The sequence below is a fragment of the Cricetulus griseus genome, chromosome X, assembly GCF_003668045.3.
Source record: "Cricetulus griseus strain 17A/GY chromosome X, alternate assembly CriGri-PICRH-1.0, whole genome shotgun sequence".
In the NCBI taxonomy this organism is placed as follows: Eukaryota; Metazoa; Chordata; class Mammalia; order Rodentia; family Cricetidae; genus Cricetulus; species Cricetulus griseus.
Genome location: NC_048604.1, coordinates 89,291,965 through 89,550,671, shown reverse-complemented (window position 1 = coordinate 89,550,671; position 258,707 = coordinate 89,291,965). Strand labels below are relative to the sequence as shown.

General features: G+C 42.8%; 3 protein-coding genes and 2 pseudogenes across 27 annotated transcripts; 3 read left to right on the top strand and 2 right to left on the bottom strand.

Moving 5' to 3' along the window:
- The first annotated feature begins 15,413 nt into the window (after window positions 1-15,413).
- LOC100755304 (F-box-like/WD repeat-containing protein TBL1X) lies at window positions 15,414-174,411 on the top strand. Of its 25 annotated transcripts, XM_027432647.2 has the most exons (23): window positions 16,988-17,238; window positions 89,158-89,214; window positions 89,446-89,488; window positions 103,947-104,025; window positions 142,143-142,164; window positions 142,311-142,405; window positions 144,907-144,960; window positions 145,855-145,992; window positions 147,644-147,699; window positions 151,254-151,367; window positions 153,158-153,303; window positions 156,192-156,456; window positions 157,772-157,904; window positions 158,281-158,422; window positions 158,728-158,791; window positions 158,901-158,998; window positions 160,135-160,195; window positions 160,637-160,758; window positions 163,330-163,404; window positions 163,746-163,873; window positions 166,131-166,296; window positions 169,890-169,991; window positions 171,119-174,411. In XM_027432647.2, exons 8-23 carry the CDS (start codon window positions 145,976-145,978, stop codon window positions 171,143-171,145), a joined length of 1,716 nt encoding a protein of 571 aa, XP_027288448.1. In that variant the 5' UTR covers window positions 16,988-17,238; window positions 89,158-89,214; window positions 89,446-89,488; window positions 103,947-104,025; window positions 142,143-142,164; window positions 142,311-142,405; window positions 144,907-144,960; window positions 145,855-145,975; the 3' UTR covers window positions 171,146-174,411. The 25 variants fall into 25 exon arrangements, with proteins under 25 accessions (XP_035306020.1, XP_027288450.1, XP_027288456.1 ...); XM_035450129.1 differs by lacking the exons at window positions 16,988-17,238; window positions 103,947-104,025 and adding an exon at window positions 15,414-15,572; XM_027432649.2 differs by lacking the exons at window positions 16,988-17,238; window positions 142,143-142,164 and adding an exon at window positions 15,414-15,572.
- LOC113837676 lies at window positions 83,764-83,865 on the top strand (annotated as a pseudogene).
- Window positions 174,412-182,196: 7,785 nt separating the features above from the next.
- Window positions 182,197-182,835, bottom strand: Claudin-18 (claudin-34). Its single transcript, XM_027432710.2, has one exon. The coding sequence runs from the start codon at window positions 182,833-182,835 to the stop codon at window positions 182,197-182,199; it is 639 nt and encodes a 212-aa protein (XP_027288511.1).
- A 21,082-nt stretch (window positions 182,836-203,917) lies between these two features.
- On the top strand, window positions 203,918-204,518 carry LOC100755891 (annotated as a pseudogene).
- Window positions 204,519-230,912: 26,394 nt separating this feature from the next.
- On the bottom strand, window positions 230,913-257,333 carry Prkx (protein kinase X-linked). The gene is made up of 9 exons (XM_027432675.2): window positions 256,914-257,333; window positions 249,317-249,485; window positions 245,064-245,327; window positions 240,050-240,169; window positions 238,251-238,346; window positions 235,087-235,144; window positions 234,323-234,400; window positions 233,813-233,961; window positions 230,913-233,603 (listed from the first exon to the last, which is right to left on the bottom strand). Exons 1-8 carry the CDS (start codon window positions 257,077-257,079, stop codon window positions 233,836-233,838), a joined length of 1,077 nt encoding a protein of 358 aa, XP_027288476.1. The 5' UTR covers window positions 257,080-257,333; the 3' UTR covers window positions 230,913-233,603; window positions 233,813-233,835.
- Between the last annotated feature and the right edge of the window lie 1,374 nt (window positions 257,334-258,707).

Genomic DNA, 258,707 nt, shown 5'->3' with positions numbered 1-258,707 from the left:
CAGTGCTCTTAACCACTGAGCCATCTCTCCAGACCCCCACCCTCCTGGATACAGTTAAAACGTATGTGCATACGTGTTTTGCCCAAGTGTATGTATGTATGTCAATTGTGCACATATCCAGTGCCCAGGAAGGCCAGAAGACAGCACCCAGCACTAGCCATAATGAGTCACATGTAGGTGCCAAACAAACCCAGTTCCTTTGCAACAATAGCAAGTGCTCTTAACCTCTGAGCCAACTCTCTAGCCCCAATGGCATTTTGTCACAGCCACAGAAAGCTAAAACAATGATGAATCATTGCCCAACCCCACATTTTCTATTTTGAGACTCTGGGCCCCTTAATAATTCTTGGGTCTCTGCCCTACCCCCACCGCCAGCTTTTTCATAGTTGTCTTCTTTTGCATTCTGCACTAGAGACTGCAAATCCTATTATGAGCATTGTATCTGCTCACATTCCTACAATCATTTCCAATAAATCTTTCAGAGGAATCCTCAGAGCTTCCATTTGTTAGTCAGTTGCTGTGTGCCACATAGTGCTGACCATAGAAATCAACTTACCTCTAGGACAGGGATAGTGCCATCTCAGTTTTCAGAGTCACAATCTGGAAAACAGCCATTGAAGTAACTTCTGCATGGTCCCAATGGCTGTTCATGATCTGAAATTGAAAGCCAGGATGAGCCAGGCCCAATAGCTGGACCCGTTGACCCAGATACTTGGGAAGCTGAGGGCTGTGTGAGCTGAGAAGTTTAAAGCCGGCCCAGGAGACCTTGAGCAACAACAATAATCAGCTTTCTTGTTCTCAAACGGAATCATTTTAGAAATATCAGCTCTACCCAAACTCTTTGCTACATTCAAACGGGTTGTAGATTGGCAGAGCTCATTTGAAGTACCAAGGTCAAGGCTTCAAAGGGCTTCCTTCCTGTTCCATTGTTTAACCACTACTCATAGCTAATAACTCCCGCTCCTGCCTTTGCTGCTACCATGGAATACCTTATGCTGGGTAATGTACAATGAAAAGAGATTTCAGAGACCACAACCGTCCGTGATTTGGTAAGTGGTCTGCTCCATTTGACTTTGTTGGAATCTTGTAGATACAGTTGAACATGCTACACAACATCAGAGGTGCGGTTTGTCACATGGTATGTTACTTTTCTTTGTGCTATGATAATATATTTGTCAAAAGCAATTTCATGAACAAAGCTTTTATTTTGGCTCACAGTTTAAGTGTTTAGACCATCATGGTGTTACAGGAGCTTAAGACTGCTGGTCACGGTGCATCTGCAGTCAAGAAGCAGAGGAAGGTAAATGTTGATACTCAGCTAACCTTGTCTTTCTTTCTTTTCTTTGAGACGGAGTCTCACTATTAGCTGGCTGTCTTGGAACTCACTCTGTAGACCAGGCTGGCTTTGAATTCACAGAGATTCACCTGCCTCTGTCTCCTTAGTGCTGGAATAAAAGGCAGGTACCACCACCACTCCCCCCCACCCCTTAACTTTTTCTTTTTCATTCAGTCTGGGACCTCAGCCCATACAATGGTGCCACCTACATTCAGGGTGGGTTTGGCCACGTCAGTTAACCTAATCTAGATAGCCTCTCATAGGAATGCTTAGACACTTGTCTCCTATGTGATTCTAGAATTTTTTTCAGTTGATAATCAGTATTAAACATTACACACGATGAAGACAGGAAACAGGAGCTCAGACAGGGACAAGCTTGCCCTTTTATAATGACCCACTTTCTTGGGAACTAATCCATTTCTATTCTCCCTGAACAAAAGCAAAACAAAACGATTGGGAGACAAATCAAACTGCAGCACCCATACACCTGCAGGGGTGGGAGAAACAGAATGCCAGAAAGTAAGGAAGAAATCCTAGCCCTTGGCCAATGAGCTTGAGTTTGGCTACTAGCCAGTCATCAAACATCAGTGTTATCTAGGAAGACCCTCTGCTCCCAATGATGTGGGACAATCACCATTCTCCAGCAGCTTCAAGTGAGGACTGCAATGAAACAGGAGCAAGGGGAAAAAAACCCACCAACACTGTCACTTCGGTCATTTGCTTCCACCTACAATTTGCAGCCCCAACATAAGCGAGAGGGGCCCTCTATTTAAAGCCCCAGTTACTACAAATCATTCTCTTCAGATCGTATAATTCTTTTGCCTTTTACTACAAATCATTCAGTAAGCCGCAAGATATCCCCATGTATTTTTGTAGCTCATTCTTCTGTGAGACATCTGGTTTTGTGGGGCTTTGAGGAGGAAATTAGGCAAGGTCCGGGTGTCTGGCTGACCCATGCATTGGTTTTGTTATGCTTTGTGAAACTCGGCTAACTTCAGGCCTTCTTTAGAGGGGCTTCTTATTACGAAGTTCGCAGTTTTCTTTATGTGTACTTTCCAAATGCTGATGACCCCTGATGAACCCCTCCTGGTATAAAGGTGTGCCCTCAACCTGTCAGGGTTGATTACTACTAGATGGTGTTTGGCCAGAGAGAAGAGTGTCCTCCCTTGAAGGGCACACATCAAATGGATTTCTTTCCTATTGATCTGAAACTGTGTAAGCAGAGAATGGAGGAAGAAAAAGAAAGAACTCAGCAGAGGGGAAAACCGCTATAATTATATCTTATATGTACCTCGTATCTTTTGGGTCCTGGTTGGTCTCGAACTCATAGAGATCTACCTGTCTCTGCCTCCCTTGTGCTGGGATCAAAGGTGTGTGCCACCACATCTGGGTGTTTGAAGGACAGGGTTTCATGTAGCTCAAGCTGGCCACAAACTTGCTATGAGGTAGAGCATGGCCTTGAGCTTTTGATCCTTCTGCCTCTATTTCCCAACTGCTGTGAGTTTGAGGTCACCCTGGTCTACATAGTGAGTTGCAGGATAGCTAAAGCTACATAGTGAGACCCTGGCTCAAAAATAAATAAAGAAAGAAGTAAAAGGGAAATTAGATAAAATAGATCCTTTTAAAGTCAGTCATGAACTTTCTCCCCCACACTTAATTGTATTGCTTGCCACTCATAGTTTGAGTTGAGTTTGTTTCTCTCTGTCTCTCTTTTTTTGATGGTAATACTGTGTTTTTTTGTCTCGGGGGTCTCACTCTGGACTTGCCTAAAACTTGCTATGTAGACCAGGTTCTCCTCAAACTCATAAAGATCCACCTGCCTCTGCTTCTCAGTGCTGGGATTAAGAGTGTGGGGTACCAAAAAGAAGAGGAGGAGAAGAAGAAGAAAATGCAGCTGGGCAGTGGTTGTGCCTTTAATCCCAGCACTTGGGAGGCACAAGCATGAAAATTCTGAGTTCAGATGAGAGGGAGTTCTAGAATAGCCAAGGCTACACAGATAAACCCTATCTTGAAAAAAAAAAAAAAAACGAAACGAAGAAACAAAAACCCTAAAACCAAAAAGATAGCGTGGGCTGCCACAACTGAGTGAGTCTGCTTCTTATGGGACTGTACATATCTAGCCGACAGTACTGTGTCTCATTGTCTTATTTCCCCCACAGAACCATGAACTATACTCAGTAAATAGTTGAATAGAATTAAATGTACATTAGAGGAAAATATTTTTGTTTCCAGCTTGTTTGTTTTTGCTAGAGGAGACATTGAAATTGCTGTTCTAAGAATAGCTTTGAGTCCTTGCTCAGGAGGTCATGATTGCAGTAAGTGAAGTAAGACCTAAACACTTGCAGGTCCATTAGGAAATTATAACTAATATGATTAAAAAAAAACATTGAGTCAGACATTTCTTACATATCTCAGTTTGCAGTGGATTACACTTAATCAACTTGGATCAAATGTTTTGCATGCTGAACTCAACTCCAAATGGGTCAAAATACCCCAAAATAAAACAAGATACACTGACAAAGTGGGAATAGCCTTGATCATATGGCACATGAAAACACTGAGCACAATACCTTTAGCACAGGCACTAAGATCAGCAATTTAGACCTAATGGAGCTGAGAAGCTTCTTCACAGCAAAGGGCACACTCATTTGGACAAAGTGGAAGCCTGTATAATGGGGAAAGATGTTTACATTGGATAGATGGCTAATATCCAAAATATATAAAGAACTAAACAAAAATAAAAACTGGACATCAAGAAAACAGACAGCAGAGTAGCATTCACCTTTAATCCCAGCACTCTGGAGGTAGGCAGGTTTCTGAGTTTGAGGCCAGCCTGTTCTACAGAGTGAGTTCCAGGACAGTCAGGGCTACACAGAGAAACCCTGTCTCAAAAAAACTTAGAAAAAAAAGAAATAACCCAATTAAAAATAGAGTACAAATCTAAACAGAGAATTCTCAGAAAATGAAACACAAGTGGCTGAAACATTTAACTGTCCAACATCCTTAGTCATCAGGGACATACAAATCAATCTACTTTGAGATTTCATCTTACACCAATCAGAATGATCAAAAGCAATAAAACAAATGACAGCTCACGCTGGTGTGGATGTGGATTAAGGGTTACATTCATCCATTGATGGTGGAAGTGCAAACTTGTATATATAGCTACTATAGAAATCAGTGCGTTGCTCCAGGCATTGGTGACATATGTCATTAATCCAGCACTCAGGAGGCAGAGGCAGGCTGATCTCTGTGAGTTTAAGGCCAGCCTGGTCTACAGAGCAAGTACCAGGGCAGGCTCCAAAGCACTGCATGGAAACCCTGTCTCCAAAAACCAAAAGAAAAAAAAAGAAATCAGTGTGAGTGTGGTGGTTCCTGAGAAAGATGAAAATCTATCTACTTCAAGATCCAGCTATACCATTGTTGGGCATATACCAAAAGGACTTTCCATTCTACCACAGGGTTGCTTGCCAAACTATGTTCAATGCTGCTCTATTGATAAAAGTCTGAAATTGGAAATAGCCTGGATGTCCATCAATGAATAAAAAAAATGTGGTATGTTTACACAATGGAATATTACTCAGCTATTTTAAAAAATGAAATCATGGGCTGAGGCAGGTGGATCTCTGTGAGTTCGAGACCAGCCTGGTCTACAAGAGCGAGTTCCTGGACAGCCTCCAAAGCCACAGAGAAAACCTGTCTCAAAAAAAACCAAACAATAGCCGGGCATATTTTGGAGTATTTTGTTAGGATAGTTTTTTTTTTCTATTTTCTGTGACAAAGGAGATGGGGATTTGACTGGGATTGCATTGAATTTGTAAATAGCTTTCAGTAAAATGGTCATTTTCACATGTTAATTCTATCAATCCAGTGACATGTCTTTCCATTTTCTAGTGTCTTTATCTCTTTCTTCAGAGATTTAAGGTTTTCTGGGATTAAAGGCATGCACCACCAACACCAGGCTGGGATTCAAGGTTTTCATTGTAGAGCTCCTTCCTTTCCATGGTTAGGTTTATTCCTAGGTATATTGTGAATGGGAGTGTGCCCTTGAACTCCTTCTCTGTATGTTTGTTGTTGATGTATAGAAAAGTTATTGAGGCCAGGCAATGATGGCACTTGTCTTTAATTCCAGCACTCAGGAGCCGGAGGCAGATGGATCTCTGTAAGATTTCAAGTTCTGGTCTACAGATCGAGTTCCAGGACAGGCTCCAAAGCTATACTGAGAAACCCTGTCTTGAAAAACCAAAAAAAAAAGGAAAAATAAAAGGTGATTCCATATCCTGCCACATTACTGAATTTGTTTATTGTTTCCAGAAGTTTTCTAATAGAATTCTTGGGATCTCTAATGTAGGTATCATGTCATCTGCAAATAAAGATAGTTTGATTTCTTTTTCTTTTGTAGCTTTCAACACACTTTCTTGGTTATATATACTTAGTGCCCGTCCATGTTATGCAGTGGGGATGCTCTTTTCTGGTCTCGTATGTCTGGTGTTGTGTGTGCTTCTTGTGCCTATGTGTCTTTCTTTAGGTTGGGGAAGTTTTTCTTCTATGATCTTGTTGAAGATCTGTTCTATGACATTGAATAGGGTTTCTTTTCTCTCACGTATGCCTATAATTTGAAGGTTTGGTCTTTTCATGGTATCCCACATTTCCTGTATTAAAAAAATGATGGTTTTTTTTTATATTACTTGCTTGTTTGGTGTAGATCCTCTATGTTACACTCAAGTCCTAATATTCGATCTTCTGCTTGGTTCATTATATTTTGAGGTCTTCCTTTGAGTCTTCTAGTTGGGTTACCAGGTTTTTCAATTCCATCCTAATTTCAGCCTGAGACCTCTTCATTGTTTCTATCTATCTCCTTATTGAATTCCAGTCTCAAGTCCTGGATTTTTATTGTCGTTTCCATCAGCCTTGTGTTTATGTTTTCTTAGGCACTGCTGAGACACGTTTATTGTCTGTAAACTCTTTCTGCTTGATGTCATTGAGTTGTTCCTTTGTGTCTTCCTTGAATTCTTTGATGAAGATTATGATTGTTCCGTTAAATTCTATGTCCTGGTGTCCATCTAGGTAATTGTCATTGGCAAGCATTTCTATAAACGTGGTAGATTTGGAGAGAAGATACTGGCTTGATTGTTCATACTTTTGGCATTTTTGTGGTGACATCTAGGTGTGTGGACTTCTGTTGCTTCTGAGTTTGTTATGGATAGAGCAGGTTGCGACAAAAGAGAGGATGTATGGGTGGGTGGGGTCAAGGTTGGAAATGGCTTGGGTGAAACGAAGTCAGGTGGACAGAGGGTACTGTGCTATCACACTGGATGTGCTTCCTGGTCTAAGCTTGGAGTGTGGGAGTAGATCTGGCTGAGTTTGGGGCATAGGTAGGGAATGTTTTTGGCTTAAGCCTAGAGATGGTTGACTGTGCAGGAGGGGGAGGCCAGAATAGACAGGGGCACTGGATGTGGGCCCCTGGGTAGATCTTGAAGGTTGGGGAGAAGGTATGGAAGGGGAGGACAGGGACAGTCACCTGGCTAGACCTGGAGAAGGATGTGTGAAATCTGGCTTTTGGGTGGTTGGATGCAACACAGAAGGGGCCTGTCTTAATTTGGCTTTTTAAAGGAGTGAGGCATTAATCATTAGAACCTCATGATTCAGAAGCATAAGAACGGGTATTTTAAATGATTTTGTGATTTTTAGGCCTTGAAGATGATTTATTTCTGATTACTGTTATACACAATTTGCTATTTCCGTCCACACTTATTTAGATTGTTTGGTGGGCTGAAGAGATGGTTCAGCCGTTAAAGGCTAGGCTCATAACCAACATAGATTATGTTCAGGGTATGTTGTAAGTAAGTGCCACTTACCATTACACTTTTATATCTCTGTGTGTGGTGTTTCCACGGGTATACATTTGTGTGTGAACACATGTGCACATGTGTGCATGTGGAGGCCAGATGATGACATCAGGTGCCATCCTTAAACATTCTCCTCATTTTCTTCAACCTCCTTAGTTTTGAAAACAGAGTCTATCATGGAACCCAAAGCTCACCCATTTGGCAAGCATAGCTGCACACTGAAGTCTAAGGCTCCTCCTCTCTGAATCCCATTTCTGGAATTACAGATACAGACACACCTGAGCGTATTCATTTTTTTACATAGGTGCGGGGGTTCTGAATTCAGGTCCTCATGGTTAAATGGCAGTCTCTTTTACCTAGTGAGCCAGCTCCTCAGCTTGGTAGATGTGATAAAGTTAAAATGAGATTATGTGAGGTAGGAATGGACCCTAACCCAAGCAATTACTGTCTTTTTAAAAGAAAGGAGAGAGGAGAGGAAGATTTAGGTGGGCAGACCAAAGTATGACAAATAGATGTATAGCTCTGTATACAGAACTTTGTTAAGACATCTAAGACATAGGAGTGATGTAGCTACAAATTAGGGAACACCAAGGAGGCTGACTACCACTGGAACCTGGAAGAGGTATAAAAATACATGTGTTTACTGCTAATTGGGGCAAGCATTTTAGGGGTAAAGGCCTAACTTAACACATCTTCAAAGTATCCTCCCTCTTTTCAGCTAAAACTATTTCTAGAGAGTTGAGCACACCAGAGGCATTCCTGTCAGCCATCTTTATGAGGGAAGCTGAGCATGGCCAGAGGTATTCTTGCCCAACATTTCAACCTTTAGAACATTCTGCTCCATGAATTTGAGCTAAGTATTGCCCAAATATGTGCCTGCCAGTTTTTCTTCATGAACCCTGTTAGAAATATGTTTAGGGCCGGGCGTTGGTGGCGCACGCCTTTAATCCCAGCACTCGGGAGGCAGAGGCAGGCGGATCTCTGTGAGTTCGAGGCCATCAAGTGCCAGGATAGGCTCCAAAGCTACACAGAGAAACCCTGTCTTGAAAAACCAAAAAAAGAGGGGGGGGAAGAAAGAAAGAAAGAAAGAAAGAAAGAAAGAAAGAAAGAAAGAAAGAAAGAAAAGGAAAGGAAAAAGGAAAAGAAATACGTTTAGGGATGTCAGGCTGTGGTGGTGCATGCCTTTAATACCAGCACTTGGGAGGCAGAGGCAGGCAGATCTCTGTGAGTTCGAAACCAGCCTGGTCTACAAGAGCTAGTTCCAGGACAGCCTCCAAAGCCACAGAGAAACCCTGTCTCGGAAAAAAAAGGAAAAAAAAAAAGAAAAAAAAAGAGAGAAAGAAAGAAATACATTTAGAGTTGTAAGTAAAAAGACCATCATGCCAACTGAAGTGCCTGGACAAGGCACATTTTTCTCTTGATTCAGAGAGTGTGCTCAGAGCCAGGCAGTAGTGGCGCACATCTTTAATCCTAGCACTAGGGAGGCAGAGGCAGGTGGATCTCCAAGTTCGAGGCCAGCCTCAAGTTTTAGGACAGCCAGGGCTACACAGAGAAACCCTGACTTGAAAAAACAATTTGAAGAAAAAAGCGAACACATAGAGACAGAAGTAGACTTTTAGTCTAACTCAGGTGGTGGCTTCTCCATTGGCTGGGGTCTGGTCTCATAGTCTTAATTTAATTGGCTAGTCTGAAAAGAATTGGTGCACAGAAAGTGAAGGAGAAAGGGGAAAGGAAGTCACATTGCTCTAGGCCATTAAATTCCTGGAATACAACAGGGGGACATTGTGTAAACAAAGGTTTTACTGGGTGGTGGTGGTGGGGTTAAAACATTTGTATAAAAGACTTACAAAGTGGCAGAGGTAGAAATATTTGAATTCCTTGTCCTAATCACAAGGTTTATAGTATTTGATGGAAAAGAGTCATATTTTATATGTCTCACAACTGGAACTGTCAGCTGAGCAGTCTCAGGAATTTGTCCCTCCTTACAATGCCTTATCTTAGGTTAACTTTCCACTTAGCATAATGCAAATATGTATATTTGGATACAGATTCACACAGCGAGCCCTGAGAGGGAAGAGGACCCTGGCAACATCTACAGGTTGAACTTTGAACCTGCAGAACCTGGAGAGAATATATGAATGGTGCCTTAAGTCACCCCATTTATGGTGGGTACTTTGTTAGGGTAACCCTAGAAAATACCAACAGAGTCCTTGATGCAGTTCATTGGTGCCCCTGCTTTATGGATTGACTATACACCCTGAAGCATGTCTGGTGTTTGTAGGTTTTGACGGCTGTGGAAGAAAAACCTTTACATACAGATTCTAAGGACCTTAAATGTTCATTCTCATGAGTGTGTGGTGGTATATTGTTTATGATTTATTACAGCTTGCCTGAGGATTCAGAAAGTAAAGTCAGCTACAAGCCATAGAAGCCAGGCACACACACCTTTAATCCCAGCGGTCAGAAGCTAGGAGTTGGTGGTACACACCTTTAATCCTTGGACTCAGGATTAACCGGTGAGTCCAAGGCCATGCAGATCTACACACTAGTGAATCAGTCTAAAAGAGAATTATAGCTCGCACCTTTAATCCCAACATTAGGGAAGTATATAAGACAGAAGCAAGTCTCAAATATGCCTTCATTCTCCAGCCACACTGAGGAGAGAAAGGAGTTTGAGACTTGGTGAAGAGATCATGCGTGGATCAGCCCTTTCAGCCTGAGGTAGAGGTAAGAAGCAGGTGGCCAGCTGCCTTGCTTTTCTGATATTCAGCTTGAAGCTCGAACCCCAATATCAGTCTCTGGGTCATTTATTTATTCCTGTTACAGAGTGTTTACTAGAAGCTAGATATAGTGGTGCATAGGCTCATGTCTTAGGGTTTCTATTGCTGTGATGAAACACCATAAGCAAAGCGAGTTGGAAAGAAAAAGGTTTATTTGGTTTATGCTTCAATATCGATGTTCATCTCTGAAGGAAGTCAGGACAGGAATTCAAACAGGGCAGGAACCTGGAGGCGGGAGCTGATGCAGAGGCTATGGAAGAGTGCTGCTTACTGGCTTGCTCCTCATGGCTTGCTCAGTTTGCTTTTTTATAGAACCCAGGACCACCAGTCCAGGGATATCACTGCTTACAATGGGTTGGTTTCTCCCACAACAATCACTAATTATGAAAATGTTCTACAGCTGGATCTTCTGAAAGCATTTTCTTAATTGAGGGCCCTCTTTTCAGGTAAGTCTAGCTTGTGTCAAGTTGACATAAAACCAGCCAGCCAGCCAGCGATATACATTACATATGTGAAAGTAATATGAGGCTATTGATCTGCCAAGAACCACAGAATCACTGAAGCATCTCTTGAAAGACTTCTTTTGTGTCAATGTAATGTCATTTTTTGTTTTGTTTTTCGAGACAGGGTTTCTCTGTGTAGCTTTGGAGGCTCTCCTGGCATTCACTCTATAGATCAGCCTGGCCTTGAACTCCAGAGATCCACCTGCCTCTGCCCCTCCAAATGCTGGGATTAAAGACATGCACCACCACTGCCCAGTGTTTTCTTTCTTGTAAGTGTGTGTGTGTGTGTGGGGGGGGTACTGTTTATGATGAGATCATCCCCTATCCTGTGTTTATTCCCATAGACCTTGTTCAGTGCTAACTGCAGAAGAGGAAAGAAAGGGAGAGAAAAAGCATGTACATTCTCATCAGGGATCATTGAAGTCAGGAGAGGACATGGCCATGATAAGGTGCTCATCTGGCATGCACAAAACTCTGAGAGTGATTCAGAGAGCCATATAAGCACGAAAGGGTGGTTCACAGAGGGTGGGGAATTAGAATTTCAAGATCATCCTTGCAGAGACTTCTGTGATATTTTGTTTATGATCTAACAAATAAAGCTTGCCTGAAGATCAGAGAAGCAGAGTGGCCAGCCACTAGAGAGTTCTCACCTCTACCAGTGCTCAGACCAAAAGGCGATCCTGTCCTCAGATTGCATCTTCAAACTGCACTGCTCCTCTGACTGCACTCAGGCTGCACTGAGCTCCTGTCTCTTCCTGTCTTATAGTCCTCTCTAGTGCTGGGATTAAAGGCATGGGATCCTAAGTGCTGAGATCACCTTTGTGTGAGCTCTGTTTCTCTTTTAGACTGGAGCAATTTCGTGTAGCTCAGGGTAGCCTTGAACTCACAGAGATCTGTCTGCCTCTGTTTCCCAAGTGCCGGGATTAAAGGTGTGCACTACACTGCCTGGCCTATATGGCTATGGCTAGCTTTGCACTCTGATCTTCAAGCAAGCTTTATTTATTATATCATAAACAAAATATTACCACACAGCCTGGACTCTGTGAAACACTTTCTCAAAGGAAGTGGAATAGGAGGAAGCAGAGGAGAAGGCAGGCAGCAACATTGATGTCAGCAGGAGAGAGGGCTTAGTGGTTAAGTGAATTAGCATTAGTAATTTTAAAAAGCAGTGCAAGAGAGAAAGATGCCATGTGACAGAGCTTGGGTGGAGGGGGTTTTATTGGGGGGAAAGTGAATGGGAAAAGGGGGATGGGAGAAGGGAGACAGGCCTCTGGGTTCAGGAGCCAGAAGAGAAGAGAGAGGCAGAGAAGGAGGGAGAGAGAAGGAGAGGGAGAGAAGGAGAGGGAGAGACAGGCAGGAAAGGAGCAGAGGGAGAAAGGGGGAGGGAGAGAGAAAGGGGGAGTGGGAAGAACCCTTTTTAAAAGGGAACATAGTGACTATGCACAGGTGGTACTCTTAAGTCGCTGCAGCTGAGGGTGTATCCTGTCAGAACCCCAAGAACAGGCCAGTACAGATGCCTGAATACTAACATTGGCTGCTTTTCCAGAGGACCTCTCTGGACTCTCTTTTGGCCTCCACAGGCTTTGCATGCATGTGGTGCACAGACATGCAGGCAGGCAAAACCCTTATAAAATGAAAATAAATTAATATTTCAGAAGTAGAAGAGGAGGAGGAAGAGAAAGAAGAAGATGAAGTAGAAAAAGACAAGACAACAGCTGCCGCTACTGTCACCAGTGCTACTGTACTGGAGCCATTACCACTACCTGAACTAGTGGCAGGGCTCTGCAATCTCAGACTACTTGGAAGTCTGAGGCAGATGCATTACAAGTTCAAAGCCTGTCTGGGAAATTTAGTGGCATTGTGTCTTGAAATAAAAGTATAGAAATAATTCTGGTGAGATGGCTCAGCTGGTAAAGGCACTTGTTACTAAGATTAATAACCTGAATTTGATCCTCTGTTACCCACAATGTAGAAGGAGTGAACTGCCTCAAAAATTGTCCTTTGACCTTCATACATGAACTCCATGAGGCAGATGTGTGCATATATTAATAAACGTCCAAAATGGGATTACATATTTTCCTTTGAGGTAGTAGCCTTTCTGCTCCTTTTAATTTTTTCCTTTTGAGACAGGGTCTGTCTCTCTAGGCCAAGCTTCCCCAAACTCTTGATCATCCTGCCTCTATATCCCATATTCTGGAATGCAGGCATGCATCACCACATACTTAGTGCATAGCTATTCCATTTTTCAGGAGTTTGTGCTATGATCTTGACTTTCTCTGGTGGCATGGTTATGCCCCAAGCAGTAGCCCTTTCTGTTCTTCCAGAATCTAGTGCCATCACCAAACAGAGGGAGCTTAGTTTCCAAGGACACCTGCTACTCCCTTCTACTGTCATTTCCTTCCCTTGTTTTATTTAAAAATACATGCTAGCATGCACATGCACTCATACACAAACATAGCAATCTGTTTGGGGCTGGCATGTATAGCTCAGTGGTAGAACACTTGCTGGCCTGCATGGAGCCCTGCAAGGTGGGAAAATGGCATTATAATGTTTATCTTGACAGCTGTATTTTTGGTACCTCTTTCTTTTCAGTTGTACAATAGTTATGTCATAAGATATAGTAAGAGAGCAAATTTTATTTATTTACTTATTTTTTAGATAGGGTCTCACTGTGTATCCGTGACTGGCCTGGAACTCACTGTGTAACAAGGCTAACCTCAAACAGTGATCTGGCTGCCTCTGCATCTCAAGTGCTGCTATTCAAGGTGTGAGCCACAACACTAGGCCAAACACCTAAGTGTTTTTTTGATGTTACCCTTTTTTTTGCAGATGTTTTTTATTTGAATTAGAAACAAGATTGTTTTACATGATAATCCCAGTTCCCGCTCCCTCCCCTCCTCCCCTACCACACACAACTAAAACCCTATCCTATATCCTGTCTGCTCCCCTTGGATGGTGAGGCCTTCCATAGGGTGTCATCAGAGTGTCCTATCCTTTGGGATAGGGCCTAGGCCCAACCCCCGTGCAAACACCTAAGTTTTTAAAGTTACATTTATTTACTTGCACATATTTGTATGCGCATGGGCATGTGTGTGCACATCAGAGGGGAGCTCTCAGGAGTCAGTTTTCTTCTGTCCCAGCCTTTACTGGATGAGTCATCTCCCTAGCCTTATTTTATTTCCTATCTATTGCTAATGTGGTTATTTCTTACCACATGAAGTTTAAGACTTCTTTGGGGGCTGGAAAGATGGCTCTGCAGTTAAGAGCAAGAATTGTTCTTGCAGAGGCTTTGTTCTAGCATCTGCATGGACAACCTGCAAGAGCCAGTAACTCCAGCTCCAGGGGATCCAACACCCTCTCTGGCTTCCACAGGCACTCACATTCATGTTCAAGATACACATAATTTAAAAAGTAAACAAATCTTTAAAAACAGAGAGGTCTTTGTATATTTCTAATGCCAATCATTTGTCAGGCATGGATTTTACAACTGTTTTCTCTGTTTCTGGCTTATCTTCTATTCTCAACAGTAATTTTGCAGACTTCCATAATTTTGATGAACCCAACTCACTTTTTTTCTTTCATGCTTTTGGTATTATATCTCAAGGCACCACTGTTGATAAAAGAATAATCTCGGTGTTGCACAAAGGACCACATGAACAAAGTGAAAGCAATTCAGTAAGTCGATTTCTTTTTGCAAAAAGTGCAAGCACGCGCCCACGCGCGCGCACGCGCGTGCGCACACACACAAACACACACACACACACACACACACACACACACACACACACACACACAGTGTAGTTTACTCCTTTTCCTCTTCAGAGGGCACTAGCTGCTTCCTTTCCGTTATTTTCATGTTTTCTTCCACACCAGCACCTACAGCAAACAGCCAGAGTAAATAAATACAAGTTTAATTTTCCATTCATGTAGGAGAGAATTTTGGTAATTTTATTATGTAAAAAGGGGCCTGTTTTCTTGTCTTTAGGTATTACAATGATATGGTGGTTCCATGAGTCTTTATTACAAACACTTGACCTTAATTTTTTTTGGATAGGTTCTTGCTGTATATCCCAGTCTATATACCCCTGCCTCAGCCTCCCATCTTTTGGACCTTACCCATAGCCCTCTACCAACTTTCTTTCTTTCTAAAACAAAGCAAAACAAACATTTGGTTATTTAGTCAGTATTTTTAGGTGTGTGTGTACCTTCAAGAATTTATGTGCCTCACATGCATGTAGGAACCATAGGAGGATAGAATGACAGCATTGTCTATCCTGGAATCAGGGTTACAGGTGGTAGTGATCTGGCTTGTAGGTGCTAGGAACTGAATCTGAGTCCTCTGTACGTGCAGTAAACGCTCTTAATCGCTGAGTTATCTCTCCAAATCCCTAGCCCTTGACTGTCCAAAAGCAAAAACTGGGATTATTTCGATACCATATCATGCTGGCAAAGTAGAATCAAACCTCCACTTTGTTAGTCAGAGGAGGCCTGTAATAAAACCTGGTCACTCTGCTCCCTACATAGAAAATGAGATTTTTCCCTCACCACTTACCCATTTTTAAAAAATGATCATCGCTTGCCAAGTAATAGAAACATGCAGGGAAGCTTTTAACCAACTCCAGCTTGGAATTTCCAAGCACTAATTTGGACACATCAAACTGGGCAGGCTAGGTGGGTAGGGTTTGCTGCGCAGCTACTCGAGGGTCTGCGGTAGCCGAGAGCTGGCGACCGGGTAAAGCCTGAAGCTGTAATGATGTCAACTTGTTATTTACTTTCCAAATCTGAATGACTGAGCAAGGCGAAAGGAGAATCAATCAACCACAATGTGACCCTACAGGCGGAAAAAACGCAGCGCTACCACCAGCATGCAGTGGGGGAAGGGAAGCACGTGTAAACCGGGCCAGGGTTGCATCATGAGCGGGCTCGGGTTTTCGATTGCACCCTTCGTAATACCTCAGCATCAGTCTGCACGAGCTCAGGAGCCCGGGAGCTACGAAGGGCAGGCTCAAGGGAGCGCCACCAAATCCTTTGGGGTGGGGGGACTTGAATGGCAGCCGATAGCTAATAAGCCAGTGTTCTGCTGATTCACAATTATGGAGACTGTGTAAGTGTGTATTTTTTATTGATGCGCTCTAATAACGGTGTACCAACAGTCGTTTGACATCTTTGACGTTTCGCAGCAATATTTTGCAAGGTAATTTTGAGGTCCGCCTGTTTGATGGAGAACCGGCCCCTTAAAAACTCGCCTGGGGTTCTCCCCCTCCCTCCAACCATCAGAGCAACAAACGCCTAGTGTTCAAGGAAGGAGCAAGTGAGGTTAGAGTTTAAATTGCTGAGTGTTACTGGGCTCTTAGCACCAAGCTCATTAGAAGCCTAAGGGAGGGGCAAATTGATTTTAAAAATACTCAACAAGGCAGACACCGAAGGTGCTGAGGAGGAGGGCCGGATATTTATTTAATTGAATTAAAGCCGGGAGTTGGGGGGGAATTGTCACCAACGTGGAAGGAAGAAGCGCCAGGGCTGGGCCTTACCAGCCATGGCAACAGAAAACATTTTGCCAGCGCCTGCGGTTTCAGGCCTGGGGATGGGGATTTGCAGGTCTGAGGACCCCAGTACCCTAACATACCCCTCCCCAGTATATTTGTGTCTTCGCCTTGTACTGAAGCTAATCCCCTATGCATTTCAGATTCTTGGTTGGGAGGTGTTTTGCAAAGGTCATGGCTGCGCCCGAGTCTTCAGTTTTTTTTTTTTTTTTTTTTTTTTTTGTGGGTGGGCGTAAAGGCACGGGGGGTGCTTTAAATCGTTAATTTTGAAGGAGATGCTCCAGGAGACGGGTTGCACGAGGACCTCCTAGGCCAGCTGGGCGGCTTCATCTTTGAGGTGGGGGGATGGTAACACTTTTCAGCGGCTTGGGTTACCATTCCCTCCCCCAACCTGCAGGGTGGCCCTTGTTCCCACCCCCCTCAAAGCAACCTTGGAGTGCCAGGGTTTGGGATTGGGTATGTTTGTGGGGACCCTGTTCCCCTCATTCCTCTCGGAGCCTGTAGAAAAGGAGCTAGGGACCAGGTTGGGGCCCAGAGGGCAACGCTTGGTCTTCCCTCCTCCACCTTGGGCGTGGGGCGGAGTGGAGTGGGGGTGGGGAGGCTGTAGGGTGAAGAACTGTGCAGGGATGTAAGTCTCTTCCCTGTCCCAGGGGGTTGGGGGGGCTGGGTCTGGACTTGGTGGGTGAGGGCGGGCCTGGCGTCCTCGCCCTTAGTGGGGGAGGGGCTGCCGCGTGGGGACGCGGGGGGGGGGCAAGGCGCTGGGGAGGGGCCGGCGGGGACACGGTGGGGGAGGGGAGAGCTGTAGAGTACCTCCTCCAGGTGTCTGGGGAGAGCTGCGTGCTAGCGACCCCCCTTGGCACGTCTCGCAGCCAAGGTAGGCGCGCTTGCGTCGGCTCCCAGCGGAGGTCACTGGCCGTGTTGGTCCCTCCCGCCGTCCCGCCCTCTCTCGCCGCCGCCGCTCCCAGCCCAGCCCCCCCAGTCTCGACGCTCGGAGCGACAAGCCGCCAGCGCCCCCGCCCCGCCGCCGCTGCAGCGCCCTCCGGCCGCCATTCGCCACCGAAACTTTCCAGCGCCCGCTCTTCTCGGGGATTCAGTGGCGGACTGGGGGCGGCGCGCGGCTGCTCCGGGGCGCCTGGCCCTCGTCGGCCTCAGCGCGGCCCGGGCTGGTGACGGTGGACCCACCAGTACGCACAGAGCGCGGCCACAAGTTGCACGGCTCGCGGCGAGGTGAGTGCATGCCGGGCAGGGGCGCAAACTTCTCGGGCCGAGGGGCCTGGCGGTGGCCCTGATGGTGGTGGTCGGACCCCGGAGCTCCAGGAGGGGCAAGTTCCCGTGTGTCCCCCCCCAGGGCGGGCGCGCTCCCTGCTTTCTGAACAATACCTCCGGGGCGGCCGCTCCCCAAAGTGGCCGCGCGCGCGCGGGGGGCGGGAAAGGCCTGGGTGCGCCTTTGTTTTGGGGAGGGGGACAGGCAAGTTTAGGGAAGCGCTGCCTTTTAGCCCCTGAATCTCTTTGTCTGCGGCTCCAGAGGGGGCTGGCTGGGCTGACCTGAGTCGCTTTGAGACTTGGGGGCCGCGCGGGATCCCCTTGTGGGGGAGGGGAGCCTCATTCATCCTCGAGGCGCAGGCCGGCGCTCCCGGAACCCGGTGGACGCGCGGCGGCGCGCGGGGGAGAGAGGCTGGGGCGCCTGTGCTCAGTTTCCGAGGCACAAACTGTCAAGGAAGTCCGGGAGCCCCCTCCCCACATCCACTCCCAGGCTTCGTCTCGGGGACCAGGCCGGAGGGGGGGGTTGACACCGATGGAGGGCGGCTCCCGCGGCAAGGTGAGGGTGAGGGACCGCCTAGCGAGGCCTGGGGAGGGAGTAAACCTGTTGCTTTGGGGCTGGGGAGGGGTTCGCCATATCTGCCCTCACCCATATCCCCGTCTTAGGAATTTCCCTTACGCAGGGACGGATGCTGGGAGCGGGACTTTATGTGGGAGGGGTGCGCCTTTGAACATTGGTGATCTCCCGATTTTGTGACAACTTTAGGAGGCTGGAGGCCCGCTGGTGCTGGATGGGGCCTGGGCTTCATGTGCGCGACCAGTGCGCAATCAGGAGCTCGGGGCTTGTTTTTTTTTTTTTTTTTTTTTTTTTTCCTTGCTTTTTTTTTGCTTTTTTTTTTTTTTTTTTTTTTTTTTTTTTTTTTTTTTTTTTTCAGTGGCGGCGTTCTCAGGGCCCTCTGCGCTGTAAATTCCGCAGTTAGGGTCAGCTCCGACGAAGTGTTTTGGAGCAAAACCTAAAAAAGCTCCCCTCCCCCCAATCAAAATCTAAGCCTCACGCTAGTGCAAGTGTTTGTTTCTGTTCTGCTTTGGTGTGTGCGCTGAGCTAGTCCCTGGTTTAACTTGAAAGAGGGCACACAGGACTATGGAGGAGGAGTGAGCACCTTGTCCCCCAGGCGTCAGTTTAAGGTAGCAAATAGGTCTTGATGGTTCTATGTAATTTACCATTAGTCATTTCTAGAAGAACCATAGAAGAAATGAAAGAGTGTTGAGTGTAGATGGCACTTTTATTTTTAAAGGGATTTCGTGTCCAAGTGTGCTGCAGATTTTCATGGAACCACCCACCTGGGTAATTAGTGCAACGATGAAAGTTGAAGTTCACTTGATCCACTTATTAAAATGGCCCCCTAAAGCTTTTCAAGCCTTTAATCACACACACCTGTGGGACTGGCATGGGAGATTTGGGGTGTAAGGCTCCCATCTACCCCAGGATACCGTCTTACTCAGGTCAGAGAAATCCATTTTGGTAGTACTACTGAAAGAAAAAGGAAGGCATTTTACCCCTTTTATGGTATTGGGCCATAAAAGGAAATTTAAAAATTACTTTGGTTTTGCTCTTGGGTAAATGCTGGGTACTCTGCTAGGCCCAGAGAGTCACTAAGGCCTTTGGGGAGCATTGGAAATGGAGGCTAATTGCTATCCAATAAGGGTGGACTATCAGGATCCTTGGGGTGCTAACAATTGTCTTTGATCCAAGATTGTTGTGGTTTGAATAAGAATGGCCTCCATAGGCTCATGTATTTGAATGCGTGCTCCCCAGTTGGTGGAAATGTTTTTAGAAAAGCTTAGGAAGTGTGGCCTTGTTGAGGTTTGTGTATCATTGTAGGTGGGTTTTGAGGTTTCAAAGGCCCAGAGCATTCCCAGTTAGTTAGTTTAGTTCACTTTTTTGTCCGTGCTTGCGGATCAGATGCAAGCTCTCAGCTACTGCTCCAGTGCCATGCCTGTTTGCTGCCATGCTCCCTGCCATGATGGATGGTCATGGACTAATTAACCCTCTGAAACTGCAAGTCCCAATGAGGTCTTCCTTCTACAAATTGCCCATGGTCATGGTTTCTCTTCAAAGCAATAGAAAAGTAACAGAGAAGATTGGATCAGTCCAGAGAATTATAAAACACCTTCAAGTTTTATGCATTAATCTCTATGTCTTAAGTTTGTGTGCTTTAGTATGTATGCAGTGTAGGGCTACCAGTAGTGTGGTGTAGGACTGTGGAATTGTAAATTGTCCTGAAGTATGGATTTGTGTGTCCTCATGTATATGTAGATGTTTGTGCAGTTGTGCTTCTGGTTGCATGTGTGTTTGCATGGTGGCGGTCAGAGGTTGATAAGGGGTGTCTTCATGAGTTGATAGCTATCATGTTTTCAGGCAGGGTTTCCTCACAGAACCCAGAGCTCCCTAATTTGGCTAGACTGGCTGACCAGCAAGCCCTAAGGAGCCTCCTCAGTGTTGGGATTATAGACACAGGCTGTAGCACCCACATTTTACATGGGATTAAACTCAGGTTCTCATTGTACTGATTGAGCCATCTCCGTGAACACCATTTTTACATATCAGAGAGTCTGTGGTTTTATCTTTATGGTCACATGGTGAATCTACCTTGCTAGTTTCTTGAGAGGGCGTTTATTGGGCACCATAGCTGAGAAAGTGGTTGCTTAGAGCAGCTGAGTTGCTGGGTGAATTTCAAGTAATGTTTGGAGACAAGACCATGCTTTACCCTAGTTGGCCTGAACTGTGAAAGAGCCCCCCCCCCATTGTCCAGTTGATGGACCATGAACTCCTGTAATTTAATTCCAAGCATCATTTTATACATATACAAAACTCAAAAGGAGGGACTAAGGATGTAGCTTAGTTGCTAGGGTACTTGCTTAGCAATCAAGAGGCTGGGCGTTCAGTCCCCAGCTATGGGTGTAATCTTAATACTAAAGAGGTAGAAAAAAGGTTAATAGGGGCATAGCTTGGTTGCAGAGTGCATGTCTTAGCTCGAATGCACGAGACCTTTGATTCAATCCCCATTACCTCTTGAAAGGAAAAAAAGAGGAAAAAACCCAATTATTATTTATTTTGGTATACAAATAAAGAAATAGTCTTTGCTTCACCAGAGTGTTCCTGCAATGAATATTTCATTTTTTAAAATTATATTTGATATAAGTGTGTGTGTGTGTGTGTGTGTGTGTGTGAGAGAGAGAGAGAGAGAGAGAGAGAGAGAGAGAGAGAGAGAGAGAGAGAGAGAGAGAGGATAACTTGTTTCCATCATGTGGGTACTGGGTATTGAACTCAGGTTGTCAAACTTTAAACCAAGCCCCTTACTGGATAAGCTACATTACTCACCTTATGATGAGGACATAGACACTTCTGCTATGGATTATATTCACTGTTTCCATTTTCCAGCCAAGAGAACTGACTTTTTTTTCTGAGACAGGGTTTCTTTTGTGTAGCCCTGTCTGTCCTGGAACTCACTGTGTAGACCAGGCTGTCTTCGAACTCACAGAGATCTGCCTGCCTCTGCCTCCCAAGTGCTGTGATTAAAGGTGTGCACCAGGACTGCTTGGATGGACTGACTTTTAATGGAGGAGTGATGCACTCATACATAGTGGAGCGAAGGGCATGTGAGTCCTAAGGTCCAGTGCTTAAACTTGGTCTTCCTCTGCCTCCTTACCTATCTAGTATGGATTTTCCCACTCAAGACAAGAGATCTGTAAATTCCTTTCCCTTTTCCTGCCCATCAGATCTCCATTAAAAGTTGATAGAGGTCTGCCAATCAGTAGTGGTTGTTTCTCAACATCTTGGATGACAGACCGTAGTGCAGGGATTATTTTCTTCTATAGCTTCGACGCTGAGTCACATGTATGTGTCCTTAGACTTGAATTAGGCAAAACCAGTTCTGGTCTGAGTCCATTTTATGGATTCAACAGCACATGGGACTCAACCAATAATAACATGTCTTACTAGACAGAGTTAAATGTGCAAAGGATCGGTTGCCCAGGGCTGTTCTGGTATTACTTAGTGATGTTTTCATAAAGTAGGAATTTGAGTGTAGTTTTTGTAGGGAGGTCTTTTGATTTTGAAATAATTCACAGGTAGACTTATGTAATAAATCTTATGTGTATGTTTGTGCATATTCATGTGTGTACATGTTCATGTCATCAGACAGCCTTTGATGTCATTCCTCAGGCATTGTCCATCTTGATTTTAATTTTTTTGTGTGTACTTGTGCAGATGTATGAGCATTTGAATGCCAGAGGTTGACATTCAACTTCCTTTACTTTTCAAACAGGGTCTCTTATTGAACCTGGAGCTCAGCAATTTATACACACTGGAGTTAATATACACCGTCTGACCAGTGAGTGCCAGGGCTCTTCTTGTCTCGACCTCACAGCTCTAAGATTATAGGCATATACCACAATATCTGTAGTTTTCCATGCATCCTAAGGATCTGAACTTAGGTCCTCGTGCTTGAGGCAAGCACTTCTTCCAGCCCCCTCCTTTTTCCCTTTGAGACAGGGTCTCATGTAATTCTGATGAGCCTTGAACTCAAGAGATCTGCCTGCCTCTGCCTCCCAAATGCTGGGATTAAAGGTGTGTGTCATCACCGCCTGGTCATTTTTAGTTTTTATTCTGAGACAAGACATCACCAGGTGGCCTAGGCTAGTCTTGAATGGGTATTATCCTGAGTAGCTGGCATTATGGGCCTGTGTCACCACACTTGGGCTATCTGTCTGATGTTTTCAATCTCCTGTAAGCTCTGGGTACCTTGGGCTCCTTCCAGCCCTTTCTTGAAGATGAAATCCTAAATATTGAGTTTGAATTCAGGAAGTCAAAGTCTTCCAAATTAAAAGACCCACAGAGGAAGTGTTTCCACAAGGTGCTGGTTACAGCAGTCAGTTCCTTTAAAAATGAAAACATAGCTATTAGTGTTTCCTGAACATTGGCCCTTGACTCAAGATATTTTTATTAGTTACTTGATATATTCTTTGCATAGTTCTGTGTATGTGTTAGAGAAGTCACTTGGAAGGGAGGATGAGGGAAGGGAGAAGAAACCCAATGTTGTATCTACTGGAGACATCTTTTTGCATCCGTTCTTTTGTACTTTTTTTTTTTTTTTTGGTTTTTCGAGACAGGCTTTCTCTGTGTAGCTTTGGAGCCTATCCTGGTACTCGCTTTTGGAGACCAGGCTGGCCTCGAACTCACAGAGATCCCCCTGCCTCTGCCTCCCAAGTACTGGGATTAAAGGCGTGTGCCACCAATGCCCGGCTCTTTTGTACAATTATCTTTTGATTTTAATTTTATTATTTGGATTCATTTATTTATTTCCTCACAGCCTACCATTTTCTTTCTGTCTTTGAGCTGGGGTCTCACTGGCTCTGTAGGCTTGCCTGCCTTTGTTTCCCAAATGCTGGGGTGGCAAGTTCCATGCTTGGCTTAGTTAATTCACATTTTTTCGTTGATGTCAGATGCTTCCCTAAATCATGTTCCATCCTATCATTTTTGGAGACAGGATCTCTCAGTGAACTTGGAGTGCTGGGATTCCAAATGTACATTGGCACTGTTCCTGCCTTTTTCATGTGGGTGGCAGGGATCCTAGCAGGTCTTTGTGCTTGAATGGCAAGCACTTTACTGACAGAACCATATCCCCATCCTTTACTTGTTTTATTTTGAGATAAGAGTTTTTACTGTGTTGCTCAGACAGGCTTTGAACTTGATGTCTTCCTATATCATTCTCTCCCAAGGGCCCCAACTGCTGGTTGAGCAGCTGCCAGGCAGGGAGATGGTTTCTCCATGGGTGGTGTTTTTTTGGTTTTGTTTGTGTTGTTTTTTGAGACAGGTCTCACTATTGTTGACTAGGCTGGCTTGGAACTAGCAAGAGATTCACCTGCCTGCGCTTCATGAGTGCTGGTATTAAAGGTGTGTGCCACCAAACCTGACTTCCCCATTTTCCTCTTGAAGACTGTGAGCCTCTGCTGATTCAGCACCTTGCTGGCCTTTTTGACGTGTTCCACCCCATGCCCAGTTTTTATTTTGCTTCTTTGAGTTATGTTTCTATTGGTCTGGCTTGTGAGCCACGGAAAAAAAGATGGAACGCAGGGAAGGGTGACAGAGGGCAAGACCTGAGGGGACAATCTTGCCTCCAGTCTTGTCTCCAAAGGCCAGTTCCTTCCTTCACACTAAAAATAGTCATGGAAAAAGAAAAAAGTTTATCTTTTCCAACATTAAGAAAGGATAAATGTTTACAAAATGATTTTAATATTGCTTCCTCATTGGAGCTAGTTTTTAAACGTATCTGGTAGTGAAAGATTAACAATTTATTGGATGTAGTATACATTTGACTTTTTTTAAAGGGGAAAAAAGAGTGCATCCTAGGTGTCAGAAAACCTAAAGGGAGCCAAGAGTCTTGTCTCACTTAGCCCAGAAACTGTGATCTGTGCAGTGCCGAGGGATCACTGTAGGTCACAGCACAGAGTAGGGAAATCTTGATCAGGAAGGTGGGGCACAGAGGGGGGAGTCCCAGAATTAATTTGAGATACCTTTATGCCCAGCAGGAAATGAAGACAAGACCTGAACTATGGGCTCACCATAGATGACTTTTTTGAGCTTGACCTCCCACTGAGGGACTGTTTTTTCACCTACAGAGGAGAGCCACCCCAGGGCAATCCAGGTATCCTGATGGAGATAGGCATGGGACCGCCTACTTATGATCCCTTGGAAGAGAACTGATTTCAGATCCTTTGGGAGACCAGTATGTGGTGTTAAGCACTGAGCCTTCTCTCCAGCCCTGCCTCCAATTCTTGAGTCTCTTCCTCTAGCCTCTAGAGTGCTGGGATTGCAGATGTTTATTATGTAGCTGGCACATCAGTGTTTTGGGGGCAGGGTATGTTAGGATATAAATGACCATAGCTGCTGACAGCTACAATAAGAGTCTCAGATGCTCTCAGGTAAAGGGGAAGAAAGGAGAGATGGTCCTTGAAGAATGGTCGAATTTTAGGCTTTTAGGTATGGGGAAAGAGGCTGTCATTTAAACTCTGTCTTCCAAGCACCCAGAGCCCCAGGAATACACAAAGCTGTTTCTGTTTCTTGCTTTGATTTTTGGTTTTTTTAATATATAGATGTCAAAGATGGTTAGGTCTAACTTGAGGTCAACTTCTTGTTGTTTGTGGAAGGGGAAATCCCCAGATAGTCCTGTGTCTTGTTTATGCAGACCCAGGAAGGAACCAGTGGAAACACTGGCCAGCCTGGAATTTCATTGCCACACAGGTAGGCCAAGAAACCTGGAAGGGTATAGTCAAGGGAGTGTCTCAAGCTTTGGCTGGTTGCTGAATCTAGATGCTTCTTCTGTCTGCATCTGTATAGCTGGTGGAATAGTGAATTGACCTAGAGGTTTGGGGACTATGCTGGTCATTTTTTTTAAAAAAACTTGACAAGTCAGGGTCATCGAAGAAGAGAGAACATCAACTGAAAAAAATATCTGCATCTGATTGGCCTGTGGGTAAGTCTGTGGGACATTTTCTTTATTAATGATTGATGTGGGAGGGCCCAGCCAACTGTGGGAGGTGCCTTCCCTAAGCAGGTGGTCCAGGGTTGAATAAGAAAACTAGCTGTGCAAGCCATGGGGAGTAAGCCAGTAAGTAGCACCCCTCCATAGCCTGTGTTTCAGCTCTGCCTTCAGGTTGCTGCTGCTGTTATTGTTGTTATTTTTTGAGATTATAATATAATTACATTTCTCTGGGGCTGGAGAGATGGCTCAGAGGTTAAGAGCACCGACTGCTCTTCCAAAGGTCCTGAGTTCAATTCCCAGCAACCACGTGGTGGCTCACAACCATCCGTTATGAGATCTGGTGCCCTCTTCTGGTGTGCAGATATACATGGAAGCAGAATGATGTATACATAATAAATAAAATCTATTAAAAAATATAATTAAATTTCTCCCTTGTCTTTTCTCCCCACAAATCCTCCTATACACCCTCTGCAGCTCCAGTCCCATGGGATCTGTCACCTTTGGGCACCAGGCATGCACATGCATCATATACATACATACAGCCAAAATAAAATGCACATAAAACAGTACAGTAAATCTTTTTTAAAAAAGTTGTAATCGTTGTGTGTAAAACTGCTGGCAGATATTTATCATCACTTAACATCTACAGTGGCTCAGAAGCAGGGTCCAGGCTGTTAGCTTCAAACACTTGGGCATGCAAAGCTCTTGAAGTCTTTTCCATGGATCAGTCATGTGAAAATAAGCCATGGTAAAACTACAGAACTCATTTTTGTATTTGATTTTTGGAAAAAAATGAAATGAATTCTTGCTTTTATTTTTTGTTGTTGAGACAGCATCTCATGTTGCCTAGGTCTCACACATATTATGTAGCTGAAGTTGGCCTTGAATTGCTTATCCTACTTCCTCAGCCTCCCAAGTGCTGGGATGCTGAGTGTGCACTGCTATGTCAGGCTTTAAAAAAGGAAATTCTTAACTTATACTGCTCACTTACATTTTACTTTTGTCTATACTTTTGTTTTTCATGTTCTTATGGCAGCTGATGTGTTTTCTCGAAGATTCTGCTTGTTGTCAATTTGTCAACTTAGGTCTTATATTAGGTGATCTTAGTTAACTTTTCTATTATCATGGCAAAACATCATGCACAAGGCAACTTACAAAATAATTTAATTTGGTGGTTTAACAGTTTCAGAGGGTTGGAGTCCATGACCACTATATTGGGGAGCATGCCAGCAAGCAGGCAAGCATGGTGCTGGAGCATTAGCTGAGAGCTTATATTCTGAGACAACAGCCATGAGTCAGAACAAGCTAACTGAGAATGAGTGGGATTTTGAAATCTCAAAACCTGCCCCTAATGACACACTTCCTTCAACAAGGCCACACCTCCTAATCTTTCCCAAACAGTCCAGCTGGGGACCAAGTATTCAAATATATGAGCTTATAGGGGTTATTCTCATTCTAACCACCAAAGGTGGCCTGCCAATTGTGTGGCATCACTTGAACCTGTGTGCCTAGCAGTGAATATTTGTTTGTGTGTATGTGTTCACATAAGCATGGGAGTTGTATGTTTGCATATCTCTGTGGTAACCAAAGGTCAACGTTGGGTGTCTTCCTCACCTTATATTTTGAGTCAGTCCCTTATAGAACCTGGAGCTTGTCCATTTGCTGTCTGTCCAGTGAGTCCAGTGAGATCCGTGGCTGTGCCTGTCTCCATGTAATGGGATGAAAAACTACCACATATGGGTTCTGGGGAGGGAAGTTAGGTCCCCATGTCTGCAATATGTGCATTACAAACCATATCATCTCCTCGGGGTAAGTGAAGATTTTCATTATGGAAGCCAGACATGTAAGTTTTTTGGGCATGACCACTTTTTTCCTTCAGATTTATTAAGAATTAATATTTTTTGGATTTTTTGAGACAGGGTTTCTCTGTGGCTTTGGAGTCTGTCTTGGAACTAGCTCTTGTAGACCAGACTGGTCTCCAACTGACAGAGATCCACCTGCCTCTGCCTCCCGAGTGCTGGGACTAAAGGCGTGTGCCACCACCACCCAGGTGAGGCAGTTATTTTTATCTCTGCCTTTGACTGTTGCTTTTCCCATGGTTAAAATAGGCACTCTATGGTTAACATCAATAGGATATGATGTATATTATAGTTAAGAAACACATACACTTGCTCACACATGTATACACATAAACTCCTACCCCTATATTGAAGGTTAAGCAGGTGGAGATTCTCTTTGGCCTAATACCCTGTCTACTTACCACTGCCCACCTTCTGAATGAGGCTTTGCCTGGTACCCAAGCAGTTAGCAAGATCCTGTGACAGTGCTTCATGTCTGAGCCAGCATCCTCTTATGTTTTTGTTGAGTTGACAACACTCATTATCCATTTGATGATTAGTCAGCCATTTGCTCGATTATAATATTATAGTATTTATAATAGTATAATATTTCAGAAATCTGTCTTAATATGGTCCTAAGTGGGTTCTTTAGCTTCTGAAACCTACTGATTTGTATTACCTGTGTGTTGAAAGACTATACTCACTGTGTGCAGGTTTTTCTGCTCTGATCCTGGGAGTTGGAGGGGACTGGTCAAGGCAAGGGTAAAAGCCAGTAGACCATGAATGCTCTTGAGTCCAAGAATCTCACAGAGAGAAAACAGAATTGCATGGGCTGGCTGTACTGTGGAAGGGCTGGTGACAAAATTCACTCAAGGAATGCAAGGGCTTTTCCTTAGAAGGTAGAGCTATTAAAATGAGCTGTCGTGGTTTTTCCATGGAAATAAAAATCAAATCAATTTTCATTCAAATAATTGTATGTGAGGCTTTATAATTATAAAGATCTGAAGTTAGCAAAATTATATAGCCCAAGTTAATTACACTAGTGTGTTCAAACCAAATATAGAGCAAGATTAGCATTTCTATGTCACTACAGGGCCTCCTAGCCTTAGATGCCTTCGCTCCATCCTCCATTCTCTTTCCCCTCCTGTTCTTTTCCTCCTCCCTTTCTCTTCTCTTCCTCCTTCTTGCCTTCTTTTTTTTCCAACTTTTTTATTTGAATTAGAAACAGGATTGTTTTTCATGACAATCCCAGTTCCCTTCTCCCACCCGTCCTCCCCTACCCCACCCCAACTAAAACCTTATCTATCACATATCTTTTCTGCTCCCCCTGGATGGTGAGGCCTTCCATAGGGTGTCATCAGAGTCTTCCCTATCCTTTGGGATAGGGCCTAGGCCCACCCCCTTGTGTGTTGGCTCAGGGAGTATTCCTCTATATGGAATGGGCTCCCAGAGTCCACACCTATGCTAGGGATAAATACTGGGCTTCTACAGGAGGTCCCATAGATTTCTGAGGTTTCCTCACAGAAACCCATGTTCCTGGGGTCTGGTTCAGTCCATGCTGGTATTCCAGCTATCAGACTGGGGAGCAAGAGTTTCCAGATGTTCAGGTCAGCTGTTTCTGTGTGTTTCACCAGCCTGGTCTGGATCTCTGTGCTCTTCACTTTCCTTCTCTGCATCTGGGTTCCAGTTCAGATCGGTGATTAGTTATGGGTGTCTGCTTCTACTTCCACCAGCTGCTAGATGAAGGCATATAAGTCAGTCATCAATTTCATAATCAGGGGAGGGCATTTAAGGTAGCCTCTCCTCCGTTGCTGAGATAGTTAGCTGGTGTTATCTTGGTAGATCTCCAGACATTTCTTAGTGAGCCCAGGGCCTTGTACATGCTAGGCAAACACTATACCACTGAACTACATTCTCAGCATCCCAGTTAGCTGCCTTCTGGATACATTTTTATATTTTGAACATCTTAGATCTGTTTTCAGGAAATTAGTTGAAACAAGAGACTATTTTAATTGTGGTGGGGATGGTGGGGTGCCAGTTCCTTAAATATCAAAGGCATGGTGTAATTTGCCAGCTTTCTTTCTTTCTGTGGTGCTAAGATGATGGAACCTAGGACCCTGTGTGAGCTAGGCAGGTGATCTACCACTCAACTACCCCCCCACCCATTTAAGACACTAGAATAGTGGCATGTAAAAAAGAAATTAATAAAAAATGTTAAAAGAAACAAAACTGCTGGGCATTGGTGTCGCAGGCCTTTAATCCCATCACTTGGGAGGCAGAGGCAGGCGAATCTCTGTGAGTTCAAGGCCAGCCTGGTGCCAGGATACACTCTAAAGCTACACAGAGAAACCCTGTCTTGAAAAACCAAAAAAAAATGAAGAAACAAAAACCTGAAAAATGTAGTCCTATATCTTTTTGCAAAAAAAAAAAAAAGATACTGTAACAGAAGATGACTCAGTTTCTGTTCCTTCTACCTTCCGAATACTGGGATTATACATGTTCACCACCATGTCAAGCTTGTGTGGTGCTGAAGAACAAATTTAAGGCTTTATACATATGAGGCAAGCACTCTGCTAAATAAGCTATAGCCATGGTACTTCCAGCCCCCACTTAAATTTTTTTCAGCAGCCAGGCGCCCCTTCAATCCCAGCACTTGGGAGGCAGAGGCAGACAGATGTCTGAGTTTGAGGACAGCCTGGTCTACAGAGCAAGTTCCAGGACATTAAGGGCTACACAGAGAAACTCTGTCTCAAATATCAAAACCAAAAAACAGAAACACTTTTTTTTGCATTTAGACAAGGTCTTACCAAATTACCCTGGCTGGCCTCAAATTTTAAGCAAGATCTTTTTTTTTTTATTTTATGTGTATGAGTTTTTTTTTTTCCTGCATGTCTCTCTGAGCCCCACATGTGTGCCTCTTGCCTGAGGAGATAGATAGAAGAAGAAGGTATGGAATTGCCTGGATTGGTGTTAACAGAAGGTTGTGTACTGCCTTGTCGGTACTGGGAACTGAAACTGGGTCCTCTGGAAGAGTACCAGATGTTCTTAACCTGCTGAGCCATCTCCAGCCCCTGTTTTTGTCTTTTTGAGACAGTCTCACACTATAGCCTGTGTGACCTGGAATTTACTGCAAACCCCAAACTCCTAGCCTCCAAACTCATGGCTGTCCTTTCTGCCTCAGTCTCCCAAGTAGTAGGATTGCAGGTGTGAGCTACCTAATATGGCCTCAAGCTTGTCCTGAGAAACTGTAACTGCAGGTGTTCACCACCATGTCCTTCTTAATTTGCCATTTTGGAGTAAGTTTCTTCTTTTGTTTTGTTTTTGTTGTTTTTCGAGACAGGTTTTCTCTGCGTAGCTTTGGCTTTCCTGGCATACAGAGCGTCAAACTCATAGAGATCTGCCTGTCTCTGCAGGATTAAAGGTGCTGGGATTAAAGGCGTGCTGTGTTCTATGCCTGTCATAGTAAATGAGCAGCAGGAGGCCATTACCTTGTTTTTTTGTGATGCCTTCGCTTTTTTTCAGTTCATGGTTTGCTCTCCGTTTTCCTGTTCTATTTACTTTTCCATTCCATGTTCTATATTTGGACAACAAATGTATTTCTGTGGGTGGGTTTCTGATGTCCCAGATGTTCATGGGAGTGGAATTTCCCCAAGTACACCAGGGGGCCTGGGTAGCAGCTAGTGTTTAGCTCTGTGTATCCCCTAGAGTTGAAATAGATGGCCCTGGATGTGGAGTGGGCAGCAATTCCCTTTGTTTTGCTTTACTTTGCTCTCAGTGTTTGCTTTAGTTTCGAGTGCTGGAGATAACAGCTTCAGGGATGATTCCTTTGTCATAGACCTCATTTTCATTTATTTATTTTTCTTTTGCAGCACTGGAGATGTAACCCAAAGCCTTATGCATTCTCTCTCCCACAGAGTGATATTTCCTCTATCCCCTCCACCCTTGACATAAAATTCTAAAATCTGCCTTTTAATTTAATTTGCTTTTCCTAATCAGCAGTGTTGAGGTATAAGTGACATGCCATGAAAGTCACCATCTTAAATGAGCCATGTGAATCTCACCATTAGAAAGTTGTGCAGCATTCTTATTGTAGTTAATGTCGAGTTGTCAGTTGGCTTCCCAACTCAGCTGTGGGCAAGATCTGGATATGTTTTCTTTTTCTGGAATTTTAGGGCCCCTTTTAGTGTTTCTCTGTTGACTGAACTTTCTCAGTTAGAATACTGGATTTAATTCTGGTCTCCCCTCCCCTACTTTGGAATGATTGATGAGGCAGGAGGAAGAGGGCTAGTATAATTGGCATCCTGCCTCAATTTTCTTTTTTTCAGGTGGAGTACCTCAGGCTAGCCTTAAACTTAAATTCTAATGCCTCAGTCTCCTGAGTGCTGAGATTACAGGCGTGGGCTGCCACACCTGCTAACTGCAGATTCTGGGGATGGAACCTAGGGCTTTGTGTATGCTAGGCCAGCACTCTACCACCTGAACTCCAAGCACTAGCCTTGGGTGCAGTTTAAAAATAAATACTTTATTTTTATTTGTGATGTACAAAAATCTTGTGGATTCTATTCTCTCCTTCTGCCTCTGTGTGTGTCCTGGGGATCAAACTCTGGTTTGTCAGGCTTCATTCATTGCAAGCACCTTGGCTGGTTGAGCCCTCTTGCCGCTCCTTGGCTACAGTTTGGAACAAGGTACTTAGACCCTTCATAAAGACTGAAGCCCCTGACCTAGATTCTTTCTGATTGTGCTCATAGAAGAAACATAAGCCTTTGTTACTGACCAGCAAGTGGGCAGTATTTTTATAAAACAAAGGATTCACAAGATTTAGGAGGTCTCTTTAGAGGAAGAAATGTTTTTTCTGTCCCCTTGGAAGTATTCATTCATAAACAATGAATGGGCAATGCAGATAGAGGAACTAGAGGCGTGAGGTTTTCCTCTGGGAATTACGTGTTATCCTTTGAGTTCAGTTCTGAAGGATCTGGCTGACATTTGCCTTTCTTAAGATATGATGAGCTTGCTATCTGCAGTTTGTGTGGCCTGCAGCCTTCTCTCCAACTCTGTCTGCTCCTGCCCCAGGACTCTGGCCTGCACAAATATGTCTGCTACTGCCCCAGGACTCTGGCCTGCACAGATCTGTCTGCTCCTGCCCCAGATCTCTGGCCTGCAATTTCTATGTGGCTCTTGGCTCTCTTTCAGAGATAGTTCTTTTTCTGTGTTTTTGATACAGTCTTGATATGTAGCCTAGGCTGGCCTGGAACTCAGTATGTTGCCAGTTTGGCAGTGATCCCAGCTCTAAATCCATTCATTTTTCTGAGACAGTAAATATGTGACTGCTGCTTTTAAAAGAGTCCAGGCTGTGCTAATCTCTTTCTCTGCCACCCTCTAGAATATCTAATCTTCTACAGGGTAGAGTGTAACATTATAGATTTTTTCCTATGGATTCCAAAGTTCCATGCAGATATGAAGCCTCATGCTCCCTCCCCCCAGAAAGGGTTTCTCTGTGGCTTTGGAGGCTGTCCTGAACTTGCTCTTGTAGACCAGGCTGGTCTCGAACTCACAGAGATCTGCCTGCCTCTGCCGCCGGAGTGCTGGGACTTAAGGCGTGCCCCACCACCACCCGGCCAGCCTCACACTTTTAATCTAGATGGAATTTATTTAGCTCCACCTACGTTATTTTTTTTGTTTTTATTAAGGTATAATGGAAATTAAGTAGGAATGAAGCATATGTTTAATCAATTTTTACACACATGTATGTACACACATATAAATATCTGTAAAAATTGCACGACAGCCAAATACCAAGTATTCTTCTTGTCTCTCTGGACACTCCTGTTCTGCCCTCAGGTAACCACTAATCCTTCCCTCTTCCCACCCCCACCCTAAGCCTTTGTGCCTGCTAGGCAATTCCTCTACCACTGAGCTACAGACCCTGACGTAAATGTGTGACCATACAGGTGGTTGTTGCACACATTCACAGGTTTCTGACTCTGGGATGGTTGTGCCTGAGCCCACCTTGTAACATCTTCCCAGGGGAAGCTGCTGGTGGAAAACTCACACACATAGTTGAAGGGATCCTGCCTTTAAGGAAGTCCTTATAAATGATGACAAGGACTGTATTCTTGTGACACTCTTCTCTTCTCTCTCCTAGACTGTTTGTTCCTGGTCTTACAAGGTTGCTGGTAGCTGAATCTCTAGGGATTGAATCTAGGACCTTGCTTGTGTTAAGTGTGCTTTGTATTGGTAAACTATACCTCCAGTCTCCTATGCTTTTACAATGACAGATTTCCTGAGGATGTGCATAACTTGATCTTTTAAAGTGTGTAGTTGAGAACTTTCCTAGTATATTTACAAACTAGTCCACCCAGCATTCCTAATTCTAGAACATTTTTATCACCTTCCAAAGAGGCATCATGACAGGACCCCATCTTTTCTTCCCTGAAGCTCCTGGTAGGCACAGATCTCTCTTCTGTCTCTATGGATTCATCTAGTCTTTCTATTTCATAAAAATGGAGTCATACATTATTATATGTGCCCATTAATATCTGGTTTTTTGCTCTTAATTAAAAAAAGAAAATCGGCCAGGCGTTGGTGGCGCACGCCTTTAATCCCAGCACTCAGGAGACAGAGGCAGGCGGATCTCTGAGTTCGAGGCCAGCCTGGTCTCCAGAGCGAGTGCCAGGATAGGCTCCAAAGCTACACAGAGAAACCCTGTCTCAAAAAAACAAAAAAACAAAAAAAAAAAGAAGAGAAAATCACAGCTTGGGGTGGTGCTGGTCTTGCTGGTGGTGCTGGTGGTGCACGCCTTTAGCACTCAGGATGCAGAGGCACGAGGATCTCTTTGAGGTCAGCCTGGTCTATAGAGTGAGTAGTGCCAGGACAGCCAGAGCTATACAGTGAGACCCTGTTCCAAAACAAAACCAACAAGGACAAAAAACCCCCCAAATCCCATCAATTTACTTTTTGTTTATGTATGTGTACATGTTTGTGTGTGTATGCAAGTGTGTGGAGGCCAGAGATTTCTTCCAAGTGTCTTCCTTACCTTTCGCCTTATTTTTTGAGATTGCGTCTCTCAGTGAACCTGGAGCTCATTGATTGAGCCCGGATTGCTGGCCACCAAGTTCAGGGATCTTTTTCCTGTCTCCATATACCCAGAGCTATGATTAGAGGTGTGTACCACTATACTTACCATTTTTTACTTGGGCACTGGGATCCTGACTACAGGTCCTCAAGCTTGCCTGACAAGCACTTTATATAGTGAACCCTCTCCCCAGCACTTCTGTTAATATTTTTGTTGTTTACCCATATTGATGGATGCTTGGGACTGAGTGGCTTGGGTGTGTGGTGAAGGATGATAGGGAGTAGTCATAGTCAGCAACTCCTGTGATGACATTGGGTGTGGAGAATGGTCCATAGGTACAGGATTGTGCATGAAATCATGAGTGGTTCAAGCTGCCAGTTGAGCCCAAACGGCCATTCTTTTCTTTTTCCATCCTTCTCTCAGTTCCCTCTACCCTGAGGTCAACCTAGAAAACAGCTCAGTGGGTAAAATACTTGCTGTGCAAGCAAGAGGAGCTGAATACAGGTGGAAAAATCTGGGTATTGGTGCACACACCTGTAACCCCAGTGTTCGGGAGGTAGGTGGGGGGCAGGAGGATCCCGGGGGCTCACTGGACAGCCAGCCTGGGCTACTGGTACAATGAGAGATCTGTATAAAAAAAAGTAAAGTGGGGGCATGTGATTGAGGAAGATTCATAGACACACGCATGCACACTTCAACACACACACCCCCCAACATGCACATGTACACAAGAACACGCACAATAAACATTTTTACCAGCTGCTTCTGCTGATCTCTGTCTTGGGTGGTGGTGCATTTTTGGTGGGATGTTAGGAATGTTAGGAAGTCCTTTCTGCAGTGAATATTCAGGAAGTCTGATTTTCCCAAAGGTATGTGTGGCATTCATTTGGTGTCTGGGGGTGCCTGGGGGTGCCAAGCAGGTAGAAAATTCCAGAGCCTACAGCCTTTGCCGACATAGTAGCAGATCATGAATGTTTACTTTTCTGTGCCATTTGTTTATATATGGCCTAATGTATAGTTCCAGGATTGGGGTTGAGAATATAGAAATCACTTTTATTTTTGTGGTGCTGGTGATGGAACCTGGAAGCTGATGCTTACTCCATCCCTGAGTTCCTTCTCCCAACCTCAAGGCTGATTTTATCCGGATGTCCATGGGGATATCTATACTCATTATGGTTGGTAAGCCTGAAGGTATTTTTCTATATCTATACTTGTTATGGTTGGTAAGCCTGAAGGTATTTTTCTAGTTAATTTTAAAACAAAAATTCATTACAACACCACCAACTTACTAGTCTCCTAAGCAACACAACAACACTCACCTCACTTTAGTTTAGTGTTTGCATGTATGTATGTGTTATCACATGAGTGCAGTGCCTGGGGAGCCCAGAAGACAGTGCTGGATACTCTGGAACTGACGTTACAGGTGGTCTGGAACCACCATGTGGCTGTCGGGAACTGAACCCTCATCCACAAGAACAGCAAGTGCTCCTAACTGCGGGCCATCCCTCCAGACCCATTTTATAGTTTTTAGGTTGGAAGTCTGAAGAGAGCAGCAAGCTACTTAATTTTTGGAAGGCTCAAGCAGTCAACTCCATTTCCTTACAATTTCAAAGGATCATTCTGACCATTTCATTGTCCTGTCTCCTTTTGTTATATAGTTATACTTTGCCAGAATTTCCTTTTCTTCTAGAGAGATTCTTGGTCGTGTTTGGAGTTTCACTTGTACAGTTGGGCCCTGTTTCTTTCCCAAGAGCCCCAAGAGCTCTATCTGCTGCTTTGAGCTTTTGGGGCTTTCTCTGAGTTGCAACCATAGCACTTTCATGGACTCTAAGTCTGAGTCTTGAGCTGAGTTTGAGGAATGAGACTGCCACAATGCCAGCAGAAGCAGCAGGTAGGACTCATCCCCTAGGGGTTCAAGGATTCTGTGTATGACTTGGGGTGGTGGGCTAAATTCATAGCTCCTGCGCTGTGCCACCACATAATCATAGAGGAAGTCAAATGGGATTAGGATTAGAAAACTAATATTGCCTTACTTGATAGAGCTTTATGCCTTAGAAATAATTTAAAAGTGTATCAGTTAGCTTTTTGCTGTGCACTGTTACATAACAAATAGCACTACCCTATTCAGAACATTAAATCTTTTGGTGTTTCTTACTTACCTAGTAGTTAGCAGGTAGCCATGGCTGCTGTTGGTTTGGCTGGTGTCAGGAAAGTCTGGGTAGGTTCTGCACTGGATGATGTATCTTGTACTGGGGCCAAGGGATCTTCGGGCAGGTCTTTGTGCTGCTTTCATCAGATATGATTAGGTGACCATACAGGCACATTTAAAATATCTGCTTGTCACTCTCAATAACATCCCTTTGATTAAGTCCCTGGGGAAATGGAGGGTTATTTTAGTTGGGAAATAGCTGTGAAGTCAAATGGCAAATGCAGCAAGCATAGATGTCTATGGGTAAGCAAGCTAGGATGGCTTTTGCTGTGTTTGTGGGAAGCAGGGAAGATGACCCAAGTACAAGAGTCTGGTTACTCTAGTCAGGAAGTCTTCTCTTGGTGGACGCTGGGAGCCCCAAGAGCTGGTTACATAAGGAACTTGTTGGTTCCATATTAGGGCTGTGATTTGCAGCCTAGACACTTAAATAGTCACAACTGGGGTGGGGGTGGGTGGCTTGCCTGGCACCAAGCTGATGGAAGCCAGGGTTGTTCCCAAAACAATAAAGTGTATTGCCCAAACACCAAGAGTCCTAGAGCTGAGAAGCAGGTCATCAGGGCAATTTCATGAAATCTGTAGGTAAGAGTTAAATCTTACAAGACTGTCCCATTTGGAAGGGAAATTACTGAGTCTTTCTGAAGGGCCAGGTTAGGAAGTAGTGCATAGCTGAAGGGTAGAGCACATGTGTGAATCCCTCAGCAGTGGGGGGGAAAGGTTAATTGTCCAGAATCCCACAGATAACTATGCAGAGACCAGTTGAAAGCCAAGGCTCTTGGTGAGATTTCTGTACTTTTGAATTGTTTTATCTTTGTAGCTACATTTTTCAGCTTTAGTAATTCTTATTCTTCAGATTAATAAATGGACCTTTTATTTGCTGTGGAAAATACGTACATTTTGATAAGAGATTTTATTATTGAGCTTTAATTCCTTTTTTTCCTTTTCAAGGGGCCCTTGCTGGTTTTTTATGCACCTAGGATTTTGGGGTGAGATCATCTCCCCAGCCCTGATTGGAACTTTTTTTTTTCTTTTTAGGGGAGGAAAGGTTTATTTGGTTCAAAATTTCAGATTACAGTACATCATTTCAAGGAAACCAGAGTAGCAAGAAATTGGAAGCAACTGTTCACATAACATCCAGTCAAGAGCAGAAAGTACTGATTTAGATTCTTGAAAGTGGCACTTGTACCTTCAATGGTTTATGCACCATAGAGTAGTTGTTATAGGGTAATTACTGCTGGTTGGTTGCTAATGGCATCAGTTGCAACATAAGTGAAAGTTGCACTCTGGTTAGGTACTGTTTCTCAAGTATCTAGGGAGTAGCCTCTTAACATGTCACTGTTAGTCCTCTTCCTCCCTTTCCCGCTCCTCCCTTCCCTTCTTCCATGTGGAAAGATACTCGGGTTAGCTGGGTCCCTCCCTCCCTCCCTCCCTCCCTCCTCCCTCCCTCCCTCCTCCCTCCTTCCCTCCTCCCTCCGGTCTCCTGTATCTCAGGCTGGCCTCAAACTGCTGAAAAAAATCAAGGATAATCTGAATTTCTGATTCTCCTGCCTTTACCTCCCAAGTGCTAAGATTCTAGATGTATATCTTCATGTCGTTTTATGCATTATTGGGGATACGTGCAAGGCCAGCTCGGTCCACCAAGCCATGTCTCCAGTCACTCTGTTGGTCTTCTTACCATCTATTAATTTGCCTTCTATCTCCTAGGCCATTAGGACAAGCAGGTAGGAAGAGGAGATGGAAATAGAAACATGAAAAATTGGTGTGTGTGTGTGTGTGTGTGTGTGTGTGTGTGTGTGTGTGTGTGTATGTGTGGTGGGCTAGAAGCCCTGTTTGGCTTCATTAAGAAAATAAGAGGGACTGGAGAGATGGCTTGGTGGTTAAGAGCACTGACTGACTGTTCCTCCAGAGAACCTGGGTTCAATTCCCAGCACTCACATGGCAGCTAACAACTGTAACTCCATGATCTGGCACTCTCACACAGACATGCATGCAGGCAAAACACTAATACAAATAAAATTTAAAAAAATATAAAAAAGGAAGAATGAGAAAGTTGAGTGGTATGTATTTTCCAAGCATAGGTCTGTCAGTTCCAAATGTCATTATGTCACCAGTGTAGCTCATTTCCAGCTGTCAGATACAGTTGATATGAGGGACTGGAGAGATGACTCAGTTTGCTGCCCTTATAGAGCACTTCAGTCAGTTCCTAGCACTCATATTGAATAGCTCATAACCAGGGGATCTGGCATCTTCTGGCCTCTGAGGGAGCCTTATTCATGTGTACATATTTTCTCACACATAATTAAAAATAAATCTTAAAAAGAAAATTAATGTGATAATAAGGTAGTCTCTTCAGAGTAAAAAGCAGTTGCAAAACAATGTCAGTTTATTTCTTTTTCTTTTATGTGTGTTTGTATATGTGCAGTGACTCATGTGTGGAAGTCTTAGGGCAGCTTGAAGTTCTCTCTCCTTCCACCTTAAGTGTTCTGGGCATCAGACTGCTCAGTAGGCATGTTTGCAAGCTACTACCTGTGTATAGCCCAGGCCAGACCTAAACTGAGGGTTTCCCTGCTTCAGCTTCCTGAGTGTTGAGATTGACAGGCATGTGTCATCATGTCTAGCTATCTAGAAATTCCTTATGTATGGTGGAGAAAGAATTTTCTTGTGTAGGCTGGTGGCTGGCCCCTTCCCTCCCCCCCTTCCATTTGTTGTTTTTTTTTTTTCTGTGATGCTTAATCCTTTTTGGTTTCTTCTTCAAAAAAATAACTGAAAAAGTGGGGGAGGGTTATGCCTGGGACAAATGTGTACCACTGTGCCTGCTTTATGTGATTCTTGGTGTGGAATGGAAGACTTTCTGCGTGGTAGGCATACACTACCAACTCCGCCACATCCTCAAGGCCCCTTGTGTGTCTTTTTCATTCTTACATGGTTGGGAGTTGAACCTACGGTATAATTAAAAATGTGACATAATTAAAAGCTGACTTGGATCCTGTTAAAGAAAAAATCAGTTTGGACAATAGTGTAAATAGAAGTAAAGGAATTATGGTTACCTTTAATCATGATCCCAGTTATTTTACTAGATAACCCTGAACGATGTTGATATATGTCAGTTAAGGAGAGAGTTTTTTCCTTCTTGAAAAGTTCTTAGAGAATCAGTCACATTCTTTTTTTATGTTTTACATCTTCATTGCAAAAATAAATTTAGTTTTTAAAATTGCATTGTTAAAAATGTAGCCAGGGATATGTTTCTTATACTTTTTCCTTGGCTCTTTTTCTTCTGTTTTGCCTGTTCTGGTTTGATATAGCTTTATTTTATTATTATTTAGATGCTGGTTTGTTTTCTAAGGAGGGTGGTGGTGGAATGGTGTGATTTTTGGATGGGAGGGGAGGTAGGGAAGCTCTGAGAAGAGTTGGAGGAGGAAAAACCTTAATCAGAATAAGTTGGATGAAAAAATCTATTTTCAGTAATAGACAAAAGAAAATTGATAATCTTTTTGAATTTTTGAAAATTAAAATTGGAATACATTTATTTATTTGTGTGTGTGTGTGTGTGTGTGTGTGTGTGTGTGTGTGTGTTCACACATGTGCACCAGCATACAAATCTGGAGGTCAGAGGACAACGTGCAGTAATTGATTCTTTCTTTCACCTTGTGGGCTCTTTAGGTCAGTAGGCTTGATGGCAAGTGCCTTTACCCAGTGAGCCATGTCATCGCGCCATCTTTTGTGTATTTATTAAAGAACACATTGGTATCTTTTAAAAAGGTTCTGTTTGTCTCCATCCTTTGAGAATACGGGCAAGAACAGTCCTCTTGGAGTGTTCAGCCATGTTTGGCTGTTGTGATTGCCTACATTACAGAAGAAAGGTTCACTTTGAGTCCCTGTGGGTCCTTCTTTGCTTTCTTGGAAATGTCTCCACATCTGGTCTTAGACTTGTGTAAAACAGGAAGAAGCAGTTAACAGACTGTTTCATAACTTAGATTTGCTGCTTGGCCTCAATTGTTAATCCCCTTCCCCCCAGTCAATCTACTTCTTAAACAAAAGGGTCAAATAGCAAAGTTCCTCTGAGAGATGCTGAGTCATAGAAGTCCCAGGGGAGACCTGGCATGGCAGACAGTTCCAGAGCCAGCACTCAGCACAGGGGATACACTGACCTCTGGCCTTTATTTCCTTTTTTTTCTTCTTTGGCTATGGCTTTTTCCATTTGTAGCTAGCTGCTAATGGTCATGTTACCAAATTTCACCTGAATAAAAGGGTGAGGATGTGACATAGCAAAACCATTCACATAAGCTGCCTGTGCTGAGGAGGCAGGCACACAGGACTGGAGTGGAGAGTGAAAAGTGTGCTTGAGGATGTCTACAGGAATAGGGAAGCACAGCTAGGTGGGTTTTGGTTTCCTTTTCTTGGTGGATGTGAGGAGGCTGCTGTGATGACTAACCTTCAAGTTGATTCTGTCTAAGCCTTCATTTTTGCATTTCGCCACAGTTGGTGCTGATCAGACTCTGATAAGGAAGCCAATATTAATTTACCATGGCTCAGCACTCTGCTTCTGTATTTATTCATTCCTTTGTTTGCTTGTGTATTGCCAGGCAGGCTTTAAACTCACCTAGCCTAGGCTAGTCTCAAACCCTGAAAACTTCAACCACAGAAGTGCTGGGATTACAACTATGAACCATGACTCTTGGCTTGGAACTAATTACTTACTTTTTGTTTGTTTTGAGATAAGGGTCTCTGTGTCCTGGCTGTCCTGGAACACTCTGTAGAACTTGCTATGTAGGCCAAGCTAACTTCAAATTCACAGAGATTGTTCCACCTTTGCAGGCTTGCACCACCATACCTGGCTTGGAAATAATTCTAACCAACAAAAATTAAAACAAAAACAAAAAGTGTGACTGCACATAGTACACTCATTTTGTGGAGAATCTATTTTTCTTACCTTTTTAGTGTATTATACCATTGATATAGCAGAAACTCCAAGTGATAGAATTGGTATTATAATTGACTTACTAATAGAGTTGCTTAGGAAACAATAAGTTATAAAAGTGAAACTTAGCTAAGGAACACAGCTTCCAAAATACCCCAAAGGTAAGTTGTGCTAACCAGGCCTGCTAGTTAGAGATAAGGGAAATTTAGGATGCTGGGTTATAAATGTTTGCTTAAGTGGATTTGCCAACCATTAATTAGGCTCTGATTCCCATACCAGACACATAAACCTTGAATGCCTAATGTTGGGGGTGCAGTGTAGGATCACAATCTGTAAATCCAGGTCTGCCATTAAGTCCCCTGAGCTCTTATCAAGAAAGACTTTCTGCTAGGTGGTCAAGATGACCCTTGGTGACAACTATTTGGAAAAAGGACCACATTGGTATACTTAAAATAATTATGGCCCTTTATAATACCTTTGTTGTGTAACTCTCTTATCTGTCTAAGTGGACAGACTTGTAGTCTCCTGTCTCTGTTAAAATCATTTGTGTGTTACCTGGGGCTGGAACCAGAAAGAAATTAAGGATGACAGTATTTGTGGAATGCAAGGGCCTAAAGTGTTTGTAAGTCAGTACCCACTGAGCACTAGGGCAAAGGTGACCTCTCTGCATTTGTAAGGTTTTGAATGGAGAGGAGAGTCTTTCATTCTCCTTTACTTGTAGTTTAACACCCGCCCCCCTCACACACACACACACACACAGAGGATTTCTCTGTAGCACTGGTTGTCCTGGAATATTTCTCTGTGTAGAATGGTAAAACCTGCTGTCCTGTCATCCAAATGGCTCCCTACCAATAGCCTTTTTAAGGGAGGGACAGCAGTCAAGAATTTAAATACATAGCTTTCATGCCTAGGTGCTGCTGTGTGTTTTTAGTTCATGAGAATGAAATGGCCAACTCGGTCATTTTTCTTCTTTTTTCCCCCTTTTTATTTTTTTCCTGGTGACTGGGTTTCTCTGTGTAGATCAGGCTGGCTCAAACTCACTCCGTAGACCAGGCTGGCATCTAACTGACAAGAGATCCATCCGCCTCTGCTTCCCGTGTGCTGGGACTAAAGGTGTGTACTACCACTGCCAGCTGAAAACTCAAGTCCTGTTTTAAAATTGTACCACTGGAAAAAATGTGTCAGTCAGCAAACAGGACAGTGCCTCTCAAAATGATGGGAGTGTTGCATAGCATTTCTGCTATGAAGTAACTTTCCAAACTTGATCTTGAAGCCATGATCATGTCCAATAAACGCAGGTTATACCATTAAAAATGTGCATCTGGTGCTTGGCTTTTGCTCAGCTGGTACAGTGCTTGCCTGGCATGCACAAAACTATGGCTTTCATCCACAGCACTGTGTTTCCCAGGCATGGTGGCTCATATCTGTAATGCCAGAACTTGAGTGTTAGAGAGCCAGGAGGAGCCAGGAGTTCAGAGTCATCTTTAGCTACATAGCAAGTTCGAGTCCAGCTCAAAGTTAAAAGAACATCTGATGATTAATTGGTTGGTGGATATAAAAAAGAGGGTCTATTGTTAAAAAAAATCCGACTTGTTTGGGTGTTTTGGTGTATGCATGTATGTGCGAGTATTTCCTTGTGTGCACATGGCAAGCCAGAGTTGGAGTTTGCTTTCCACAGATCTATTCATCTAGATTGCTTGGACAGCATGCCTCAGGGCTCTCCTGTCTGCCCCCATAGTCCTGGAATTACAGGTATGGTCCACCATGGCAGCTTTCTATGTGGTTCTGTGACCTAAATTCAGGTCAACAGCAAGCAGTTTACCAATTGAACTATCTCTCCAGGTCTGTTTTGGTATTTTGAGACAGTGCCTTGTCATATTGTCCAGGTTGGCTTTGAAGTCTCATCTCAATACTTCTGCTTTTGCTTTCTTGAGAGCTGGCTTGAGCCACCAATTCTAGCTCCCCTTTCCTTTTAATGCATTTTATTTGTATCTGTGTTCATGAACACATGCATGTGAATGCCCAAGGAAGCAGTGAATCCTGCGGAGCTAGAGTTACCTAGTTGTGAGTCATGAGCTGCCCGAAGTGTCAGAAGTTACCTGTGTTGACATAGTGTGGTCACTGAAGTCCACAGTTCACAGGGTCGCTCTTAAGTGTTTGTTATCTGGGTTTGGATGAATGGATAATGAAGTGTGTCTACCTGTGTTGTACCAAATAGTACAACATTGCTGTAGAAACCCTCATGTCCTTCCTGCCTTGAATCTGCACATTCCCTTTGGGAATACTACCTTTAGGGCTGAGGATGTGACTCTGTTTGCAGAGAGCTTGCCTAGCATGAATGAATCCTGGGTTGCATTCCCAGCACCTAATAAAATGGACATAGGGTGCATGTGCTTGTAATCCCAGACTTGGAATGTGGATGATGGAGGATCAGAATAATGACAATCATTACTGGCAACATAGTGAGTTAGAGGCCACCCTGGCCTTCTGAGACTTCCTCACAGAATGGAATGATGCCTGTTTTTGTTAGTGGGGAAAAAAGGAACCTTCACAGGTAACAGGGTTCATCAGATCTGATATCCCAAGGAAGTGAATTGTGTCCTCAGCAAGTAAGAGTGAGACTTGAGTCTATAAAGCCTAGCCTCTTTGTAGACAACTAAACTATACCCCCTCTCCCATGCCATGATGCAGTTTTGAGTCTTGTTTAAAATGATTTTTTTTGACAGGGTTTCTCTGTGTAGCTTTGGCTTTCCTGGAACTCACATTGTAGACCAGGCTGGTCTCAAACTCATGGAGATCCACCTGCCTCTGCCTCCTGAATGCTGGGATTAAAGGCTGTGCACCACCGCCTAGCCGATTTTGTTTTTATAGCATAATTTTCATTGATTCTTTGATAATTTCATATCCCCAATTCCACTCATTTCCCAGTTCTTCCATGTCTGTCCTTCAAACTTGTAATCTCTCCCCAAAAAGGAAATGAAGAAATAAAAGGCAAATGCAAAACAAAACATCTTGCTGACTGACCCCTCTGGGCAGTGACCTACTCTATTAACCTCAGTGTTCTCTCCCACCTGTCACAGATGTCTCAGATTCAGTTCCACCATGTGTGCCACTTCCTTCCTTTCTCTCCTATCACATATTTCTTCATTGCAGTGGCATTGGGGGCTGTGGGGTATCACACACTCTTTACCCAAACAGCTTTGCTTGCAGATACTTATTGCAACGAGTCGTTGGTCTGGTTTAAGGCCTCTGGGTTCTGCTACACCATCAATACTGGCTGCTCACTGAAACTCCTCTACTATTCTTTTGTTGCCCTTAGTCATGGAGATCCTGCAGTTATAGTTCTGCCAGCTCTCCCTCGCCCACGCCATTGGGGTCAGCTCTCCTGTGCCCAAGGCATATTGGTGCTGCTGTGTGGCGGGGTGGTGGTATGCAGTCCTCTCGCCGTGGTGGCTTTGTTATTCACATAAGAATTTATTTTCTGTGTGGATACACAGTAACACAAACACCTATAGTTAATTTTCTATGTAGTGATCATGAGCATGTAACAAATGCAAAATTGTGGGAACAAAGGTGTTCACTTTCAAGGCAATTTAGGATGGAGGATGTGGTTCTGTTGTAGAATGCTTGCCTAGCTTGCACAAAACCATGGGGTGTCTGCAATCTCTGCCCAGCATACAGGTAAAGTACACAGACTGACTGTGTTCAGCTCACAGGAGTTTGAATCTGCACTTTGCCTATACCAGTTGTGTATCCAGGAACAGTTTGTGTACTCTCAAAGTGGGCATTATTGTGCATGTCCTGAATGGATTGTGGAGTTTTCAGAATGGTGCTTGTACAGCTCTGCACTGGCATAGCAGTTACAGGGGGCTGCCTATGCCGGAGATGATGTTACTGGCACCAGAGACTGTCAGAGAAGAGTCAGATTTCTGTCAGAAGATGGACAATTCTGGCTCCTCTTGTTCAGGTAGCAAAGAGAATCCTTTTGATAGTGGCAGTGGGACTGTCAGGTGAGGGACCCACTAGCATATTCTTCCTTCTCCCTGGACAGGACTGACCTTTGAGGAGCCTGAGGCTGATTTCTGTGTTGTTGCAGGCCAGAGAGCTGTTAGTGCCTAGGTTTTAGCTGTTAGGATGGGAGGATGATACCAGCCTTCACTGGCATGATGGTTTGCTGGGACAGGTATCTGGTATTGCTGCAATTTTAATGCTGTCTTTAGATTTCCATGCCGGTAGAGGGAAAGCCTTTAGATCAAATGACTCACAGGGCATTGGGCCAGTGTTTACAGATGAGGAGACTCTAGCCCACCTCCTGCCTGATTGGAAAGGCTTGTTTCTGTGTGGGGTTCCTCCTCCTGCTCTTACCTCCTTCTATTGTAGGCTGCAACCTCTGGCAGGAAGTTCTTGAATAATTTTGGTACTTGTAATCTTGCAAGGTCCAGTATGATTGATAGTCATGGTCCTCACTCATTCTAGAACTCATGACTCAGAGCCTGTCTAAATGAGAGGCCACAAAAAAGTGTAAAATGTACCACTGATTAAAAGATCTGAAGCAAACTGGCCAAATACGTGCATGGAAACCTTGACTTGGGTCATGAACCTTAGCTTCCATTTGGTAAAGGGTGGTCCTTGACTCATGTGATTCAAGAATAATTTTAAACGTTATTTTGGTTGATTTATTTTCTTTCTTTTTGGTTTTTCAAGGCAGAGTTTCTTTGTGTAGTCTTGGCTGTCCTGGACTGTAGACCAGGCTGGCTTCGAGCTCACAGACATCCCTCTGCCTTAGTCTCCCTAGTGCTGGGATTAAAAGTGTGTGCCATCACACCATGCTTGGTTTGTTTTCTTTTTGAGATGGTGTCTTATTACTATGTAGTTCAGCCTAGCCTAAAACTGGAGACTCTCCTGCCTTAGCCTCCCAAGTGCTGGCATCAGAGATGTGCTTTGCTAGGTTTTAAAGTTCTTTCTTAGTGGATGTGCATGTCCTAGCCACAAGCAGTGTGGCAAGATGAGGTTGCCTTTGTGTTTTTGTTGCAGGACATATGCCTTGGCAATGTGATTGGAAGTGGCTAGTGACTGAATAGTGACTTGCTGTGTGGCAGTACTTAATTTCAGCAACCAACTCAGCAATTGATGGCACCGTAGCATTGGGCATCCCTCACCCAGAATGTCATATGTGTGCTTGCTAAGAATTGAATAACAGTTACTAGCCACTAAAGGCCGGTTCATTTCCTGGCTCACGCAAGTGACTCACAGGAGAGGAGTGGGAATTTGGGGCATGTCACATGTGCATCTGTGGCTACTTTGGGTTTAAATAGGCAAGCGTTTGTTCTGTTTGTGGAGACAGAAAGTAGATTATTAGTGACCTGCATCTTGGAGAGGTCTGGAGATAAGGATATCATGTTCTTTTGTGAGTGGGATAGGCTGGCTTCACGCTGACAGTGTTGCCAAGGATGACCTTGCTCTCGTTTGAGCAGCTATTATATGAGATGAGTAGGAGCAGTTTCTTGGGAAATGGTACATGGGAACTAACTATCTGCTGTTACTTCCCACTTGCAGCACTAATCAGAAGGTGGCTTTGTTAAGGATTTTAAGGAGTGACCAATTACAAGGGACAGAAGAAGCTTGCCAAAGGAGCAATAAGAGTCTAGATATAAAATTTAAAGAAGTATACTTTGCTTTGTGTATCTTTGGGTGGATAATGATGAGGCAGGCTGTTGAGGTGGGATAGGAGCCAAGAGGCCCAGGAAAGTGGAACCTTGAAGAGGAACAGCTGGTGGAACCAGCCCCCCTTTTTTTCATCATGGAGGCCCTGCCCTGCCAGGGGAGGGCAGCAGTGTGGCCTTCTGGCAGGAGAGTGAAACTGCACCTTAGGAGGACAGAAAAAAAAAAAGAGAAAAATAATTAGAATTGTATCTGGGACATTTCTTGGGCCTCTATCAGCATGGACTTGCTTTAGGAGTGGCATTGGAGCTGCTGTAACAGGTGTGTATCACAGGAGAAGTGCTTTCTGCTTTATATTTGGGGAAACGGAGGTGAGGGTGATGACAACATCATGTCTCACATCTCTAAGCTACGGGGTTACCAAGAATGGGTAGAGTGCAGTGTATTCATGTACTGTGTATGGCTGTCTTGTTACAAAGGGTGTTGTGAGGATTGTGACAAATCAGCTTGACACCCTGGGGGAAACCTGTGGTGTTTACTACCTGGTCTGGGGGATATAGCTCAGTTCATAAAGTGCTAGTACAAGAATGAGAATTCGAGTTCTACTCCCAGAACCTTGTAAAAAGCCAGAGGATCTCTAGGACTTGCCTACCCTGCTCCGTGATCCCAGATCCTTTTTGTTTTGTTTTTGTTTTTGAGACATGGTTTCTCTCTGTAACCAACATAGCTATCCTGGAAATTGCTCTGTAGACAAGGCTGGTTTCAAACTCAGAGATCTGCTTGCCTCTGTCTCCAGAGTGCTGCAATTAAAGACTTGCATCACCACCACCGCCCAGCTAGAAAGAGAGTGATCCTGTCTTACAGAGAGTGATCCTGTCTTACAAAGATGAGGTGGATGGCACCCAAGGAATCATGACAGCCAAGACTGTCTTTTGGCCTCTGCATGCATGAGTGCACATGTACCTGTGTGCTACACACACACACACACACACACACACACACACACACACACACACACACACACACACACACACACACACACACACACACACAGAGAGAGAGAGAGAGAGAAAGCATTCGATCTCTGCATTGTTGTCAGGCATATGGCAGGTGTCCTGTTGTCCATGAAGAATCTTGGGTTGATTCTCTGCTTGTATAATGTGAGTTCTGGGGATCAAACTTTTTATAATGTGGAAATTGATCATGTTTTCCTTTTGGGAGAAAAATCATTTCTGAGGAAAGCATGTGAAGTGTAAGGCTGTTTGGTGATGGTTGTCAGTTTCTTTTCTCAGCTCATGTTCTGGCATGCGTAGTAGGAAGGCAATGTTTTCATCCATTAGCCATCAATTTGTTAGACGGCTTACTACTTTGGGTGTTTGTATTGTGATTGTTGGTTCCCTCCCCCCCAGATAGGTTTTTTCCCTCTGTAACTGCTCTCGCTGTCCTGGAACTCACACTGTAGACCAGGCTCGTCCTGAGATCTCAGGGATCCACCTGCCTCTGCCTCTCAAGTGCTGGGATTAAAGGCGTGCGCCACCACTGCCTGGTATGTTTTTCTCCCCCCACCCCAGGGTGTGTGTGTGTGTGTGTGTGTGTGTGTGTGTGTGTGTGTGTGTGTGTGTGTGTGTGTGTGTGTGTGTGTGTGTGTAGTTGAGGGTGACCTTGAATTTACATCCTCTTGCTTTTCCCAAGGGCTGTGTTCTTCAAAGCATTCAAGATGGAGGGACACACAGACACACACCCCTCTTTTGGTCTGGTGAGGAGTAGATAGGGATTTGGACGATAGAAGGTTATGTAGAATACAAAGTTAGTTAACAATGACCTCTAAGTAATTTTTCCATGTTACCTACCCTCTTGCAATTTGCCTGGACAAATGGAGAGTGAGAAATCATTTTGATTTTCCTGTTCTACTCTGACAAGATCTAAAAATACCTTGTTCAGAAGATGGGCTCATAGCCTTCTGATCAGCTTAGCCTGGGGTAGTTCTTTCTCTTTAAAATAAAAACAAAACAAAACATATTTATTTTGTGTGTATGCAGATGCAGGGGTATTGGTGAAGGTCAGAGAACAACCTGCAGCAGTTGTTGGTCCTGAGTCATGCTGGCAATCGTCCTTATTCACTGAGCATCTTGGGGCAATGGGTTAGTTCTTGGTTAGAGCAGAGCTTAAAGGAACTTTGCATTCTTTACTGAATCTTCTGGAGCCTGGGGCTTCGGGGGTGGGGCCCCATGCCTGCACTCCAGTCTGTCTTCACTGCAGAACTATTTGGTCTGCCTCTGCTTTCCATTACCAACTTCCCTAAATAGTCCTGGCCCCACACCTTCCTTTTATGTATGTAGCCAGAAACTGCTGTACACGTGTGTAAGTCCTATTTGCCGAGGGACCCCAGCTTCAGAATCAGTAGAACTAATCTTCCCTGCTTGAGGCTCCAATCTGGCTGAACCAAGCAGAGGTTATTTCACATATCTTAGGAAGTGAAGTGCTGGGAAGCTCTGCAGACGGAATTTGAAACCATTTTCAAACCAGAGCCCACAAGATGGGTGAAGCTGGGAGCAAGCTCTAAAAGGCAGGTGGACTTTAGAGGCCCCGAACAGTGACCAGAGAGAGTTGTCAGAGTGCAAAGGTATCACCTGTAGAGATGAGGATTGGCAGACAGGAGACACGGATAGCTTTTGAAATACCATGATAACTTTTTGAGGTAAGAATGTGTTGTTAGCTGGGTGGCGGCGGCGGCGGCGGCGGCACACACCTTTTATCCCAGCATTCAGGAGGCAGAGGCAGAGGCCCGCGGATCTCTGTGAGTTCGGGGCTGGCCTGCTCTATAGAGTGAGTTTCAGGACAGCCAAGGATACACAGAAATTCAATCTCAAAACAAAAACAAAAAACAAACAAGCAAACAAAAAAACTCTATTGTGTTTGCAGCAGGATGAAGGTGGTAGACATAGAGTAGTGGATGAATGGGGAGGTGGTGGGTACATATCTCTTCAGAGACAGATCTGACCTTGAAGGTAGCTAGAGAAAGAGAACTCTTGGTAGGAGGATGGTAATGATGATTACTGGTATTACACATACCAGTGCACAGGTTTGAGAAACTATGCCTTAGGTGCCCCTCATTTATTTCACTCCCTTTTTTGAGACATAGTTTTCTCATTGGCTCTAGACTTGCTAATCAGGCTTGATTGGCTGGCCATGAAGCCCCAGGGACCCTCCTTTTTCAGCCTCTCCAACGCTGGGATTACATGCCAGATCTGTGATATCCACCTTTAAAACAAAAAGCAGAAACACATTTTTGGGGATAAAATACAGGTCTTCATGCTTGCAGGGCAAGCGCTTTGAACTCACTGAATTTTTTCCCAAGCCCTGTTTTGAATTGTACCAAGTAGGCTATGCTGTCTGGCTGTCTTATTGGCTGGTCAGAGAACTCCTGGGATTTTTGTCTCTGTTCCCAAGCCTTGGAATTATAAGAGCATGCCACCGTGCCTGGGTGTTTGCTTTTTTGTTTGTTTGGCTTGGTTTTTTGAGACAGGGTTTCTTTGTGTAGCCTTGGCTGTCCTGGAATTCACTCTATAGACCAGGCCGGCTTCTAACTCAGAGAGATCCACCTGCCTCTGCCTCCTGAGTACTGGGATTAAAGGCGTGCACCACTACTGACTAGCTATTGGTGCTATTTATTTTTGTAAAAGTTTGGGAGACCAAATTCAGGTCCTCTGCTGCACCATCTCCCCAGATTCTAGAGGATGTTTTTAGCATGGGTAGTAGTGTGGTTGAATTAGGATGTGAGGTGGATAACTGAGAGCTCTGGCATCCATCCCAATTTTGGAAGAAATTCTGTGTAGGTCTTCCTTGAATTTAATAGTCCTTGCCTTTTCAGTTTCTCCACCTCCCTACATCTGTCCCTTGTTCTCCTGTGGCAGGGATGAGGCTGTGAGTTGCCACTCATCTCCCTTGATCACACCCAGCAGCCCTCATTGTGCTATTGTTAAAGGGATGTTTCCAAAACAGGCATAGCTGGCTCTCCAGCAACTGTCTTGGGACAGGAGCTTCAAGCAAGTCCCTTCACCAAGGCCGTATGTGCCAGCTGCCTGCCTTTTAGGTAGGAGTCTGTGCTGCAGATTCTTAGGTTGCCTTTCCTCTGATACCAAGCTCCCTTGAACCATTTGTTTTGAGTTCTCTTTACAGCAAAGCTCCCTTGGCCTCAGTAATTTGTAAATACATTTAAAATAGCAACTGTAAGGAAGAGCTGAGACACTATGATCATAGCAATGTTATTAAGAAATGATTTACTGAGTAGTTACATGCTCTTTGCTTCTTCCTTCCTCTCCATTGGTACACAGGTATATCATAAGCAATTTTCCTTGTCAGTCACTTTTGAAGTATATCACTTCTTCCTTCATTTATATTGTCCAGAGGTTCTGCAGAATTCCTTTCATCTCGGAGATCTGAAACGTTGTTCCTGATAACTATACCCCACCCACCCAAGCGCCCAGTAACCACCATCCTATTTTCTGCCTCTGGATTTGGCTTCCCTATTGACCTCATATAAGTGAAATTGTTCAGTTATACAGTGTTGAGTAGGCATGGGGGACTAATTTTATTTTCCTTAGCATAATGTCAAGCTTCATCCACATTGTGGCACGTGTCTGAGTGTCTTTCCTTTTGAGGCTGAATAGTTCTCCACTGTGTGTATATAATACATAGTGTTTAGCCATACATCTGTTGATTTGGTTTGTTTCCAGCCTTTGGTTCTGTGAACATGCTTCGGTGAAGCTGACTGTACAGGTTACCTCTGAGATTCTGTGTTTTTCATCATGTGCTTTTTATTTTTTGTCTTTATGTCTCCTCCCCACATCTCTGTGTGTGTGTGTGGGGGGGGGGTGTGCTCGCGCTCGTGTACACTATTGTTGTGGAATAATCTTTTGTATTATGTCTACATGCCAAGGTATGTAGCAGTCAGAGGACAGCCTTGGGTGTCAAGCCTATCCTTCCACTCTCTTAGCAGAGCCATGAGCTTATGGAAATTCTCTGTTTGCCTCCCATTTTCCACTGTAGGAGTGCTGGGATCAGAGACATACACTACTGTACCTGGCTATTTACTACGTAGGTTCTAGGGATTTGAATGTGGGTTCTCATTCTTCCATGGCAAACACTATACCTCCTGAGCCGTCTCCTTGGCTTCTGAAACAGTTCAGACAAGATGATCTGGCAGGCCACATTAACTGCTACCATTTCAAAGTAGTGTTGAGTGTTGTGGAATGTCTGTGCCATCTGTTGATGAATCTTGAGAGTTGCTAATCCCAGCAGGGCTTATCACCTGTATCATGGAATCTGTTGAAGGCTTAGTTAGTGAAAGTAAAGCGGCTCCCATCGCCTACCCTCATTGTCCACATTCTAACCAAGTCCTCACACTGATATTTATAGAACACCCCGGGAGCTTTTTCTTTCTTCTCTGTTATGTCTAGCTTGAATTTTATCACTGAACATGGATTGTTCCCACGCCCATTACTTATTCATTCACTTACTGGCTTGATTAGCACTCTGATGAAATCATTTGATTAGCATTGTCTGATATATTGCACCACAGGTACACGAGAAATAAAGAAGGTGGAGGGGATATATGTGCATTTCTCTCCCATGTAAGAATGAAGGGGAAGCAGACATGTAGTCACAAACATCATTGAGTTGCAAAAGCCATGAAGGCTAGTGTCAATTCCAGGCAGCTATGAGGGTCTGTGGGGTACTGGATGTCTTAACTTCCCATGGGGAAAGAATGTGGGTGGAAGGATATGCATGTGTGCATGCTGGTGCCTCTCTCTCTCTCTCTCTCTCTTCTCTCTCTCTCTCTCTCTCTCTCTCTCTCTCTCTCTCTCTTGTGTGTGTGTGTGTGTGTGTGTGTGTGTGTTTGGTGGAGTAGCAGAGCAGGAAGGAAATTGTGCCTAAAGTTAACTCTGAACCTGGGAGTACTGGGCAGCACCTATGGAGGGAAGTGCTATCCTAGCGTGCTCCTGTAGGGAGGGCTGTGATTCCTTGGAGTAGGATGCCTTGGAGATAGACAGCAGGGAAAGGGAGTTTGCTGCTGGAGACTGTTGGAATATTCTAGAAGAAGGTTACTTGGACTAGAGTGGAGAGGATATGTTTCTCTTGCTGAGCATAAACTGCATGCTCAAGTTAAAGTTCCTTTTGTCCAGAATCTTGCCTCCTGCTCTTTAGGTCAGAGAGTAATGTGACTTGTTTTGAATATTGGAACCATTTGTCTGAATTGAAAGTCTACCCCTTGTTTTGGAGTCTGGAATCTGGCATGTCTGGGAATTTGGGGCAGATTTATTTGGAAGAGGATGGAAAGGTGAAATCTCCCTTGTGGTGGCAAATGCCATAGGGAGTGTGCTCTCTGCTCCTGTGAGAGGAAGTTATTAGCCTTCCCTAGAATGCTCACATGGTCTGGAGATGGGTTTCTGAGATGGAATTGTAAGAGGTGTGCTTTTTAGAAAAGGAATTATGTAGATCTAAATGGAAGAAATTGTTCGGTCTCTTGGGACGTGCTTTGGTTCTTCTGTGCTGTGCAAGATCAGTCTGAACAGAGGGAAACAGCACCCTTTAGCTGTCATACAAATGTGCTGTGCTAGTATGTATAGGTGACACACAAAACAATACTAGCCTGGCCCGCATTTAAATTGTTTTCTAAGTGTACAATGTTATAGTACATTGTGCCCTGTGTGTTTCCTTATGTGCTTGTACAGAGAAAATTATTTTTCCCAAGGAGACTTTTGTGCTGTAATTCCTGATACTGTGGGAACTGTGAGGTACCTTAGATTTTAGTTTTCTGCATTTTGCCTCAGAGAGAGGATGCTGTGATTTGCAAGTGTAGTGGTACACTCCTGCCTTAATTACTTCTAGTAGTGATTTCTGTTTCAGAAATAAAACTAGCAGGTGCCATTGTGTCTGTGGTTTAAAATGGAGGCTGGATAGAGGAGATGAAGGGAGGGGAGGAGAGAGAAGAGAGATGAAGGTTGTCTATGTTAAGTATAAGAAACATAAGAAACAAATGAATTTTGTGTTTAGACTTCTCATTGTAAATGTACAGATATGCAAGATGTGAAATACTATTTGTGGTTGCCCGCCGCCCCCTCCCTCCCTCCTTCCCTTCCTCCCTCCCTCTTTCTTCTTTCTTTCTTTCTTTCTTTCTTTCTTTCTTTCTTCTTTCTTTCTCTTTTTTTCTTTGAGACAGGGTTTCTTTGTGGTTTTGGAGGCTGTCCTGGAAGTAGCTCTTGTAGAGCAGGCTGGTCTCGAACTCACAGAGATCCACCTGCCTCTGCCTCCCGAGTGCTGGGACTAAAGGCATATGCCACCAATGCCCGGCTTTGAAATCCCATTTGTATTGTGCATTTTGGATAAGGGAAAGTCACCCTGAATGTTGCAAAGTTGGCTTCCTGAAGTTGGTACATGGATAGTAGAATTGGGATGGTAGATACAAGAAAAGCATTTACAAACATTCCTTTGTGTACCCCAAGGGAAGTCACATGTTAGAGGGTTTATGATGGGGAACCATTCTCTCTCAAGGTTTAGAAAGACCCTACTGGTGGGTGCAGTTGGCCTAGGAGTGAATGAACGGACGGAGCATCACTCTAGGAGACAACTATAGAGAAGAAAGTGGATCGAACCATTCACCAAACTGCGTCTGTCTGTATTCAGATAACACAGGGGATTTAATTTAATGAGGTTCCATGGAACTCAGGGCCTTGAGCACATTAGCAGGCAAATGTGCTGTTGCTGAGATCTCCAAGCTTAGACATTCATTTTGACTGTTGGAGAGAGGTTATATATATGTGCAAAGGACAAGAGCCATGTTTATTGAACACATGTCCTTAGACAAAAGTCACTGTTAGCATTTCATCATTGTCTTACTTGTAGAGTGACTTTTCACAGCATTTCTCGTCTGTAGGCCATATTTAACTATTGACCTTAAGTATGCATTTTACAAGAGTTTTAGGGCAATCTGATTTATCTTTGTCAGGGGTCAGCAAACTTCTGTGTCAAAGAGCAGATGGTAGTATTTTAGTTTTTTCAGGCCATGTGTTCTCTGGAGTGTGTGTGACAAAAGCAGCCACTGACAGGGCTTCAGCAAACAGATGTGACTATGCCCCAAGAAAACTTTACTTATAAGTACCATGATGCTCAGATGTCATTTTGCAACCATCTCCACCTTTCATAGTTCCAGAAGATTCTCATTATTACATATGTGATAATGACTTCTTTCTTATGATGAAATGCACTGATGTAAAAAAGGAGATTATCTTGGTTTGCTTAGGGTTCCAGAGGGCCACAACACTCCAGGAAGGCATTGTATTTGGAAGCTGCTGTAATCAGATTTCAACCAGTCATCAGAACAGGAAGTGAGGCAAGACCATCAAATCACAGAGTCCGCTCTCAGTGATGGAGTTCTTAAGCAAATCTCCATGTCCTAAAGGCTCCATGCCCCCTGACTTCCATGCACTTGACAACAGCACCTCCAACTGAGGATCAAATACCTGAGGTTCTTACGGGAAGTTTCTCATTTAGACCACAGCACCATGCTAAAGCTCTGGGATCATTAAACTGAAACTGTCTACTGCCCTCTACCTCTTGTCCTTGGTACACACCATTTCACTTTGTCTCTATAAAAATTTTTGCATATATTGTGTGTGAAGTGTGTGCCTGTGTGTGAGTGCACATATGTGAGCATGCATGTGCATGTGGAGGCCTGAAGTTGACTTCAGGTATTTTCCTCAGTGACCTACCTTCTACTTCATCAGGAAGGCAGAGTCTCACTGGAGCCCACTAAATGGATCTGTCTAGCTAGCTGACTCCAGGGATCCTGTCTACCTACCTCCTCAGTGCTAAGATGACTGGAAGGCCATCACTCCATCCCAGCTTTTTATGTGGATGCTGGGGATCCAAACTCTAGCTGTCACACTTGGTGTGGCAATACTTTATTGATTGAACTATCTCCCCAGCCAGTCTGTGAAATTGACTACTTTAGGGAGCACATATACACGATCATAGAACCCACTGTGGTAGTGAGCATCTACAATTCCAGCACTTGGGAGACTTGACATGATTGCAAATTTGAGGCCAGTCTGGATTATCTAGCAAGATTCTTCCTCAAAAAACCAGAACAGTAAGTAAAAACATAGTCCTGGTTTCTTCTTAGGGCTCACTATACAGGGATTTTGAAACAATAGTGTCTTAGATTTTATGCAAAATTATTTTTTATCTCTCTGTGGCTTCCCCAGAATTGTCCTTGAGGAAGGCAATCTCAGGAATTGTATCCTTTCTTTTCACATTTGAAGAAGTTGTGTGGAGGAAAAAGATAAGCTATGTAGCACCAGTGGGTTTTTTTTTTTTAATAAGGGGAGTTGGTTCTAAAATGAGCATGAAGTGAAGATGGAAATTCAAGAGCTAGTGTCTCCCCATTTACATGGTTCCAAGTCTTCGGTCTGTGTGATTGTGGCCACAAAGCTTCAGGTTGAACAGACTTGGGAATGTTGGTCGCTGTATAGGAAGCTCTTGGAGGAGGCCAGCAGGATCAGAAAAAGGGGAGGCAGAGGAATTGGTGAAATAACATCAGGAATTTAGAGATGCTAGACTATGATAAAATTATAGGACCCCTAGGGAGATCCATCTTCATCTGAGGCTAGGTGTTACCTGTTAATATGTTTTGACTCATGAAGAGGCTAGCTCAACTTTGTAGTACTGACTTCACAAACCTGAGCCCCATACTACAGATGCCACTATATTAACCTAGGCTGCAAGCCACAACATCAACACGAATGTCAGCCAGCCCCATGGTATATATAGCATTCACAACACTTTTGTGAGCCTCACACTTTAGTATCTACCATATCAACCTCAGTTGCATGCTATATTGTCATTATTAACTGATTTCATATAGCCTAGACTGACTTAAAACTTGCTCTGTAGATGAGGAATGACCTTGAACTTCTCATCCTCCCACTTTCACCTCCCAAATGCAGACATGAGCCAGTATGCTTGGTTTATGTCATGTTGGGAATCAAACCTAGGCCTCTGTATGTTAGGTAAGTACTCTTCCCACTGAGCTTCACCCCCCCCATCCATCCTTGGCTTGATTACTATGGTACTTTCTAGGTTACCTTGACCTTGAGGAGAGCAGAGTTCAGGAATCTTTCCTTCAATTTGACAATGTCATTCTTGGTCTTTGGCATTACAGCTCACCTGCATGCCATAAATCACCAAAAAAGCAAAGAACATCCTTAAATTTTGCCAGCACTGTTAAAAAGCAATTTAAAGCAAACCCAGTCATTGAAATTGAAGTTATTGTCTGGGTAAATGATGATTTAAGATTCAGTATATCTCAATACCTACCTTTTAATTAGTAGGCTGCACTGTGGTCTTAAATGATCAATGGCCTTTTAAAGAACTGTGTTCTTTAAAAAAAAAAAAAAAAAACTCTACATGGTTCCCTCTATTCCTTTTCCTCACAAATACTGACTTCTTTTAAAATTAGGCCAGAAAATCCTTTCAGCCTTTCAGTTTAAAGGTATTTTTGCATTTCCATCAATAGTGTGTGGGGGGAAGGGAGGGGGGTGTTGTGTATGTTGTCTGCATAGAGGTCAAAGGTCTATGTATGGTGTCATCTTCTACTATTTTTCCACCTTATTTTTTTCCTACAGAGACAGTCTTTTATTGAACTTGGAGCTCTCTGTTTTGGCCAGATTGGCTCTACTTTTCTGTGCTTGGTATGAAAGGCTTGTAGTGGTGTGGCTGGTTTTTTGGGTACAGGGGATTAGAACTCAGGTCTGCATGCTCTGTAATGAACACTTTACCTACTGAGCTATATTGTCCAGCTCCAGCCCTTGCAATCAAGGCATTCAGGGTATTTCCCCAAAGTTTGTTCAAATTAAATTTTATTTTTTATTTCCTATTTAGCTTTTCTCATTCTTGGCTTTTTCTGTAAGAACAGGATTAGTAAGGATTCCATTTATTTAAGAAGAGGATGGTCGGGCTGGAGAGATGACTCAGAGGCTAAGAGCACCGACTGTTCTTCCAGAGGTCCTGAGTTCAATTCCCAGCAATCACATGGTGGCTTACAACCATCCATTATGAGATGTGGTGTCCTCTTCTTGTGTGCAGATATACATGGAAGCAGAATGTTGTATACATATTAAATATATAAAATCTTTAAAAAAAAGAAGAGGAGGATGGTCACAGATCTGTGTAAGTGTAAAGTGACAGAATCTTCAGAGACTTGGAGTTCTCTAGATTGTGGATCCATGGACACACTGGTAATGAGGACCAATCTGAAGAGGTGATGAGAAACTCCAAGGAGTATTTCTCATTTTGTGAGAAAAACTACGTCCTCTCTTTTTAGACTATAGAACTTGGCTTTGATTTCCTGTTGAAATGAATAGTAAAAGTGGCATCCTTTCTATTTGCCTTCCTTGGCAATCTTGGAAGTTCATCTGAGTTTTTAAAGTTAGAAATGAAGAGAATAGAGATAAACAGGTTTTTTTTTTTTAAACTAAAACATTTTAAAGCTAATTGTTTTTTTTCTAGATCTAATTCTATAATGATGTTTTTGTTTTTGGTAGTGGATAAGTGTATAAAATATGTTTGATACTGAATGTGTAAAATTTAATGTGAAGCTTCACAGCTTTGGTTCTGAATGGTTGTTCTGTTATATAGACTTTGGGGCTGCTTAATTCTGTTGTGGTATTTTTATTTATTTGCAAGATTTTTAATAATGAAGTTTATAAATTAAATTTACTCTGTGTGTGTGTGTGTGTGTGTGTGTGTGTGTGTGTGTGTGTGTGTGTGTGTGTGACCATGGCTTGAACTGCAAGCCTTGTGCTGTTTTTGTTTTGTGTCAACTTGACACGAGCTAGAGTCATTTGAGAGGAGGGAACCTCAGTTGAGAAAATGCCTCCTTAAGATTGGCATAGGCAAGCCTGTAGGGCATTTTCTTAATTAGTAATTGATGTGGATGGGTCCAGCCCATTGTGGGTGGGGCCATCCATGGACTGGAGGTCCTGTGTTGTATATAAAAGCAGGTTAAACAAGCCATGAGGAGCAAGCCATAAGCAGCACTCCTCCATGGCCCCTGCATCAGCTCCTGCCTTCAGGTTCCTACATTGTTTGAGTTCCTGTCTAACTTCCTTCAATGATGAACAGAGATATAGAAGTATAAGCCAAATAAACCCTTCAAGTTACTTTTGGTCATGGTGTTTATTACAGCAACAGAAACCAGACTATAATACTTATGCATGCTGGACAAAACACTTACCACTAAGCTAATACTTAGAGAAGGATACCTGTTTTTTTCTTTTGGGTGACCTTTGTGTGTGACAGTGATGAGTAAACACTGCTCCCCCCCCCCTCTCTCTCTCTCTCTCTCTCTCTCTCTCTCTCTGTGTGTGTGTGTGTGTGTGTGCGCGCGCGCGCTCATCCATTCAGCTAGGTTGACTGGCCATCTTGTTTCAGGGGTCTGTTTGTCTCTGATTGCCTGCCTGGCCCTGGAATTACACACTGGAACAACCATATTTTGTTTTTTAAACAAGACCCATCACCACTCATGGGTTCTGGGGATTGAGCTCTGGTCCTTACATTTGCATGACGAGCATTTTGACTGAGGTATTTCTCTAGTACTCCCAAAGTAATGCATTTCCAGTCATGTTTAAGGCATGACTGATAGAGTATGGTTAAAAAGCACCCAGGAAATGGAATGAGTCTGTGAGTATTTAAGGTTATGCAATGTATTCAGAATGCTGTGTTTCTTACAGTAGAGTGATTTCAAATCCATCAGCTGGAATTAAGCAACTTTGGCTTGAGCACATGGGTTCTATTTCTGAAGATACACCATTTCATTGTCTTTAATGTACTATGACTTCCTGTAGTGAGCTACCATAGGCAGCCTTTACCCTGTGACAACCTGGAGCTATAGCCTTCATACTTTTTAAAAACAGTTTATGAGCCATTGTATTAGCCATTACAGGTTATTACATATAGCCACTAGATGCATGTTGAGTGTTGGGTAATTCTTGTTGGGCTAAGCATTGACACAGAGCACTTTAATGGTGTGGTATTGGTGTTTTGTTGGCGGTAACCCATGAAATTAATAAATTCTGTGCATTTTCATTGCACAGGTAATGAATGCCATGTATTCAGCATTGGCCTCTAAGCTCACCTGTGAGGTCAGAGCAGAGCTAATTGTGATTGGAGTAGGGTCCATGATAATATTCATAGATGCTCCTTTTTGACCACGAGAAAGGTGCCAGGCAGGGAGGAAAATGGCTACAGGTTGAGGCAGCTGCCTGAATTTTTATAGCAGCCATGGTTTTCTTTTTCTTTCCTTCCAGTGGCAGGAGAAGACATTCAAGAGTTAATGTCTATTTCCCAAAGTCTATTACCCAAATTTTAAGTAATCCTAGAAAGGTTTTGAGGTAATGTGTCACTGATCTTTTTATTTCCTCCCCAGTCTTAAAGCAATTTACTAGAAAGTCACTCCAATAATTCTGCGTAGAGTTAGGAGACACCTTTCACTGAACCACTTGTAACATTCCTCTGTGTAGTTCATGTTTGTTGAGCTCATTATGAGCAAAGTGGGAAGCGGTAGGCATGGTGGGTAGTCCAAAAGGATCTCTGTCCTACAAAACACTACCATCTTGAGTAGTATATGAGATAGCATTGTTCTTGAGTTTCTTAATATAGAGAAGTTTGCTATTATAATTATCTTTTAAAAACTGTGGTAAAATATACTATGGTGTGGATGAGATGGCCTAGTGGGTAAAGGCAACCTGACTTCAATCCCAGGACCCACATGAGAGAACAGATACTTGCAAGTTGTCATTAGACATCTATTTGCACTTGATCACATACTTTCATGCACTCCTACACAAAGAAGTGAGTAAATAAGTAGAATGAATAATCTTTAAAAATTAAGAAAAGGTCAGGCATGGTAGTGCACACTTTTAATCCTTAGCAGCAGTTGAGAGACAGAGGCAGGTGGATCTCTGAGTTCAAGGCCAGCCCTGGTCTACAGAGCAAGTTCCAGGACAGTCAGAAACTCTGTCCTGAAAACCAGTCAATCAATCAATATGAAAAACCTTACACATGATGTAGCATTTATCATCTTAATCCCTACCATTGTCTCCTATTTCATCGACTCTTCTCCTTCAATTCCTCCATCTCCTTCCTTCAGTTCCTCCTTTACTCCTTCTCTTCCTCTACATCTTCTCTTTCCCCTCCTCCCTTCCCTCCTTCACTTTCTTCCTCCTTTTCCCCCCTTCTCTCCCCTTCCTCCTTTTACTTCCCCCTTCTTCCTACTTTCTTGTCCCCTTCTCCTTTTCTTCCCTATATCTTCCTTCCTGCTCCCTCCAGTGCTGATGATGATTGAACTCAGAGCCAACATAAGCCCTTTCTCCCTTAAGCTTGCTTCTTATTGAATATTTAGTCACAGCAACAAGACTACTGTATCAAGGGTCATTCCCTTTGTAAACAGGATTTTCTTCCTTTGGCAAGCTGGACCATTTTCCATTCCAGAGATAGACCGGGTTTTGTTTTCCTGGTTATCCGCTTGTGGGCATCTAGTTTTGTTCTACCTGCTGCTAGTTGTTAATGATGCTGCTGTGAGCCTTGGTGTCCATTGATTAGAAGTTGTGTTTATGTTGACATCTGTGCTGACTCAACTTGACATAAGCTAGAGTCATCTGAGAGGAGGGAACTCCAATGGAGAAAAGGCCTCCATAAGATTGGGCTATAGGCAAGCCTCTAGGGCATTTTCTTAGTAATTGATGTGGGAGGGCTCAGCTATCCTGAGGGGTGTTCTTCCTTGGGCTTTGTAGTCCTGGATGCTATAAGAAATCAGACTGAGCAAGCCATGGGAAGGAAGCCAGTAGGTAGCACTCCTCTATGGCCTCTGCATCAGCTCCTGCCTTCAGGTTCCTGCCCTGCTTGAGTTCCTGCCCTGACTTCCTTCAATGATGGGCTCTGTTATGGAAGTGTAAGTGAAATAAACCCTTTGTTGCCCAAGTTGCTTTTGGTCATGGTGTTTCATCATACTCATAGAATCCCCACGAATAAGACATTCATTTAGATAGCTCTGGGCACTAGTTTGGATCCATCAGCACTAAGAAGCCTAGGTCTGTGCCTGTTGTGGGCTGGGTTCCGTGGAAGCCAGTTATGGCCTGTGTAGGCTCAAGGGAGATGTGAGTGACATGGGAAGTTGGGCTTTAGAGTGATGATCTCAGAGGTGATGGCTTTGGAAATCTTGTCTTTGGTGACTGATCATACAAGGTGTGCCTTTGTGGGTTGTCCAACCCTGCCTGAGGTCAGGGTCATGGCATGGAGGCTCCTGATGGGAATGGATGCTGATTCAAGGAATTTGTGAAATGTTAAGTAGGGTGAGTCTTTATTAGCTATCTGGAGGTCTGGTAAATCATTTAAAGGAGAAGTTATGGGGACTGAAGGTTTGTCTTATGTTTTTGACTTTTCTTTCCCTTCAGATGTCTGGGTCTTGGTAGTAAATGCACAGCATCTCATTTTCATAATTCTAGCCTAGTTTGCATTTCAAATGCCCAGAGGATGCAGGTCACATTTGCTGTGGGTACAGGGGCTTGTGAAAGTATGCATGCATGCCAGAGGTCGAAGATGGGTGTCTACCCCTATCATTTTTTGTCTTGTTCCTTAACCATCCTGTCTTTGCCTCTGGCTGCTGAGAGTGCAGTGCTGTGTCTGGCTTTTACATGGATGCTGGGCTTAAGCTCAGGTCCCCGTGCTTACGTGCTAAGCTCTTTAACCTCTGAGCCACTGCTCTGGCATGATTGTTTTGTTGGTGGTGCTGGTGATTGTGCTGGGGCTGTACTTTAATGCCTTGTACATTCTAGGCAAGTGCTTTGTCACTGAGCCACACCCTCCAAGCCTCCCCTCTTCCCTCTTGTAAAGAAGGATGTGTGGGATGTTTCTTTGTATGGGTTTCCTGGGAGATGTTTGCTGTTTATTTTGTTTGGAAGATGCCATGTGTTCAGAGCCCCAGTGTATCTTCCTTACTTGCTGGCAAGCCTGAAGTCTACATGCCTGGCCTTTGGCAGGTACCGGTGGTTGGGGAAAGGTTGTGTGGCCCACTGCCAAAGTGGATGTGCACTTGCTGTGAAGGAGCTGGCCTGAGGCCCTTCCTCGGTGCTCAAGATAAGAATGGGCAGTAGAGCAGATGGATGACTTAGCTACTCAGTGAGCAAGAAGGAGAGAGAAGTGGCAGGTTAAGGTGGAAGAGACAGAAGATGCCAATCTTGGTTTCTGTCCTATTTGTCGACCATGTATGTGGTGGCCTGAATGAGAATGAGGGTAGATTTGTGTGTGTGTGTGTGTGTGTGTGTGTGTGTGTGTGAGAGAGAGAGAGAGAGAGAGAGAGAGAGAGAGAGAGAGAGAGAGAGAGAGAGAGAGAGAGAAGGAATATCTCAGAGCACTATGTATGTGTTTAAATATGTAGAGACTTTGTGACCTTCACTGTGGTATTGTGGTTCTATAGGGCCAAATGAAATTTGGTTGATGGAATGACAGGGATCAAGGTACATTGGCAGGTGGATTAACCTCTTTTTACCTGTGCTTGAGTCAGAAGAGTGCTTGATGAAGTTGTTAGGAGGCTTCAGTTAAGTTACATAAGTAAGCAACTTGGTGCATGGGTAATTGGTATGGGTTATTTTCCTCTATAGACTTGGAATGTTCTGTGATGGCTAGCTGAGTTCTACTTTTTTTTTTGACTTACTCACATATTCCCCCTACTCAAAAAAAAAATACACATCTCCCAATGTCTTCCTGCTCGTTAGAGTTATGAAATATATCAAGGGCTGTAGTTGACTTATGTGTGTTTTAACCTATTGTTACTGTGACAGAATACTTTAGATAACTACACCAAAGGAAGACAGACTTGTTTTAGCTCATGGTTTCCATGATTTGATCCAAGGTCCCCTGACTCTGCTGCTCCTTAGACTCATGGGTGTCGAGGCAGGAGATAATTGTGAAGCATGAGGCTGGGAAACAAGGCTTTCCTGGTGGATATGAGGAAGAGAGACAGACAGGGAGGAACAGGCTGAGACTTATTGATCCACTCCCAAAATCCCCATCAACTGGTATCTATCTACTCCTTTAGGCACAAGAATCTTCAAGGACAGTTCCTATTCAAGAAGATACTCAAATATCTTCTGATAGTCTTTTGACAGTTCTGTCTCCCCACTAAACTGTCCTCTGAGATATGGCCAACGCTGTGTTGTTTTTATCTGTGTTCTTTAGATCTGGCTACAGAGCCTCTTTCTTGCATGTACTCAGTGGGGCAAGGCTTTTCATCTTAAAGGTTGCCTCTAGTGATACACTTCATTCAGCAAGGCTGTACTACCTAAACCTTCCCCAAAGTGCTACTAAATGGAGACAGTATTCAAGTACCTGAGATCATGGGAGACATTTCTCATTCAAACCAATAAATATGGCTCTTGATGGGGCTTTAGAAGAGACTGTATTTGCACATGAAGAATACCCATGGATATGCAGAATCTGTCCATTATAACCCCAGTATACACAGCAGCTGGTCATTGCAGTACAGGAAGAATTGGGGGATAGTTTAAAATGAGGTCAGTGGGCCCATATTCACTCTGGGCAAGCTGTTACCTCTTTTTCCTCATGCTTGCCATTCTTTTGGTGACATGAAGACATCATAACTGTGGCAAACAGGATTGGAGAGGAAATAGTGTACTAGAACGGTCACCAAGACAAACAATGTCACAGAAGCTAGGTGGCAGCTCATTTATAGGAAGGAAGGTACTGTGGGAGGCTGGGTATTGGAATCTGAGAACAGGATCACAGCCAGATGGGTCGGCCCAGGAGGAGCCAGGTCAGCTTTTAGTGAGCCAGAGAAGCTAAGAACCTGAAAGACCAGCACATGGCCATATCTTTCATTGTAGACAAAGTCCTCCTGCTGTGTTTCTGTCCTCATAAAGCTGCTGTCTTATAAGGGAAGATAAATTAAAAACAGGAAAGTGACAGACAAGGCTGGGGCAGCCAAGGGAAGTGACGCCAAAGACAGTCACCCTTCCCTTCAAAAATTTAGTGGTTTAGGGCTGGACAAATAGTTTGTGTTCACAGTTCATGAAAGACTTAGGTCTTTTATCACCCATGAGTCTAAATGCTGAGGTTTTGTCCCAATGCTGTTTTCCCATTTTTTTTAAAAAAAATAAGATAATTATATATTCACTAACGACTTCTGTATCCTTTGGAAAGGCCTCTAAATTCATGACAAGCCCCAGGGAATATTATTGTGAATTGTTTAGTATCTTCTATTGTTTGTGACTCCCTCTGGTATTGTCTTTTAAAGGGTGTGAAAATGCATCTTTCTGTCAGCTTAGTTAGGCAAGAATGCAGTCCCACTCTGATGTCTAACTTTGCCTGGTAATAAATTTAGAATGTTCTTTTGGTGAAAAGTGTGTCAAGTAATTAACAATTAGAGGGAGAATTTCTGTTTACTAGGGTAAAGAGGGAGCTGAGAATCAAACATAAAAATATAATCAAAAGAAAATAAAGCAAAATGCCTTTTTAGTGGAATTTAGCTCTGATTAACTCTACTAATTCAAGATCGTGGGAACAAATGGTCCTGCGGGGATAATGGGGCAATGCTATTTGTTCCTGCGTTTTTGTTTTTAATTCATTGCATGTTCAGTATCTGAGGCAGGATACTTAGTATGTGGGACAGAAGCTGTGAGAGCTAGATTGGGCCCATTTGGTTCTGTTTCTCCAAGGACAGGAAAGGGGTTTCTCGCCTCTTGCATACTAATTTACTGGATGGATAGATTGAATGTAAGCCAAAGATGGACATGGACAGGGCAGTGGGTATTACAAAGAGCAATTTGCCAGAGGAGTAAGGAACTGATGGCCCAAAAGGAGACTGTGTTTCAGGGTGAGTGCATTCTCTGGTTTCCTCCTTTTCAGATTCTTTTATGCATTTATATTTCTTACATCACATGCTGTTTAGTTTAATATAAAAAACAAGACAGTAATGAACAGTTTAAAAACTAGCAGCTGCTTTCTCCCTCTAGATCTCACTTTCCATAGTAAGTTGTGATAATAGTTTCTTGCTTATTATCTAGGATGTTTTATGTGAAAATAAGTAAGTGTGTGTGTGTGTGTGTGTGTGTGTGTGTGTGTGTGTGTGTGTGTGTGTGTTTGCTAGTGATCTTGGACATGTTAGCTTATCAATGGACTCAACATCACTAAGCCAATCATGGAAAATATCTCTTAGGGTTATTGCGGCTGGGATAACAGAAGCAGTTTGTAGCTAAGCTAACAAGGTTTTTTTAGCATTGAGGGAACCATGGAAATTGATTAAGGACTGGGATGTTCGGGCTTGGGGAGGGAACGGGTAGGTAGTAGGAGTTAGGGTAGTTTTTCTGGACTGAGAAACCAGAAGCAGGGAATATAAGATGTGACAGGAACAGCATGGCCTAGATAAAACAATGATAAGAGAGACTATTCCTTTCGTTGGGCTGGTATCTCAAAATGCAGTGTGTTCATGAGCATGCTAGTTGATTGAGCTGGGCTTTATGTGTTCATTCACAGTCAAGCCCAAGGGCAAGGGGAGGCAGAGCAAGCACTTGGGTCTCACTCTGCACTTGACATTTCACTAGGGTTTGATGGGCCATAGGCAGAGCTACACAGCTTTGAAAAGTTGACAGCTAATAGAGACATTGTGATCTACGAAAATGATGTTTATGAATTAATTGCCTGATAGATGTCTGTCTACCCTATTCCATACCCCTCTGAGTTATCTTTTACCTTTTTTGGGGGGAGGGTGACTAAGGACCAAACCCAGGGCATTGCACTTGCCTAGCTAAATCCCTAGCCATGTCCCTTTTGAATGAATAATGTGAGCCCCATGTGATGCTTTACACCTGCAGTTCCAGCCACCCAGGAAGCTGATAGGAGAGGATCACATGAGAACAGTTTGAATAGAGGAAATAGTCTCTGGAGGGTGATTTTTGTCACTGGTGGTGCTATGGTTGTAGTTCAGGACTTGTCATGGGTAAATGTCTGAATGTCTGACTTCTTAACTACTTTGGGAAATTGCCTGCAATTTTATTTTCTAGGGATGTAAGGTGGTAAATACATTGTTAAGTGATCAGAATTCCCTGGAAGGTTTTTCCATAGACTGAGTGCCTGGATTTCAGATGCTTCCTCCTACCTTCAGGCTGTTCCCAGCAAGATTCACTGTCTGGCACTACCCACTCCTGGCCTGACAGTGGGTGATTTGTATTCTCTAAGCCTTGTTAGAAGCCACTGATGCACTGGGCTGCTTATTGTAACTTAGGGACCAGAAAGAGGCATCCCACTAAGTCTCACAGTGGAAGAGACTTGGGGACCACATAGAGGCATCCCCCTAAACCTTCCTTGTACATTTTTCTGTCACAGTGGGAGAGGAGTCTTAAACTAATGAATGGGGTTACTCTGTCTTTGTCTGGTACACTGCCATCATGAATTTGGGAAAACCTTGCTCTGAGTCTTCCTAAAATCTAGGAGAACAGACTGAGGGAAGAAACTAAAACTATACATTCTGTCTTTAGCATTCTTTGTCAGGCAGAGGCAGAGTCTAATGTATCCCAGGCTGGCTGCAAACTTGCCATGTAGCTACAGACGATCTTATACTCCTGATCATCCTGCCTGCATGAGTTCTGGGATTATACATGTTTATGTAAAACACAAGGCATTGTGCTTGTAGGCAAGCATTCTCCCAACTGAGCCACATCCCCAGACCAACTGCTATTTATAAGGCAGAACAATGGAAGCTCAGTTACTGTGTACCTGGGCATTGCAGTTTGCATTAGGGAGGAAGAAGAGAGTGGGAGCCCCTAGCCCACATCCCCCAGACCTTTGCTTTGGGTACTGCTGGGTAGGGAGAATAGAGGGAGTTCCTGACTCAAGTCCGCAAGCCTCTCTGCTTAGTCATATCTCAGTCTTCATCTCACTTCCCTGTTCCTTGTCATCATACCCAACTTCTGTAGGTGCTTTTCAGTTTTCACAATTCCCTAGAGTGTTGCTGTGACATAAGCAGAGCAGGTGTGACTGTCATGGTATGTGCATCTCAGAGACATCCTGTTGTTTGCTCCATAGTTATGAACTTGCTGAATGACAGTGTGGGACAAAAGCCTGTGCTTTGGGATTTTGGTTGATCATGTGTTCTGGTTACTTTCGGTGCAACCGTGAACTTGATCTTGTTAGTCTTCTTGGTGTGTGTCTAAGTGTTTGCTCATGAGGTTAGGGAAGGGAAATCAACTGGTCTGGAATCCGGGTGCCATGACTAACCAAGTATGAGTCATGTTCCAGCTTTTTGTGGGTCTCACTCTTCAAGGCAGCAGGATTCTGGGTATCATTATTTTAATGGTTCTAAGAGATTTGGCTCAGGTTTCATCCCCACATTCATCTTCCTTATTTTTTTTTCTATTAGCTTGCATACTATATGTGGGGCATCCCAGGGCACCCAGTTAATGGAAGAAGGAAGTGTAATTCTTGCAAAGTGGCATGTTGCTTATGTGCAACATAAACAGCCATACAAGTATACATTACAGGAAGTAAAATGAATGCCTATTTCCTCACCTAATTCTGATTGTGTGTGTAGGTGGGTGGCAGTGCATTTACACATGTGTATGTGAGTGTGCACATGCAGGCAAAAGGAGGATATGAGCTAGCCCTGCTGCCCTTAAGATAGATTCTCTCACTGAACTGGGAACTAGGTTGGCTGTCATCAAGCTCCTGCAATCTTCCTGTGTCCTCCTTTCACAGCTCTGGGATTATAGTGTATGGGAGGCTTTTTGCATGGGAGCTGGATATTTTCACCCGTGTTTACACAGCAAGTGATCTTTGCACTGATCATTCACCCAGTCCCTTGATTTGTTTTTACTTATGTGTGTATATGTGTCGTGTGTGAGTCTATGCACATGCCTTCAGAGGCTGAAAGAGGCTATCATCCCTGGGCCACCTGACTTGGGCACTGGGAATTGAAGTCTAGTCCTCTAGAAGACCACTAAGAGCTCTTAACTACTGACCCATCTTTTCACCACTTCCTTGTTTTTTTTTTTTAAGAAAATGTATTATTATTGTTGTTGTGTGTGTGTGCGTGCGCGCACACACACGTCAAGGCCAAAGGAAAGTTTGCAGTAATCAATTCTCTCCTTTCACCCTGTATGTCCTGAGTGGGGATCAAACTTAGGTTGTCAGGCTTGGTGGCAAGTGCCTTTATCTACTAAGCCATGTTTCAGTCCTATTCCTGAAGAAATTGCTGGCACAGAATTCTTTCAGGCAAACATAGGTAACTTCCTATTACACACAGACCTTGATTTTATTTTGTTCAATCTACAATCATACTTTTCTTTAGTCGTTCGATATTTGTTATCTGAGGCCTCTTCATTGTGTTCGTGTCTCTTTAGTCTTCTCTGTGTTGGAGAATTTTCTCTACTTCCTTCCAAGGCTTGGGAGTTTTGATGATCTCTCTGTTTTCGTGATTAGAGTGAGATTAAGAGCTGCACATCTATTTCCATCTAGAGTTGTGGAGGAAGATACACCCACCAAGTAGCTCCTCCTTTGGAAGGTGGTGGCCTCTGTAGTAGGTGGGGAGTCTGAGGTATCATTGCTGCTTCTTTGTCACATCTTTCTCATTCAGTAGTTAAGAGCATTTACTGCTCTTCCAGAGGACCATGAATGTATTATTACACATATTGACAAGGGCACATTTGGGGAACTGTGGCTCCCCATTAACAGAATCCCACCAATCCCATTCATTTTCATATAGTCTTGGCTGGCCTCATGATAAGCATAGGCAGAGGAGAATAATTGGGGGGGAGACCAGCAGACCTACAAAGTGAAAAGCATTCTGTTTAGGCAACTCCTCAACCCATATACTGTTAGTTTAAAACAAAAAAAAATGTGTTTCTAATTCTTCTATCCATTCTGCATATATTAGAAGACAGTCTTTTCATTTTTTTAGATCTGTTTTTATTGTATGTGTATGAATGTTTTGCCTGCATATATATGCACCACGTGTATGCCCATGGAGGCCAGAAGAGGATTCTGGATCCCCTGGAAGTGTATAAAGACAGACAGTTGTGAGCCACCATGTAGGTGCTGGGAATTGAATCCTGGTCCTCTGTAAGAGCAACAAATAACTACAGAGCCATCTTTCCAGCCACCTAGTTAACAGTTTTTAAAAAAGGACCTTCAGCTCTGTTTCTTTGTTAAAGAATCCCTGTGTGATTTTGATTGTCAACTTGATAGGATCAAGGCTCAACAAGCCTGGTATATGTGAGTGAGGGCTTTCTAGATTATGTTAACCAAATTAGTACCCTTACTGGGGTAGTACCACCCCACGGGTTGGGGTCCTGGCCTGGATGAAAAGCAGAATGTGAGCTGAGCGCCAGCATTCACGTCTCTGCTCCTCACTGTCTATCTGTGCAGTGTGTCTAGCTGGCCTGAAAGGTTGTGTTTCCCCCTTGCTTTTCTCCAATAGGATAGACTGCTCAAACTGTGAACCAAAATAACCCCTTCTACCTTTAAATTGCTTTTGCCAGGTAGTTTGTTACAGCAGCAATAGAGGAAACCAATTCAGTCATTTATCCTTTAAAAATGTGTTATAAACTGGGTGTGGTGGCACACACTTTTAATCCTAGCACTAGGAAGGCAGAGGCTGGGGGATGTCTTGAGTTTGAGGCCAGCCTAGTCTACAGATTTCCAGGGCTGTTACACAGAGAAACCCTGTCTTGAAAAACAAACAAATGAAAGATGTGTCATAATCCATCATTGCCATACTTGTTTTAGATGCACAAGCTGCTTTAAATTTGACTACTGGGAGTCTTTTCAAGATGAGTCCTGGGTCTTTTGGTCTTTTCCTCTATGACCTTTTAAGCATGCTCTTCCTTTCTGAGGTGCAAAGCTATTCCGGTTCTTAGAGCAAATTCCCAGGCCCTGGCCTAGAATCAGGTCTTTTTGCCATGGCAGTTAGAAGCTGAGAGTTTTTGGCTCGTTGCTGTTGGTGTTGTTTCTTGGCTCTTTCAGTTGAGGAGGCCCTGGAGGTGGATATTGTTTACCTGTGTGGCTTCCTGCTGATGTTCACTGCCAAATGCAGCCCTGAAGAGTTTTCCTTCTTTTTAACTTCTCTCTGTAGTGGTTTCTTTATTCATTGTTGCACAGCCCCCATCCCGTACATTTAGGTCCCAGAGTTGGGGTATTGGTCTATGCCAGTCTTTACTCTACACCTGCTGGGCCCTCCTCTGCAAACGGTTTATAGTTTTAGAGGCCTCCAAGCTTTGAATATTTTGGCACTTTTAAGTAGTGAAGGTGGGAGTGGAATTAAAAGAGGTGAGTTGGGTTGATAGATTGCTCAGTTGGTAAAATGTTTGTTAGTATAAATATGAGGAACTGTGTTTTGAATCCTCAACACCTATGTGAAAACCTGGGTATGGTATCATATGTTATAATGCCAGAGCTAGGGGGTGAGGACAGAGACAGGACCCCTGACAATTGTTAGCCAGCCAGTTTAGCCTATATGAGTTCTAGGTTCAGTTGGAGACTCTCAAAACCTGTGGTGGAGAGCAATTTAGGAAAGCACCTGATCGGGCAGTAGTGGTGCACTCCTTTAATCCCAGCACTCAGGAGGCAGAGGCAGGAGGATCTCTGTGAGTTCCAGGCCAGCCAGGCCTACAGAGCGAGTGTCAGGATAGGCTCCAAAGCGACACAGAGAAACCCTGTTTCGAAAAACAAAAGAAAGGAAGGAAGAAAGAAGGAAAGCAAGCAAGAATCTGATACCTGATGTTAGCTCTAGGCCTGCACTTGTGCTTCCATGCACACAAAACATGAACCCTATTTCATGATGTGAGGAACTGATTTCATGATAGCCAGTCTTTAGCCCCAGAGGGAAGACTGGGGAGGGTGTAGGGGGATGGTGACCACAGATCAAACTGTTCTGAGAATTCAGAGCCAAAGGCAGACTTGTATGACAGTTCACTCCCTCTGAGCCTACCCTGGAGAATTGGCTTGATTTCTAAGAGCCCCTTCACTTGTGAGCTTGGTTGTGTTAAAAGGAGCTACAGGCCTGGGATCCCAGAAATAGCCTGTGATTCTGCAGTCTGGCTCTGTTCTGTGGGTGGGGTTAGGGCATGGGGATAGGACTTGGATGAAAGTCCCCATTGAAAGCGTGGTTAAAAGGATAAAAGATCTTTGATGTAGACTGTTTCTAGCCATCCATTTAATTCTCAGTCCACAAGTGGAAAGAAAATAAACAACCATTCAAAAGTAATATTTATGTAACCTGCAGAAATCTCGGCCAGCCATGGGAAAGATGATGCGCTTTGACGTGCAGGATGGTCTCCCGAGGTCCCCTTGGCTGCAGGCTTCTGAGCAAAGCTAATGAGAGGGAACAATCTCTGTTTCTGTTGTAGTCCTCTGAATCTTCTTCATAACGTAGGAACTTTCTTTAAATGGAAAATGAGTTGTGCAGATTTACATTTAGGTCATTTTCATGGAATGTAGGTCACTCACACAGATGGAATGGCAGAGTATATTGCTTTGCATTTTTTGGTATATATACATGGTGTGTGTGTGTGTGTGTGTGTGAGAGAGAGAGAGAGAGAGAGAGAGAGAGAGAGAGAGAGAGAGAGAGAGAGAGAGAGTGTGTGTGTGTGTGTGTGTGTGCGCACACGTGTGAACCTGTTTACATGTGAGTTCACAGGCAAGATCTTGGTTGTCTTCTCTGCTGATCTCTACCTTTATTGCATTTTATTTTTATGAAATTTGTCTTTTAAAAAAGATGTATTATATGCCTGTGAGTATATGCTGTATGTATATATATGTTGATGGAGGCCAGAAGAGAGTGTTGATTTCCCAAGAGCTAGAGGTAGAGATGGTTGTGAGCTGTCCAGTGTGAGTGCTGGGAACCCATCTCGGGCAGGCCCTCCAGGGGAGCAGGATAGGATAATTACCTGTCAAGCAGTCTCTCCAGCCCCTCCTATACCTTTAGTTTTAGGTATGAAATTCATTGAGCTAGGCTGGCTGGCTCCTGTGTCTTCAGTAGGCTACCTTTCTCTGCCTTTACACATTGCTTGGGTTAAAATTCTGTGCTACTGAATCTGGTGTTTTACATGCATTTGGGGGATCTGAACTGAGATCATCACTCTCACGCTTGCTGGGCACTTTACTCACTAAGACATTTCCTCAGCCACATATTGTATGTTTTAGATCCCCCAAAAGGGAATTATGGTGTGATTTAAAAGAATCTGGGAAGATAGATTGAGCTAGTGTTGAGGATGAAGTGTCCTTCAAACAAGCCCAGGCTGGCTGGGCGGGCATGGTGGCTCACTTCTCTAATCCCAGCACTCAGGAGCCAAAACAGAAGGATTACTTCAGTGTGAGGCTAGACTGGGTTGCACAACAAGTTCTAGGTCAGTCAAGGCTACACAAGAAGCAGCCTCAAAAAACAAAATTAGAAACAAAACAAACTTGGGTTGTTTTTACACTACAAAATTTTGACAGATTAGGATGCTGGTGCCGTGCGTGTGTGTGTGTGTGTGTGTGTGTGTGTGTGTGTGTGTGTGTGTGTGTGTTGTGTGTGTGTGTGTGTGTGTGGTCCGATGAAGCTAGAGGTTGATAGGTGTCTTCCTTAGTTGCACTCTAATTTTTTTTAAAGGCAGGGTCTCTTACTGAACCTGAAGCACCCCAATTAGTAATGCTAGCTTGGCTGATGGAGGTTCCATCTGTTTCTGCCACACCAGCACTAGAATAATTAGAACATACCAGTCACTACTCGCATTTTCTATATGTATTGGGCATCTGAACTCAGGTCCTCATGGCTTGTGTGGTGAGCACTTTACAAAATGATCTATCTGCCCTCAGGTCCAGGGCAGTTTTTAACCAAGGGTAGTTGTATCCTTTAGGGGCCTTTGTCAGTACTTTTTTTCAGTTGTCACAAGTGTTGGGGGAGGTGTACTTCTAGTCTCTGCTAGATGGAAGTCCAGAATGCTGTTGCGAGTCTATAGTGTCCTCTACTAATCTCTGCCTGACCCAGAATGACTTACCTCAAACACTGTCACCACCAGACTGAAATTTGCAATTCTAATAAGATGTTCCTCTGATCTCATTCCTTAGCCTACATGGCAAGGTTTCCCTAGCTGCTGCTTCATATGGAAATAGATAGGTAAAGATAGAGGGGCTCCCCTGCAGACAGTGTCGCCTGTAAGCACGAAGGCAGAATTTTGTTGGCCCAGAATCATTGTTAGTCATGTTTTCAATCCCAAGTGTTTACAGGAAGGATTTTCCCATGTTTTTCTTCAGAAATGAGGTCTCAGAGGTAGGGAATATATTCACAGTACAGACCTCTTCTGTGTACCTGTAACAGCAGGTGCTCAGCCAGCTCCCAGAAGCTGAGAACAGAGTGTACTTTTCTTCCTCTGAAGAACTCCAATCAGTCTGGAGAGTGGCTGAGTCTGTTGACACTCACTCCAGTGCAGGGGACAGGTGGTGCATGTTCCAGGGACACTGAGCTGAGCTCAGGCAGGACCTGTGTGGAACAGGTACAGAGGAGGGAACAGGTGAGGCAGGTACTGTCCAAAAAAACGGGGCAGGACCACACTAGACAGTGCTTGGGTGTTTGGAGGGAAGAGGAGATTGGGTCTCACCTGAGGTCGGGCAGGTGTTTTGTACCATTCAGATGGAAGCTGTGTGGCCTGCAGGTTTGTGTCTGATGCCGTGTGGCTGTGCAGTTCAGGAATACCATTATACCTATTTTATGTTATTTGGGAGATCATAATGTATGCACAGAGGATGAGAACCTAGAGAGCTTTTTGTTACCTTCTGGGTTCAGGGTCATATGAGAATTGCTTGGACTTGCATCCATGTCTGTTTTGTTGTTGTTGTTGCTTCAACTGTGACTATTTATTTTCATACCATTTCCCACAAATGCTGAAGTGGAGAATGTGAACTGTCAATACAAATCCAAAAGCAAGTGGAGCTGTGTGGATTTGCCGAAAGCAAAGACAACTGTTCAGAAAGTATGAAGGGAAACATGGGCCCTGGCTCAGTGGGTAAGGTGTTTGCTCTGTAAGCATGAGGGCCTGAATTGGAATCCTTAGCGCCTTTGTAAAAAGTGTCCACATGATGGTGTGGTGGTGCACACCTGTAATACTACAAAGCAATAACACTGGAGCTTTGACAGGAGGATCTGGGGCTCATTGGAGATCCACTCTAGCCAATCACTGAGCTCCTGGTTTATTGAGAGAGACACAGTCTCAAAAAATAAGGTCAACATCTGGCTTCCACATGCATGTGTGTACACGCGCACATGTGCACATGGAGCAATGTTCTTGCCTACTGTTGTTATTTCTGCGGCTGTAATCTCAACTGGCATGACTCTGAAGAGGTGTCCCTTGCCCACTCCCACAAACAGCGAGTTTGTGTTTTTATTTGGCATGGCTATAAAGGGCCTTTGCAGGTAGAATTTAAGGGTCTTAAGATGTATAGGTGGTCCATTTATATGCAGCGTAATGGCAAAGGTGCTTTGAGTAGAGAGGGATTCAGGAGGTTCAAAATCCAAGCCCTGAAAATTGATTTTCTTAACATGTGAAGTGGAAAACCTGCTTCAGAAACGAGGCGTTTGCGTCTTACAGTTCTTAGCATCTAGTAAGCACACATTGTATGGTATCATCAGCTGGGTTCTATTGTGATTAACAAGACACATTGCATGCATTTCAGTTTTTCATCACAGCCCAGCTGAAAACCTGTGCTATGTACAAATATGACCACATTCAATAACATTTATTGTTCAGATGTAATTTGAGCTAGAAAGCCATTATCTGTTTTTCTTACTAAGTTCAATTATGCTTTTATGCATTTGTCAGGAGAAGGATCGTGTGTATGTTAAATCGCCTTACATCCTGGAGCAAATAAAGGATTTTCATGTTTTGAGAACTTAGTAGTCTTCAGGTACAGTAACAATGTACCATGTATGTGGTGTTTAACATTTGTGCATTCATAATTCTGGCTTCAAAGGGCTTGGAGAACTTTAAAAAAAGGAAACACATGCTTCGTTATTGGTTTAAAATTAAAGTTATTATTGTAGTTTATACATGTGTGTGAGCTCCTTGGCATAAATGTAGTAGTCAGAGAACAACTTGTGGAGGGCGGCTCTCTACTATCATGTGGACTCTGGGAATTGAACACACATGGCAGGTGCTTTAATTGTTGAACCATCTCACCAGCCCCTTGTTTGTTTGTTGTTTGTTTTTTTAGATAGGGTCTCACTATGTATCCCGGCCTGTCTTGGAAGTCATGGCAATCCTCCTGCTTTAGTCTCCCCAGTGTGGTGATTATAGGCTTGCACCTCATGCCTCACTAAAAATGAGCTTTATTGGGGTCTAATATACTGCAAAATTCACCTTTCTTAATGCATATGATTGCTCTATTTGCATGTATGCCTGCATGACAGAAGTAGGCATTAGATCCCTTTATAGACTGTTGTGAGTCACCATGTGGTTGCTGGGAATTGAATTCAGGACACTGGAAGAACATCCAGTGCTCTTAACTGACAATCCATCTCGCCAGCCCCCAGCAAAATTTGCCTTTTATACTTCTGTGGTCGACTGACCTTTTTTGTGTGTAGGTGTAATTGGGTAGACATTGATATCTTGGTGAAACCATTAGCAACACATCATAACCCATGCCTCCTGGCAGCAACTAATCTATTTGTGTCCATGGATTTGTATATTCTCACTTCAAAAAAATTTTACACAGGTGTTTAATTAGCTTTATTTGCAAATCAGAGATTCCCCCATCCCAGTTTCCAATGGTGGCTGGATAACATCATTGGGCAATAATATCAGTTTAAAAGAAATTTAAGCAGAATCCTAGAAATTACACATGTTGGCACTCCTTGAGAAGGGGTGAGCATGGCCGGCAACAGCTCCTGTCTCAGTTGCTCCGGAGCACTTCAGTTACTGTTTCTGTATCCCATGATTTTAAAGACAAGGACACTATTTCTATCTATTTCATTTCTATCTAAGTACATAGCATACACCATACATTTTTCCTTTTAAAGTTTTAATTATTTTTGGGGGCTGTTTACTTGAACATTTCAGGATTCTGTACAGGATATACAGAAAAGCACCCCTCCCCCGCCTGTGATAGAGTTAATATTAGGATGCCATATTTTGGTGATTAAACCAGATCTTAGGAGGATTAAGTGGATATGTTTCTGGTATTTTTTATCTCTAGTTCATCTCTTCCTCTTTCATATGGTGTGTCTGGAGGGTCCTACTATTTCTCTTAATTCTGCAAAATTCTCACCTAGAGGATCTACTTTAATTTGACATTTCTTTGTCATTTTTTCCGCCCACATCATCCACAAATTATAATTCAGAGAAAAATGGATCTTTTTTTATGTGAGAACACCATTACTGTATGAAGATTTACTGAATCAGCTCAAGAAAATACCATTGTCACTATCACTATTACATAGAAACATTCTGTACATTGTCTAGAGTAGGGTCTTTATCTGCAGATAAGGTTGAGAGCAGGCATGACACTTGGAGCAGTAGCTGAGAGCTTACATCCAACCACTAGCTCAAGGCAGAGAGTGAGCTATTCTCAAGTTTTAAATGACTGGGTTGTAGAAGTCATATGTTCTTTTGTGTTTGACAGCCTTCATTCTGTGGAATTGTTTCTTACCCTACTACATCCATTGTTCCCTGCCTCCCTCCCTCCCTCCCTCCCTCCCTCCCTCCTCCTCCCCTCCCTCCTCCCTCCCTCCCCCTCCTCTTCCTTCCTCTCCTCCTCCCTCCCTCCCTACTCCCCCCTTCCTCCATTTATTTAGTACTGGGGATTGAACCCAGAGCCTTGCCTCATGCTAGGCAAGCATTCTACCATTCAATTATATCCCCAACCTTTTTTATGTCTCACTTTGAAACAGGGGCTTGCTGAGTTGCCCAAGAAATTTATTGTAGCCTGGACACATCTGCTTTAGCCTCCGTGGTATCTGGGGTGACAGGCCTGTACCACTAGACCCAGCTGCTGTAATAGATCAAGGTTCATTCATATTGTGACATGGATAGATGGTAGATGGCTCATTGTACTGTTTAATGACATCCCATTATTATACTGTATTTTCTTTATTGATCAAAACCTACTGTTTTGTTTTTTGTTTCTTCAGTTGATGGTCAGAGACTCTTCTTTTTGCTGTTGTGAATATAGCTGCTATGAAATGTCTTCACTGTCTGGATTATATTCTTAGGAGCAAAACCATTGGGTCAGATGATGTTATGGTTTCAATGAGAACTGTCTCCCATAGAGCTTTGAATAATGATGCTGTTTGGGAAGGTTGTGGAACCTTTACTGGGTATACCCTTACAGAATAAACTGGGGTTAGGTCTTGATGCCCTGGTCTGCTTTGGTGTCTTGTCTAGGTAAGCAATGTGACCAGCTGCTGCCACCTACACCTTCCCTGCCATGGTGGACTATATTTTTTTAAGACTTTGAGCCCAAATAAACTTTTCTCTGAACTAAGATGTTTGATCATAACAAAAAGAAAACAAATGTAAATCTTCAACTCTAAAAAATTTTTGCAAATTACTTTATGTGTATGTGTACTTTGCCTACACATATGTCTATATACAATGCACATGCCTTGTGCTGATGGAGGCCGGAAGGTGGCACCAGATCTGCTGAAACTGGCTTTACAAAAGGTTGGAAGCCACCGTGTGATTGCTAGGAATCAAACCTGGTTTCTGGAAGAGCAGCCGGTGCTGCTCCATCTCTCCAACCCCATTTTCAATTTTTCAAAGATATTTTTCTTCTCTTTCTTTATGTGTGTGTGTTGAGGAGGCCAGAGGTCAGTGTCAGATGTTTTCCTCTAATTGCCCTCTTCCTTCTTTTTCAAGACCAGCGACTCACCTTTCTTTTTCAAGACCAGGGACTCACAACAACTCTGAAGCTTGCTGATTTTTGCTGGCGTGGCTCTTTATTTTGCCACAGCATCTAACTCTCCCCTGTGCCTTGCTTTTTACATGGGTGTCAGGATCTGAACTCAGGCCTTGTGCTGGTGTGACAAGCATTTTACCAACGGAGCCCTCTCCCCAGCCCCAACCCTTTATTCTACAATTTTAAAGCACAGAGTGCAAGAGTTCCTTCATTTCAAAGGTGCAGACCAAACATGAAGCCAACTGAGTGACAGAGTTTTTCAGAATGGAAACTTTAATGCAGGGAACAAGATGGCATGACGTGAAACTTAAAATAAGATACCATGCATGCCCCTGAGGGAGTATGATGAGAATTTTCAGGAAAGTAAGAACAAAATGTAAGTGGAGTGGAGTGCGTAGGGACAGCAGGGTGCAGGACTGCAGGAGGTGCTCACACATTCTCATTTGGCCTGAGTGACAGGTGTCGTTCTTTCACTTAAGCCACAGGGATGAATTTTAGAGCTGCTTGTTTGAGGGGTAACAAAGGACTGCAGATGTTATAATCTGCCTGAGGCATAGAACTGGAGCTTCATAGTCATTGTGAAGTACAGAGCCTTCTAACACAAAATGCTAAGTACTGTAAAATGGTGCCAATGTTCTGTAGGGGGCACTCAGCACAAGAGGGAAGAGGTGTATTAGTTTCCACTGGCTGACATGATAATCTTCCTTTCATAAACTTAGGGGAGGAAAATAGCACAGGTTTCTTGTCTTTAGAGTTTGGAGGTCACAAATCTGAAGTCAGCTCGTTGGGCTAAAAGCAACATCATGTTATTTTTCTGGAGGCCCAAGGGAACCCCCATCCATATTGCCTTAGCCCACAGTTACCGTATCCCTTAGAACACAGCCCTTTCCTCTCTGAAAGCCAGTAGGGATGGCTTGCTTTTTTTGGTGAAGGACACAACCATTGGCTCTTCTCCCCCTTCCTTGTTTAAAGAACTCTTGAGAATACTGTCTAGGATAGAATTGGTTTGTGTGATATGACCTGCTTTAGAAGACTTGTAGTGGGAGAGAAACTCATGCTTAGCAAATACCCCCTCATGTAACCCAGGGTGATATCTTTCTCTCTAAATGCTGTCAGCTCTTTAGCAACCTAATTTCTATCGGCAATTTTTCTTCACCCCTGTTAGTAATCAGACACAGTTCTGGCTGGAGGGGATTGAAGTGTGGGAAACTCTGATGGGAAGGAAGGAGGACATTATTTCATTTCCTACAAATGGAATCTAGAGTATTGTATATAATTCTTGCGAATGTTACTAGTCCCCATCTCCACTTCTTCTGGTGGCATAGGAGGCACTTGTCCAGGCAGTTGATGGAAGGAACATGTTTTGTTCGTTTTTCTCAGACAGTGATGTAACTGATGGCATGCTTTTGATTGATGACCTACGGTCAGACTTCTGCTTTAGGAAGAATTGTTTTTGCAGAAGAATTGATTAGGTTGACACCAATTCTTGTCACTATGCAAAGACCACAGAGTACCACCAATTGAGAAATGACAGTGCACATGGAGAGATGAAATGTTAAGGGTGCTATGTGGGTATAGTGATAGGACTTATGATTTGATGGAGAGAATGATGGGGAGGGAGAAAGGAAGAGAGTCCAAGATGGCAATGGCAGTGTTTGGAGCATGGAATAAAAAGGTACCAGTTGGTAAGTCAGAATACTGAAGAGAACTTAAAAGTCAGAGTAAGTCTACCCCTGACATAATGACTTCTGGGTACTAGACAGGGACCCAGGTGGGGACATGAATGAAGCCTGTGTTAGTCACTATTCTATTGCTAGGAAGAGACACCAAGACCATGCAACTGTTTTTTTTAATTTAAATTAAAAATCTTATTTTCCATGCCAATCCCAGTTCCCTGTCCCTCCAGTCCTTCCATTCCCTCTACCCCACATCCAATCCTCAGGGAGGGTGAGGCGTCCCATGGGGGACCATCAAAGTCTGTCACATCATTTTCGGCAGGACCTAGGCCCTCCCCTCTGTATCTAGGCTGAGAGAACATCTCTCTGTACACTCTACAACCCCAGAGAAGCTAGGAAACAAGGAGGACCCTAAGAGAGACATACATGGACAACCCCCTCCCCTCGCCCCACCACCAAGGGGAAAGGGACAAGATCTCCTGAGTAAACCTTGGCAAGTCTTATAATAAAAAAAATTTAATTGGGGCTTGCTTACAGTTTCAGAAGCTTAGTACATTGTCATCATGGCAGGGTGGCAGGAAGCTTTGTGCTATGTAGGCAGACATGGTGCTGGAGAAGTTGTTGTGAGTTCTACATCCAGATCTATAGGCAGCAGGAAGAGAAGCTACTGGACCTGGCTTGGGCCTTTGAAACCTCCAAGCCCACCTCCCAGTGGCACTTGGCATACTTACTCCAAAAAGGCCACGCCTCCTAATCCTTCTCAAGTAGTGTTGTTTCCTGATGAATAAGCATTCAAATATATGAACCTATGGGGGCCATTCTTATTCAGATGTTCCCATATTGACCTATTTTATACATGTTGACTGGGCCAAACCCCAGTGTAGCCCTGGTCTGCTTGGAATTGGGAGTCCACGTGCAAGGCTCCAAGGCTCTGCCTTCTTTGAATGTGGTCGCTATTACATAAGGCAGTGATGGAGGTGGTTCTGAAACAGCAATGCCAGATGGTTCTGGGAAGTGGGCAGGTCGAGGCTCAGTGTTGCATCTGTAGAGTTTATTGAGGTTATTGTTTTAACACAGCAGATGTAGAAGGCTCCTTTGGTGATTCACATGGTTCTAATCTGGGGCCTCTTTTTCTCATTTATGTTGTCATATTTAAGAAGTCTTAGTGTCTGTGTAGAGACATATGCCCAAGACTTAACTTTTCCTAGTTGGTCCAGCTATATTCTAACCTCCACCATCTTGGTTATTGACCAAGTAAAACATTTGGTGGCTATGTGATCCATCATCCAAATATAGACAATTTTGAAATAGAATCACTATTAATAATGATCCTTGTGTCATTAGTGCCAACTTCTGAAATGACAAGACTTTGTGACATCTTTCTAGTTCCTTCCATCTGTAATATTTTGATCACACTACAGTATGATAAAGTGTTTCTCTAGTAAGCTCACTTATATTTGTGCCTCGGAGGCTAAGTTCTCAAGAATGTAAAGATTAAAGATGTTCAGTTCTCAGAGTCACTACACTTCCAATGTGCAGAATACTGAGTATATGTGTTTTTAAATTAAACTTGCTTGCTAAAATTTGAGATGAATCCATACACACCAAATGACTACTCTTTATGTGCAGGACTTGAGATTCTAGAGGAGACAAAACAGATCCTCCTGAGGCTAGAGAGCTATAGCTTAGTGGTTATGAACACTTCTGCTCTGACCTCCATGGGCCCCAGGCATGCATGTGGTATACATACACATATATCCACACTCATACATGCAAAATAAAACCTAAAAACAAACAAAACAAGAGACAGTGAAAGAAGATAGATGCTTGCTTTATTCTAGCCAGGAGAACAGTAGTGATGACATTTGCTATTGAAATAGAAGTGACATCGCCTTTGCTGTATTTGCTTGGTCAAAGGCACATAAGTCACTAGGTTCTTATCTCAGAGGAGAGATTCATTTAGTCACTGTCTTCACATAGATGAGGGAGGAACAGGCACAAGGAAGAACCTGTTAAGGCAGTTGGCTCTTGTTTGATGCCCCTGGTTCACATCTTGTAATGATCATATTGCTAGACTGAAATGTTAGTCATAATTTATTCGTTATGGGTTTTCCCTCAAATTCCCAATCCAAATTTATGGGAAAGTTTTAATGCTAGACATTTTAAAAATTATTCCTCAAGAAATTTGGAAATTTTTATGCATCTACCAGCTATCATCAATTGTCTCATAAGTGTGACCATTTTGCCAATACTCCTCAGACATTTGTGTAATAAATGGGAAAATAGATTATTTAAACAGCATCCTGTAATGTAATGTCATTGTTTATTGTAATCTTGTTATTAGGTATGCTTTTCTGAAGCATTGTTCTATTGTGGAAGCCAGGCTTTGGGTTTTACTTTAGAGGTGATCCACACTTTTTTTTATTTGTTATTGTGGTTTATTTAATGAGTATGATAAAGGATGGAGATTGCTCCGTATTTTAATGTAATATTACATGTCAGCTTGCAAACCACATGTTCTCACCGAGGATGAACAATTCGTGTTAAAGGAAATACATGCCAGGCATTTATTTATTTATTTATTTATTTGTTTGTTTATTTATTTTTCAAGAAATGATTTTTTATTAGTTCAAATTAGAAACAAGCTTGCTTCACATGTCAATCCCTGCTCCCTCCCCTCCTTCCATCCTCCACCAAATCCCCACCCCATCCCCCCTCTGCTCCCCAGGGAGGGTAAGGCCCTCCATGGGGGATCCCCAAAGCCCTCCCCCCAAGTATCCAGGCTGAGAGAGCATCCCTCCACCTGGAATGGGCTCCCAAAGTCCTTTCTTATGCTAGGGATAAATACTGATCTACTACCAGAGGCCCCATAGAGATCCACACATTTTTTAATTCTGAAAAAAAATTTTATTCTAGGAGGCCAGCTTTGGTGGTTCATGCATGGAACTTCAGCATTCAGAGGTAGAAACTGTAAGAATGCAGGAAGTGGTAGGCCAGTGCTGGTCCACATAGCAAGTTCTAGGTCAGTCAGAGCTACAGACCTATCTCAAAGAAAAGGAAAGGAAAACCTCTCTCAAAGGAAAGGAAAGGAAACAGTTAGCAGTGGGTATTTGGCTCAGTTGGTCGAGTATGTCTAGCATGCAGCTAACTCTGGGTTTGTTCCCCAGCACTGTATAAAGATATGGTAGTGCATGCCTATAATGCTGGAACTCAGTAGTTGAAGGCAGGGGATAAGGAATTCAAGACTCTCCCTGTTTAGTGAGTTCCAGGGTGTCCTGAGACACATAGTGAGTGAGGATCTGAAAGAACAACAAAGAAAGGTTCTTCAGCTGTGGATATAGTTAAGTGATAGAACAGTTTCCTAGCACATGTGGAGCCCTGGGTTCAATCTAGTACTGTAATAAACAAATTTTAAAAACAGATGAATAAAAATTTCCTTAAATGGCTCCTGCTTTCATGTATTATTACTTAACAGCAAGTTGAAGACTTGAAGGCAATGGTGAAAAACCCTGATCTAACCACGTGATGGGTTACTAAACAACTGTTAAAAATAATATTATGGGTACTTAACTGTCAGGGAGGGGGAGATACCATGATCACTAAGGTGGTTTTCCCAGAGTGAGGCTTATCCATTGCACCCTGGATGTGCTGACCCCTGTGATTTCCCCAATTGTGGGGAACTCGTAGTGGGGGACTTCACTCTCCCCTTAAAAATATTATGGAACTGGTATACTTATTGGCACCAAAATGTGATTGCAAGATACAGCAAGGTGTTTCTGCAACCCCCAGGTGCGGGCGGTCGGGCAGGCAGGCAGCTTAATTTGGCCCGTGAGTGCTTCTGCAGTGTATTATTCAAGTAAGTCAGGCTGCAGGGATCTGTACTGTAGCCACTCAGATTTTATTTGCTTAGCCTTGTTTCTGTGTTGACCAGTTAGCCAGGATTGGGGGTTATTAAAAGAACTGTCCCCTTTGTTTACTGAGCCTAGCCTGTTACTGCTTCATAAGGTTTTCTTTCTGGGACCCATGGAAGAAATTTTATACATGCATAAAAAGTCTAGAAGTGCAATTTCTGATAGTCTGCCTTTACTGTTGAATAAGCACCTCATTGTCTTCCCTTGGTAGAGTCCTGAGAAACCAAGAATCAGATCTGTGTTTCCCGTCCTCTTGGTACAAAGTTGTGTTCACTGGCAACCTTTGTACAGTGCCTTCATGTTGGCTTCAGCTCCATTTCCCTGCTGTGGTTACCTTCTGTTTGCTCTAGTCCATCTTGTTATTTCACTTTTGCTATTTTGTATGTGATTGTGAGAGCCATGATCATTTCTCTTTTTCCTCTTTTCCTGGGTGGAGAAAGGTAAGTATTTCACTGACTGAGACTGTTGTGGTTTCTTGGAGGTTGTTAGCTGGCAGTAGCTTTTGAATTCTGGTGTGTTAGCGACATGCATCCTATTTTAATCTTGCTTCCTGTGGAAGTGCCTCGGGGACACAGTGTATTTCTAAATTTAGTGTGATGAATACTGGATCACACACAGTTTCTGCCAGACCCTAGGCAAAGCTTTGGAGGTCGTTCAGGTCTACACATGAAGGATAAAGTTCTTCAAAAGTGGTTTGTACAAGAAAGATCCCTAGTGACTAAAAAAGTACCTAAGTCATTGAATTTTACTGCAATTAAAAGGGACTTGGGGGCTGGAGAGATGGCTCAGTGGTTAAGAGCACGTGTTGCTCTGCAGAGGATCTGAGTTCTGTTCCTAGCACCATGTCAATTGACTCATCACTGCCTATAACTCCCAATTCTAGGGGATCTGATGCTCTTTTCTGGCTTCTGTGGCTTGCAAGTGTGCTCACATGCACGCGCGCGCGTGCGCGCGCGTGCGCACGCGCACACACACACACACACACACACACACACACACACAATACTTGGGCATTAGATTACACACACTTATTTTCTATCTCCTTACAGGGTGATCTTTCTCTAAACTCCATTGAAATCTGGGCCTTAAATAGGCTACATGAGGTTTACAGAAAATGAAAGTGAGGTATTAGAACTAAAAAAAGTTCACAGGAACTGGATGGCTTGTTGGGTCAAGTGCTTGCCACACAAGTACAAGGACCAGAGTTCAGATCCCCAGCGCCCCTGTAAAAGCTGGGTGTGTTAGTGTACATCTGTAACTTCAAAGCTGGGGGTCATAGATACTCGGGAATTGCATGTCAGGTAGTCTTGCCCAATTGGTGAGCTGCAGGTTCACTAAGCTACTGTCTCAAGCAAAACAAAACATGGAGAGTAATAGACAAAGATAACCCCCCACACACACACACCCTAAAAGCAAAAAAAAAAAGCCACACGTTCTTCAGTGTCTCCCATGAGACAAATACAAGGAATTAATGTAGAAAGAACTTTTTTCTTGATGTAAAAAGAGAAAGTTTGTAATAATATACATTTCATCAGTTCCTCAGTATCTTTGATATGTCTTTTAAAAAACTTTTTAATTGATAGTAACAATGCCTTTCAATTGCTTGCTTATTTATTTATTTTGACACATGGCCTATTTGTTTTTGTTTCTGTTTTTGTTTTTGTTTTGGCACATGGTCTTGTTCTGTATTCCAGGCTGCCCTCAAACTAGTGATCTTCTGTCTCCACTTCTTGAATGATGAGGTGACAGGTGTGTGCTACCAGTTTTGCCAACTGATAATATTGATGAGCTAGTAGCAGCAGCACCATGCATTTTCCATGTATCTTTATCTTTCCCAGCATATGGGTAACATAGGTGCCCCTTGTTCTGTTTTAAGGGGAAGGGAGATGATAAGAGCCCACTCCATACACACCAGGTTTTTGTCTGAGTAGCCCAGTACTGATTGACAAGGCTGTAAATTCTTTGCACATACTATAGACTTCAATCCCCAAACCAAGTTTAGATATATGACATTCTTAAGGGATTCTGTAGGTTCTTTAGTGCATGTGGTAGAGGCTGTCCCTAACATTGTGTCATCCTTCAGGAAGTCATTTACTGTATATAGGCAAGGAATATATAGGCACTGAGCATTCTGGACCCTGGGATGCTCAGCCAGCTGGTTCTGGCTCAGGGTCTTTGGCCTGTGCACTTAATTCCTAGAGAGAATAGAATCATGAAAACGGTCTGCTTCTTACCAACAGACTCAGAGACCAAGACTCCTTGAGGGGTCTTACTTTTTAATTTTTAATCAAGGAACCAAAAGGGAATATTCTACAAAGAATAAGTCTGGCAAGATAGGCCTGGGCTCTTCGTAAGAAGCAGAGGTGTAAAGGACAGGGGTGTTGACTGTGCTGCAGGTCTCAACAGGGTAAGTAATTTCTCTCCAAGGGCATGAGACTAGGCAATAGGAAACCAGTTAGGAGATATGCTTAGTACCCTGCACAAAGAATGAAGGATGGGTCTAGACATCTGGCATTCACAAAACTGGTGAGCACAGAATGCAAAGCTATGGATGAAGGCAATTTGCCAGTTTGCTGATCATGGGAAATCATTGCCTGTGTTCATTTATTTCCCTACCTTCCTCAAATAATAGCTGCATGTTTGTGTCTCCTCAACCCCTTACACTGTCCACACTGGAACGGACCACTCCAGTGTAATTAAAAGTAGTTTTCCCTCACCCATGGGGCATGCAGCTTAAGGTCTCTAGTAGATTCCTGATAAAGCTTGTATTACATTTTCTTTTTCCTATGCCCACATATGTGTAATAAAACTGAATATATGCCACCACAGTAAGAGATTAACAACAGTAATAAGTAAAACAGTTGTAACAGTATACTACGATAAGAGCTATATGAATGTGGATTTCCCTCACAATATCATTATGTAGTACCCAGTGTTCTTGTGATGCCTCTGTGATGGAGTGAAATTAGGTGGATAAGTAAGTTTAGCATGACAGTTATTATTAAGTAAAGTAAGTATTTGAATACATAAGCATTGTAGTGGTATGACAAGCCATATAATAACAGATGTCCTCTAATTGACCAATGTGGGAGAGCATATAGATGTGCTGAACCAAGGAATGAATTATACTTTCAATGACACAGAGGGGAGCAGCACAAGAATTCATACAAATCAGAATTGGGTGCCACTTAAAACAAAAGAGTTGTTTAGTTGCAGAATTTTACACTTAATATTTTTAGACCACCATATAGCTGAAACCAGCACCTCAAATAAGGGAAGACTGCAGTATGTTATTGTAGGATTTGTAACAGTGCCCCTAATCTACCATTCCACACCAAGAACATTCTCATCCTCAATTGTAGTAGACACTGTGGACACTGCACTCATGTGCCTGTGCAACACACACACACACACACACACACACACACACACACACACACACACACACACACACACACAGAGAGAGAGAGAGAGAGAGTCAAAGAGTACAGTCTGCTATAGTGTGGTAGCTGTGGCAGTGACAGTTTGAGCATGAGTCTGCCCTCAGTGTCTTACTTCTATCAGGTCTCACTACTTAAAAGTCTCATAGCTTTTCCCAAATAGTGCTACCAGCTAGGGACCAAGTATTTAAACACACAGTAGGTATCTTGGAACTGACCTGCTCGCTGGCTGTAGATGTTTCAAAACTGCAAGCCAAGCCATGGATTCTATCAGTCTACACTGGCTGGGCATGCAGCTGCTTTTTTTGTGGTCTGTCTTTATATCTAAATGGCTGTGTCTTCCTGCCGGGGGAGGCAACATGCCAAAGAGTTAGACCCCCCAGTTTCCCTTTCTCTTTGTCCTTGGCCCCTCAGGCATGAAGGACCTATAGATTTCCCCTAGGATGGGGATATGCAGCCATGAAAACAGGGTTGTCTTAACAACAGAAGACATAAAGGATAAGTGAATATTGGTGGACAGACAAACTTATTCATTAGGCATGGCTTCTTAGCCCTTTGTTCCTACCTGCATTGGGACCTAATGTAGTGACTGTAAGCTCAGCTTGCATTGGGACATGTCTTAAGATCTTATCAATGCTGGTATAGGTATTAGCTCTCTGGAAGTCACTTGGCCATGGTTCTTTATGTGTATATGCACATATATGTAGTTGAATTTGTTGATGGAGCTATTTGTCACTGGAAAATAGTGGCATCACACGTTCTGACCTTCCTCTTCTCTTGCCTGTACCCAGTGAGTGCCATCTCTTCCCCGTTGTGCTTTTCCTACCATACACTCTTAGTCCAGAAATTCTAAACAGGGCTGTATCTGGGAAACAGCTGTTTCAGTTGGAACAGTAAGGGTGACTCTGTAGGCTATTATATAGCCCAGGTTAGTCTTGAACTTAAGATACTTCAGTTTCTGCTCCCTGAATCCTGGGATTACAGTTGTATACCATTGCAGTCTGCCCATTTAAAATCATCTCATGTCTTATCTTGACTTAAAAGGAAGATCTTCACTTTTCACTTGGTTTTTTTTTTTTCTTTTTGGATGACAGAGGAGGTTGTGTTATTGAGAAGGTTGCTGTGGGGGCGGATTTCTGTAACTAAGAAATATCATTTATGGGCTGCTCCTGAGCAGTCTGAGATCATGATAAACTCTGAGTGGGTTTATGTGAACTGTCTCTCTGTGCTTTATGCAGAGGTACAGACATTAAGTTCATTAGTGATGGCTGCCTGCCACCTTACGTGGTTCTTAGTAGTAAAGCTACAAAGTGCTGTTACAGTATAGTCAAGGGAGGAGCTCTTCAGAGGGGTATGTTCTAAGTAATGCATCCTTAGATTTTGCTGGGTGGACATCCATTGAGTACATGCACTGGAAGTAGCCTAGCTGTGATACCACAGGTGATGAAAGTGTATGGGTATGCTGTCTTATATGTAGTCCATTGTCGTCTAAAGCATCTGCATGCAGGACTTACTGACTAGACTTAACTAAGACACCTCTCTGCCCAGTAATAAGATGTTGACAATAATACTTCAGCATGTGTTGGTTGACATTTTATCTTACTTTGGGTATTATTCATTAACAGGTAATTGAAGATAGAAGAGAGGTCTGAAGAAAAAGGATTTGCCTGCGTTGCTTCTGAGTAAGTGAAATGGCAAAACGGATTTCTCACTATGCAGTGAATTAACACGTCAGCCTCCCAGTATTTCCTGAGCTTAAAAAAATAATGTGACAAGGTTGGCATTATGCACTGGAAATGGTGATTTACCAACATTTATTGCAATTGGCTGATTTGGCTGAGAAAGAGAAGGGAAAGAAGGATGAGAAATAGCAGCAATAGTCATGACAAACTGCTTTTACATTTTTTTCTTAGATGTGCTGGACCTGGAACCCTGGACCTTGTGCATGCTAGCAAGGTACCAACCCATACCCCCAAACCCATAAAAACCCTTCTTCTTTAGTTTATCTTTAGGAAGATGGAGATTTATACTTTTTAAAAAATTTTGCAATACTGGGGGTTGACGGTCTTTGTGCATGCTGCAGGTGCTTTGCTGCCAAGCTACACCCTCAGTCCTGTGTGAGTTTTAGAAAACAAACATGGAGAATGACCACAGTGTGTGTGCTTTTCAGTGGAGCATACCTGCTGATGTCTTCTGCCACATACATATGAAATTGTTATTTTACCAACCAACCATGGCTTCTAGAAACAAATTGAAAGCATTTGGCTCTTTTCTATATCTAGGGCTTCCTCTGATTTATATGCCCCTCCTGAAATTAGTGTGGAAATGAACTCAGCCTTGAAAGTGTGTGTGTGTGTGTGTGTGTGTGTGTGTGTCAGCCAGAGTTTTCCACAAACATCTTCTTTTGGCCCCATTCTGAGGTAGCATGGCCGATGCATGGCAGATGAATGGGGAAGCTGCTGGGGAAGCATTTTTCATCAGTGCCGGTCTGGGTGGTTTATCAGGACAGAAGGAGGCAGCCTCTGGGATCTTTAGAGGCTGATATGCTGATTGCCTTTTGTCACTCAGTTTTGATTGAAAGCATTCAATTTAGGCATTATTTAGAAACAGTCTCTCATCTCTCGCTGTCCTTGTGACCTGTTACTTCTGTCCTGTTGTAGAGAATATAGATATATATGGGGTATAGTTGAGTTCATTTGGATTAGGAGTCAGAGGTGAACACAGGGTGTGGTGCCCTCTGTGGTGTGTCTGGGTGTGAGCCTTTTGCTAAGCATTTTCCACCTGACGTTTATTGGTTCTTGGTAGCAGCTTTACTGAGATAGACAGTTCACCCATTTAACACCCACAGTTTAGTGATTTTTACTATATTCTAACCATATCCTGACCATCAAGTTTACAATATTTTACCATTCCCTAAAGAAACTCTGTTAGCAGTCGATCTCCATTCCCATCTTCCCCAGCTCGTGGATACCATAGACCGGTTTTCTGTGTGTGTTTGTGCCTGGCTGTGGCCTTTTGCATGTGGTAGTTTCCACCCTGCGACTGTTGTCAAGGACTACAGTGTGGCTTAGTATTGATGTTTTGCTTCTTAGTAGACATAAATGCTATTCCGTCATCTGCTCATTCATGCACTACACAGTCATTTTTGAAACCTTCTCTTCCTGTGGTTATGGATATCACACTCAGGTCACTATACATGCTTGGCCAGTGTTCTACTGTGTTCTTCAAGCCTCCATATTTTTCTTATAAAAAAAGACACAGGGTCTCTCAGTGTTGCTTAGCCTAACTTCCAACTCTGGAGAGCAGGTCTTTACCACCATAGCTGTTCAAAATCTTTTACTTTGAAACCATGGTAGATTCACAGGGAATTACAAACATATTACTGTGATTTCTTGTCCTTAACCTTTTCTAGTAGTCATATTGTCCTCTTACAGAGCAACCTGTCAGTATATGCACCTTTGAGTGTGCATGTATGGGGCGGGAGACATGTACGCACATGCATCCACATGCACAAGTAGAGGAGAGCTCCTTAGACACCTGGTGAAGAGATTGCATGTTCAGAGTAAGACTTGAATGGCTGTAGTATTGGACGTACAATACTTCAGGAAGGAATGACATGCCCTTAGATCCCCTCATGTGTATGCTCTCAGTGTAACTATACATTGGGAAAATAGTCACCATACTATGTTAGTCCATTCAGTGTGAACTAAAATCCTCTCCCCAAATCCATACTTTAAACAACAATAATAAACAGGAGTAGCACAAAACTGACTAGGAAAAGAAAAAGAGCCAAAGCAGAAGTATAAGAAACATCTAGAGATACAGACACACACATTGTCTTATAATCCCATTAAAACACAACATAGGAAATCATAATATATACTCAAAAGACTTATAAGGAGGAAAAAAGATAATGCCCAGTCAAAGTATTATAAACAAGGAACCCCCCAAAATACCATTGAGTTTGTTTTGTATTGGCCAGCTACTGCTGGGCATGAGGCTTGCCCTTTAGTGTGGTTTGTAGACTCAGTGAGATGCAGCCAGATAAAACTAATGTTCCTTTACAAGTAGTTATCAATTGGAGATAGCGTCTAGGTTAGGGATTGGAAATTTGTGTTCACTTTTCTCAGCTCTAAGGATACCATCTGATGCAGACCCTTGCATGCCTGGTGCTTGCTCAGTCTCTGAGTTTGTATGTCTGTTAGTCCTGTTGAGTGTTTGCAAGACCCTGTTTCCTCACTGGCTCTTACAGTCTTTTTTGCCTCCTCTTCCACACTATTCCCTGACTCCTGAGGGGAGTGATTTGATGGAGACCTCCCATAGGGCTTAGTGTTCCAGGGTCTCTCAGTCTCTGTGTAATATCTGGCTGTGAGTCTCTGTATTTGTTCCCATCTGCTGCAGGAGGAAGCTTTTCTAATGATGACTGAGCAAGACACTAATCTGTTCGTATAGCAGAATGACATTAGTGTTTTTATTGCTATGTTTCTTTAGCAGAACTGTAGCATTTGGTTTTCCTCCAGGTCCCTGGTCTCAGGTTCTTGTCCACTGAGACAGTATTGGATGTAGCTGCCATCTCATCGAGTGGATCTTAAATCCAGTCAGTTACTGGCTGGTTACTCTCACAAGCTTTGTGTTACTAACGCACCAGTCATCTTGCAGGCAGGTCACTACTATAGATCAAAGGGTTTGTGGCTGGCTGGTTGGCTTTTCCCTTTCTCCTTTGATAGTGTGCAGAGTACCTTCCAGTAACATGGATACTAGTCAGTAAAGGTGAAGGCTCCAGGTAGGCACCAACTTGACTTTTCCATGTTTGATGTAATTGTTATCTTCAGCAATAGGTGTTTTCCATCAGTCGTGGAGAGCAACTAGTAACCTTGGTAATTGCCTGCATTGTTTAGGGGCGTCCATAGATCTCTGTTGGCTAACAGCTCAATTAGATGTTACCCATTCCTGGCACTGGAGGTTTAATTTGCTGTAGAAAAATGTTGGGACTTTCTCTTCCCCATTATTTGGTGATTCCATTTGGATTTCTTGCATATACATATATATTTTAAGACATTTCTACTGTAATAGGTTTCCATATGTCCCCTCAAATAGCCATTAGTTTTAGCTATCTCTCCCCATATTCCCTCCCTTGCCCCCTTTCCTTCCCATCCCTATTTTATACTCACTTTCTATACCTTGCCTCCATCCATTCGTAACTATTTCCCTTTCCTAGGGAAATCGTCCCTCCCCTCGAGTCCCTTACTCTTAGACCTAACAGCTGTGGGTCTATTGATTGCAGCCCACTTATTGAAGACTTAAGAGCTAACATCCACATATAAGTGAATATGCAGCATTTTTGTCTTTTGAGGTCTGTGCTACCTCACTTAGCATGATTTTGTAATCCTAGCTCCATCTATTTATATGTGAATTTCATTTTTTAAATGCCTGAGTAATGTACCATCATGTAAACGTACCACATTTTCTTTATTCATTATTTTGATGAGGGGCATCCAGGTTGTTTCAAGGTTCTGGCTACTATGAATAAAGCAACAATGAGCATAGTTGAGAAAGTTTCCTTATGGTAGGATGAAGGATTCTTTGGGCATGTGCCCAAGAGTGGTATAGCTGGATCTTGAGGTAGATGGATTTCCATCTTCCTGAGTAAATAACACGTTGATTTCCATAGTGGCTGAGTTATGCTCCCACCAGCAATGGAGGAGTGTTCCTCTTAACCTATATCCTTGCTAACATGAGCTCCTACTAGTTTTATTAATCTTAGCCATTCTGACAGGTGAAAAATGGAATCACAAAGCGGTTTTGATTTGTGTTTCCCTGATGACTAAGGATGTTGAACATTTCTTTAAGTGTTTCTCAGCCACCTGAGTTTTCTCTATTGAGAATTCTCTGTTTATCCCTATACCTCATTTTTTAATTGGGTTTTCTTGATGCACAGTTTTTAAGTTCTTTGTACATTTTGTAAGTTACTCTTCTAATGGGTGTGTAGTAGGTAAAAACGTTTTTGCATTCTGTAGGCTGCCACTTTGTCCACATGGCAGTGTCCTTTGCTGTATAACTTCTCAGTTTCATGGGGTCCCATTTGTTAATTGTTGACTGTAGTGTTTGTTCAGAAATTCTTTTCCTGTCTGTGCCCATTTTTCTATTTTCTTTTAAGAATGTCCACTAAAATCTATTGCCCATTTTGAATCAGGGTATTTATGCAGTCTTACTTCAAAGATAGATGTGTTATGGCTGCACATAGTGACAGGAATTTGAGGTGGTACATGCACTCTCATGGAAAATTCTATACTGCTTTTCTCAAAGGCTTCTTTCAAAATTCACTTTCACAGTTCTTTGCTACTGTTTTGGGACAAGTTCTATCTTTCTATACCTTCCACCTTCCAAAGGAAAGAACAACAGAAGAATAAAAGCAGTAGCAGTATCTCTAATTGTTTTTATTATTATGCTGCAAGCATAATCTCATCTGCTGCCGTCCTATCCTAAGATGTTTGCCAGGACCCTCTGTTCAGGCCTGGGTAGCAGTCCCCTGCCCGTCTTCCTTCTCTCTGACCCTAACCAGACTTTCCTTTTTCCACCTCATGTAAGGATACTTCCATGCAGAGCTATAAACTTTGGCTCTGTGTGGATAAGTTGGCTCCTGCAGTCAGGGTGATAAGTTTTCATCTTCATGTGAAAGTGTTCTTGACTAGTCTGGAAATGTGGTATGTACTTCTTAGGATGCATTTGACTGAATTCCAGCCTGTTGTCTGTGTTTGTAATCCCAGTGGAATTATGTTTACTGGCCAAGGATGTCACTTTATGTTCATGGAATAATTGAAACAGACAGGGTATCTCCTGATCTTCATTCACTGTTCCTTTGCTGAGCATAGGATGCCTCTTCTCCTCGACTGGGGAGATGGTACAGCTAGGAAAGTGCTTGCTGTGTAAACTTGATCCCTAGCATCCCTGTTTGAAAAGCTGCGTGAATCAGAGTCCAGCCTGTATTACCAGTGCTGGGTCAGGGAAACCAGGATACCTAGGCCTCATGGGCCAGCCAGTCTAGCCAGTGGTGAGATCCAGGCTCGATGAGAGACCCTGTGTTGAAAAAAGTAGAGTATGGGTGAGGAGGATACCCAACATCTGTCTGCCTTTGGCCTCCACAAGCATGTTCGTGCATGTACATGTACGTACACAGACAGACAGACAGACAGACAGACAGACAGACAAATACATACACAAAATACCTGCCATGTAGATACAAACATATTAGTTTGTGGTAACCCAGGTTTCATCTGATTCTTGGTTGAGGATGGACAATACTTAGGAAGCAAGTGTTCAGCTCATTGAAATAATGAAAGTAAGCTGCAGGGGTTGGGGAGATGTCTCGGGATAAGCACTTGTTGTGCAAACATGGGGTGTAGAGTTTGGATTTTATCACTCTCACACGCAATAGGTAGTGTATGACAGTTTACTGTAATCCCCGGGGTTGGGGAGACAGAGATGGGATTCCCAGGGAAGGCTAGCTTGCTACAATAGTCAAACTGGCAAGCTTCAGTTTTAGTGAGAGAGACTTCGTCTTAGGAAATAAAGTGGGAAGCAATCCAGGAAGACACCTGACACCCATCCATTGTACATACACACAGAGACACTCACACATGTTGGCATACACATGTACCATATACATGGAAGCAGGCACGAACACTACACATACACTTTTAAAAAATGAGATGATCTGTAATAGATTGTGGAGATAATGCGCTTTATGTTATCTCTGAGTGCTCTACTAGCATTTTAATGCACATTGCTGCCTTCTGCTATAGTTACTAACTATAGTTAGTTATTGTGAACTTACTAAAATATAGCTTTGCTGTCCCTTTCCTTCCTTATTAAACTACAGAGAAGTCTTCAATTGTAAGGCATATATCCTCACAGCTAGACTTTTTTTATCTACTGGGAGTCACAGAGATTTATTTTATTTTATATCACTGATTAACTTTAATTATGACTAATAATTTATTTAATTATTTTTTGAAATATATTACTTTTGAATTTAATTTTTGAAAACATCATGGGCTGCTTTCTAGGTTTTGTTTAGGAACCTTTGAATTAAAGGTAACATATTTGGCAGCAATGGAGCACTTCTTTACATCAGCTGTAAAGACATTTTCTCCTCTGTATGAACAATGCTTATAGCAGGCTTTAGCTGCACATGCCGCCTCTCACCTGGGTTTTTTCTGTAGGTTTATTTACATGGATATTTGTTACACTTTGCACTCTGTGGATATTTGTCTTTGTCAATGAGTCGGGGGGAGTGTATTAATCTTGTGTGACATTCAGATAAGCAGGGAACAGATGGATTTATGGCTTTGCCGTTGAGGCTAGTTGGTGAATTATAAATAAAGTTTTGGGGGAGGGACTCAGGAGATGGTTCAGTCAGTAAAGTGCTTGGTGTAAGGACATGGGGACCTGAGTTCCATCTTCAGAACCCACATTAAAAAACAAAATCAAAACCCCCCAAATTCAGGCGTTGTAGTACAAGCATGTCCCAGCAGTAGTGTAGTAGAGACCAGTGGACCTGTGGCTTGCTGGGCAGCCAGCCTGACCTACTTGGGTGATCTCTCCTGTCTTAATAAACAAGGTAGATAGCCATCCTTAGGCATGACACCTGAGGTTATCCTTTGACACATACCTTTCCTTCCCCATATATAAAACTCTTAGCTGTCTCTGGTGAGCCCTGGACTGACCTAATTGGCCACAGACTACATCACCACATGCAGTGTATTCCTTGTCTGATATGTCTTCTCCTGTTGGGTACTATGGAGTTGAGTGGGTTTCTTTTTTAGTAAAGAAGGAGTGGTGAGTTGCCATCATCTTGTGTAAGAATCAGAAATCTGTGTGTGAGCAGTCTGTATCCTAAAGATGACCCTGGAATCCTCATAGCAAAAGCAGTTTTTAGTCCCCTTCTCCTGTACCTTCGAGGTTAGGGCCCAGGAGGGCCAGGAGAGAAAAGGGATTGTATTCCCCCCTGGCACATTTTTTAAATTGAAGTCCACATCATTCTGTATAGGCCTTACCACTTCCTGGAAAACATAGCACTGCAGGCAACAGGTAGTGGGGTGTGTGGCACTATGGACTTATTTCCAGCATATGACAGCCCAGTTCATGCATTTAGGTGAGTCTAGAAATCATCACATGTTTTCTGGTGAGTCCAGCTAGAAAGGCTTCATATAATTAATGGATTTATGGACAGAAAAACTTTGCTTAGAAAGGTTAAGCATGCTGTGTGTGGCATTCTTGTGAACCTCAAGAAGAAACAGGAAGAAAGGACTCTTCTGGACATTGTGTAGAGACAGCCTTGGAAATGTTTTATCTTCTGCCTCTTGCGTCATGGATCTTAGAAAAACAACTGAACACCATCTTCTTCTACTAACACTACTAATCTTCACTACAGCAAAGTGTCCTGGGCATCATTGTACCAAATCCCACTGGCCAGCTAGCTAGTCTGGCCAAATTGGTGAGCTCCAAGTTTAGTGACACACTCTGTGAAAAGACAAGGTAGAGGGTGATAGAGATTTTTTGTGCCCCCCCAAAGCAGAACTTTATAGATGAAACATGCAAAGATTTTGAGATAATTACAGCTTTAAACAATATTGCAAAACTTGTGCACCCCCACCCCCACCCCCCGTTCTTTCTGAAGGGTAGCAAATGAGAGCTGTTTTCATCTCTGGAAGGTAATGCTTCGGTTTTGGATAACAGTAAGATGGCCTAGGTGACAGTTAATTGTACAAGAATATGGTCTGCATCACTGATGAATTGCTGTCTGTCCATGTGACTGGTGTTTTGGCTCAGGACTTTTTAAGTGCTAGCCACTCCAGGAGAGCAAGCTGGAATGGCGACCATTGGAGAAGACTATGAGATGAAGGGATTCATTTCTGCAGGCCCAGACAGTATACCTGAAGGAATGGGGGCTCCAGCCATCTTCCTTTCTCCTAAAGCCATCATTTTAGACCCAGCTCAGTATTTACCAGGTTCATTCTTTCAATTACATATAAGTTAAACTGGCAAATACCCTCTCTTTTGACTTCCTGCTTATTTTTAAAACTGTGCTTCTTAAAAATCATAAACTCACCCAATACTAGTAGTCAATTTTTAGAAAATGATTCCATAACATTTAAAACATCTATTTAATATTGTATTAGGATGTGATATATACTAAGACCTTCATATAGAGGTTAGAGGACAGCTTTTGGAGTTGGTTTTCTTCCTCTACTGTGGGCTCTAGGGATCAAACTCAGGTCATCAGGCTTGAGTAGCAAAGATACCTCATGATAGCCTTTATGGCTGGAAAACTGAGTGGAAGAAGAGGGGCCAAGGCCTTTTTATCTCCACAGGCGCACTTCTCAGAGACCTAAGTTCTTCCTGTACACATCTGTGTTTTAAATCTTCTACTACTTCCGGTAGTGCCACCCTAGGGAGCAAGACTTTAGTGACACATGGACATTTGGAGAATATTCCCAGTGCTACTGGCATACAGTGCACACAGAAGGTGGGGATATACCTTCTTACATTGCTACTTGGAGAAGCTGCTTCTTGCTGAGCAGGCTGGACAGGATCCCTACGATCAGATGTGGATAAGCAGCCAATTTCTGTTTTATAAGCACGGAGTCAAGGGAACTCTGAATGAGGTCAGAACACTGGCAGCATGCACAGGTAGACTGGTAATGCTAGGGCTCAGACAGGAAGCCAGGCATCTGACTGCTTTGTGGCTTCCCAGGCTCTCTCTCCTTTGCTGTTCTGATTTTAAGTGTAAACTACAGCTTTGATGTTGTATATTTGACTATTTTAAGGAGTGTGTATGTGGGGGTAGGGATTAGTTGGTAGAATGCTTGCCTAGCACTCACAAAACCCTGAGTTCAGTCCTCAGTCCCTCATAAAGCTGGGTGTGGTGATGCATATTAGAATCTTAACATGTGTTCCCTTCATTTGGGAGGTAGAGTCAAGAGGTCATCTTTGGCCACATGGCACGTTTTGAGACAGCACAGGCTATGTGAACTCCTGCCCCCAAACAAAGCAATGAAGACTAGGGATATGGCTCAGTGGATAAAGCACTTGGACAAATGTGAGGACTAGTATTTGACTCCACATAGCCATAATAAACCCAAATACTGGGTGGGCATAAAAACAGCCCACCTGTGGTTTTAGCTCTCAGAAGGAAGAAATGGCGTCCTCAAAGCAAACTGGTGAGCTAAACTAGCTTATATTTTAGAGTTCTGGGTTCAACTGAGAGACACTGCTCCAATGAATAAGGAGCACCATTGAGAAAGACATCCAGTGTCAACCTCTGGCCTCCCCTGTCATCAGCATACATATGCACATGCACCCCCAACATGGTGGGCATGTATACACGTGTGTGTACACTGCACATACGTAACGTTGTTAAAAATTACCAGTAAGTGTTAGAGGCAAGGCTAGAACAACCCCCTAAGCCCTGCCTTTGCAATTTGCTTTTTAATTTAGAAAGCCCAAGCCTTGGGTTACCTTGGCTATGTAAATAGGGATGGCTGAGCTGCACCTGTGTGCCCTTGTCAGTTTCTTTAACAGACTTTACTTAGAGAACAACTGGAAAGTCAATTTGGTATACCAGTCTGGGCAACATCTGACTAGACAATTAATTGGGTCATGACAAAGACTTTGACTTGATAAATTCTAAAAGAGAAGTTTTGAAATTCCTACTGGTAATCCCCATCCCCTGCTGTTCACAGACCCCCGGAGGAGGCTTTGGCCTCTGGAGAGACACAAGTTGTAGATGTGGTCATTAGTAATGCATGCAGGTCTAGGTGTTGAGATTGACATTCCCAATTGTGCCAAGCTGGCACAGACAGAGGAAGCATAGATCCACAGAGGACTAAAACAGTGCTTTGTTAAATGCCATGTAGAACTAGGCACTGTAATAAAACAAGTGACTCCCTGTGCACTAGTACAACTGGGACTCCTGTGGCAGAAGACAGGGTTGGCCTTGGCAGGGAGAATGCTGCTGGCATTGTCAGACTGAGTCTTCCGTTTCTTTGAGATACTGCACATTATTGTAGTGTTTCTCCCACTGACGAAGGCAGGACATCTTGCCAAACAGACAGCACTGATAATAATTATCATACTAGAAGAAACCACAATGCTTAGAAATGAAGCCCGTTCATGTACTGCTTGGCAGAAACTGCAAAGTAGCATATGACAAATATGTCAGCCAGGTAGTAAGATGGTTATGTGAGAATTTAAATTGAAATCATTCAGAAAATAAGCTTTCTGGGAAAAAACACAAGTTCCCAGGAGATGTGGACGTTATTGACTGTGCAGTTCCTTGAAGCAAAGCTAGTGGCAATATGTGTTGCTTACAGGTGTAGATATTTTCTTTCAAAATCAAGAATTTGACTTTTTGTTTTGTTTTGAGACAGGGTTTCTCTGTGTAACAGTCTTGGCTATCCTGGAACTCAATCTGTAGACCAGGCTGGCCTTGAGCTCACAGAGATCCACCTGCCTGTGCCTCCTGAGTGCTGGGATTAAAGATGTATACCACCACCACCACCTGGCAAATTTGACCTTTTTTTACTAATAGAATGTTGACTGGATAGCAAGCCATAACATTTTAGTCAAATGTTTTTCTCTGAATGCTGACTTTTTTATCAGGACAGAGTCAGTTTGTTGGTACCACACATTGTTTCTACAGACAAGGAAGGGATTCCAAAGCCTCTCTATTTTCTCCTTAGGAGTCCTAAGGGGGACACGATCAGGAAGCAATGACTGAGATGCAGGTGACTTTTTCTTTTACAATGCACAAGGCCAGCGTTTGTGTCTGGGGAGTCCCAGGTCTGCACACTCTGTATCAGGAGTCTTTGTGTGTCAATGCTGAGGAAACTCTTTGTTTCACCGGGCATACTGTACAATAGCAAAGAGCTATAGTGAATGGTATGAGTTATCTGCTGTTTAATAGGTAGGTGATTCCCCAGCACAATAGCCTGCTCATTTGAGCATGCGACAGGCACAGAAGTTTCTCTTTCACATTGGATTTGGAGTGTTCTCCACCTTGATGGAGAAAAGGACTAGGAAGGGAAGGTAACACTTGAAGGAGATGAGGTATGTATCGTTAGAAAATGTTTTGAGAAGGTTCGTGAGCCATATGTTCCTGTTTTGTTTCCTTCTTTTTAAAATTTGAGATGTATGTGTACATGAGTGTGTGTGTTCAGTTACACATTTGCATGTGCATTTTGAGGCGAGAGTATAAACTTTGCCCAGAAATGACAGGGTCTCACTGGCTTGGGGCTTTCCAAGTGGACACTGGGGATGGGACTTAGGTCCTCATGCTTACAAGGCAAGAACTTTACCAACTGGGCTAGAATCTCCTCAGCCATGTTTGTAGTTTTGATGTGTGCTAAGAGCCCTTAGGGTCTGTCTAGGCTCCAGAGAGATGGCTTACTGGGTAAAGGCGCCTATTGCCAAACCCAAAGGAAGACTTGTTTTCTGGGACCCACATGGTGGAAGGAGAGAACCTACTCCTGAAAGTTGTTCTTTCATCCACACATGCATACTCCCTCCTCCCCCACAAAATAAATATTGAAAATTTCATTTAAAACTGTAAACACCTTCCCCAGGGTCTGAGAAGATGGGTAATTATGCTAGGTTAATGTACAAACATGAAAACTGAGTTTTGATTCTAGCACTCATATAAAAAGCTAAGCATGGTTGTGCATGCCTGTACCCTGGTGCTGTGGAAGTTAGAGACAGGAGGATTTTGGTTCTTGCTGGCTGCTATCCTAGCTCTAGGTTCACAGAGAGATTCTGTCTCAAGGGAATGAAGTAGAGAATAAGTCACCTGGCATCATTCTCTGGTCATTATGTACACATGGCTCCACATGTGTGTATTCACCACACTCAAATCCTCCTGGAATCCTTCTCTGGTCTTTATGTACACATAACTCTACATGTGTGCCTACACCATACTTACATCCTTCTGCTCTCCCGAACCCTATCATTAAAAACAAATATATACTATATATATATATATGTGTCACCTTTGTGTGGTTATGTGCATGTGTATGCTGCTACCTGTGGAGGACAAAAGAGGGTTGCAAATGGTTGTGAGCCACCTCATGTGGGTTCTGGGAATTCAACATTGGTCCTTTGCAGTAGTGTGCTATTAACCACTGACCCATCTTTCAAGTCCCTTACCTTATCTGATTAAGTGTTGGTGTTGTTATAGCTGTTGCCACTATTGAGAAATTAAGAAACATGAACAGTGACAACATCCAGGTATCTACAAATTGCCCATAACTGAGCTAAATGGTTAAAAAAATCTTTTTTACATGCTGTATTTGTTCATAAGTAATTTCATTTTACCTTCTCCAAAGTTCATCTGAGTGAATCCAATTTCCTTGTCTATCTGTACATTCTCTTCTTATGGTCTGTATGTGGATGATTTATTGTGTTTCTTGAATAAAAAGGAACAGAAGCCTGGGCTTGGTGCCATATGTCTTAGTTCCAGCTCTTGAGGAGGTGGAGGCAGAGGAACAGTAATTCAAAGCCAGCCTCAGAGTGAGGCTGGTCAGGGTTATTGGAGATACTTAAACATGTGTGAGTGACAGAGCTCATGGAATCCTGCAGAGATTCTAAGAGTCAGAGGTGATGGAGGACACCAGGAGAACATGGTCCTCTGAATCAACTAAGCAAGTTGCATATGAACTCATAGAGACTGAAGCTGCAAGCAAAGGTCTACATGGGTCTGTACCAGCTCCTCTGCATATGTGATACAGGTTTCAACTTAGTATTTTTATGGGACCCCTGACTATGAGAATGAATGGGTCTCTGATTCTTGTGCCAACCTCCTGTTGGGTTGTCGTGTTCAACTTCAATATTATAGTTTTTGCTTCATCTTATTATATTTTATTTTGTTATGCTTTGTTACCTCTCAGAAGTCTGTTCTTTTCTAATAAGAGACAGAAAGGGAATGGATTCAGAGGGGAGGAACTGACAGGAGTAGAGGGAGGGGGAGGGGAAATATAATCAGGGATATATGGTGTAAGAAAGGAATCCATTTTCAATTAAAAATAGCTTGTCAGATATTATAGGAAAAGAAATACTAAGTTTCGAAAAAAATCCTTGTTCTTTAAATTACACAAATTATGGCCCTTCTTTTGAGTAAAAATTTATTATTCAAAATAAATAAATGAATGAGTGAGTGACTGAATGTATGGATGAATAAAAGTAAATGGGAAGTTAGTTTTCACTTGGTTTCAGATAGGACAGAATACTAGGACTTTGGCCTTTGTACTATGATGCTTCTTAGGAGTATGGCACTCATGAAGGACATTGTGCCCTTCAATGGAATCTTGGCAAGGCCTACAAATACTTGTGGTTGTCACATCTTTGAGGTGCTAAGGCATCTGATGGGCAGTCTCTGGGTGCCTCTAAATACCCTCCTGTATATAAGGCAGACTTCAAGAACAGTGGGTGCTTTGCCAAATGCCAGGAGGGCTCCTATAAGCATTAATGTCCTGCAGTATTCTGCACTAACTCCATGTTTCTGAAAGGTTTATCTGCTGAAATTTCATCTTGGGAAGTGCCAAGACCCTGGCCTGGCCTGGTGAGCATGGAGGGGACAATAGATACTGCCTGTTTGTAAAGCCCAGGCCAAGAACTGAGTGAGGTACCTGCTTTGGGAGCAGAAGGGATGGAAACCAATAGATATCAAGAGAAATTATGTTAATTGAGCTGTGCAGTTCATCCACTTAGCACACAGCATATATTTAAAAAGTGTGCAGTCATGCTTACATGAGGTTATAGCAAAGGTCCATTCTTTGCAAAGAGTCCCCCCAATCAGGGGCAGTCACTCCCTACCCCATTGCCCTACCTCTGCCAACCTCTACTCTTCTTCTATCCCTGTGTTTTTCTACTTCAGGGACCATACATAAGCAGAATCCTGCAGTTTTGTCCCTTTAGATCAGACTTTTTTCACTGATGTGTTGTTTGGAGTTCATCTATGTTGCAGTCAGTATTTAAACCTCATTTCTCTGTATTACACACTGCTCTTCTTCTGTTATGTGTATAGGCCACATATTGTCTATCATGTTTGCCCAACATTGCCATCTACTTTTTGACTAATGGTGGAGGGAGGGAGGGAGGGAGGGAGGGAGGGAGGGAGGGAGAGAGAGAGAGAGAGAGAGAGAGAGAGAAGAGAGAGAGAGAGAGAGAGAGAGAGAGAGAGAGAGAGAGAGATTGAGATTGAGATTGAGATTGAGATTGTTGTTAGGGGATTCTCATGGGGAGAAGAGTAATAGATAACTCACGGCCTGACATCTACCAGTTGGGGTGGGTGGACCCAGAACAGATTCCCCTAACCAGAACTGATAGCGATTTTGACCTCAGGAATCTGTTTTATTCACAGGAATCTTACTTTATCTTCTGTGAGGCTCCCTGTCCCAGAGCCAGCTACACTTTAAGGAAGATAGGGGACTACTGACAAGGTGAATGGTTGTTTTAAATCATTTTTACTCTTCCTTCATCTAGATGTAAATATATTTCTCTTTAGATCAATGTGTAGTACTGCCTATTATGTTTTCTCTCCTCCCTTCTCCTTTTACCTCTTCTCCTTTCTCTTTTCCTTCTGGTCCCTCCAGCCTCCACGACAGGTTTGTTCCCTGTTGAGAACAGGCTTTCTCGTCTCCCTACCCTGTTCTTTTCTTCTCTCCCCTTTCTTGTTGCTGTGGATGGAACCTAGCACTTGTCACTTGCTAGCCACTCACCTAGACCCTGTTTTATTTTTGTCTTGAGTTATTGGTAAGCTGATTTATCCCTCCACAAACTCAGCCTTCCAAATTTGACAGTTGACATTTATCTTCTCCTGTGGTGCCTGTTGGCTTTAGTACCCACCCCATGGATACCACAGCCACGGGTATGTGAGATCTGTATGTGAAGTGATGTGGTATGTTCATATAACCCATGCACATTTGCCTGTATGATTTAATTCCACTCTAGATGCCTTAACAATTCCTAACTCTCTGTATTGAAAAGTGCTCTGCAGAGAGTTGTTCATGGGAATATTTGAGAGTGTTCATGTCTACCAGAGACTTTTTTCCCTTCGATCATTTCTAGCTGTAGTTGACTTGTATCAGCATGCAGGGACCCCACAGATACAGAGGTAAGAATCCTTTTAGGGGTTCTTAAGTCCTTTCAGGAGTTTTAACTTGAACTCTTTGAGGATTGAAAAATTGCATTTCATCCTTGCATTCTGCCATCTCCCAATAAGAGGGCCCAGAGTTGGAAAGCTTTCTAAAAGTTACAGTCAAATAAAGGCATTGGAGGCCTGAGTCTCAGGCTTTTTGAGCCACGTCAAAGAAAGCTGTAGCTGACCCTGTCCCTAAAGACACTCTCCCTTCTCCTTTGTGATCCCACACTGTTCTTTCCTTTTGTAGAAAAGATTATTTAGACCTTGTCTGGCAGAGCAAGCACTGCTAGCAACATGGGCACTGGACTTCTGATGTGCCCAAGGAGGACAGAACCACAGTTAGCAGAGCCATCTCAGAGGCTGTAAGATGGCATCTGCCAGATGGGCCTTGGAATTCCTAGTCCTGTGTGACTGGTGACCAAGGTGGTGCCAAACATGTATATGTATCGGCTTTCCCAAAGCCACCATACAAAGTGTGGAAGAATCTAGAAATTCAAATAGGAAAGATTTTTCCCCTTGTAAATCTGGTTAAATCAGTGTGATGTGTGGTGTATTTGAAGACAGGGTACTGAACAGGAGACAAATGATTTGTTCCACATGTGAATACATCTTTGCTCAAATGCTAGTCTAGTTTAGGTTTTTCAGTATGGAGCCTTCACATGGGAAACAGTGCTTTCCAGAGTTCTTGCTCAAAGGCCAGAGATGAAAAGGAACCCTGACTTGGCCCTTAGCAACTGTTAATGATTAACACACCCCATGGAAACCAGCAAAGCTTTAAATCTAACTCATGTTTCTCTTTCAAGTGAACCAATATCCTGAATTGGTTTGTTAGGAGCTACACCACTGAGAAACAGCAGATTGTCCATTCTGGTATTCACAGCTGACATTTTGGCAACAATATTGAACAAATATGAATGGGTGGAATAAAGCTGAGTTTCATACTGTAATTCATTTAAAATAATACCTTACCATGAATTAGGGTTAAAGAAGGCCTTCTGGTTGTGGGTCCTCACATTTCACCTCATTTGAGACAGGGTCTCTTTTACTGTTCACTGTGCTGCAAGCTGACAAGACTCAGAAAATATTGAACTAAAGATGGTTTCCCTCCCTCCCTCCCTCCCCCTCCCTCCCTCCCTCCCTCCCTCCCTCCCTCCCTCCCTCCCTCCCTCCCTCCCCCCCCCCGCCCACCCTGTTACTCAAGCCTGCTAGGCAAAATAAGGAGTTATAATTAACACCTAGGTCAGCCCTCCTAATTCCCTACAAAATGAAGGGTCAACTGGATTGATCATTCTACAAAACCTGAGGGATGTTTTGCTCCCTGGAGGACTTCTGTTGTTGAGGGTCATGATTCAGGGAAGGGCACTTAATGGGAAAAGGCCAGGAATGTTGTAAAAATGTCATACAATACACTGGATAGTTCCTCATGCAAAATAATACCCCTCCCCAACAATTTCATAAGCACCATGCCACTGTGCTTCTTTTCATATGGCAAAAATCTTTTCAGACATTACATAATGCTTCCTCAGGGGACGGGAGGATAATTACCTCCAGTTTGAAACCATCTCTCTGAACTCCAAGGCTGTAAAATCAGCTGTTAGTTCCCTTCTCCTGAGTTCAGGTAAGTTAAACTACATTGCCAGTTGCCTTGGCTTTTTGTAGGGACAGAAATGAAATTCCAGAGCTTTCTGCTTCTTCTCTTTAAATGTCATGGTCGACCACTGTGGCAAAATAACCTAACACAGACAAATCCTTTACAAAGGAGAAGACTCAAATGGGGGTAGGAAGATGATTCAGTCAGTAAAGTGCTTGCTGCTTAAGGGTGCAGACTCGAGTTTGAACCCCAACACCCATGTAAAAGCCAGACATGAAGGTGCACACTTGTAGTCCGAGTACAGGCTGGAGTATCCCTGGGGCTTGCTGGCCAGTCCTGTCAAGTTGGCAATCTCCATGTTCAGTTAGCAGTTCTGCCTCAAATAGTAAGGCAGAGAGTGAGGAAGACACTGTCAACTTATGGTCTCTCTCTCAACACACACACACACACACACACACACACACACACACACACACACACACACACACACACACACACACAAAAGATGGGGGCAGCATGGAGATTTATTTGAGCTCATGGTTTCAGAGGTGTTAGTTTTTGGTTGTCTGGTCAATTGTTTTGTGTTCAGGTAGGTAGAACGTTAGGGTGGAAGGGTGTGGAGGAGCAGAGCTCCTCACCACATGTTGGCCAGAATAGAGGAGGATCCTAAGTCTTCAGGGACAAGGTGTATCCTTAAATGACAGTCTCCAAGTGAGAGCCTTAGTGATTAGCCTTCCTCTAGCTAAATCATACCTCCTAAAATTTCCACCATTGCCTAACTATACCATCAATTTAGGAATCTATCAATAGATTACCTTATTGTCAAGGTGTTAGCTCTCATGATGTAGATTTTGCCAAGCCAACATGTGCACACTGTTACATACCCAAGTCTTCAACACCTATCCAATCTGTGACAGCCACCCACAGAGGGAGTTCTTAGTACAGTTTGATGATCTCTGGAGATGGTGCAGGTAAGATCCAGAGTAGCCTTTCTGAGTAATGTTCCATTCTGGATGTGAATTTAAAATTTAAAGTGATGGCTGTGTGATATGTGAGCAAGGATAAGTTCAGAAATAAGATAGATTGTATGGTCTTCAGGGTGTAACCCTGTGTTGTGTGGCAATTTCCTCAGATAAAAACCTTCCATCTTGGTGGAAAGCTCCTCAAGATACAGGCTGGTCTTAGAGGAAGTGAAACATTCCATCCTGCTGGGAAGCTCTCTAAGCCCATAAGGTAAACAACTCACAGGATTTAGGAACTCCCTGAAACTGATCAGATTAGGTCTCTCCCTCCTCAAGCCTGTATAAGCAGTAAGGTTGAAAGCCCCTTCAGACAAGCTGAGCTACCTAGAAGAGGCACAGAGCAGGTGAACCATCTGGAACAGAGACCACCCAAGCTACCTTGAAGAAACACAGACCAGCTGAGCTGTCTGTAGGTTGTCTATGCTGTGTGCTCTAGGTTTTCAGCTTTTATGAGCTGTCACCTATACTGTGGTGGGCTTTTAGTGATGCAACTGTGTTTAGTCATTTCTGCTCCTTAAGTAGGCCTTCACCCACATTCTTAAAAGTAACCCCAATAAAACTCATTGGTTTAACAGTATGGAATTTGGTAGTATCCATTTGGTCTGTTGTTAGTTCCCTATGTGGATTGCATCAATGCTGTTTATGTTTCCCCAGGACTAGTGTCACCCAGCATCTCAAAAGCAGGCTGGGTAATGTTCAGGGTAGCTCAGATTGTCTTGTGATCATACAAAACAAAATGTATATTAGAGGATGTCCCTCAGTAGTAGAGTAACTGTGTTGCACGTCAAAATCCTTGACTGGGTTTCAGGTGAGGATACACTGGGAGGAGTGGGGTAGGGGAGTTTTGTTTGTTTAGCTTTGTTGTGTTTGAGATAGACCGGCCTCAACTTGGTTCCGTGGCTAAAGCCAATCTCCTAATTCTTTGTAATGATAACAGGGTCTGGAGTATAGTTCAAAGTAATTGGGCTGAAATAATAAATTTTCGGCATTGGTTCTCAAATATCTATAAAGGACAAAACATAATGAGTATAATGAGGAGGGAAGAGAACTGAGACCTAAGTGGATAGAAGACTTGAGGTTAGACATGTTAGAAATAAGAGTTAACAGTGGTAGCAAAGAAGATGGCTGTGATGGTGCACCTTGTAATCCCAACACAGAAGGTGGAAGCAAGATGACATAGAAATCTAGGCTAGCCTTGGCTGTACAGTAAAATATATCTTAAACAAAATATACACAGATTTTAAGTATATTCACATACAGTTTTCTTTTTAAATATGGGAAATAGGGTTGGGGAGTTATACCAATGAAGACCTGAGTTCTCTCCGTAGAACCAGGTACAAAAGCTTGGTACAGTCCCAGCCCTGCAGAGGCAAAGACAGGCAGATCCCTGAGGATCATTGACCGTCCATCCACTTTAGCCGACCTGGAGAGTGTCAGGTTGGTGAAAGACTGTCTCAGACAAAAAAACGTGGGTGATGCCTGAGAAAGGGTACACAAAGTTGTTCTCTGGTTTCTGTACGCACGTGGATGGACAGGGAAACACACACACACACACACACACACACACACACGCACGCACGCACGCAGAAGATGAGCAATGCAGAGAAGATTTTATGAGCAGTTGTGGGTTTTTGGAGTACTTGCTAGTTAAGAATAGCATACTTTTGCCTGCTATATATTATTCATTTCTCTTTGCAGGGCTGGGGGTGAAGCCCAGCTATCTATGCATGTTAGGCAAGAACTCACCCGCTGGGTACACTACCTCTACCCCTTTTTTATATTAGAGTGTAAGGTTAGTGATGTTGTGTTTAAAAGGCTGGAATTGTGGCCCTGTGAATATCCTGTTGCCTTCCTCTGTGAAATTCTGCATTTTTTCCTCCCAAAGATACTATTTTAAAGCTGTCTTGAATGCCCTTTTGAAAGCCTTTAACACCCATCATTACTACCATCACACACACACACATACCCGACTTCCCAGAAGGCAGAATGTATTCTAAATGCTGAAAGATACAGACATGGATAGAATGGCTTCTCAAAGAAATTAGAATCTCTGAAATGTATGGAAAGGTTGACATCCAGCAGTCTTCAAACCACAGATAGTCTTCAGGAGTGCTTCTGTAGCTTAGCTTTTGGAACACCTAGTCCTTGGGGGTGGAGTTTCTGATAGCTTCCTGAAATGCAAACCCTGTCTTTAATTATTTAGGGCAGGTGCTCTTCAACTTACAATGGGGCTCAGATTCAATAAACCCTTTGTAAGTTGAGATATTATAAAGGCACAGATGTGTTTAGTTCACCTAGCCTACCAAACATAACAGGATGTCTTAGTGTATTTGGACTGTTATCATAAAATACCGACTGGGTAGCTTACATAGGAGATTATTTCTTTGCAGATTGGAAGTTCATCATCACAGCATAGCAGATTGATATCTGGTTATGGTTGCTTCCTGGTTCATTGATGGTTCCTTACTATATCTTCACAAGCAAGCGTTCAGGGGGCTTTCTGGGATCCCTTTTAAAGCACACTAACCCCTACCCATAAGGCTCCACACTTGTGATCTCATCACTTCCCAAAGCCCAATCCTCTTAATAGTGTATCACTTTGGGGATGGGGATTTAACATCGGAATTTGGTCAGTTTTGGAAAGATTATGATCATGGAACATGGCTTCATAGATTGGTGTGAGTGCCATAGAGAATGGAATTTTATCTTTACAACAGAAAAATGCATACCCCTCATCTTAGATCATATCAGTAAGCACCTTTGTGACCCAGCTAGTCTCTTTGGAAATAACTTCTTTACAAACTGGTAAAATGGTGTCATTGCTAAGTATTGTGTACCTAGCCCCATGGAAACCCATGGTAATCATTTCTGCATCTGTGTCAATGCATCCAACCCAGGCTGAGTACTGTAGGTGCCTTGCTGGATCCAGGAGGGAAAATGATAAATGCAGTTTGTTTTCTTTATAGCCTGAGTGGGAGGAATCAGCCAAAGCACCAACACATCTTTCAATACAACCCTACTGAATTAATCAGTGTACTAACCCAGTGTCTCAGGAGCCAGAAGGACTGAGGGTGGGGGGTCTGAAGGAAGGCAGCAGCTTTGTAGTAAAGCCTTCAAGAAAACTTGGAATCTTACCCAGGGTTAAAGGATTAGGCTAGAACAAGACAGGCCAGGGCATGCACTGCATTCTGCATGTGTGTCCCAGAGCACTGTTGTGTAGAGAATGATGCATGAAATCTAAGTCTCTGGCTGAGCAAATAAATCCATACAGGCAGAATTCAGGGTATGAGGGGAAGGGGAATGGCACCAAGTCTGCTACTACCATTGTCTTTCACAGCTAATCAATCCTGCCCTCACAGTATGAGCATGTCGATCTTCAAAGAGGGGTTCTTGTGGCCACGTGGGTACCCCATAAAGGTCTTTAGAAGGTGCAGTGGGCTGAGAGCTGGAATCTTCTCAGGAGGCTATATCCCTTGGGCTCCAGTTGGCCTTGTGTGTGTGTGTGTGTGTGTGTGTGTGTGTGTGTGTGTGTGTGTGTGTGTGTACACATGTGTGTATGGGTACATAGGTATGCACATATGTGTGAAGGCTAGAGGTCAACCAGTTTTCTAGTTGCTTGATGAGCTTGAATGATTTTTAGCCATTCGTTGTATTCAATGAAAGCCTTTCTTCGGATCCTTAGACTATCCCAGTGTAGAAAGCTGTGTCATGCAGGTTAAGAGTTGACATATGTGCACTTAGCATTGACTGGGAAAGGCTAACCTGCCTTTGAATGGCTTCTCCTTTTTCTCCTTCAATCTCCACAGTCCTTGCTGTTCTGTCTTTTAAACTTATTTAGCTGTTGTTACACACACACACACACACACACACACACACACACACACACACACACACGGACACACACGGACACACACGGACACACACGGACACGGACACACACACACGGACACACACACGGACACACACGGACACACACACAGACACTATACAAACATACAAATAAAGATATTTATTCCTAATCTACATAAATACGGCCTTCTCAGTCTGTATAATATCACTTGCATGTGTGTTCCCAGGGCACACCATTTGATATTGGTATGCTCTTCCCTGGAACACTGTCTGTTTTGCTCTAAGTTTTCCTCAATTGCCTATGGTTCTTTGTCTGGGATTGAGGCTTTGTTGGCATTTTTCCTTCCACATTAGTGTGCCTGTTGGTGTTGTCTCTGTTCAGGTTATGCTTGGGCAGTCATGTTAGTGAGACTTCATGGCTTTAACTTCTGATATTTCTAGGCGACACAGTCTCACAGCAAATTTCCTGATCCTCTGGCTCTTTGATCTTTCTGCACCCCTTCCACAATGTTACCTGAGCTTAGGTATGGGAGTTGTATTGTAGATCTACCATTTGGGATTGAGCTCCATAACTCTGTATTCTGATTGGTTATATTTCTTTGTACTGGTCTCTTCATACATATATTTTAATGTAAGTCTCTCCAGTAAATTGAAGATGTCTGCTTTATTTTCCCACTTAGTATATATTGAATATTGCGGTAGAGCTGACTAAAATTTATCCATCTTTTCCCCATGTACAAGCTCATTGCACTTCAGTTCTTAGGAGATCTGTGTCGTGTTAGATTTCCTTCATTGAAATAAATAATCCAAAATAAATCAGTTTATAAAGACGACAGACTGATTTTAGAGTTCTTCAGTTGCTTGACACAGTCACTTTGGACAAAGCCTTATCGGATGGAGCAAAACCATGTACCTAATAGCAGCCAAGAAAAGGGAGAGTCAGGAAGAGATAGAGATTGAGGTCCCATTATCCCCTCTCGGCATGCCTCTAATGGTCTTACTTCCCCTCCATTCCACCTTCTAAAGGATTTTTTAGCCCCCCCACCCCACCCCCTTAACACCATGGGCTGAAGGCCAGCTTTTGACACATGGCATTTGGGGAACATGGAGGTAAAATCTATAATGTATATGCTTAACACACATGATATAATGAGTTTAATACCTTTTGAAAATGTCAGTTAAGCTTTAGTCACCCTAAAGTGTTATGCCTTGTCATATAATTGCTTCTTGTTGAATTACTCAGAAGCAATAGAGCCCAGAAACTCTAACCAAAAACCCAGGCACTGTATTGATTCAATACTAAATGTCTGTCTTGGTTCATGTGGCCTTGGTGTGCTTGGATCTCTTTTTGTGGATGAGAAGCCCCATTGAGAGCTCCCTGATAATGCACTGGACAATTCTCCCAGTTAATAAGGATTTGTTCACCTTTCAGACATCCCAAAACATGGGCATGAAAGCAGGTTCTTACCTTTTGCTTAGGGATGTACGCTGCTCACTGCTCTTCTCCATGAGACTTTCTACTTTAAAAGGCATTTCAACTTTTTATAGTACTTTATTTTTGGTACTTTGGGCTCCAGGTCCAGAGCTTTGCACATGCTAGGCAAGCACTTTGCCACCAAGCTACATCCCCAAGTCCTCAGAATTTTGTCTGTGCATGTGTAAATGTGTATGTGTGTGATTACAGAGATCAGAGGTTGATGTGAATGTCTTCTTCAATTATTCTCCATGTCTTTCATTGAGACAGGCTCTCTCACTTGAACCCAGAGCTCCCCAGTTTGGCTAGTCTAGCTACTGAGGTTGCCCTGTGGGACTTCACATCTCCATCTCTTGAGTACCGGGAATTGCAGGTGAGCTTCCATGCCTCCTTGGGATTTATATGGATCTAAACCAAAGTCTTCTGGCCTGTGTGGCAAGCACCTGGCCCTCATCAGAGTTTCTCTTTTGTTGATCTGAAACCTATTTTTAAAAAATATTTTGTCTAATATTAATGACTGACACACTTTTTTTAAAAAGATTTTATTTATTTATTATACATACAACATTCTGCTTTCATATATCTGCACACCAGAAGAGGGCACCAGATCTCATAAGGGATGGTTGTGAGCCACCATGTGGTTACTGGGAATTGAACTCAGGACCTCTGGAAGAGTAGTCGGTTCTCTTAACCTCTGAGCCATCTCTCCAGCCCCCTGAAACCTATTTTTAAGAGTAATTTTAATTTTTAAAGAACAGTACTGATAATAAACTGAATACAAAGACATACGTCTATAGCTGTGGATACCAAGACTGTGAAAAAGGATACTTAGGACTGTGTGTAATAGTATCTGTGAAGACAGATGCTTATTTATTTATGTGCATTGAAGTCACTAGAATACAGAGTTCATAATTTGGTATTGAGTCCCCACCAGTACATGGATGGTGGCTCTACAGCTGTGTTTCTCAACCTTCCTGGGGCTGCTACCCTTGAATACAGTTGCTCATGTTGTGGTGACCCACCCACCCCCACCACCATAAAATTACTTTCATTACCACTTCATAACTGTAATTTTGTTATTGTTAGGAATTGTAGTACAAATATCTGATATGCAGGATTGCAGGATATCTAATGTGACCTCTGTGGAAGGGTCCTTTGACCCTCAGAGAGGTCACAACCCACAGGGTGAGAATCACTGCTTTAGAGGTTCACAATGGACCATGAATAAGCTTGTGCAGCAGTAAGCACAGGCCCAAGTCCAAGATCAAGCCCACCTGAGGGTCTGTTTCCTACCTACAGATTTACTGTGTGAGTGGCCTTGAAGCACACTGTGTCTGTGGATGTTTTAAATCCCCAGGGTAGCTGTCATCTTGTAGCCCAGACTGGAATAATTTAGAACATAAATTGTCTCCCCTTTCCGGAGGCCACAGGTTAAACATAAAGGTGCCATTGGGCCCATAGGGGAAAATAAACTTCCCAAGTGTCTGCTTTCTGTGACCGTTTTAAGAGGATACCATACACACTAGATTGAAGGCTTTGCCTTCTGCAGTCTAACCTCATCTTCTAGATCACTATGTAGCCTTAAGGGTGGCCTTGAATGCCTCCTGATCCTCCTATCTACTCCCCCAATGCTGGAATTCTTACAGGCATATACCGGTATGCCCAGCATAGTTCAGTTCCATTTACTATGTTTTATGAATATGAGTGTTTTGCCTGTATGTGTGTATATGTACCATGTGTGTACCTAGTGCCTGTGGTGATCAAAGGAGGTGGAACTGGAGTTAGAGATGGTTGTGAGCTCTGCCATATGGGTGCTTTGAACTGTGAACCTGGATCTGGAAGAACAAATACTCTTAACCACTGAACCATCTCAACGATGATTCTTTTTAAAAGATGAGGTCAGATCATAGGTGTCTGCAGATTAGAACTTGTCATTTTGGGGAACCCAGTCCAGCCCATAACAGTTCTCACACACCCCCCTTCTAACCCCACCTTTCTTGTAGATTTATATGTTTTTCACAAGACACTTACAGAGCAGCCAAAGGAATCCAGGCAGGCCATATTCTTTGTCTCTGTAGTGAGCATGTAGATAGAGCAAGTTTTTTTTCCACCCAAGTACAATGTACCCTAAAAGGATGTTTCTACATCCAAGAGTAGGACCCAAGCAGCAAGGTGCAAAGCCAAACACAGAAGCTGGAACTGAAGTTTGTGGCCGCCTTAACCACCCCACCAGTGTTGTGGGTGGCCAGTGTTCTGGATTGTATCTTCCTGAATGAAGGGCAGGTTTTGAGTCAGCAAGGTATGAGATGATCTGTGTTGTTAAGTTGTTACCCTCTGGGGCTTTTTCAGAAATCTTCCATTGTTGTATGCCCTAGGCAGATTTTTGTCTAGGTAGCTTAACAGGTGGAATGCAGTGAGCTTTGGTATAGGCATGGGCTTAATGCCTGCTCATCTCTACCCTTGCACCAGTACTGAGGTCACATCCAGAGTTTTGTCGGGCTACTTGTGGGGTGGGGTGTTCTTTGAGGCTGGTGACGTTGGACAAAGTTGTGATCCTTTTCTAGTGATGGGTACAGAGGAAGAGAAGAAGCACTTCAGTCCCAGAGCCAAGTGCTGACTCCAAAGGCCCTTCCATAGAGTACTATGCAGTTTTCTCCAAGAGTCTTAGGTACTAAGCTCAACATCTTTCAACATTCTTAGCTCTTTTCAGGGAAGTGTGTTATGCAAACAGATGATGGCCTGCTGACAAATGCTCTGTGTTTGGAAGTCTTGGGGGCATAGCAGGGGAGGCCTTGACCTTTGGTTTCCTCTTAGTGGTGTTGGCTTGAGATATAAACAAGTTACCTTGGTGATGTGTCACCAGCCATCAAGCTCAACTCTTGACCACAGACTGGCAAGTCCTAGAGACTCAGATTTCAGTAGTAGTGTTATGGGCAGGGGATGCACCTTGCATCTTGCATTACAAAGCTCTTACTTCATAGGGTAGTCCAAGGCAGTGGGCATGTGTGCAGTCATTGATTCCGTGGTGCTGGAGACCATGACCACACAGTTTAGAAGTGTGCTTTGGAGGGATGGCCCAATTCTGCTTCATGATACAGCATGAGTCTTTATAGTCTTTAAACACACAAAAAGCAGGTTTCCTTTCCCAGGAGTCTGTTCTTCTGTAATGTTGGGCAGGCGAATAGCTTCTGTAAGTCTTCATGTCAAAGAGTTTGCTAAGTGGGAATGGTGCAGTGACCCTGTGATAAAAGTCTGAGACTGGAAGATACAGAGTTTAAGGCTACATGGAGATCCTGTTTCAAATTGCTAAAATGATTTACTAAGTGAACTAGATGACATTAAGGTTGACTACATGGTAAGTCAAGAGCTTTGAGCAGGGCCTTTGTTATGAACTTAACAAGGCATGTGTTTTGTAACATTTGCAATTAGAAACGCTTCCTGCTTTCTACGGCTCTGCATCTGAAAAGTAAGTAAATAGCCCAGTATACTTAGATGACACCAAAAAAGCAAAGAAACTTATGGCTCTTCTCACTAGCTTGATTTTTGTTGTTGTTCATTGTTGTTCACATGCTTATTTAAAAGCAATGTAGTACTGATTGGCAGAGAGAGGATGTCAAAAATTGTTTTTTTTATGTCTGGTTATCTTGTCTACAAATGTGCACCAGTTTCAACCACTGTATGAGTTATCTTTTGATGGCTGTGTAACAGATGACCTGGAACTGCTGCAGGTAACTGACATTCTCATGTACATCCTGAGACCTAGGAGTCCTGGTGCAGTCCACACTGGCAGATGAAACTGACTATACTATATATACTATACTCACTTCACACACCACCCCCACAATTGTCCAGGATTGTGATATTCATTCTATTTACAAGACTCTCTGTCATAGTTTACTCTGCTTTTTGTTTGAGGTTTATTTTTAAAGATTTGATCATTTTTGTTTTATGCATGTGGGTGTTTTTCCTGCATGCAAGTGCATCACATGCGTGCAAAGCCCATGGAGGCCAGAATGGGAGCCCCCGGAGTTTCTGTTGCTTGTTACCTTCCGTGTGAGTTATGGAAATTGAACCTCAGGTGGCCTGCAAGAACAGCAAGTACTGTGAACACTTGGGCCATCTTTCTGGCCTCATTTTTTGCTGTTGTTATTATTGTCATCATTTGTGCCTCAGACATACTAGACAGTTTATGATTAAGCTATGTCACAACCTTCTTGGCCATGATTTAAGATTTGACAGTGTGGCTTGGGGGAGATGGCTGACTATATTAAAGGACTCGAACACATGTATAGAGGCCTGAGTTTGGATTCTCAGAACCCATATTAGAAAAGACTGCATGCTGCAGAGTCTGTAATCTCAGCATTTATTTCTCGCAAGATACCATGCTGAGACAATAATGCCCAGACGTTCATGGGCAACTAGCCTGCTGTATGCAGCTGCTGTGAACAATAAGAGACTCTGTTTGCAATAAGGTGGAAGGTGAGGACTGACACCAGAGCTTGCCCTCTGACCTCCACAACTGCATTCACACTCACACACCAGAACACTGTGATGGCTAATCTTGGCTGTCAACTTGACTACATCTTGAATCAACTAAATCATTGCCTGCTGGATCAGATTATTTGAAGAAGGAAGACTCTAAATCTCCATGGCACTTTTTGTGGCAGCACAGATAAAAGGGTGTAGAAGAAAGAAACATTCTTCTTTTGCCTGTTTGCCCTCATTCTTGCTGGCAAGTCCATCTGTCTTGTTGTTGCAACATCTTCACCAATTTAGAACCAACTTCTTTGGCTTTCCAGTGTAGACTGGAGACTAGCAACTTTATAGGAATCTTCTAGGTCTTCAGCACCAGATCGGAACTCCTGAGATATCCAGCCCTGTGTACTGAACAACTACCAATAGATTCTCAGTCTCTCCAGTGTGAGACATTGTTGGATTATGCAGAGCTTGCCCTGTCTACATCTTGATTCACAGGCAGCAGGAGACTGTGCCATAGTGGGTGTAACTTGAGCATATGAGACCTCGGATCCTACTCCCACAGTGACATACTTCCTCCAACAAGGCCACATCTCCTAATAGTGCCACTCCCTATGGGCTAAGCATTTAAGCACATGAGTCAGTGGGGGCCACTTCTATTCAAACCATCACATACACATTGTGCTGGTTGGTTCTGTATGATATACTTGTGCTGGGGGCATGAGCTACCCCATGAATCACAAATGCCAGTACTTCTACAGTGGCTTCTTAAGAGCTTACCTGGAGGACTGATACACAGAGGTGCTCAGTTCATCAAAAGCATGAGGAAAACTGGTAGTTGTAACAAAAGCTGCACATAGATGCTCCCGTTAACTATTTTAAATTACTAGCTACATTTCAGACTTTTCAGAGTTTGTCCATTTTTCCACAAATGTTCTTTTCCAGTTTGAGGATCACATATGGGAAACCTGGTGGCCTGGGTCCTCCTGTCCTCTTATTCTGTGCATCTATGGCAGTTTTTCAGACTTGCCTTGTATGTTTTGACTTTGACAGTTTAGAGGAGGCCTGGTCTTATGTTTTATGTTTTCTTCAGTTGGGATTGGTTTGATGTTATTCAGGTGATTAGAGTGGGACAGTGTATTTTAGGGGTATCCTAGAGGTGAAGTACTTGACTGTTTTTTCCTATCAAGGGGGTATATAGTCACCAGGCTGATGATGCTCACTTTTGCCTTTTTGCTGAAGTTGTGTGAGCTAAATGTGTGCATTATGAAGTTAATCCTTTCCCCTTTCTTTACAGTGTTCAAAGTACACACTGGGTTTGATGCGATAAATTTCATTTCCTGGAGGTATTTTGCTTCTGTTTTACATGAAAATATATCTGTTCACTAATCTCTCCATGGAAAGTATTGGGGATTATTTGAAAATGTTATCAGTGGCGGAGGGAGACAGAGACAGACTGAGATTGTGTTTTTGCTTGGACATCTGCTTTTGTTAAGTCCATAAGAAAGCATTCAGATGGGTATCACTGAAAAAAGTGTGTGTGTTCTGGTAGCTCATGAATTTATGTAATATTTCATTACTTTTCATACATGCACCAATAAAGTAATTCCACTTGGCAGGAGCAAGTTTGGAGACAGTCCACAGTTGGGTGTTTCTATTTAGTCCCATTGAACCAATTCTGGTGGAATTCTAGGGCTGTTGTGAAGGACTAGCAGTCTGATGCTGTGGGCATTTGGCAGACCCTCTGCAAAAGAATATCTCCATTAATTCAGCAAGAAGTTTAAGCAGAGGCCTCATTAAGTCCGTATCCTTCTCCACTGAGTATTTTTGGAAGCAGCAAATATCAACCATAAATATTTAATGCTGTGTTTATAGACTTTATCATCACAAAAGTACAAAACAGGGTGACTGTGAGGAAGCTAGTTGCAAAGATTGGAGAGAAACTATTCTAGAACCTTCCCTGTATAAAGAAATTATCTCCAACATCCATAGGAAAGGAGGCAAATACTTGATTTTAAGGAAAGTATCAGTAATGAATTTACTCTGAGTACTAGACTCTTTAAGAGGCTTTGCTGGCCATGAAAGTAAATGAGTGAGTGAATGAGTGAATGAACACATCAGTCAGTCCTCCGCCAGCAATTTGGAAAATAAAATTAAACATGCAAAGACATGGATACACCCATCCATAGAAATTCCCCCAACCTTTTTGTGCATGTTTGTGGGTATGCAACTGGCTTGTCTAGCTTTGAAATGTGTATCTTAGTTACTTTTTTATTGCTGTGAAGAGACAGCTTATAAAGGAAAGCATTTAATTTGGGTACTCATAGTTCCAGAGGGTTAGTGTTCACAAGCATCACCATCACAGTAGCGAGCATGGCGGCAGGCAGAGTTGGCACTGGAGCAGTAGCTAAGGGCTCATATCTGATCCTCAAGTTGGAGTCCAAGAAAGAACTAACTGGGAATGATGTGTTGGATTTTGGAACTTCAAAAGTCCATCCCTAGTGATAGCCCTTCTCCAATTAGGCAGCGCCTCCCAATCCTTCCCATTCATTTCCACCAACTGAACCAAGCATTCAGATGTATGAACATATGGGGGTGGAGCATTCTCATTTAGACAACCACAGTATCTTCCCATTAAACTTGGAGAAAATGAACATGGGCTAAAAATACCAAGCCTATATCTTGTCTGTCAAGCAACAGTCTATGATTTATTTAGCACACGTGCTTGCATTTTAGACTGCTTCCAGTTTTTGCTTTAGGGGAGATTGCTGGAAATAGAAGCAAGTGTAGGGCTCTTGAGACAGATTATCAGATTGCTTTCTTGAAATGTCAAGGGACTGGAACCATGCAGGGGGCCAGAGGGGTTGGAGGAAAGGAGTAGAATGGGGTTGTAGTAAGAGAAGACCACTTTACATGCTCACAGTTAACCAAGCCAGGCATGTCTGGCACCCTGCATTTTTTTTCCCTGTTGCATTTCTTTGATTCAAAAAGGGTTGGAATGTTGGTCTTCCATTTGCATTTCTTTCCCTGTACTTGAAAACTCTGGGGTTCTCTTGAACTGTACCCTCTATGGGTTTCCTGTCAGCTGTTTTCAAGGACTGCATTGTCAGAGTTTGATCTAAAGCCTACCTGACATTAGTTGGTACATTAGTCTCTGGACTTAAGCCAAACGCTAACTCAAAGTATTAGAGCTGCATATTAAACAAAGGCTAAGGAGAATTCAATGTGCTAAGATTAGACACAGCACCTAAGTGGTTAATTATGACATTTACTGAAAAGTAAGTGCTACATACCACAATTTCAATTGGTTCATGGTAATTGATATACTTGGAGCTCCCAACTCTGATTTAGTATCTAGTCCTAAATTGGTAGAGTATTTTTAAGGAAGGGGGTGGGTAGAGGTTTGGTTGCTAAATTGCCTTCCATACAAGGACATGTGTTCAAATCCCCAAGGCCCGTGTAAAAGCCAGGCACTACAGTACACTTCTGTAACTCCAGCAGTAGTGAGGTAAGGAGACCACTGGAGTTGCCAATCAATGATCTTTTGATTTAGTGAGAGACCTTATCTTAAAAATAGGGTGGAGGAAGTTGGGTGAGATCATGGACGCCTTTAATCCCAGAACTTGGGAGGCAGAGGCAGGCTTTGTGAGTTCAAGGCCAGCTTGGTCTACAAAGGAAATTCCACGGCAGCCAAGGATACACAGGGAAACCCTGTATTGAAAATCAAGAAAAAAAAAAGGTGGGGAGCTATGGAGGAACATACCTGACACTAACAGTTGCCTTCTTTGCTTACCCACACATGTGCATACAACCACAAACAAACCTATACATACACAGAAAATGTTATACTGTTCATTTATAGATTGACAGTTGTGGAATTTGCATAAACTCTTAAGATATTAGGCAGTAAAATACTGTTTTAAAATTTAGGTGTGATTTAACAAACTTGTAGTTTGTTTATGCTGGTCAGTGTTTCTGAGAATGCGTATGAGTTGGCATGTCTTGAGTTACATACAAGTTAACAGTGTTTGATGTGGCAGGCTGCACACTGAGGTGGCCTATACATGGAGAAAAGGACTTATCTTCCGTATTTCTTTGAAGTCATCATTCAGGGTGGGTGGGTGGGTGGGTGTGCGTGTGTGTATAAAATTGTCCATATGGTAAGCAGTTGGCAGCCAGAGGACAACTTTGGGTATTGGTTCTTTCTACCTTATTTGAGAGTGGGTCTCTCTTATTTGCAGTTTCATACTCTAGGCTAGCAGCATTCCTTGATTCTCCTTTCTGCCTCCTTTCTCCTAGTAGGGGCATGCTGGCATCACTGAGGCTTTTGTGGTACCTGGGCTCTGGGGATCTGAATTCGGGTCCACGTGCTTGTGTGTCAGCACTTCACCACCAAACCCCCTCACCTGCACCATTATTTAGACTTCAGCTACCAGATCTCCTTTTATGGCTTTGCAACATCACTGTGTTCAATAGCATACCTAATATCTATTCCAACGTTTCCCTGAGCAGAGTTACTTTATTTAAGCTTGTGTTTCTTTATTTCTTCCTAAGAAGCATCTCAAACCTTGAAATGAAACAGAAGAAAAGCGAGGAAAACAATGATTGAGAAATTACTGCTGGGTTGCTCTGATAATTTTGGAGTAGATGGTCTGTGTTTTGCAGATTTAACTTCTTGATGATGCTCGCATATTGTTGCTCAAAAGTATGCTGACTGGGTAAGGCAGGCTTCTAGTGAATCATTTCCTGCCAGGTTCAATCCATAGAGCTAAGCCATAGAGATGTGGCTTGTGATCCCAATTTTTTTAATCAATAGGAAATTGCATGCTGCCACTTTGTGCCATTGGCATAGACATTGGTCAGGGAGAGGCATGCTACACTTACTCACACCTTTCTTTCAGAATGTGTCTCCTGGTGGGTGATGGTGACTTTGAACTTAGCTACATAGGATTGTGTGAGCACTGCTAGTTTCATCCAAGAACAAACAACTCATGATCAAATGAACCCAAAAGCAAATCTCTTCTTGTGCTTTTTAATTTCCATCTCATGAAGAGAACTACGTACTTGCTACATATATCCAGGTTAGTTCAGTTTCAAATTTCCCTTGCTGGCACAAGGACCCCTAAGTAGTTTGACTTGTCAGTATGGATTCCATGCAGCTATTCAATACTGCATACCCCAGCATTTGAAGACATGTGTTCCTTTGTGGGTTTTATTTTGAAAATAGATTTTTTCATACAATATATTCTGATTATGGCTTCTCCTCCTTGTACTCCTCCCAGATCCTCTCCACTTTCCCACCCATCCAAATTTACACCTTTTCTTTCTCTCTTTCATTGAAAAACAAACAGGCTAATAATAATAAAATTAATAATAAATGCGATAAAATAAAAGAAACAAACCATAATAAGACAAAACAAACAGAAAAAAAGAGTCAAAGTGCAAGAAATGCATAGGTGCAGAGATACACATACTCACACATAGAAACCCACAAAAGCAAAATCAGAAGCCACATGTAAGCAAAAGACCTGTACGTTCTTTAAAAAGTGCCCAGACAAAACATTATGACCCAGATATACCAGTCTGCTTCCTTTGACCCGTCTGTCTGTCTGTCTGTCTGTCTGTCTGTCTGCCCCCCCTCTCTCTTTGTGTGTGTGTGTGTGTGTGTGTGTGTGTGTGTGTGTGTGTGTGTGTGTGTGTGTGTGTGTGTGTGTGTGTGTGTGTGTGTCCGAGTGTGTCTGTAGGGAGGCCAGCAGTTGACATCTTGAGCTTTCCTGGGTTTTCTCCACATGATTTGTTGTGGTAATCTCTCAGTTGAACCCATGGTTTGCCAGTATGGCTGGTTTTTTTTTTTTTTTTTTATATATTTGAATTACAAACAAGATTGAATTACATGACGATCCCAGTTCCCTTCTCCCTCCCTTCCTCCTCTACCACCCCCCAACTAAAATCCTACCTATCATATGTCCTTTCTTCTAATCTACACCTGACTCAAAATTTCTGCTTCCTCATGACCTCTGCATCCTTCCTTTTCTTCCCTTCTCACTCTCGTAGCTTCCTCCCCCCCTTCCCATGTTCTCAATTTGCTCAGGGGATGGTTAACTTGAAGAAACCATTCTGAGTGAGGTAACCCAATCACAAAAAGACAAACATGATATGTACTCACTCATATGTGAATTTTAGACATAGAGTAAGGGATTACCATCCTACAATCCACACTGCCAGAGAAACTAGTAAACAAGGAAGATCCTGAAATAGACAAACTTTGTCCCCTGGAGAAGGGGAAAGGGTCACCATCCCCTGAGCAAATTCAGTATGGCTGTTCTTGCTAGCCACTTTGCCTTGGGCATCATCCCCCTCTCTTTGCCCTTGGAACTCCAGAATTAAAGACAGGCCAGCCTACCTAGCCAGTATTTTTTTTTTCTTGAGTGCTGGAAATCTGAATGCCTGTCCCCATGCTTTCATGACAAGCCCTTTATCCACTGGGCCATCTCTCCAGACCTTCCTGTGCTTTTAAGGAGTGAGGCTTGATTAAGTTTTGAAAGAACAGTTGAGAAATGTCAGCAACAGGATGTTCTGTCTGAAAGAGGGCTTAAGACAAGAATAACTACAGTAACTCAGAGTGGTCTAAAGTGGGATATTTTAGTGGGATTCACCCAACAAGATTTGAGATTTGAGTAGTGCAGCTGAAGACAAACCCCACTAATGTCACCATTGCCTTCTCTGGCACCTATTAGAAAGGTTGTAAATTTTGTCACTATTATGCCCAGATTTTGGAGTTCCCCCAAATTCCAACAAGGAGACTGGATCCCATAAGTTACAGCAAAGAACCTTTATTCAAGTTTAAACTTGGACTCTCCATGTGTCCACCACATTGGCATGATCAGAGAGCCTCGGGCTCAGTTGGGGTGGGGGTTTTATCATAATAGAGGTTGGGGTGGGAGATTTTTAAGGTTCAGGACCCCTGATCGGCTGACATTTGTCTAGAGGGTGTCTTGGTGAAAGGTGTCTAGGTGTGTGCTGGGCTGAGGGACATCTTGTAATCTTATCTACATTGGTTGGAATGTTGGGTGTTTTCCCTGTGGATGGTATCTGGGTGGTCCCAGTTTGTGCCCCCCTCCCCCAGTCAGGTATTGCCTTAGGGTAAATGGAAACTTCAGGCCTACTTTCTGGTTGGTCTCTATTGAGCCTGCCCTGGCAGGTGTGTACTAATTTGCTCTGGACCCTACAATCAAAGGAATATTGTTGTAGATATTCTTATATACAGGCAAGGGAACCTTACACAGGTGGAGTCCTTCCTCGTGTGTTTGCAGCTCACCTTGCTCCTGTTGGAGCAATAGCTGTATGCAAGATATGCAAAGGTGAAAGAGCTCAAAGGTGGAAGGTGGCTGTCAGCTCAGTGCAGGAACCACTTTCACATGACATTTTATTCCGACTTCCACGGTCTCTACCTGCAGCTTGATCTAGTGTCTCGGGGAACTTAACAATAGTTTAGTATATTAAAAATAACTTTAGAGAAAACTGCCTTTTTATTTTTCCTTAGGGATGGCTTATCTTCTGCCAGAACACTGTGAGATTATTAATGTGTTTCAAACTGGTCAAGGAGAGAGAAGGATGCTGAGAGCATAGAACTAAAACAGTGATTATAGAGCCTTGAAAACATTCACCTCTGAAGACTGGGGAGATGGTTCAGTGGGTAACAATGCCTGTGACACCAGAATTGTGAGGGCAGAGAAGAGGATCACAGGGGATTGTTGGCTTCTGGCCCAGCTTCAACATCAGTGAAAGACTGCTGCTGCAAGGGAAAAAGGCCAAAAGTGATGAGACACTTGGTGTCCTCCTCTGGCCTCCATGCACATTTGGGAACATTCATACATACTTACACATACACACATTGGACACACAAATTTCAAGTGTCTCTTCATTTCCAGCTATCATTAATGTGCTTCAGAGCTTAGAGTCTCCATGAACTCATTATTTTCTTTACCCAGTAGACATTGAAAACCAGCCACAAATGAAAAAGTACAAAGAAGCTAGTAAAGTTATATTCTAATATCTGGTCCTATGTTAATACTGAAGCTTCTTTGCATATATAAAATCAAGACTTTGAACTTTGCCTAGAAGCTGGAGAGCTGTCTTTGCAGTCAAGTCAAGATCATGTGCTGCCTTGCAGAGGACCTGAGTTTGGTCTCTAGCACCCACCATGGCAGTTCACACACTGTGACTCTAGTTCAGGGGGTCTGACACCCTCTTTTGGCCTCAGTAGGCACTGTGTACATGGGCATGTACATGGCAGGAGAAGCACTGTATACAGGAAATAAAAATAAATCTTAAAAAGAATTACTTAGTGGGGCTGGAGTGAGTGGTTTGAGATCACTGCTCTTGCAGAAGATCTGGGTTCCAGTCAGCTTACACATCACCACTCCAATTTCAAGCAATCTGACACTCTTCTGGCCTCTGCAGGCACTGCACATACATCGTGCACATACATCTATGCAAATAAAAGTACACTTACACATAAAAATCAAATGTACCTGGTGTATGTAGAATAATGTGATTTCTATAGATGCTCTTTATATTACCCATGTGAACAGTGTATGGATTTTGCCTGTCATTTTTGGTTGTATGCCTACAATTACAGTGATCTGGTCAGGTTTTGAAGCTCTCAGGCTCCTTTTTGAATCTAGGCAAACCAGCTCATAAAATGGAAAATACTTTTCAAGTGGAAAGTTGCTCTATTTTTAGGCAGAGGTTAGTGTTAAACTAGGACAAGTTTGTGGTTATTAATGGATTTGGAAGTGGTTCAGGAAGAAAAATGCTGTAGACATGTAATTTAAAAATTTGTGTGTGAACCAATTAGAGAAGAATTTCATGATCGAAAAGTTCCCTTTTTCAAGTGTACATTTTATGAGCTTTCAGTCACATTATTTTCAGTGATAATTTTACATCTAAGTTGAGATTTGGTGAACTTAAAAAATGAAGACACTTTTATTAGTCTTGGAGAGTGAGTAGTAGAAAAAAGAAATGTAAAAGGCCATAAAAATATTTTGGCTACTTTTGATGTTGAGATGAGATCGCACTATGTAGCCCAGGCATTCCTCAAACTGGAGAGCCTCCTGCCTCTGCCTTCTGGATGCTAGGATTACTTCCGTGCATCACCATGTTTGGCTTCAGAAAGTAAATTTGTATAGGAGATGGAGGGAGAAAAATTTATTTTGGCCACAGGGACAGGGGCATGAGACGGCTGGCTACTTTGCATCCAAACTCAGGAAACAGAGATGAAGGCCAGGGCTCAGCTCATTTTCTCCTTTTTATTCAGTCCAGTACCATATAAGGGTGCCACTTAGATTCAGGGTGAGTCTTCCACCTGTGTTAACCTAATCTGGATAATTCTTCAGACATGCCCAGAGGCTTGTCTCTAGGAGATTCTAGATCTTGTCAAATTGACAATCACTATTAACCGTCACACATTATGGTCCTACACCTCTGTGACTCGCTCTTTGTTTGATAGCTATACACATTGACTTCCTGGCAGTCATGACATTCTTTGATACATCCTCACTTCATCTCTCAGCCTAACAGATTGCACAACCCAGTGACTATTCACGGGGCAGTTACTGGGTGAAATGCAGGGAACGTAGCAATGAACAAGGTAGGCAAACACCTTGAATCCTACTAGGTAAAGCACATGCTGCACATAGCACTTGGCATGTCATGATGCTAAGAAAAGAAACACAACAAAATCACTGTGATATTTGCATTTTATTGTGATAGTGTACATCAAAGAAGCATACAGCTTGTTAAAATACTGTTGGAATGAGGATAGAGCCCAGCCAGGGTCTTGAGTACAGGATGTGAGCACTCCACCAGTGAGCTGTACTCTTGGCCGTTGCTGAACATAATTTATAGTATTATTTTGGTATGCTTGGAGTGTTACAGTTTTGACCTGTATAATTTAAGAAATGTGTAGAATGTCATTTGTCTGTGCTTGGTCAGAGAAAAGAACATTCTTCAGGGTCTCTGTCAGATAAAAAGATCCCAAAGATAAATTGGTTTTTCCTGTAGTTGCTGTAGTGATTAGCAAATGCCATGTTTCTTTCTGTCCATGTGTTATCTCATCCAAAATATAGCCTGCGTCATTCATATAATGTGTATGTATGCTTTCAGAACTGACCATTTGACACTGAACAAGGAGTTATATGTCTTTGTGTACACACACATATGTACTCACGTAACAAAGAAAAAGAGGCTATCATATTGAGTGGGGCTGTCACCAGAAGGGTTCAAGGGACAGTAGCTGGGAGACTAGAGGAACGAAAGGGGGAAGTGATATAATTCTATTCTAATCAAAAATACTAAAAATAATTCTTTATTTTCCTTTGCTAATTTAAATTTATGCATTAATTTTATATCCCGATTGTGACCTAGGCCCTCTTTACATATGTGTGACAGTTGTGTAGCTTGATCTACTTGTGGAAGCAGGGCCTGTTTCTAAGGCATTGAATGGCTTCCAGGAACCTTGTCCTCATACTGGGTTGCCTTGCCTTGCCTTGCCTTGCCTTGCCTTGCCTTGCCTTGCCTTGCCTTGCCTTGCCTTGCCTTGCCTTGCCTTGCCTTGCCTTGCCTTGCCTTGCCTTGCCTTGCCTTGCCTTGCCTTGCCTTTGCCTTAACCCTTTAATTCTTGCTAAATCTTTCAGCATAAATTTACCTTTAGCAGAGCTTTGTAAATAATTTTAACTATTCCAGTCCAGAATGTCCATTCTTTTTCTAGGTTTCAATGTTTTATTTTGTGATATTCATTGGAGCATTTGAAGAAGAGGTTCTAACTCCACATAAAATGGAAGACTCTAAAATGTACCAGAAGTGGTGAGACTACAACAGAAGTCTAATTTGGATCCCTAGTGTTGTCTCATGATTACAGACCATGTAGACTCTGCTTGCTTGGATGGAGCTGTAGATCCTGGAAGCTAGTTCATACTCTGGCAAAAAGACAAGTGGGGGCAGGGAGCAATATAAAACGAAAGGAAAAAACCCAGCACCAGAGTGATTAAGTCCTGAATGATTAGCTTCATCACACCTACCCTCTCTACCCCAGAATGACACAAAAGACTGCTTTTGCTGTAAAACTGATACTGATGGACTAGGGCAGGAACAGTTTGTGGAGATCTGTCTAAAAACCACTTTCAGATGTGTGTATACATGCTACCAAGCTGTGAGCTTTTCAGCAGTTAGCGTTAAGATGCCAGAGTTTAATGTGGAGAGTCACAATTTCATTCATGGACTCAATACAGATGGACAAAGAGCCTACACATTACCAGCTTCCACATACACCATTCCTAGATTAAAAAGAGAAACCCAGCATCTCTAGCAGCCCACCCCCGATGTCCACAGCTGAATGAACCTTATTTGGTATTGGGCTTCTATACCTTGTAACACCTTGAAGTTGAATCATCTTTAATCTGGAAGCCTAGCATGCGTCCCTGATATATTAAAGGTACACTAAATTCTGAAGGTAGCTGTGCTGCATAACAGTTTAAAGTTAATGATTGTACAATATTAATTACCTTTCTTATCCCCCCCCTCCCGGAGTCTACATATCTGATAACACATGCAATATTTGTCTGAATCTGGCTTATTTTTCTTCGTAGAATGATCTCTGTTTCCATCCATTTTCCAACAAATGATATAATTCATTCATTCTTTACACTTGAATAGAACTCACTCCCCCCCTCTCTCACACACACACACTTCTTTACCCATCCATCTGGGAATAGATATTGTCCTGATTGATTTTTGTCAACTTTGCACAAACCTAGACATATCTAGGAAGAGGGAATCCTAATTGAGAAAATTCCTCCGTAAGATTGGCTTTGTATGCAAGTCTGTTGGGGCATTTTCTTGATTAATGATTGATGTGGGTTGGTCCACTCCACTATGATGAGTGCAACTGCAGGGCAGGTGGTCCTGGGTTACATAAGAAAACACTGAGCAAACCAGCAACCAGCATTCCACCATGGCTTGTGTTTCAGTCTCTGCCTTCAGGTTCCTGCTTTGAGTTCCTGCCCACTTGCCTCAGTGACAGATTGAACCTGGGGGCTGTAAGCTGAAATAAACCCATTCATCCCCAAGTTACTTTGATCGTGGTGTTTTATCACAGCAATAGGAAATCTAACTAAGACATATACCTGGCCAATTTCATATCTTGGCTGTTGTTAACACTGTATAAGTAAAATATTATTTGCGCTGACTTAAAGGTTCATTTTTAAATAGCACTCTAATGAAACAATATGCCATGTTATCTAATACCCCACTATGACCTGTATATCAGGATACATACAGTTTCTCTGAAACTCAGAATTTTTTGTTCATGGTTGAAGCCTTACTGGAACTTGGCTTTGCATATTGATTTTTATATTGAATGTGACTATTTGGTGCAACAGCAGAATAGAGAGGTGATAGCAGAGGCAGCATAGCCTTGGGGTGTTTTTGCTCTATCCTATAAGAATAAATCTGAAGCAGATGCCTATAATCCCAGCACTCAGGAGGCCAAAAAAGCAGGCAAATCCATAGTTCCAGGCTATTTCAGACCTGTATAACCAGTTTGAGACCTTGCCTTAGAATAGAAATAAAAGATGTGTGGGGCAGAGAGTGTTAACTGGCTAATCCAAGTTAGACACTCACACCCATGTCTGTTGACTGGTACACCCATCTGCAAGAATCAATTGTAGTTTTTTAAGACCCCAGGGGGATAGGTATTTAAAAATAGTAAGTCAATCTTGAGTTTTGCTCATTTCAGATGTATGCCCCATTTGTGCTTGAGATTCCACAACTTAGCTTCCTCACATTTCTGTTAAGCAGCTATGTATTCCCACTGAATTGGAGGAATGTCTCAAAATCATGAAGGTACCCAATTTGGGAAGCATCTTCAAAATTCTGTTCCTTTGTTCATACTCAATTTGGGAAGATTTGTATCCAACTAAGAGTTACTGTCTTTTCTTTTTAATTAACCCATAATAATCCTATAAAATGGTATAGTCATTCTGAGAACTCTAAGGTGGTTTTCACACTGGGATATTTGAAAGAGCATATATTCCCTCTTTGAATCATGTCCTCAAAATGCCGTTTTATTTTTTTTTATTAGTTTTACATTTTTATGTGTGTGTAGTGTCTATGATGTGTGTGTTTGTGTTTAAGTATGTGCCTGCCATGGTATGCATCTCGAGGTCAAAGGACAGCCTCAGTTGGTCATTGCCTTCCACAATTTTTGAGACTGTCTCTTGTTGGCTGCTACATATTCCAGGCTAGTTGGCCTATGATCTGCTGTCTCCTCTTCCCATCTCTCTGTAGCTGGCTCTCTGTGGGTCCTGTGGATCCAAATTCAGATCTTTATGGCCAGGGCTTTACCCACTAGCCATCTCCCCAACCCTTCAAATGCCACTGTAGGACCACACTTTGTGTTTGATTTCTTGTCAGGAACATCAACCCCAACCGTCATACCGGTATCTATGTGGCTTAATTTAGCATATTGTTTTATTCAAATCATCATCTTAAGACCTGAGACAAATTTTGATAGGCACAAAGGAAAAAAAGTTGCAAAAATAGCCAGTACATTCCGAATTTAGTTTTTATTGGAAATGGGGCACTTGTGCTTTCTCTTTTCTAAAACTCATTTAGAATTTTTATTTGTATGAGACTCTTTTGCCTGGGAAGGAGGAGAGGAGTAAAAAAGAGAGAGGTGGGCAGATGAAATCATCTGGGAAACCAGCCTGGAGAACTGTTCAGAGTGCCATTCATGTAGTCAGATTGGCAAGGCGCACACAAATTGAATTTGAGAGTTAGTAAAGATTTTAATGTTCTCATCCAGAAGCAAAATCTGCTAGCATTTTTTCTCTATTTGGTTCTTTTTGTTTTGCTAAAACCCACTTGATCCTTTAAAAAAGCCTGTTGTAATTATGTAACACAGAGGACAGATTCATCCCTGTATGTGGTCAGTTTATGTATGCCTTCAGAAGTTGTGGTGTTCCGGCCTCCCTATAGTTCTAGTGCTTGGAAAGGGGGGGCGGGTTCTCAGGAGCAAGGTAGTTAGTTAAACTAACTGACTTCCTGGTGGGGCAGGGTGGTTTGGGTTCAATAGAGAGACCCTGGAGAGAGATCTGGAAAGGTTCTTGACATCAACCTCTGACCACCACATGCATGTGTGCCTACATTCACAGTGAACATGCATACAGGTATATATCACACAGAATCACATGAACGAAAATCACACAACATTTTGGTGATTTATGTGCAGTTATATCTTCATTGTGTCCTTACTGCATGTGTGGCTTTCCCTGCTTGCAGCATATGACTTCAAGTAGTAGATGTTGAGAGTCCTTTGCCCATTCATCAGCACAGCAGACTTAGACTATGTCCTACAGAATACCCAACGTTCATGAGGAATTCTGCACCTCATCTGACAGCAGCTTCCCCTGGGAAATAAACTCCTTGAGAGAGTTTGGTAGTTTACATGGCTAGGGAGACAGTGTCCTCCTAGGGATATGGGGTGTAATTTCCATATCCCTAGTGATAAGGTCACACTGGAATTCAGAGACCGAAAAACGGTAGCTTATGCTGTGCATAAGGAGAATGTGCTTGAGATGAACAAGAGATATGCAGCCAGTAGTTTGATCTTAGAGTAAAGCGCCAAGAAAATGAGAAGTCAGAATATTTTTTATCTTGTTTATTTGTGTTGTGTTGGCACACTTGTGTCATGGTGCATGTCCGGGTGAGAGGATAGTCTTTGGTAGTAATCTCTCCTCCACCTTGTTTGAGGCAGAGTCTCTCTCTCTCTTAACTGTTTCTGCCATGTTTGCTCTTCTGGGATGTCTGACATTTGAGCTAATGACTGATTTCTCCTGTTTTCTTTTTGCTTCTTGTCAGAAGCAGCTCTGGGATTACAATTGTGCATCTCCATCCACATCTGGCATCTTACATGGGTTCTGAGGATGGAACTTGGTTGGCCAGGCTCTACGGGATTAGTGTTTTCACCCCACTGAACCAACTCCTTGGCCCTCTTTATCTTTTTTGAGTTATTTAAAGCATTTTGACACAGGCCATGTGGTCTAATGGAATGTTGATGGAATGCCATGTCAGTAACCTATGGTCAGGCTTTCCTGGTATGACTCTGGGGGTCAGATTTCCCTGAAAGTCTTAACATGAGATATGTCTCTGCTTCTGAGTATCTTTGAAGTACATGGCGCTTGGCATGTTAATTGATCTTTCAAATGAAGTTCATTGTATTTGTGTTGGCTTTAGTGCCCCATCCCCAGACTAGTAAGACCAGCAGTGATAAAGGATGTGGGAAGTCTGCTCCCCTACTGAGAAAGACTTTAAATGGGAAGGCATTTAAAAATATTTTAACCCCTGTTTTGAGCTTCTTTGGGTCTTTTAGATGAGAGCAAAATTATCTTTTGAAAGATGTTGTATTTGGCCCTGCTACTCTTCTAGAACTTTCTTCCTTTTTAATTAAAATTTGTATTTATTATTTTGCTAGAGAAGAGGTGGGGGAGAGGAGAAGAGAGGTGGCAGAGACAAGAGTAGACACAAGTGCCTGCTGTGTGAGTATGGGCACAGATGTGCCACAGAATGAGAAGAGAGGTTAAAAAAAAACACAGGAATCAGTTCTCTTCTTCCTAAGTAGCTTCTGGAGATTGAACTCAGGTTGTCAGGCTTGTGTGGCAAATCCTTTAGCTTGGATCCATTATCTCACATGGCCTGTATTATTAATGTATGGTGCTCACAATAATAGCATTCGTAATACCTTGCACCTTGTGAGATATATGTCAACTGCTTCATCATGATGAACATGGATTTTATAAATGACAGGTTTCTTGCTTTGTGTGAAGTGTCTGTTGTCCCAGTGGTCTCACACTGTAAACCATCTCTGTTTTATCTACCATAGCCAAGAATCAGGGGTATCCCCATTCTTCATTCAGAACAAAGGCAATCTGCAAAGTGGGACCGTGTCACCAACGTATCCGAGAGAGCCTTACTGCATGTGGTTTTGGGGTTGGGGGATATTCTGCTTTTTACTGGTTTAGTGTTTTCCACACACTGAGTCCACTCTGGTTAGCAACACCTGACAGTAAGAAAAGGCACCGAGGAATCTTTTTTTTTTTTTTCAAAAGATCTGTTTCTGTTGGGAATTGAAAAATATTTGTCTCCAGAATAGCTGAAGTTTTTGCAAGGCTGATTGTGTCCAACGTCCTTGGAGCCTTATCAGAACATAGTTTGGTATTCCTAAGGTGCAGATCCTAGGGATCAGAATCTGGGGCCATGGCCCCTCTCGTATTCCTCCCTTCTTTACTGATATATTCCTCGGTGACATAAAGCAGACCTGTGTTACCCTGGAGTGATATGCATGTCCTTTCCAGACACAGTATGCAATGCCTATGTTTACCCTGATGACAGCTGTAGATTATTTACTTTAGCTTTTTCCATGTGTTTGCAGTGCATGGATTAACCAGGCAGTGGTGAAACTGCTTCACGACAGAGGTCAGGAAACTATTTATTGCCTATAAGACCAGTCAGCCATAGTTTGTCTTTGTGGGTAAAGATGTCTTTGGACATTTTGTCATCTGTCCATTTGCTTTTTACTGACTCTACTCCCACTTAGAGTACAATACTTGCCTTGACAGCATAGTCACAATATCCATGATATCTTAATGAGATGTACATTTTATCTACATTGATTATGTTATGGGCTTCCTGTGTGCGTCTTTGTTCTTAGATGTCCATAATATGAACCATTGACTTTATTAAAAATGCCTAGCTAAGGAGCATAGCTTGAAAGATACAGAACATTGTCATTTTCTTTGATTAAGAAAAATGAGAACAATGCTCACAATAGAGTTACATAGTGGCAGTTAATTGTGTGTGTATTCTGCCAGCCAGCCCTCTCCATCTCCTGTTAGTAGCATCATCAATAGAGTCTGTGGATACCTTAATTCCCCTTGAAAGTGAGGAAAGTGGATCTCTCAAATGTCCCAGTGTGCTACCACTGTACTCGTTAAGGAGTCTGGTGACCAGATCATTTTTCAGTCTTCTTGCAGTAGAGTGCTATCCTTATATGATGGGGTATTCACTTATCAACCATACTAGGTATAGCAGAACTCTGTAGCATCCTAAAATGGTTTGTGACAAAGTCTTACAGTGTAGTCTCTGCTGTCCTGGAACTCGCTGTGTAGATCAGGCTGGCCTCGAACTCAGAGATCCACTTGCCCCATCCTCCCAAGTGCTTGGATTATAGGTGTGAGCCACCAAGCCAGGTCCTCATTAAAAAGAGAGAGAGACAGTCTTGCTATATAGCCAAGACTGGTCCTAAGCTCTTGATCCTCATGCTTCTCCCTCATAGGTATTGGGATTACAGTTACACCATCATATCCATTTTACATTTCTTCTTTTATGTTATCTTTGTCTTGAGAGAGAGAGATCGAATGCAAGGATGCATATATAGTAGCTAGAGGATAACCTCAGGTGTGGGTCTTAATCTTCCACCTTGTTTGAGACAGGGTCTCTTGTTTTGCTTTGTTCTCTAGACTAGCTGGCCTGTAAGATTCTGCAGGTTCTCCTGTCTCACGGTAAGAGTGCTGAGATTATAAATACTCACTGTTGTATCTGGCTTAACATGGGTTTTTGAAGTACTTTCTCCAGACTCCATAAGGAATTAAAAAGGTAACAAAACACAGGATGATAAATTAAGTATAATATGTGTATTCAGAGCTAGTATTATTATTGCTGTTGTTGTGGTAAAAATACTCTGACAAAAAAAATAACTTGAGGGAGGCGCTAGAGAGATGGCTCTGCAGTTAAGAGCACTGCTTCTCTTCCAGAGGATCTAGGTTCAGGTACCAGCATCCACATGAAGACTTATAACTGTCTGTAACTCCATATTTAGGAAATCTGACCCCCCCTCCTCCGAGCGCACCAGGCATGCCTGTGATACACAGACATACATGCAAGAGGCAAAACATTCACACACACGTAATAAACAAGTTCTAAAAGCAACTTGAAGATGCAGAGGCCTTTTCTGGCTCTTTGTTCAAAGCTACAGCCCATGGTGATAAGGAAATCAAAGGCACAAAAAGTTGGGTAGGTTGATTCCTTTGCATCTATAATCAGGAAGCTGAGAGATCAGTTAGGGTTCTCCTTTTTTATATAGTCCAAGACCACAGCCCAGGAAGTGGTGCCACTCACTTTCATAGCAGATCTTTCCTACTTCAATTAACCTGTCAACGTAATTCATTACAGGCATGCCCAAAGGCCAAATAATCCCTTAAAGTATGCTTGGAGGCTTGTCTCCCAAGTGACTCCAGAACCTGTCAAGCCGAGAGTTAACATTAACTACTGCACAGGTTAATATGAATGTGTGTGAAATTATTGATATAATAAACATATGTGAATATGGGAATTAATATGCAAAGATTCTCAGTGACATGGTCATCATAGTAAGGATGACATATATCATTACCATATACATTTACCGTTAGAACACACATGCACACATAGTGTGTTATAAGAAGACATAAATGGGATCTGGCTTATTACCACCCAGTTGTTTCAACACATCACTCAATACTGGCTATTCACTTAGTATTTCTACTACATTTTCGGCATACTACAATTCTGCATATATAGGAAACATAAAACATTTACTGATGATAAATCATAAATAATTTATTCCAAATAAGTTCTTTGGTACAACTTTATTGTTAACATGAATGCAGATTTGCATACTAATAAGATAGATGAACTTATTTTTACATAAAGAATAAGTCATGATGTGGTAGAATCTAGAGCATCTTCATTGATTTTCAAAGTTGATCAATATTTTGAATTCATAATCTTCAGTGCCAAGAATGCCACTTTGTATAAATACATAGCACAAAATATTTAAGGCCATTTCAAAAAAATTTTGGAAATTTTGTCCTAATCCTAAGCCAAAGTCCCATTATTATTATTTTAATGTACCTGATGTCAGATCTTGGGAGATGGCTCAGTGTTCAAAGCACTTGCCTGGCAAGTATGAGGACTTGAGTTTGGATCCCTACCTATAATAATTCCATCCTGGGAAGATAGAGACCTGGGGTTTCCCAGAGCAAGCTGGTTAGCAAGACTAGCCATATCGGTGACTTGATTGAGAGCCTACCTCAATCTGTAAGGTAGAAGAGAAATCAGGGATGATTCCTAGCATCCACCTTGAAGCTACACACACACTCAAACATGCATATGCACATGTACAGCATATATGAAAACAGAGGAGAAGGGAGAAACTCAATTCAGCAGTTCAAGCATCAATTGATAAGATCAGCTGACTTCGGATAATATGAATTCTTTGCTTTTTATAATTAAGCCATTCAGTTTCTATAAGAGCAGAAGTCTGTATACTCGGGAAAAGTATAACATGTAACAGTCTCAGTTTTGGGAGTGTGGTGAGGAGTGCATATGTACAGAGCCAAGGTTGAAGCCCCTTGTATTCTTTACAAGTTTGAATTGGTTCTTGGTTGTGCTTTCAGAAACCTCGAACTATTGCCAATTATTTTTGATAAACCCCCTCCATTTGGTTGCATAACAACATATGGGATCATATAGTTTAAGAAGCTGTGGTCTAAAGGAAGGGTATTCCAAAGTAATTTAAAATAAGTAAATAAATAAAATGATAAGGTGATCTGATGAGGAAACAATTCAGATATTGTCAGTTTTCACCTTCTTGTGCCCATTGTCATAGTTTCAAGAGTAAAAAGAAAATTGAAGATGGTGGCCTGATTTTAATTCCCAGTGGATAAAGGTTCATGGAGACCTGCCCTACTTCTTGGCACTATTATTATACTTATTTTTAAGTCATTAGCATCTTGGCATACTTTTGTTTCAGTCAAATACTATCATAGATTTCAGGCTTCCAGAACCTATTGGGAATTACACACTGATTTTTTTTATTTCTTTTCGAGAACACGAGGACCATGTGTGTGCATGTGTGCGTGCCTTTGTTTCTCTCTATCCTGACATTGCCTGATCGCCCCAGGATGGAATGTCACTTAACTCTAACAACATGGTGCATGACCATAAAAAGGAACAAAGTTAGATACTGGCTGTGGAAGGAAGAGCTTTGGAAACATGGTCAGGGAGAGAAGCCAAACACAAATGGTCACTGTGTGATGTGTATTTCTATGAAATGTGCAGAGTAGGCAAATGCATGGACATGGACATATAACTAGCAATTATAATACTCCTGAGAGGAGGGGTAGAATGACTGTGAATAGGTGGAAGGTTTTCCTTTGGTGTGATGGAAGTGTTTTGTAGGTAGTGGTTCCTTAATATCATTGTACTAAATACCACCAAAGTGCACATTTTCTTTTTGTTTGTTTGTTTGTTTGTTTGTTTGTTTTTTGAGACAGGGTTTCTCTGTGTAGCTTTGAGTGCCAACTCGCTCTGGAGACCAGGCTGGCCTCGAACTCACAGAGATCCGCCTTCCTCTGCCTCCCGAGTGCTGGGATTAAAGGTGTGTGCCACCAACGCCTGGCCAAAGTGCACATTTTCAAAATGGTTAATTTTTATGTTAAGTGATTTCATTTTGCTTCATCTAAAAACAAAGAACAATGTTGAGAATGCTGGTGTATATTTAACATAGGGAGCTCAAATTAGAATGTTCTTGTTGTATTGGAGTCAAAAGTCTTGATTTCCTCTTGTGAGGAAAATATTTTTAAATTTGATGTCATTTTTAAAGAGGATTCTTTAAATTGCTAATGCTCTTCTGATAGGCTAAGAATGTAATTTCCCTAAACAACTGCCTTGAAGAACACTTTTAGATATCATTTACTGCTTATCTATATTGTTCCTTTATGTTGTTTAAAAGTTCCATGTGATCAGACTTGGCTCAGTGCATTGAACCACTAGCTTGCTATACAAAGATGAGGACCTGGCTTTGGATCCCCAGAACCTACAGAAAAGCCTAACTAGAGCCCAGTGTGCAGGTGGTTGAAGCATCCCTGGAACAAGCTGTTAGATTAGCTCAACAGGTGAGCTTTCTGTGCAATGAGGGACTGACTGTCTTGGTAAATAAGGGTCAGAGCAATCAAAGAAACCACTGATATCAGTCAATCTCTGGCTTACACACAACACATGCATGTTCACACTGAAATGTTTATGCCTGGGCTGCTGCAATGTTAGGTGTTATCATGTCTGCCTTTAATCCCAGAGCTCACTGTGCGCTCATTACCTTCACCTGAAATCTCAGTAGTATCCTATGTTCCCTGTAGTCCCAAAGCTCACTTGTAATCCAGGCATTGGTTTGAAATCCTGAGTACTCTTTGTCGTACTTATTTGTGGTCCCAGCACTGACCCACAATCCCTATACTCATGTCTAGTCACAACACATTCACTGTCTAACTCCAGGATCCAACATCTTCACACATGCATACATGCAGGCAAAACTCCAATGCACATTACAAAAGCAACTAAAAACTCTTTAGAGTATTTTTCAAATATGCAGAGCTCTTCTGAAGCATTGTAAAAAGTGATTGACAGGATTTATAACAAAGTGGGAATGAAGAAACCTACCTGTTTGACATCAGAATGGCTTTTAATAGAGGGTATTTCTGAGTTTGGACATTTGTCTACATATGTGTGACTTCTCAACCTTGTGGAACAGTAACTGGATGAGGAGTTGGAGGGTAGAAAAGTTGGTAAGTACTGAATTGGGAACACTCAAATATGACATTAGTGTGCTGGTATGTCACATCAGGGTTGTGTAGAAGGAGTACTTACTTAAATCCTGTAACCTCTGCATGAAGGAGGCTGAGGCCAAAGGATCTCATTTTTAAGGCTACTCTACATCATTAATTTAAAGAGGTGCTGTCCCCAAAAGAAAAGTAGAACATGGCAGGGATACTGCTCAGTAGTAAAAAACTTGCTTAGCATATGCAACTCCCTGGATTCCAACCCACACAGGAAGAATTCCAAAGAAATCTTTCTGATTTCTAGTATCCTTTTGAAAATATTTTACTTCCTTGTAGTATTTTGCAATAAAGACACACAGGAAGAAAACAAATGTGGCAGAGAGATTGTGTAATTACAGTGTTAATATGTGTTATGAGCTACTGCAATGTTCTGTGACCATATATGGTCCATCTACCCTCCACTCTCTCCCTCTCTCCTTCAAACTACATTTACTGTACATACGGTGCATCCAACCTAGAGTGCAGAAATCAACATGGGATGGCATTCTTATCAGGAAACATAAAAATGATGCTTTGAATAACATAACAGAAAGAAATACAGGATAGAGTGGAGAGAGAAAGGAAGGTTGGAGGATAACTTATGCTCCAGGAATTCTGTGTCCAATTTAGGGAATTAGCTACGCAGTAAAAATACAGTGAGTTTCTTAGTTGTTTTTCTATTGCTCGTATAAAAGACGATGACCAAGGCAAACTTGTAATGAACCTGGAGCTCACTGATCGGCTAGACTGTCTGGCCAGTGAACTCCAGTGATCTGCATATCCCTACCCCACAACTTTAGGGTTACAGATGTCCAGTGACATACCCGGGTTTTATATGGGTTCTAGGGATCTGAACTCAGGTCCTCATGTTTATAAAGCAAGCACTTTACTTAACGAAGCCATCTCCCCGGCCCTGAGAACACCAACTATTGATGTTGCTTCTGTTTATGGCACTAATCAAGGGGAAATAAGTCTAAACCAGCTATTAGATGGATTGGTTTCTTGTTTTAATTTACTGTTTTCAGCAATCAGCTAATTATTTTTGACAGGTTGTATAACCAGAAGAATGTTATTAACCAAAGTCATAATTCCCCTTTGTGTGTGTATGTGTGTCTATATGTGTGTATGTTGATCATACACAGATGATAAAATCAATTAGGCTTACAGAGTTTCACAACATATATAAAAGATAGTCTTCAGTTTTGAAACTCTGATTTGTGAGTTACCATCTGTTTTGGACTAAGGAAAATAGGAACTCACTTCTAAAGTTTTTTTCTGAACAGCTTGTAATAAGAAGTGTTAGTATATTAATTGCTTATTGAATTATGATAGGGTTTAATCTTTTAATTTACAGGCAATTTGGAGCTTATTGTGGTGACAGCTGCTTATATTTTGATACTTTGTAGCATTTAGCTATTTCATCATAAGGCTTATCCCCCACCTCATAATTTATATCTTACCCTGAGTAGTCATTTGCTTCCCCTTCAGCTTCCTTCAAAGAGTTTTGTCCCTTTTCCACATTTTTCCTCTTCAAAAAGATTTGCTTATCTTTATTTGATGTATATGAGTGTTTGCCTGTGTAAGTATGTAGGTATCGAATGCATATGCAGTACCAGAGGAAGCCAAATTCTCAAAAAATAGTTATAGATAATTGGAGCTGCCGTGTGGGTGCGAGGAACTGATCTTGGTCCTCTGCAAGTGAGCAGTTACTCTTTAACTACTGAGCCATCTCTCCAATCCCTCTTGCCCACTGCATTTCTCATAACAAAATTTGTTTTTATGTTCCTTTGTGCCTGGCTCATTCTGGTTTGGTGCCTTTTAATTTCCATTCAGAGATTTTTGTAGGTGAATTTTTTTATTTTTATTCCCCAAATCCTTAAGATTTCTTTCTTGTTTAATACTGAATGAAACTCGGAGGCCTATGAACTTGCCTGTCAAAACTTTCTTTTCCTTCTTTTAAATAGTGGAACTATAAACATAACTCTGTAGGAGTGATTTGCTTGAGTTTCCTGGAAAAAGTTTATGATGGGTTATAAGGAGCACTGTCCCTCACAGCTTCACTGGTGGCTTTGAGTTGCAACAAACCTGCACCTTTTAGCAATTGTTCAAGATGATGGAGTAAGAATTCCAGAGGCGGGAATTTCATTTCCTTGGTTCTTGCATTTTCCAATGGTTTTTGATCATTTGAACTCCAGGAGTGGGATTCATTAATAACTAAAAAAAAAAAATATGCACGGCTAGGAGTACATCTTGTTAGGCACCCGATGGTTAGCTGATTTGTGTTCCTACGTACTGAAAAATAACAATAAAAATAGGTTTAAAAAATTTATGTGTATGTGTGAATTTCTGTATGTATGTATGTGCACTACATTCATGCATCATGCCTATAGAGAACAGAGTAATGGATCTCCTGGAACAGGAGTTACAGTTATGAGCCAGCTCACCATATGGGATTTGGGAACTGAATCTGCATTCTCTGCAGGAGCAGCCAGTGCTCTTAACCACTGAGCCATCTCTCCAGCCCCTAAAGCAATTTTTTGTATGATGTTTTCAAGAGCTAGAAGCCTAGATTCTTCTAAGTCACTTGAGGGACCAGCAAGATGGTTCAGAGGATAAAGGTACCCAGTAGCAAGCAAGCTTGTTGACTAGCCTTAGTTTGATCACAGGGACACACATGGTGGAAGGAGAGAACTGACTTTGTAATGTTGTCTTCTGTGTGCCTCAAGTGCACACACAGATACACACTAAATAAATTAACAAATAAGCAAGTAGGTTAGATAAATAAATTCAGGCAGAATCCTTTGAAATGGCAGTTCATAAAACAGCACTCGAAAGGTTGAAATGGAGCTAGGGTATGGTTCATTGGTCAAACTCTTGCCTGGCTCCTGCAAGGCTCCAGGTTTTACCACCAGCACTGAGGGAAACAAAAGAATAAAGGTGTATTAGTTAATGATGCCTTTGCTTTTAGAGGAGCCAAAGATACGATATGAGCATGTATGCTGATGTACCAACAAGCATGCTAGGTTTACTCTAAATGTTATGCATGTCTTTACCTGAGGTTGTGCGCAGGTTGTTGGTCGCATAAAGCACTGCCCTAAAAAACTAAGATGCCTCCTGGGACAATTTTATTAAGTGATAGCAGCAGCAAAATCTATGCTAGTAGTGATTTTATCATGTCAGAATGGCTACATGTATAATAATGCCTGGCTAGCTATTTTAATCCCTATTTCATTTTGTATTCTTTTCATCTAGAACCTGTATCTTCATACAAAAGGTGAGGACAAAAAATAATGAGCAAATAAAACGTGTAAAATTGACTTAGAATGAGAAGGATCCCTAAGGGGACATAGGGGGGAGAAGGGGATATGCCTTCATGGGTTTTTATGACATTTGTTTACAAGTCTTTCTGTTTCTTTGCAGGGTGGTCCTTGTCTTTGTGGGCACCTCTCAAGGTCTGTAATTGGATGCTGGGTAGCCCACTGCTTCAGAGATCTACACATGCACTCACTGTGACGGTAAGCAGCATCCTTCCATGGGGTCCCTCCATTTTGTGCCTGCCATCCATTTGAGAAACAGGCCTGCATTCTGCAAAGCTCTGTACTTGTTAAATTATTTTTAGGAAGAAGTTGCAGGTCTTTCTGCTGAAATTGAAGGAGGGAGGGAGGGAAAGCTGGAAGGAAGGAACATCAGAAACCAATTATGGCTTCCTTGGTTACTTTTCACCTTTTATGACCCTCTAAGAGTTTTGAATCTTGGTCGAGCTAAAATAAACTTCTCCAAGTGTCACTGTGAGGAGACAACACCTTCAAAAATCAATCTTTCTTGTCAATATCATGAGCTACACGGAAGCTGCATCTCTTATTAGAATGGGGCGCAGGAATATAGCTTTTATTTGGATCCCACATGTGAATTCTCTGCTTCATTAGTTTGTGAATATGATTTGTAATTGTCTGCAGATTGACTTGCTGCCTGACTTTGAAATTTTGTAGGAAGTCATACAGATTACTCTGCATAAATTTAGTCACATACAAGAATTTACCAGACAGCAGACAGTGGTGTGAGTGCCAACTGATCACTTGAAATGCACATCCAAAATAAACCTGATGCTGTGGAGTGAAGGTCTTACTTGGAGTTAGGGATGCACCTCAGCTCTAGAGCATTTGCTTCTCATGTACGAAGCCCTGGGCTTCATCCCTAACACTGCAGTAAAATAAGCAAGCAAATAAATGAATGCATAATTATTTGCTTTTAATTTTAGAGTTGTGTTGTATTTATATGTTCAGCTTCAATTTAAATACCTTTTTAAGTAACTCTTATTCACTTCCAAAACCCCACAAAGCTTTCCTAATTTTAAACACAAACTGGGACACTTAGGGGCCAACAAAATGGCCCACTTCGTAAAGTACTTACCTCTCAAGTATAAGGACCTGAATTCAGAACCCATTTAAGAGCCTGGAGAGGCAGCTATGTTTATAACTTCACATGAGGTTGACTTCTGAGCTCCGTGTGCTCATACACAGATCCACTTGTGCAGACCATGCACTAAATAGACCTTTGGAAATTGTTGCTATGTCATTTTCAGAAGATAAAGCAGAATTAGTGAAAATGGATTTAACTTTTACTAAAATGAGATATTTCAGGCATTTTTGGATTTATTTTTCTGCTTTTATCAGTTGATGGGTATCTTTTGTTTGCTCTGGAAAATGAGGTCCTGAACACTTGAATGAAAGTGCTTCTGTGGACATGCTTTGTTTCTCTGGTATATTTATTTCAGGGTAGATTCTCTGGACCATATGGTAGCTTCCAGATCTGGAATAGTGGAGAATTCTTATTTTTGGAGCGGCTGCTGTGTCCATCAATATTGCGAGCTTTAAATTTTTTAAATTTTATTGTGTGTAGGGATGTTTTGCCTGCATGTATGTCTGTACAACACGTGTGTGCCTGGAGCCCACCAGAAGACATCAGATCCCCTGGAACTAGAGTTACAGATTGTGAGCTGCCATGTGGGTGCTGGGAATAGAACTGCTGAGCCATCTCTCCAACCCCCATGATGGGAACTTTTGAACTGTATTTTGAGTAGTCAAAGAAAAGATGGGAGAAGGGGAATGATTCTGCCTTAGTGTTTTGACTGGGTGTTGATTGAGTATGTAGTGATCAGCATCCCTTGTTCATAGTCCTTTCTTGGACCTCTTGTTCAAACAGTTGGTTGTGTTTGTGAGGTGTGTCCACTTACAGATGTCCCTGTAAACATCATCAGGCAGGATGGGTTGAAGCAGTTGTTTTCTATAGTAGAAATGGAAAAACCTGCCTTTGACCAGGAAAGACCGAGAGATTAGGGGGTGATTGCTTTAGTCTGTATTTTGTTAGTAAAAGGAAATATGTGAGGTTGGCTTCTTATTAAAATACAGAGGTTTGTTTAGCTCATGGTTTTGGCACCTTAAAGTCCAAATAGTATAGGTTTGGCTCATGCAAGGGCCCTTGTAACTGTACTAACCTCATGGTTATCACATCACATGGTAAGAATATGCAAGAGGGATTACATCACAAGAACAGGAGACAGAGGAGGGGATGGGTCAGCCTTTGACCTCAAGAGGGCTTGCCTCTTAAATGTCCGCTACTGAACTGCGCCCAGCATCTGAATCCTTGGGTGCACACTCAAACCATTGTATTCAGTCCATGGTAGTCAGCAAATATTGTCTAATGGTTTATGTTTTGTGGGCCAGAGAATCTATGTTGAAGCCATTTGAACTTGCTGAATGCCAGTCAACTTGTGTATACAATATACTCTGGCAATGGGCTATGGGTTGCTAACTTTAAGCAATTGTTTTTCACCTCTTTTAGCTGTAGCCCTTTAAGTTGGAGCAAAAATCTCCACTCTCAGGGACAGGCAGGCTCCACAAGGCCCTTGGTAGAAATAACTTACAACAAAGAAGGCTCTGCCTTCTGGGATCAGGACTAAGATTGAGGAACCCTGCTCACTGCTGCTGTTGCCTTTTTATTTTATTTTGCATTTCAGATATTATCAGTCTTGGGGCTGGGGAGATGGCTCTGATGGTAAAGTGCCTGTCAGGTAAGCATAAGGACCCAATACCCAAGTAAAAATTGGGTGCAGTTGAGTACTGACTATAGCAGTTTGAGTGCCCCCAAGGATTCAGATACTGGCAGCAGTGTTGTAGTGGACATTTAAGAGACAAGGTCTACCAAGGTCACAGGCTGGTCCCTTCCCATCCCCTCCTGTCTCCTGGTCTTGTGATGGTTTTTTGTGCTCACTTGTAAACCTTGTGCTGAGGCAGGGAGGAGACTGGTAGATCCTAGAGGCCCACTGGCCAGCCAGTCTACCCCAAATAGCAACCTCCAGGTTCAGTGAGATACCCTGTGCAAAAAATTAAGGCAAAGAACAATAGAGACTGACATCAGTTCTCTGTGTGGCTTCTGAATGTGCACACATGTTCATGTGTACCCCTCCCTATACTTTCATATGTGCCTACACACATACTCCACACACAAATACCACACAAAGTCGTATCAGTCTTGAACCAGGTATGGCGATGCATTCCTTTAACCCCAGGACTCAGGAAGCTGAGGTAGGAAAATTGTGTAGATAATAGCCTGATGTGAATAACAAGACCCTGTCTTTTAAAAAAAGCAATCAAATAAAACCACAAAATGTTATCAGTCTTTAGACTGTGGAATTTAAACTGCTAAAGACTTAATCACAAAACTTGGTGCCTGTGCATGCAGGTATAGAAAACAGCTCTTCAGATGTATGATGTGAATGCCCCAACAGGTTCATGTGCTTGAACCCTTGGTCCCCAGATAGTGGTGCTTACTGTTTCAGAGGTGGTGGCCACTTTAGGAAGTGAGGCAGAGGTAGAGGAGGTAGGTCACTGGGGCCAAGCCTCAACGATTATAGCTGAGCCTGGTTCCCAGACAGGCTTATGTCTGTCTGTTGGTATCTTCCAAGCCTCCTGATTTGCCAGTCGTGGGGGACAGGAATCTGTGTTTAGAAGAGAAGATTTTAAGAAAATCTTGCTGCTTGGCTTGTGCACATCCTCCACTAGTGGTGAAGTGGACTTCCTTAGCAGATGTCTGCTCTTACCAGGTAAACATGTCCAAGAATGTTGCTTTCCGGGTCTGCCTCCTGCATGCCTTTTGTGTAACATTAGCATCTGTCATGGGTGTGTACATGGGGTATAGTGGAAAATCTTGGGAGGGCAAATTTTAATTAACCTAATAAGGCAGCCAGGCACAGTCCAACCCTTTTTGGCATGCCTTTTGGTGAGGGTAATCTTATGTGAAAAGCAGAGTTCTTTTTCTAACAGAAGACTCCTTTCTCTCCTTTCTCAACCCTGTACTTAATCTTTGCTGGATTTTAATTATATTTTAATAAATATAAAACAGTTCGTGTTTATAATAGAAAATGGAAAATACAAAAAGCACACACAGATGTAAATTGAATGTAACTATCCCTAGAGCTAGTTATGAATGAAGAAGAGGGTGTAAACACACAAAACAAAACAAAATGTAGTACCATGCACACACCTCCTTTTTTGTTGATTGACTGATTGGTGGGGGTGGGGGTGGGGTATGTAGGTGTGAAGCCATGTCTGAGGGTGTGCTTGCCCATATAAGCAGGCTTTCGTGGAAGCCAGAGGTACATATCAGGTACTGCTTTCCCCACTGAGCCACCTCTCCAACCCACACCTACTTTTTTTTTCTGCACAACACAAGCACAGTCATTGTCTCCTAAATATTGTTTTAATGACTGAATCATATTCCACTGTGTTATTTTTTCCCAACCTTTCCTCATTTGCATATTTTCCAGAATTGGGATCAAACTATAAAATGAATATTGGCCACTTTTTTGGTCTTATCTCCTTCCCTTCACCCATTGTTAATCTGATATACAAAGAAGCAGGAAAGACACAGAGAGAGGACCTTAAGGGTCATTGTATTAGTCTGTTTTTGTTGCCATAAGGAAAATTTGAAGGCCAGCTACCTATAATCAAAAGAGTTTTGTCTTAATGTACTACTGATTATGAAATGAACATGAACTTAGAGAAAGAAGCCAGGGAGTTAAGAGTTGCTGAGACTAATACAGCAAAGAGAAGTACCCTTATGGAAAGTTATATAGTATCCATACATGCATGTAATGCATTTTGATTCCCTGCCCTTAATGGAAGGGGTACTTTGAGATCATTTTCCATCCTCTGGCTGGCTGGCTGTCTGTCTTGAGTCCTTGTGGAAACAGGACCCTAAGTCTGAGTCTCAGTAGATAATTCCTTTGCACTGCAGATTCTTCTGGCATAAAGAACAGCAGGCTAATAGCAGGAACAAGACACTTTCTTACCTCCCTGAGAAACACAGGCAGTTTGTCATGGCCGTAAAAGTTCTCTGTATCATGGGACAAACTGTGAAAGGAGAATTTTTGCCATATAATGACATATCAGATGTATCACCCACGCTAAATTGTGAGCACCTTGCACATCTTCTCCACTGCAAAACAAGGTTGCCCTCTGGTGGCAAGTAATGAATTTGTTCTCTATGTTCTTACAGCAGCACCATCTCTCTGTGTTTCCAGTTTCCATTTTTAAAGATATTACATAGCAATTTAGATCTTGTTGATTTTGAGCAATCCTCTTGTTTCCCCAATATTAATAGTTGTTAAATACTGTTAAGCACACCTGAAAACTGGTAATTAAGTAAATCACTTAGCAGTATGTGGATACTGAATCTTGACCTGTTTTGTGAAGGAACAGGAACTTCTGCAACCTTAAAGTCTTGAAAAGAAGACAGACAAACAAAAACAGTAGGTATAATGTTCTCTTAATTTCTTAAAATCTTTAACCCCAAATTACTATTTCTGTTGATACTTCTCTCTAGTGCAGGAGGTTCAGTGATGCCATCAACCTTAATGCCATTTTCTTTTCTCTTTTGTTTTGCAGGGCAGGAAAGGGGGGAGAGGGGATTGCTATAGTTGTGGATTCATCTCCAAATGGAATTGGTTTTTTTTTAATTAACTTTCCTGTACAATACCAACTCCAAAGACCTTATATCAACTACTTGAAGTTGTCTCTATTGAAAACTAGTTCAGGCAAGAAAATAAGCTCAGATGAAACACTCTTGTCTTCCCCATTCTGTTTGGGTCTGGGTATAACTATGAATGTAGTAAATGTTCTCTTTTATTTGTAACTAGGAGGGTTACGGAAAGTTTCCTGGAGCCTCTACGGGCTCCAGGCTGAAGTAGGTGCCGTCCTACTAACTAGTCAAGTCTTACATGAGAGCTGGGTTTCCACTTGTAAGTGGCCGGATACCAGATGGCCAGCATGGGTCTCTGCACTGCTGCTTTCTTTGCTGGGCTTTGTCAGCCTCGCTTTTCCTGAGTGACAATCACGGGTGTGAACTGTTACTAGGAAACGGGGTGTGAGTCTACGTGATGACTGGTATGTTTCCCTGACTCATTCCCTGGCCCCTTTGGGTAATTTTAGCAACGTTTTCGGAGTTGTCAGATAAGTATATTGGCTAACATAAATGGAATACCTATCACATACTCTCTATCCCCAAGACTCAGAGAATATTGCAGAAGAAGAGGTGCAAAAACTGTAAGTGCCAGTGGTTGGGGGACTACTGAAAAATAGAATCTTCTGAACATGACCATTGAAGTCAAATTCACAATAGTTGTTGCCTGTGAAAGATCAAGCCAGTCACCCTTCCAGCATGGGTAGGAGAGAGACTCACAAGACCCCACCCTTAGCTGAGGAGCTATTGACAGTTGATGGCTACTAGGTGAGGAAGAATCAGATCTCTTTAAGGGTAGCTTGCACATGCTCCAGTGGATGGCCCCATACCCATGCATAGATGGGCAGCACTAACTGTGTGAAATCTGTGGTATAAGTAGAGGACATGGGGCTGGACAATGACATACACGCAGGCAATATACCCTATGCACATTTTTTAATTGAAAAAAAGAGGATATGGGGTGGGACAGATAGCCCAGCAGTTAAGAGCACTTGTTGCTCTCGCAGAGAATCCAGATTCTATTCCAAGCATCCAAACCGAGCTGCTCACAAGCCTATAACTGTAGTGCCAGAGGCTCTGATGCTGCCTTCTGGCCTCTTCAGGTACTGCATATGCCTGGCACACATACCTGTATGCAGGCAAAAACACTCATACACCTAAAATAGAAATAAGTATTTTTAAAAAATGAAAAGGGGAAATGAGGTTGGGATTCCCCGGAGTTCGAGTTACAGGAAGTTGTGAGCTGCCTAGCATGGATGCTAGCACAAGCAGTGCATATTCTTAACCACTAAAATGTCTCTCCAGCCCCCTATTTCCTATTTTTAAGATGACCATTCTTAAAGATGTATTTCAGAGTCTCCCATTTATCACCTTCCACAAATGTATAGCTAGCCTGGAGAATAGTACTAAAGCATACAGTCACTTGTTTCGATAAAACCCATTTTTCACATTGCTTTCTTTCTGTCATTCTAGTAACCCAATCTGACCTCTGCCCTTCCATTACCTTGTAACAAATTGTTGATAGAAAAATCAGAGGTTTGCAGCTATGTGGGAGGTAGAGAAACCCTGAGACTGTTATCATTATGGCAATGCTCAGGCCCCAGTGTTTTCCTATACACATTATTGCCTTGTCTAATTTCCACAAGCTATATTTTTGTTGGGTTACACTGTGAATTTATAGCTATTTACTGAGTCTCTATTTCTTTTCCCCCAAGGCATCAAGTAGAAATCTCAGGTCAAATTTTTGTGGCAGTGCTTGCACAAATACGTTACTATCACCTAAGGAAGATAAGCATTTTTTAAAATATATTTTCATTGGTTCTTTGACAATTTCATACGTGCATGCAATGCGTTTTCTTCTCATTAGTTCATCATTCTTAACAGACTGATGCAGCTGACTGTTTCCATGGGATTCTCTCTTCCCCCTCCCCCCCAATATTCCCTGCACTTCACCTCTTCACCTGGAGCCCTGACACAGAAATGATGTCAAGGTGACATGTGTAAGCTACTCAGTCCCACACCTGTACACCATCCCTGGGGCTGCTCATACCCTGTAGGTAGAGTGACCTTTAGGTGTCTGGTAAGACCCCTTTAAACTTACTCAGGGGAAGGTACTGTGATGTATTGTTTTCCCAGGACCACACCATCATTCTCCCAAGGAAGGGTTGACAACACTAGCATTCTGCTCAGGTGTCTCCTGTGTGGGAAAGTTCTTAGTACCTGACCCAGCCACATCTGCCCATGTCTGATCAGGATTCCATTACCAAGCACATTCTGAATTATGCACTGCAGTTTCACTGAATACAAAGTCAGCTGTTGTGCACTCTCTTGACCCTGAATCTGGCTTCCTTAATACGGTTTATATTTTAGTCAATCCAGACCCTAAAATTTATGCCAGCTTTTCTCTTTTGGGAAAAATACATCTTACCTGGGCTATGTATAATTCTCTCTCTCTCTCACACACACACACACACACACACACACACACACACACACACACACACACACACACACACACACTCCTAGTTGGATTTTTGTGTCTGTGGCAAGATACCCATCAGCTTACGAGAGAAAGGGTTTATCTGGCTTACAATTTCATGATCCAGTCCACCCCTGAGAAGTCAAGACAGGAACTCAAAGCAGCCTAGTCCACAGGAAGAGCAAAGAGAATTTGAATGTGAGCATGTGCTCAGCTTGCTTTTCTTTATTCCTACACTTAGGATCCAGCCCCACATGGGCTGGGCTTTCCCTCATCAACTAACACGATAAAGACGCACTTTCACAGACATAGCCATAGGCTAGCCCTGATCTAGATGGTCCTGCATTGAGACTCTCCTCCCAAGCCACTCTAGATTGTGTCAAGTTGACAATTAAAAATCAACTGTATTTATATGTGTATATGTATATATACACACATGAATACATCTGTATTGTATAATATGATGGTAATTGGTTAACCTATAATATGTTTATGATTTTGTAATATATAATAATAAATGCAGTGTTTAATTGTTATCTGTATGTAACTTATATATAGCTATTCTCTCTCTGTGTGTGTACGTGTTTTGGTGGAGATAAACCAGGGCCATAGGTAGGCTAGGCCCCGAGTTACAATGAAATTTTTATGTAATTACAAAATACAATGTGAATCAGTCATTAATTTCTATCATGTATGAAAGTATGAACATTATTTAAATATGTGTAGTTCAGTAGTAGAGCACTTGCCTAATAGATACAGGGCCCTGAACCTATCAGTAGCATTCCCCCCAACACACACACACACACATTCAGAAGGTAAATACACACAGTGTATTCAAAACAGTGTTTCTGGTGTTTTTCTAACAGAGGGTGGCTCCCACTTGATAGAGACGAAGACCTCATCGCCGCAAGGTGAGGCTAAGATGAGCATTACCAGCGACGAGGTGAATTTTCTGGTATATCGCTACCTCCAGGAATCAGGTAACCAAGCTTGCTTTTCTGAAGGAAGTTCATTTTAAATGTGCCTTGGGCAGATTGGTTGGCCACCAGTGCAAGCTATCGGATTATCAAAAAGAGCTAAGGACCTCCTTTGTAAGAAAATTAAGGATGAAGGAGTAGTTTGGAAGGGGGATTACTTCATTCCTGGATTGGAATGTGGGAGAATGATCTTTCTTCATAACAGAGGAAATCAGATTGAAATTACTATCAAGAGCAGTTGAGCCAAGGCATGGTGACACATGTACCTTTAATCCTAACACTTGGGAGACAGAGAACATGGATCTCTGTGAGTTCAAGACCAGCCTGGTTGACATACTGAGTGAGACATTGTCAAAATGTTGCTTCATGGTATATAGTTAAAAGACTAGACAACATATGTCTCCTATTGACAAAATAGGCCATGTGGATAGCAACAGGTATGATCAGACAGCCTCGTGTGATTTATGTATTGATGATTTTAATTCTCAAGTAAAATAATTTTTAATTCTCACAACTTTTAAGGTATTTAAGATCTATGAGACAATACTAATGAAAAGCTATCCTAGTACCTACCCATGCAGCCCAAGCAACAAGCCACTTCTGTCCAATAGGGAACCCTCAATGTTCACTTCCCTAGTGGAGACTGGAGGTCTCTGGTGAAGCTTGTGGCAAATGTCTCCTTTTGATGGCTATGTGGGGAAGTCAGTTGTTTGTCTCTCCTAACTTTGGTCTATTGGCAACCTTTGGCATCCCATGACTTAAAGCTGCATCATCTTGGTCCTGATGTGTCAAAGTGTCCACATTTCCTTTCACAAAGAAAAGGTCATATTGGGCTAGATCCTGTGGATCATGACTCCCAACAGCCCTTTCACTGGAGTTACCTAAGACCATCAGAAAACACAGGTATTACAGTTGTGGAGTAGCAATGAAATAATTTTATGGTTGGGGGTCACCACATCATGAGGAATGGCATTAAAGGGTCACAGCATTAGGGAGGTTGAGAACCACTGTTCTAGGGTCTCAACATACTTGTTTTAATACATTGTACCTACAATGAACCTATTTTCAAATGGTCATACTCTTGACATATACTGTGTAATTACCTTCCAGAGTTGCATGTGTAGTTATATTAGATTTCCTTCATCAGGACCAAATACTTCAAGCAAAGCAAATTAAAGGAGGAAATGGTTGCTTTGGTCCTGGTGTATTTAGGTCTGTGGTGTGGGAGAACATTGTGGTAGGAGCATGTGGCATGACCGTGGCTTACCTCCTGGCAGCCAGGAAGCAAAGAGAGAAAAATGGGAAGGGCTAGGGGAGTCCTCAGTGTTCCTTAAAGGTCACACCTGATGACCTGACTTCTGATTAGGTTCACCTTCTTAAAGGCTCCGTTACCACGCAGGCTGTCGCTCAAGTCTTTAGCATAAAGGGCCTTTGGGGGACATGTCACAGCTAAACCATAGTACACTTGTCAGTTTAAGATATAGTTAACTCCCATTAAACCCATCTTAAGTTGAAAATGCCAGTCAAGATGCATTTAAGGGCTGGAGAGGTGGTCCAGTAGGTATAGCGCTTGTTGTGAAGGATATGGATCTCTGTTCCATTCCTTACCACCTATATAAAAGCCAAGCTTTGCCATCGATGCTGATTTCTAATCCCTGCCTGCTCAACCCTAATTCAAAAGCCGAGCTTCCATTCTGTAGCAACTTGGTACACACAGTTCCATGTTCACATCTCCAGCCCACACCTCCATCCCTACTTGACTCTCACCTACCTCTGCTTCTCTCTTCCTGAAGGTTTTTCCCACTCCGCCTTCACGTTTGGGATCGAAAGCCACATTAGCCAGTCCAACATCAATGGGACACTAGTGCCACCGGCGGCCCTCATCTCCATTCTTCAGAAAGGACTGCAGTATGTGGAGGCGGAGATCAGCATCAATGAGGTATGTTCATTCCTGAGAATGTGGCAGAGTTCCAGCCTCTCCCTAGCATATCTCTGGAGAGTGTATATGCTTCTAATATATGGGTCTGGCGCACACTCTAAGGTACTGGGAAAAAGTGGAGGTTACAGACAGGCCACTGCACCATCAACAAGCTTTGGGTGCCCCCTTGTGTGGGTTTGCAGAATCACAAGGTGTTGGCTGATGAAAACAATCAATTCATTCTACTTACAGACTTTCATCTCCTCGCCCAGCGCTTTGCATGAGCAGACAAGCTCCCTTTCTGATTTCCCAGGACAGATTTTCCAAACAGGCCCCTTATTGGATGCTCATGGAGAGTCTGTATTTTGTGTGAAACTGACAGGGGGCATAACCAAAGGGAAATTAGGACAGCAGTTTTTCATAACATTCTACCTGACTCTCCACCTCCTACATTCTTTCTCTGTCCCCCTCCTTCTTCAATGTTCCCGGATTGAGCCTTGGAGCAAGTGATATAGATGACCAATTTAAAGCTGTACATTCAGTGGCTATTTATTTTCAGCACTTTTACCAGTTATACGTCTCTGTAGTGTCACCCACTGCAAGGCTAATAGCAGCACTAATCTGTGGGCTTAATTATTTAGAATTTGATAAGCACACCAGGTCCATTTAGCAAAACCATAACAGTATCTTCCCCAGCCATAAGCTTTTGGCCAGGTTTACAGTAGTAGATATGAACTCCCACTTGAGGAGAAGGTCTCAAATCCAATCAGAAAACAATTACCGCTATAACAGTTGGGCAGGCCATTGTTGTGTCAATGGACACATCTTGCCTGGCAGGTTGGTGGTATAAAGCATGTGGGGCTCACAGCTGAGTAGCAATCCTTTCTCAGCAGCTTTCATAGTACCTTCCAGCTCTCTGAAAGATAGCCTATAGGAAGATACTTCCAGCTCAGTTCCTGCTGGGTTTGTGTCTTGCATCTAAGACCAGCAATAGAGTCTTAGAAACTAGTTTTGGTGGGAAATAAGACAGCAGTGGCAATAGCCTGTGTTATTTTGGTTCTTAGAACCTTCCAGACCAGCAACCTATAGAAAGTTAGCCCACCTCTGGCAGGTTTTATTTTTTAATGGTCTTTGGCTTCTGTGAGCAGTTTTAGCTATACACACAGGATACCTTTGTTTCATACTTTGTTTTGTTTTTAACTTACAAAAGAGCGAGTTTCCTTACTGCTTTTTCATATATACTTCAATTGGCCCAGTCTAACATACCACTGTCCCCTTTCCTGAACTTAATCCCACCCTTAGAAACGTCTTACCCAGACTTTCTCGCTGTATTCTCTTTTAACTTTAAAAATTGTCTTCCAAACACAAAAGTAATAACTTCTGTTTCTCTCATCTTTCAAGAGGATTTTGTGTGTCTAAGGGTAAATAATCTTTGTCATGTGTTTCCAGGCATTAACAAAAAAGAGAACTCCAACAATATATTTTAAATGTGGCAGTATTTTTTATTATGTTGACAGTGACATCTTTTTTAATGCATTAGTTTTTATTTTATGTGTATGTGTGTTTTTCCTGTATACATGTCTGTGTACCACTGGATTCCTGGTGCCTGCAACAGCCAGAAAAGGGCATGGGGTTGCATGAAATTGGCATTGTAAATGCCTGTGAGCCACCATGCGGGTGCTGGGAACTGAACCTAGGTCATCCAGTGCTCTCAACCACTGAAACATCTCCCCAGCCACATGACCATGGTTTGTGACACAATAACTAGCGGTGGCTCTCTATGAGAGAAGAAAGTAACATGGAAGGATCAAGACTGGTCAGCCTGGGCCACTCCTGGCCAGAATCCAGGGCCACGTGATATTATACCACATTGCATTATTTTTCTTGCTTTTCGCATTGTATTATAATTTAAAAAAGAAACAGAAAACTGCCCTGGGGTGATGTGTTGTTTAGATAGTATTCAACTGAAACTTGTACATCTCTGTTTCTGGGATAATTGAAGTTCAGAGCATATGGGAACATGGTTTTTCATCCCCCAGACAGCCTGTAGGTATGTGATTCATATATCTGGCATGTTTCCTGAGGGAAGAACTTCTGTGTATTTAAGGATGTGTGGAAATGTTTGTGTGATAGGTAGAAACTAGACAAAGGACAGTAAAATGTATGCATTAGGATCAAGTGAATCTGTTGCCTGGTGCATTATGCTGATATTTCGTCTCTACGCTGAGCATAGGGAGTCATTGTCGAGCACATCCAGTGCTTATTAAATCACATGGACCAGGAGTCCTATTCTGAACTGTGCAGTTGTCTTTAAATGGGCTCATTCCTCCTCCATTGTTCATGGTGGCCATTGTAGAGATGCCCACTCTGATAGTAGTTTCAAGTTGGGTTTTCTACCAGTTTCTGCACTACACCTTTGTGACTCGGTTGCCAACAGTCTCAGCACTACATCTTTGCAGCTGTGATTCTCAGAGGAGGAATTTCTAGTACACCTGAGGATGGTGAGCAGCATGTCCTGCCTCTACCCACTAGATGGCGATACAAAGCCATGATCCCAGTGTTGATGACTAAAAATGACTTCCCCCACATTGAGATTTATCCTTCAAGGAGGCAGTTCTACCCCTACTGGTTGAATAATCACTACGTCGATGGTAGCAGCTTTTGTCATAGGATAAAAGGAAACCTGTTAAGATGTCCTTAATGCCAAAATTTGGCTTGACATCTGTGAAATCTCCACTAAAGATGATCTTCGCTGCTTTCTCTCCATGAACAGTCCTCATCCACTTCCCCTTCTCTCTTTGCCCTCGAGCCCTGTCCCACCACAAAAATCCCTTGCACCTTATTCCTAGTCCATGCCAACTTCTCTGGTCCATGGTAGCTGATGGGTAACACTTGTCTTGCTTTCCTAGGATGGCACGGTATTTGATGGGCGTCCCATTGAGTCGCTATCGTTGATCGATGCTGTGATGCCCGATGTGGTACAGACAAGACAGCAAGCCTTTCGGGAGAAGCTCGCTCAGCAGCAAGCCAATGCAGCGGCTGCAGCGGCGGCGGCTGCCGCAGCCACAGCCACAACCACAGCAGCTACAACACCAGCAGCTGCTGCTCAGCAAAACCCACCAAAGAATGGAGAAGCCACCGTGAATGGGGAAGAGAATGGAGCCCATGCAATAAGTAAGTGGAGAGTTCTTTGGTCTTCAAGAGACATGGTTTTGTTTTTGCTGGTTTTTCCTCTTGAATCTGTATGTATGAAGCTGAAGGAAAGTTTAAAGTACTGCCTGCTGCCAGTCTGTTAAATTGCTTTCTAGAGTTGGCTTCCTGTTTATCCATGAGATCTCCATCTTCTACAAGGTCATTACCATCCCTTCCTTTTAGGAAGTTTGGTTCCTCTTTGAGTATCTACATTACAAGGGAAGCTTCTATAAATAAGTCACCCAACATAAAAGTGTATCATTTGTGGTAGCCTTCAATCCCAGCATCCCACCTACCAGTGTCCCATGCTAAGGGCTAAACTGTGTTATAGTCAGCAGGTTGTGGTGATTTCAAGGGCAGCAGGCTCAGACATGGGACATTATATTGCTTGGTTTTACAAACCCCCAGTAGTGTAGCCCCTATTGGGTACCTGTCCAAGAGTGATTTATTTCTAGGAAAGGTGACAGAACAGAGTTGAGCACGTGTCTTTATGCACATTGGCAGCTCACACTTGCAGAGGGTTTGTTCTGTTTGTACCCACAGCTCTGATGGCTGTTCATGCTGCTTCCCAAAGGCTTACCCCTGCTGCCACACTGTTCCTTGGGCCTGGTGCATCTGGAGTGCCAACCCTGGAATTCACAGTCTACTCTTTTCTTACTACTGCAAGGTAGCTTCTGCAAGTAGTGTGAGCAGACTATTGTCAGAGGACAACATTCAGGAGTTGGTTCTCTTTCTTCACCAAGGATTTGGGGCATTGAACTCAAGCCTTCAGTCCTCCAGGACTAGTACTCTGGCTGAGCTGAACCATTGGCCTTCTTGCATGATTCTCTTGAGAGTGGCAGTGTAAGTTGGCTTTGTAACCCTGTAACGACATATCTGAGGCAGCTAGTTTAGAAGGAGAAAAGACTTACTTCAGGTCACAGACGACGCATACACGTGGGCATGATCATGGTGGATGTTGATGTGGAAACACAAGGTAGAAGGACATCATGGGAGATGAAGAAGTCAGAGCGGAATGGCTACCAGTGGCTTTCCACTAGATACCACCTGCTATTGTGTCCACACGTGGATACCAAGCTTCCGGCACAGAAGCACTTTAGGAACAAATATACAACATAGCATTTCAAAACAGAAACACAAAATGTGTACCAAACTATAGAAATGCCCACTTTTGCAGTCATCAGATCTATCGTGACTTTGGTACATAAAAACAAATTATCTTTAAAACAGTAGTGCCTAAGGATGTGATTTGTTAATGGGTTGGTGACCCATGTATGTTGTTGTGTTTGCTTGGCAGATAATCACTCAAAACCAATGGAAATAGATGGAGACGTTGAAATTCCACCAAGCAAAGCGACAGTTCTTCGAGGCCATGAGTCTGAGGTGTTCATTTGTGCCTGGAATCCTGTTAGTGACCTGCTTGCTTCTGGGTAAGAATTTGGGACAGTAATGCACTTGGGTCTGGAGGATGGGAGAGGGCTTCCTCTTCCCTGGAGTAATGCATACATGTTTCCCTTGAGGAAAGCATACATGTTTGTCATATCTTCCCAATGTGTGCAGACTGAGAAACAGGCTGGTTTGTGAATCCTGTACTGTGGTGAAGCTAGTGGTCCCAGCCATTTCTCTGTGGGGTTGGTAGCAAGGCAGATACATTTCAAGTCAGTAAGCAGAAGAGGGGAGTGAGGAAGAAAACTGAGCAAGAGGGGTGGAAAAGACAGAGGGCATGCTAATGATGTGAGACCTAGCCACACATTGGTCACATTTCCCACTGAACCAAAGTCAAACACTCCCATGTTGATTTTGCAGATCTGGAGACTCCACTGCAAGGATATGGAACCTTAATGAGAACAGCAATGGGGGCTCCACACAGCTTGTGCTGAGGCACTGTATACGTGAAGGGGGACATGACGTTCCCAGTAATAAGGACGTCACCTCACTGGACTGGAACGTAAGCAGCTTTTGTCACCCACATGTTTAGATGATTGCACAGCTGCCTTCCTGATGGAGCACATGCAAACACAAAGAGACAGACAGTTCTGTTTGTCTCCGCTCCCACCTTGCAGTGCTGGTACCAGGGGCTCATTATCAGGTCCTGGTGGACAGACAGCATTCTGGGGGTGGGAAGTTGTCCCCGTCATTGTGAGCATGTGTTGCCTGTGAGAGGGTTGGCTCTGTCACACAACTCCATGTGGTGAAGGAAGCCCAGGAAAGCATCCAGATATTAATGTGTTTTGTCTTTTTTCTGTCCTCCAGAGCGATGGGACACTGTTGGCAACAGGTTCCTATGATGGCTTTGCAAGAATATGGACAGAAGATGGTAAGTTCTGCATCTCTGTGTTGAGTAAGATGTACTTTATGTATGATCCTAGATAGAGTGAATAGTTGGTGACTGTGAAGTCACCATGTCTCTTATTTTCCCATCTCAGGTAACCTAGCCAGCACCTTAGGTCAACATAAAGGCCCCATCTTTGCCTTGAAGTGGAACAAAAAGGGGAATTATATTTTGAGTGCTGGTGTGGATAAGGTGAGTGATATTAACTTTAAATACATCCCTTTCATCTATGGACGTGGATTTACTTTTAGCCTATTGGCTTCTTTGGTAAAATAACTCATTTAGGTTCAGATTGTCTCTCTAGTTCATTTTACTCCTGACTTTGAGCAAGGCATCACCTCATAATACATTTACCTCTGTAGACCTTCATGCAGAATGAGCTCTCAGCCCAGTGATGAAAAAAGGGAAAATCTCTCAATGGAGTTTACTACTCCAGGATGCAGTATACTGTTGTATATGTTTCTGTGTTGACTTTCGTCCACTGAGAAATTCTTTTTTTTTTCTCCCAGACAGGGTTTCTCTGTGGCTTTGAAGCCTGTCCTGGAACTCGCTCTGTAGACCAGGCTGGCCTCAAACTCACAGAGATCCGCCTGCCTCATCTCCCGAGTGCTGGGATTAAAGGCGTGCACCACCACCTCCCAGCCACTGAGCAATTCTTAATCACAGGCTCTTTCCTTCCCTTGTCTCCATCTTTCCTTACCTGATAAGCCACCACTTCCCATTATAGACGGCAGAATTCTCTGAGACCCGATACAGGGACAAACCTCGCAGAAACTCATGGAGCTGACTTAGTTTGATTTTTCTCATTCCATACTTTGGATTTTTTATGGCAGTTCCACCTGTTCTCCCAGTTCATGGAATGATGGGGTGTGTTGGAAATGGTAATTCCTGTGGCACTTTCCTTTGGAACAATGTCCAAAAGACACACGGCAGGTGTGCCCTCTTATCTGTTATCTAATGGTTTTCTAGGTTTGAGAGCTGAGGGGACATTCCCATCGATTTTGGTAGATTTTCCAAATATATTGGTAAAGGCTGCTGTGTACCAGTTGCTCTCATTAATGTGGCATCTATATTATTGAGTGTGAAATACACAGTGTACATCATAGATTTAGGTCAGAAATACAGAAATGACAAATACAAGTATTTTACACTATTGCATGTAGAAATGATACCTGTTTGGCTTTATATAAGGGTAAAATAAAATATGTTACTAAATTAATTTCTCAGAAGGAAAGGGGGCTGGTTGTCTTTTCTAGTACAAGACATTCTTCTAGATAATTCTTTGAGAAGAATAGTAACTAACTTTTCTCTCTGTTTGCGGAGTACAGACAACTATAATTTGGGATGCGCACACAGGAGAAGCCAAACAGCAGTTTCCTTTTCATTCAGGTAGGTTTGTTGTTGGAGTTACACAGAGGCAGTCCCAGTAGTTTCTTTTTTATCTAAACTCACATGATATTGTATAAGAGCAGAAATGTGTCAAGAACCTTGGGACTACTGTAAAACAAAGTATTGGCAATAGGAAATTGGTGGGCTAGCAAAAAAATAACTGGTACCTCCCTTTTACATAACTGGGCCTGTCCCTGTGGGTTTTTCCATTTCATAGAAAGGTGGGGGTCTCTCCAGAGGTATCTTAATGCTTGTAAATTGGAAGGAGGTATCTTTAGGGTCTTTGAAAAATGGTTTTCATGGTTTCAGTAGAGCTGATTCTCACTGGGGCTGGTATTCATGGTCACTAGACAAGACTCCTGGGTGATGATTTTGTCTGCATCGCTGAGATCTGTATTCAATTAATAAGGCAAATGTCCCCTCTTTTCTCCTGCCTTGCAGCACCTGCCCTTGATGTGGACTGGCAGAACAACACTACCTTTGCTTCATGCAGCACAGACATGTGCATTCATGTGTGCAGGCTTAGCTGTGACCGCCCAGTCAAAACCTTCCAAGGACATACTGTAAGTGGCAGTTCTGATGCTCAGAGTTGGGAATTGTAAGAGTGTGATATGGGGGCCATCTTTTCAGTGCCTGCATTAAAAGTTAACTGTAGGGGGAGATCAGTTGATCTGCCATGCTTTGCTGTTTAGAGCCTCTGTGACTACCCTGGCGAGAGTTCTGTGACTGCCCTGAGTGTTGGAATTAACCCAGCTGAGGTATCAGTGGTCCTGGGAATACCTCAGACTGGCTATCTGTTAACCCTCTATGTTCTGTCCTGAAGCTGTTTCTCTTCTAAGTCCAACATGTTTCCCAGCTTTTATAGGGGCACACATTTTATGTCTGATTTCTGTAATTGGCTCTCTCACATCCTGCCTCCTGGTTCCATAAATGATTGTTACTGATGCTAGGTGCTCTGAGCAGAGTCTACCTATATGGCTCCTGAACCTACTGCTTCCCAAGACCTGTTTGCAGGTTCTGGTTTCTTCCCTGGAATTTTGACTTGAGATGCAAAAGGATGGCATGAGAGAAAGCTCTGTTCCCAGGAAGGAATTTGTGTCTCCATGGGGAATTGTGGATGTGTCAGCTGGAGACAAACAGGACATGGAGAGGTCTGCCTGTGAGTTTTCTCTCCAGCTGCAGTTAGAGACGTGCACACTGCCTCTTTTACACTTGGGCTCACAGATAGGCACACACTGACACACACACCCTCTGTGCTGCTCTGCAGTCACACCCTTCCTCTCCTCCTTGATCTGGTCACAGTGAGTCTTGCTCCTTGGATTCCCTGCTTCTTCCAGTTTCACACCCTTCAAAATTTGGTGTTCTTACGAAGGGGATCAACCACAATATTTGGAAAGTGTGAAATTATTTAGAAAATAATCTGGTGTGTGAAGTTGTTTGTTAGGATAAGACAGCTGGCTTGAGAGAGGAGGCAGTTAATGGCAGTGGTGTTCCCAAGACCCCTCTGAAGAAACCCCTAACAGTAAATTCCACTGCCCTTGCTCCGAATGCTGCCCCTGTCAGTATGGTGCAGGTGACCCTTTATATAACTACATCCCCTTCTTCCTTCTCTGCCAAAAGCCTTTCTCCTCCAATCTTGGGGGTCTCTATTACTCAAAAACCAAGAAAACCTGACTGTTCCCTAGTTGTATGGCCCCTGAATCCGGCTTGATGAAGCAATGAGGTTTACTGGGGTTACTTACAGAAGTAAAAATGACTCAGAGATAGTGCACCATCAAAGTCCACCTCAGTATGGGTGACAGGTAGCTCATGAAAGCTGGCAGCCTGGAGCTCACTGCACAGCACCAGGCCCTCCCTGCCTGTATGGCTCGATTGGTCAGGAATCTTGTCTTCTCTCTGTTTCTTCTAGGCAGTTCAGCTGACCTCTGCTGCTTCCAGCACCCATGTTTGAGAGTGACTCAGCAGTGTTTTCTGCATATACACACTCTTGTGGGAGTTTGAGGGGCTACTGAATGTGGTCAGCTTCAAGGACTTCCTGGAGGCTTCTTTTGAGTTGCGCATTCCCTTCTTAATGAACTTCCTTGTAGTATTTCACCTCACTCTTACCACTCCCTGAAAACTTTCTGTTTTAAGAATATTTCCCTTCAAAGTGGAAGTTTTTTTAATCTCAGAGGAAACTGCTACACAACACAAATCCACAGGAGGGTGGATTTGATTTTTCTGTGCCTTTTCCTGTCTGTAGCTGCTGGATGTATTTTCCCTGCACATAGGAATTGCTTGTGTGTGTCTTTGTGCCTTTGGGCGCTACCTGGCTCTGCTGTTGTTCTACCTAAACCTTTATCTACCTTTACCTTACGTCCAACAAGTTACAGGTACTTCAACAGAATGTAAAGAGGAGCTGTTATATTAAAAGCACATAGGAAAGTGATGATCAAAGTCCACTTATACAAATAACTACTTTTAACCTGGTGGTGGTAGTTCAGAACTTTAATCCCATCACTCAGGAGGCAGAGGCAGATGATCTCTGTGAATTCAAGTCCAGCCTGGTCTACAGATCAAGTTCCAAGACAGCTGGGCTGTTAAACAGAGAAACCCTGTCCCCCCCCCAATAAAAACAATGAATGAATGAATGAATGAATGAATGAATGAATGAATGAATGAAACTAGTTTTTAGCTCTGCTTGATGCTGCATGCCTGCAATTCTAATACTCAGAAGGGTGACAGGATAGTTCCAGGCCATCCTGGGATATATAAGTTGCTCCTGGCTAGCCTGTGCTGCATAGTAAGTCCCTGTCTCAAGCAGCCATAAATAAAAACTGATTTAATTAGCTATGGTTGTTATATGCAAATTCTTCCTTTGGCTTCCTTAATAAGGAAATTTTCCCTAAAGAAATATGGATGAAAGTGTAGCTTGTCCTTTGTAATATATGGCAGTATTTTTTCATGAGTGAAAAGCAAAATGAGGAAAGAATAATCATGTGGGTGGCTTCTTGTGCTGTGTGGTCTTTGATAGCCTGTGAATTCCCAAAAGGCCCTCTGCACTGTAGTGCTGGCAGTATGCTACTGCCCCCTGGTGGATGCCAGACTTTCTACACAAAGGCTCTGATTTTCTGAAATGCTGTGTTCTCTTGCAGAATGAGGTCAATGCTATCAAATGGGATCCTTCTGGAATGCTGCTAGCCTCCTGCTCTGATGACATGACACTGAAGGTAATGTTGGTTCTTAAGGGGATGAGGTGCTTAATCCTACATGAACCCTTGTATGGCACACAGCCCTAATCACCTGGACCATTACTTTGATACTGTCTTTTCTCTGTGGTTTTCATGGTTTCTAAACTAAATGTTTCATTCTTGCATGGAATTTTGACATCTGGGGCACTGTTCCCACTGAGAGACCTAGCCTTCCTGTGTCCTGTCCACCAGCATCCTTGTAGACTTAGCTTAACTCTGTTCCTTGCCACCTAAGCAGTAATACCTTAGGTGCACTGCAATGAAAGATGCTGAGTTAGAGGCACGGTTTTAGCTCACACTGTTGCCAATGCTTCTTCCAGATCTGGAGTATGAAGCAGGATGTATGTGTTCATGACCTTCAAGCTCACAGCAAAGAGATATATACCATTAAGTGGAGTCCCACAGGACCAGCCACCAGCAACCCGAACTCCAACATCATGTTAGCAAGGTAAGGCAGGGCAGCCTCACAGCTCTGTCTGCTTCCTGAGCACAGATTCACTACCTCACAGCTGTCTCCTCCCTTTTTGTAGCTTTGTTCTCTGTTGCTTAGTGAGTGACTCAGCTGGGAAGACTCACTCACACCTAGAAACAGCAGGGCTGAAGCCCTTCCTCCAAACTGAACAAAATAGGAATTCACTGTGAAGGACGCCAAGGAGATGGAATTAAAATTCCCTCAGTATCCATGGAGCTGTTTCTGGGACCCCCTGTGGGTACCAAAATCCATGGATGCTTGATTCCCTTTGCCTACAATCTCTGAATGCATTCCCCTCTACTTTAAATCATCTGTAAACTGCCTATAATACCCATCAAGCGAGAATGCTTCCAGGATAGTTCTTAGACTGTGTTGTTTAGGTAACAGTGACAAGCAAAAGGGTCAGCATATGTCCAATACAGTTTTGTGTGCATGTGGTTTTTGTCTGTTTTGTTTGAGACGGGGGTCTCATTATGTAGCCCTGATTGCCTACAATTTGCTATGGAAACTAGGCTAGCTTAGAGTTACACCTTTCACTTCCTCTGCAGTGCTAGGATTACAGGCCATCCCAAGGTCCATTTTTCCTTCCCCCTCAATGGTTTCTTATCTGCAGTTGGATAATACCATGAACATGCAGGTGTAGGAGGCTGGCTTGCTAGAGTGAAAGTTTTTAAGACAAAGAATGGAAAATCAGAATTTAGCTTGGAGCTCAAGTTTGATCTAGAAGCTCCATTCAGGGCTGTGGTACTGGGATTTTGACTAGAGATAAATGATTCCCTGCCTCGGCCAAAGATGACCCAGATCTCTTAATATTGGATCTACCAATCAACCAAGCCCCAGAAGCGGAGAGGCCAGAGGTATCTCATCCAAATCAAGTTGCTTGGGCTTTAGACAGCAGAACTGTTGTATTCTGATGAATGTTAGAGACAAAAAACATAGCAGTCCATTCTTGGGCTTTAAGGTGCAGGGATGGAAGCTCTGGCCTTATGCATGCTTTCCTGGAAAGTGTTCTGTCACAGAGTACACCCTATTCCTCCTCTTGGTAGTTTGATGAGAGCATTTAGACAGATGAACTAAGGCCATTATGAATCAGAATCCAGGACTTTTAGAATCATCTGGAAACCATGATGTGGATCTTTGGGGTTTGGATTCATGCATGTTAGTCTGGACAAGACCAGACTCCCAAAGGAAAGTTTGGTTTCCAAGAAGCAGTAGGAAGCTTGGTCTGTGTTGTCCCAGAGGGTTGAGGAGGAAGTGACAATAGATAGTTCTCTTACAAGGAAGGAAGCACCTAGTAATAGGGTGGGAAGCCTTTCCTGGCAGTGAGAACAGCTTTGTAGGAAGCATTCAACCAAAGTCTGTCTCCAAGAAGAGACAATAAGTGGTTCTTGGCTATACCTCAGTTGTAGATCACTTGCCTGGCATACACATCACCACTAAAAACCCAACCCAACATACTTAAAGCACACAAGAAAAATAGTCCAAACACTGAGTGGCTAAACTAGAAGAACCCCAAAGCCTTAATTCTCCGTTTTCCATAATTCTCTAAAAACTCAACTTGTATATCAGTGATATAGTAGTACATGTAGTGGTCATTTTTAATGACTAGGGAGATGCTTCCTTCTATCGTATAGTACATATCAGGGACAAATAAATTTACCCCTTACAAAAACAAAAGGACAACACTGAGCCTTGTGAGACCTTGTGGAGGTACAGAAAGCCAGGCGGTGACAGCCCTGTGATAGGTACTGTTCTTTTAAATGGGAAAATAATGAAACCTGTAGCACTTGTCAATGTGATTATATATGTGCATGTGGGTTTAGAATTTCTCATGGGGGAAGTACATCTTCACTCGGTTTTTGATGTTTTTTTTTTTCAGTTGTAGATGGATAGATTTATAGTTGTTCAAGTGGGTGTATTATAAACAATGATGATATTTTAGAAAAGTTAGTACACAAAAGCATTTTGTGTTCAGAGATGAGGGAACTGGAAAAAGAAATGAACACAGTGGCCAAGTGGGGAAGTACCTACCTGGCTTATGCAGAGTCCTGGGTTCTGGCTGATGGTAGAAGCTTTACTTTTCTCTGGAGAGAAAATGCTCACCAGAATATTCTCTTGAAGCAAATTCAAGTATATTTCAAATATAGCTAAGAAACAGTTCCCATTAGATACATCATAGAGCTCTTAAAAAGCCAACCCATTTCTGTGGTTGTCTTCCCTGCCGTCTTCCTAGTGCTTCATTTGATTCTACTGTTCGACTGTGGGATGTGGAACGAGGCGTTTGCATCCACACTCTGACCAAGCATCAGGAGCCTGTCTACAGTGTGGCATTCAGCCCTGATGGGAAGTATTTGGCCAGCGGGTCCTTTGACAAGTGTGTCCATATCTGGAACACTCAGGTAATGTCTTGACTTCGTTCATTCGCTCATTCGTTTCTGAAAGGCATGTTTTTACTTCCTGGGCTGACAGGAGGGCTGGGGGAATGAGTTATCTCAGGAGTGAGTAGAGCCTCCCCATAGTGTTGGCAGGTTCTGTGTGGCCTGCTGTGTGTACCCCAATGATGTGGGGTCTTCCCCGCCTACAGGCCTGGAGTCCTCTGGACTCTTTCCATCTGATCTCCAGCCAGAACTTTCAGCTTGTCATCTAGGGAGCATTCTCCCTTAGAGGGATCGCTGTGTCCAGCTGTCTTATCCTGGCAGGTTCCCAAGTGCTGGAGAGAAAGCGTGACCTAGTTTTCTCACCTTAGAAATGTTGCTCTTTGTGGGAAGGTCCTGTAGGTAGCTTTTCATAAAACCTTCCCAGGGAGACACTGTGGAATAACCAACTTGATCTTCCTCCTGTCCACTGTGGAGCAACTCAGAGCATAAAAGAATAGGAGACTTGAAATTTTCACATTTGAAAGTGTTACTTGTTTGATACAAGCTCTATGAGTACTAGATTGTCATTTCAGCAGGGACTGAAAAGGGAAAGGGGTTGGAGTCAATATAGCCACTGGGGATATGTCTGGCCTTACAGGGTTGAGAGAATTCTTTCAAGAGTAGACTTGGGCCGGGTGGTGGTGGCACGTGCCTTTAATCCCAGCACTCGGGAGGCAGAGTCAGGCAGATCTCTGTGAGTTTGAGACCAGCCTGGCCTACAAGAGCAAGTGGTGCCAGGACAGCCTCCAAAGCTACAGAGAAACCCTTTCTCAAAAAAACCAAACAACAACAACAAAAAGAGTAGACTTGGACAAGAACCAGTGGGGTAGACTGGGAGGAAGTATTGCACTGGACAGTTTTTTGTTTTCTTTTTGCTGCTGGGAATGCAACATAGATCCATGGAGGTGGCAGGCAACTATTCTGCCCTGGGCTACATCTTAGCCCTTGGTTATCATTCCAATTGAGTAGTCAGGGTAAGTTACTAAAAATAAGGAGCCAGTTTGTTTGACCTCAGGAGAATTCAGTACACCACATTCATGTAATTCACTTTCTCATTCCTTTTTTATTGGTTGACATTTAGAAGGATTTGAATTCTTAAGTTCATGCCCCCTTGTAGCAGGGAAGTCAGTAAAGAAGCCATGTTACGGGATTCTCATGGGCATTTCAGGGACATAACCCAAAGTTAGCAACATGTGTCCTGATATACTGATAGATGCCTCTCAGCCTGGCACAGGAAAGGTGGAGGCAAGATGATCAGGACTGAAGCCAGCCTGAACAGTATTATCAAGAAGCAAAACAGAACAAAAGGTAGAAATGTGCAGGAATACTTGTGCAGAGAGAACTGATTTTGCTAGTGATAGCTCACTTTGAAGGTGCCAACAACATAAAAATGCTGGTGCTCCTTAATCTTTGAGGGGATGACTCCAGGCCCCGCTGCAGATATCAGAATCTGTAGGGCCCAACTCACTTCTGTAAGATGGCATAGTATATATGTAGAACTGATGTGCATATACATTCACTAGGTGACTCAACATTGGGTACAGTACCATGTGAGTATTTTAGGAATAGTTGTTAGACCTTTTGGTCCTCCCTCCCTCCCTTCTTCCCTTCCTTAATACTGGGGATTGAATCCAGGGCCCTAGAAGTCACTCACTGTACAGTGAAGGTTGGCTTCAAACCTGGAGTCCTTCCTTCTCCCGCCTCTGGAGTAGCTAGGATTGCAGGCTTGTTTATTATACTCTGGATTTTTTGTGGGGGTGGGGTAGAATACTGAAAAGGCCCAGCAGTATTAGGTTCATATTCAAGGGAGTAAGGAGTTAATTATTTTGAAGCATCTTAGAGCCTGCATTAATCCTCTTGTTATAGGCACATATAATATTGTTGGCTTGCTGTTGTTCATAGTCACAATGTATACTACCCTTTATTTTTCTGTGCAAACAGAAACTAATATTTATCTAAAATATTTTCATTATGCCTTGCTATTATTTGCCATGGCTTGATTATATATATATATATATATATATATATATCAATTAACTATGTGTATGCCATGACACTTCATTGCTATAGATAAGAATTAATGAGTAGTTGGTGGCCTCAGGGGTTAGTGACAGTATAGGTTATGATTCTCTGGAGTAATACAACTGATAAAATGAAGCTATATCAAAAGGGGATTTGTTAGAGTGACTTATAGGCCATGGTCTGGCTAGTCCAACAATGGCTGGCTGATCACAAAGGAGAGGTCAAGAATCTGGTAGTTGTTCAGTCCACACAAGGCTGGATGTCTCAACTGGTCTTCAGTCTGCATTAGAATTCTTAGCAGTGGACTACACGAACTTCTCAGTAAGGGAAAGCAGGCTACCAACAAAAGTTTCTGTCTTCCATGTCTTTTGGTGTGGGCTGACACCAGAATGTGTGGCCCAGATTTAGGGTGGGTCTTCCCACTTCAAATGATTCAGTCAAGAAACTGCTTCACAGCCGGCCAGTGGTGGCACACACCTTTAGTCCCAGCACTTAGGAGGTAGAGGCAGGCAGATCTCTGTGAGTTCGAGACCAGCCTGATCTACAAGAGCTAGTTCCAGGACAGCCTCCAAAGCCACAAAGAAACCCTGTCTGGAAAAACTACAGAGAGAGAGAGAGAGAGAGACAGAGACTGCTTCACAGAGACATCTCAGACAGTTTTAGTTGATTCAGACATAGTAAAGTTGACATCCAAGATTAGCTATTACAGTGACTTCTCAAACATGTTTTATAAAGACACTTAACTGGACTGAAGATTTATTCAAGTCTTGAGAAACCTCAGCTTCCCACATCCTGTGACACACATCAAGACAACTGCTAACAAATACCACAGTACCATTGTGTATATTCATTGTTCCAAACAACATATCCAAATTCATGGAAGTTATAACTTAATGACATGCTAATGCATTTAATTGTCTAATTGCTAGTGGGCTGGGGGTGTGCTCACTCAAGTGCTCTGAGGAGGAGACAGAATGAGATGGAGTTTGATAATAATCAGAACAGGAACTAGGTAGGAGCTAGAACAGGTGGAAAGACCCCAGCCCAGGGGGCTGATCTAAGTCCTAAGAAGGAGACAAGAAAGGATGGCTTAGTAAGATGGTGCTTGGGTAGCCACAGAGGCTAAAGGACACCTTAGCAAAGCCACTGGGGAAAGCATGGAATGTGACTTAGTGGTAGATCTCATGATTAGCACCCTGATGCCCCAGACTTCAAATGCAGCACTGAAATGTGGAAAGAAAGAAACAACAGATCAAGAGTGTTATGAGTTAAAGCTCCCCCTCTGGCAGGTATGCATTGCCTCATGGGAACCTGTTGTCTAGTGCTCTGTAGTATCATGAGTGCCTTGCTGGGCATAGCCATTGCTTTAAGGTGAAATATGGTGGCAGTTCTTTGGGTGACAGTAGATTGGGGTGCTTATGGAAATTTCTTTAACTTTTGTGTGCTTGAAAGCTCCTTGATCAGATAGAGGTTTATGGAAGAGTGGCCCCCTTTTACTGCTGTCATTTTGGGGGGCTCCTCTGAGTTTTCATGACAAATGTTTTGCTTTTCAGAGTGGAAGTCTTGTCCACAGCTACCGAGGCACAGGCGGCATATTTGAGGTGTGCTGGAATGCTCGAGGAGACAAAGTGGGTGCCAGTGCATCTGATGGCTCTGTAAGTGGCACCTCTGGTCTGCTGGGAGTTAGGGGTGCAGGGCAGCTGATCCCTGATCCAACACTAGGTGCTTGTAAATGCCTTGTGAGGTTTCTGTGCTGCTAAGCCTTCTCACCTTAACAGGTGCTTACCACATACCATGTGCATGTGCAGGCATGCCTGAGTGAAGGAGGCTTCTGTTTGGGTTGAAAATACCCTTTTCGATGGGCGGTGGTGGGACACAACTTTAATCCCAGCATCCGGGAGGCAGAGGCAGGCAGAGCCCTGTGAGTTTGAGGCCAGCCTGGTCTGTACATCCAATTCCAGGAAGCCAGGAATACACAGAGAAACCCTGTCTCAAAAAACCAAAAGGGAAAGAAGGAAATAGCCTTTTCTTCACCCTAGAATGTCAGTGAACTTGATTCTTCTTGCGTGCGTGCGTGTGTGTTTGTATGTACGTACCCCAGGGTATTAAGGAATATCTGGAGTCATATTAGGTTGTCACTACTTTGGTGCAGGGTACCATTAACATTTCACTGGTGGAGTCCAGGGATACTAGTAAGCCTCTTAAAATGCTCTGGATGCCCTACTCTGGCCAAGAAATACCTGGCCACAAATATTAGTGTATAGGCTTAGAAACTTGTTCCTATTCTGTTGCCACGCGAGTGTTCTGGCTAAACATCATCATGAAAGGCATAGCTTCCATCAGACAGGCCTCCTGGTTTCTGTGGATCATTGTGGTCCACTAGCATATGTAATGGTTAATTTGCCTCTGAACTTGAGGTTGCAATAACCATAGGGTGGAGGGCATTCTGGCTAATGGACTGAGTCATTAATGTGGCCCGAGATCTTTTGTAATCTGCTCCACCATGTAGGCTTCCAGTCTGTGACCCCTGCTGATAACCTCAGTCACTGTGAGTTCCTGGCATGTTCCGTGGCCTGGCTTTTCCCTTCCCTACTCTTTGCTAGAGTTTGGTTATTCTGGTGTTCAGAAACTAGCCTGTTTCTAGGACTTCTTTTTCTTCTCGGCTCTTCAGTTAAAACTTTTCAAGAATGAAAAGTGGTAGCTAGATTATGCCTTGCAAGCATCTGTTTGAAGGCTCTGGTATTGTCTCTCTCAGTAACAGATTCTTTATCTTTCCTTCCAGGTCTGTGTTTTAGATCTCCGAAAGTAAACACAAAATGTAGAAAACAAAACCATTCTAATGGACCAGCAGTGAATGTGTGGGATTGCAGCATCCTTCCTATGATGGGCTCCAAACTGTGTGAACTTGACTTGTTCGAGTCTACTTGGAAATCACCTATCCCTGGCCACAGGATTCTCCCTCCCCCCCCCTTAATCTGCATCCAGAAGTTTAAAACACAAACAAATACAAAGTCATACACATGGTTGTATCACAGGAATATGGTTTCCACCTAGAATGCTCAGCTGGGGAAGGATGAAGCCATCAGCTACATGGTGCATGGTTTGGTTTCCATCCAGAACAGGCTCTCATGACTGAACAGGGAAGAAAGAACATAAAGCTGTGCCAAAAAATAGAGAAAAGGTTTTAAAAAAGAAAAACAAAAAACAAAAAAGAAAATGCTGTGATAAACCAAAAGGGAGGAAAAATCTGCCCCTTATGGTATTTCCCTCCTATCAATTTGGATACTACAGTTGCTCTCCAAAAGACCGGTTTGTACCAATGAAACGTGTGACTTTGTAATCCCAACGCTGTATTTTCTAGAACCTTCTTTGGTGGTTTTTCTATCTGCTAAAATTCTGTGGTCTGGAGGCCTCCCACCACAGATGGAAACTGTTTTTGGCTTATTCTTTCTGTCCTCCCTTGTTGCTCCCCACTCCTTCCTCTGATGTCCTTGCTTTGGTGTGGTCTCACTTTTAAAGAAATCCTGCATAGGTATGGCCACATGCACACAACGGATCTTTGATGGACAGCACTCCCCTTCCCTCTCGTCCCACCCCTACCCATCGCTTACTCTCTGTCCCTTTCTCATAGTTGCTTCACATTAGGTCCCAAAGGCACTTTCAGAGCATAGTAAGTGCTTTATGTAAGAAGGCAGGGAGGGGGACTTTTTACAGAAAAAAAAGACTTATAAGAGAAAGATCCTGGAGTATTTTTTGAAAAAAATATTTTTATGTTAAAATGACTTTAAAATCCTAAAATGGCCATCAGACATAGAGAGTTTTGTGAAATTCATATTTAAGAGACTAAGAAGACACTGGCAGAGTCTGAGGTGTCTAATTACCCCTTTCCCTTCAGCTTCACGAAAGGCAGTTAGGAAAACCGTGGATTGGGAAGCGTCCTATGGAAGAATGAGGGGATTATTGGCAGCCGGTGGGGAAGAGCCCACTGGTTTGGCACCAAGCAGAATGCTGAACTGTTTGATGCACATTTACTTCCGCAGCCAATAGGAACACAGTGAAGAGGCCACCCTGACCAACAGTGTGGCTCCAGGGCACCTGCCAGCTACTTCTTTCTCACAGCAGTGTAGCTACAGATGGGCACTTTATCAAGAGTATGCTTGGTGAATCTTGCAAAACCGACTCAAGGCCTCCGTGTTCCTCAGTCTCGTGAAGACAATGAGTATCAAGGGAGACTTTGAATCCTAAAATTAATTATGACCCAGGTGTAATGTCACAGATCATTTCTGCCCACTTTACAATTTCTCTTACAGAAGATTAGGACGAAGCTTTAAAAAAAATGAGGAAAAGGAAGAAAGAATCTTTAAAAAAAAAAAAAAACATAAGGCGTTGTGTGCCTGGTAAAGTTTGCCATCATTGAATCGGGTGACTTTTGTTTGCTTTCATAACTTAACACTGACTTGGTTTTTTTTTTTTTTTAATTAGCAAAGGGGGACAGACCAGAAGGGGCTGGGCCAAGTCAGTGGGACTGCAAGTGGCAGTATGCAGGGTCCAGTCTGCAGCTTAGGCAAGTATTACTTAGAGGGAAGTATCCATATATGGAGCCAGACATCAACCAACAGGGACGGTGAGGTACTTCCTACACAGCAGACCAACCTTACGACCAAGAACATGAATCGTGAATGGGTCTCCACTTTGATGTGTAAATTATGTGAAGCCCTTAAAATCCAAGTGTTGTGTTATTGAGTTGAGCGGTGTGTTTGGACTCTGGCACCTAAACACTTAGCAAAGAAAGCCTGAGTTCTGTGGAGAATTTGATTGTAGCAGGTGTCTCTGCGTAAGTGCGTATGCTGTTTCCTGCCCTGAGATTGCTTTAGCTTTAGAATACAGTTTTGGAAGTCCAGCTGAATCCCACCTTTGTTCCCCAAATAAAGTTCTGTTCATCTCTGTAGAAGATGAGCTGGTAAAAGTCAGCCTTTTGTAAGGACATGGCTTTCATTTGACAAGTTCCACATTGCTGTACGATGGTGATGGGTAAATGGCATATATGGGGTTCATCAGACAATCTTTGGGTGTCCAGGCTACACCCCCCAGATGAATCTAAGCCACATAAGAATTATTTTGGAGTCAGGTGCTGTGAGACTAGGACAAAAAGGTTCAATCTACACACGAAGAAACCTAAAAACCATTTATTTCCCTGGCCTTGCAACGAAACATGGACAGGAATTTAGTGCTGGCCATGAGGGGACCAAGCAGAAGAATGCAGCCCACATCCCTGAAGTCCATCCCCATCAAACAGTTCATTCTATAGCTGTTTCTGAAGCGGCCAGCATTTGGACGCCATCATTTGCCCTGCTGTCACAGGGCAGGTGCATCATATTTTGTGGTGAAGGGGTGGCCCGTGTGTAATGCTGTTACCTAACATTGTTTATAAATCCTAAAACATTGTGAGGAATGGTTAAAGTCTTGTGACCAAATTCAACCTTGAAAGCAGTGTAGTGACATAGCAGCCTTTACAGGTATTTTCCCTTGAGTTTGAAGTAACCGCACCATTCCCAGCACATCCAGAATGCTGCCTGTAGAGGACCGAAGGGCCAGATGGACATGACAAGGTTCAACTCTCTGACCCCACTCAACACCATAGGACTTGACTTTTTGTTCTAAGAAATAGATCATGGAGCCAAGTGAAGTGCACTTTGTCACATGTAAGGATCTGCTTTGTTCCTTGTTGCTTTTCCCTTTTCAAACCTTTCGTTCTACCTTCCCATTCTGTTTCTTGTCAAATGCATAAGTGTCTGTTCCGCAGCTCACTGAAGTTTTGAATTCTGGCTTGTGCAGTTTTTATTGTCTGTGTCAGACGTACAGCCAGACATGGTCCTCTCAGCATTTTCCACACTCTGTTAAGCACCATCAAAACTCCTTTCCCCTTCTGTCCTCTAACCCCCACTCCCACTCACCCCTCACGCTCTTCAAGAAGAAAAAAAGAATCACCTTGTGTGTTGTAGCTCATTTGTTTCAAGAGAGAATCAACAGATCATATTCAGTGTCTTGAATAAATTGCTCTATTTTGATATTAGAGAACATAGTGATTGTGTTTTTCTTTTGTTTTCTTCGTCTTGGCATCTGACAAATGAAGGAGAGAAGAATGTGAATGGCTTTCTCGTTTCTGTGGCAGGATACCTGGCAAAACGTTAGAGAGGAAAGATTTATTTTGGCTCTTGGTTTGAGAAGGCACAGTCCATCATGGAGAGGTTGTGGTCCTGGCCCCATGTGAGGTGGCAAGAGTATGACATGGCATGCTTATATACCCGTAGATCAGTAAGTGACACAAGCTTAAACCCACAAAGCCCCACATCTAAATCAGCTACCTAGGCCCCACAATGTGAGGCCATCATAGAAGGGGGAAAGCGCTAAGCACCCTCATGGTTAGAGGCATCTCTGAAGCTCACTTGAATAAGGGTGAAGATCTGAGACACTTGGATTAGATGAGTAGATGTGTAGCCCCCTTGAGCAGAAGGGGAAGGTCCACTGCCCCAGTGGAAAGTGTCAGGCAGAGTAGGGTAAAGCAGAAAGATCCCAGATCCACTTGGGCTAAAGGAGAATAGTTAAGCATACTTTGTGCAGTGGAGGAACACTGGGTCCCTCTTTGCTAGGGACCCCCATCACATGTTCCAATTCTTTCTCACAGTCCAGAATGGTCTGTTGTTTTTGTCATGGGTATTGACTACCTAGGACATGAGGGGAAGATTTAAGACCCTTTTAGTTAAAGGATAGGTCTTGGGTCCCCTTAGAGTAATGGGCAGGCTTTGCTGATCCCTGAATCAGGGACACACGGTATGTCACCTTGGACATAAGGGAAAGTTCCCCTTGGTCAAAGCCAGTGGTTTCCATACTACCTTGGGAGAGAGAGTGTCTTCAGTTCACCTAGTTAGAAGAAGGAATGGAGCTAACTGACCCAGGAGTAGTTCTAGTGGCACCTTTATCAGATGGGGAATGTGTATTTCTTGAGAAGAGGTTGGATTGGACACAATCTTGTCAAAAGAGAAGTTCTGAGAACTCAGGAAAGGGGGATATTCTGAATTTCCTTGGCCAGAGGGGCAAATGCCCCAGCTGAATTAGAATGGGAAGATACACTTCCCCATTCCTTGGGCAAATGAAGGTCCCACACTAACTTGTACAGTAGAGAAAGGTCCCAGAACTACCTACCACATTAGTTTCCAGCAGTTCCCTGTTCCAAATACCCATACATGTCATGGAATCTTCAGAACAGGGAACAATCAACACTCTTCTAACACGATGCGTGGTTGTCCCAACCTGTGACATTTCAAGAATTAGGTTCAGTTGTTCAGGTCTATGAATGAAAGATGGGAACATTTAATTTCTAATGAACACCTGGAAGGCAGATGGCTAGGTTCATTCAGCTTTGTGATCTAAACCAAGAATGTCTGAGGTTCTGTGGGTCTCAAGAGTATTTGCCTAGCTACTTTGCTGAGACAGACGCTCTATGCCATCTTTGTTAGAACAGAATGGGTCTGACAAACATAAGAGGATCTTTTAAAGCTTCCATCATCACGGGGGGTAGGCCTGAAGCCCCCTTGAACAGAGAATACAGGTCTGAAACCCCCTTGTTCTTAGGGGCCCTTTACCAGAATGGCATGTTCTAGACCTCCTTGGGCAAAATTGGAGTGTCGAAAGTCCTCTTAGTCAAAGTGGAAAGGTCATAGCCCCCACTTCTGTTTGCTTATGCAGAGGGAGTGGTTTAAGTTACACTTGGTCTGAGGCCTTTTCAATGACAAGGGGAATGTCTGAGGCCTGCTTGATAAGGTGTGAAGCTTCTTCACACACAATGTTTAAGACCCCCTTGGATAAATAAAGTCTGAGGCAGAATTTGGTCTAAAAGAGAGATCTAACATTCCCTCCAATTAAATGGGAAGAAGTAATGGCCCTTAGAGGAAGAACCGAGATCCTCTTGTGAGAGTGAAAAACTCTGCAGCTTAATTGGGCAAAGGTGAAGGTCTGAACCCTCTTGGGCAGAAGGGGAAAGTCCCATATAGCCCTGGATGGAAGGGAAATGGAATATACCCTGTACCTTATGCTGTGGAGGAAGTTCCCAGCACTGGTTCAGCAGGTTCCAGCACGTCACAGTTTAGAATATCCACCTAGAGGAGACCATTTGCCAGTCTCCACTTTCTTCAAGCAGGTTGGATAGCTGTCCCTGACTAGATTGCCTCTAGTTTGTGTTCATTTGTCCAGATATGTGCAGGTCATTCCATTTCTCACGACTGCCTTGAAAGCAGATAATTGGGGTTCCAGACTCTAGATTGTAAATCCTGGGCTTGTTCAGAGAAACTCACGGCTCCATTGTCAGAACTATTAGGTGGGGAAGGTCTTAGACTACATCATTCAAAAGGGGAAACTGTTGGAGCGGGAAGATATAAGACCTTTGGAGAGGGTGAATGTCCCAGGGTAAATTGCACATTGTAGAATAGGGCAGGCAGTCCCTCACCAGTTCCCAAATCTTCAGGAGCTCCATTGCAATTTGAGCATTCTTGTAACAAGCAGTCCTTTGTTACATGTTCCCCTTAAGCTTATAATCAGCTATACAGGTGTTGCCATGATGGATATGGCCTCTCTACTTCCCGAGACCAATTTGAATGTAGATGGCATAGGTTCCATGCTAAACTTTTTACTCAAGAGTTCTCTGAGGTCCCTTTGGGCATAGGTGTATTTGCCTGGCTACAGAGTTCAGGAATGGAAAATTGAAGGCCCTCTTAGTTGAAAGGATAGATATGAGGTTCTCGTGGCTCTTAAGCCTCTTTGGTCTTGTGGGGGATGTCTGAAGCACCCATGAGCAGAGAATGAAGGTCAGAGATCACTTGGGTCACAGGGCCAGGTCAGTAGCCCACATCATCAGAAGGACATGTCTCAGCCCCTCCCATCACCACCCCCTTGTGCAGAAAGGGACTATCTGAAGTTTCCTTGGTTAATAGAGAGTGTTCATATGTTTTTCTTAAGCAAAACATGAAGGTGTTGGGTTTGCTTAGAGGGAATAGACTTAAAGTCCCTTTTGGCAGATGGGAAAGGTCTAAGGCTCCCTTAGTGGAGTCGATCTGAAGACCTCTTGGGCATAAATGGTACCTCTGACACTTTCAGAGACTTTGATGAGAGGAGCTAGGTCTCAGGTTCTCTCGCACAGTGGTGGGGATTCTAAGGCCCCCGTGGTGAAAGAAACTATAAAGTTCCCTTAGAAAGAAGTTTGAAGTCTTCTCATTCAGAGAGAAAATGTTTGAGGCTTGCTTGAGGAGAGTAGAATATCCTGAGGCCCACTTGGTTGGAGGGGACATATTTGAGGCTATTTTGGGCTGAAGGGGAAGTTCTGAGGCCTTCTTGCATACAGGTGGAGTATATGAGGCTCCTTTTGTTAGTTGTGTCATGTCCAAGACCCTATTAAGTGGGTCACAGGCTCCCTTGCTCAGACTGGTTAGATCTCTTGGCCAAGAGATCTTGGAGGCATGTCTAGTGCCATCTTGGCAGAAGTCAAAGATTTGAATTCCCCCCAGTTCTGAAAGTATACGTCTGAGGCCTCTTTGGTCCATTGAGGAAGGTCTGAGGCCTCCTTGGGTGGCAATAGGTCTGATTCACCATTGACCAGAAGTGGAAGATCTAAAGGCCTCCGTGGTCAGATGGAGCTTGTCTGAGGCCCTTTTGGTAACACTCGAAAAGTCTGAGGGCTTTGAGGTAGAAGGAGAAGATCTGAAGCTCCCTCAGTAAGAGAGAATAGGTCACAGACACCCCCTCTTGAATAGGACCCATGCAGGTCACCACTGGACAGAGTGGGAAGATCAGAGGACTCCCTAGGTAGAAGACAATGGTCTGAGGTCCCCTTGGGCAGAAGTTGAAGGTCTGATCCACCCTTGATCAGAGGGGAAATTTCTGAATGCCCTCCCCTTGGTCACAAAGAGCATGTCTGAGACCCAGTTTGTTAAAGCGGGCAAGTCTAAGGCATCCTTGTCCAGAGTGGAAAAATCTGAGCCCCCTTTTATTAAAGGGCTTATATCTGATGTCACCTTCATAAGAGTAGGAAAGCTCAGAGCCCTGTTGATTGGAAGGAGAATGTGAGAATGTCTGAAGGCTCCCTGGAGACAGAAGATAAGTTTCCATATCCCATTTTCCAGTAGAGTTCTTAGAAGGCTGCATTGGAAAATGTAGGAATATTTGTGGCCTACTAATGGAGATGGGGCAAGTCTGAGACCCCCTTGTTTGTTATGGGAGGGATTGGTTCTCCCTGGGTAAGAGAGAACAGATCTCAGCTCCCCTTTTTATTTATTTATTTATTTATTTATTTAATTTATTTATTTATTTGAGACAGGGTTTCTCTGTGGCTTTGGAGGCTATCCTGGAACTAGCTCTTGTAGACCATGCTGGTCTCGAACTCACAGAGATCTGCCTGCCTCTGCCTTCTGAGTGCTGGGATTAAAGGTGTGCACCACCACTGCCTGGCTCAGCTCCCCATTTTTAGTCCTCCTTGGATGGAAGGGAAGATGCTAGTTTAGCTTCATGAGGAGTATGCCTTTTTGGACGGAAGGTAGATGTTTCTGTCTCCTTTGGTAGATCTGAGGTCTTTGTAGGCAGAGGTTGGTGTTTGGCTCTCTAGGCCAGAGTACAATACTCTGAGGCCCTGGTTGTTAGTAAGATATTGCTGGCTACTCTCTTGGACAGAATGGAAAGCCCCAAGACTCTCTTTTGCTGAGATGGAGTGTTTGAAGCTCCTTGGACAGAAAGAGAATGTCTCAAGCTCTCTTTGGTAGTAGAAGGGTGACTGAGAACTCTTTGGACAGATGTGGCAGATGTAAGGTTCCCTTGAGTAGTGGTAGATCTACTTAGGTTTATTTTAGCAGAAGAATATCTGAGACCCCTCTTCCCACAATATGGCAGAAGCAAAGGGGAAGGTTTGAAGTCCTCTTGGTCCAATGGGAATGTTCTGAAGCCCTCTTGTATAAAGGGGTCATGTGTCAATCTCCATTGGATATTAGAATTAGAATGCCTGGGGCCCACTTGGGGAGAGGGGAAATGTCTGAGGACATATCCATGAGAAGTGATAAATTTGAAGCCCTGTTGTGTAGATGTGGATGGTTCTGGAGCCCTTTGAGCAGATGTAGGTTTCAGAACCTATTGAGCAGTTGTGGAAGGTTTCAGAGCCCCTTGGGCAGATGTGGAAGGTTTCAGTGACCCTTGGGCAGATGTGGATCAGAGCCCTTTGAGCAAATGTAGAAGGTTTCAGAGCTCCTTACCCAGATATGGAAGGTTTCAGGGCCCCTTGGGCAGATGTGAAAACTATATCTTCCATGGGAAGTAGTGATAGGGTCTTCAGCTCTGTTTTTATAAGAAGGAAAGATTTGAGCAGAAGAGGTAGACTTGAAGTCCTCTTGGTCTAATATGGGAGGTTCTGAAGCTTCCTTTGTCATAGGGAGTATGTTTCATGCTCTTTTTGGTAGAAATAAAACAGTTCCCGCTTAGGTGAAGGAAGGGTGAGTATCTTAATCCCCCTACATGAGAAGTGATTGATCTGAAACCCATTTATGGAGGTTTGGATGATCCCAGATGGCCTGTTGAACAGATAGGGAAGGTTCCAGAGGCATTTGGGCATACAAAAAGCCATGGATCCCTTTGCATATATGTGAGAATTCCAAGAGTCCCTTAAGCATATGGGTAAGTTGCTAGAGCCCTTCTGAATATGTAGAAGTTCTTAAAGCCCGTTGGACAGATGAGGAAAGTACTTCTAGCAAGGCTTTACCTCCTAAATGTTTCTTAACCTCCCCAAACAAAACTACATCTGCTTCTCATCCAAACCACCATAGTCTTGCACTAATCTAGACACAAAATATTTAAGAACTGTAGTTTTGAGGCACTAATATGGTAAAGTGAAGATTACAGACAGTAAAAACAATAACCAAGACTCTACAATATTGATTGACTTGTTAGAACTTATTTCCGTGATCATGGAGAGTTGGGATGTTAGATGTCCATAACCAGATTATTTTGGGAAATGTACAGCTCCCTTTATAGCTATCACCATCACCTGTGTTTGACTACTATTCTTCTTTGGAATGTACAGAAAGACCACTAGCTTCTACCAAACCAAAGGCAAATGTAGGAGGCTGACAGTAAAGTGGTTTTTTGTTTGTTTGCTTGCTTTTTTTATTTGCTTTAAGTCAGCTACTTGATACTCTCAGTCATGTTTTGTTTTGTTTTAATGTCTTGAAAAAATTAAAAAGTGCCATGGTCTATTACTTTCTTTTGTTGTGTAATGATACAAACTTCATGATCGTGGTATTTGAGCCCATGTTTCCAGACTATGGCCACTCATATTTGGTTCCAGAATAAACTATCTCTTACTCCTTACAAAGTGAGAGCTGTGTTTTTGTGTCAAAAATGCACAAATACCCTAAGAAAGTCATATTATCCAGATATTACTATATGTAAAAGGTAGCATCTCAAATGGAGGCAACATAGAATGACATGGAATTGTGGTGGCATTGTGCTCCCTTAGGGTCAGATGGCTTGTACTCAGAGACACTTTCAAAATGCATATTGCATCTTCTACTGCTGCAGGCAGGACTTGGAGCTGCCCTCTGTCCATCATCCCTGTAACAAAACCCACAGGTTGCCAAGAATGTGAGCAAAGTAAGGTATAGTTGCAAGCAGAGGTGAGTCACCAAATGCATTATGTCGAGAGCATGCTCACAAAGTTTTGAGACACAGTATTGTATGAATGATGCACTGTGGAGCTAGTCTAGGGCTCCACAGAAAAACAGACCCTTGAAGAAAGGAAGGGGAAACGTCCTCACCAATATAAAAACCTGAGCAGCAGCATGGTTACTGTGAGGAAAGAAGCCACTACTGACTGAGCCTTTTCTGCCTCTGTGTATAATAAAAGCATTAGAGAACAAAAGTGTCTTGAGCATATGGATAAAATATATATTGCCAGGAATATGTCACCAAACAATCCAAGACTGAAGTTTTGGTGCTTGATAACGAGATATTTAAGCATTTGAAAGCATGAAATGAACAAAAGATATTTAGGCCTTGGAAGGCATGATATATTTAGGCAAGTACTGCCCATTTTTAGAGAATAATATTGTAATATATGGGGATGAAAGGATGTGATGCACAGAATTTAAACACTTTGGGGAAAAAATGGGCTAAAGGAAGGAGGGAAGCCGTAAAACTTCAGATTAGCTGAGTCTTGTAACATATACACAAGATTTGGAAAACATTACAAAGATAGAATTGTCATGACAGGGGACACAGGCCTGCTTTTGCTTCTCCCTCAGATTCAGAGAGTAATGTGAGAGATTAGTGAATTCCAATATTCATTTCCATGTATAGTGTGTTTACTTATTATTTACCTTTTCCAACAACAATCAAAACTCAGATCTCACAAAATCAGCTTGTGAACAAGATTTTATTTCACAAAAGCCCATAATCCAACCAATGAAATAATGGAACAAGACATAAAATAGAAAGCAAGCTTGTCCATTTTCTGTCATGGGCTATTTGGGTGTAGTTGTTCAGTCCTTGGAAATTTTAAATTTAAAATACTTGCTATAACTTGATGTATCATAGCTGGATGGTATACATGAGAGGCCTTCCTTCCTTTTTTTAAAGAAAACAGACTGGATGGGGGGAAGACAAAGATGGAAGTTTGGGTGGGAGTGACTGGGAGGAGAGGAGGGAGGGGAAGAGTAAAGGTGGAGGGAGGGACTGGGAGGAAAGGAGGGAGACAGACAAACACACAAACAGAAAATCATCCTTGCTATAATCCCTGGGAATTGGAAGGTGATATAAACTGGAAGTAAATTTTCAAACGTCAGGATATACTTGGGTTTCCACAGGAGAAGTGTACGAAAGGAAAATAATGCCAGTGCCTAAAAACATGAGGGCAGCTAGACTTGCCACTACATTAGCAATTCCAATTCTCTGATTAGGTGGATATAAAGGCATATGGAAATATGGTGGGAAGGCAATTCCTGCTTTGTGAATGACAGAGAAATAATTGCATAAAACAGCAAGGAGGACGAAGGTACTAGCAACAATGTTGAGAATGGCCGAAATGATGAACGGATTGTAGGTGGCATTCTTGGGTACTTTCCGTGTGTACACATTCCGAAGAGCAAAAATGGTGGCAAGTGTCCCAAATAACCCGAGAATGTTGGAGCCCAGTAACAGATGTTGAACGATACGAATATTCCAAGGAACAAAGTTGTCATGATAGGTGTAGTCATGACACTCTCTGGCATTGTTGACCTTGATGGTTTGGCGGTAAATGCAAACTCTCCACATTCCTATAAAGGCTACCGAAGGCTCAGAGTACAGGCTTTCATTCAAGTACCACACTCGCCACTGCGGCAGGCCTGTGGAGACGCTGCAAAGGATCCATGCTATGGATGCCAAAGCAAATCCGCCAACTTGACAGTTGGCACTTCTGCTGAGCAGCAACATGGTGACAGCGAACGCGGGACAACTGCAAAGAAATACAGTACAGCATAAGCGGGGGCGGGGGGGGGGCTTATGTCTTCCTTAGGCCTAGGACAGTGTTCCCTGGGGGACAACTACCAAGAGGGAAGAATCAGCTATGTTTGAGAAAGTGAGGATGTGCTATTATGAGTGTGGACTGAGCAAACTCAAAGCAGGGCCGTAATTACTGACAGCTTAACAGTGCACACAGTTCCACTTTGGTTTGGTTTGGTTTTGGTTTTGGGTTTTTTTTTCTTTGTTGGATTTTCAAGGCAGGGTTTCTCTGTGTAACAGCTCTGGCCATCCCAGAACTGACTTTGTACACCAAGCTGGCCTTGAACTCACAGAGATCTGCCTGCCTCCTCCCAAGTGCTGGGATTATAAAGGCGTGTGCCATTTCACTTGGCATTAACAGTTCCACTTCCGTGTGTCCAGACACACAATGACATTCGATCACAAATATTTACCCATAATGATGTTCATCATAGCATTATTTATAATAGTGGTGACGTTCATGGCCAGAAGGGCTACATAATGAACTCCTGTCTCTACAAAACCAATATACCTATCAATAAATGAATAAACAGATGAATAACAAGTAAATTTATAATCTTAAATGTAATATATGGTTATATGATCCTGGAAAATACATACAGTGCTCTGCTGTACATTACCTGAAGCAAATTTCTTCACTTATCACATGTCAAACAGATGACCATTGGGAACAAAGGTAATAATCTAAATTGGAGAGAGAATAGTAAGTACATACTATAGTATGATCATATTATTTATTTTATAATGTCTATCATGAAACCTGTTGGGAAGATGCAAAATAAAATAAGATGCATTTGAATCCTGGAATTACTGGTGACTGCCCCTAAACACACACACACACACACACACACACACACACACACACACACACACACACACACATTTTTAAGTTCAAAATCTATCACATTTTTGTCAGAATGGCCAAAATAAAAAACACCAATGATAGTTCATGCTGGAAGGATATGGAGAAAGGGGAATACTTCTCCACTGCTGGTGGGAGTGCAAACCCAAACAGCCACTTTGGAAATCTGTATGGCGATTCCTCAGGGAAATGGGAATCAATCTACCACAAGATCCATCAATTCCACTCTTAGGCATATAGCCAAAAGAAGCACATTCATACAACAAGGATATCTGTTCAACCATGTTCACAGCAGCATTATTTGTAACAGCCAGAACGTGGAAAAAACCTAGATGCCCCTCAACTGAAGAATGGATAGAGAAAATGTGGTACATTTACACAACGGAGTACTAATTGAAAAAAAAAATGGAATCTTGAAATTCTCAGGCAAGTGGATGGAGCTAGAAGAAACCATTCTGAGCAAGGTAACCCAGTCACAAAAAGACAAATATGGTATATACCCACTAATATGTCAATTTTAGACATAGAGTAAAGGATTGCCAGCCTGCAGTCCACGCTGCCGGAGAGGCTGGTAAACAAGGAGGATCTGAAGAGACATTCATGGTCCCCTGGAGAAGAGGAAAGGAACAAGATCTCCTGAGCAAATTGGGAGCATAGGGAGGGAGAGGGAACTAGGAGAATGAGAAAGGGAGAAGAAGAGGGGAGAGGAAGACATGATGGGGCAGAGAGGTTGAGTTGGGGGAAGAACAGAAGAGAGCAAGATAAGAGATAATATAATAGAGGGAGTCACTATAGGTTTAAAGAGAAATCAAGCACTAGGGAAATGTCTGTAGTGCTATAAAGATGACACCAACTAAGAATCTAAGCAACAGAGGAGAGGCTACTTAAATGCCCTCTCCTGATAATGAGATTGATGACTAATTCATATGCCATCATATAGCCTTCATCCAGCAGCTGGTGGACATGGAAGCAGACACCCACAGCTAAACCTTGAATTAAACTGAAATCCAGTTGCAGAGAAGGAGGACTGATGAGCAAAAAGGGGTCCAGACCAGACTGGTGAAACCCACAGAAACAGCTGACCTGAACAAGGGAGAGCTCTTGTCCCCAGACTGATAGCTGGGAAACCAGTATGGGACTGATCCAGACCCCCTGAATGTGGGGTCAGTGAGGAGATCTTGGAAATCTATGGGGCCTCTTGTAGTGGATCAGTACTTATCCTTAGCATAGGAATGGACTTTGGGAGCCCATCCCACATGGAGGGATACTCCCTGAGTCTAGACACAAGGGGGTTGGCCTAGGCCCTATCCCAAAGAATATGACAGACTTGGAAAACCCCTGTGGAAGGCCTCACCCTCCCTGGGGAACAGAAAGGGTATGGGATAGGTAGGGTGTTAGTTGGGACGGCAGGGGAGGAGGGCAGGGAGAGGTACCTTGGATTGACATGTAAAATAATGTTCTTTCTAATAAAAAGGAAAAAAAGAAAGAAAAAAAGAAGAAGAAAAGAGATACCATGGATCGTGCATGAAGGAGATAATGTTAATGGAAATTTCTTGAAATGGCTAGAGCAAGTCTCACAGCAAACATATTAATAAACATCATTCTCTTTAACTGTAAATTCTAAATCAATTGGTAGTGGATATTGAAGCTATGGAATTATGCAATCTAGGCAAGCCCTCTACCACTGAATCATACTCCCAACCTTTTTGAAATTTTAATTTTAAGATGGTGTCTTGAAAGGTCCTCAGGCTGGGTCTAGATTTCCCTAAGTGGTTCAGGAACCATTGTCTTTGCTGTTGTTTGTCTGATGTGACATATGACCTAATTGTACTGGCTGGTTTTTTGTCAACTTGACACAAGCTAGATTCATCAGAAAGGAAGGAACCTCAGTTGAAAAAATGTCTCCTTAAGAGCTGGCTATAAGACATTTTCTTTATTAGTAATCAATGGCTGAGTGTGGGTGGGGCCATCCCTGGGCTGGAGGTCCTGGCTTCTATAAGAAGGCAGGTTGAGCAATCCATGTGAAGCAAACCAGTAAACAGCATCCCTCCATGACCTCTGCATCAGCTTCTGCCTCCAGGTTCCTGCCTTGTTTGAGTTCCTATTCTGGCTTCCTTCAGTGATGAACAGCAATGCTGAAGTGTAAGCCAAATAAACTCCTCCCTAACTTCCTTTTTGGTTAAGGTATTTTTATTGCAGCAATTGCAACCCCAACTGAGACAACCACACTGATTTCAAACTTACTACATAGCTCAGAGTGGACTTGAACTGGTTTCACTTTTACCCATTAGAAAGGTAACTGACATCAGCACAGATTCAATAAACTAGTTGTACATTCCAGGCCTGGTCTTCTTGCCCCAAACTTCAAAGTAATCAAATGTTCTAAGGACCCTGAGTCCAGTCAGATGGAAAAGAATAGTGAGAGAATTCAGGCAGATCACAGTGAAGTAGTAGAATGGCCATTTATGACACGTGAGACCAGAATAACCAGGAGGGCTCCTTAGACAATGATGTCATAAAGGATGTCAAACAAATAGTGAGATCCAGGGAGGTTTCAATGTATTTAACAAACCCTTTCCAGAAAGAGGCCTATCCCAAGTGATGAGGATGTTCAAGTTGTACAGCTATTCTGGTTTTAGAGCACATAATCTAGGAGACAGGATACCAGGACACAGAAAACAGCCGTGAGGCTGATCTGAACACCAAGCTGGGAACTTGTACCTTTCCCAACATGGGAATGTTAAAAAATAAACATTAACTTGAAATGTCACAGCCCAAAGCCTCTGTGTGACCAAATACCTGAGAGAACAAATTAAAGGGATGCAAAATTTGGTTTGGCTAGTTTCAGGAGCCCATAGACCTTGGCTGTGTTGAGTCAAGTGTGTGGTTAGGCAGGAAGTCACTGTGGTGAGACCAAGAAGCAGAGGCTACTCACCTCATGATGACAGGAAGTAGAGAGAGGGGACCAGGGATGAAGTAAAACCTTCAAAGGCACCCTCACTCGTGTCTACTTGCTTCAGCTATGACCCAATTCTCAAGTATTCAGAACCTTCCACAAAAGCACTGCTGCCTAGATACCTAGGGACATGTAAGCTTTTTGCCTCGACAGATCACATCCAAATTATAATACTATCACAGAAGGCTAAGTGCTCTGTGATTTTTACTAAGGGGTTCCCTGGGCCAGTGGTGTGGCTAGGGGCCAGGGCAGCGAGAAGGGAGAAAGAACATTCAATGAGGACAACATTTCAGTTGGGAAAGATGGACAGTGGTGTCCTTTCCACAACACTGTAAACCACAGAACTCTACAACTAAAGTAGTGAGTAGTGAGTTTGATATGAATATTTAACCCTCTTATATTACTCAGTATACAACAAAGATGGACAGAGCCACTTCTAACCTGCTGTGTTGTCGTCAAGTGAACCAGGGATCCGCAATGCGGCAGAAGGTGCAGCCAGCTGGGCCAGAGAGAACACAGCTCTCCTCACGTGTCCTTCCAGGCTCGTGACTGGCTTCCCACTGACCTGTGAGCTCTTGGCCCACTACTGGAGGCTTCAAACTTCTGAGACCTTTATTGTGTCATCACATTCTCTTAATGACCTCATCTTTCAAGTGTCAGCCATTACTGTCATAGTGCAGTGACCTTTGGAGGTTAACCATCCATGGTTTACAGTTTCTTTTGGCATGTACTTTTTAACACAGTCTGTGTGGAATGGGGTGTGTCTACCAGTGTGCCTCTCTGATTTTTCTCGGTCAAGACCCATCTTGTTAATTCAGACCTGTTTGATGTTTTTCACTTTGTTCCTTCTCTTTAAGGCCTAGTTTCTAACCCTGTCATTGCAGATAGTGCCATTTTAGAAGAGTCATTCATTGCCTTGTGTAGATACGGACCGTAGTAGAGGTGGCATCAACATACTAAAAAGGGTCCTGGTTAATTCATCAGAGATGGTCAGGCATAGTGGTGCATGCCTTTAATCCCAGAACTTGTGATATTTTGTTTATGATGTCACAAGTAAAACTTGCCTGAAGATCAGAGTGCAAAGTTAGCCACAGAGACCAGGCAGTGGTGGTACAGATCTCCGTGAGTTCAAGGCCACCCTGGGCTACATGAGATTGAATCTGTCTAAAAGAGAAACAGAGCTCACACAAAGGTGATCCCAACAGTTGGGATCCCACACCTTTAATCCCAGTACTAAGGAGGTGGAGAGAGGAGTGATATGGCTGGGCAGAGAGAGGAATATAAGGCAGGATAAGACAAGAGAGAAAGATGCAGTCTAGGCAGAAATGAGTCTGAGGTTTGGTGGGCAGCAGTGCAGTCTGGAGATACAATCTGAGGACAGGATCTCCCCCTTCAGTCTAAGCATTGGTGGAAGTGAGAACTCTCAAGTGGCTGGCTGCTTTGTTTTCTGATCTTCAGCTTTAACCCTGTCTCTGGGTTTTATTATTTGTGCTACATCTGGTGCCCAATGTGGTGCTCGAACCCATGACCCTCAGATTAAGAATCTCATGCTCTACCAACTGGCACTTGGGAGGCAGAGGCGGGTGGATTTCTTTGAGTTTGAGGCAACCTGGTTTACAAAACAAGTTCAAGGACAGCCTGTCTCAAAAAATCAAATCAAAACAAAACAAACTTCATCAGAGATGTGCACAAAGATACAGGTGGAATAGCCAGTGAGATTGTGACTGTAATGACATGGAAAACCTCCTTAAACACATTGAAAACATTCCTTTAGTAAACCACTGTAGATCCTAGTGTGACATGTCCAAAGTGATGGGACTCATCTTTATGATTGAGCTTGTGCTCTATTTTATCTCCTAGGGACATGTCTAGTCACAGATGAAACAAGAGGCACATGGCACACCGAATACAGCTTGTACCGGTGACTGGACCTACAATTTCCTGAGTTAAGTCAATAATTTGGACTATGCTCTGCTGACATTTTAGCATTGTTACACAGTACAGTTTTGGTAACAGTTAACCAATCTCACAGATGACTAAGTTAAAAACTTACAGTCAATAGTAATGTTTATTCAAATGATTTAAGAATCAGTCACATGGTTAGGTGGTTCTTTCTCTCCCTCTATTTTCCTTGTTCCTCTTTCTTCGCTATCCCCACTCCTCTTTTTGCACAGTGTCTTGCTCTGTAGTTCAGGCTGGCATTGAATTCTAACTATAGCTAAAAAGACCAATTACATGGTATGAATTTTCCCACAATAAAATCCCAAAATAAAAACGAAAGTAGTTCCTGACAGTAGGATAATATTACCATGTGGTGATATATGATATATGATTTATTAAAGCTTGCCTGAGGATTCGGAGAGCAAAGTCAGCCACAAGCCATAGAAGCCAGTCACACACCTTTAATCCCAGCAGCCAGAAACTAGGAGGTGGTGGTACACACCTTTAATCCTAGGACTCAGGATTAAGAGGTAGACAGATCTCTCTGAGTTCAAGGCCACCTAGGGGTACACGAGATTGAATCAGTCTAAAACAGTAACAGTTCACACTCCTTTATTCCCAGCACTAGAGGGGTATAAAAGATAGAAGCAGGATCTTCAGTATTCAGTAGGAGGCATTCATTCTCCAGCCACACTGAAGGCGTGTAGGAAGGCGCAGTATCAAGGAGGACAGGAAGACAGTCAGTCTCAGGATTCTCCAGTCATGCTAAGGAGAGGCAGCAGGATCAGCCCATTCAGCCTGAGGTAGTGGTAAGAGCTAGTGGCCTGCTACTTTGCTTTTCTCTTCTGCAACTTGAAGTTTGAACCCCAATATCAGTCTCTGGGTCTTTTATTTTTTGTGTAACACTATAAAAATACAAACATACCACCAAAACAAATTCATTGTGTTCTCTCTCCTAACCAAGAAAATGTGTGAAGATGACCGTTTTGTTGTTGTTGTTGTTGTTGTTGTTGTTGTTGTTCACAATGAGATCACCTCAATAAGTAATAATCATTGCATTGAAATATCACATTCCTCCATTCTGACCATAGCCCTTTGCTGTTTATAAAGATGGTCCCCACATAACCAGGAGCGGTGCACCCACTCAAGTGATGGACATCTTATGGCAAAAGGTCTTCGTGTGCTTATCCCAAGAAATCGAGGAGATGCACATCAGGCATGGGGTGCCATCTTGTGGAAGTAAGATTTGTGCACCTGAACAGTGTCTGCCATAGTTGTCTTGGTAAGCTCCAAAGCTACTCCAAAGTAGGGGTGGAGCTGAGTCATCCTCCCCACAACCATATTACCTCTCTCAAATAAAAACCCCACCCTAGTCAGCAAGGAAAGGCACACTTGCTCTCCAATGAGATCCATGCACACACCTCAGCCTGGCCAAAGTCCAAAGGTCTCCCAGACCCAAGATATGACTAGGAAACCAAATGTCATTGGACAGTTCAGGCCACTCAATGATTTCTGCCTAGTCCAATGAGATAATCATTGACCTCCAGACAACCAGCTCGATGTTCTCACTCTACAAGCCAAGTCATGAGAGAATTCACTCATCATCCTGAATCCCATAAATGAATGGCATATTTTATAATGGGCAAATAGGAATATAAGTGTTTGTGGGTTGTGGGACATCAAGAAGCTGCCCAACAAGGGGATACAAGCTATTAGTTCCAGAACTAAATGGGGGACGGGAGGGCCAGGCAGGTCTCTAGGAGTAGGAGAACAGCCTAGTTTACACAAATAGCTCCAGAGAAAACACAAACAGAAACTCCTTGTGTTCCAGATGATATTATAACGATGCGGTGTCCCTTCTGGGTACAAGAGTGTAAGATCAAATTTCATCAAGCCAAGAGAACATTCCTGACAAATTCAGAAACCTACTGACCAGGGTAGCACACACAAGAACAGAAGTGAATAAAACACTAGTCCAAAAATTTAAAACCTATAAAAACTGTTTTACTTGCAAGCCACACTAACTGGATTTATAATATTAGAAAAGAAATGACTGCTTGAATACACACCAGCACATACCTATAACTACCCATTTTTACTAAAGATCATATCATTTTTTTGTTAAGATGTTTTTCTTTTCTACTTCCTTTTTAAAAAAATTCATCTGTTCGAGGAGAGGCTACCTTAAATGCCCTCCCCTGATAATAAGATTGATGACTGACTTATATGCCAACCTATAGCCTTATCCAGCAGCTGTCGGAAGTAGAAGCAGACACCCACAACTAACCACTGAACAGAACTGGAATCCAGAGGCAGAGAAGGACGAGTGAAGAGCAAAGGGGTCCAGACCAGGCTGGTGAAACACACAGAAACAGCTGACATGAATATCAGGGAACTCTTGCTCCCCAGTCTGATAGCTGGGATACCAGCATGGGACTGATCCAGACCCTATGAACATGGATTTCAGTGAGGAAACCTCGGAAATCTACGGGACCTCCTGTAGTACTTCAGTACTTATTCCTAGCATAGGTGTGGACTTTGGGAACCCATTCCACATAGAGGAATACTACCTGAGCCGAGACACACAGGGGTGGGCCTAGGCGCTATCCCAAAGGATACAATAGACTCTGATGACACCCTATGGAAGGCCCCACCATCCAGGGGGAGCAGAAAGGATATGTGATAGGTAGGGTTTTATTTCGGGGGAGGTGGTATGGGAGAACAGGAGGGTGAAGGGAACTGGGATTGTCATGTAAATCAATCTTATTTCTAATTCAAATAAAAAATCTGCAAAAATTCATCTGTTCCTTGAAAGAACAATTCTCAACAAAATCAAAAGACCCAGGATAGCTAAAACAACCCTGTACAATAAAAGAACTTGAGGAGGCATCACCATCCCTGACTTCAAGTTCTATTATAGAACTATACTCCTGAAAACAGCTTGGTATTGGCACAAAAATAGACAGGTAGAACAATGGAATTGAATTGAAAACCCTGATATTAACCCACACACCTACAAACACCTGAGTTTTGATAAAGAGGCTAAAATTATACAATGGAAAAAAAGTAAGCATCTTCAACAAATGGTGCTGGCATAACTGGGTGTTGGCATGTAGAAGACTGCAGATAGATCCATATCTATCGCCATGCACAAAACTTAAGTCCAAAGGCATCAAAGACCTCAACATAAATCCAGCCATGCTGAACCTCTTAGAAGAGAAGGTAGGGGTACCCTTGAATGAATTGATACAGGAGACTCCTTCCTGAACATAATACTTGTAGCACAGATACTGAAATCTACAATTAATAAATGGGGCCTCCTGAAACTGAGAAGATTTTGTAAGGCAAAGAACACAGTCAACAAGACAAAACGGCAGCCCACAGACTGGGAAAAGATATTCACCAACCCCACATCTAACAGAGGGCTGATTTCCAAAATATACAATGAACTCAAGAAGCTAGTCACCAAAACACCAAACAATCCAATTAAAATTTGCGGTACAGAACTAAATAGACAATTTTCAATCGAGGAATCTAAAATGGCTGAAAGACACATAAGAAAGTGCTCAACATCCTTAGCTATCAGGGAAATGCAAATCAAAACAACTCTGAGATACCATCTTACTCCTGTTAGAATGGCTAAAATAAAAAACACCAATGACAGTTTATGCTGGAGAGGATGTGGAGAAAGGGGAACACTCCTCCACTGCTGGTGGGAGTGCCAACTCATACAGCCACTGTGGAAATCAGTATGGTGGTTCCTCAGAAAAATGGGAATCAGTTTACCACAAGTTCCAGCAATTCTGGGGCTGGAGAGATGGCTCAGAGGTTAAGAGCACCAGCTGCTCTTCCAGAGGTCTTGAGTTCAATTCCTAGCAAACACATGGTGGCTCACAACCATCCGTTATGAGATCTGTTGCCCACTTCTGGTGTGCAGATATATATGGAAGCAGAATGTTGTATACATAATAAATAAATAAAATCTTTAAAAAAAAAGATCTAGCAATTCCACTCCTAGGCACATACCCAATACATTTGCCTGCCTCTGTCTTCCAAGTGCTGGGATTAAAGGTATGCACAACCATACCTGGCGTGGGTGACATTTTTAAGTGTCAGTAAGCACTTATACTCAGGGAAAACAACCATAGACTGCCCCTTCCCACCTCCCATGAGGTAATATGACTAAGCAAACAGTAGGGACATGCTTTGTGTCAGGTCAATGTCATCAAGAGAAGTCATCAAAGGATGTCACGGGCTAGTTAGTTGTATTTGGCAGAAGTGTTCAGCACATGCTTCGTGCAGCCTCTGGTACTACCATCAGCCTGATGGTAACCTGAAGACTCATGGAAGGAGTGTTCCTGGCTCTCAGGGAGCAGATTGTCACCACAGAATGGCCATTAACCCAACAATGCCTCCTGTTTACTTCTCTAAAGAAACACATCTCTCAGAGATTGTCATTAAATATGGGGCCCCTATAGCAGTGCCTAGCACTAATATATTTTAAATGATGTTTGTAGTTCTGAATTATTTACATTGGCTGAAATTCTATAGATGCTTCGATATACTCTGAAAGTCACACAGTAGAACCAATAGCAATGTGCCTGTTTTGCAAGCAGTGGTGTCTGAGTATGAATAGAAGGGAAATTTTCTCGAGTCAAATTTAAATGTTGAATATTACACACATACCAACACTCAGAGATAGTATCCATTGGCTAAGATTACAAGTCATCACATTTGATCCCCAGAGATGGTGTCTTAGTTAGGGTTTCTATTGCTGCAATGAAATATCATGACCAAAAAGCAAGATAGGGAGGAAAGGGTTTATTTGACTTATACCTCACCATTGGTGTTCACCGCTGAAGGAAGTCAGGACAGGTACTGGAACAGGGCACTACCTTGGAGGCAGGAGCTGATCAAGAGGCCGTGGAGGAGTGTTCCTTCCCATGGCTTATTCAGCCTGCTTTCTTACTGAACCCAGGACAGCAGCTCAGGGGTGGCCTCAGCTGCAATGACTGGGCCCTCTCACATTGTTCACTAATTGAAAATGCCTTACAGATGGATCTCATGGAGGCATTTTCTCAACTGAGACTTCTTTCACACCTATATTCCATTTTACCCCTATTGTAGTAAATCTCAGAGTATGGGTTTGCTGCACCATTCTCAGTGGAGTGTGGTTGCTCACTGGCTGCCATCTGCATTACTTCTGTAAAGGTATAACTTGCAGAAAAAGACTATTGAGCTGAATACACATTTTAGGATAAGATATTACCAAGGATGTAGAGTAGTGTGGGTCAGGGTGTGAATTAAGAGCAAGGTACAGTGATATATATGAGTGTGTGGAAATGTCACAATTTAATACATTATTAAATGTACAAATTAAAATACTAATAAAAGACCTGGGCAGTGGCCATGCGTGGCTCTAATCCCAGCACTTGAGAGGCAGAGGCAGGCAGATTTCAGTGAGTTCCAGGCCAGCCTGGTCCACAAAGTGAGTTCCAAGACAGCCAGGACTGTTACACATAGAAATCCTGTCTCAACTTCCCCCAAAATACCAGTAAAAGATAACTTTGAAAAGATGGTACCAACCAATGCATTTTGAAGCGTCTGTCCAATTTCCATTTTCACAACGCATTTCTTCTGATCTCTGAAACATCAAATTGAGTCCATCTTCTATAAGAACTGTTTCTCCATGATGATAAGTTCTTGAATATGGTTGAATTTTGGGATGTAAAAGCACAGTGCAGGAGAACATCAGTTTATTTTTCCTTATGTGAAAATATCAATCAAATTACCAAAAATTATAAACATTTATTGAGAATACTTATGGTGCCAACCAACACAGAAAATATGGCAGGCAGACCCTGGGAATGCCCACTCCTGGCTGCTCTCTGACAAAGCACCCTTCTCCATCAGTGGGACCTATCTCTTGTTTCTAGACAGCAGGAAAGATGACAAATTAGTACGTGATTATGCTACATGATGGTGCAACATAAATTTGCAACCAAGTTCTTGCTGAAAGACCCTCTTCTTGCTGCCTTTTGAAGAAGTAACCTGCCGTACTGTGAACTTCCCAAATGAACGAGACCAGAAAGCAAGGATTAGAGGGTTTCCTACAGCCAACAGCCAGCAAGACAACTCAAGTTTAGCAGCCTGCAGAGCACTGAATGCTACTAGCACGCATAATGAACTTGGAATATTACTGCTAAAGCCTTCAATGAGACCACAGTCTCCACAGGTGCTATTGGCTTAACAGTCACTGAAACCATACCCCCATATCTGGCCTATAGAACCAGTACAGTAATGCTCTTGTGTCATCTTAGTACTTTACAGCCATGATCTCCTTTATTCCTAAACATATTTCTTTTTTATATTTTTTATTAATTCAAGTTAGGGAACAGGCTTGTTTCACATGTAAGTCCCTTCTCCCTCTCCCTCCCCTCACCCCCATCTCTCCTTCCCCACCTCCAACCTACCCCCCACCCCATCCACCCTCCACTCCCCAGGCAGGGTAGGGCCCTCAACAGGGGCTCTGCAAAGTCCACCAAATCTTCCTGTGCTGGGCCTAGGCCCTTCCCCATGTGTCCAGGGCCAGAGTGTATCCCTTCACATGGGGTGGGTTCTCAAAGTCCCTTCTTACACCAGGGGAAAATGCTAGTCCACTTCCAGAGGCTCCCTGGAGTGCAGGGGCCTCCTAATTGGCATCCATGTTCAGGGGGCTGGATCAGTCTTATACTAGGCGCCCAGATAGCGTCTGGGGTCGATGTGCTTTCCCTTGTTCAGGCCAACTGTTTCTGTGGGTTTCTCCAACATGGTACAGATCCCTTCGATCTTCATTCCTCCCTCGCTTCAACTAGGTTCCAGATTACAGCTCAGTGTATATCTGTGGATGTCTGTCTCTGCTTCCATCAGGCACTGATAGAGGGCTCTAGGATGGCATAAAGAGTAGTCATCAATCTCATTTTAGGGGAAGGGCTTTTAAGTTATCCTCTCCACCATTGCCTGGATTGTCAGATCGTGTCATCCTTGTAGGTTTCTGGAGATCTCCCTGGTTCCAGATCTCTTCTCTGACCTATAGTGGCTCCCTCTGATATGGTATCTCTCATCCTGCTCTCTTTCCTCTATTCTTCCCCCTACTCAATATTTCTGCCCCTCCATTTCCTCTCCTCTACTCCTCTCTCTTGCTCTTATTGTGGCAGCACCCTCTCCCCTGCCCTTATGCTCCCAATTAGCTCAGGAGTTCATGCCACTTCCCATTCCTGGGGTCTATTTACCCCTTAGAGTCCTTCATGTTTCCTAGTTTCTTTGGTGAAGAGGATTATAGGCTGGTAAACCTTTGCTCTATGTCTAAAAATCATATATGAGTGAGTACATACCATGTTTGTCTTTTTGTGACTGGGTTACCTCACTCAGGATGGTTTCTTCTAGTTCCATCCATTTGCCTGCGAATTTCAAGATTCCATTGCTTTTTTTCTGCTGAGTAGTACTCCATTGTATAAATGTACCACATTTTCTCTATCCATTCTTCAGTTGAGGGGCATCTAGGTTGCTTCCAGGTTCTGGCTATTACAAACAATGCTGCTATGAACATGGTTGAACATATGTCCTTGTTGTATGAACATGCACTATTTGGGTATATACCCAAGAGAGGAATGGCTGGATCTTGAGGTAGATTGATTCCCATTTTTCTGAGCAACCGCCATACTGATTTCCAGAATGGTCTTACAAGTTCACACTCCCACCAGGAATGGAGGAGTGTTCCTTCTTCCCGCATCCTCTCCAGCATAGGTTGTCATTGATATTTTTGATTTTAGCCATTCTGACAGGTGTGAGGTGGTATCTCAGAGTTGTTTTGAGTTGCATTTCTCTGATGGCCAAGGATTTTGAGCACTTTCTTAAGTGTCTTTCAGCCATTTCAGATTCCTCTGTTGAAAATTCTGTTTAATTCTGCACCCCACTTTTTAATTTCATTGTTTGGTGTTTTGCTGGCTAGCTTCTTGAGCTCCTTATATATTTTGGAAATCAGCCCTCTGTCAGATGTGGGGTTGGTGAAGATCTTTTCCCATTCTGTGGGTGGTCGTTTTGTCTTACTGACTGTGTCCTTTGCCTTACAGAAGCATCAGAGTTTCAGGAGGTCCCATTTATTAATTGCAGAGCTCAATGTCTGTGATACTGGCATAATGTTCAGGAATCGGTCTCCTGTGCCAATTTGTTCAAGGGTAATTCCCACTTTCTCTTCTAGAAGATTCAGTGTGGCTGGATTTATGGAGAGATCTTTGATCCATTTGCACTTAGTTTCATGCATGGTGACAGGTATGGATCAATCTGCAATTTTCTGCATGTTCGAATCCAATTGTGCCAGCACCATTTGTTGAAGATGCTATCTTTTTTTTCCATTGTATAGATTTAGCACCTTTGTCAAAATAAGGTGTTCGTAGGTGCGTGGGTTAATATCTAGGTCTTCAATTTGATTCCATTGGTCTATCTGTCTATTTTTGTTCCAATACCAAGCTGTTTTCAGAACTATGGCTCTATATTAGAGCTTGAAGTCAGGGATGGTGATGCCTCCAGAAGATCTTTTATTGTAAAGAGTTGTTTTGGCTATCCTGGGTTTTTTATTTTTCCATATAAAGTTGAGTATTGTTCTTTCAATGTCTGTAGAGAACTGTATTGGGCTTTTGATGGGGATTGAGTTGAATCTGTAGATTGCTTTTGGTAGGATTGCCATTTTTACTATGTTAATTCTACCTGTACAAGAGCATGGGAGAATTTTTCCATTTTATTGTATCTTCTTTAATTTCTTTCTTTAAAGTCTCAAAGTTCTTCTTGTACAGGTCTTTCACTTTTTTGGTTAGTGTTACCCCCAGATATTTAATGTTGCTTGTGGATATTGTGAAAGGTGATGTTTCCCTGATTTCTTTCTCCTTGGGTTTATCATCTGTATACAGTAGGGCTACAGATTTTTTGAGTTAATTTTGTATCCTGTTTCCTTGCTGAAGGTGTTTATCAGCTGTAGGAGTTTCCTGGTAGAGTTTTTCTGGTCACTTATGTAGACTATCATGTCATCTGCAAATAGTGAAAATTTGACTTCTTCCTTTCCAATTTGGATTCCTTTGATCCCCTTTTCTTGTCTTATTGCTCTAGCTAGAACTTCAAGTACAATATTGAAGAGGTATGGAGAGAGTGGACAGCCTTGTCTTGTTCCTGATTTTAGAGGAAACGCTTTGAGTTTCTCTCGATTTAGTTTGATGTTGGCTATTGGTTTGGTGTATATTGCGTTTATCATGTTTAGATAAGTTCCTGTTATTCCTGTTCTCTCCAAGATCATTATCATGAAGGGATGTTGGATTTTGTCAAAGGATTTTTCAGCATCTAGTGAGATGATCATGTGGCTTTTCTTTTTCAGTTTGTTTATATGGTGGATTACATTGATGGATTTTCGTTTGTTGAACCATCCTTGCATCCCTGGGATGAAGCCTACTTGATCATGGTGGATGATTTTTCTGATATGTTCTTGGATTCGATTTGCCAATATTTTATTGAGTATTTTAGCATCGATGTTCATGAGGGATATCGGTCTGTAGTTCTTTCTTAGTCTTATCTTTGGGTGGCTTGGGTATCAAAGTGATTGTAGCCTCGTAGAAAGAGCTTGGCAATATCCCATCTGCTTCTATTGTGCGGAACAGTTTGACGAGTACTGGTATCAGCTCTTGTTTGAATTGCTGGTAGAATTCTGCAGTGATGCCATCTGGCCCTGGGCTTTTTTTGGTTGGGAGACTTTTGATGACTGCTTCTATTTCATTAGGGGTTATGGGTCGATTTAAACTGTTTATCTGATCTTGGTTTAATTTTGGTAAGTGATATTTATCCAGAAAACTGTCCATTTCCTTTAGATTTTCGAATTTTGTGGAGTACAGGTTTTCAAAGTATGACCTGAAGATTCTCTGGATTTCCTCAGTGTCCGTTGTTATATCCCCCTTTTCGTTTCTGATTTTGTTAATTAGCATGCTCTCTCTCTGCCTTTTGGTTAGTTTGGCTAGAGGTTTGTCTATCTTGTTGATCTTCTCAAAGAACCAACTCTTTGTTTCATTGATTCTTTGTAATGTTTTCCTAGTTTCTACTTTATTGATTTCAGCTCTCAGGTTGATTATTTCCTCACGTCTACTCCTCCTTGGTATGTTTGCTTCTTTTTGCTCTAATGCTTTCAGTTGTTCTGTCAATTCTCTATGTGACTTTTCTCCAGTTTCTTCATGTGGGCACTTAGTGCTATGAACTTCCTTCTTAGCACTGCTTTCAGAGTGTCCCATAAGTTCGGGTATGTTGTGTCTGCATTCTCATTAGATTCTAGGAAGTCTTCAATTTGTTTTTTCTTTTTTATTTCTTCCTCAACCCAGGAATGGTGCAATTGGGTGTTATTCATTTTCCAAGAGTTTGCAGATTTTCTGCCATTCGTATTGTTGCTGAATTCTAGCTTTAATGCATGGTGGTCTGATAAGATACAGGGGGTTATTTCAATTCTTTTGTAACTATGGAGGTTTGCTTTGTTGCCTACTATGTGGTCAATTTTAGAGAAGGTGCCATGTGGTGCTGAGAAGAAGGTATATTCTTTTGAGTTTGGATGAAAAACTCTATAGATATCTGTTAACCCCAGTTGGGTCATAACTTCTTTCAGATCCTTTGTTTCTTTGTTAAGTTTCTGTCTGGTGGTCCTGTCTAGTGGCGTAAGGGGGGTGTTGAAGTCTCCTACTATAAGTGTGTTTCGTTTTATGTGTGGTTTGAGCTTTAGTAATGTTTCTTTCACAAATGTGGGTGCCTTCGTATTTGGGGCATGGATGTTCAGGATTGAGACTTCATCTTGATGGACTTTTCCTGTGATGAGTATGAAATGCCCTTCTTCACTCTTTTGATTGATTTTAGTTTAAAGTCTAATTTGTTAGATATTAGGATTGCTACACCAGCTTGTTTCTTGAGCCCATTTGATTGGAAAATCTTTTCCCAGCCTTTTACTCTGAGGTACCGCCTGTCTTTGAAGTTGAGGTGTGTTTCTTGTAAACAGCAGAAGGATGGATTCTGTCTTCATATTCATTCTGTTAGCCTATATCTTTTTATGGGTAAATTAAGACCATTGACATTTAGGGATATTAATGTCCATTGTTTGTTGTTTCTTGTTTGTTTTGGATTTATTGTTGGTTGTGTCATTGTGTATGGATTTTGCCCTCCTGCTTCTTTTTGTGTTTGGTAAAATTAGATTATCTATTGCCTGTGTTTTTGTGCGTGTAGTTATGTTCGTAGGGTTGGAGTTTTCCTTCCAGAACCTTCTGTAGTGCTGGATTTGTGGATATGTATTGTTTAAATCTGTTTTTGTCATGGAATATCTTGTTTTCTCCATCTATAGTGATTGAAAGTTTTGCTGGGTACAGTAGTCTGGGTTGACATCCATGCTCCCTTAGTGCTTGTATGATATCTATCCATGATATCTTCTGGCTTTCAGAGTTTCCATCGAGAAATCGGGTGTGATTCTAATTCGTTTGCCTTTATATGTTACTTGGCCTTTTTCCTTTGCTGCTCTTAATATTTTCTCTTTATTATGTAGATTTGGAGTTTTGATTATTATGTGTCAGGGGGACTTCTTTTTGTGGTCCAGTCTGTTTGTGGTCCAGTCTGTTAGCTTCTTGTACTTTTATAAGCATATCCTTCTGTAGGTTGGGGAAGTTTTCTTCTATGATTTTGTTGAATATGTTTTCTTTACTTTTGAGCAGTGTTTCCTCCCCTTCTTCTATACCTATTATTCATAGGTTTGGTCTTTTCACGGTGTCCCATATTTCCTGGATATTTTGTGTTAGGGATTTGTTGGACTTGAGGTTTTCTTTGGTTGATGAATGTATATCCTCTAGCGAGTCTTCAATAGCTGAGATTCTCTCTTCTGTCTCTTGGATTCTATTAGTTATACTCACGTCTTTAGTTCCTGATCGTTTATCCAGTCTTTCCATTTCCAGCATCGCCTCATTCTGTGTTTTCTTTATTGTGTCTAATTCAGCTTTCATGCTTTGAACTGTTTCAAGAGCTTCCTTCACTTGTTTGGTTGTTTTATCTTGGGTTTCTTTAGATTCTTTAAGAGATTTGTTTATTTCTTGAATTTTTTGGTTTGTCTTTTCCTCCATTTTGTGTAATTTTTTGCTTTGTTTTTCTTCTATTTCTTTAAGGGATTTTCTTGTTTCCTCTTTGAAGGTCTCTATCATCTTGCTGAAATAATTTTTGAGGTCCATCCCTTCTTCATGCACTGTGTTGGGCTTTTCAGATCTTGCTGGAGTGGAGTCCCTAGATTCTGGTGGTGTCATATTGGTCTTTCTGTTGTTGAGCGAGTTCTTATTCTGTCTTCTTCCCATATCTTTTTCCAGTGAGTACAGGTGGGGTCTCTCTATCTCCTCTTGTTACGCAGTAATGTGTGTGGGCACTTTGGACAGGAGTTGGTTAAGAGCAGGGGTTCACTCACCTAGTTGCTGATGGGTTGGCAGAGAAGGAAGAGTGGCCTGTACCCAGATTCAGGAGGCTCCTCCCTGCCTGGGAGTGTCTACTCCAAGCAAGCACAAGCCCGGGGAGATCTGGGTGAATGGCGCTTTGGACAGGAATTGGGTAAAAGCAGTGGGTCACTCACCTAGTTGCTGGTGGGTTGGCAGAAAGGCAAGGAAGAGTGGCCTGTACCCAGATTCAGGGAGCTCCTCCCTCCCTGGGCGTGTCTACTTCAAGCAGGGGCAAGTCTGGGGAGATCTAGTTGCTGATGGGTCGGTGGAAAGGGAAGGAAGAGCTCCTAAACATATTTCTTAAGGACTGTTATTTCTCTCATATTATAGATCAACAAATGAAAATTGTTCCTTTTCATTGTCACATCTCCAACTTCCTGTTCTGTAGTGAAGTCCCACTTCAATCGTTTTTTACAAGGTCACTTGTAATTATATTTAGGGTCCAAATACATAATCTCAGATAATAGTCATATCTCAAAAACTTTGATCAGCCCTTGTAGTTTACTATCCTAGTTCTAGTATTAGAGTGATATTCAGGTAGCAGCAAGACAATTCTTGAACATGACAGACAGAATCATCTGTTGAAGAAAGGCTTTAATTAGGGGTGAAGAAACACATACAGCTGGCAAATTGGAGAAGACACTCAGAAAGCTGAGCCAAGCCTCTCCTTGAAGGCTGAGGATTTTAAGGGTTTTGTGGGTCTTCCCCTGCAACTTACAGTTGGCCAGTTTGAACAAAGATAGGGAGGCCTATAGGTCCGCAGCTTTGAGGTAAATATATCCTGGGTTAAATTTACAGCCACAAACATGGGTGCCCTACTCCAAAGAGAGCTCAGGTACAGAAATACTGTATATACTATTTATCTCTATACATCTGTCTGTCTGTTTGTCTATCTATCTATCTATCTATCATCTATGTCTATATATGTATATATACTACTATTAGACTACTATAGTAATGCACATGGATTTACTCATGAACAGAAGTTCACAGGGATTCAGTAGTAGACCCGTGTTCCTTGATAGACTAGTACAGGAGTGCACAAGTTTGAGCCAGTATAGCAGCTCATTTGAATCAACTAGGATAGGAATGCACACAGATGTATTAGTAAACAAGTGCACATGGATTTATTAGTAGAACAGTGATTATGGATATACTTGTACAGATTCAAACATGGATATATATTACACCCACACTATTACAGATACACACATGGCTATAGTTGGAAATATTACCAGAGCAGGACCTTGTCTTAGAGTTTCTATTGCTATGATTAAACTCATGACCAAAGGCAAGTTGAGGAAGAAAGGGTTTTTTTCTTTTGTCTTACACTTTCTTTTTCTTTCTTTCTTTCTTTCTTTCTTTCTTTCTTTCTTTCTTTTTTTTTAATTTGGAGATAGGGTTTCTCTGTGTAGCCCCTAGCTGTCCCAGAACTCACTTTGTAGACCAGGATGACCTCTAACTCAGAGATCCATCTGCCTCTACTTCCTGAGTGCTGGGATTAAACTTTCATATCACAGTTCACTCTTGAAGAAATCAACACAGGAACTCAAGCAGGGCAGGATCCTGGAGGCAGAAGCTGATGCAGAGGACATGGAGGAGTGCTGCTTACTGGCTTGCTTCCCCTGAATTGCTCAGCCTTCTTTCTTATAGAACCCAGGACCACCAGCTCAGGGATGGCACTACCCACAATAGGCTGAGCCCTCCACCATCAACTGCTAATTAAGAAAATGTCTTACAGCTGGATCTCACAGAAACATTTTTCTCAATTAAGGTTCCCTCCATTCAGTGCAACTGAATGGACAAGTCCATTGTGCAGATGCATGTAAAGGTCCGGCAGGAAGTATGCTTGTACTCCATGTGCATCTCATACAGATGACCTGGAACAGCAGTGATCAGAAGATTACTAGAAAGTAGCACAGATGAGTATATTATTGTAGCACTGAACTTGGACATGTAATTACTAGTGTAGGACACACACACACACACACACACACACACACACACACACACCAAGCTCTGAAATAGGACATGGCCTAGAGCAAGGGAAGAGACTATATTCTTGAGCATTGGAGATTCACAGACCTTTTAATTATTCTACTTCAACTGAAGCATGGAGTTTTGGTCAAATTATTAACCTTTCGGAGCCTCAGTTTCTTCATTAAATTGAGTCATCTGAATTCAGCATTAAAGTATGTAAAATACATGTCCCACTACTGACATATGTGTTTGCAGTGTTTGTCCAATAAATATATAAATTGATACATGAACATGAGGTATATATACTAACAGGCATAGAGTAGGTCTAGAATTCATGTGATAATAGGTTAAAATGCAGGCCTATTTCATTTATAAAATGCTTTGTAGCCTTATGTGCTAGCTAGTTCTATGCCAACTTAACACAAGCTAAAGTTATCAGAGAGGAGGGAACCTCAATTAAGAAAATTCCACCGAGTCTCACAGCAGCCACTGAAGGGGAAGGAACTGCAGTCATGTGCCTGTCTCTCTCTGTGTGAATGTGTGTGTACACACGCTGGGGTGTGCACTAGAAGGTGGGGGGCAGCCGAGTTAGTCCCAAGCCATGGACTCCATTTTCTATTCTTGTCTTTCCCCACACACACACCTGGGTGGTAGTGAGCGTTCATCTTTGCGTCTCTTTTCATTCATCTCCAGACCTTTAGAGGCTCTTTTGGCTTGGGGTAGTGGGATGGGCAGGCGAGGGAAAAGGAGGAAGACATGGAGATGAGAAAGAAGATTAACCTGGAGTTGAAGAACAGAACCCCAGAGTTGGTGACAGAGTTAGTCCTTGATAACTGCTTGTGTGTCAATGGGGAAATCAAAGGCCTGAATGACACCTTTAAAAGAACTGGAGTTTCTTAGTATGGCCAACATGGAATTAAGTTCCTTTGCCCAGCTTCCCAACTGAAATAAACTTCGAAAGTTGGAACTTAGTGACAATATAATATCTGGAGGCTTGGGAGTCCTGGCAGAGAAATGTCAAAAATCTTACGTGGAAACAAAATCAAAGATCTCAGTACAGTGGAGGCTCTGCGAAATCTTAAAAATTTGAAAAGTCTTGACTTTTTTAACTGTGAAATCACAAACCTGGAGAATTACAGAGAAATTATCTTCGAACTGCTGCAGCAAATCTCGTAGTTAGACGGATTTGATTAGTTGAACAACAAGGCACCGGACTGGGAAGAGGAGGACGAGGCGTTTGGAGATGAAGACGAGGAAGATGAGGAAGAAGGTCCACCTGAAGGATATAAGGAGGAGGTGGAGGATGAAGCAGGTTCAGAAGTGGGAGAGGGAGAAGAGATGGGTCTCACATACTTAATGGAAGAAGAAATTCAGGATGAAGAAGATGATGATTATGTTAATGAAAGGGAGGAAGAGGAAGAAGAGTGTCTGCAGGGAGGAAAAAGGAAGTGAGATGCTGAAAATGATGACTAGATCCCACCAGGATGATGTCGCCTGACGCAGTAGAGTGACCATGTCTTTGTTTGTTTCTTCATGTCTGCTGGCTGTCCCTGTGGGAGATGATATGTAACTTTTTTTATAGGAAAAGTGTGGTTTTAATATTTTTGCCTTATCATTCTGATTAGGATTTGCTAGTCTGTTAATCACAATGTATGTAGAAAAGAATTTTCATTCATTTTCCCACTGTATTTAGATTCTGGATTTTTATAATTCATGCTTAATGTACTAGACATTTTTAGCCCACAATTAAAACATGGTTGCTTTTACGCAGGTGTAGTTTGTTGCATTTCATTCACAATGTTTTAAAGTTATTTATAAATTAACAAATCACACTCGGCTGTAATATAAAATGGCAATAGTCTCTTGCATGATAAACCTGATTAACTTCTTTTTTTGGAGGTAATCCAGATATCAATAGCTTGAAGGCAGTTTTGGGAAATGGGGTGGTATTTGGGGACTTTCCTGTCCCAGTTTGGAAAGTAGAAGCTGCTTACCCTACTCGGAAACCCCTTGGGGAGGGGAGTGAGAAGATGCTCAGGTACTGGGAGTCAGGGAGCTTGTTGCAGATTCTTTTGTACCAGGGGCTACATATTCTAGGCAATTTCTTTTTAAATCTTGGCCACTAAATTTTGTTTTCCTTTTGTTTTGTATATCTAAGGTTTTTTTTTTTAAGTTAGTATCAGTAAATTGAAGTTCTGCCACTACTGGGGCACAGAAATTGTGCATAATAGTAGGACTGTTGCTTTTTTAAGATGTTTGACATGGTGTTTTAAAATAGCAAGTATGAAATTATTTTCAGAGAAGCTAACAAGGTTGCATATCTGACTGAAATACACGTGTGGTATATTCAGTGCCGGTACTGGGATCGCCAAAGGTCTAACACTTTCCTCATCTCAGTAATCAGAATGTCTGCTTTCAGTCCCTAAGAATTCTCTTGGTACACTATGCAGGTTTAAAATAAATGCTTATTTTTAAAAAGGGAATATCTATATTAACTTTTTTATCAATTATTTGTTGTGCAATCAAATTAGAGTTCTTGGGTTTAAAAACAACGAATGGGGCCTCCAGATAACTATTAAGACTTATTTAGCTTCGTGGGTGGTATTTTCATGCAAATAAGCCAGGATGGGCTTTCTATTCTGTACAAGTTCTTAGTTCCATTTTATCACTCTCTGAACTGCGTGTGTATACAGTATGTTAAGTCCTTAGAGACTTTGAAGTTAATACTTTTGTGCAACTATATTTTGAATAAAGCCACTACAGTGTTAAAGACAAGGACAGGCAGTACTGACTGTGTGTTCTTACACTGACTGTGTGTTCTTATTTAGGTTTTTTTTTTCTGACTGCTGTAACTTAAGTTTTGAAACAGAATTGTTTTGAATAAATGGAAGAGTTGTTAATAAAAAAAAAGAAAGAGAAGAAAATTCCACCATAAGATAGGGCTGTAGGCAGGTCTGTATGGCATTTTCTTAATTAGTGATTGATGAAGAAAGACTCAGCCCTTTGTGGTTGGGTCCACTCCTGGGCTTGTGGTCCAGGGTTCGATAAGAAAGCAGGCTGAACAACCCATGGCGAGCAAGCCAGTAAGCAGCTCCCCTCCATGGCCTCAGCAACAGCTCCTGCCTTCAGGTTCCTGCCTTGTTTGAGTTCCTGTCCTGACTTCCTTCAGTGATGAACAGTGATGTGGTATCATAAACTAAAATAAATCCTTTCCTCCCCAGGTTGCTTTGGTCATAATGTTTAGTCACATCAATTGAAACCCTATGACACATTAGGAAATATTTTTATGTGAAGTTAATTTTAACTCTGGAGATAATTCACATTGATAACAAGAAAACATGTCTACTGCCTACCAGCCATTCCTCCGGTTGATAACTTAAGGCCATGCTACCAGCTTGTGAGTCTAGTAAAGAAGATGACCAAAGGCTCAAGTTTGTATCTTTTACATAGCTAGAAGAAAATTTTTACATCTGTGTAGCAGTCTTTTTGTTTGGGCTGCCAGCTAACAAATAATGACATGGAGACTTATTATTAATTATGACAGCTCAGCCTATAGCTTAGACTTGTCCCACTAGCTCTTATGACTTAAATTAACCCATTTCTATTCATCTACATGTTACTACGTGACTTGTGGCTTTTACCTCTCCTCCTGCATGTCTTGCTCCCTCTGCATCCTGCTCAGGACATTTTTCTTCCCAGACCTCTCTTTGTTCAGAGGTCCCACCTGTCTACCTATTGGCCATTTAGCTTTCTATTGAACCAATCACAGAGATAAGTCTTCACACAGTATAAAGGAATATTCCACAACACATCTGAAATTTGAGTCACCCAAAATTAAGACCGACTATAGTCTCTTTATTTGTGTGTCTTGTCTTCAGTAGTGTAACCTCTACTTTTTTATTTTTTTGTTTTTTCGAGACAGGGTTTCTCTGTGTAGCTTTGGAGCCTATCCTGGCACTCGCTCTGGAGACCAGGCTGGCCTCGAACTCACAGAGATCCACCTGCTTCTGCCTCCAGAGTGCCAGGATTAAAGGCGTGCGCCACCAACGCGTGGCTGTAACCTCTACTTTTAAGATTGTAAGAAGCAAAATTGAACAAAAAAGCAACAAAGGAGCTAGAGCAGTGGTTTTGAACTGGGGTCTCAACACCTTTAGGGGTTGCATATCAGATCCCTACATTATGATTCATAATATTAACAAAATTACAGTTATGAAGTAGCAACAAAATAATGTTTTCAAGGAATGGCATGCAAAAGCAGTTAAGCAGCTTCAGAAAACAAAAGCAAACAGCAGGGCAGCAGCAGAAGCCTTCGTAAACAACATTGATGATTCTTGCCCAGGCACTGAGGCAAGTAGGTAGCTAGCTCGGTGACTTTAACCCCAAGTCCAGCAAACAAGCCAAAGATGCCTCCTGCATGTGCTCAGTCCTCAGGTCCCAGAAGCAGGCCTCCCTGGTACACTCAAGAGCCACCCTGAGCAATCACTATGTCTGCAATATCTTAATCCTACTAAGTGTAGCTGTTCACATAATTGGATTAATTATGTTGAGTTCTTTTGGACCAACCCTTTTGTCTTTAGAGTCAATCATTACTTGTAACTGCCTGTTCCTTTCAACTGTGTTCTCCCTGGCATCCAGAAAGGATTAAGGAGGAGGAAGGGGGAGGGGAAGGGAGGCAGATCCCACAGTAGCCACAACCTGTGCTTTTGTGCATTCTTCTGACAATAAATTTCTGTTCCAAACATTTAAAAAAAATTGCTTTCTTTCTCCTCCATTCTTAAGGAAGTGGGAGAAAAAGAAGTTGTGCATGTAAGAAGCAGAGGAATGGAGAATACAAAGAAACTAGTGCATGTGTAAGACAGTGTGGCATTTCTTACTAGATTGGGCCTCTAGAGACAGAAATTGGTGAGACAGGAAAACTAAAACAGAGGTCCAGATCTAGAAAGGTGCCATAAACAATGGAAACCATTTTGTACTGAGCTGATGTTCTTTTAAAAATTAAAGCATTCCAGGTAGAGCCACCTAAAAAGACAGAATATTTTTCTCTTTATGAATTTCATTCATTATCCTTTCCTTTATTGTTGACAGCTTATTTTCCTTTCTGTTGGATTCTTTATGGGGGAACTCTCATTGGTCAGGATAAACATGCTATTCAAATAAAGGAAAACCACAAGAAATAAAATTACAGGTAATCTATTTTCCCCCAAAAGGTGTTTTAATTTTCATAACTAGGTATCCTACTACCTGTCTCTGTCTCTGGGTGCAAGGTCCTATGAGGGGCCCTGCTGGATAATTTGCTCTGCTTCCTCTTTATGGTTTTTTTTCCTTCCACTCACTTCTCATCTCATAACCTTACAGTCATTCTTTTCTTGTATCCCCGCCCGCCATGTCAGGACATCTCTAGTCAGGTAGTAGGCTACTGCCATCCCACTGTGGCCGCCATTCTGGAGCCTTCCACCCTCTTCTCTTTCCCTATTCCATTCTGAATAGTTTAGTTGAGTCCCTGGTTTCAGAGGACTGTCTCAAACAGTCAGTTTTAAAGAATTTGGTGGAAGAAAATGTGTTTTGTGGGAAAGGCAGAAGTAGGAACCTAGGACTAGAAAGATAGCTCAGTGGTTAAAAGTACTGGCTACTTCTCCAGAGGACCCAGGTTCAATTCCCAGCAGTCACGTGGCAGCTCACAACTGTGTGACACTCCAGTTCGAAGGGATCTGGCACTCTCACACAGATGTACCTGCAGGCAAAACCCCAATGCACACAGAAGTAGGAGCCTCCCTATGCTATCCTATTGTCTTTCTTATTGATTGGAAAGACGTTCAATAATCCCTTTGAGTTTCAAGTGATCACAGCAAGTTTAAGGGCAATGCTGATTGTCCTCAGTTAAGAATGGTTTTACTGCTTCATTCCTCCACATCTCCATAGGCCTTGGGCTCTTGTTTTCTCTGTGTAACAATAAATTTGTTGTACTCATATGGTAATTATAACTTGAAGCCTTTCAATCTTGGTGGTTTTTTTTTTTAATTTTCATGTTGTCCTTTTATGCAGAAGAGTTGAATGCAAAAGGCTAAAAACATTTACACAAATACGTTTTTATAAAGAATTCAACAGAAAGGTTGGGTTTCCCTCCAAAATATTTTTTTTGTTTTATTTTGGAGGTATGGTCTCGCTCCATAGCCCTGGCTGTCCTGAAACTCACTGTGCAAACCAAGCTGGCCTCAAACTCTCGGATGTCCACCTGGAATTAAAGGTACTCACCACCAGGCCCCACTGTAAATAAGATTTTAAGACATTCTTGTTGGGGCTGGAGACATTGCACTGTGCTTAAGACCACTGGCTGTTCTTTTAGAGGACCAAGGTTCAATTTCTGGCACCAACATGGAAGCTGTGTCTGATGTGTATGAATGCATCCCTTTTCTTCTGATTGCATATCCAGTGAGCAGCCTAAAGACTGCCAGTCTCTTTTGGGGCCAACTTCAATGCATAAACTGCCCTACTGAGATGTCGAGAAAGTCGAGGGTTGTAGAATCAAACTAATCAAACCTAAACCAGAAAGCAGATGAACATAGTAAGTCAAAAGCAACAGGGCATGTCCAGAGAAGGATTGGGTCAGTCCCTTCAATGTGGAGATAGGATGTTAGTCCCCCTTAGTTTCCTATACTTTCTTAATAAACAGGAGATCGTAGTTGGAAAATCTATGTGTAAGAAATTGAAGAAAGCCAGGCAGTGATGGTGCACGCCTTTAATCCCAGACTCAGAGGCAGAGGCAGGCAGAAAGAACTCTAAGAGTTCCAGGCCAGCCTGGTCTACAGAGAGAGTTCCGGGATAGTCTCCAAAGCTACACAAAGAAATCCTGTCTCAGAATAAAAAGGAAATTGAATCTTTCCATGAATAATGTTCTGAACATACCTGTTCAGCATCATAATTAAATTGTAAGCTAAAACTGTTTTCATTAAATGTTACAGGTAGCAAAGACGATTGTGTATGTTTTATAAGGTGAATAAATTTTCCTTATAAAATATTTATAAACTGTTGAAATTATTTCATTTTTATGTTATCTCTTCTTAAGCTAAAAGTTAATTTGGTTCCATGAATGTATAAATATAGTTCCAAATTTCAATTAATATACTAATAGGAAAGTATTTTAATTATTAATGAACATTATGAGTTGCTTTGTTTTGTTGTTTTAAATTGTATTTTGTGAAGAAAAGTAGAGGTAATGACGGCACACATGTTGGAGTTTCTCCATGGCCAAGTGAATACTTTTAACCATAACACTCCTATTTTCTTTTTCTAATCATTTTTATTTGAATTAGAAACAAGATTGTTTTACATGACAATCCCAGTTTCCTTCTCCATCCGGTCCCCCTACCACCCCCCCTAACTAAAACCCTACCTATCACATATTCTTTCTTCTATTCTTCCCCTGACTCAAGCTTTCTGCTCCCTCATTACCTCTGCATCCTTCCTCTTCTTCCCTTCTAGTTCTCGTAGATCCCTCTCCCCCTCTTCCCATGCTCTCAATTTGCTCAGGGGATCTTGACCCTTTCCCCTTCTCCAGGAGACCATGTATGTCTCTCTTAGGGTCTTCCTTGTTTACTATCTTCTCTGGTAGTGTGGATTGTAGGCTGGTAATCCTTTACTCTATGTCTAAAATCCACATACGAGTGAGTACTTAGCATGTTTGTCTTTTTGTGACTGGGTTACCTTGCTCAGAATGGTTTCTTCTAGTTCCATCCATTTTCCTGCAAATTTCAAGATTCCATTGTTTTTTTTTTGGTTTTTTTTTTGTTTTTTTTTTTTTTGTTTTTTTGCTGAGTAGTACTCCATTGTGTAAATGTACCACATTTTCTCTATCCATTCTTCGGTTGAGGACATCTAGGCTGCTTCCAGTTTCTGGCCATTACAAATAATGCTGCTATGAACATGGTTGAACAGATGTCCTTGTTGTATGAATGTGCTTCTTTTGGGTATATGCCTAAGAGTGGAATTGCTGGATCTTGTGGTAGACTGGTTCCCATTTTCTTGAGCAATCGCCATACTGATTTCCACAGTGGCTGTACAAGTTGGCACTCCCACCAGCAGTGGAGGAGTGTTCCCCTTTCTCCGCATCCTCTCTAGCATAAACTGTCATTGGTATTTTTGATTTTGGCCATTCTGACAGGAGTAAGATGGTATCTCAGAGTTGTTTTGATTTGCATTTCCCTGATGACTAAGGATGTTGAACACTTTCTCATGTGTCTTTCAGCCATTTTAGATTCCTCTATTGAGAATTGTCTATTTAGTTCTGTACCACATATTTTAATTGGATTGTTTGGTGTTTTGGAGACTAGCTCCTTGAGTTCTTTGTATATTTTGGAGATCAGCCCTCTGTTAGATGTGGGGTTGGTGAATATCTTTTCCCATTCTGTGGGCTGCTGTTTTGTCTTGCTGACTGTGTCCTTTGCCTTACAGAAGCTTCTCAGTTTCAGAAGGTCCCATTTATCAATTGTAGATCTCAGTGTCTGTGCTACTGGTGTAATGTTCATGAAGCTGTCTCCTGTACTAATTAATTCAAGGGTATTTCCCACTTTGTCTTCTAATAGGGTTAGTGTGGCTGAGTTTATGTTGAGGTCTTTGATCCATTTTGACTTAAGTTTTGTGCATGGTGATAGGCTTGGGTCTATCTGTAGTCTTCTACATGTCTGCATCCAGTTATGCCAGCACCATTTGTTGAAGATGTTCTCTTTGTTCCAGCGTATAAATTTGGATTGCTTGTCAAATATCAGGTGTTCATAGGTATGTGGGTTAATATCAGGGTTTTCAACTCTATTCCATTCGTCTACCTGTCTATTTTTGTGCCAATACCAAGCTGTTTTCAGGACTATAGCTCTGTAATAGAGCTTGAAGTCAGGGATGATGATGCCTCCAGAAGTTCCATTATTGTACAGGGTTGTTTTGGCTATCCTGGGTCTTTTGTTTCTCCATATAAAGTTGAGAATTGTTCTTTCAAGGACTGTGAAGAATTGTATTGGGATTTTGATGGGGATTGCATTGAATCTGAAGATTGCTTTTGGCAAGATTGCCATTTTTACTATGTTGATCCTACCTATCCAAGAGCATGGGAGATCTTTCCATTTTCTGGTATCTTCATTAATTTCTTTCTTTAGAGACTCAAAACTCTTACGGTACAGGTCTTTCACTTTTTTGGTTAGTGTCACCCCAAGGTATTTTATGTTGTTTGTGGCAATTGTAAAGGGTGATGTTTCTCTGATTTCTTTCTCCACCAATGTGTCATCGGTATATAGTAGGGCTACAGATTTTTTTTAATTAATCTTGTATCCTCCCACTTTGCTGAAGGTGTTTATCAGCTGTAGGAGTTCCCTGGTAGAGTTTTTCGGGTCACTTATGTAGATTATCATATTATCTGCAACTAGTGAGAGTTTGACTTCTTCCTTTCCGATTTGTATTCCCTTGATCTCCTTTTGTTGTCTTATTTCTCTAGCTAGAATTTCAAGGACAATATTGAAGAGGTGTAGAGAGAGTGGACAGCCTTGCCTTGTCCCTAATTTTAGAGGAATTGCATTGAGTTTCTCTCCATTTAATTTTATGTTGGCTGTTGTATTGCTGTATATTGCTTTTATTATGTTGAGGTATGTTCCTGTTATCCCTGATTTCTCCAAGACCTTTATCATGAAGGTGTGTTGGATTTTGTCAAAGGCTTTTTCGGCATCTAATGAGATGATCATGTGTTTTTTTTTTCTTCAGTCTGTTTATATGGTGGATTACATTGATGGATTTTATATGTTGAACCATTCTTGCATCTCTGGGATGAAGCCTACTTGATCATGGTAGATGATTTCTCTGATGTGTTCTTGGATTTGATTTGCCAGTATTTTATTGAGAATTTTTGCATCAATTTTCATGAGGGCTATTGGTATGTAGTTCTCTTTCTTAGTTGTGTCTTTGTGTGGCTTGGGTATCAAGGTTATTGAAGCCTCATAAAAAGAGTTTGGCAATGACCCTTCTGCTTCTGTTGTGTGGAATACTTTGAGGAGAATTGGTATTAGCTGTACCTTGAATTTCTGGTAGAATTCTGCACTGAAGCCATCTGCTCCTTCGGATTATATTGGCTTCTTTGTTTTCTAAAACGTTCAGTTGTGCTGTTAATTCTCTAGTGTGATTATTCTCCTGTTTCTTCACGTGGGCACTTAGAGCTATGAACTTTCCTCTTAGCACTGCTTTCAAAGTGTCCCATAGGTTTGGGTATGTTGTTTCTGCATTCTCATTGAATTCTAGGAAATCTTTAATTTCTTTTTTATTTCTTCCTCGACCCAGGAATTGTTCAATTGGGTGTTACTTAATTTCCATGAGTTTGTAGGTTTACTGTAATTCGTGTTGTTGTTGAATTCTAACTTTAAAGCATGGCAGTCTGGTAAGATACAGGGCGTTATTTCAATTTTTTGTACCTGTTGAGGTTTGCTATGTTGCCAAGTATGTGATTGATTTTAGCGAAGGTTCCATGTGGCGCTGAGTAGAAGGTAAATTGTTTTGTATTTTATTTTATTTTATTATTTTATTTTGTATTTGGATATCTCCTGTGATGAGTAGGAAGTGACCTCCTTCATCTCTTTTGATTGATTTTAGTTTATAATCCAGTTTGTTGGCTATTAGGATTGCTACCCCCGCTTGTTTCTTGGGTCCATTTAATTGGACAATCTTTCCCCAACCTTTAATTCTTAGGTACCGTCTGTCTTTGAAGTTGAGGTGTGTTTATTGTGTGCAGCAGAAGGATGGATTCTGTCTTCTTATCCATTCTGCTAATCTGTGTCTTTTTATAGGCGAGTTAAGACCATTAATGTTGATGGATATTAATGACCATTGATTGTTCATTCTTGTTTGTTTTTGATTTGGTGATGGTGGCGAAATTATGTGTGGGGTTTTATCCCATTTTCCTTTTGGCTGTTGGTGAAGTGGGATTATCTATTGCCTATATTTTTCTGGTTGTAGTTAACTTCCTTTGGTTGTAGATTTCCTTCCAGAACTTTCTGTAGGGCTGGATTGGTGGCTATGTATTGTTTGAATCTGGTTTTGTCATGGAATATCTTGTTTTCTCCATCTATAATGATTGAAAACTTTGCTGGGTATAGTAGTCTGGGCTGGCATCCATGGTCTCTTAGTGTAGGTAGAATATCTATCCAGGACCTTCTGGCTTTCAGAGTTTCCATGGAAAAGTCGGGTGTGATTCTGATAGGTTTGCCTTTATAAGTTACTTGACTTTTTCCTTTGCTGCTCTTAATATTTTCTCTTTGTTCTGTATGTTTGGTGTTTTGATTATTATGTGTCGAGGAGACCTTTTATTTTGGTTCTGTCTATTTGGTGTTCTGTAGGCTTCTTGTATTTTTATTGGCATGTCTTTCTTTAGGTTGGTAAAGTTTTCTTCTATTATTTTGTTGAATATATTTTCTGTTGAATATATTAAACTTTGAGTTGGATTTCTTCACCTTCTTCTATATCTATTATTCTTAGTTTTGGTCTTTTCATGGTATCCCATATTTCCTGGATATTTTGTGCTTGGGATTTTTTGGACTTAAGATTTTCTTTGGTTGATGATTCTATTTCTGCTAGTGTGTCTTCAACTCCTGAGGTTCTCTCTTCAATCTCTTATATTCTGTTGGTTAGGCTTTCATCTATAGTTCCTGATTGTTTACCCAGCTTTTCTATTTCCATTATTTCCTCAGATTGTGCTTTCTTTATTGTCTCTATTTCAGTTTTTAGGTCTTGAACTGTTTTCTTGAGAGATTTTTTGAAAGCTTGTATTTTTTGGTTTGTTTTTTTTCTTCCATTTTTTAAGGGATTTTCTCATGTCCTCTTTACCTTGACCTCTTCTCATCCTTTTTTCTGGTGGGTGTAGCAGGAGTCTCTTCGTCTCCTGGTGAGTATGGGACCAAGGTTCCCTTCTGGTAGATGCAAACAGTTCTAATACTCTGATATCTGTCTTCTTGTCGTGAATGGAGGCGGGACTGCCACGGAGGCCTCAGCAGAGTCTGGGTGTGTCAGATCCCGCTGCCGGTCTTGGGTCCGGCGAGCAAACCCTGGCGTCAGATGCCTCCGAGCCAGTTCGCTCAACACTCCTATTTTCTTAACCTTTGATTTGCAAAGATTGGTGAAGAAGCTGAAGGCAATGTCTTACCAGAGCAAGCACAGTCGGTATTTCCTACTAGTCTGTGAGCATTCAACAGGACTTCTTGCTCCACTGAGGACACAACTGCCACACTCCTATCACTCATATAGAAATGGAACCTGTGTCTGAGTCCCCAAGAGTGATGCTACTTAATTTTATCAGGTAGACCAGTTGGCCTCTATCATCAGGCATGCTGATGCCAATGCTTCTCAAAATGCATTACTTCTCTTATGCATAGTGTGCTAAGTTAAATCCAGTCATTCCACAGTGGGAAAGAACCTGGGACTATACAGAAAACAGGTTGATAACTTGTCCTGAAGTTTCAAAGCCTATGAGTGCTGGGCCCAGGGCTATTTGTTTTGTTTTGTTTTTGTTTTGCCAGGGAGGGCAGGGTAGGTGCAGGGTCAGGCTGTCTTCCCAGGCTCAAGTGATGCCCTTGCTTCTGAGTAGGTGGGGTGTGTAGGCTTAGCTCAGTCTGGCTAAGCTTTTGAAGATTTGTTTCCTCAGAAAGGAAATGAATTGATTCTTTCTTCGAGTGTGTGTGTGTGTGTGTGTGTGTGTGTGTGTGTGTGTGTGTGTGTGTGTGTGAGGCATATTACAGGGGAGTGATGCTACTGAGACTCAACCTCTGGACCCATACATGCTAGATAAACACTCCATTACTAGGATTGCATCTCCAGCCCCGTATTTGAATTCTGAGTAGTAAAGTCTAAAGAAAAAGAACTCATGTGAGTGAAGTAACTTTTCCCTGAGTTCAATCCCCAGAGCTACCTAAAAGACACTGATTTAATTAATTTGATAGAAATGGACTTTTCTGTATCATTTTAATGAAATTTGTCTTTTTATTTTTTGCAGTTTCCCTCAGTGCTGGGAATCAAATCCAAAGTCATATGCATGCTAAGCAAGGGCTTTAACACTGAGTTATATTCCCAAACGCTCTCATTGTACTGTCTAGCATTATATGGTCCTTTTCTTAAGCTGTAAAAAGGTTTCTGAGACTAAATAGACAATTCTCAATAGAGGAATCTAAAATGGCTGAAAGACACATGAGAAAGTGTTCAACATCCTTAGTCATCAGGGAAATGCAAATCAAAACAACTCTGAGATACCATCTTACTCCTGTCAGAATGGCCAAAATCAAAAATACCAATGACAGTTTATGCTGGAGAGGATGCGGAGAAAGGGGAACACTCCTCCACTGCTGGTGGGAGTGCCAACTTGTACAGCCACTGTGGAAATCAGTATGGCGACTCCTCAAGAAAATGGGAATCAGTCTACCACAAGATCCAGCAATTCCACTCCTAGGCATATACCCAAAGAATCACATTCATACAACAAGGACATCTGTTCAACCATGTTCATAGCAGCATTATTTGTAATGGCCAGAAACTGGAAGCAGCCTAGATGTCTCTCAACCGAAGAATGGATAGAGAAATTGTGGTACATTTACACAATGGAGTACTACTCAGCAGAAAAAAAAAACAATGGAATCTTGAAATTTGCAGGAAAATGGATGGAACTCGAAGAAACCATTCTGAGTGAGGTAACCCAATCACAAAAAGACAAACATGGTATGTACTCACTCATATGTGGACCTGCTTTATGATACATAGTAGTGACCGTGCTTTATCAGAGCTGTTTTTAATGATGTTGCTCAGAATGGTTTCCTCCCAGATGAAGACTGAGAAACTAATTTTAAAAAATGGTGCCAAGTACCACAAGAGTAACAGAACTGTGCTGTTTTCTGGGATTATGTTTTTTACTTTGTTGTTGTTGTTGGTTTTTGTTTTTGTTTGTTTTTTGTTTTTTTTTAAAATGGAGTGTGCTGGATGTCTCTACAATTTTGTTCAAAGGACTGCAGAACCTGGAAAAGCTGTTGCTGCTATTGATGCATAACATATTGCCATTATTGCTATATATATATATATATATATATATATATATATATATATATATATATATATATATGCTAATTGAAACTCAAATATGTGATGAATCCAAGGTGTTTCAGTGAGTGCTCACCTGTGCATGCAAATTTGATTTCATCTTTAGTAAGTAGTAAAGTTATATGCTTGACAAAAAAAATATAAGTGACACACTGGAAGACAAATGTCACACAATTTCAATTTTATGTGTAACCTAGAAATGATGAACTTATGGGAACAGAGAGCAGAATTGTGGCTATTAGGCTTCAATGTGGGTCTTTTAACAATGGGGAAACGACTGGTTTAAGGATATAAAACTGCAGTTGGACAAGAGGCATGGACTCTCTGAAGTCTTGAGGTCTACTGAGAGCATGATAAATATGGTTGATAACAATATTCCACATTTTAAAAGTTGTGAGATAGTATACTTTAAGTGTTCTCAAAACAAAAATGATGAATGTGTGATATAACATGTTAATTGGTTTAATTTAGCCATGCCATTGTGAACATACTGTATTCTGTATCATAATTGTGCATGACTTTATTTATGAGCTAAATAAATGAATGAAAAAAAAAGGTTTCTGAGTATGTACACATAATGAGATGAAATAAAATATCCTAAAATTCCTCCTACATTTTCCTTTCATTATGTCGTCTTCTTTTAAAAATCTTTCATTTGATTGGGTGTTTTGTACCTTGTGTACTGTGGGCATGCCTGGTGCCCAAGAAGGCCAGGAGAGGGCAGCAGATGCTCTCCTCTCCAATTTGGTGTTCCAGACAGTTGTGTGCCACCATGTAGTTGCTGAGAAAAGAAACCACATCCTCTGGAAGAGCAGTTTGTGTTCTTAACCAGGGAGTCATTTCTCCCTTTATTATTTTTTAATTGTTTTTAATCATTTTAACCATGGTGTTCTGTGGTTATTATGGCTTGTGTCTTATGAAGCATGCAGTTTTTTTCTAACAAGTTTCATGAATAGTTTCATAATTTATTTTGAAGTGTCTGTTTCCCCTAGGCACACGTTCTCAATTATTTCAGATATAAAGTATATAATCACTTAGGATTTAGTATGAAGTCATTTCTTCTGTTACTCCAGGCTTCACAATCTGGGCAAGAGCTCCCTTGCTAGCCACATATCCACCCCTGAATCTGTTTGATTTTGGACATGAATTAAGCATCACTTTTTTAATCAGCTGAATTCAAAATCATGTAAAATTAATGCCCAGGTAACAGTGTATGACATATCTAAAATTTAGGAGCTTCACAAAGGATGAAAATATTTCAAAGGTTTTTCATAGGCTGACGAGACAGTCTGCATAAGACTCTGGTTTAATACCCAGCAACTCCCCTCCACGTAAAAAGTTTTACCAAAAGCTTATATACAAATCATTTTGTATACCTGCTATAACCAAAGACATTGAAAATGAAAAAGCAAGAAAACAACAAACACAATTCTAAATATATCATGATGGCATTCTACAATGCAATTTAAGAGTGTACTTGGTAAAGTACTTGCAACCCTTTTTTTTTATTTTGTTTTTCTGAGATAGGGTTTCTCTGTGTAGCTCTGACTGTCCTGGAACTCACTCTGTAGACCAGGCTGGCATCAAACTCACAGACATCTGCCTGTCTCTGCCTCTGCCTCCTGAATGCTGGGATTAAAGGCTTGTGCCACCACCACCTGGCTTACAGAAAACTTTTTTAAAAAATCCAGGCTCTAGGAATGGTAACCAAGGTAGGCATCAATCTCATTATAGGAGAAGGGCATCAATGGAATCCTCTCCACCACTGCCTGGCTTCTTAGTTGAGGTCATCCCTGTGAATCCATTCCTAGAGCCTTCATCCAGTAGCTGTTCAAAGCAGAAACAGGCACCCACAGCTAAGCACTGAACCATACTACTGGAATCGAATTGTGCAGAGGGAGGAGGGATGAGCAAAGGAGCAAGACGGGGCTGGAGAAACCTGCAGAAACAGTGAACCTGACCTACTGATAGCATGGAGACCCTAATTGTAAAGCTGGGGAAACAGCATTGAACCAAACCAAGCCCTCTGAATGTGGATGCCAGCTAGGAGGCCAAGGCAGTCTATGGGACCTCTAACAGTGGAGCCAGTGTTTATCGCTAGAGCACAAATGGACTTTGGGAGCCCATTCCCTATGGAGGGATACTATTGTAGCCCAGATACAGCAAGAGGGCCTAGGCCCTCCCCCAAATGATATGACAGACTTTGAAGGTCCCCCATGGAGGACCTCACTATCCCTGGGAAGGAGTTGGAGGGTGGCTTGGGGTGGGGGGTTGGTGGGGAACATGGGAGGATGTGAAAGTAAGGTTATGGAGGGATGGGTATCTAAATATGAGTAGTAATTAAAGAATTAAAAAAAGAAAAAAACAGTCCTGACTACAAAAAAAAAATTCAGGCATAGCCAGGCATAGGATAAACACCTTTAATCCCAGCACTCTGGGCAGAGACAGGTGGCTCTCTCCATAAGTTTAAGGCCAACTTGGTCTACATAGTGATTTCCAGCCAGAAAGAGCTATGTAGTAAGACCCTGTCTCAACACACACACACACACACACACACACACACACACACACACACACACACACACACACAAAAAAAAAAAAAAAAAAAAAAAAAAAGTCCAGGCTTAGTGTATATTCTTTTAAGCCCAGCTCTTGACAGGGAAACAAGTGGCTCCCTGGGACTCACTAGCCAGCCAGCTAGCCTCACCTACTTGGTAAGTTCCAGGCCAGTAAGAGATCAAAGTAGTAGGATGCAGATTATATATGATCACCCAAAAGATTACCCAAAATCTGTATGTAAGAGTTTATTGATACAGGCAAAGCTTCAAAGGTTAATAAAACCTCAGCAGTATGAAATATTTGAATGTGGCATATACCTTGTGTATCACAATGCTGAGTTCCTGATGGGTTAAGCATAGTAATAGACCTGTCAGTTATCAGTCTAACACCAGTTCACAGGAGGTTACTGATGTCCTTCTGTGGCTGCCATCAACAAGTGGTCAAAGTGTTGTTCAAGCCACACAGTATTCTGTCTAATTTGCCTATTCTCTGAAAGAACTCCATCTAATTGTCCATTTTGCACATCATCTAAGTGCATAGTTAAACTGGACTGAAAATTCTTAGAAAGTAAAAGCTGAGCATTTAGTCAGTTTTTATACAGTAACAAGCTGTCTTTTGTGCTCAGCTAATGTGTCAGCTTACTGTTCTTGGGAAATAAAGCTGTAATTGCCAGGGTAGCAGCAATATCAAATTGAAGGAACCTTCATTTCCATTTTGTTGAATAGGGAAATTAGGCATTTGGTAAGAATGAGAAAATCTAGCACATTTGGGGTAATTATTCTGTATATCAAAATCTATTTCAGAGAACTGGAAGTTATATTTATACATATTGGGTCTTTGGAATACACCAATATTTCTATGTTTTAAGGATAGCATTATTGAGTTTCTGTTTTCTAAGATTTCAGGGGTATGTTTTCTATGGGCATATCCTGGTCTCAAGTGTTTAGTGTATAATATATTTGTCTGATTATGTCCTCCACACATCATCCAACAGGATTTTAGGAAGTTTTCCCAGATATGGCAATCCACAAAGAACATATGCTTAAAAGAAATAGGTGTCTCAAAGTTGTAAGTTGAGTTAAAACCTAGTGTTGGTATATGTGTTATTCAGGATATCTTAGTCCAATTACCATTAAAAGGTTTAATAGTATTAAATTTATAACAAGATGCAGTTATTGTTTTAGTAATTAAATTATCACAGTTAAATTACTGTCTAAAGGATTTCCACCAAGACATATCTCTTCTTATGAAGTATATTATGTTCTTTCTCCTAAATTATTTAGGGTCATCTGTAGAATGGTAGTAAGACAAATCTGGTTCTGTGGAGGTGATTTGGGGTAGTTCCTAGGAGCTCTCTCTATAATAATTAGTGTAGTCAATGATGTTTGATGTTAGCTTGTTCAGTTTCATCATGTCTTTTACTCCTAAAAGTACAGAATCTGAGAATCCCATGTTTATATTGTGAACTCCACAGAGCTACATGTCTGGAGTGTAAACCATTGATCAAGGCTCTCTACCTCTATTAGTAGGTATGTAATCTTTATTTTCCATGATGAGAGAGTCATCACAAGTCTGTTTCATAAGGAGTCTTACGATGAAGTTCTTTTGGGTTGTTATAACAAGTATATAACCCATTCTGATTGGTGTGTTCTTTGGATTATAATCACCCAGAATTCCAGAATGTAGTCCAAATGTAGTTTATCAATTAAATTGTGGATGTAAAGTCCTAATCTGTGAGTTCTCAATTGACTGTGGGTAATGCCTGAATCACTGTATTATTTTTGATGTCTAATACATTACACTAGATGTTTTTTAGTAATATTTTGATTATTGCCATATTATGTTTGTTGTTGGGTTACGTTGAGCCAAAGCTTAGTAGGGGAACTCATCTCATTGTAGTACCTTGCCATACCAGTAGGAGGTGCCCCTTCTCCAGATACGTTCCACCTATGATGGACAATGATTTAAGAGTTGGGGTTTTCTGCATAAGATAACCAGTTTCCTACAGGTTGATTGACCCAAGTATTGTCAAATTGTTCCCCGAAGTGTGGGAGGGTTTGTTTTACTTCTAAATATACACAAATAAATTCCAAGTTAGGCAACATAGAGTTGTAGTTTGGGGCTGTGAAATAATTAAACTTATGTGTATCCAATAGACTGGTTTGCAATAATGTGAAATCATGAGATAGGACTTTAGAAAGGTAAGTACCTGGTTTCGTTTTAAGCCTCTTTTCTGTAAGATTACTAGAGAGTATCCTAAGGGCCGACATTTGGGTTCAGCAGGCACAAGTGGGTATTGGTGTGTGTCCTAATATATCCCCAAAGCATTATAATTCCATAATGATGAGGTGTCTGATTGGGAGATACTATAGATCAGCTGTCCCAAGATGAGACTTCTGAGAAATCCTTCACCTTATGGGTGAACAGAGTTGTTCAAAGTATGGAAGGTTAATAAGGCCTAAAACACTATATTATGCTGGCATTGCCGCCCCCCTTTTTTTTGTTCCTTCCTCTATTCCAAATAAGAAGGGTATACTGTAATTGGGTACTTTAAATTATGGCCCGAGATTGAGTGGTTTGGTTCTTATTGTTGCTGTGCCATCCTCATTGTTGGATCTCTCAGTTTGTACATATTCATAGTCCTCTTGTGTTTCCACCCTGGCCGGCACCAGAATTGGTGTAAAGCTCACTTCCATAACTGTGCTACTAATGAAAGTTCCATCAGAAAATGAACTGTGAATAATTAAAGGCTTTTCTTATAGGGTGGGCATCCCAGCAGAAGAAATATGATGATAAATATCCATTTTATATGTTTGTTCTAAGTTTACCCAGTGGTCTGCATAAATTGCTTTGTGTGTTTTTCTGTAATCCTCCAGATATTTGCAACAATTAGTATTGGTGGAGGCTTTAGTAGGATTATTGCGTTTATCTAGGTTGGCAAAGCTCTTAACTCATGGGTTATAATGGTCAGAATTCTGCATAACCTGTTTGCATTTTTTCTCTTCATGTGTGGTTCAACAAGTTTATATGCCCATTCTGTAACATTCCAATAGATGGCTATTGCATTGGTATTATTAAGTATGAAGGCTGCACTAAGTGTTAGTATTCAGGCATCTGTACTGGCTTGTCCTTGGGGTTCTGACAGGATAAGCCCTCAGCTGCAGCCACTAAGAGCACCACCTGTGCGTATTCACTATGTTTCCTTTTAAAAGGGCCCTGCCCATTTCCCATCCCTGTCTTTTTCTTTGTTCCCTCCTCTCTCTTTTCATTCTCTCCCACCCTTCCTTTCTCCTGCTGCTCCCATCCCCGGAGGCCAGTCTTCCCCTCCCCTTTCCCCTTTTTATGATTCATTTCCCTGATTAAAAAAAAAACAAAACAAAAAACAAAACCCTGTCTCATAGCATCTTTCTTGCATGCACTGCTTTTCTTAAATTACAACACTAAGTCCATCCCATCCTACAATATTGGGGAGATCTGGGGGAAAGGATGTAGTGGGCTAGGTCCAGGTGGCTGCACTGAGAGCAGTGGGAATAACTTCAGAGAGAGCTTTGTACCTGTTATAAAGACAGTGTTGATCCACTTCATTCTCAGTATTAGTGATCCATTGTGATATTCCAGTAGATGCATGGTGCTTTGATAGAGGTGTTACAGTATCTGATATAGAGGCAATTCAAAACTGAGGCCAATAGGACTATAATTAAGGTGACAGAAAGTGTGAGGAGAGTGCTGGGGTGTGCATATACCATTAGGTCTTAGGATCTAGTTTCAGTTTTTGCTTCTAGGACCAAAGCTAAATCTACTCCCTGTATGAGCTTGTGTGCTACAAATTTGTTTGTAAGTTTTAGAAAGGTTATTATGTCTCCTAATGATGGTATATCTGGTTAGTTTTTCTCCTAACTGAAATAAGTCTGGAACAAGGTAAGTTGTGTCCAGTGACTATAGCCAAATCTCAACGTAAAGCCACTTTGCATATAAAATGAGTGCAACCAGTAAAACTTAATAAAGGTAGTAAAGTAGCAAATAGTGATGAGACCATTTAGAGTCTGTGCAATTAGCCTAATACTATGTTCTGATAGAGTTGTGAGATGGGAGTGTCAGCATTTCTTCCTCCAACCAACATGCCATTGAAGCAAATAGTGTAGTTAGTCAATACCTAATGTTTCCAGGTATTATAGGAGGTATTGCTGAAATCCAAATGTTAGAAAGAAATAAATTATAATAGATAGACTGAGCCCCAATATGGTCTGGGTCTTGAGTTCAGTATGTAAGCTGCTTTGCTAACAAAAGCCAATTGCAGGTTGAGTTAATCAGACAAAGTTAATTAATCTTTGATTATGGCATTCCACCTCTCAGTGTTTCCTGATGCTCTAGGGCAGTGGTTATCAACCTACAGGTTGTGACCCCTTTGGGAGTCGAACAAGATTTTCACAGGAGTTGTCTAAGACCATTGGAAAATACTGATATTTACATTATAATTCATAGCAGTAGCAAAATTACAGTTATGAAGCAGCAATGAAAGTAATTTTTATGGTTGGGATCACCACAACATGAGAACTGTATTAAAGGGTTGCTGCATTAGGAAAGTTGAGAACCACTGCCCTAGGGCTATATGGTGTATAGAAATTACATTAGGTATCTAATTCTTTAGCCAGTACTTTGTCAAGAGTTTATTATTATAGATTTAGGACAGCCAAAGGCCCTGCACCAGAACCATAGATTATTCATGGAGACTTGCTTTGTAGGGCATGCGCTACTGCTATGTCTAACCCTATAAATGTGTGCCACTATACATGCATATTTATTCCCAGATTTGGTCAATGGTCCTATGAAGTGTATTTGTGTTACATAGTTAAATCTATCTTATGTGTAGCCTTGCCAATGGAGTTGTAATCTAGTTGGCTTCTGTGAGCATTTTTCACAACCCTTGACATTATTCTTAATAACATGCCAGAGTACCTTAATAGTATATTAATATAACAAGAGTTTTAGTTCTTGTGTTCCTAGATGTCCTAGTTTCTGATGTAATGGCAATAGCCACTCATAAGTGACCTCTAGATTAATGGTAGGTAGTACTTGTATTCATGTGCCATTTTCCCATTTGATTATAGTTCTAGGTATTTGTTCCTGGTTACTTATATCTGATTGCATTGATCTTGGATAGTTGATCATAATGGTATTATTATGTCTGACTTCCTCTAAGTTCGAGGCCAGCCTGGTCTGCAGAGCAAGTTACAGTACAGCCAGGTCTATTCGAGAAACCCTGTCTTGAAAAATACAGAAAAAAATCTAGGCCTCTTTAGAGCAAAGGTCTTTTCTACTGATTGTAAAATTAGTGTTTTTCAGTTCTTTAGATCACTTTGCAATGCCAGTTGCTGAGGTCTAAGAGTCAGTAAATAAGCATATAATCTGTGGCCTTCCTTTAGTGATTGTTGTATAGCCAACCTTACTCCTGGGACTTCTGTGTGCTGTGCAGACCCGGACGTGCCATCCTCTGTGATGGTTCTACTACTAGAGGGCCTGAATGTGGCTGACTTCTAGACAAACACATTGTCACCCAGGCAGGGGTACTTTGTAGGAGCAAAGAAAGTATCATACTTGGGGGTGGGTCCCAAGACCCTATACATGTTGAGTGCTGCTCCTTAGCCTTCACCTCTGGTGGGGAGACCTCTATGGCTGTAAGTTCTTCAGTCACTGCCCTGCCTGACTTTCCTTGCCTGGGTGTACCAATTCTAGATTAACAGCTTTGGTTCCATTTGGACTCTGCAGGGCACTTCTCCAAGTCATTCTGACTCAAGGTAACAGTGGCATACAGCATTGTAAAGTTATCGACTGGTCCAGTGACAACAGATTTAAATGTTTTAATGCCTCAAACAGAGTCCAAATGTGTTTTTCAAAATTGAGTATCTAATCTCAAAGTCTGGAAGATTTTTACAGCAAAATTCAATAGTTTTTGCTGGGTGTTGGTGGCACAGGCTTTTAATCCCAGCACCGGGGAGGCAGAGGCAGGCAGATCTCTGTGAGTTCGAGGCCAGCCTGGTCTACAGAACAAGTGCCAGGATAGGCTCCAAAGCTACCAGAGAACCCTATCTTGAAAAACCAAAAAAAAATCAATAGGTTTCATATTTTGTCCTTTTTTGACATAAACTCCAATTATATCTATGATTCAAGGTAAAGTTAGGACTGGGTATATGAGTGTTTCACTGTCTGTTAGGCTAGGTTAAGGGTTGAGTTAGAGTAGTAGTTAAAGGGTTATAGTCAGGGTCTTAGGGTTAGTGTTACCATTAAAAACTTTTTTTACACCAAAATCTGATAGGTTTCATATTTCATACATTTTTTGCTGAATAATCCAATTACCATATTCCTTAATACAAATTACCTCTATGATGTAAGGTAGGGTTGTGTCTAGGTGTATCTGTGTTTTATAATCTGCCATATTAGGTTAAGGCTAGTGTTAGAGGACTGTAGACCAGGTTGGCCTCGAACTCACAGGAGATCCACCCGCCTCTGAGTGCTGAGATTAAAGGTGTGTGCCACTAACATCCGGCTTAGTTTGTTTCTTGAGACATGATCACACTATGAATCTCTGGCTGTCCTAGAATTCATTTTGTAGACCATACTGGCCCAATGTTGGATCCAGTCTCCAGCCTGGGTTTATAGGTTCTGTTAAATCCACTGGGAGATGTAAAAATTCCAGAGTACTTGCAGACCTAATCCAGGCTCAGATCCAGTACACACCACAGCTACTGATGAAGCCTCTGGCATGGTAGATTTATCCTGGGTTTGTGAGGCTAATCCATATTCAGACCTTGCTCTGGCTCTCCATCTTTTTTTAAATGTATGTCTATATGAGTGAGGGTGTCAGAAGCGCTGGAACTGAAGTTACAGACAGGTGTAAGCTGCCATGTGGGTCCTTGGAATTGAACCCGGGTCCTCTGGAAGAGCAGCCAGTGCTTTTAACATCTGAGCCATCTCTCTAGCCCCCGGGTCCTCATCTTCTACTGAATACAAGTTTTCTCATCTCCAACATTTTATTTGTTGGTGTGTTTATTTTAGATTTGCACTAAGCACCATAGAAGCCCATAAAGTTCAGTTAGAGAAGGACTCAACTAAACTCCCAGCCTACGGGAAGCTGAAACAGGAGGATTAAGACTTCTAGACCAGTTTAGGCTTACAGATGCTGCCTCAGATAGAAAAGGGGAAAATGAATCCCGCACTGATGAATCACCTACAAAAGTGCATTTGCTGAACTTCTATAGGACCAAGGCTTGATTCCCAACCTTCACAGGGCATCTTACAACCACCTGCAACTTCAGTTCCAAGAGATCCTTATGGACTATGCAGGCACTAAGTATACATACATGCACAGAATACACTGATGCACAGAATATTTTTAAGAGGAAAATGCTATAGATAAATATAGACAAATAGATGATATATAGCAGACAGAGATTCAACAATAGAATTTGATGACTAAATAATAATAATAATAATAATAATGTATTAATATAATAATAATAATAATAATAATAATAATAATAATGTCTTTAATACTGAAAGTTTCTGGAGCTGATGCTAAGAACACTTACAGATACTGCTAGTAGCAATGCCATTCTAAGCACTCTGGAATTCTGGGTAGCAATGAATAAGTCATTACTGTCTTCTCCAAAGTGGAAGCAAAACTGTCATTTGACATTGCCAAGGGCCCTTTCCTGCAGAACACAACCTATGCTGAGAACATCTGTCCTGCAGTGAAGGATATCTGTGGCAACAACCACAATCATGTCAGTTATAAGCATAATACTGTCTTTTGTGTATGTAGCATGCACCCCTCCTCCTAAGCCCTTAAGGAGGGGCTCCTATTTTCCTACATGGGCCTGAGCTCTCTCGGAGCACTTGTATTGCCATCTGTATATAACAAGTTATTTCACCTCAAAGAACAGCCAGCCTCAGTGTACATCCCATATCACCTCCAGAATCATTTTGCTCATCTCATCCCTCACAGGGTCTCCAGCCGCCTATTGATTCATCTGATAACAATTTTGGCTGCACATCTAGAGGCAGATGGGAGTAAGGCTGTCAAAACTCTGAGGACTCTTTAATACATTTGCATTTTTTTTCAGATTTTTTATTATTTTTATTAAAATAATTATTATTTTAATTATTGAATTAGAAACAAGATTGTTTTACATGACAATCCCAGTTCCCTTCTTCCTCCCGTCCTCTCCTATCACCCCCCCACACACACACACACTAAAACCCTACCTATCACATATTCTTTCTTTTATTCTTCCCCTGACTCAACACCTTTCCTTACAGCGTTGAGGAACAATGGTAGGGCCTTGGGCTTGCAAGAGAGTCATCTTCCTCATTCTGAGTCATATTCATGCAGACCATACCTTAACATATTTCTATTTTTTTTGCAGGGGAGCTCCAATTTAGAATTCCAGCATTTAGGGACTGGAGAGGTGGCTCCATGGTTAAGAACACTGGGTTGCTCTAGCAGAGGCCCCAGGTTTGATTCCCAGCACCCACACAGTAATTCACAACTATCCCACCATCCCCAACTCCAGTTGCAGGGGGATCTGATGCATCTTCTTATGTTGGTGGGCACCAAACATGCACATGATGCTCAGACACAGATGCAGAGAAAATAAACTCAGACATAAATAAAATGAATAAACCTAACTAAAAGTAAAAAAAAAAAGGAACCCCAGTATTTGGAAGGTTTGGTAAGAGGAAGATTGCAGTGTGCCTGGTGCTCCGATGCCAAACTGAAGTTCAGGCCACTCTGGGCTATGTAATGACACATTATTAAAAAAAACCCAACCATAACAAAACAAAACAAGGACCTATTTTAATAGAAGTTTTTCTAAGACACATGAGCCAGCTACCAGGACCATTTTTCTTTTTCAGGGCATTTCCTTTCCAGCCAGCGTCTGTCTCTCACCTGCATGGGTGAGTCTCCTTCCAGGAATCTCTCGAGGGCAGGTATGAGGGAGGGCATGACACTCCACCTGGGAGAGGGGCTCCTGACCTGATCCCTGCCCTCCAAGATCTGGAGAAGGTTGAGTTCACTACTCTCCCTTCAGGTCCCATCACTTTCCTTTCCTGCCCCCATCTGGGGTTGCTGCCCTGAGTGATCCAAACACATGTGGGACCAGCACACCCTAGCCAGGAGCCATTGGCACCTGCTACCTCAGGGAGGTCCCAACCACCCCAGTTCCCATGCATCAGCCCTGGATGCCTGACTCCCAACCTGGTCTGCCTGAGGGCCCATTGACCTGGTCCCACCACACAAGATCCCAAAGTCTTACTGTGTATAACTCCAGGTGATGTTTCTATGTTTATAGCAGTGTTGAAAATCCATGTGTTTTGGGGGGAGGGCCTAGGCCCTGCCCCAAATGATGTGACAGACTTTGATGATCCCCCATGGGAGGTCTCACCCTCTCTAGGGATGTACGGGGGGGGGGGGGAGGTATGGGATGGATGAATGGTTGGTGGGGGACATGGGAGGACACGGCGGAGAGGGAACTGGGATTGGTATGTAAAATAAGATTGTTTCTAATTTAAATAAAATTTATTTTAAAAAAGAAAATCCACCTGTTTTACACAAAGAACCACCTTCTCCAACGCCCATTCCTTCCTTAAAGCAAAAGTTTTTAAACCCTTGTGATTCCTGGGACAGTAGAATTGCTCATGGACTGTGCCGGCTGCAGTGATGATTCCAACAAGCAGCTACTGTGGAGAATACATTTTAAAAAATCATTTTAAAAAGATTTGTGAAACAATTACTCAGGATGTTTGTGGCTTGCCAACCTTGATGTAGATGTCATGTTACCAATGATTTCCTGTGCTGGGGGCTTGGCATTGTTTACTATTTGCCAACTTCTGGCCTAAGCATGAACATGGGCATCTCTCCCAGCACTGCTAGGCACAGCACCTGTATTCTGTGTTACAAAGGCTTTACATACACACACATATATAAACATGTGTGATTTGGGGTCCCTGCTCCATGCACCTATCATTACCTCATTTTTCCCATGTATGTATTTGAGAAAATGCTAATATACTGAGAAAAATGCTTCTTAAAGCTTAAATGTGTTTTTCCCATCCCATTGGACTCACATTGGTTTTGCTGTATTATAGCTGGGCATTGGTGTCTTTATACCAGCACTTGGGAGGCAGAGGCACATGGATCTCTGTGAGTTCGAGACCAGCCTGGTCTACAGAGTGCCAGCACAGGCTCCAAAGCAATACGGAGAAACCCTGTCTCAAAAACAAACAAACAAAAAAAGAGTATGCTGTATTTTATATGTGTGTATGGACTGAAACTTTCAATAGATTTATACTTGTAAAAAGGAATGTTGCTAATTCTGATTGACCTAATAGTGCAATAATTCATTTTTAAATAGTGTTGCAAATTTAGAGCCATTCTGGGTGTGCAGTTTCAGAAGCCTCCAACTGAGGAATGGCTTGTTTGTTGATTTTTGAAACTGCCTTGCTGTGTGGCTTTGACTGGCTGCCAACATCCTCCTGTCTCAGCGTTCTAGGTGCTGATTACGGAGCGTGTCCAACAAGCCAAGTTGAGGTTGGTGAGGAAGGGAGTTTTCCGTGTGAGGATAGGAAAACTTCTGCTTTTAATTGGTAAAGAATGAGGCATTGATGCCTCTGAGAGGCTGAATACAGCCTCATGGTAGCATGTGTTGGCCTACTCTAGGCGGCTTCTACCTTCTCTAGGGGAAATCTTCCTGGAACTGCGGGTGTTTGGAGATAACGGAGACCTACCACACTCTCTTCTCCCTGACTAGATTATGCCCCTACACCCCTTCATGCTGTCTGCAGCTTGTGACACTTGCAAAATCCTGGAGGGTGCTAATAATCCTGGAAACAATAATGAGTCCCTGTTTACCAGGGTGCATACCCATTTCCCTAAGAAACCTAACTTTATTTGAGCCTCTTCAGTTCTGTCTATGAGACATGGGTACCAACTGCTGTTGGTGACTGGATGGCTGTGGTCATTAACCACGGACAGTGACTGTTGTTTTATGGTGTTACTCCAGATTACAGGAAAAACCAAGGAAGAAGCAGATTTCTTAGCATACAAACTTTTATTAAACAAACCTGGACTCAATAGTATTATTTTATAAATTAGACAGCAGAAAAATTTTCCTGGGGCAAATATATAGAAAGATATAGATAGATATATACACAAATCACAGTGATTTTTAATTGTGCAGCAGGATTAGAATGTAAGGAAAAAAACAGGCTTTTTCATTTTGAGTGATAATTTCAGGCGAGCCAGCAGGTGCTCAGCAGTGGGGACGCACCTGTACAGTGCACGTGACACCTGCTACATGAGGAGGTCAAGTGGTGTGTACCCACACTGTGAGAAGAACTGAGGTTGCCAAGGGGGTTTGAGTCTGGTCCTGTGAGGACCCGGAGGGCCTGGGAGGCTCCTGCTCACTCCCCCTAAGTCACACAAGTAACGAAGTCTATTACATAACCTACTGGAGTAACCCCGGACTCCCTGCCCCAGGAAATGACAGTGTGCGGTTGGATGCAAAGGCTGTGTGGTTCGCAAGGCAGATCTGATGGGAACAAGAAACAGTATGGGACATGGACACACGGACACACACATACACAGATGGGGGAACCAACCCATGCAAAACCCTTGACTTTGCATCACAATTTTCAGGTGGCTTGCAGTGTGTGTGAGAAACAAGAATGACAGGTGTCAGGGTTTCATCAATGCTCCCTATGGAACTTTATCAAAAACAGCAACAACAATAAAACAACAAAACACAAAAAACCCAGGAAAACGACACACCTCAAAATCTACAGCCAGGAATAACCCTTCTCCGGCTTTTCACTCCAACATCAAGACCCACACAATGCTGAACCTTGGCTAGGGTTCACAGAACAGCACAGTGGTGATTGACTGATAGGTTTTGGTCCAATGTTGAGATATCTGCACAGCCTGAGGGTCACATGAACAGTATTTAGCCATCTAATCACATTTTACAGTGTAACATGAAACAGCTAGTTAGGGGAGACAAGCACCATTCCACAGCACTTAGTATTTTATCTCTACTAAACACTAAAAAGAAAAATCAGTCTTGGTTGGAGAGAATGGGGATTTGTTTTTTAATTAGTATTGGTTACTGATTGTTTAATCTTTTGTGCTTGGTTCGAATCAAGCCACCACCTGAGGAATTTGTAATTTATTAACTGTCCGGTTGCTTTATGAGAAGGTGCTGGGTGCACAGTTCTCCTTGGACATACTTTCCTCATCCTTTCTCCTGGTTGTTTTTACCCCATTACCCCTTCCTAATTTTATTTATTTTTTGCATGTCAACTATGTGGACTGCAGAGGACTCAGATTGGGTTACCAGCATGCACAGGGCAACACACAACCACCTGTGTGTCCAGCTGCAGGGTCTCTGGAGTGCTTTGCTGGCCCCCGCGTGTACTGTAGTCACACGCACACTCATTAAAAATATTCAAATAAAAAATTATGATTCCTATGCACTACCTGATGCCACTACAATGACATAACACAGTATAATTTACAGCCCAATTAAGGGTGTTAAATTTGATTTTTAGGATCAGAGGTCAGATTGCTAAGTACATTAGGAGCACACAGTGGGTACATGTGTGCATGTGTGATCTCCTCATATGTGTTTAGAATTAAGGCAATGTTTCCTATGCTAATTTTACATAATTTTCTATGTAATATCAAATGCTGACAGCACCTATTGGGTCAGCATGCCTATTTTGCTAGATTATAACCAGAATTCTATCTCCTGTGTATGTTTGTTCATAGTACATAACCCAGTTATTTTGCATATTGGAAAGGTTGGGAAAGCTGACTGAAAATACAGCTCTGTACAAACGTTCATAAAAGCTCCCCGCCTGGAACCTGAGTTTTTACAGATGGACGAGGCTGGGAGAACAGGATTGAGTTTGGTGGGAAGAAAATGTCACTTACGACAGGAGGGAGTTGTGGGGTGGATCCTTGAAGTTCCCTTTTGGGAAATGTGGCTAAATTTGTATTATCATAAAAAGGCAAACTTTGCACCCAGGTTGCCATGTGGCTAATGCAGTATGCAGAGTTCTGGCTTAACTTTAGGAAAGGATATTTTACTGCAGACGTCTAAACTGGAAGACTGGGGAAAGCCACTTGTTTGTGCCATATTTGAATGGGGGGCCTGTAGGGCATGTGGCTTCCCAACTTCTGAGTTTATAGTGACCAGAGAGGAACAAAATAAACAACTAAACAACACACACAAATGCCTGCAAAATGCATAGAAAAGCATTTTAAAAATGCATACATCGCACACCCCCTTTTTTTTTTGCCTGCAGGGTGACAGATTTTTCAGAAAGCTTTGAAAATAAACAGGTCACAGGCGTGTCAAAGTACCAGACATCCAGTTTTGCACAATTTCTGTGCATATACACAGTGACAGCTATCATCAAATGGGTCAAATTCAAACTTACAAAATTCAGTAGAGAAACAACAACAACAAAACCTAAACCCACAGCAAGAACACAAGACTCACGAAGAAAGAAAACATGTGCAGTTTAACATGTTTTGCAAACTTCCCACGAGGCAAGTTTCCAGTTGTCAAAATGAGGCTGGGGCCTGAGGTCAATGATCCCGTCAACCTCGAAGGGATAGTGGATACATACTCGGAATCCTTCTGGTTTTTCAGAAAAAAACAAAAAACAAAAAACAAAAAAACAATTCTGGTCCCCAGTGCTGCATGAATTCTTCAAGACCCTAGTGAAGAAAAATGGAAAGGGGGTGGTGGTTAAGTGATTGGTAACATTTACTACCAACTGACCTGTCAATCATTGCAAGAAACCCTGCATACTGACTAACACACCATCCTTGGTTGCATGGAGTGTATTTTCCTCGTTGTAAGTTCAAGGCTATTCTCAGCTATATGACAACCTACCTTAAAATTCAGAAAAGACAAAAAGTTTCACCTTGCAGATGTGGGTTCCCATCCTCAGAAATTTTTGAACATTTCCAGTTCTTTGTCGGATACAGGCGGGGTCTTGTCCCAGTCACTCTCTGGATAAGTCTCGAAGTTGGAGGTGTCGCCGTCACTGGATAACTTGGGCACAATGGGTGGCTAAGTGTCACACAAAATAAATAAGCGACACACCATTAGACAAAAATGTGAGGAAGTCGGATACTTTTGTTGATTGGCAGTAATGTTTACATGGCTCACGGGGAAAGGTGACACCAGGCAGCTCAGTGGGGGCATGCAGTACCGGTCACGAAGAATGTAAATTTTACAAGGAGGGGCTGAAGGCACGCTGGTATTGCATTTGCAAAGTGTACATAAACACAGACATACATACATGTAGATAATTACTAAATAACCCTCTGGTAAATTAATTTGCAAGACTGAGACACAGCTGGAGCTCGATGGGCGGTTAGGATAGGGTATGGAGGGGTTCATTTAGTTCAAGGGTGTATGATATACCCACCTTCAATTTCCTCTGTGGCACAGAATCCCAGTCCACACCCCGGAACCACCGGTGCCGCTTGATGTCTTCTACCCCGTTCTTGAGAAGAAATGTATACACTCAGTAAAAGGCATTTGAAACACATTGTGTGTGTATGTAGCATGTGTAAAATCTCTCTCTAAAAAAGCAGTTAAAAAAATTAGTGGTCAGGTGTGGTGGCACATGTCTTTAATTCCAGCACTCTGGTGATGGAGGCAGGTGAATGTAAGTTTGAGGCCAGCCTAGTCTACATAGAGAGTTCCACAGCAGCCAGACTACATGGTAAGGCCCTATCTCAAAAATAAGTAAGAAGAAATAAATTAAAACTCTAAAATATAAAGACTAATAAGTCAACATGAGTATCAGTGCACACCTGTCATCCCTGCTCTGGGAGGTAGGGGTGGGTGGGTTGAATATTCAGGGTTATTCTCAGCTACAGAGTGACTTTGATCCCAGCCCGGGCTACAGGAAAACAGCAAAACACGGGCCAGAGAGATGGCTGCTCTGGCAAAGGATCCAGGTTCAGTTTGCAGCATCCACGTGGTAGTGGACAACTTATAACTGCAGCTTCAGGGAACCCAGTGTGCTCTGCCTACTGTCATGGGTAATGCACCCATGCAGCATATATACATAATTAATAAAAATAAATAAATAAACCACAAAAATAACTTAAACATTGTCTGGGACCCTCTGAGTGGATGATGTTGCCATCAGTGTGCAAACTGGAATGCTCTGGCATGACTCACCTTCATGCTGCCCAGGCGCCGGGTCCTGTCCACCACCAGCAGCTTCTTGATGAGGTCCCTGCGTGACCAGAGCAGACTTCACTTAGATCTGGCAAATGCCAGAATCAAAGCTGGCACAAACCCCACCTGCACCGGCACACAGTGTGTCCGTGGGAAAAGCATTTGTGGGGAGAGGCTTGCACCCTGGGCTCCCACCCCTGACAATGACCTTCAACCCCTGACCTCCGGCTTCTGCCTTCTACAAGCCAGGGCTACAGATGTGTGTTCCATTTACTTGGTGAGGGATGGAACCCAGGTCTTGGGGCATGCCAACAGAGCCACCAACACTTGACTCACTGAGCTACAGGCACACTACCCACTGAGCCACAGGCACTGTACCCACTGAGCCACAGGCACTCTGACCACTGAGCTACAAGTAATCTGACCACTGAGCTAAACATACGCATTGCAATATTCAATTCCCAAGTACTCAATTGGTAGAGTTACAACTGAACAACAAGCACCTAGCCAACTTTGCCACAAGCACTTTCTCTACTAAGCTACAAGCACTCTATGCACCAAGTTACAAAAGCTCTACCAGCTGAGGTATAAGCACTCTAACCCAGTCAACTCTGCAGCAAGCACTACACTCACTGAGCTACAAGCCCTCCATCCAGAGAATTTTGCCTGTAACCCTTCAGCACTGATCTATCCCGGCATCATTTCCTCCTGGGTAACGGACAAGGCCCACAGCTGTGTTCCTTTACACAGTTCTGCATAGGCTGAGCACACCTGCTGAATGAAGTCCCAAACACCAGCCACTCTCCTGCGTCTTTATTGTGGATAAAAGACAAGAGAATGCAAAGAACAGGGCAGTGAGGTGTGGTAAATCGAAGACTTGGAGAAGTTAAGGCAGGGTGAAGACAGGATGTTGTGTGTGCATGCACACGTGTACACACGCGTGTGCTCAAATATCCTGCAATCCATATCACCTATGATAGTATGTGACAGGACTGTAGTTCAGTGAAAAGAGTGCTTGTAACTCAGTGGGCAGAGTGCTTGCAGTTAAGGTGATGAATGGCACTTAGTGGGCAGAGTGCTTGTTGCTCAGTTGCTCGAGTGCTTACACACAGCAAGTACAGTGCTCACCCAGCCCTGGATGCCATCTGCTGCACTACACACCCTGGACACAGTAGCACAAGTCTGTCACCTCGATTCTGGGAGGCTGGAAGAAGAGGATCAGAAATTCTGGGCTATGTGGGACCCTTCTTCCCAATTAACTAAATAAATAAACAATTGGAGATCAAGGATCATTCTGGTTAGAAAATGCTCAAATCTAACCACATTCAAATCAAGGAAAGTCAAAGGTGTTCATGGTTAACCCTTCTTTTTTCTTTTCCATTAATTTTGTCATAATCTTCATGAAAATGAATGGTCAGCATGAATACTGAGCACATTTGTTTTAAGCATCGTGTTGACCTCTAAACATCTTGCATGAAAGAATTCTTTTTTGGGGGGAGGGTGGGGTGGGGTTTTGAGACAGGGTTTCTCTATGGCTTTGGAGCCTATCCTGGAACTTGCTCTGTAGACCAGGCTGGTCTTGAACTCACAGAGATCTGCCTGCCTCTGCCTCCCGAGCGCTGAGACTAAAGGCGTGCACCACCACCACCCGGTGCAAGAATTCGTTATGATAGGTGCAATTTCAGTTAGAGGAAAAGAAGGGAAAAAAATTAACACTTGGGCCGACCTGATCCATAACTAGAGCCCTCATCCAGTGGCTGATGGAAGCAGAGACAGACATCCACAGATATACACTGAGCTGAAAACTGGAACTTAGTTGAATAGAGAGAGGAATGAAGATCGAAGGGATCAGTACCAGGTTGGAGAAACCCACAGAAACAGTTGGCCTGAACAAGGGAGAGCACATTGACCCCAGACGCTGTCTGGGAGGCCAGTACAGGACTGATCCAGCCCCCTGAACATGGATGCCAATAAGGAGGCCTCTGCACTCCAGGGAGCCTCTGGTAGTGGATTAGTATTTTTTCCTGGTGTAAGAAGGGACTTTGAGAGCCCATCCCACGTGAAGGGATGCACTCTGGCCCTGGACACATGGGGAAGGGACCAGGCCCAGCACAGGAAGATTTGGTGGACATTGCAAAGCCCCCATGGAGGGCTCTAACCTGCCTGGGGAGTGGAGGGTGGATGGGGTGGGGGGTAGGTCGGGGGTGGGGGAGGAGGGATGGTGGTGAGGAGAGGGAGAGGGAGAAGGGATTTACATGTGAAACAAGCTTGTTTCCAACTTGAAACAAGAAACTTCATTCTTCTAGCTTAATAAATAAACCAATATCAGCAAAATAGACCATAGATGTGTATGGAATTGTCAAAAAATTAATGAAAATACTGCATTTACACATTGAAGTGATCATGAAGAAAAGCCTGGGACCCCAGCATCTCCTTCAAAGTCCTACCTGCAATAAACAAACCTCCTCCCACTAAACACCTCTTTTCTTAGTGGTTCAAAAATGTTAAACAAGTTAAAAAATTAATAAATTAGCTGGGCACTGGTGGTCCACTCCTTTAATCCCAGCACTTGAGAGGCAGAGGCAGGTGGATCTGTGTGAGTTTGAGGCTAGCCTGGTCTACAGATCGAGTGCCAGGATAGGCTCCAAACCCTGTCCCGAAAAACCAAATAAATAAATAAATAAATAAATAAATAAATAAATAAATAAATATAGTAAATAGGCCTGGTATGGTGGTGCACAGGTTTCATCTCAGAACTCAGGGAGCTAATATCTCTGAATTCAAGGCTAGCCTCATCTAAACAGCAAGTTCCAGGGCAGCTAGAGCTACAAAGTGGGACCCTCTCTCAATTTGTAAACTAATAACTAATAAATTAAACAGATGGATGGATGGACAGAGTGATTGCTTATACAATCAATCAGTCTCAAATCTGCATTAATTTCCACACCTTCTATCTCAAAAGGAATGAGATATATAACAGGCCTTCCAAATATTACATTTCAGTAAAATGAGAATAAGTAAAATGTTTTCCCTTCCTGGTAGAAAAAGTGACTGATATAAGTAATGAATCAAGAGTGTTTGCCAACACTTTGTTCTTGCTGTGTTATTCACGCAGTGTTGAAAATAAACATAGGCACAAGGCAGGAAACCAAGAGTACACTTACTTAGAGGTGAAATCCAAGTGTTTGGGGAAATCTATTTTGCAGGCAAGGATTTTCTGGTAAATCCCAAAAGGGTTGTCATCAAAAAATGGGGGAAACCTGTTGCAGAGAGAAGTGTGTATTTTTAGCACAATTAAATACAGAATTCTGTCTACTTTGTGTCAATTGTTATTTTTGCTTAATGAATGCAAAAAAAATTGTGTCAGATGGATCTACTATTTGACAACTGGCAACATGGCTGTGCGAAGACACAGGAGACAGATGGTCTCAGTAGGTAGTGTAGCCTCAGGAGGACGGGGTGGGGGATGGACAGTCCTGATATCCCCCAAAGAGCCTCTGTTGATGTCTTCCTCCCCAGCCAGGGGTGGAACTGAAAGTTATACACCTTCCAGAGGTGGAGCTTAGTGGAAGGAAGTTAGATTATTGGAGATGTGCCCTTCAAAAAGACACTGGGACCCCAGGCTCTTCTTCACAATCACTTCAGCATGAAAACAATAATTTTCTAGTGATTCTAAAGCATTTCCTTATGTATATATATGTATATCTTATAAATTATATTATATATTATAAATTTTGTGCATATAAATGTGGTTTTATATGTATAAATTTCAAAGAAAATGTATTTCATGGATTGTTCACACACACACAGCATGTACAAATTTTCCAGAACACATGACTGGGACATCATTTACACATAGGGTCATTGCCTAGAGAATGATCTTGACATTAGTCCATACTGGGTAAGGATGACCCTAAGTATAGTAACAGTACCCCTCCAGACAGACAGAAGAGATACAGACCCACAGGAGAAGCCATGTGGAGATGGGATTGATGTGGCCACAAAAGCCAAGAACATTTGGAGCCTCCAGGAGCTGGAAGAGTGGATGGATGGGTGGATGAATGGGTGGGTGGGTTGATGGGTAGATGGATGAGTTGGGAGATGGATGGGTGGTGAGTGGCTGGATAGATGGATGGGTGGCTGGATGGGTGGGTGGATGGATAGATGAGTGGGTGTATGGATAGACAGACGGATAGGTGCGTGTCTGGATGGATTGGTGGGTGGGTGGATGGGTGGATGTTCCCTCTTGAAAAATCTCATAGTATTTTAGTAAAATCCTCCTGCAAGTTGTTTTTCTATTTGGTTTGATCCACAAAGGATGAACTTTCCATCTTGGCACCAGGGAAAAGTCCATGGAGCTGGAATAACTGTCACTTCCCCAGCAGAAGCCAGTGACTCTTTAGGTCTGCACAGGTGAACATTGCCATGGTGTTGGCCTCCAATTGCCCCAGCTATACCTAGACCTCTGGGAATCTTACTTTCTATGTTTAAAAATTTTCTAGGTGTATACTAGACTTGACAGATACCAGTAACCCTCAGGAATGACTAACCTTCCTATCAACTGGGAGCCAGAAACAGAACTCATCACTCCCACGTCCTATGCATTGCCAAGAAAGGGAATTTACGGAAAAAAAGTAACATAGTCTCTTCTTCCTGACCTGCTCTTCCCTCACTACTGACTAAGCTGTTTGGTTGGCATCATTTGTTCACCGTGGGTACTATTCAGGTTCATGCGTCATCCACAAAAAAAGATGGATGGTATCCATAAGGAACTATGGATGTCTCTGAAAATTTAAATTCTTCTTTAAGAAAAATAAATACTCAGTCACCCTCCAAATATTGATAGTAGGGTATGTGAGTGTGTCCATGTGCCAAGTGTTAGAAAGGAGATTCCAAGGCACTGTATGGGGTGTGAAGGAGACACTGTGTGCACACGGCTGCATTTGTTAGGAGCGTCACTCACCCAGACAGCATCTCGAATATAAGGATGCCCAGTGCCCACCAGTCCACGGCCCTCCCATGGCCTTTGCTCTGAATGACTTCTGGGGCGAGGTATTCTGGTGTCCCACAGAGGGTCCATGTCCTGTGGGGGTAACAGAAGCACAGAACACATTAAGTTTGGAAGGTGCCATAACATACAGTTGATGAAAACCATGTCATAAGTATTGACACTGCAGAAAACTGACATATGACCACATAGGTTGAACATTCCTAACTGAAAGAAACCAAAATGCTCCCAAACCTAAAACTTTCTGAGCACCAACTCAAGTGCCAAGTGTAAGATTTCATGACAAGGAAGCATTTGAGGCACAAGCCATATTCAGGGTGGGCAGACTCATTTTCTAGGCATGGGGAAGTGGTGCTGTGAGCTTTACCTGTCAACTGACACAGCCCAGAATTCCCTGAGAAGGGTCTCAGTAAAGGATATCCCACATTAGACTGGCCTGTGGGCCTAAGTACATGAACCTGTTTCATAAAGCTAAGGAAATCCAAACTTTGGGCATTCACTATGGCTCAGATGGTAAAGTTGCACAAGCCTAAGATTGATCTACATAAGGGTTCAGAGAAAACGGACAGCAAAAGGCTGTCCTGTTATTCCCACACATGCACCATGGCAGATATGTGTCCAAACATTCAGCGTACACACAATGATGATGATGATGATGATGATACAGAAACACTCCTGAATCTAAGCTCTTTTTCTTGTTTGTAGCCCTGGCTGGCCCCAAACTTGCCCACCCCTGGGTTGTTGTGAACTACCACCCCCAGCACCATGTATGTTGATCACTGACCCTGCAGTGACGTGTTCTTCATGAAATGTCTTCCTTACAAGCATTAACATTTAGTTAATGGTCTCACGATCATTTTCTGGCCTCTGCCAGTACTGTAGTCACATCAACAAACACACAGACACACAGAATTAAAAACACAAAACTCAACATAGAAAAGACTACTAGGAAAGGAGAGAGTGGAAGGTGGGTAAATCAATATGCAGTATTAATCATCTTTAACATTAGTGATAGGCGCTGGGAATGTGGCTCAATTGGTAGAGCACAAGCCCAGCATGCAGTAGGCTCTGGGTTCAATTTCCAGCCTGGCATAAGAAAGACGTGGAAGTGGAGGCAGGAGGATCAGAACTTCAGAGTTTTTGTCCATTTTGAGACAGTATTTCTCTGTGTAACAGCTCTGGCTGTCCTGGAACTTGTTTGTGTAGACCACAAACAAGAGATCACCTCCCTCTGCCCTTTGAGAGCTGGGATCAAAGTTGTGTGCTATCATGCCTGGCTTTAATTGATATTTAAAAATAGCCACTTAGTGTGGCAAACAGATGCTGACTTCTGCAAATTGCACAGCATATAAAATAAGAAAAATAGATAATTTCTTTCTTCAAAAGATTCAACTAAAAATAAATTAAGCCCTGAGGTTTTTTTTTCTTTTTGGTTGGGAGACTTTTGATGACTGCTTCTATTTCATTAGGGGCTATAGGTCTATTTAAATTGCTTATCTCTTCTTGATTTAATTTTGGTAGGTGATATCTATATTTTCCAATTTTGTGGAGTACAGGTTTTCAAAGTATGACTTGAAGATTCTCTGCATTTCCCAAGTGTCTGTTGTTATGTCCCCCTTTTCATTTCTGATTTTGTTGATTTGAATGTTCTCTCTCTGCCTTTTGGTATGGTTGGATAAATAAAGGTTTGTCTATCTTGTTGATTTTCTTGAAGAACCAACTCTTTGTTTCATTGATTCTTTGTATTGTTTTCTTTGTTTCTACTTTATTGATTTCAGTCCCCGATTTGATTATTTCCTGGAATCTACTTCTCCTGGATGAGTTTGTTTCTTTTTGTTCTAGAGCTTTCAGCTGTGCTGTTAATTCTCTAGTGTAACTATTCTCCAGTTTCTTTTAAAAAACTTAAGCCATAAAAGATTTAATAAGCACCATGTGGTAAAACTAAAATGAAATATTGTTCAGCCATAAAAAGGATGGTAAGTTTGACAGAGATAAAGAGGCCATTGCCTCTTTGTGAAGGTGTGGCCAGGAAGACCCAGAGAGGCACAATGCACACCAGGATGTTGTGAGGAGAGAATGAAGGCAGTGGGAAGTAACTGCTTGCTTCATAGTTCGTGATGATTCACATGATGAAAGTATCCTGGAGCTGGGGCCATGGTAAAGTTGACAGAGCGCTGGCCTAGCGTGCTTGAAACACTGGGGACATACTCAGTGGGTCAAAGCACTTGTGTCAAGCCTGACAACATGAGTTCAATTCCCGGGTCCCACATGGAGGGAGGAGGGCACTGACTCTGGCAAGCTCTTCTCTGACCTCTACACCATGGCACATCCCCCCATCCAATATAAATAAATGTAATAAAATCTTTTTTCAGAAGTTGGCTTGAGCAATGGCTCAGTGAGTAAGATTATTTGTGGGAACCTGAGTTTGATTCCCAGCATCTACATGGTGGTGGTACAACCACCTGGAACTCCTGTTTCAGGGGACCTGAACAAGTCACAGTACAAGGACTTTCTATAAACGACTCAGGAAGGTTGACAGAGGGGAGGGCACAAAGCTAAAAGCCTCTGTGCAGCAAACCAGACAGAGCAAGGAACAGATGGGGAGAAAAGTTCTGTAAGTGGAATGGACAAAAGGAACTCTGGCCCAGAAGCTGTAAACAACTGATCCAGACCTGGTGCAAGGGATGGTGCAGTTCAACTCAGACACTTGCAGGCATCTAAGTATATGTCATGGAGTAGACTGCCTACAGTTTCATGAGTGCGGTGCTTGGAGCTGAATGGGTCGAGCACTTGCCTAGCAGGCACAGAGGCCAGCATAACAGGGTGTGGAGATGCTCAGCTGTCATCTCAGCACTTGCGAGGTCAAGGCAGGAGGATCAAGAGTTCAAGGTCATCCTCGGCTGCCTGGTGAGTGCCAGGTCAGTCTGTGTATCAAGAAAAATAAAAGACCCAGAGACAGATACTGGGGTTCAAACTTCAAGCTGGAGTTCAGAAAGGCAAAGCAGACGGCCACTAGCTCTCACCACTACCCCGGGCTGAATGGGCTGATACTGCTGCCTCTCCTCAGCGTGGCTGGAGACTGAATGCTCTATATTGAGATCTTGCTCCTGTCTTACATACCTCTCACAAGTCCTTGGATTAAATGTATGAGCTATAATTCTCTTTAGGACTAGATCAATCTTGTGTAGATCTGGGTGGCCTTGAACTTGGAGAGATCCTTCTACCTCTTTATCCTGAGTCCTGGGATTAAAAGTATGTACCACCACCTCCTAGCTTCTGGCTGCTGGGATTAAAGGTGTGTGTCTGGTTTCTATGGCTTGTGGCTGACTTTTCTTTCTGAGCCCTCAGGCAAGCTTTAATAAATCATAAATCATATATCACTCCAAGTCTGGGCTGTACCCACCCCTTCTGCCTCCCACCCCTCCCCAATGGAATCAAGTAGAAGTCAGTCAGTCACAGACAGGTTCCTGTGTGCTTCTGGGACCACTAACTCAGATTTCTATCCTTGTAGCCTGACTCAGTTAGAACAAGATCAGGGTAGATAGAGCACCGCAGTCCATGAGACCACGGGTAACTGTACCTGAGACAGCTCTACTTACCTGACTGAAAGCTGAGTCTTTCTGTGTCTGCCTCAGGCTGAAGGCTTGCCTGCCTTAGGTGGAACTTTCTACAGCCTTGAAGCTCTCTGCACACAATTATTTTTGCAAAATGCCCCAATGGCTGCCTGGTTGGTCAAGGGTATTTAGTACACTCTGCTAGTACTGGGACCACAGAGAATCTGTCTCCTGCACAGAGATACCCTGCTGAGGCTGGAAAGTACCTGATTCCATTAATGTGAAGCCTTCTCTTCCCCCCACCCACCCTGTGGATATGGGTTAACTGGAAGGTGACACCATCTTCTTTGTTATCTGCAAGGAGCTCCCTTAGCCATGAGCGAAGGAACCTAAGGAAAGAGTCCTATAAATAGAATACACTAAGATGGAGGCTGGCTGCTCTTGCAGAGAACCTGGGTTCAGTACCCAGCACCCACATGACTGTATACATCCACTGGTAACTCCAGTTCCAGAACAGACAGAGCTGTTACACAAAGACACTGTCTCAAAAAAAAACCAATAGAACAAACTGAAAAACTGAACTGCCGTGTGAGCCAGCTATAGTATCCCTGGACATGTGTTTGTGTATATAAAATATACAAATACATATATATATATATGTATTTATATATGTATATATATACACAATTATATATAAATGTATATAAATATATAAATTGTGTAACTATAATGCAATATAGAGATGATTTTAAATATATACATATTTGCATATATACATATACATATTTGTACATGCACATATATTCAAGTAAGAAGTCATTCACACATGGACAGTATTACAATTTTCCAGAACAAAATTCAACCACTTTGATGACAGAATGATTTTCTCCTTTGCTCACAACCTGCAGGGGCACCCACCACTCCCAAGGTTGTGCAATAGACATGGAGTGTTCCCTAAGGACTCAGGCATTTTAACACTTGGTGTCCAGCAGGTGGTGCTGTTTGAGAACACTCGGGACAACCTTTAGGAAAGGTGGCCACCTCACTGGAGGAAGTGGGTCACCAGGGTTGGGCTCAAGATTTGATAACCCAGCCCTACTTCCTTTTTTCTCTTCCTGTATGTGGATGCAATGTGAACAGCTGCCCTCGCCACAGGCTCCCATTGGCACATGATCCCACGTAGAACCAGGAACTAACTAACATACACCTGTTCTTCCTTAAACTGTTTTTTTTTTAAGGAGTGTTTTACAACATCAATAGTAACAAAAAAGGAGATATTCATCTAGACAGATGGAGGGAGGGGGTGCATCATGCCAGAGCCCACCATGCATCTTCTGCCCATGTCTGTCCACCCATCTAAATCAAACCTTCAATTTTCATTTAACCTCTAATGACCCCATGATTGCCCCACTCACCTATCCACCAGTTTCTTGGAGAAGCCGAAGTCGGTGAGTTTAATGTGTCCTTCCCGATCTAGAAGAATGTTTTCAGGCTTCAGGTCCCTGTAGACAATCTCCTTGGCATGCAGGTAGTCGATGGCACACACAATCTCTGTGGAGTAGAAGATTCCAGCAGCTGAGGAGAAGCGGCCACGGTTCCTCAGGTAGGTGAACAGCTCACCACCAGGCACGAACTCCATTAGCATGTATAGAAAGCGGTGGTCATGGCCAGTCCAGAACCTGCGAGACACGACAGAATGCATGATGGGGGTGTGCTCAGATGTGGATGCAGATGGATGTTGGTGATCGACAGACACCGATGGCAAGACATGTATACAGACCGTGGATATACAGAGGCAGATGTTCCCATTAATATACTGGTATATTCAGACACTAACAGGTACATATATGCAAATATCAAAATATAAATACAAGTATCAAGATAAATACACAAACAGGTGCAAACATATGCATGTTCCCTGGTTAGATTTCACTGTCAACTTGACGGCCCAGAGTCACTTGGGAAAGGTCTCCTATGTCAGACTGGCCTGTGGGCAAGTCTGCAAAGAGGGTCTTCTTTCAGTTGACTGATGGATGAATACCATGCCCACTGTGGGTGACACCATTCCCTAGGTGGGGGAAGATGTGCTGTCAGGTTTAACACAGCCTGGAGTCACCTAGATAGGGTCTCAGTGAGACATCTCCCACACCAGACTGCAGACTGGCCTGTAGGTGTCTGCAGGGAGTGTCCTGTTTGATGATTGACATAAGAGGACCTACCTGCCCATTGTGGATAAGACTTCTTGGGCTAAATGAAAGCTTCTGGTTCCTGCTCTGACTTTTATCCAAGATGCACAGGGGTGGGGGTGGGGGATGGGGGGTGATAGAGAAGTGAAATCCAAGTTAACTTTTAGTTTAGCTACCCTCAGTCCCTTTGGGTTACTGTTTTATCAAGGCAAAAGAAGCAAAGTTGGACAGTAACTAATAAGGACATTTAAGATGTCTGATGTCAGTTCACCCAAATGGTAAGGTTGTGCTTAGATGGACGGTGGTTGCAGGTTGATGTTAATATGTCACAGGGTGCTATGTGAGGACAACTGAGGTTAAAGTTTGTAGGGAAACTATATGGTAAGCTGGTGTTGCCCTAAGAGGAACCCTCACCAACATCTTTACCTTAACCAAAACTATGTAATGTATGTGTCTGTCTGTCTGTCTGTCTGTCTGTCTGTCTGTCTGTCTTCTATCCACCAATCATCTATTATCTAGCTATTTAACCTATCCACCCAACTATCCATCACCTGTCTACCATCTATCATTCATCCATCCATCATTTATCTTTATCTATCATCTCACTATTAATATCTATCTATCTATCTATCTATCTATCTATCTATCCATCCATCCATCCATCCATCCATCCATCCATCAGCCATCTATCCCTCAAGTAACTCCCACCCAACTACCAAGACGTTTTCATCCACAAACATTACTGCTTTCCAGGGGCACACAGCAACGTCTACACAACACTCTCTGACTACAACCCCCTAGCATGGAAGGCCCCTCCAAACAGCTGCTGTATTGTGTCCAGAGACACTTGAATTTCAGCATGCACAGCTCAGACCTCTCCAGAGATTGACCCCACCCCAGACTTCGTTCCTGGTTAGACCTCTGTGTGCACATCCCTCTGGCAAAATGGGTGCACTCCATCCAGAGCACAAATTTTCTGTGTCAAGCTGATAGTACACCCTCATCCTGCCAAGGGAATGTTGTCGTCTGCAGTGGGCAGATCGCTATGTCAGTCATCAATTAAAACACTCCCACAGACACGCTCACACACCTTCTGGGTTGTGTCAGTTGACAGTTGAAACAGGACATTTTTCCTCCTACCTTGGGAATGGTGCCACCCACTGTGGGCTAAGCCTAATACTGACTCTTAGTAAAGCCATTTGCAAATAAGCCCAGATCCCCACAGCAACACAAACAGAGAGTCCCAGCAGCTGTTTGAAGCCATTCTCACTATGCATCCCACGTCTGTTCAAGACAACAACTCCACCTTCACAGAAAACACGAACAAGTTGGAATGGATGACCCTGAGGCTCTCCAGCAGCATGCTTTGAAGATCAAGGACCGGCTAAGTTGTGTTCCCACATCTGGACAGATATACAGCATGCTCTGCCATGCTGTGAGTACAGCATGTAGGTCAATTCAGTCGTGGGTGGAGGTATCTAGTTTGATTTAGCTAAGCACTCAGGATTCATTCCTTCAGAATTCCTGTGTTAAAAGTCTGCACACCCAGGACCTTGGGACACAACTGTGTGCCCATCTGGGTCTTTAATGGGGAGACTGAGGTAGAATCATGTCTCTGGGATAGATCTGACCTAATGGGACTGAGTCCTCATAAGGAGAGGAGACTGGGACACAGAAACTCACAGAGTGATGAGCCTTAGTTGGTGCTGTCACTAAGAGGGACCCATTTTGGCTAATGTTAAAATCCATGTGGAATTTAAGGTCCCTGTGCTTAATTTTTTAAAAGATTTATTTATTTATTATGTACACAGTGTTCTGCGTGCATGTATGCTGCACGCCAGAAGAGGGCACCAGATCTCATTACAGATGGTTGTGAGCCATCATGTGGTTGTTGGGAATTGAACTCAGAACTTTTAGAAGAGCAGTCAGTGCTCTTAACCATTGAGTCATCTCTCCAGCCCTCTGATTTATTTATTTATTTATTTATTTATTTATTTATTTATTTATTTATTTATTTATGCAGGGTTTCTCTGTGGCTTTGGAAGCTGTCCTGGAACTCACTTTGTAGACCAGGCTGGCCTCGAACTCAAAGAGATACCCTGCCTCTGTCTCCCGAGTGCTGGAATTAAAGGTGTGTGCCACCACCACTTGGCCAGCCTTGTGTTTTATTTAAATTTTCAAAAATACTTACCTGTATTCTCATATTCTCTCTCTCTCTCTGTGTCTCTGTCTCTGTCTCTGTCTCTGTCTCTCTCTCTCTCTCTCTCTGTGTGTGTGTGTGTGTGTGTGTGGTGTACAAGAGTATAGCAGACACAGAGGCCAGCAGGGGTATTGGATCTCCTGGAGCTAGAATTACAGATGACTGTGTGCTGCAAGGTGAGTGCTGGGAACCAAAATGGGGTCCTCTGCAAGAGAAGCAGGTGCTCTTAACCTGTGAGCCTTCTCTCCAGCCTCTGACCCTCTAGTTCTATGCTATTCTAATGAATTTTGACTGTAGTGTACCTCTATCATGTTCTGACAGGATAGAACACTCTAGAATAGCATGGATATTGCGTGGCGGTGTTTCAATGATGCCATGCTGGGTAATTTACCCTCTCCAGGGCTCACTGGGAAGACTAACATATTGGCTGAGGCCAACAGCAGACCTTGTCTCAAACTTGTAGTGTGAGCGAAGTAATGGCAGCAGACACTATCCTCTGATCTCCACATGTATGTGCACATATGGACCTTCACAGACTACATATTACACATACGCACACACACACACACAATATTATACATGTGTGCATATTTCTAAAATGCAGAAAAGGATTTAGCATTGATAAAAATCACCAGTTGAGTTTTATATGAAAATTATGAACGAATAATTAGGTTACTCTGTTACCTTGATTAGATGCTGTAACAAAAGACCCAAGTTTTGACTTTTACAGGGGCATCAACATTGAAGAGACTACTGTTAGTTAGCATCAAGGGGCCTAGTCAGCTCACACAAAAAGGATTTGTTATAAAAAGTCATGGGTTGGGGCTGGAGGGATGGATCAGAGGCTAAGAGCACTTGCTGCTCCTGTGGAGGATGTGACTTCGAATCCCAGCACCCAGTTGGGCAGTACAGAGCCACCTGAAACTACAGCTCCAAGAGGGCCTCTGTAGGTACTATTTTGGTGTGCAAAGTCACACACAATTAAAAATAAATCAAGCCAAAAACTGGGTAGCATCTCCTACCTCACACCACTGAGCTGCAAACACTCTGTTAGGTGAGGGCAAGCACTCTTTCCACCAAGCTACAAGCACTGTATTAGCTGAGCTGAGAACACTATATCCACTGAGCAACAAGCTTTGGACCTGCTGAGCTACAAGTACTCGATCAATGGGGCTGCAAGCACTCTACTGACTGAGCTACAGCCAGCACACCCCGCAAAGCACCCTTGACAGAATAACCTTGGGGAAGTGGAGAACTGAGAAGAAAGGAGCCAGGAACTCACAGCTTGACAAGGAAGGGATGGTTGATTTCCTTCAGGACTGCCTTCTCATTCTGCACATGTTGTTCCTGCTTCAGGCGGATGACTTCCGGGATGCTCATAATCTTCAAGGCATAGTACCGCCTGCCTGTCTTCTCCTTCACCAGGTTCACGCGGCCAAAGGTTCCGGTCCCTGAGGAAGACAATGTAGCCAGTTAAGTCTCCCCTGAATCAGGGAAAGTATTCATATCTGAGGAATGGAAACCATGTCCACATAGGGCCTTAAAGCTGGACACAGGGAGAGAAACTTACTTGACCGCTAAGGACCTTATGGTTTTGTTTTCAGACACCACTGTCAATCAAGTGGCCAGGGAAATAAATGGCTCTGAGGGTAAAGGGCTTGCCTTGCAAACCTGACAACCTGAGTTCGAATCTAGGAACCCATGTAAGGTGGAGTATGGGACGGTTTAAACCCACTCAAAGACTTTCCTGTGACATCCACAAGGATGCTATAGCATGCAACTACATATACATATAGAAATAACAATGACTAAAACTTAAAAAAATTGCCTGCTATGTGCATGGGAGATTGGATTTCAAGTTGGCCACAATTTAAACACTGCTATAGGAAGAACCCAGGTACTAGACGTAGTGACTCCTGGTGGGGTACTTTTTTTTTCCCGAGACAGGGTTTCTTTGTGTAACCTTGGTTGTCCTGGAACTAGCTCTATAGACCAGGCTGACCTCGAACTCACAGAGATCACCTGCCTCTGCTGGGATTAAAGGCTTGTGCTACCTTGGATTACTTTTGGGCTGGAGAGATGGCTCAGAGGTTAAGAGCACAGGCTGTTCTTCCAGAGGTTCTGAGTTCAATTCCCAGCAACCACAATGAGATGTGGTGCCCTCTTCTGGCATGTAGGCATAAGTGCAGACAGAACACTACATACATAATAAATAAATCTTTAAAAAACTAAAAAAAAATTACTCAGAAAAAGCACACACCTTTAATCCCAGCACTCAGGAGGTAGAGGCAGAGGCAGAGGCAGGCAGATTTCTGTGAGTTCCAGGCCAGCCTGGTCTACAGAGTGAGTTCTAGGACAGCCAGGATAGTTACAGAGACAAACTCTGGCTCAACCCCCTACCCCCAATTAATAAAGAAAAAGAAAGAGAACAAAAAGAAAACCTCATAAAATCCCAACCTTCTCCCACCATTGCAAACACGCAGGATGTTCCCCACAGCAAAGCTAGAGGTAGGCATAGGATCAAGAAGAACTCACCCACAGCTAGACATGAAAAGCCCATTCCTGCAGCACTGAAACCCTGCTAAAGAAGCAAAAGGCATGCTTTGTCATGGCCAGCCTCAAAACCGTGTTTTGCTTCTGCTATCTTAGCTTACAGCAAATTAATTGGGATATAAAATAGGTCTTTGTAGCTTTCTTATTTAGAAAAGGGTGCCAATCAATCAGGAGACACCTGCCACACAGCACACAGGATTGGAGGAGGCACACAGAGTCACAAGTGGCCCTGAGTGGAAGCCAGGCATGGCCTAGAGTGAATCAGATGGGTAAAAAGTATGTGGGAGTGTTTATAGACATTTCAAAAGGTACTGGGGTAATCCCATTGAAAATGCTCTTAAATAGCTTCATCAGGGTCTGCCCCAGGCTACCCCTGAATATGGGATTCATTGAGGTGGGAAATCCCACCCTGAATGTGGGGGGGTCACTGAGGTGGGAAATCGCATCCTGAATGTGGGCATCACCACTCCTTCGCTGGGGTCCTGGATTAAGTAAAAAGGAGAAAGAGAGCTGAGCTCTCGCAGTCACTTCTCTCTGCTGCTGCCTATCATACGCCTGTCTCCATGATAGGCTGGTTCCAGTCTGAGCCAGAATAATCCCCTGCTCCCTTAAATTCCGATTATCAAGCATTTTGTCTCGGCAGTGAGAAAAGCAAGTGCTGTGATGCCAAAACCCTGTGCTTGTGCCTAGTGGATGGCACATCACTTTCTGTCTCACATACACCGGGTGAGCACAGCCTGACAGACGCACTGTGATGTGCAGTCCACAGGATGCCTTCTGCGTCAGATGGCTGCCGACCTGTTTCCTTCACACTTGTGTCTGTGGCTTGTGGGTGCAGAGGCAGCTGGTGGTGTGGATTACGCAGAGCAGGGGAGCTGCAGAGCCAAAGCACAGGCTGAGAAACCTAACACCGTGGAAAAGCACAGTGCAGCAGAGTGCCAACTGCCAGAAGCAGCCAGAACAAAGACAACCAGAAAGTACCAGAAACTCCCAGGGCAAGGAGCTATTTACTGCCTAGTGGGAGAAACTTAGCTCATCAGGGGTATGTAATTGAAGGGGACACTGGGACCCTGGTCTCCCCTTCTCTGTGTTTCCTGGCCACTATGTAGTAAACACCTCTGCTCTACTACATGCTCCCATGATGCATTGTGTCACCACAGGTCCAAAGCAATGGAGCCATGGACAGTCGCCTTTGAGACCAGGAGCTAACACAAATCTTTATAATTTTATTATGCCAGGGATTTTGTCACAACAATGGAAAGCTAGCTAATCCACATTTCACACCAATTTTCAAAGTCTGTAGAATGAACTCTGTTGTCATTAGGCCCAAGCATAAGTTGTCTGTCCCTGTACCACCCCCACCTCCACCCCCAATCCCTTGGTTGCGAGCCATCAACACACACGCAATCATTCAAATGCATATTATATCTGTCCATCCAAATGAATGTCCCAGCATCCTTATGTGATGCAAAATCACCCTGTCTTCAACGCTGAAGCCCTAGCCATTCACACCAGTCACTCTAGCACAGTCCCTTGAACTGTAGAGTGACTCCCAGGTCACAGGGGCAGCAAGGTAACAAACATCACCACCCAAATTAATTGTACATGATTTTATGGCCCTTACAGACTCTGAGGTTGCCCTCTATGCCAGATGGATGAGTGGCCTCCCCAATTAAAAAAATGACTACCTCAGAGTAAGAAGATGCGGCCCACACACTATGCACAGTCTACAAATGATAAGTCAAGTGCCCCATCCATGGATACCTGGAATCTTGCAAAAGTAATTTTCTGTATGTCTGGCATGGGGGGGGTTATGAATTTTTATGTGGGTAACAAGGTTCCTGGGGGAGAAGACACAGATATTACATGGAAGTGATCCAGATGCCCAGAACTAGGTCTCAGTAACAAATGGGGTACAAGTAGGGACAATCCCAGTAAGCTATGTGGATAGATGCAGGTTTCTTTCCTTTTCTCTATCACATTGGAAAATGGTGATTTTTGTCCCAGGTCAATATAGCACCTGATGTGTTTAAAGAGGTGGGCAGAACGGGATGGGGTTGCAGCTCTGTGCTGGAGCACATGTCTGGCACAAATGAGTCCCTTGGCTGTATCCCCAGCACCTAGCACAACAACAAGAGCAATAATAGTAATAATAACAATGATAATAATAATACTAATAGTTTTCTCATGCACTGGGTGTGTAGCTCAGTGGAGTGCTTGTCTAGCATTCGCAAGGTCCTAGGTTCCATCCCCCAAAGGTAATGATAAAAAAATTTTCCCACATTCCATTCCCAGCCGCACAAAGGAAAATACAAGCACAAGAGTGGACTGGAAGCACAACCTGGAATGTTCCTGAAGGAGCCAAGTGTCAGGTATTCCAATGTGTTATTAGCACTGATGGCTTTCCACAGGAAGAGCCAATCTACTAAGCCACAAGCACTCTACCCACTCTACAGTTACAATCACTGTACCAACCGAGTTACACCCTCAACCTCACGGGAAAAATCTTTTCACAATAAAGGAAGTGTGATGGCCTGATGGTTATTTCAGATAGGAAATAAAACTGAAAGTAAGATATTCAGTGTAGCATACATGACGCCCTGGGCTCCATCTCCATCTTTGCAGAAACTCAGCCCAATGAGGTAGGCTTTAATCCTAGCACTTCTGAGGTAGACGCAAAAGGATTAACAATGGTTTGAGGACAGCCTGGACTAAACAAAGAGTTCGAGGAAAGCCTGAGCTACATACAGGGAGAGACTCGGGAAGGAAAACGGGAGGAGAGAGGAGTCATTAAGAGGGAGAAGGAGAAGATGCTTTTAGTGTAAATGAGGCTCTACATTCAATGCCCAGCACTTCAAAACTAAAATGCAAATGTGAGTGAATACAGAGAAAGTCTCAGGATGCACAAATCCTCAAGAGAATGAAGGTATAGTCCTTAGAGCATGCTTAGACTCAGCCTAGAGCACCCAGGTTCTAGGGGAGACGGAAGCAAGAAGCCCTGGTCTGTGTGACTAGTGCTGTGACAAGTTCCTGCCTTCCTCCTTCTGGGTGGTGTCCCCAGTCTGGCCCACCCCTAGAGCAAAATCATCTTGAAACTCACTGGACAACCACCATTGGTGATTCAGGACAAGTGCCCTAGAGAGGGAGAACCATGCCTTGATGATTTGAGATGAGGATCCCAGGGGCTGAGGAGACAGACAGACACACAGCCAGGGGCTGAGGAGACAGACACACACTGGCTGTGGAGGACAGGATAGACACCTTATGTCCTAAGAGAGTGAGTGTTCAGGAGAAAACTGTCAGGAAAAGAAACCTGAAAGAATAAATCAAGGCAGTGAACAATTCAAGATGGATGCCAATGGGTGGGGTTCTAGATGGTGCATGTAGGTTGTTTCAGATGGAGCAGGGTGGGTGGAATTCAAGAAGGTGAAGGTGGATTCAGTTAAGATAGTGCAGGGTGGGGTGGCTTTCAGGAAGACACACATAGGTTCAAGTCAAAATGGTCCAGAATGGGTGAACAGTCCCTTTATGGTGTATGATGGGACTGCTCTAGAAGGAGCCAGAGGCCTTCGAGGTACAATTTGGTTAAGTGTATATTTGCATACCCATCTCACACCTTACTCCTTTAGTGCTAACCAGGCATGTGGCAGTGAGGGTGGGGCTTGTGGAGGATGATGTCATAGAGACAGGAGCATACCGCAGCTGCTCTTATTGCATCCACAGGCAGGAGTGCTGGTGATCGGTGGTACTGATTGATTGGTGACTGATTTTTTTTTTCCTTTTTAAGCACTCTGTGTCTCCACTCGTGTTTGGGCACCTCCCACCTCAATGTAACAACCATAAGTGTCTCCTAGATGGTTCTAGATTCAAATTATCACCACTATGGATTACCAGGTGGCACTCCCCTCCCCTGTGGGGCACGCAGCAATTCCTCTCTAGTGTATAAGGTGCTAGCCTGTGGCAACCTGACAGCCAGCCGGTCATGTGACCCTACATCTAAGGACGAGACTGATAGATGAGTCCAGGGAAACAAGAGTGGAGGAGAGGTCCGGCCAAGCAGAGGGCTCCTGTTCGGCAGATTTCAATCTGAGATCCACTGAGCTGCAAGTACTCTACCTACTGAGTTACAAGCACTATGTCCACTGAGCTACAGGCAGTCTGCCCACTGAGTCACAAACACGCACCCACTTAGCTATAATACTCTACCCACTGAATGGAAGCACTGCATCAACTGAGCTACAAGTACTCTATCCACTGAGCTATAAATACTCTGTCCACTGAGTCACATGAACTGTATCTGTCGAACCACAAGCAGTCTTCCCACGGGGCTGTAAGCACTACTCCAACTAAGCTATAAGCACTGTACCCACTGAGTCACATCCTCCGCCTGGAATGTTCTTTACTTGAGTTTCTAAACAAATGGAGAAATGTTTCAGGTAGGAGGCAATACCATCAATATTTCCTGGAGAATGCAGAGTGGGGTATGTGCAGGTGACTGACAGAGAATGCAGGGCTTGCCTGGTGAGATCTAGAGTACTTCCTGAGTGTGGGGGGTTGGTTCCCTGCTGATTTTGGTAGTGTGTACTTGTAGGCACCAACATTCCAGGCCAGCCTGTTCACAAGTACCAGGTCAGGCAGGACTACACATTCGAGCCCTGTCTCAAACACCCCCCAAACTCCATGTTTGTCATAGACATGGTGTAAATTTATGTGAGGGCTCAATGACAATGCTTGTAGTTCAGTTAAGTGTGTCATATAAAATGAAAGGATGAGTGGGGGAGAGGGGAGGCAGACCTGTGCACCCAGGTCCTTCTAGAAGATTTGGAGGGAACAGGCTCACAGTAAAGAAAGGCTGTAGGATTCAGGATGTGACATGGCTCAGGGAGGCTCCCAAGATGCCCAATGCTTTGGACGAAGTGGGGCGGAAACAGGGCTCAGTAGGCGAAGGGGCTTTCGTCCAAAACCCAAGGTTTTGAGTTCAATACCCTGGATCCACTTGGTGGAAGGCAGAAGAGACACATAAAAGTTAATCCCTGACCATTAGGAGGCAGAGTCATGGGGATCTCTAGGAGTTCAAAACTAGCCTGGTCTACAGAGTAGAGTGAGTTCCAAGACAGCCAGGGCTATGTAGAGAGTCCATGTCTCCAAAAACTTAAGAAAGAAAAGGGTGGAGAACCAGCTGAGGTGCTGAATGCCTGTGAGTCACTATGGTCCCAGCACTGGGAAAGCTAAAATCAGGGGATTGCCTGGAGTCTCTAATCGGCTCGAATTTATGCAGTAACAATGTCTCAAAAATAAGGGCATGGGCTCGGTTCCCAGCACCTTATAAACAATCTTCGGTGGAGTAGGAAGGACTGCAATGTCAGCATTTAGAAGGGTTGGTAGGGGAATGTGTATTTTAAGGTCACCCTGGACTACACAGTGACAGGAAGGCCAGCCAGGGCTACATCATCATCAGTAAACGGCATTCAAGTGGCTCCGTTTCCCTCAAAAGTCAATCATAAATCGGGATGCGGCGAGTGTCAGCCTCCATAAGGGAACCTGGATTGAATTTGGGTCGCAAGCTCCTTTACCCACAGAGCCATCTCGCTGCCCCGCTGAAAAGGTGTTAATCCTCCCTCAGCCCTGGCCCAGAACCCCGACTTGACTTCCTCCCTTCCAGCACCTAGGTGCACGGACAAGTCTCTAGAAACTCTGCCTGCAGCCTAGAGGACGCCAGTCCCTCCCTCTCTCCTCCAGGAACACTTTCCTAAAAGTCAACACACTGGCTGCAACTGTCTTAGCGACGGAGACGCTCCGGACTCCCGGGGGTCAGACTTGAGAAGCTGCCACCCACGATGCCTCGCGCGATCCCAGACCCCTTGGAGAATCTCGGTCCGTGCTGGAATACACCGGCTTCCCCAGCAAACTTCTGGGTCACGGGAGACCAAGTTTGGAGTCACTAAAGAAAAACCGAAATCCCGCCACACAGGAGATGAGGGCAAAACATCAGCATACCTGTCCCTGAAGGGTCCCCAGGAAGCTATGCAGCCCTCTGAGCCCCACCAGGGGTTCATGCTTGGGAGGCTGGATTATACCCCGGAGGCATCCTGGGCCTGAGCGGATGCGCAAGCGCCAGGAAGGCCGGGCGTGGTGTCCCCGGGGTGACTGGCACCCCAGCAGGGAGCCACCGAGTCCCCAAGGTGAAGTCACCTCACCCTCCCTTAAAGCTCTGAGACGTGGGGCCGCCCCGTTTCCGGAGACCGTGTACTGAGTGTGTGAACGATAAAAGCCCCAGGGTCGCAGGGGACACTTGCGTGACTGCCTATATGCGAGTTCTCACTCACCCACAGTGGCCACAGTGTCCCAGTCTTCCAGCGAGTGTCCAGCTTTGTGCGGGGACGACGTCCTGGACGGGGGATCCCCAGCTGGCGCCGAGACCTTGGCATGCCCGGGTTCGTCTCTGGCCGCAGGATCCTTTTCGGTGGCCGCGGCCCCCGCGGGCGGATCCATGGGGCGGGGGACGCACCGTGCGACGGCGGCACAACAGCAGCCTCGGCATCAGCAGAGGCCTCGCACGCGCGTTTCGGCTCCCACGGCCGTAAGGACAATGGAAGCGCGCGCAGCGGGGCTCAGAGCGGCGGGGGGTCTCTCAGAAGCGGCCCGGGGGGGCTCCGTGGACGCTCGTGGGGTCCGCGGGACCGGCGCCAACAGCAACGCTCTTCATTCCCGGCGGAAGCCGGCTGGGCGGGGACCGGTCGACGCCGGCGGGGGTTGGGGGGCGGGACGACGCGATTGGGTGGGTGCCTTCGCCGCGCTCCGCCCTCTCGCCTGCCCCGATCTGGGAGGAGCCTGGTCGCAGCCCCGCCTGTTACTCACCGGCGGGGCCCGCGGGACGCACCTGCACCAAAGTAAAAGAGATCGAGGGGGCTGCTCCAGGGACACGGGGATCCCAGCTAATGCCTCTCCACCCTGGGCAGGAAGCAAGAAAGAAGAGGCGCAGGAACTTCCGGCTGCCACCCGTGGATGTCCCTGGCAGAACCCGAGCGGTGGAGAGGTGGTGGCACCAGAGGGAGGAGTCCGGGTGGGGCACGGCTTCCAGGAGACTTTACCGAGGCTCGGGGGATCGAATTTACAATGCTGTCTGGCGAGCGCTACTAGCGCCCGGCAGTCCCCGGGCCCCGCTCCCCCGAAAGTCGGTGCTCACCTGCTGGTCCTGAGCTCGAGGACTCCTGGGTACACAGGGTTTCCAGGGACCTGTTATGCGGCATCATACACGCTTGGACTCGCAGGGCGTGCTGAGAACGCGGTGCTTTTCAGGCCAAGCCGCCACCTGCAAGGCGTGGGCAGTGTTTCCCTGAGCCTGGCATGCAAAGAATGCAGTTCCCCGGCTGCTTAAGACATGCGCGCCTCACAGCCCTGCTCTTAGCTAGGAGGCGCAGGGTCCGGAGAGACACAAGGCCTTAAGCGGCCCGAGACAGGGAGTAGGGGAGGGACCATCCATTCAGGAGCTGGTGTCCTGATGGAGCCCGTGGGTGGCAGGTACGTCTGATCTTGAAAACAAGGACGTCTCCTGGCTTATATTTTCTTTTATTGTTTCACATTGAGAGCATTTATTCATTCAGTAAACACTGAGTGCCTGCTAGGACCTGATACTCCACTAGTGAGAAGAATGCACCCAGCATGCTATTGTGTTGGTTTCACGATGTCAAAAGCATTTATTCAACTCAACAAATATTGACCATCTATTACATCCAGATACTCTGTAAGAATGGCTGCTCGAGCAACTAGGATCTGAGTTTGAATTTCCAGCACCCATGTGAATCATATACACATGTGCCTGAGGCAGGAGGATGGCCAGACTTGCTCCAGTGTGCTCCTCTGCTCTCCCCCACCCCCGCCACCTCCCGCCGCGCCCGTGTGTGCACATTCCGCTCAGCCTAGTGTCTGCCATAGCCCTAACAGGTGTCACCTCCCTGATGTGAGGCCTAGTATCCAGGGAGGGCTGCAGGCTCAGCACCCAGGGCTGCGACACCGTGTCTGTGAGTCATGTGTGTCCCGTTCCTCCCCCACCCCACCCCCGTCACACAGTGGGTCTCTTTTCTGCTGACATCATAAGTACCGGAAATATGTGGCTTCAG

Coding starts and splice junctions, on each gene's coding strand:
- LOC100755304 (XM_027432657.2), top strand. Junction 147,700..151,253: donor AAGACAGACAAACAAAAACA/GTAGGTATAATG, acceptor TTTTTCTAACAG/AGGGTGGCTCCCACTTGATA. Junction 158,423..158,727: donor TCACCTCACTGGACTGGAAC/GTAAGCAGCTTT, acceptor TCTGTCCTCCAG/AGCGATGGGACACTGTTGGC.
- Claudin-18 (XM_027432710.2), bottom strand. CDS start 182,835: ATGTTGCTGCTCAGCAGAAGTGCCAACTGTCAAGTTGGCGGATTTGCT.
- Prkx (XM_027432675.2), bottom strand. CDS start 257,079: ATGGATCCGCCCGCGGGGGCCGCGGCCACCGAAAAGGATCCTGCGGCC. Junction 245,328..249,316: donor CATCCCTTCCTTGTCAAGCT/GTGAGTTCCTGG, acceptor CGTGTCTCGCAG/GTTCTGGACTGGCCATGACC. Junction 234,401..235,086: donor GGCGCCTGGGCAGCATGAAG/GTGAGTCATGCC, acceptor TTTCTTCTCAAG/AACGGGGTAGAAGACATCAA.